The sequence below is a fragment of the Erpetoichthys calabaricus genome, chromosome 5 (genome assembly GCF_900747795.2).
Source record: "Erpetoichthys calabaricus chromosome 5, fErpCal1.3, whole genome shotgun sequence".
NCBI classification, from domain to species: Eukaryota; Metazoa; Chordata; class Cladistia; order Polypteriformes; family Polypteridae; genus Erpetoichthys; species Erpetoichthys calabaricus.
This window is the reverse complement of record NC_041398.2, coordinates 117,822,614-118,110,971: the sequence shown is the minus strand read 5'-3', so window position 1 is coordinate 118,110,971 and position 288,358 is coordinate 117,822,614.

The following is a 288,358-nucleotide window of genomic DNA, read 5'->3' as shown; positions in this document are numbered from 1 at the left end:
AGATTCTTCTAATTTTCTGTGCCTTTGATTTTTTGTTTTACTATGATATTGTGATGGCCCAGGTGCCACCACCTCCTTTAACCCAGGTCTGTTGATGGTCATGTCCGAGGATGAGCTGTGCAATGAGGACATTGTATTTTGTACTTTTAATTTATAAAAGCAGTGCAAAACAAAAATGCAGTTCAGTCCTTAAAATAAATGAATAATTCAATAAATACTTCCATAAAAACAGATGCTCTTATATGAAGGTTAAAATCAGCAATAAATAAGTAAATCCAATGAAAAACCAAGAATAAAACTGTAGACATCAGGTTTCTTTTTCTTAAGCTACACTCTCCCAACCCAGTATGTCTTTCATTTTCTATCTCCCCAGCTCACCCTAGAGTTCTTCTCAACTGGCAGAGACCCCGCCACCTGTGCTTCCATCCTCTGGCTCTCATTCCCACTGCCTCCATTGGCATCTTCCATGATGCACGGGACCGGTCTTTCGCATTGTATATCCTTGAATCTTTTTGACGTTCACAAATTTTTTCTGCTTTTTCTTCTGTTCATAAATCTCTCACCATTGTATTTTATAACCATTGGCACTCCTTAAATTCCTTGAATCAGTCTCATCTCCAAAAGTGCATGGGATAAAAGAGCATGGGAAAGAGAGCATGATTACAAATGCATGCAGAAAAAAGAATGTGTGATGACAGTGCCTGAAGCTAGTGGAATTTAATTTAGGGGATGCGAATTAAATCAACAACAAAAATTGTAAATATGTCCTCTCCTGAATTAGGGACATCTAAATTTTTATGTGTCTGGCTTAGCTACTGTACTTCCTGTAACAGGTACCACCAGCCTATTGGCAGGTACCATATTTAGACTTTTTCAAAGGGACTGCATGCAGTTATCCTTTCATTTTCATGGCTTTGTGTTTCCTCAGCATTTAGCATTTGTTATATGTTTCTTTTTGCCATATTTTCTTTATTTTATTAATATTAGTTTTTATAAAAAATCTTTCCAATATATAAAAGTATCCTTTCTTCAAAAGGTCACAATTCCAGAGAAGCTAATAAATTATAACTGAAACTATATTTATAAGTGTACGGTATATGGAAGGTTGTGGAGATAGTGAAAATTTTTTTTTAAAATATGTCCTTGTCCTAATCTTAAATTGAACTTGTGGACGGACAGTTTTCATCTGTGAGAGAACACTAACTGAAATTCAAAATTATCTCAAAAATGGATTCTAGACATTTCATACCTAGAGAATAATAAAAAATATGTTCTTTGGTCATGAACAATAGGATAGTGACTGATGTCTACTTTGAGAAATTTTGTAAAATTGTTATTATTTCTTAGCGTTGGTAGTTCTTTGTCAGTCAATGATTTTTATTTAATTTAGCAGTTTTGCAAAGCAATCAGTAGAGCCGTCAAACAATATTAAAACAGAAAGACAATAATAAGAAAATAAAATAATTCAAATACATAAATTACATGGAAATAAATAACACACAGGAAAGTACCCACAAATGAGCAGAATATTATTAGTTTGTACTAGGCTAATTATAGGAGTTGATTTATAACATTTAAAACTAGGCATAAAAGCAGTAGGTGAATAAAAGCCAGTTACAAAATAAAATAAATAAAAGTTTTGATGATAATAGTTTTTGAGACTTCTAGAACCTGGGAAGGGATAAGGGCTAAACAAAAACTAGCTTAGAGTTACAGACAATGTGAAGGCTTGTAACAGACGTTTGAACAGTTAGAACTCCATATGCAACATTTTATTTGAATTGTAATCTGCATTAAAACAACTGAAGAAAGAATTTCAGTAAACCATCTGAGAGGACAGAAGGGTGTGACAGTGTAAGAAGTTAGCAGGCATCTATGCAATCATACAACTAAAGTAATTATTTCAGGCTTTTTGTGTAGTGCTGGGTATTGTCATAAATACCATGGTGCAGTATTGAACAGAACATTGTCATGTCCCTGTTAGGCAGATAATTTCATATTCCATAAGAATTATTCAAATAGTGATACAAGCATGAAAGTTGGCAAGGATTTCTTTAGGGTCCTCTCTCTTCAAAAAGGGTGCTTGGCCATTCAAAAATTTTTGTTTAGGCTTTAGATAAAGTGTGAGGCTCCCTAAAGGTATGATAGTTGTAAATGTAGCATCCTGATGATATAATAATAATTCATTACATTTATATATATAATACATATTTCCATCCTAAAATCATTAAATTTAACAAGCTGGTGCAAAATGATGGCCAACGTCTTTTTGTAAAAATATATGTAAAATAGAGTGTACATGCCAAATTTCATGTTTGTATCATCACTTGAATGATTGTTACACATATCTGCTTCACTAAAACAGAAACACTACTTTTTACTATGTTGTTTTTATTATTGATAGTATGAAAAAAATAAAATAACTAAATAAATAAGTATAACACTTCTTACCTAATTGTTGAACAGAAATGTAATTAGCAAAGTGATTCTGGGTCATTGTTAGGAATATCTTCCAATATGTTATATTTAAGGTAGAACCAGAAATCTAGCATATGGAAAGCATGGCTAGAATTCACTAAAGGGATAGAAACTTAAATAAGATATACCAAGGTCAGGACTATAAAAATATTTAACTTTCCAACTACACACTATTGTCATCAATGAGAAGAAGCAAAAACGGAGGAGTACTTAGTAACTAACACCTTGGTGAATTATATAATTTCATAGAAAACACATTAATTTATTGAAAGTTAGCCAACTTTAACTGTGAGATAAAAGCAAAAGTCATAGCCACAAAAGAGAAAATTTGGTCACGTGACCAGAAACAAAGGGCAGCGTGGAAATGAATGGCAGACACATGATGGCTGACATGCATTTCAGACAAAATGGACAATCAAAAAAAAATAACAACAAAATTCCAGGTACTAAATATTTACAGTAGGATCTTATTTTTTAGTCATATAGGTCTGTGGCATTGCAAAAACAATAAAAAAAGTGTTAGATATTTGTTACCAGAAATACTTTTAATTTCAAATAAGTCTTTACTTTTTTCTCTAAAAATAAGAAATGGACATCTCTATCCACCTCTATCATCACCTCTATCAGTCTTTACATATGACATCTCCTCCTGCTTTCTCCAAGCGAAATATTATCAAGAGTACTATGCCACCACATTTTGCTTTAATTTTTAGTGGTAGCTGTGACATCACATGCCAATGTATGGACCAATGACCACTACATCACAGTGACATATTAGCCACTCACCATAGGTGAAAACATAGGAACTGGAAAGTATATAGGTAAAAAACAGTAGAAGTGCCACATATCAAACTAAAGCAAATAACTAAACTATTTGCATCCTTACAATTCTTTAAATGTAAGATAAGACAAGTACTACAAAAAATACAATCCCCTATCAAATTAAAATTATTGTATCTAGCCAGAGAGACAGCAGCAAGTTGAGCACATAGTTAGAAAAAAAGAGAATTAGATATAATAAATTGTTATTTTTTATCAGGGGATGTATTAGAGTGAAAAGGAAAAATTTAAAACAGCTAGTCTGGTAGAAGAGATAAGACTGTTGCCACCCCTTTAGCAGGATGGTAAAATGGGCAGCCTAGGTTCACGTGGCAGGTTTTGCAGATAAACAGATAATAGGCAGTAGAATGATGATAGCCTCTTACACAGAAGGCAGCGTCCACATAAATTGGTGTTAGAGTTGCTGCTGTGTTTTCTCCCTCTTTTCATTTTTCTTTGTTTGTCATTTTCCCCAGAACCTTATGTTCCTTACGTTTTATTTAGTGTTTTTGATATACTCCTGGACATTTTTTCTTCATGTTCCTTTTTGTAGGGATGGGGTTTCTAATGAAATTAATGCCATTGAGTGCTGTAGCTGCAGTTACTTGAGGGCTATTTAATGATAACTATTGCTACAGATTATTTGTTGTGACATTAGTTGTTTTCAACTGTGTTCAGCTTCTCTCATGCTTCAATTTGTTTGATCTTTTTATTTATTTTAAATGTTACCGAATAACATTCCATACAATCAAGTCAAACTTAACAAACAAAAATTCATCCCCCACCCAAGATCTACTGTTTAAAAGCAGCAAGAAAGGAAGAGTATCCTTTTCCCAAAAATGGAAGCTTATTCAAAAATGTTACTGATTTTATCCAGCCATATTGTAAAAAAGTTTTGAATAGATTCTCTAAGTGAGAATTTGATTCTTTTCCAATTTTAAATAGTATAGAACATCACCTACCCACTGACTTAAAAGTGGTGGGGTGGGATTTGTCCAGTTGGGCAAGATAAGTTTATGTGCTAGTAGGGCGATAAAGGCAATTACAGTTTGATTATCCTTCTCCACTTTAAGTCCATCTGGGAGTACACCAAACACAGCTTTTAATGGGTCAGGAGCAATTCTGACACCAAGGCTGTCTGATAGGCAAGCAAAGAATTTTGTCCAGAATGATGTTAATTTATTGCACACCCAAAAAATTTGTCCTAGTGAGGCTAGAGGTAGATGGCAACGTTCACAGGTTGAATCTTGCCCTGGATACATTTTGTACAATGTTAAACAAGATAAATGTGCTCAATAAAAGATTTTAAGTTGAATGATTGAGTGCTTTGCCCATATTGAAATGTATTATATGCATGGCTGTCTTCCACTTCATTTCTGAAATATTAAGTGAAAGATTTCCCCATTTTACCCTTGTATCTATGAAAAGAAGGGATTTAAAATGTTTTTATATATTATAGAGATGCAATCCGAGTCTTCAAAACTGATCAGTATTTCTTCTGGAATAGAAATAGTTGGAAGGTGAGGAAAATTGGGCAGGTTCAGTTTAGCAATGTTTCTAATTTGAAAGTAGTGTAAAAATTGTGCTGATAAAAGTTAAATTGAAGCTTAATTGTTTGTAGGATGCTAAGACATTACCTATGTACAAGTCTCTAAGTGTTTTAATCCTCAACATTTTCCAATCATTCAATACTGTGTATGATTGAGACAGTAGAAAAAGGTGGTTGACATGTAGAGGTGCAACAGATAAGAACTTCTGTGTCTTAAAGTGCTTCCAACATTGGTAAATATTCTGAGTGAATGAAGGGCATTTGGATTATTAGTGTATCAACAATAATTTGTGTTTACTGGGGCAGAAAGCAGGAACTATAAAGAACTACTGCAAGATTTTAATTGTATTGCAGACCAGGCTTGTGTATATTCATCAATTTGTGTTGATGTGCAGGTCTTAATGGCCTGAATATTTTGCCGCCCAATAATAATATGGAAGGTTATGTAGTGCTATGCCCCTTTCTGCTTAGAGTTGCACTTTGGATGAGTGGATGTTTCGAATTCCAAATAAATGAGGTTATGATTGAATCTAATTTCTTAAAAAAAAAAACATTTGTTAATGTATATCAGGATGCTTTGAAATACAAATAGAAGCTTGGGAAGGATGTTGAGATGTTGGGTAGACTATCTATTCATGCCTTTTTTCCATACACACAACAAAACTTTGTTAAAAAAGAGCTTTATATTTGCTATATGTAAATTGATCTGTTAAATGATCCTGCTAGAGAGTTCACTGGAAAAAGCACACTTTTGTTCAAATTGATTTCGAGTTCATGTATCTTTTGAAAACCTGCTAGTGCTTTTAGGACTGCTGGCAAAGAATTTTGTGGGTCAGATATATATAGTAACATATCATTTGCATATAGTTTCAAGTAGTCATAAATAGTGGTGTTAACACAAACTGAGGCTTCTGAACTAGTATAAAGTAGTTTGATCCATGTGCATATGTTTGGGCCAAGGTTTAATGGGTGAATATATTATATTAAACACACATAAAAAAAGATTATAAGCTAAGTGTCTACCTGTAATAAATCCGGTTTGGTTTTATGATATTACAGAAGGAAGCACTTTCTCAATCCTTCTAGCTAGAACTTTGGAGTGTATCTTAACATCATTATTCAGGAGTGAGATTGGTCAATATGATGCACATTATAGTAAGTCCGTATTTTTCCTAGGAAAGATGGTAATTAAGTTTGTTGTGTTTAGGTTCTATAAACATTGCTAATAATAGTGGAGCTAACTCAGTTGAAATTTTTTTAAATAAATTTCCACTGGGTAGCCATCAGGGTCTGCTGCTTTCCTACTTTGAAGTGAGTTTATACTGTCTACTAATTCTGAGAGTGTCAGAGGTTTATCCAGTTCTTCTGCACTAGGAGTGTCTAGTTGTGGTATCTGTAATGAATAAAAAAACTGATCAGACTGTGTCTTGTCTTCTTTAAACTACGTAGAATAGAAGGACTTATAGTATTCTCTAGAGGCGTTGGTTATATTTTTATGGTCAATGATTTTATCTCCATCTGTTTTGGTAATTCCTGTTATTGCACTGAGGACTTCCTGCTTGTGGATTTGTTCGGCTAAAATCTTATTGGCCTTTTGTCCATGTTCTTAATAATGATGTCGCGATTTAAAGATGAGCTGTTCTATTTCTTTAGTTGTCAAGAGGTTAAATTCTGGCTACAGAACCTGTCTTTTTTCCATAAAGTGCCTCATTTAGAGATCTGGGGCCTCATGTATAAATGGTGCATACGCACAAAAATGTTGCATACGCCCGTTTCCACGCTCAAATCACGATGTATAAAACCTAAACTTGGTGTAAAACCACGCACATTTTCACACTAGCTCAAACCCAGGCGTACGCAAGTTCTCCGCTTGGTTTTGCCTACTGGTGGCACCCAACGTCAAAGCAGTGCTTTTCTTCCAGTGTGGTTTCCCTTTCTTTTTTAGACCCACATCCCTGATGCAGCTTTATCATATACACTGAAATTAACCACATATTGTTTATTAGTTTAAGGCATCTGATTGCAATTAACCTGTAACAATATAATGGTCCACGGAATAGCCAAACTATTCCAAATACCATAGCTGCTTTAGCGTTGTTACTCTCACTGCACCTTCCTCTTCTTCTATCAGCTGCTCCCATTAGGGGTTGCCACAGTGGATCATCGTTTTCCATATTACTTTTACTGCACCACTCAGAGTATTTATATCACTGTATCCGATTGTGGAATCACAGCTCCACAGCAGCTAATCAGAAAGAGAATTATTGGTATACAGCATTAAGCACACACTGCCTTAGCCACGCTGCCTATTTGAACTGCTCTCATATGGCAAATGCTTCAGAGCCTTTCCTGTACTGACCCCGCGGTTCAGAAACAGTTTCTTCCCAAGAATTATAAACGCAATCAATCAGTCCATCAAGTGATCCTGGTAGAACTGATTGTACTTATAAGTACAGTTACCTCACTGTAAACATGCGATACAGTTATAATATTGCACACCCTGTGACACTTTATAAAGTGCATATTTACATATGATGACGATATCATTTTTAAGATGAAATGCAGCAAAAAATGTTTATTATATTATACAGATAAAACTTTTAACTTAATTTAAATAATCTATATTGTTAATAAATAAACATGTGAGGACACAGTGTCGCATCGCTAGCAAGGAGCTGGTGCCCCATTCAGGGATTGTTCCTGCCTTGCTCTGTATTCTTGCTGGGGCTGGTGCAACACTGGAAGGATAGATGGACAGAACAATTAAACATGTACTACGAAGATATTTCAGTGTTCCTTAAAAGTTTTGAAGAATCTGAGTTCTAAGCTTACAGATGGCTTAACGTGTATTACTGAGCTGATTGTGTGGTGATTGGGTACTTGGAGGAATTGGGGGTTAGTATGTTTGAAAGAGACAGTACTGCTGCAGTAAATTATTTCATTGAAGGTTGCGCACAGCAATGACAAAATAAACTACATGATTAAAGTTGAAATTTCGAGATTAAAGGTGACATTTCGAGCTTTTTTCCCCACTGTGACCCTATTTTTTTTTTCTTTTCCTCGGACCCTAATAAGCTTTCATATGAAACTCAGACAGTGGGGTACGACTCAATTTTTCACGGCGACATTGATATCTGACAACTTCTTTTTTATTTTGGGCACTGTGTGACTTTGTGAACCTGAGCTTTCAAGTTTCGCCGACACTTCTTTTTGTTGTTTATACCACTGTTTAAACCATCAAATAGTATGTTTTTCCTTGCCTCCAATTGTATTCGCTGAAATTCTTCTATTTTCCCTAGTGCTTTTGCCATTGCCTTTTCACAAAATGCTGAGCTTAAGGGCTATTTATATTGATTTGCATATTCAAAGAGGCGTGATTCTGGGAGAAGTTGGGGAGTGGCAGGAGGCACGTGCGTTACTTTTCACACTGACTGGGATTTATATAGCGGAAGAACATGGAAGTTGGCGAAGGCACAGATTTATGCATCTGGATTTTTTTATGCGTACGCACATTTCCACTTTTGTCCGTACACCATGTTTTAGTGTGAATTCTACGCACGCCATTATGCATGAGGCCCCTGGGGTCTCATGTATAAATGGTGCATATGCACAAAAATGTTGCGTATGACCGTTTTCATGCTCACATTACGATGTATAAAAACTAAAACTTGCCGTAAAGCCACGCACATTTTCACACCAGCTGTTCCCATGTGGTTTCCCTTTCTTTTTTAGACCCACATCCCTGATGCAGCTTTATCAAATACACTGAAATTAACCACATATCATTTATTAGTTTAAGGCATCTGATTGTAATCAACCTGTAACAATATTATGGCCCACAGAATTACCAAACTATTCCAAATACCATAGCTGCTTTAGCGTTGTTAATCTCGGTGCATCACTCAGAGTAATTTAACCCACTGTATCTGAGTGTGGGATCACAGCTCTACAGCACCTGATCGGAAAGAGGATTATCAAGAGACAGCATCTAGTACACACTGCCTCGGCCATGTGCACAATCTATTTGAACTGCTCTCATACGGCAAATGCTTCAGAGCCTTTCCTGTCGGGACCTTGCAGTTCAGAAGTAGTTTCATTGTGTGCTAAACGCACTCAATCACTCCATCAAGTGCTCCTGGTAGAACTGTTTGTACTTATAAGTACAATTGCCTCACTTTAAACTTGAACTACAGTTGTAATATTGCATAACCAGAGCCACTTATGTTTACATATTGTATATTTTTTATTGTTTTTTTATTGCATTACTATTATCATTATTGTTGTTGTTGTTATTTTATTATTCTATAAGGCAATATGTTTATGTAGGCTTCTCATATTGAATCTCAATAAGGTTACAGCATCTGAGATATGTGATATTTCACTATACAATGTTTTGTATGAATTTCAGTGATTCAATGTCTTGCGCATTTACTTTGTAAGTAATCTTCCTCCATGCCATGTCCTTTTCCTTGTCAGCAGATGCTCTTTTGCACCTTTTTTGTGTCATCGCTGACTCCCTCTGTTTTTCCAACCCGTAGTCTATGACAGTTTGGCTGTTTGGTGCTCAACTCATGCAGGCTTCTAAGGTTTACTGTGAGCATGTGTTAATTTGAATCAAACTATAAGAGGTTTGCATGAACCATTTGAAATCTGGTGTTCTGGCACTGGCTGATCCACTGGTGCAAAACCATGCTTTTGCATGCCAGGTTCATTCTGAGATCCAGAATTAATCTCTTTGTGAAACAGACTCCTGGGGCTTCATGCATAACACTGTGCGTAGAATTCACACTAAAACATGGTGTAAGGACAAAAGCAGAAATACGTACGCACAAAAAGATCTAGATGCATTAATCTGTGCGTTCACCAACTTCCACATTCTTCCACTACATAAATCCCAGTCAGCATGAAAAGTAATGCACATCTACGAGCCTGCTGCCACTTCCAAACTCCTCCCAGAATTACACCTCTATGAATATGCAAATCAATATAAATAGCCCTTAAGCTTAGTGTTCTGTGAAAAGGCAATGGCAAAAGCACGGGGAAAAATAGAAGAATTTCAGCGAATACCAAGTGGAGGCAAGGAAAAACTTACTATTTGTTGGTTTTAACAGTGGTATAAACAACAAAAGGAAGTTGATCGAGTGACATAGAGTGTCCACAAAACTCGAAAGCTCAAGTTCACAAAGTCGCACAGTGCCCAAAATAAAAAAGTTGTCAGATATCAAAGTCGCTGTGAAAAGGTGAGTCATAGCCCACCGTCTAAGTGTCATATGAAAGCTTATTAGGGTACAGAGAAAAGAAAAAAAATAGGCACATAGTGCGGAAAAAATCTTGAAATGTCAACTTTAATCTCAAAATTTCCACTTTAATCACGTAGTTTATTTTGTCATTAAAGTAGAACATCATAAACTTCACCTTTAAATTGTTTAATTTACTAGTTTCTCGAATACCATCGTAACTAAAATAGCACGTTAAATGCTTTGTTTTGTATATGTTCTTCTATGTGCTCTATGTGTGTGAGTCACTACGTGCTTCTTAAACGGGCTCTTTTCCTCCGACAGAACACAGAATTCATTACATTCATGATATTACAGCTCCCTGAATAATTAAAATACTGAGATATATACTTGATATCATTTTCATGATGATAGGAGTTAAAACATGTTATTAAACATGGGAATACGGTGGTATAGTGATAGTGACGAGCTGGCGCCCTGTCCAGAGATTGTTCCTGCCTCCCACAAGATGCTTGCTGCAGCGTGCGCGACCTTCGATGAAATTATTTATTGCAGCAGTACTGTCTCTTTCAAACGTATTAACCCCCAATTCCTGTCATTGCTTTTCTTTCTCCAAGTAACTAATCACCACACAATCAGCTCTGTAATAGATGTTAAGCCATCTGTAAGCTTAGAACACCGATTCTTCAAAACTTTTAAGGAGCATTGAAATATCTTCGTAATACATGTTTAATTATTCCATCCATCTATCCATCCAGGACACGCCAGTCCCAGCAAGCATACAGCGCGAGGTAGGAACAATCTCTGAATGGGCACCAGATCGTTGCTAGCGCTGCGCCACCATGTCCTCACATGTTTAATTATGAACAATATAGATTATTTAAATGATGTTAACATTGTATCTGTATAATGTAATAAACATATTTTGCTGCATTTCATCTTAAAAATGATATTGTCATCATATGTAAATACGTGCTTTATAAAGTGGCTCAGGTTGTGCAATATTATAACTCGCAAGTTTACAGTGAGGTAATTGTACTAATAAGTACAAACAGCTCCACAAGGAGCAGTTGATGGACTGATTGAGTACGTTTATAGTTCTTGGGATGAAACTGTTTCTGAACTGCGAAGTTTGTATAGGAAAGGCTCTGAAGCGTTTGTCATAAGAGCAGTTCAGTAGATAGCATGGCTGAGGCAGCGTGTGCTTGATGCTGTATACTGATAATTCGGTGATATAAATACTCCGAGTGGAGCAGTGCGAGTAATATAGAAAAAGGTGATCCGCTGTGGCAACCCCTAACAGGAGCAGCTGAAAGAAGAAGAAGAAGAAGGTGCAGTGAGAGTAACAACGCTAAAGCAGCTATGGTATTTGGAATAGTTTGGCTATTCCGTGGACCATTATATTGTTACAGGTTAATTGCAATCAGATGCCTTAAACTAATAAACAATATGCGGTTAATTTCAGTGTATTTGATATACATCAGGGATGTGAATCTAAAAAATAAAGGGAAACCACACAGGAACAGTAACAGTGCTTTGACGCTGGTTACCACTAGTTTGCAAAACCGAGCAGAGAACTTGCGTACGCGAAGCATTTAGCTGCTGTGAAAATATGCATGGCTTTACGCTAAGTTTAGGTTTTATACATTGCAATTTGAGCGTGGAAATGTGAAGTATGCAACATTTTTGTGCGTATGCATCATTTATGCATGAGGCCCCTGGTGATCTGAGGATTCGACTCCTTATGAACAGCCATCCACTGGAGAGTAGCATGGTCTGTGATCAGGATGAACTCTCAACCCAAGAGGTAGTACCGCAGTTGGTTCACTGCCCATTTAATCGCCAGGGCTTCCTGTTCTACTGCCACATACCTGGTCTCACAGTCAAGCAGTTTCTGGATCAGTTACATAATGGGGTGTTCTGCACCATCGATGCTCTGGCTTGGCACAGCTCCAAGACCTGTGTCCGAAGCATCTGTCTGGAGAATTTAAGGAGAAGAAAAGTCAGGAGTTCTCAGTATAGTTGCCGAAGTAAGGGCTTCTTCACAAAATGCAAGTTCCGTTTTCATGTCCAATACCACATTAAAAGGGGTTCTTTTCTTTGTAATATCAGACAAGGGCACAGCTGTTTCCGAAAGCGAGGTACAAACTGGCGGTAGTAACTCGCTAATCCTAGAAAAGCCTTTGCCTGCTGCTTGGTTATTGGATGGGGCAAGTTCAGAATGGCATCAACCTTTGAACACTGTGGTCTAACCGTCACCCTGCCCACTAGATAGCCTAAGTATTTGGCTTTGTTTAATCCAAAGAAACATTTCTTTGGGTTAATACGTAACCCAGCTCTAACCAGCGTCAGCAAGATGGCATAGACCTGCAGTACATGTTCTTCCCATGTGCTGAAAAAGATGACGGCGTCATCCAAGTAGGCAGCACTATAGGTGTTGTGGGGCTGTACCACTCTATCTACCAGAAGGTCGCCGGTGCCCCAAGCAATCCAAATGGGAGTACCTTATACTGGCAGCGTCCACTAGGGGTGCTAAAGGCCGTTTCCTCTTTAGCAGACTAAGTTAAGGGAATTTGCCAGTATCCCTTGGTCATGTCAAGGGTAGTCAAGTATTGTGCATTCCAAAGCCTCTCAAGGAGTTCATCTACTCTGGGCATTAGGTATAGGTCAAATTTGGAGACCTGATTGAGACGTCGGAAGTCATTACAGATCCTCCATGTCCCATCCAGATTTGAGATGAGGACGATTGGACTGGACCAAGGATTATGGCTTTCTACAATCACATCCAGATCCAGCATCTGCATGATCTCCAATTCCACTTTTACACATTTTGCTTCAGGGAGGTGATAGGGTCGTTCCCTGATGACTACCACACAATATGTGACATATGTCACAATATCGTGCTGAATCAGAGCAGTGCGGCCGGGTAGCTTGCTAACCACTTCCAGGACTGACAGGATGGCTGATTCCAACTCCCGTCTTTGTTGAAGGGCCCAATTGGATCCAAGATTAAGAGAAGTGTTTTGTGAGAAAAGGGAGTGGGGTTGACCAGAGAGAGGGCTGAGTTCCCTGTCCTTTCATGGTTTCAACAGATTGACATGATAAACCTGCTCAGTTGGTCAACAATTTGGTTGTTTAACCAGATAGCCAATGAGGTTTTTTCTCTCCTTAAACTCATATGGGCCTGGCTAATGGGCCAATAATTTCGAGTGAGAAGTGGGTACGAGCACCATGACACAATCCCCAGGGAGGAACTCCTGCGGGGAGCTGCTTTTATTGTAGTTCCGTGAGTGTGCTGATTGAGCCTTTTCCATGTATTCTTTTAGGATGGGTCAAATTTTCTCGAATCTATCGCGCAATTGAGTGATATACAGCACACACCCAAAATTTGCGGGGGTTATGTTCCTAGAGCACCCGCGATTTGTGAAAAACCACAAATTTTGGATGTGGTTAAAAAATCCCTATTTTCATAGTTTAAACCCTAAATATGCCCCCAAAACACTTTAACTTAATTTCAAACTCAGCTTAATACACTACCTAAAAATAAACAGTGTAAAGGTAAACCTGTATACTGTACTGCTATGTCTCCCGCAGTGCTAGAATGTAAAATACCGATGTTACCGCTATATGTACTGTAATTCATGCAAGCGCGTTTTCATTGCCAGAAGCCTTAGACGGTGCAGCTCGTTTCAGTGGCATCTTGGGGCTTTAACCATTAAAGTGCCACATACTTGGCGGTTAATGCATCCCAGGACGCCAAATACTTTTTTGCTGCACTTTAAGTAAACGTCACAATTAACAAAAAAAAAATGAAATTTTAATGGAACATATTTTTTTATGCATAGAGCATCACGATTACTGCAACACTGATCATTTTACACACTGCTAATGAACTGTAAAAACTATTTAAAAAACTACTGGAACAATATGTACAAAGTGCAACTGATGCCATGGATGTAAATCACTGAGCTAACTGCGCTTTAACTGGCAGCAAGCAAGCACACAGAGGTAAGCGCTGATGCTTGCAGGCTAGTCTTAGTGCAGCTTCTGTCACAGAATTGCACACAAACACAGGAGATTGTAGAGACAGGAACTTTATTCAAACAAACATGTCTCTTTCAGAAGTAAAAGGTGCTCAGCATGCAGTTAGTTAATGATTATACAATAGACAAACATCATAGGGAAGCACAACCCCTGTCTGGGGGAGGAGAGAGAAACAAAGCAATCAGCTAAAAAGGACAGGTTCAGGCTTTTAAGTAAGCGTAGCGTCGTGTGAGAAGCCGCAATCGAGAAGACAGTGGTTTATTTATGTTCATGGTGGAGATTCCAGCCTTGACCCGACGCAGTCCATAGGCTCCGAGGAAGACGGACAAGTGGTGAACATGTGCCCCATGAAACAGTAGGCTTAGGAATTTTTCCTTGGGTTTAACCGGATGCTCCGTGATTCGAAGGGAGGGCTCAGTAGTAGTGACGCGTCCCTGTCGTGCTCTGCGAGCGGACCGTTCTGAACACCCCAGTTTGGCGGCTGCCAGATGACGCTCGATCACCTCGATGAGGGCGTTCATGTTCTTCTATGGTTGTTTTCGGACCTGCTAAGTGAGGCATAGCATTGACGAGTCGGGCATAGCATTGACGAGGGCTTCGTAGGCAAGTTTGTTCCACTACTTGCCTCGCATTGTTGACATCTGGCCTTAGCCAGTGGTCCAGTTTGCCCCAGATGTCAAATGCCTGGGCCCTAGCAGGCTGGTTAGGATCAAATTTCCAATGCTGCCACTCTCTCGCCTGCAAGGCTGAGGTGATGCAGTAATGTTTAAATATCTTGCCTCTCAAGGTGTCATAATAGGCGGCTTCCTCCTCAGGGAGATCATAAAAAGCCCGCTGGGCATCCCCCTTCAGGTACGGCGCAAGTATGTGGGCCCATTCCACCTCTGACCAGTGATTGCGAGCTGCTGAGCGCTGTAAAATAAACAAATATGACTCAATATCATCCCCCTCTGATAGAGCTACCAAAAGAGGAGGGGGAGGCAGAGCCTGTGACTCAGCTAGTTGTGTCCAGGTTTCTGCCAGTTGTATTTTCATCGTCTGGAACTCAGTCAGGATTGAGTTTCACCTTACACATCACAATTTATTTGAAAAATTGCAATCTTGCGTCCACACCAGGGAATGATGCTGATCGTAACAATATGTTATCATTATTTAAATCAGTTTGAATCAACATTAGTTTTACTGAATCGGTCCTCAATCTAAGAGTTATCTTTGACAATAGCATGTCTCTTCTTTCACCACCAGTTATGTTCCAACTGTTTGGTGACCTCTTGTATAATCTATATAAGTAAAATTCTTTTCGTGTTTGAAACGTATGACCACTGGTAACGGAAATTACGTATGACCACGGAACATATTATAATATAGGAACTTATTATTTGTGTGAGTTATTTTACTGATATTGAAAAGAAGAAAACAACTTTAAATAAGGAGCTGGGAAGGTGAATGTAAAGAAGAAGGCAGTGGTAAAGCAAGTGAGACTCCGTAATAAGGACGGTTGGGTGCACAGAGAAGGAGTGCCGGCTAACCTAGAAGGACCTTCGGAGCACAAGGCTTTACTTTGCTTTTATGGTGCGGGCGTTGGCCATGGAGAGACGCTAACGCCGAGGAACATATTATAATATAGGAACTTATTATTTGTGTGAGAGTTATTTTACTGATATTGAAAAGAAGACTGTTTAAATAAGGAGCTGGGAAGGTGAATGTAAAGAAGAAGCCAGTGGTAAAGCAAGTGAGACTCCGTAATCAGGATGGTTGGGTGCACGGAGAAGGAGTGCCGGCTAACCTAGAAGGAATTTTGGAGCACACGGCTTTACTTTGCTTTTACGGTGCGGGCGTCGGCCATGGACGGATGCTAACGCCGAGACACCCGGGTGAGACGGACTTCTTCCTTCAACAAAGGAATCGTCACCAGGCCGGTGAGATCGCTTCTTTTACATTTAAATTCAGTATATGAGTTGGTGGAACGTATCTGACTTGATAACTGGATTCATTGCAGATTTCCCAGGCCGTATGAATTTAGACTTTAAAACAAGAACATGCGGTTTGTAAATAGGATAATTTTCCATTCCTTTTCCTTGCTTGCTTTCTTTCTTTGCTGTTTCGCCGTTTTCTGGAGAGTATATTATAGAATGTTTAAGGGGGTGGCATATTAATTATGGTTTGTGTAGTTATTATAGATTTGACCAAGGATTTAAAGGGTGTTTATTGTTTTGTTTGATTTATAATATATTCTTTTTTGATTGTTTGAAGAATTGTTGGGGTGATTATTTCCTTTGTATAAATTTATAAAAGACAACTCCAGATGAGGATATCAAATTGCGGCTAAGATTTGGTTGGGTTCCATACTTAATAGAATTAATTTTCCTAAGAGTAGGAGATTTTTGTGTGTGCTGGGCTCCTCATTCAACTTAAGAGGTACGCGCTACACCTTGATAGTAAAAGAGATGAAGAAAATACTTTTTAACTGTGCCGAGCTGTAAACAATGTGAAGACGAGACCGCCTTCAGAGGCGAGGATTCGTAAGAACAAAGTGGACGCTGGGAGGCGCGGAATGTTGGGCTTTTCATCCTGGTCAACAGCTTCGCAGTTTCGGGCAGCGTCCTCTCTTCTCGCACTGTTTGTCACACTTCAAGTGCCCCGTCGGCTCCTGGGACTGTGGAAATCTTAGCGAATAAGTGTAATCGGCGCTATCGAAGCGGGACTCTCTTGGTAAATTGTGGTGCACGGCTACTTACTGGCCCTTAAGAAGAATTCGGCTCACTAAAACCCTGCAACAGTCAAGGTTGCTTTTGTGATTAATTCTTTTAAAAAAATGGAGGATCTAAAAAGATGTACCGACCTCTTCATGTTAAGTATTAGACTTGGGAATTGTTTGGACCTTCTGCCCGTTAAGCACGGAAAGGCAGCGTCCACATTTCTCATAATAATTTTCGCTTAAATCAAAGGCACATAGTGCAAAGTTGTCAAGCTGGTAGTTTGCTCGGAACCACTGCAGTAGTACTCAATGTATCTTTACTTCTTAAATGTTAATGTTTGACTGTTTAATAATTTATACACTTCTTATATCTTCTTCAAATTCTTTTATCAAAATGTTTTACTACTTAATAATTATTATTTATATAATTTCTATTTATTGTAAATGCTCTTTATTTGTTCAAAAATAACATTGGTAATTAACAAACTTATTTTATAAATACAACATTTTAGTTTTTTTCCCTTGCACTCAGTGAGCGAAGCCACTGGGTAATCAGCTAGTTATAACATAAAAATCTTCCTGTGGGAAACAGGAAGTCAAAGTGACAGGAAGTGAGGTAGTAGGAAGTGAGTGCAGCCATCCTGCTTTGTTAGCCCTTGTGAAAGCATTTCCTGTACTTTATCTCCTTTTGTAGTTATATACCTTTTATTTAAGTAACATTTGGTCAGGATATGTTAAATTAAATGTTATATTCATAATATACATTTACTGAGCTTTTGGCTGTTAAGCTCTTACTTATCAAATGCTGCTCTACTGTTTGTACATGCCAATTATACAAGTACTTTTAGTGCTTTGTTTGTATTTGTGTTTACAGTTTCGCACCATTTATGTGATTAAACATTCCCAACATCACTCATTAAGATGAACTGCAAATGGTTCTGAGAATTATTCCATAAAGGTGCATATCTTGCTGGATAATTGAACAGAAGATTCTGTGAGGTCAGCACAGTGTCATTTAAAGCATACATTACAAAACTATTCAAAACACGTTTTTCCATCATAAAAATGTTGGAATATTGAGGTAGTTTCTAAATATGCTGGATACCGAGATTTTAAATTCATGCATTTATTTTGTGTATTGTTGCTTATTATTTATTTATTGACTACTGCAATGTGGTATTCACTAGCTGTTCAAATCATTCTTTATACAGCTTTCAATTAATTCAGAATGCTGCTGCAAGAATTATTACAAGAACAAGAAAATACAAACATAACTCCAGTTCTTAAGTCCTAACACTGGCTCCAGGTTAAGTTTAGGGCAGATTTCAAAATCCTTCTTTTAACATATAAAACCTTAAATGGCCAAGGCTCTATTTAATTTATCTGAAATTATCATTACTTAGAAACTAGAGTGCACAGGTGGCCATTTGTTGTGTTGTGAGGTGCCTATCACACAACCTGGTGATGCTCAAAAACTTGTCTTCTAATTGGTTTGTGACTTTGGGTCTGTCAGATTTCTTCCTGTCAGTGTTTCTTCCAGTTTCCAATTGCCTTTAGATTGTGTACGACACCTTACTCACTGGCAGTTTGATTTATTTGCAGTTCATCTTAATGAAAGGCCTACATTTCTAAGGGTAATAATGCTCTGTTTCATTTCACTTGTTAATTGCTGTTTTTTTTGCCATTATAACTGGAATTTACAACTTTCTACAGTGTATAATACTGTTCAAGTAGTACTTCAGAGGGTGTAATGACTCAATCTGTTCCGCCTCTGCTTTAAGACAGACAAAGGGTTTTTAAGTAATCAACAGAAGTTGGGACACCGATGCAAATTGTTTGCTTCAACTTGCAAGGCCTAATTTACTTTAATTACTGCAGAACATCTATAGGTTATAACCTATTAGGTGTTCCCTCATTCATTGCATTTCAACTGATTAAATATGAAGAAAAACTAGAAAAAAACTGAGGTGCTCTAAAACTTTTGACCAGTAGTGTATAATAAAATATTGGAAACTGACAGAAGTCAATGAACAAGTGGTTCACCATTATTAATGGCACTGAATAAAAGTAGGCCACATTTTAAGACAGATAAGTCCAAGCCATTGCTTCCATACATAACTCATAGTCACCTATTGCTGCTTTCTTTCACATATGAAGTATTGGATCTGTTGTAGTCAATAGCAAATTTGACATTCAGAGTTCTTTACATTAATAATGTCTTTGCATCTTTTCTGGACAATATTTCAGGATCACATTTTCTGCTATAAAAAACTTGCCTAATCTTTTAAGTACTTTCACTATCTACTCCTGAAATGATTCTGCCTAGAGTGGATAAAGATTCAGTGAGCATCTTCACGATATATCAAAAAATCTCAAGGAACTGAACCCTCAATGATGTTAGTGAACAATGGGAAGGGGATTTCTCAATTAAAAGTTCAGTAAAAGGAAAATACATTAGCTTTTCATTAAATACATTCTAGGTCAAAGTGTGTCAAGCATTCCTTAATTTAACTAAAACAGTTTTTCATTTATGTATATCTTGTCTGAAATTGTTTAAACCAGTTTAGGTTTAGGAAAAAAATGTTTCTGTATCTCTCAGACATAAAATCACACCTTAACTGCAATATTTGAAGAATTACCAGATAGTATGAAGTATGCTACAGTATGTAAAACTGGTGATAATATCACAATATCACAGTAATTGCATGAATGCTTATTTTACACACCTGCAAGAATCCAAATCCACCTTTTATAGATCTTTGGAAAGTGATGTTCTATATTATCTTAAATTGGAAAAAAAAATCAAATTCTTTTTTTTACAAGGATTTGTTTGAAATTTTTTTATAACTTGGCAAGCACTCATTTAATGCAGCTTTAAAATAAGCACGCTGGACCTGTGTTGTGCTAAATATTTTTATTTTGCTGTTTGATATTCTGTAAGGAACCATAGTAGATAGGGCTTTTTATTCACATAACTCTGTCCAGTGGGGCTTTAATGCAGTATCTTATTATCTTCAGAACACACTTTTATACTTTCTATGTTAAATTCATTTGATTGAGTTGTGTCATGTTATTATCTTTTGTTGCTTAAGTTAAAAAAAACAATAACAGTTACATAACCATCATTATATAACATAACTGCTGGCAGTGAATGACATGTTTTAACATGACTAGATATTTGTAACCAAAATGAAAGTAGCAGAAAAATAAATTAAATGGATGCCTACACTTAAAAATAATAAACTACTATCCATAAAATGCGGTACATAGATATGTTAAAAAAAAGCTACACTTAACTAGTACGTTTGACATAAAAAATGAATATAGACAATTGATATGGACATAACTTCAGAACAAAAGAGACACACACAGTGTACGCAAATCAGGAAAACGCCTACGGATTTAAGACTGCCAGGAACTGTTCCCCTAAGTTGTAAGTTTTATATACAGGTATTTTAGTAATGTGAAAGATATGGTAAGTTATATAATCATGTTGTTTTTGCATAAGACCTAATAAGAAAAGGCATATGTCATTGATATTGGAGCTAATATTTAACAAAGGTACCATTTCACTGACATAATAATGTCCCAGACAAAGGCAAATGATTGCTATAATTGCAGATAGCACAAATTACATTTATTTTAGTTATTACTGAAAGCTAAAGATTAGCTTGTTCAAGTATACAACTGTTTATAAACAAAAAAAGGATAGTAATGCCACAATTATCAAAAATGGATCAATTAACCATTATTTTATCCTGTACAGTTTAATGTATAAAAGTAGAATTGTGTAAAATGTATTTGCAATAAAAAACTGAGTTAGTATATTAAATTGTCGATAGTGTAAATATAAAACAGGACTTTGTAAGATAAGCTTATTAATCAGTACTGGCCAAAATAATAATAAAAAAAAAATCTGACAGCTCCATTAAAAACTTTGGTTTGGGCTCATTGCCAGGAGAGCATTGCCCATGTTCAAATGCCAGATGAGAAATAGCCAAAGGCAGGATCACTGGCTATGTGTAATGAATCCAGTTATATTTATACACTTCAGAGAAGTAAAACAGATAGATAAGGGTGCTTTTTTCATTAACTGAACAACAGGAACTCAGCGGTTTTGAGTGAGTATGGTCTCACACATTAACCTCCTCGGCGTAAATCCTGAGCATCTCTCAGGCTTGAAATTCTATGTAAATACAGTTAAACCCAAGTGTCTCTCCAGTATAGCTGTATTATTTGCATGTACTGTATTAATCCTGAACAGCTCAGGACTGTAGCCTGCTGACATCTAGTGGATAAAATAACATCATGCTGCAAGAAAATCATGAATAATCTCTATGCATTTTGTGACTCTATAGTATATTCAACAATATTCATGAGTTGGGTGTAGTCTTCATCTAAAACATACAATACCATGTACATGAAAAAATCCAGTTTTTAAACAAATTGAAATTGAATCAAGTGATAGTGATGGCAACGTGAATTGGTTATCAAATGCTGATACAGTGAAAATGATGCATATGGCACTGTATGACTGGACCGCCATGATATGCCTAGTAAATTCGGTCAAGAAAAGCTTCAGCATGACAAACAGGTAAAATGATTGCGATCAAGTGGCAAAAGAAGATGTTTGCATCCTTAGCACTGTTCACAATATTTTTGTCTTCTGGGTGAGTGAATGCTGGCGTTTATTTCTGCCACTGCTCAGTGGGTTTGTTTGTTTTTTTTGGTTTAAGATCACACAGAAGATCTAAGACTTGAACAGTCTACCTGAATACAGTCTATGGATTGGACTTTTCTAAACTTGGGATTTTATTGGATTTTAATTTGATTTCCTTGCACTGGATTTAAGTCACCAACCTTAAGGGTTGAGGCGTGCTGATGTGAACTTTGCAAATGCTAGAGGCTGCTGACAGTTTTTGGTGTTTTCTGTGGTGGTTTAAGAAAAAAAAAGTGAAGGCAGTTTTACTAATCCTAAATCAAATTTTAATAATGAGTTCAGTGCAATGCAAGTCCTGTTGGATGTTAGACTTTTTCGATGATGGCTTCGAGGAGAAATTGTCTATGAGGGTTACATCTGCAGGAGATGCCAGCTGATCCAGCACCTTGAGCTCAGGGTCGCAGAACTGGAGGAGGAGTTGTCTGGCCTGTGTTGAGTACAGAATTGGTGGACCTGGCCCATGTGCCCTTTAGAGAGATAGTGTGTACCCCCAAGGTGGCGTGGGATGAGATTCCAGATCAGGCAGGTTGAAATAGGTGGGTCACGGTCACAAGATGTGAGGTAAAGGGTGCACGCTGTCCGGGGGCATCAACCCCAGAATTAGAAGTGTCAAACCGTTATCATTTCCTTTCTTCTGGTAGGTTAAGGATATGATCAAAGTGGAGCATATGATATTATTTTTCTTGATTTTCAGAAAGCATTTCATAAGATGCCACATGAGAAGGTGGGCATCAAACTAAAAGAAGTGGGAGTTCAGGGTGATGTTTTTAGATGGGTGCAGAATTGACTCAGACACTGGAAGCAGAGGGTGATGGTGCGAGGAATATACAGTAATCCCTCGATATATTGCGCTTCAACTTTCACGGCTTCGCTCTATCACGGATTTTATATGTAAGCATATTTAAATATATATCGCGGATTTTTCGCTGGTTCGTGGGTTTCAGTGGACAATGGGTCTTTTAATTTCTGGTACATGCTTCCTCAGTTGGTTTGCCCAGTTGATTTCATACAAGGGACGCTATTGGCAGATGGCTGAGAAGCTACCCAACCAGAGCACGTATTAAGTATTAAATAAAACTCCTCAAATATATTGTGAGCACAGGGGCTGTGTGCACCCCTAGAGGATACGGCCACTCCTCAAAAAACGCTGAAAGACTACCTTCACATTGCTTCCTTCCTTGCTGGGCTTACTTGTGGCTACTTTGTCAAGCGATATGCTTCCCGCACGGTGCTTCGCTTACTTAAAAGATCAAACAGCACGTATTGATTTTTGATTGATTTTGATTTTGATAGCTTTTCTCTCTCTCTCTCTTGCTCTGACATTCTCTGCTCCTGACGGAGGGGGTGTGAGCAGGGGGGCTGTTCGCACCCCTAGACAATACGGTCGCTCGTCTAAAAATGCTGAAAGATTACCTTCACATTGCTCCCTTCCTGGCTGGGCTTCCTTGCAGCTGCTTTGTCAAGCGACATGCTTCCCGCACAGTGCTTCACATACTTAAAAGCTTGAACAGCACTTATTGATTTTTGATTGTTTGCTTTTCTCTGTCTCTCTCACTCTCTCTGACATTCTCTGCTCCTGACAGAGGGGGTGTGAGCAGTGGGGCTGTTCGCACACTGGCCTAGAGGATACGGATGCTCCTCTAAAAAATGCTGAAAGACTACCTTCACATTGCTCCCTTCCTTGCAGCTGCTTTGTCCGGCGGTGCTTCACATACTTAAAAGCCAAAACAGCCCTATTGATTTTGATTGTTTGCTTTTTTCTCTCTCTCTCTCTGACATTCTCGGCTCCTGACGTGCACTCCTTTGAAGAGGAAGATATGTTTGCATTCTTTTAATTGTGAGACGAAACTGTCATCTGTCTTGTCATGGAGCACGTTTAAACTTTTGAAAAAGAGACAAATGTTTGTTTGCAGTGTTTGAATAAAGTTCCTGTCTCTCTACAACCTCCTGTGTTTCTGTGCAAATCTGTGACCCAAGCATGACAATATAAAAATAGCCATATAAACATATGGTTTCTACTTCGTAGATTTTCACCTTTCGCGGGAAGTTCTGGAACGCAACCCCTGCGATCGAGGAGGGATTACTGTATATATAAATGATTTAGACAGGAATATAAGTAACAAGCTGGTTAAGTTTGCAGATGATACCAAAATAGGTGGATTAGCAGATAATTTGGAATCCGTTATATCATTACAGAAGGACTTGAATAACATACAGTCTTGGGCAGATTTGTGGCAGATGAAATCCATCCATCCATCCATCCATCCATTGTCTCCCGCTTATCCGAGGTCGGGTCGCGGGGGCAGCAGCTTGAGCAGAGATGCCCAGACTTCCCTCTCCCCGGCCACTTCTTCTAGCTCTTCCGGGAGAATCCCAAGGCGTTCCCAGGCCAGTCGAGAGACATAGTCCCTCCAGCGTGTCCTGGGTCTTCCCCGGGGCCTCCTCCCGGTTGGACGTGCCTGGAACACCTCACCAGGGAGGCGTCCAGGAGGCATCCTGATCAGATGCCCGAGCCACCTCATCTGACTCCTCTCGAAGCGGAGGAGCAGCGGCTCTACTCTGAGCCCCTCCCGGATGACTGAGCTTCTCACCCTATCTTTAAGGGAAAGCCCAGACACCCTGCGGAGGAAACTCATTTCAGCCGCTTGTATTCGCGATCTCGTTCTTTCGGTCACTACCCATAGCTCATGACCATAGGTGAGGGTAGGAACATAGATCGACTGGTAAATTGAGAGCTTCGCCTTGCGGCTCAGCTCCTTTTTCACCACGACAGACCGATGCAACGCCCGCATTACTGCGGATGCCGCACCGATCCGCCTGTCGATCTCATGCTCCATTCTTCCCTCACTCGTGAACAAGACCCCGAGATACTTGAACTCCTCCACTTGGGGCAGGATCTCGCTACCAACCCTGAGAGGGCACTCCACCCTTTTCCGGTTGAGGACCATGGTCTCGGATTTGGAGGTGCTGATTCTCATCCCAGCCGCTTCACACTCGGCTGCGAACCGATCCAGAGAGAGCTGAAGATCACGGCCTGATGAAGCAAACAGGACAACATCATCTGCAAAAAGCAGTGACCCAATCCTGAGCCCACCAAACCGGACCCCCTCAACACCCTGGCTGCGCCTAGAAATTCTGTCCATAAAAGTTATGAACAGAATCGGTGACAAAGGGCAGCCCTGGCGGAGTCCAACTCTCACTGGAAACGGGTTCGACTTACTGCCGGCAATGCGGACCAAGCTCTGGCACTGATCGTACAGGGACTGAACAGCCCTTATCAGGGGGGCCGGTACCCCATACTCTCGGAGTACCCCCCACAGGATTCCCCGAGGGACACGGTCGAATGCCTTTTCTAAGTCCACAAAACACATGTAGACTGGTTGGGCAAACTCCCATGCACCCTCCAGGACCCTGCTAAGGGTATAGAGCTGGTCCACTGTTCCGCGACCAGGACGAAAACCACACTGTTCCTCCTGAATCTGAGGCTCGACTATCCGACGGACCCTCCTCTCCAGGACCCCTGAATAGACTTTTCCAGGGAGGCTGAGGAGTGTGATCCCTCTGTAGTTGGAACACACCCTCCGATCCCCCTTCTTAAAGAGGGGGACCACCACCCCGGTCTGCCAATCCAGAGGCACTGTCCCTGATGTCCATGCGATGTTGCAGAGGCGTGTCAGCCAAGACAGTCCTACAACATCCAGAGCCTTGAGGAACTCCGGGCGTATCTCATCCACCCCCGGGGCCCTGCCACCAAGGAGTTTTTTGACCACCTCGGTGACCTCAGTCCCAGAGATGGGGGAGCCCACCTCTGAGTCCCCAGGCTCTGCTTCCTCATTGGAAGGCATGTTAATGGGATTGAGGAGGTCTTCGAAGTATTCCCCCCACCGACCCACAACGTCCCGAGTCGAGGTCAGCAGCGCACCATCCCCACCATATACAGTGTTGACACTGCACTGCTTCCCCTTCCTGAGACGCCGGATGGTGGACCAGAATCTCCTCGAAGCCGTCCGAAAGTCATTCTCCATGGCCTCCCCAAACTCCTCCCACGCCCGAGTTTTTGCCTCAGCAACCACCAAAGCCGCATTCCGCTTGGCCTGCCGGTACCTATCAGCTGCCTCCGGGGTCCCACAGGACAAAAGGGTCCTGTAGGACTCCTTCTTCAGCTTGACGGCATCCTTCACCGCCGGTGTCCACCAGCGGGTTCGGGGATTGCCGCCACGACAGGCACCGACCACCTTACGGCCACAGCTCCGGTCAGCTGCCTCAACAATAGAGGCACGGAACATGGCCCATTCGGACTCAATGTCCCCCACCTCCCTTGGGATGTGGTCGAAGTTCTGCCGGAGGTGGGAGTTGAAGCTACTTCTGACAGGGGGCTCTGCCAGACGTTCCCAGCAGACCCTCACAACACGTTTGGGCCTACCACGCCTGACCGGCATCCTCCCCCACCATCGAAGCCAACTCACCACCAGGTGGTGATCAGTTGACAGCTCCGCCCCTCTCTTCACCCGTGTCCAAGACATGTGGCCGCAAGTCCGACGACACGACCACAAAGTCGATCATCGAACTGAGGCCTAGGGTGTCCTGGTGCCAAGTGCACATATGAACACCCCTATGCTTGAACATGGTGTTCGTTATGGACAATCCGTGACGAGCACAGAAGTCCAATAACAAAACACCGCTCGGGTTCAGATCAGGGGGGCCATTCCTCCCAATCACGCCCTTCCAGGTCTCACTGTCATTGCCCACGTGAGCATTGAAGTCTCCCAGCAGAACGAGGGAGTCCCCAGAAGGTATGCCCTCTAGCACCCCCTCCAGGGACTCCAAAAAGGGTGGGTACTCCGAACTGCTGTTCGGTGCATACGCACAAACAACAGTTAGGACCCGTCCCCCCACCCGAAGGCGAAGGGAGGCTACCCTCTCGTCCACCGGGGTAAACCCCAATGTACAGGCTCCAAGTTGGGGGACAATAAGTATACCCACACCTGCTCGGCGCCTCTCACTGGGGGCAACTCCAGAGTGGTAGAGAGTCCAGCCCCTCTCAAGGAGATTGGTTCCAGAGTCCAAGCTGTGCGTTGAGGTGAGCCCGACTATATCTAGCCGGAACCTCTCAACTTCGCGCACTAGCTCAGGCTCCTTCCCCTTCAGAGAGGTGACATTGCACGTCCCAAGAGCCAGTTTCTGTAGCCGAGGATCGGACCGCCAAGGTCCCCGCCTTCGGCCACCACCCAACTCACACTGCACCCGACCTCCTTGGCCCCTCCCATAGGTGGTGAGCCCATGGGAAGGGGGACCCACGTTGCCTCTTCAGGCTGTGCCCGGCCGAGCCCCATGGGTGCAGGCCCGGCCACCAGGCGCTCGCCATCGAGCCCCACCTCCAGGCCTGGCTCCAGAGTGGGGCCCCGGTGACCCGCGTCCGGACAAGGGAAAACGCCGTCCAAAATGGTTTTTCTTCATAGGAGGTTTGTTTAACCGCTCTTTGTCTCATCCCTCACCTAGGACCAGTTTGCCTTGGGTGGCCCTACCAGGGGCATAAAGCCCCGGACAACAGAGCTCCTAGGATCATTGGGACACGCAAACCCCTCCACCACGATAAGGTGACGGTTAAAGGAGGGGGGCAGATGAAATGTGTCTGTAAATGTCAGTAAATGTAAAGTATTACACATAGGAAGTAAAAATGTTAGGTATGAATACACATAAGGCCATTGGAAAATCGAGAGTACATCTTATGAGAAGGATTTAGGAGTCATAGTGGACTCTATGCTATCAACTTCCCGACAGTGTTCAGAAGCAATTAAGAAGTCAAACAGAATGTTATGTTATATAGCACGATGTGTGGAGTACAAGTCCAAGGAGGTTATGCTCAAGCTTTATAATGCACTGGTGAGGCCTCATCTTGACTACTGTGTGCGGTTTTGGTCTCCAGGCTACAAAAATGACATAGCAGCACTAAAAAAAGTCCAGAGAAGAGCAACTAGGCTGATTCCAGGACTACAGGGGTTGAATTATAAGGAAAAATTAAAAGAGCTGAGCCTATACAGTTTAAGCAAAAGAAGATTAAGAGAAGGCATGATTGAAGTGTTTAAAATTATGAAGGGAATTAGTACAGTTGTTCGAGACTGTTATTTTAAAATGAGTTCATCAAGAACACAGGGATACAGTTGGAAACTTAAGGGTAAATTTAGCACAAAAATTAGGATGTTTTTCTTTACCCAAAGAACAGTAGACACTTGGAATAAGCTTCAAGTAGTTTGGTAGACAGTAAGACTTTAGGGACTTTCAAAACTCGACTTGATGTTTTTTTGGAAGAAATATGTGGATAGGACTGGTGAGCTTTGTTGGGCTGAATGGGCTGTTCTCATCTAGATTGTTCTAATTTTCTAACACAAGCCCTTGTAGTCCCTCCATAATGCTCTCTCTAACTATACATCTGGCCATCTGCACCCTGCTTGGATTTATTTTTGGACTCAGCTTTAAATAGTATTTTCGGACTTTATATACTACCTTTTGGACTTGGACCTTTAATTAAACAGCGGAATGATCCCATAAACAAAGTTGGAACTGTTGTAGCTAAACATGAAAACCTGGCTGCCTCCTCAGATGTATGTGCAACACGTTGTTATGGGAACAGTCTGATGCCCATGCTACATTCACTAGGGCTCCCATTACAATTCTGCTTGTTTCTGGAAGGACTGCTGAAGATGAGAATCTTCAATTAATCGTATCTATTTAAAGACTATGCATTCAACTGTCTGTCTTGTCTTGGTTTGTTTTGTATTGCCATCAGTTGATTATGGTTCTCCCCTTCTATTACTTTCTTAGCTTCCTTTGCATTAGACCCGAGCATCACTCGGGCTGTAGAAACAGTGCTAAAGGATCTAGTCTTGAGTGTCACTTGGGCAATGGTATAGACAAGTCTTATAATCAGGACATTATGTAAGTCCTGATGTTTACTCGGGTTGTAAAAGTGACAACAGCATTAGTACCAAGCATTACTGTGGCAACAGTATGGTATGTCCTGGTTAAGCTTCAGGCCCAAGCATTACCTGGCCAATGGTGTAGACGCATATTCTCCTAGCCTTATAATGGCGTCTCATAAGAAATGCCACTGATCAGCAGTGATGACAAGGTGAATCTGTCTTGAGGCAGTGAAATTGAAATGGTCAGTGAATCCAAAAGTGATTCTGGGAATCCAAAAATGACACTCATGTCACTCGCACATGTGCAGTTTGCAGTTCATATTATTATTATTATTTATTTGTATCATTAATATACTTTCTACAGTTCTGACTTTATACTTTCAGTGTTTTGCACTTTTTACTGTAGAAAGATGAAATTAAATAAAAATGTAATTTTTCAAGCCAAAAAATGCAACACTTATTTTTAAATGTTTTTTTGAGAAAAAATGTTAACGCTAAGTTTAATCTGTGTCTTTTTACTCTCCTACTTTATTTTGTTTAAATTAATAGATTTTTATTGTGCAGCATTTTGGTTGACATTGGTTGTCTTTTAAATGTGCTATATAAATTAATATAATTTGCCACTGCAGCAACTGTAAATATTGAAATCAAGGAAAATGTGGAAGTCATTAATTCTTCTGCTGTGGTAGCAATAATACAATGGATTTGTCCTTTGTGCAGATCGGGCACTGACATTCTACTCTCTCATGCACAAGCAACAGAAAAAACATTTTAAGAAAAATGTGCATAGAAATACGCTTCTGTTGTTCTCTTGCAACATCAGGTTGTGCGTTGGTGACTGTTTCAAATCATGTCACACAAAGGATGTATACTAAATCATCATCAGTATAGCAATGGACACTTCACATACCTTTATGTATTGTATTTATGTTAATATTTTGGTATTTCCATGTTTACGTTACACATAATAACATGTTTTCTTATTGAAAAAGGTGCAACATTTTTGGCTTATTTTTCCGGGAGTAAAAACAACACTAAGGAGGCTATGAGACAACTGAGTATTTTGGGCAGCCGAGGCAACATATTATGTTTTAACATTTTGGACAGTAGTCTGTATGAAGGTCAATTAAGTCATCAATTTATTACTCAGTATCTATTAAACTGAATAGATTACTATGCCTTTAGCTTAATTTAGGGTTGCTATGTATTTTTATGTTAACCCTTTTCCTATTATTTGTTACTATTTAATCTAAGAAACACCATATTACTTTTATATACAGTACCTTCAGAAAGTATTCACTTTTTTCACATTTTGTTAATTTGCAGCTTTATGCTAAGATCATTTAAATCCAGTCTTTCCCTCATTAAATAACACTCAGTTTCCCCAGAAAGACAAAGTGAAAAGAGAATTTTGAAGATTTTCGCATTTTAAAAAAAAAAGCAGAAATATCACATTGAAAAAAGTATTCCCACCCTTTGCTATAACACTGGAAATCTGCCTCCGCTGCATCCCTTTCTATTAATTGTCATTGAGATGTTTCTGTACTTTGCCTGATCCCATGTGTATAAATCCCAATTCACTGCACATGATTCGGACAGGCACACTTCTATCTGTACAAGAACTTTCCACAGTTGACAATGTGTATCAGAACAAAAACCAAGCCATGAGGTTGAAAGAATTGACTGCAGAGCATATAGACAAGATTGTGATGAAGCACAGAGGTAGGGAAGGCTACAAAAAAACTTCTGCAGTGTTGAAGATTCCCATAATGAAGTGTGTATACAACCATGACACTTCTTAGATCTGGCTGCCCAGTTAAACTGAGTAATTGGGGTGAGAAGGGTCTTGGGGAGAAAGCTGACCAAGAACCTGATGATCACTCTAACAACACTCCGCTAATCTAGGGTTTATGGCAGAGTGGCTTGGTGACACATGAAAGCCCACTTGGAGTTTGCAAAAAGACACCTACAACGACTCAAAACTGAAAAACAAGACCTCCTGATCTGATAAAACCAAGACTGAACCATTTAAACTACTCAAGATGGCACCACTGAATACGGTCACCTTTCTGACAGCTCTGATCAGACTGTGTGTGACTGAGTGACCTTGACCTTAACTTTAAATCACATATTAACCAGATTACTAGGAATGCATTTTTCCACTTAAGGAATATATACAAAATTAGACCTCTCATAACATTACAAGACACTGAAAAATTAGTTCATGTTTTTGTTTTTAGGCGAGTAGATTACTGTAATGCACTCAAAACAGGAGTAGCTAAGAAAGACATCAATCGATTGCAATTAGTGCAGAATGCAGCAGCGAGAATCTTAACTAGAAAAAGAAAATCTGAGCACTTCACACCAGTTTTAGCATTGCTACATTGGTTACCTGCGTCATTCAGAACTGACTTTAATATACTACTAATCTATAATAATAAAAGGCAAAGCCCTCACTGACTGACTGACTGACTCACTCACTGACTGACTGACTGACTGACTCATCACTAATTGTCCAACTTCCCGTGTAGGTGGAAGGCTGAAATTTGGCAGGCTCATTCCTTACAGCTTACTTACAAAAGTTAGGCAGGTTTCATTTCAAAATTATACGCGTAATGGTCATAACTGGAACCTCTTTTTTGTCCATATACTGTAATGGAAGGCAGCAAGATGGCCGTAGGAGACTGAGTTGCGTGTCGCGTCATCACGCCTCCCACGTAATCACGTGAACTGACTGTGAACTCAGTACGTAGAAAAGAAGGAGGAGCCCCAAAGAGCGCTGAAGAAAACACTCATTACACAATTGACAAGGCAGCGAAACAATAAGAAGCGAGTGAGTGACGCATACAAGCATCTTCATAAGACACGAGGTATAAAAAAGCACAGTGTAAACCGTAAGTCTAAATTTACTTTATAGAAACGCTCCCGCTGCCGTTTGCAATACCATATTCGCGAGATACAAGTTTAATGAGAAGACACGAGGTATAAAAAAGCACGGTAGAAACCTAACCTTAAATTAACTTTATAGAAACGCTCCCGCTGCCGTTTGCAATGCCATATTCGCGAGATACAAGTTTAATGAGAAGACACGAGGTATAAACGAGAGTTTGCATCACTTTGTAACAGAGTTAAAATTGCTGTAGCGAGAAACTTTTAACTGCCGGGTCTTAGCTAACATTAAATAAACCCGTGGACATCGCAACATCACACAAGAGAGCGGCTCACGTGAAGTGACTGAACGCAGCAGGAGTGATTACTTCCATGAATCAAACCTGTTCAAAAAACACATTACACAATTGATAAAGTAGGAAAAGAATATGAAACAAAGTACGGTATAAACCGTAACTTCAAATTAAGTTTATAGAAACGCTGCCGTTTGCAATACCATATTCGCCCCTGCGAAGCGCGGTGATTTTGCTATATATATTAAACTATTTCAACCATTGTATGATCTGCTTCTCGCAACTGAAAGAGGGCACCGTGGCAGAAGTTAGCCGACTTGCTCACCAACCACAAGCATTACCTGGTAGGTAACCACCCATACAATCAGATTGTGAATCAGACTACGAATGCCTGCAATGTAATTACCCCGATCTACATGCTGTCAAATGAACGAACCACACGCCGTGGCACAACGTTAGGGGCTTCGCCTCTACGTCCGAGGATCGATTCCAGTAAGGGAGTGCAGTGACTGTGTATTCCTAATGAGCCCACAATTACGGCGAAACACGTGTCGCATACTATGCATCTTCAAAGCACGGTGTAAACAGTAAGTTTAAATTGAGTTTATAGAAACGCTTCCGCTGCCGTTTGCAATACCATATTAGATGACTTTGTAACAGAGTTAAAATTGCTGGAGCGATAAATTTTTAACTGCCGGGTCATGTCGCGTGTTCTTGGGTAGGTACACCAAAAAATGTATACATTTATGCATGTAATGGGCAAACAAAAAATGTACTATACCCGAAAGCACTACAGTAGTACTCAATGTATCTTTACTTCTTAAATGTTAATGTTTTACTGTTTAATAATTTATACGCTTCTTATATGTTATTCAGATTCTTTTATCAAAATACCAGTAACAGCGCACTGCACGATAACGTGGAGTGAATATACTTGACATGACCATTCATAGTATTTATCCTCTTTCTCTGTACGTTTACCATTCGTTTGCTCAGAGGTTGATGACCTTGCTGCTTAATGAGCAGCTCTTCACCCTAGCGTCCCGCTGCTTCTCTTCTTTCGTCGGCATCTTTTCCTGTTGAAACTAATTTTTTTGAAAACTTAGTATGTTTTCTTTAATTTTTCAGTTAAGCTGGCACTTAAGTCTTCAATCTGCCTCAAGAATGATTAGCGGAGGTGGTAGACAATGAAAACGTCAGCCGTACGCATCCGCCACGCACGCACTGGTGCGCGCAGCTGTGAGTTGACTCTACAATAAAATAAAATAAAGATAAAAAGAGCAATAACTTGCAGCACCGCTATTCAATTACACTTGCCTAACGCCTCTCCTAAGGGGAAATACTGTGGGATCTGGGCATCCGTCAAAGCAGCAATCACAAGCCCGATTAGAAAGCGGGAAGCTGTGATTTGTCCTCTCCCTCCCATGTAACAATCGCAGCCCGTGTTGCAACGCACTATGTATGTATATGTATATATGTGTATGTGTGTCTATATGTATGTGTATATATATATATATATATATATATATATATATATATATATATATATATATATTTGTTCATATGTGTGGCAAAGCGAATAGTAGACGTGACGTAGTATATGTGTACCAAATTTCAAGTCAATAGGTGAAATGGTTTGCGAGCTACAGGTGGTTTAAAATCCTATACAGACAAACGAATAGCCACGGTAGCGTATTATAGAAGAACATTTTACTATTTCATAATTTATATTTATATGCAATGTGCTTCTTATATATTACTTCATATTCTCATATGATAATGATGTTAATGTTGTTTATATTGATTTCTATGTTATTGTAAGTGCCCTTTATTTGTGGAAAAATAAATTTGGCAATTAAACTTATTTTATACATACATTTTATTTTTTTCTCTTGCACTCAGTGAGCGAATCCACTGGGTAATCAGCTATATATATATATATATATATATATATATATATATATATATATATATATATATATATATATATATGTATGTATGTGTATATATATATATATAGATAGATAGATATATGTGTATGTATGTAGATAGATATGTATGTATATGTATATATGTGTATATATATGTAGATATACAAATATGTATCTGTATATATGTGTATATATATGTAGATATACAAATAAGTACATGTATATATGTGTATATATATGTAGATATACAAATATGTATATGTATATATGTGTCTGTATGTGTATATATATGTTGATATATGTATATATATATGTGGATGTGTATATGTATATATATATATGTATATATGTTTATGTATATATATGTTTACATAACCTCTTTAACACACTACTTCTCCGCTGCGAAGCGCGGGTATTTTGCTAGTGATTTATAAAGCCTTAAATAATCTTGCTCCATCCTAAATTTTTGAATGCGTGTCCCCCTACACTCCAAAAAATGACATTAGATCTTCTAAAGGTGGTCTGCTTATAATTCCAAGAGCCAAGCTTAAAAGAAGTGGTAAGGCAGCCTTTTGCTGGTATGCCCCAAAAATGTGGAGTACTTTACCAAAGGCAACTCGTCAGGGTAATACTGTGGAACACTTTAAAATAATGCTACAAGCCCATTATTTTAATTTGGCTTTTTTGTAGCTACATTTTAATTGTATTCCCAATAGACTATATGGACCTAGAATTATTCTTCAAAGATCTACAATCTCTACTTCTCTCTGCTATCTCTCCTGGTACCTCTGTGGTGGTACCACCTGATCAAGGCACCATGTAGCCACCTATGCTGATGGAATGAAGGTGGGCACCCCAGCTGTCCACGAGACCAACTTCATCAAATCCTATCTTATGAAGCCTGAAAACAAAGATGACTGAATAATGAACATTTATGTTAGGTAGAATGCCCAATGGAGGCTGGGCAGGTTTTTGTCCTTGGAACCCCTGCAGATTTTGTTTTTTTTCTCCAGCCTTACTGGAGTTTTTATGTTTTTTCTGTCCTCCTGGCCAACTGACCTTATCATCAAAATCATATATGAGTATATATGGGTGCCACTCTTTGGCATCTTATAAAGTACTTTCAGCAACATTGTTTGTATGAAAATGTGTAATATAAATAATTGTTAATTTATTTACTTTTTTCTTTGGGCTTCATTAATTATGATCTCCAGACACTCATAAACATAGGATTGTTGGTCACTCATCAACTCTGTGACTCAATATTCACTGACTCAGCTTGGCTAAATGAGATCTTTTGAAAAAACGGCAACAATAGCAGCAGACTCACCTGAAAGAAACACCGAGGGAAAGGCATCAGAGTGCAAAATAAGCTGTGGGCTCAAGTACATTGTCCACCAATGCCCAGTAATGTTTCAAGAGCCTAGTCAAAAATCACATATACCCTTCTCTGACAAAAGAAATGGATCTATTACAATGTACATATTGCTTCTGTAGATCCACAGAGAATTCCTGACCTTGATTCTTCATACAGTATCAGCCCACCTAGACCACCAGACAGGGAATTGTCCATGAATGTTATTTATAAACCACAGTTCTACATTTAACACAATAAACCTCTTTAAGCTCAGTGACCTGAATCTGAATGCATTATTGTGTAGGTGGGTTTTTAACTTCCTGACAGGCAGAACCTAGAAGATTCATGTGGGTGACTGCACCTAATCATACCTCAATCTCAATACAGGCACTCCACAGGGCTGTGTTCTGAATCCACTGTTGTACTCCTTCCACACATATGACTGAATGGCTGCACATGACTCTAACATCACTGTCAAGTTTGCTGATAACAAAGCTGTGGTAGGTCTGATATTTAACAACAATGATCAGGCTTACCTGGATGAAGAGGAGAGTCTGTCAGCCTGGTGTCCTGACAACCTTCTACTCCTGAATTTAGCAAAAAAAAGGTAGCTGACTGTGAACTTCGAGAGAAAACAGCAGAGGCACTACCGCCCCCTCAGTATTAACAGCATTCAGTTGGAATGGGTGAACAGTTTTAGATACTTAAGTGTACTCGTCATGGAGGACTAGACTTGGTAATGTACAATGAAGTATTTCACATCATAATGTACTGTATGTATAATTTGTATGTGACAAATAAAATTTGATTTAATTTAATTTGTCCTCAATCCCAAGCTTCACTTTTGGCAGGAAGTGGGCACAGATCATCATCTGTACAATTTCATTTCAGTGGGAGGCATAGTGGTAGCCGCATCAAAAAATAGGGTTGTTTTTTAGTGGCAGGGACTGGGAGACTGTTCAGGGTTGAGGAAAAGCTGAAAGGAGCAAAGTGCAAGATATCCTTAATGAAAACTTGCTCCTGAATGCTCTGTACCTCAGATTGGGCCGATAGTTCACCTTCCAACAGAACAATGACCCTAAGCATAAATCAAAGGCAACACAGGAGAATTTCTGTGTCAGAAATAGGCACTCTTTTTCCCTATGAAGTTTTAGAGTACATGGCAAAGAGCCTACAACAAAAACCAAGTTGATGAAAGGAACAACACCATGCTTGTGGATGGGGATGATGTGGTAAAGAAAATGAGTACATTTGACCTCAAACAAAGCTTTTCATTCAAAGCTCAAGCCACAACACTGAATTCAACACAGCATCGATCATTATCCTTAAAGGCTTGAAATCTTAAAACTACGTCAAGCTAAATGTGCCAAACTAAATCAGAACTCCAAGTGTCTTATTAACAGCCAACTAAAGACCTGCTTTCTCGTGTTTAATTTTTTTTTTTTTTTTTTGCACAGTTGTGCAATAGAACTAGAGCGAGCTGACTATGAAGTCACTCTGAATTCCAAATGAAATGTGAGTACCATTATTAACAATGCTGCACATCCTCTCTCTGACAGACTAACACTTATGACATTCAGCCAATGAATTATTCAGCAGACGTGTATCAGGGAACGCTGTAGAGGCTCCTTTATGCCAACAGCAATACGACTGCATAATGCCTCACTATGACTATGATACCCAAATCAGAAGTTTTTCATTTCTTTCTTTTTAAAATGTCTTCCTTTTTAGTCATTCTTCAGACCATAGTGTGTGTTTGTATATCTGCTTATTTATCTATCTTTTTAAAGAGATTCTGTAAAAAGCCACATTTTCCTCAGGGGAGAAATAAATAAAGCTCTGTCTATTAAAAAGCTCGTGCAATCAAGAAACTCCAGAAAAACACTAAACCAGAATGGATTCTTTTGTGTTACATATCTGTCTGTTTTGCATCCCAACTTCTATGTTGAAATATATAAACTATATATAATTACCTTGGGGGTATTTTCCGTACGTCGCTTAAATCATCCGAGATCAGATGCCTCATCTTGGATGAATTAATGCCGGCGAAACTCATCCGGGATAAGTCGGTTTTTCAAATGCAGTGGTGCAGTAGATTAGTCTAGCTGGATCTAATCATCCGATTGATAGGCTGTAACAAAATGACGAAAGAACGGGTGCATTTTTTTTTCACACAAGCGGAGCAAGAAGACCTTTCATTCGAAGGACATGAAGAATTTGAAGATTTAATATGCACAAGGGGTAGCACTGCAAAAGCAGCCCAAACCAGAAAAGACGGCTGGCAAAAAGTGGCCGACAAATTAAATGCGTGTGCATTGTACTTACTGAAAGCAGCGTTTCATTTCCTATGTGTCTGATATTATTTAATATGTCATAATTCCAGATCAAACGTGAGCACAAGGAGAACACGGGAACAGGTTAAAGTGAAGTACAAGAATATACTTCAAACTGGTAAATATTGGTATATAACTATTTAAAGAATTGTTGACATAAAGAATCATATACTGTGGAACCTCGGTTTGCGAGTAACTTGGTTTACAAGTGTTTTGCAAGATGAGCAAAAATTTTTAATAAATTTTGACTTGATAAACGAGCGAGTCTTGCAGTACGAGTAGTATGTATACGCTTTGTCTGCTGAGCGTCATGTGGTCACAACTGAGCTGATGGTTCTTCTCTCTCTCTGGCTGCGGGATTGTGGGCAATTGTCTCCTATTCTCCGTCTGAGTCGGCGTGCCTCACTCATATAGTCAACATCCGTATGAGCGTATACCGCTTACTACAGCAATAGCATTGTGACTGTGTGTGCGTGCGCGTGTGTGTGTATGTGTGTGTGCACGCGCGTGCTCGTGTATGTGTGTGTGTGTGTGTGTGTGCTCGCGCACGCGTGTGTGCTGTGACGTGCGAGTCCCCGTCTTGCACCCTAAAACACGAAGCTGAGTCTCAGTACTTTAGCAACACCAGCTTTATTCAGCTTGAAACAGCAACAGTGCGGTTATTTATACACAGACACAGCAGTCAGACAGGGCCCTGCACATTTATAATGTTCCTTGTTCCTTGTATCACCCATCGACTGCAGGTGCATATAGCATGTCCGCGATCTTTTCGGATTCGCTTTTACGGCGAACTGCTACAGTGCTGGGAGACTACAATTGCTTTGGGACGCTCTTCCGCGTGTTGTCCTGTTGGGTGCAATCCCACAAGAGTTTAGAAACTCACTCACACCAGCCATGATTCTTTTCAAAGGTAAAGTGCAGGTTAATTTGTTTTATGTATTTTTACTTTATATTTTGTATTAATCATTTTTATATGAATAGTTTTGGGTTGTGGAACAAATCATCTGAGTTTCCATTATTTCTTATGGGGAAATTCACTTTGATATACGAGTGCTTTGGACTACGAGCACGTTTCTGGAACGAATTATGCTCGCAAACCGAGGTTCCACTGTATAATGTAAAGAACATTAATTTTAAAGCTAATAAGAAGGCAGACAAGCAAAAAACAGGTGGAGGTCCATGCGGTCGAGACCTAACCCCTGCAGAAGAGTTGGCTATCCAGCAAAATGCCAATCGCCCTGTTTCTGAGGGCATTCCACGTGGAACCTCCTCCCCAGAACCAGTGGCAGGATGCAGTGGTCACTTCATTTCAGGTAAAGGATAGTCATTGCATATATTTGTCCTCAATGTGTGCCATAGGTATGTTCCATATAGCTCTTTTTTTTTGTTGGGTCAGTTGCAGGGAATGTCATATCCCTAGAACCTGTGTCTGACCAACGAGATATTGACGAAAGTCAAATATTTGATGAAGACACTGTGTCTGATTATTCATCAGAAGGAGAGGTAAATTTTCCAAATAATGCTTGATTCAACTCCACTCTGATCAGTCCCATGTGTCTCAATCCCATTTGGAAACCCTGGGTAATGAGAATGTTAGGCTGATTGTGAGATTCTTTATGGAACTGTGGGTGTTTTTGCCTGTGTATTACCTACCTGCAATGGCATGAAACGCCTCTTTTATTGTCTGCACTCGCAGGTGTCCAGGAAACACTATGAAAACCCGAAGGAAATATTTCAGAGCCAAACAGACTTTACAAATTGCCTGGCAAACTGCACTTTTAGATAGATTTCCCGCATCGCCTACAGTATATAAAAAAAGTGCCGCTTGCAAAAAACCTCAAAGCAATGCATACTGTCTGTGTGGTTGTAAGAGCCCAACTTCACAGAGTTTGACTTCAAATATAAGGTCCTAATAAATTTTTGAGGTACAATATTCCCCCTCGGCTAAAGCGGTATCTTTTGAAAAGAATTTCCTCTGGGAGCAATAAAGGATCTTGCCAATCGTGCAAACCCCTCTCTATATGAAATTCTCTTCTTATAATTTGCGCACCGATATCAATTGGTCACTCATTCATGAACGGCGAAGTCATGACTGAATGAATGGATACTGATTAAGTGTGTGAGCTAATCCTTGTTTACATAGAACAAACCTGCTCCGAGCAGGTTTGAGGATTAGGATGTGTTGCTATGACAACACTTCCAGCAGGAGTTTCGAAAAACCGACAGATCCAGGATCAGGCCAAATCGTCAACAATTACATCCGGCTAAACGAGTAATCCACGTATGAAAAATACCCCCCTTATCTTTATACTCCATTTGTTTATCAATTGATTTTATTATTTGGTTTCTTCAAAGCAAGTTTGCTTAATTTACTTATCCCACCTACAGAAATATGTAAGGAAAATAAAGTAGGACCCTTATCAAATTGTCCATTTGATAATTAACTGATCGAATTAATCCATTCCTTTTCCTCACACAATATATTAATTGTATTGTTACTAAAGAAATACAAGACTCTAATTATATAAAAAAATGACAATATTATAAACTCAAAATTAAAAGCTATTGCACAAAATTTTAAACTAAGCAACAACAGTTAAGTAAGTCATCAATTTTCATTTGCTATTATTTTGTGCCTCCTTGTGTAACTATTAATACAGTAATTGCAGTGAACAAAACTTAAACACAAAGTCTGAATTAAATTTGTCAAAAAACTAGGAGGTAAAATGAAAAACTGATTGTAATAGACTGCAAAAAAGGAAAGCAAAGATTAGTGAAAATCTATGAAAACAGTCAAAACTCAAAACAACCTTTATTTCTATGTAAGAATATTTACTTTAATATATTATTGATATTGAGGCATGTTTGTTATTTAAAGTGACTTTAGTGTGGCACGTTTGCTTTATCCATTATACAAACTGAGTTTGTAATGGAAGCATGTAGATTTGATTAAATTTAAAAATTAAGCCAGGGTATAATTAGGTACGGCAAATCATTATCTTCTAATTTTATTAGTTTACTGCTATTGTAAAATTGTAAACTTTACAATTACATTTTCATGTATATTTATAGCATGACATTCATTTCATGCAATTAAATAATTTTCAATGTATCCCTAAATTAATTCTGTGGGGCCAATTCTTAACATTGCACCATTGACCACAGATAAATGTATCCCATTGCAAGGTTCATTCACACACATCCATCCACATGCTGTTACCCCCACATGGGGAATTTAGTGACATCAGCTGAGCTGACAGTGGATTTCTGGATTGTGGAATGTAACAGCTGTTTGAAGAAATCCTTGTAAATGGGACAGAACATGCAAGCTTTATAGAGAAGACAAGCATTCTAGAACTGAATATGGGGGTCTAAATGCTATGAGGCAAAAATTGTCACTATTCCCCCACCTTGCACCCTCCACAATGCTGGAAAAAATACTGCTCAATTTCGAGGAAGCAAACACTATTTCCACAATATATAAAATCTTATTAGAGTCCCTACCTTTCAAAGATCCAAGAGGACATTGGGAAGAAGATCTCTTAATCAATATATCAGAAAAGGAGTGGAAGGTAGCAAAGCAGAGAATTCACTCGAGTTCTATATGCGCAAAGCATAGAATTATTCAGCAAAAATTATATATCGAGCCCATCTGTCTCGCTTAAAACTGTCCAAAATGTTTCCAGGGCAGGATCCAACCTGCGAGTGCTGCAACCAAGCTCCTGCCTCACTGGGTGACATGTTTTGGGCCTGCACCAAACTAACATCATTTTGGACAAAAATTTTTAAGTGCCTCTCAGACAGCCTTGGTATCACAATCCCTCCTAACCCATTAACAGCTGTGTTCGGTGTTCTTCCAGATGGACTTGAATTGGAGAAGGACAAGCAAACTGTGATTGCATTCACTACACTTTTGGCACGCAGACTTATTTTGTTAAATTGGAAGAATCCTAATTCTCCTCTGATAAGTCAGTGGGAAACCGATGTTTTATATTATTTGAAATTGGAAAAAATCAAATTTTCAGTTAGAGGATCTGTACAAAATTTTTTCAAAACATGGCAGGATTTAATCAATATTATTTTAGAATAAGAGAAATAACTATTATCGCATTTAACTCCCTTCTCCATCTCTTATTTACATAGATATTTACTTCTCCCTTTCTTTTGTTTAATGTTGCCTTATTAAAAAGCCTTAAGCAATTTTCCTTTAGCTAAGCTCTCCTTCTCAGGGGTGGGGTTTGATTAGTCTTCAAATTTGTTGGGTTATAAATTGATCTGTTTGTATGGAATGATTACAATGAAAATTAATAAAATAAAAATATTAAAAAAAATATATATATAAAAAAAAAAATTGTCACTATTAATTTTTTTTTATGTACTAGTGAAAAAAAATTAAAAAAGACAAAAAATATATAGTAATATATACATTGTAACACAGCCAATATTCTTACTATTAATATTATTAATATAATTATATAGTTAAACACATTTTTATTTACTTTGGTCATAAAATGCTTTTTTTTTAAAATTCTGCCTGTAGTTTGTTCAGGCTTTGTGTTCTAAGAAGGAGCCATCCTGGGACAGTGTGTCATTTCTTCAAAGGCACTAACAAAAATACACAAACTCTGACAACATTTTTAATTTATTGTAATTCATTAAGAGATACTGAACAACAGAAAGCTAAAATACAATATGCTACCCAGAAAGTAAAAAAAAACACAATATGCAGATGGACAGTGTAACCATGTATATTATTAAATATTATTAGGAATTTAATTTGCAATAGCAGCCCTTCAACATGCAGACCTGTAGATAGATAGATAGATAGATACTTTATTAATCCCAAGGGGAAATACTGTATACAGTATGCAGCTAAACTTATTTGTTTATCAGTGACTAAAATTAGTTTTGCCTGGACTGTCTTTATTTGCTGAAATTACAGTTTTGATCTTGAAGAGTCTTACCTAAAGCACAAGTCAGACATTTTTAATAAATCCCCTGACCAAGATTCTGTTAATCCTGCATGCCTGCCATGATTTCAGAGAAATTTCATATCCTTTTACATTCTTTAACACTCATATAATTATAAATTACTGAAATTTGTAACTAACACTTTAAAGATTCTTAATGATGAACCATCTGTTCCACTGTAATCCAACTTTGCTAAACTACCGCTCAAATATATATTTTTTCTTTGCTTGTTATATTATTACACTAGAGATAAGGCATCTGTTATTTTACTGGTTGCTTGTTGGTAACAGGATCATGACTACAGGGGCAATTTATATCTTTTTGCATTCTCTGTAGATGTAATTATGTAAATACAATTTTTAGCAGAATGGAAAATGCCACAAATTTGCTGCACGCATCTTAGATATCTTGATTATTAACCATCTGCTCAATTGCAAAGAATACCAATGTACATTTAAATGAGAGGCGGTAAGTTAAATTGGAAAAAAAGAAAACATGTATAAAATTGGAAGTTATTAACTTATGTTTATCAAATTAAGGCTTTTATTTCAGTAGTATATCTTTGTTAATATGAGAATTACTGTAATCTGACAGAATGCAAGAAGAATTCTTTCAAAGACTATTTTGGAGGATAGCTTCAACTGAAAACTTTTTAAGGCTAAAGAAAAACATTTTTAATTTAATGGAGCTTTGCTTAACGTACACTAGACCATGGAAGATAAATGTATAGTTATTAAATCTTCTGGTCCGATTTTTTTTTTTGGTGTTCTTTTTTAGGGAAAATACAAGTACACAAGGAACATAAGAAAATCATTAATCTACATTTTTTTCTGTTACATTTAGTGATAAAATAATATGGTTTGTTTATATTGAAGAGGTTCCTACATAATTGTTTGTTTTGTATGTTCTTTAGACATTTCAGTCAGTTTTGGCTTTTGTATGCATTGGCCAACGCTCTAAGCCACAACAGAGCAGGGAGTCATTCTCCTGGGTCTAGGCATGTATTTGACTTGAAGTTTTTGACTGCTTATGTCCATCATTATTATCAAAGAAGAGTTTATTTTGGGGTTAGAATTGTTATGCACAATGGAAAAATATTGGTGGCAAACCAAGCAATACAGAAGGAGCAGGTTGAAAGAGGATTTTTGGTTATTTTTAATCAAAGATACAGAAGCATGTCACTGAAGAATTCATTTTCTTAGGTGAACAGTAAAAACCACGAGCAAAGTGCACACCATCTGAAATGGTATGGTATGTTTATCTGAATTCTTCTTGGAAATGGTTTAGTCTTTTTCTCATTACTCTACTAATAGTTTTTTTTATGTTTATTTGCTTATATATTTATTATCCCAAAAATTATTTGTATATTTATTAGCTCAAAAATTATTTATTTATGTATGTAATTATTTTGGGAATAGTATTTGTGTATTTGGATAAATGAGGAGAAATAGGGCCATTACTGTTGTATTGATTTTTTTTCAGATATATTGAAGTCCTCCCCTCACGTTGTGTATTCTTCGTTATCATTGCAGCTTTTCTGTCATACTACATTTGATTGATTTAAGATTTTCACATTGTATGCCTATTAGTATTCTGATGGTTTATACAAAGGAAATGTAACAGCTTACAGCTAGGGTCATATGCACTTTGATGAACTCATAATTGCAATATTTTGTCTATATTTGATACTCAAGGCAGTGTCTCCTTTTGTGTGCCACCTCTGTCCAATGAAGGAAAGATGGATGGTGGTTACAATAAATTAGTAAAAAAAAAAGGTATGATGGTGCTCTGGTGAGTCCTGATATCTCACCAGTATAGAAATTATGCTTTGAATCCTGGTCTAACTACTGACACTTGTGTGTTTAAATCAGAGCTGTTTTTGGCTTTTTGGAATCCTATATAATACAACTATTTTAGGTTGAAGTGTAAACTTGGACACCACCAAACAAAATGACTAGCAATTACTTTAGATCTTTATATTTTATATAACATACAAATTGGTTAGGTTATTCACTGTTACTGCGGTGGGTTGGCACCCTGTCCAGGATTGGTTCCTGCCTTGTGCCCTGTGTTGGCTGGGATTGGCTCCAGCAGACCCCCGTGACCCTGTGTTCGGATTCAGCGGGTTGGAAAATGAATGGATGGATGGATGGATATTCACTGTTACTTTTATGTACAGTATGATTAAAATGTCTGCTGGCATTATTAGACAATGTTTTTGGCATAGTGTTATGGATACTTAATTTATGTGAAGTCCCAGTCATGTGACTGTATTAACATCTACCTGCAGTCTATCTTCCCAAATTATAAGTGGTGTCTCTGCACAAAGGGAAAAGGTGGGCACTATCCTCATCTCCCTGTAGATGGCACTGTTTGCAAAAAAAAAATTAAACAAGTAGTAAACTCGCCTCAATAACTTAATGTATTGTTATATGTTATATAGCAAATTCATCTTAATCATTATGTTTTTTCCAATTTTCCATTATACCGATATGCCAGAATGAAATCGCTACCTGTTCCTTTTTAACCTCCAAGGAGTGACTTCTTGTACTTAGTGTTACAAAGTACTGCTCCACATTTAAAAGCATCTACACATGAGATGCAAATTTCTGTCAGAAATTTAAAAAACGATTCTTCTTTGAAAACTTTGAATACAATTGAAAACAAAAGGTACACTTTTCTGAGCACTGAAATTCATTTTTCTAAAACCAGAGTGGTTAACTGTAATTATTTTCAGTAAACAACTGCAAGAAGTTAACCACCAACATCCAGCAATACAACCAGAGCCAAAACACAAAGACTAAATCCAAGCTGACATTATACAGAAAGAGTCACAACCAGAATATCAAGAATGACGCTTTCAAAGACCACTTGTTCACTAACTGAATCTGTGTCTAGGATAAAGGAACTCATGCTACTACACTGCAAATTATCAGCTTGTATTAGGAAGACAGGTTCTGGCAACAAGGCAAAATCGATTAGCAGCCATATTTTGACAATATTGCTTTTTAAAATGGAAATGTGTGTGGTTAAAATTTAAATGAAAAAAAAATCTTTTCCAGTACATAAAACTCAAACTCATGCTTAAACCTCTAAAATAAAATTTTCATTTTCCGGTGCAACCAAACTAGCACCAAAATAAAAATTATTTAAAAAGCCATGACACAATTAGATCAGTTCATTAGTCTAGTGCAAAACATACCTACATGACTTGTCAAAATGAAAGTGGAAAGAAGATCTAACGGGGGACTTTTGGTCCATACGGTAGAAAGAAAAATATTTGAAGAGCCTGTGGAAATAGGTAAAAGTAGTGTAACGCTAAAAGAATGTAAAAAAAAACCAAAAAACAAAACAAAAAATATAATTGTTTTTATTGTGTTAATCCTGGGCACATGGTGTCTAAATGTCCCAAACAGCAGAGAAACTAAAATACCCATTTCCAATGACAGTTATTGGGATGGACATTATTAGTCGGACCATGTTCAAATACCTATTGAACTAAATGAATATAATGTCATGGGTCTTATTGATGCAAAAATCCTTATTAGTTCAACTCTAGTAAATAAATAACTCCTTCCTTACACTTCATTAAAATTCAAAACTAAAGTACTATCATTTAATGGAAACCCTATTGGCTCTAGCATCTAAGAATTTCTCTCACCTCATTAAACTAAGAATTAGGTTATTGCATGAAGAGACTATCATGTTCCACAGATTATGGTGAGTTAAACAGAATAACAGTTAAAAACGACTATCTTAGCCCACATTTCTCTTCACTGTTAAATCAAGTGACTGGGTCCACAGTTTATACCAAACTATATCTGTGCAGTCCATCTATCCATCCATCCATCCTCTTCCGCTTATCCGAGGTTGGGTCGCGGGTGCAGCAGCTTGAGCAGAGATGCCCAGACTTCCCTTTCCCCGGCCACTTCTTCTAGCTCTTCCGGGAGAATCCCAAGGCGTTCCCAGGCCAGCCGAGAGACATAGTCCCTCCAGCGTGTCCTGGGTCTTCCCCGGGGCCGCCTCCCGGTTAGACGTGCCCGGAACACCTCGCCAGGGAGGCGTCCAGGAGGCATCCTGATCAGATGCCCAAGCCACCTCATCTGAGTCCTCTCGATGCGGAGGAGCAGCGGCTCTACTCTGAGCCCCTCCCAGATGACTGAGCTTCTCACCCTATCTTTAAGGGAGAGCCCAGACACCCTGTGGAGGAAACTCATTTCAGCTGCTTGCATTCGCGATCTCGTTCTTTCGGTCACTACCCATAGCTCATGACCATAGGTGAGGGTAGGAACATAGATCGACTGGTAAATTGAGAGCTTTGCCTTACGGCTCAGCTCCTTTTTCACCACGACAGACCGATGCAGAGCCCATATTACTGCGGATGCCGCACCGATCCGCCTGTCGATCTCACCCTCCATTCTGTGCAGTCCCTACAAGTAAATTCAAATGCAGATCAGCAATGAATGGAAGACCACATCAATGCTTCAAACGGTCATCATGAATATGAAGGTCATGCCCTATGGATTGACTAATGCTCCTGCAGTATTTCAAGCAATTATAAACTATATTTTTTCAAGATATCTAGGGAATATTTGTACTCATATGCATAGACAAAATCTTAATCTTCTTTAAAACTTTAATGGACCATATTATACATACATACAACCCAGTCCTTTCATTTCTTTCTTCATAAAATTCAGAGGTTTCAACCCTTCCTCACTAATTATGCCATGCAAATCCTTATTCAGGCACTGGCTCTCTCTTAGCTGGACTACTGGAACTCTTTCCTGGATGGACTATCTTCAGCAGCAATCAGACATCTCCAACTCCCCCAGACTTACTCTTACTACTCCTCTCCTTCAGTCTCTCCATTGGCTTCCTGTTGCTACAAGGATCCCGTTCAAAATACATGTCTTGACCTAGAGTTCTTTGAACAGTTCTGTTCCTCAATACTTCCAATCCTTGGTCTCTCTTTACATCCCCTCAAGAAGTCTCAGATCTGCCTCTGCTTGTCTGCTGACTATTCCTCCTCTTGTCAGAAATGCTAAGACTGCACATTGCTTCTCTGTTCTTGTTCCAAAGCTGTGGAATGATGTCCCTTTATCTGTTTGAATGGTACCCAATTTAGGCTTAGTTGGAAAACACTTCTTTTTGTTAAATATTTTGAAACTACTTAGTTTCTGTCCTACAGAATAGCTAGTTTTGAAATGATAAAGAGTTTAGGATACTGATTTTTGTAGCATTCTAGCTTCAGGTATAATTATGTAGTTGTTCTAATTCCCTTGCACTGGTTTGTTTATTAAGTTCTCTGTTGCTTTTGATGCTGTCATCTTTATTCTTGCATATATTTAACTTGCTTTGTAAATCACCTTGGATAAAGGCGTCTGGTAAATAAAAAAAATAATAAATAAAGTTAATTAAATAATTGTGTTAACTTGGTATTACAACATTTACATGTCTGTCATCCTTATGTTAAATTAGAAAAGTGCAAATTTCATAAGGACCATGAGGTAATTCTTAGGCTATAATATTATGCACATTAAGTAATATATAGACCACTCTAAAATTGTTTATGTTATTGACTGGAAGCTCCCATAGTGTATCAGGCAAGTTTAAAGGTTCATAAAATCTGCCAGCTATTACAGACATTTTCCCTTATAAAAAAGACACATGAGAAGTTTTGCTGGATCCATGAGACCGAAGTGGCATTTGATCAGTTTAAATTACTTTTCACAAACGCACCCATGTTATGTCATTCAGGTCCATTCCTGCTGTTCATAATTAAATTGATGCCTCCAGTATTGGGGTTGAAGCCATCCTTTCCCAGAAATTTTTAGACAAACGAATATACATCCCTGCACTTATTAATCTAAAACAATGTATAACCACAGACCTGTAACACAGGTAATCAAGAATTATTAGCTTTCAAATCATCATTCGAAGAATGCAGACACTGGCTGGAAGGAGCTACTTACCAATTCATTATATATTCTGATAACAAAAATTTAATGTATTTAAAAAGTGCTAAATGACTGAATGCATGGGAAGCCCAGTGGGTTCTTTTCTTTAGCTGGTTTATTTTTAATATTACTTATCAAGCCAAAAACAAGAATCGTAAAACTAATGCATTGTCTCAACTGTGTGATCTGGGTAAAGTATCTGGTAATACAGAATCCAGTATTCCAGAAGAAAACTTTTTGGCAGTAATGGTTACTGATTTATCTGATACACTGGAAGTAAATATTAAGATTAAATATTTGTCCAGTCACAAGTTCACAATTATAGGAAACTCCCACTGGGGAAGTTATATATTCCTCAAGATTTAAGACATAAAATTTTATAGTGGGCTCATTCTTCTCTCTTTATTGTTCACCCCTGAATTGCTCAAACCGTGGATCTTATTAAATGGTATTTTTGGTGAGAAAAGATTGCCATTGAGATCCATGATTTTGTTGTAGCTTGTGACATTTGTAATAATTATAATTCACTGCTCTGAAGAAACGTCCAGCAGTTAGGTCAGGTTGGGGAGCATGCACTGGTACAGCGCATTGCCGCACCGACCGCATGACGAAACAGCTTGGGATCCTGGTTGCCAACTCTCTAGGCAGACACACATTTCAGTCCCACCCTCTGGAAATGACCATCCGTCTGTCAGAGTAAGGTGTTATGTGGGCGTCCCCTTGGCCTGGTCCAGCCACTAGGGTCCTCAACAAGGAGGATCCTGCTAGCTGGATCACCTAAATGGATTTGAGCCACATGGCTGTAGTCCTGTAACAGATGCTACCTCACAATGCAGTAATGTGCCTCAAAAGAAACTTCCAACTGCCCATGAATTAAGGACATCTTTTTGAACATATTGTCTGCTTACGTGATTTCCCTTTTGTCTATCATATCTGACTGTGGTGTTCAATTTGTGTATAAATTCTGGTGTTTTTTGCTGTGATAAGATGTGCTACAAAATGAATTTGTCATCTGCCTTCTTCTTGAGTCCAATAGATATGTGGTTAATTCTAGTCAAGTTAGTTAGAAAACCTTATGGCCTATTTCTAATATCACCCGTGATGTTTAGTAACATTCTGCTCTCAAAATGTCCCTTTTTGAGTGTTTGTATGGGTTTAAACCTCCACTCATTTAATTTGTATGTACATTGACCCTGGTGCAGATTGTTACTAATTATTTACATAGACTTTGTTTGGAGTGGCAACTTGTTTGGGAGAACTTGAAGAAGGAGTAAATCTCTGCCTGGCAATTTATGGATCACAGGTATATGCCAGCCCCTGAGTTTTGGACTGGGCAGAAGGTGTAGGTTGCTGAATGAGACATGTACCTGACAGTTCCATTCCGCAAATGGGCCTCGTTATGTTGGTCCTTATCTGAGCTGGAAACATGAAGGGCAAGTTTCCTATAAGTTGGCCATTCCATCTCATTTTTGAATTCATCATGTGTTTCATTTTTTCATCTGAGGCCAAGTTCATAGGAATCCATTTTTCAATACCATTCTCTGGCACTTCCTGTTTAGCTGCATAGATTAGACAACTTTGAGGTTCATCATATTGTGGACTCTAATCGAAGGGAATTTTGGGTGTGGTTATGACCTGAAACTTTGCTTTTGGATCTGTTCTGATTTAGTTCATGCTCCGCCTGGTGAGATTTCAAGCTCGCTTTCCACATAAATTGGGTAGTTGGGTGTGCATTGCAACAGGTACACACGTCGTAAATGTAGCAAGGATGGGTCCTTGCGTGTGTTTGAACTGTTAACATTTGAATGTGATGATTGCATATAATGATGAACTGACCTCTCTGTACTATTGTTGCCTCTGCATGTCCTGGAGTACAAAAGAAACAGCAACATGTGGGGACTGGCCAGATCAGGGAAAAAAAACATGCGGTGTTATGCAAATGAATATAAATAATATGAATAATGTTGCATCCGTGCCACAATGTTTTCCGAAATGTACTATACAGGTCATAAAATGAATAATTCCAAATATCATATATACCTATGTCTTTGTTTTTTTTTCTTCTTTTGATATCATAGACCATAAGGTGCATAGACCATAAGGTGCGTTAGAAGGAACATTCAATAAAACTGAATAAAAAAAAAATCAAGTGTGTCAGCTTTAATCCCTCCAGATCAGAGAATGTCCAGTTCCATTGCCTCTAAACACCACTCACATCTACAGTTACTCCTAGTTTCAAATAAAAACTAACAACGTCAGATCCCTATGGCGGTAGTATGTATCGCGATAGTGGCTGAGAGAATAAAAGTGAAAAAAACAGTAACTTTCACAAGTCCTATAAATGTACACCGTCTGTTATGGACGCAAACCAAATGTATGTGTGTACTATATAATATTAACAATAAGAGCACCTCACTACTGAAAACAGCATATACAGGAGGCAGACGGGATCAAACCGGGGACTCTTAATTACAAGTCAGCAAATCTTACCGCTATGCCACGGAAGCTGTTGCCTTACCCTTGAACCTTTTGTGAAAGTGTTTATTTGATCTTTGGACTTCAGGCTTCACACATTATATAGTTTATGCCAACATTTTGTCATTTACTACTAAAATATGACAAACATTTCTGTTTTAACAATGTGTTTACACAGATTATTACAGAAAGGGAACACACATGAAATGCCTGTGTTCCAAATAACGATTTATTATTTCCACTCTAAAACTCCAGCACTTAATTCACTCCCAGATAATCAATCAAGGCATGAGCTGGGAGAAGTTTGTGCACGGTCTGCGGCGGTGGGTGATGGAATAGCAGGCTGCTTGCTGCTTGTCTTAATCGGCACATTTACAGGACAAAAGACGCTGAGGGAGAGGTGTGAATGGATTTAAGGTGTGCCGGATCTACGAGTTTTTTCGTAGGCTCTGGTAATTCTAGTGTTAAGGAAAGATGTTGTTTTTAGAAGGAAATTATTAGTGGAATTTTGTCAAGTGACTTCTCATGAGATGTGATGAGAAATAAAGTAAGAACTTTAAGCCTGTAGGCTTCAATATTTTCTAAGACCTCAAGTTATTTCCTGCTAACATTTTTTTTGATACTGGTGCCACAAATGACATTAAGGATCACCTCCTCATCCAGTATTTGCAGAGACATGCAGATTCTATTTGATGCTATGATTAATTCCTTCTTCCTTTTATGATATTCCTTTTGTAATATAGTCTTGCCCCTTTCCTAAACTTTTTTCATACCTTGACTTTAGGTTCAGGCACTGGGGATCAATATTTAGTCCATTATTTTGATATAGTCTGGAAAGATTTTTTAAAACAAGTTATGCTTTTAAGTGACAAAATGGAAAACACATGTTCTTTTAGTGTTTGATTATGGTAATTTATATGGATGCCACTGAAACATTACTGAACTCTGTAGATTTAGTTTAACACAGTGCATTCAGTTTTATCACAGGTGATGTTTACAGAGATCACTGCTATATTCCATTTTTAAAGGCAAGCTTATCTTCCATAACCCAGAGAAACATATCTCATTGTTTAATATTTATTTATAAAGCCTTATGGTGGAAATTGCCACTGTGTGTTACTTCTTTGCCATTATTAAGGTCTCCAATCTGATCTTTAACTTCATCTACAAAGGTTATATTCTAAACATATTTTAACAAACCTATAATCTGGAATCAATTTCAAAAATCAATTATGCCCCAAGAACTGGTCACACCTGAACAACTTACATCTATATTGAAAGATCAGATGTTTGATGATTGTAGATGCCATTATTATTTATCATTTTAATTTCATTTCTTGTTATATTATACAGTAATGACAGTAAATGAGTCTATAGTCTGAGTCGATTCTCCCTGCTTAAATTGAGAAAAAAAAAAATACAAAACTAAACACTTGAGCCAAAGCTCATCAGGTTTTGAGTTTCTTTATTGCAGAATATAATGACGAGCAAATGTAGTAATTTAACACTGTGGAAAAATATGCAACATTTACCAGTAGTAGTTGAAAAGGCTGCTGTATTAAAAAAAATAATTTGCTTTCCATTCAAGCAAATAGTTTTAATTTATTAATGCATCAGTTGCAATTGTATACAGGAAACTTCAACACAACCATTCAACATATATTCTCACATGAGTATAATGACCTGTCTACTATCCTTTTCCAGTTGATTTCCGCTGTTCACTGGGCAGTGGAAGATTGTGTACCAACCTGCTACTCAGACAGGGAAATTGCATTTGTTTCCTTTCAAATTGATCCTTTTTGGCTGTTTTAGCTCACTGATACAGTCACTTTCCTTCCCCATTTGAGACAGCATGGTAAAAACAAAATAATATAATGGTAGAGGAGGAGTGGATGCCAGAATAGCTGATGTTCAATGTAAAATCAGTTCAGTGCTTACTTGGCTTACTTCTTGTATATTCAGCCCTTCATCTGTGTCTAAATGATGCACATCTTTGTTATGAAAACTGCCAAGCACTGAATAATAAGCATATGTTTACAATTATTTTTCTGTACAAAAAATATAACATATGCATTGTAATTTAGGGGCTTATTATTGTTTTATTTTTAGCATTAGCTGTGCCAACAGATGTTCTGCTATTGCCTGAGGTTAATTTCATTCGGCCTTTGAGATCACCAAAGTTTTTGCTAAATATATGAAATTGCGTGTATACAATAAAAATACAGCATAGGCACTATGCCATGATTTCTTTTAACACAATGCTTTAATTACTGAAGCAAATACAAAGTTATCTTTTGATTGGCTACTTTCCATAGTTAAAGCTATGAAAAGACAATTTACAGGAGTCAACAGTGAACACAGAAAATTTTCAGACCCTTTCACTTTCCACTGACTTGATTGTTCTGTAAATTGAATTAAATTAAATTAAATTTGTGACTTTTGACCATCAATCAAACCTAGCATCAAAGCAGTGCTTTTGTGCCAGTGTGGTTTCCCTTTCTTTTTTAGATACATATCCCTGATGTGGCTTTATAAATACACTAAAATTAACCGTATACTGTTTATTAGTTTAAGGCATCTGATTGTAATTAACATGTAACAATTTAATGGTCCAAACTATTCTAAATGCCATAGCTGCTTTAGCATTATTACTCCCACTGCACCTTCTTCTTTCAGTTGCTCCCGTTAGGGGTTGCCACAGCAGATCATCTTTTTCCATGTTACTCTCACTGCACCACTTGGAGTATTTATCCCACTGTATCTGAGTGTGGAATCATAGCTCATTGGAAAGAGAATTATCGGTATACTGTATCTAGCACACGCTGCCTCAGCCGTGCTGCCTATTTGAACTGCTCGCATACGGCAAATGCTTCAGAGCCTTTCCTGTACTGACCTCACAGTTCAGAAACAGTTTCATCCCAAGAGCTCTAAACGCACTCAATCAGTCCATCACATGCTCCTTGTAGAACTATTTGTACTTAGTACAATTACCTCACTGTAAACTTGCGATACAGTTATAATATTGCACAACCTGAGCCACTTTATAAAGTGCATATTTACATATGATGACAATATCATTTTTAAGATGAAATGCAACAAAATATGTTTATTACAGACTACAGATAAAATGTTAACATCATTTAAATAATCTACTGTATATTGTTAATAATTAAACATGTGAGGACACGGTGTTAGTTCAGGGATTGTTCCTGCCTCGCGCTGTATTTTGAAGAATTTGTGTTCTCAGCTTACAGATGGCTTAATGTCTATTACAGAGCTGATTGTGTGGCGATTGGTTACTTGGAGAAAGAAAAGGAAGGACAGGAATTGGAGGTTAGTACGTTTGAAAGAGACAGTACTGCTGCAGTAAATTATTTAATCGAAGGTCACACAAGGCGCAGCAAGCATCTTGTGGGAAGTATGAACAATCTCTAGACAGGGCACCAGTTCGTCACTATCACTGCACCACTGTGTTCCCATGTTTAATAACATGCTTTAACTCCTATCATCATGAAAATTATCTCAAGTATACATCTCAGTATTTTAATTATTTAGAGAGCTGTAATATCACAAATGTAATGGATTCTGTATCCTGTCGGAGGAAGAGAAAGCCCGTTTAAGAAGCACGTAGTGATTCACACAAATAAAGCACATACAAAACACATACAAAACAAAGCATTCAACGTACTACTTTAGTTACGATGGTATTTGAGAATCTAGTAAATTAAACGATTTAAAGATGAAGTTTATGATGTTCTACTTTAAGGACAAAAGATTAAAGTGGAAATTTCAAGATTAAAGTTGACATTTCAAGCTTTTTTCCCACTGTGCCCCTATTTTTTTTTTTCTTTTCTCTGTACCCTAATAAGCTTTCATATGACACTCAGACAGTGGGCTACGACTCGCCTTTTCACGGCGACTTTGATATCTAACAACTTCTTTTTTATTTCGGGCACTGCGCGAGTTCGTGAACTTGAGCTTTCGAGTTTCTCCGACACTCTATGTCACTCGATCAACTTCCTTTTGTTGTTTATTCCACTGTTTAAACCAACAAATTGTATGTTTTCCTTGCCTCCACTTGGTATTCGCTGAAATTCTTCTATTTTCCCTCGTGCTTTTGCCATTGCCTTTTAACAGAACACTGAGCTTAAGGGCTATTTATATTGATTTGCATATTCAAAGAGGCATAATTCTGGGAGGAGTTTGGAAGTGGCAGCAGGCATGTGCACGTGTGTTACTTTTCATGCTGACCGGGGTTTATGGAGCTGAAGAATGTGGATATTGGCGAATGCACAGATTTATGCTTCTAGATTTTTTTGTGCATACGCACATTTCCGCTTTTGTCCTTATGTTATGTTTTAGTGTGAATTCTACGCACGCCGTAATGCATGAGGCCCCTGGTGATTACAAATCTCCTCCATTACACAGTCATTGAGGCCACTGTACTCGTGAGAACACTCAATGTCTTGGAAATCTCTTTTGGTTTAATACCCCTGCCCTGATCTATGCCTAACCACAATTTTATCATGGAGGTCTATGGATATTTCCTGGCTTGGTTTCTGTCCTGATATGCAGTGTGAATTGTGGAACCTTATATGCACAGGTGTGTGGCTTTTAAAACTATGTCCAGTATGTTCAGTTTGCCATAGATGGACTCCAAATTCTAGACACATGTAAAAAGATAATTAAAGCAAACATGATGCATCTGACCACAATTTGGTGTGCCACAGCAAAATGCGTGAATACTTACATGAATGAGAAATTTCAGATTTTGATTTGTCATTATTTTGCAGACCTTTCTGAAAACCTGTTTTCATTATGGGTTATTGAATGTTAATTGGTGGACAAAAAATGGCAAATGTATACATTTTAATGGAAATACAGCACAATAAAGTGTGTAAAAATGAGTGTGTCTTTTTAAATACTTTCTGAATCCACTGCATCTTTTGAATACATTTTTTTACCTGCTTTACAGTGAAAATGTAGTACTCAAAAGGAAAATATGAGTATAGGAAGGAGAGCTATCAAATATTCTTGCATTGCCTTAAGGTATATAGAAACTGGTTTCAGCAGATGACAGGAGGTGGTATTCTAGCACATTGTGAATCAGTTTTGCAGAAATATGCTTTGTGGCTGTATTGTAAATGATTTCTATGGCTCGCACATTCATATTGAGTCACACTTCACTTTGAAAGTTGAATTGTCTTGGCATATCTAGTTTTACCATATTAAATAGTTTCATGAAGACAGCTTGTATGCTGTGAGTGGATACAGAACATATTCTAATGGTATGGATGACAGTTCTATTTTCAAAGTTAATGCAAAAGGGGAAAGAGGATTTTGTCTTAATTTCTAAAAAGAAAGTACTGAGAGAGCAAATGTAAAGAAAGAATATCCTATTGTAGCATAAAGCAACATAGGCATTCAGTGTGTATCCACTAAGGAAGCACATGGAACTGCTTGCACAGTGTATATCCCGGAGTCTTGGGACATCTGCAGAAAAATGAGTACGGATAAGGAATCTCAGAGGAAAAGATGGCAGGTGGTTGATTTATTTTAAATTTAAATCTGAAATAATGACATAAGGTGAAGAGGGATGTAAGGAAGGGAAGAGGCAACAGATGAAGCTGCTAAATCGAATGTGAGTGAAACAAGTGCTGAAAAGGAGTGATGAGGCTATTTACACAGGACAGATTTAAAGTGACATTGGGTATTGTAGGTCTGTGTTTTTAAGCCTTTTTTCATTTGTTGAACTAATAAATTCTTTATGCTGCTTTTATTTTTCACATCCAGACACATTTTTTTCTTATTTGCTTGTTCCTGCAATATGCATTATGCCTGTGACTTTCTCTGCAGAGCTGCCTATCTTGAATTTTAATAAAGATAAAATAAATATCTAGTTCACTTGAAGTTAAGGATATTTTTTAGCATAAAACATATTTGATGTAAGATTAGATACTGAAACAGAACTTGGTATCTCTGTTCTTGCTTCTCCACTTTAGAATCCGTATGAAATAATGTGAATACTGAAAATGATAGAAGAGTGAGAAAAATGTTTTTTCTCCAGAGGAAAGCTCTTTAGCTTTTATGCATTCAGTATACATCCGTAATGAACCTTGGGTTAATCTGAATTAGGAGTCAGCTTGAATGTGTAGGCACCATTCGATTGCTCTAATTGCAACATTTATCAAGACAAATACATAGCTGACAGCAAGGTGTTGACATTAGTAGACTACACAAATCCTCATGGGTGTTGCGTTACTGAATGTCATGGAATACCTGTCATATGGGTCACCGTGACTGCAATCCCCTACAAGAAACATAATGGCTTGTTTGTTCAGAGAAAATGGGAAAGGCTCAGAATATTTACATACTAGATACAAGATGACAGTTCACGCATTTACCTTTAATTTTTTCATTCAAATGTAATGTTAAAAAAATCTCAGTATTTGTTGCAATTTACATGTAATACGTTTCTGTTACAGCTTTGTATATTAATACTGTAGATTTTAAAACTATTTAAAAAACATTATTCTTAATCATTTAGCTTATTACAATATGTTTCTAAGGTTATATATTTTATTTATTACTTTGATTATAAGAAAATTTCACTCATTTTCACTTATAGGCATTTTAGTGTTTACTAGAGCCTGGATTATTACTGCAGGTTGTTTTTGCCTGAACAGAAAGGTACAATTTATTAAGTTAAATCTACTCCTCCATTGTCCCTATACAAATAATCAACATTAAAATTCATTTTACACAACTTTTAAAGATGTCCACCCCTTCTTATGACCACAATGTTTGAGCATTATTCAGCTTGACTCCCAGTATGGGGCAGATTATCAGGTAATGAAATCTTTTTTTGAGTTGAACTATGGCAATATTCTACTACTTGCCTGTCATAGAAAACGTTGACGCCTGTCATATTCACAACATGCAGAATTAGAGGACTGTCAAAGGATATTGTTATCATTATAAAGATGAAGATTTTGCCAATAAATCATTTTCCCAAAGGTATAGCATGATGAGTCAAAGTCTGTTTATATTCCTCGGCAGTCATCATTTTATTGTCACAATGTGCTACACTGTTAAAATATGCTCCACAACATGACAAAAGCCACCACCAAATCTGACATAACATTTCAGACAGGCATTAGTATACTTCTCAGCAATTCTTCTTCTGACTTAGTGCATCATAAGACTTTATGCTACTGGTTGTCACTCAGTACTTCTGCTTGTCGCCTTTTTGCAAGAATGTTTCTTAGGTATAAAACACCCCTTAACAATGCCATTTCTTTTAATACTTCTTTGCATGGTCAAAACATGTACTTTGGTACCAGACAATACTACCAGGTGCTGGATATTCTTTTGCCTCTTAAGAAAGTTGCTCTACTGTAAGTATCATCATATGCAAGCAGCATTCTGACTCCTCCATTTTCTGTTTTCAACCTGACCAGTCTCTTCCAATATTTTTATGACCCTTGAACATCCCATCTTGAAAATCCAGTATGTTGTGCTGTTGCTCACTGACTACAGCGTTATTGATAAGTGATGCAGAAAGTATATCAGCTTAGCCATTTCCCTACATTTCACCAGATATCAAAATTGTTTTGAAAAACAAAAGAATTTTTTCTTACTTTTATGGCATCAATGTTTATTTGTATTTATTGTAAAGTTATATTGTGTTTTCACAAACAACCACATTCTGCATACATAACTAGCTTTAACAATATTTTCTTGGATGATGTAAGACTTTTGCACAGTATTGTAATTTTTATTTTTAAAGATATTTGTGTGAATAAAATAACATTGGGTTGAGATTTGAAGGTCCCTTATGTTCTACTCTCTAGCACACTACCTGATAATTTACAGTATCTTATCTAAGGTTTTTTTTCCTGTGGAGAAAAAACCTTGTGCAAAATTTGCCCTAAACAGATTTCCAACTGTCTTACCGTGACATGGATCCATTGTACTGAATTCCAATTCATAATTTTTAACACTTGATTTATGTCACCTCTTAATCTCCATTTGCTTAAACTGAAAAGGTTCAACTCCTTCAGTCTTTCCACACAGCTCATACTTCTTAGTCTTGGAAGCAGCCCAGTCACTCTTTCCTAGGGGTACAAGCACTCCAATATATATGAAGGCAAGATTATTCAAAACTAGGTGATTAAGAGTATTATAAAACAAATTGTAAATGACACTGGTAACCAATGTATTGATGCTAAGATGGTTGATAGATAGATAGATAGATAGATAGATAGATAGATAGATAGATAGATAGATAGATAGATAGATAGATAGATAGATAGATACTTTATTAATCCCAAGGGGAAATTCACATAAGTCTTTCCTGGACTTCCTCTAGCATTGCTATGTCTTTTTTTGTAATATGGACACCAAAACTGAACACAATAGTCTAGGCGAGGGCCCTCTAGTATGCTATATAGTTTAAGCATAACATCACCTGACTTGTACTCTACATATTGGGTGATTATAACATCCTACTAGACTTCTTAAATGCTTCTGCACACTGCCTGGATGTAGAAAGTAAAGAGTCCATTACTACTCCTAGGTCTTTCTCATTACGTACATTTTAAAGTTTCAAAGCTTTCACTGTGTACTTGCAGGCTGGGTATTTATTCTTATTTATTTTCCATTTGACTTAATAAAGCTGATTTAAAAAATCACCATGGTGCATACAGTTAAAAAAAATGTATTTTTAAAATTGCCTTTTATTAAACTTTTAAGCAAACAGAGAAATGTTAAATAGCTCACAAAGTTTCCAGAGTGTGTGTGTTCATATCTGCATACAGCTCATGAACTTGTCCAACAACGCGACATTTTACAACAGTGAATCAAAACCTGACAAGCTGTCATGCTGCACTTTAGAACTTAAAGGGGAGCACCTCAGTTTAAATTAATCTTTTTAACGCTGCTTCCCCCAAATTTATGTAATAAATTTGCTTGATAGGAAAAAAAGGTTCTGTCTGTGTTGGTGTATTCAGGGAGTTCAGGCAGAGAAATCCAGAAAAGATTAAGTTGACAGTTGTGTTTTTTTGGGAATTTGCCTTAATATAGTTGCTTTATAGCGTCCCATATGTACAGCCTTATCTGCACGTGGACAGCTGATTTATGTACAAAGGCTAACTAGCACAGCGCAAGCATACCAAATGGTTAAGCTTTATCTGCGCCAATCACTAGAGCTGGTGCCACCTCAGCTTGCTTTTTATTAGAAGGGTCTCCCTTCAGCTGCTAACCTCTGTGGGAACATGGCAATCCTGTTCATTCAATTTTGAAGAGAGAGGCTGAAATTTAAACAGGAAGGGAGACCAAAGGCAAAAGTTTAGTTGAGAAGCTGTGGAACAAGAACAGGCTCTTTGTGTCAAAGTTGTGAGATTGGGGGTTATGGAAGAGTTGTCCTGTGAAAAATATGCAGGTAAGCAGTGCAGCAGTGGATCATACTGCAATCAATGCAAGGACAACATGAGGGCCTTGTCTACTTCTAATAGTTTGAGTATATGGAGGTGAAATAAGCGCTGATTGCATTTAGACATTTTTTTTTAGTTTACCTCACTTACCACACCACTAAAGGTAGTGATCACCTTTTTTGGAGGTGGGTTGTGAGAAATGAATGGCAAAATTCTTAAAAAGACTAAAAATGACAGAATTCCAGTCTGACTGAGCATACCTTGCAGGGTGAGAATGGAACATGTTGACATTGGCAAAGCACAGTGAAATGATGAGAAAGAATGGGGCTGTTCCCAGGGGTCTAATAGAAGCAAAGTCACTACTTTGCTGGTAGTGATTCTTAGATAGATTCTTAGGTAGATATCTTCCAAAAGACATGATGATAGTACAGATTTTGGCATTAAATGAAACCCTTTGTCGTTATCTGTGTTTTCTGAAATTCAGACGGTCCACACAAAATGACGATTGCTGCTGCAGGTCCAGTTGTGTACAAAATCAAGGATGAGGTTAAAACATTTTTTTTTGCATGGCAAGTAGATGAGATGAAAGGAATTTCATATCATGCACAGATGTCCATTAAAATGAGTTAAATGGATATTTCTGGGTTAATTCAGGTGTTTTATTGGTTTCTTTGATATATTAGAAGGGTGACGTGCAGATGCTCTGGCAAGCTGACAAGATTATAAAGTATTTGTCTATATTAAGCAGTAAAGTAAAGATGTGGATGATGTTTGGTGTTACTTATTATGTATTTTGGATTGTGGGAAAAGTGTCTAGCCATCTGCCAATAAAATTATAGAAGTGTATTCTATCCAGAAGAACTACATGAAGTAAGTGTAACCATTTAGATACTTTTTCACCATTACACAACTGATTTTGGTGTTTTCCTTGTTCCAGAGCCTGGAAGCCACCACTAAAAACACCATGCACGGTCATGTATTTTTCCATAAAATCTAAACAGAAAGCATTTTCCAGTTACCAGCAGTGGTGATTGTTTTTCATTAAGCTTGCCTCTTAGGCAGATTAACTTTGGCAGAATACATTGGGGACTGTTCTGTGTGAGAGAGACTAAGCAGCTTAGCAGTTCATTTAAATAATGCCAGCTACACACAGGACAGGGACTGGGACAAAATAGTAAACATTTTAACTAAGTTTCATAGCAACAGAAGAATCATCCTGGCATAATTGTATAATGCTCTAAAATAATGCATTTCTGAAATTCCATTACATATGGAGAAAGTGCAGTGAAGGTGTTTAATAGCATTGTGTTCATTGTTCTGCCTTTAAGTTAAAAAATTATACTTGCAAAGTTTTTATGAAGAACCTTTATAATTGTTATTGTGCAACATTTTTTCTGTTTGCGTAGATTACCAAGCTGTCACTCATTGTGCATGATGCAGTATGTTCTGCCTGGTGCAAGCAATAAGGGAGGCTGATTTCTCCATCCATTGCATTCAGATTCACTCAGACATGCTGGACTTTATTCTGTAAAATGCAGGTAGGAAAGTTGACATTAGTTATGTTCAATGAAAGCAATGATGTTGCTGCCCTCTACTTTGTACAACACATCCAACCTTCTACCGTTTAAAGCAACTGGGCAAGCATACACGTTCAATTCACATGCCTAACCAGCTAACTACTGTGCCCAGATCATGCTCTGGCAAAAAAAGGAACCTGGAGCTGGCACTTCATACAGGTGTTCTTTTCAAGATCTTCTGAATAGTTCTGTTAAGGCACTAAAATAACTATATGTGTCGCTGATGGTTGAATAAAATACAATGTCAATTTGAGCAAACCTGCTAATTGCTTAGTGATGATGGCATCATATTGCCATTAATTAATGAAGAACAGGGTATCGGATGTGGAGTAAAAAAAAATGGAGCATGGACTCTGTAAGTGCATTATGTTAACTTTAGAAATGACTACTTTATACTGTCTTACAGAACTCGCTCTAAGCTGCTAACTCAATCTCTCATTGCAACTTTTCTGTCAGCTGTTTTTGTGGTGAACAACACTGTGGCTGGCTAAAGGACTGCCCATTATGTTCAATTGTTCTGAACAAGAAGTGTCGGAAATTTATCAACTCAGATGTAACGTATTTTCAATGTAGATGAAGTATCATTCACCTTAATAAAAGAATAAGTGTCTGTGTGTCTGTCCAGTTGGTATGTCCCTGTCATCCCAACAGACAACACATCACAAACATTTTTAGTAATAAAATGCATTACATGTGTCATTTCAGAAGATTGCACACCACAAACATGAAGTTGCTTGTATAAGATACAGAAATCTGCCAGGTGTGGGTTAATCCAACATTAAAACTTCATTAATCTTGTTTCCTAAATACTTTGTAAATATTCATCATTTGGCCAGAAGTGTTTCTATTTGCATACTGAAAAATTATACAGAATGCATAGTGCATATGTTGTTCTGCATGGACTCTGTAAGTGCATTATATTAACTTTATAAATTACTATCTTATACTGTCTAACAGAACTCTCTCGGAGCTGCTAACTCAAACTCTCAGTGTAACTTTTCTGTCAGCTCTCTTGTCAGCTGTTTTGTTGGTGAACAACATTGTGGCTGGTTAAGGACTGTCCATTTCGTTCAATTGTTCTGTACAAGAAATGTTGGAAATTTATCAGCTCAAATGAAACATATTTTCAATGCAGATGAAGTATCATCCACCTTAATAAAAGGATAAGTGTCTGTGTGTCTGTCCAGTTAGTATGTCCGACAAACAACACATCACAAACACTTTTAGTAATAAAATGCATTGCATTTCTCATTTCAGGAAATTGCACACCACAAACATGAAGTCTGCTTTTACATATCTCATGTCAGCTGGCATATAACAGAGACACACATTGCATTGTGCACTGCAACCTTGTATAACGCTGAGGTCTATGTTGACTACTTAGATTTCAATCTGTTTTAGACAGGTAGCATAGCTACTAACAAAAAATTAAACAATTAGCTTGTTTTTGATCTATAGGTACTGAAATCGATCATCTCTTGTTAATTTTCTAGGTAAATTTTGGTTTAAAAAAGCTCAACATAATCTCTAAGGAAACCTTGTAGCTTCAGTAGTAGATGTGAAAGTGACAGGTTGGGTGGTCTTTCACTGAATGCATCCTCACTTTCACTATTGTCACCTGCTTCAAAGAATAAAATAAATCTGGCAAGGTGGGCAAATTATAGATGTAAATGTTCTGTATTTCTAAATCCAATCATTTTTCTACATTACTCATTTTCAGTTTTAAGTCCTCAATATTTTTCTCTGTCAAAGATGTCCTACATAGGTTGATCATTCAAATTATAGTACTGTCTTGTAGATGTAATCTGTTTTACCTCAAATGTGGGTTTTAAAACTCAGGTGATAGCTAATGCATCTCAAAGTCTTCATTTAAAGGTTCAAAGTAAAGAAATCTAAGCTCCCAGGATGCGACTGACGCCTCATCAATTTAAGTTATATTCGTATTGAGTTTACTGAAGTCTATGTGACAGAGGGGCATTCAGGAGTGATCTCCATGTACAGCTTGGTATCAGGATAGCATGAAGTGAGGAGTCTGAAGTCATACTGGGAAGAAGCAGGTACACACTGAGAGTTTATACAGCAGGGGTTAAAATACATGCAGAAAAATTAAAAATGTATTTTTAAAAACTATTTTTATCCTGATTTACATTTACTTTCCCTTGTGTTTAAAATGATAATGAATCTTATTTAATCTTATTTGCTTTGTGCATGGTATTTATTGCTTTACAAACTATTAAAAAGGAAAATGTGAAAAATTCATTGACTTGCCTCTATGCGATTAGTTACAACTAGATTACACCACTTTCTAATTTCATTGCAGTGACATAAAATACATTTCAAACATTACAAAATCATATAATATGATAATGATTGATTTGCTTGTATAAGATACAGAAATCTGACAGGTGTGGGTTAATCCAACATTAAAACTTCATTAATCTTGTTTCCTAAATACTTCGTAAATATTCATCATTTGGCCAGAAGTGTTTCTATTTGCATACTGAAAAATTATACAGAATGCATAGTGCATATGTTGTTCTGCATGGATTCCTTAAATCAATTTAAAATAATTTTTAGCTTTTTCATTCCTTGCATAAGCAAAGTCAACTGCACAACCATTTAATTTATTCAGAATGATTCTTATAAAAATATGAAACTTATTAAAAATTTCAATAAACTAAACATATTACAATATGGAACAAACCAGTATGATACACCTGTTCTGCTTAATTATACATGCTGTTTTAAAAATATATTTTTGAACATTATTAAAGCTTCAGTATGGTTAACTTATGGATGACATGATTGCAAAAACATGAAGTGTACCACACAAAAATAGGAACATTTCAAATAAATATTCAAACAATGAATGATCGAAAATTTGTGTTATTTCATCAATTGCAAATGTCTGTATTTAATGATTTGTATATTTATTGTTTAATGTCTGTCATTGTTTTTACTGTATCGAACTAAGGCATGGCAAGAAATAAATTTTTTTTTCAGCAAGGAAAAATAAAATTAAGTAACAAAGCTGGAGAACGGTGCTTGTAGTTAACACTACTGCCTGAAAGCTTCAGAGATCTCTGTTTGAGTGTCAGGATGATCATTGTGTAGAGATGGTTAATAACAAACACCACACAAGGTTCCTCATAAGTGCATCTGGTACCAGAGTCATCACCTTTATGTCATCTGATGCAAGTGCTGGTGTGGAGGAGCTTGGTTTGAGTTCACCCAGGGATGTCAAATTAAAGTAGTATGTGTGAAGGATCTGTGTTTCACCTTTCAGCCTATGAAAGAGGTCTCTATGTAGTTTATAAATCAACAAAAGTATACATTAACTCTTTAAGGGCTGAATATTTTTTCCAAAAAACACGGTTTTCTGAAAAGCGCACAAAGCAATGCTTTCACACAGAAATCAACACAAAATGTCTGTTGCTGCTTGAGCCGCTCAGGACGGCAAGCAGGAATGCGCCATTTGGCAGGTGTGGCAGTGGTGGCCACAGTTGCAGAACAACGCAATCTGGTTTGTACCTCCTGTCATTCTAAACATCAGCTACATGAACGTGTTCAGCACCACAATCAGCTGATGCTGGTACCTCACATTCATTTTAGTTTTCTTGCATCAAAATCGGAGTCTGACAAGTCAGAGTCCAATTCAGCAATAATATGCAAAACATTGTCCATGGAGTGATTTGCCTTACACATTTCCTTCGACCTCTCGACAGATGTCGATGCCATTTTTACTATTGTTTGCTCTACACTACTCACATGAGCGCTGGGAATCTTGGTCAAACCAATAAAGCTAACTTTCTTTTTAGCAAAGAGACTCGCATTAAAACACAACAGTGGGTTAGTTCACCATTTACAGTTGATGACCACCCCCAACCCCTCCTCTGGACAAAAGTCAACATCTGCCATGAAAAAGTTCAATAACATTTACTTTCTCTGTTGTGGTTCAGTCATAGTTAAAGAACTTTTTTTCAACCAATAACCCAAACACTAATAGAAGATGGATATATGCAAGTATATGTATAGATATTGTGGTGGACGGCTGGGGTCCATGCTTGGCCGGGACGCCCCTTCACTTCACATTCAGGATGAGCAGCCCTGGATGGTGCAATACCTCCCCCTGGACGCTGGATGGCCACATCCCTTCGTTGGAGCGGTGCCTCAGTTTCCCACAGGGCTCCATGGGAATTAGAGTTTGGTGCAGCCCTGTTGGGTCCCGCAGGCGCCACCAGGGGGTGCTGCAGCTGGGACTCCTGAGCACGTCTGGGCAGCATATTCGCCAAACCCGGATGTGCAGCCGGATGTCGGCAATCAAGCACCTGGAGCACTTATGGGTGCCCAATAAAAGGAGCCGGCAACTAACACGCAGCAGCCAGAGTCGGTGGAAGAGGACAAGGTTGCCTGGGAGGAGTGGTGGTGTAGAGAGAGAGACGTTTTTTGGTATTGCTGTATTGGTGCTTTGGGACTGTGTTGTGGCTGGGGGACATGGGAAGACGTGCCCTCCAGCTGAAGAAAATAAAAATGTATTTATTTTATACGTGTGCCTCCGTGTCCAGTCAGTGTCAGGTCGGACGCATATATAGCGCCATGTTACAATATAAATATATAAATAAAGAACAATAACAGAAATCAAAACATCAATTTAAGCAAGCATAGTTAAATATTTTCTCTCCTATAGAAGACAGTGGCATGGATTTGCTCACAGCAAGTCTACACTGGTATAGGCACCACCCCCTCTCCTGAAATTTGTGAGTATGTGTGAGGCTTCCTACTAATTTCACGGAAATGTATAACAGCTAAAAACTTTTTAAAAAGATCATTACTCTTCAGTTACTGTGACACCAATAATAGTTTTTGGAATCAAAGCAGGTGGACTTGTGGTGGCACCCGGATAAGTTGCAACCCACATTTTGCCCCCATCTCTAACCCACATTTTGCCTCCACTATATTTTGCCCCGGTATTTATGTACATATCTATAATTGCAATTAAAAATGTAATAAACCTTACCCAACATTGAAAATAAAAAAAAGTCACTCAGGTAGTGTTTTGATATGATTCACAGATCAACATGTTCCACTGAAAATAGTATGCGTGATTGCCTCCATAAAAGGTGAGTATTGTACTAAAAATTTAATCTGTGTTATGTGATATAGTATTGTATGATTGTACTGGATTTCTCATGGTTTTTTTGCCAGCACTACGGTCATTTCAAGACGTGTGTTTACGGTTTTTGCCGTATTTCACGTATGTTTTTTTGCAACGGCACGTGATATTAATTTTTGTAAAATCGTTTGGATTCGTTTATACGAAATAAAAATTTATATATGTTTACAGAGCGTTTCATTTAAGTGATGCACTATTGCTAACTTTTTTATCATTTTGCTACAAAAATGTTTAAATTAGGAAAGTCAGTTTTGAACGCTGAGAACGATTATTCACTTTATTTTTTCTAGAAATTTCTAACACTCAAAACGTCTGGGTGTGGGTATTAGAAGTTACTGGGATGGGGGAGAAAAATATCATGGAGACAAAATGTAGTGGGGGCGAAACGTGCTGGGGGCGAAATGTGTTGGGGCAAAATGTCCGTAAACCACTTGTGGTTTCGTGTAAGCAATGCTTTATTCCGTTCCTGGTCAGTTTTCTCCTGCACATGTTTAAAAGATCTTTAGCATGCTTACCTTTTTTTGTTCAGGAGCTCTTCTCCTTCACTTTGGTCGCATCTTATATTTGTGGTAAGCATTACTGTGTTTATTTAAGGTTGTGTTCATTTCTACTAGCCAATTTTATGTCAGCTGGGCAGTTGGCAATCAGTCAACTTCTGTTTTTAGCATGATGAATTGTGGTTTTTACATAGGGCTTTCTCTTGCTCATGCACTTGCTAGTCCTTAACAAGGTTTGAGCTAATAGTACCCAATACAGACAAGTCCTTTACTCTTCCAATTCAGCAACTGGTTACCCTTCTGGAGTAAAAATAAATTTGTCCAGCCTTTGTTACAGCCGCATCCTAGTCAACGGGGTCCATGCTATGGAGCTGAAGTTAAGGCAAGGCCAAGATCATGTAAAGAGAGCATAGAACTAGTGCCTTTTTTTAAGAAAGGAATAGATGTTTTGATCATCAATGTTGACAATTTTTGTTTTTTGGCTCTTTGTTCAGTCCAAGTGTTTGGATGGGGTATAGAGGGGACATCTCTGGGGTGCCACGTTGTGGTTGATCATTTTATCAAGTAAGGCCCAGAGACTGCATTCCAAAGAGGCCTGATTAGGAGAAGTGACACTTGAGCTGGACTTAAGAGTGTCTGGCAGTTTGGTCTTTAGCAAAGTCAAATGCATAGTACTTGCTGATAAGATAGTTTAGATGAAGATATTGTTAGTTATTGGTCAGGATATAATAAGAATGATTTGCTCACTCCCTGCAGGTAGAGGGTAAGCAGCTGCCTAATGTAAATGAGGTTAAAACACCTCAGGATTTTATTCATGAGTGCCATTAGTTCATGAGATTTAGAGACACATTTGTGCAGCGGTGGTCTTCACATCAAGCTTTCAATTTAACACTCTGTCTACATCTCTATTCACCTATCGTCATGAGCTCTGGATAATGACTGAAAAAATGAGAAAGGTATTAATAAGAACTTCCTTTGCAGAGCTGCTGAACGCACTGTTTTTGATAAGAGTGAGGAGCTTGGTGATGTAAGAGGACCTCAGAGTAGAACTGTTGCTATTTTGGATCAAAAGTTGAAAGTTGAGGTGATTTGGGAATGCGGTTAGAATGCCCCCTAGGCACTTCCTGTGAGGGTGTACCAAGCACAGTGCACTTTGAAAAGACAAAATAACAGAGCTAGCAGCATTGAGCACATCACAAGTCAGTGATTAACCTAACCTACACACCCTTTGGATGTGGCAAGAGAAAAGGGATATTGGGAATGTCTAGATCCATGCTTAATGGTATACCCAAGTTATCCATTTCTCTTTCACAGGCTAATGGGTGAAAGGTGTGGAGGCAATGGTGACCATATGCTCCTTAATGTTCACCTGGCAGATCCAGATCTCTGGTCCAAGTGGGGTTGAGACTTTAATAGGTTTAGTTACCTGTTTCAAGCCATTGTCTCACAAGCCTGTATTTAACATTCCTAACCCCGCTTAGATCTTCAATGAAACCCCTAAGATAACCCCCAACACCCCATCTGTACTTCTGGGACCCAGAAGAAAGTTTAGCTTATTTCAAGGTTATTTAGTTATGTTTACAATATGAAAAAATTGTGCCTTCTCAGTTGCATCTAATAACAAAAAGAAAGAAAGCAAACAAATAGAGACATGACAGGTTAAGGTAAGGCAGTTTGATGATGCATATTTACACAAAAATGGTTACAGGATACATATCAAACCTCTACTCTTTGAAGCTGAAAGAGATAACAGATTGGATCATACTGCAATCAATGTAAGGACAACATGAGCTCCTTATCTACTTCAAATAGTTTGAAATTATGGAGGAGAAATACGTGCTGATTGCATTTAGGTATTTTTTTTTTGTATTTGTATTCTGTGTTTAAGATTGTTATCTAGGGTTGTTTCCTAAGTATTTATATTCAGACACTATTTCTACCTCTCCCCCCTGAACAACAACGGAACATACAGATTTCTGTCTCTTCAAAATCAAATATCATTTATTTGGTCTTTTTAACATTCAGAGCGAGTTAGTTCTTATTGTACCAGTTTACCACACAGTCCACTTGATTTAGATATGTGTCCTAAGTAAATGGTGTCATTGGCATACTTGATAATGGAACAGTAATCATTGTTCTGTTTCTGGTCGCTTCTGTAGGGATTAAATAATAATGATGATGAAACATAGCCCTCTGGGCTTCCTGTTTGAATTAATTACTTTTGAAAAAGTACCCTGTACCAAATTAACATAATTTTGGACCAAAATCTTTAAATGCCTATCAGACAGCCTCGATGTCACAATCTGTCCTAATCCATTAACAGCTGTGTTTGGTGTACATCCAGATGGGCCTAAAGTGGAGAAGGACAAACAAAATGTGATTACCTTTACTTCGCTATTAGCACATAGACTTATCTTGCTGAACTGGAAGAATCCTATCCCACCACTTTTAAGTCACTGAGTAGGTGATGTTCTATACTATTTGAAATTGGAAAAAATCAAATTCTCACTTAGAGAATCTGTTTAAAACTTTTTTAAAAACTGGCAGGATCTAATCAATAACATTTTAGAATAAGCTTATATATATTGCTTTTAATAATTTCAATAAAAATGAATAACAACAAAAAAGAAAAAGTGTCCTGTATTATGACTGTATGTGAGCGATTTAAATCTGGACTAAAAAGTCCTGAATCCATGATGTGATACTGTAAATGGGTTAACATTTATACTGTTCAGGTTCCCAATCAGTATGTGAGGCTGAATAGTACTGAATGCTGAAGAGAAGTCCAGAGAAACAGTGCTCAGACATATGAACCAGGCTGATCAAGAAAGGTGTATATTTAATATAGGATAAAAAACAGAGCATCTTCAAAACTTCTGCTTGCAGAATAAGCAAATTGGTTGGTATCTTGAAAAAACTTTGTCTCTATCATTAAAATGTTTTCCACCAAATGTTCAAAGCATTTCATTGTAATAGAGGTGAGTGCCACTAGTCTGTAGTCATTCAAACAGCTTGGCCTGGAAAACTTAAAAACTGGGGTAATAATTGATTGTTTCCACAGCTTAGGTACAATACCAAAGGTCAGAGACCCGTTTTAAAGCAAATGAAAAACTGTCTGTAGAGAGCTGTTTTAACACTAGAATCCCTGAAGCAGGTGAAAATATTCATAATGCTAGCCACCTTATTTTCCATCACATCACCTCATCATTGACAGCAACATGTAAAACGAACAATTTGTTTTTCTTCAGTTTTATTCTTGAATACAAGTACACTTGTTTTGTTATACCTTTTTTGAAAGTGTTTATTTGATATTTGGACTTCAGTCTTCACACATTACACACTTCACGTCAACATTTTGTCATTATTACTTTAACATATGAAAAAAGTTTCTGTTTTAGTTATGTGTTCAACATTTCTTGCCTCACATTTCTTGTCATCCTACCTTTACATAGATCATTGTAGACACTAAACACACATGAAATGTATGTGTTTCAATTAACAATATATTATTTTCCTATACAATTCCAGACATCTCACTCCCAGATAAACAGACTTCAGCTGTGAGAATTTTATGTCTGACTTCAGCTGCCTTGGTGGGGGATAAGATAGCAGGCCTGTGGCTGATTGACACATTTGCAAAACAAAAGAGTTATCTGTGCGTAATTAACACAGTGATGAGGAGGTGCGAGTAAAATTAAGGTGGCATGGCATTACGAATATTTTCACAGGCTTCAGGGATTCTAGTGTTAAAGCAGGACTTTAAGAGCCAACGCGATATGCCATCTGGTCCCACTGCCGCTAGCCTTTCTCCACTTCACTTAAACTGAACCCCATCACAGCAGAATTCATGGTGTTTTATAAAGCATCACCTTCTGCATTTTGGGTGTTGAAATGTAAACTACTGCCATAAATATTTGATTAAACTCTTGTGGTAGACAGTATGGGTGAAGTCCAATGGTGAGTAGTTCAGTATGCAGATGCACTCTTTTACAGTTAAATTATTGCACCATCTTTTGTTAATGTAAAGGCAGACCACACCACCTGACTGCTTACTAGAAGGTGGGTTTCTGTCTTGCCACACACAATCATATCCTTCTAATTTAACAACTGCATCCTTGTTGGTATTCTTAAACCAGGTCTGATTAAAACACATCAGACAGCTTTCGCAGTTCTCATGGAGGTATCACACAGATGCTCTCATCTGGCCCAGTTTATTTCATAAGGTCTGTGCATTGCTTATAATGATAGTTGGCAAAAACTATTCCGGCTCGACTGTGTTTTAAAACATCTCTGTCTCAGACGTACTTGAAGTCCACCTCTCTTTTCTTGCTTTCTTGGTTTCAAAGCTTTTAATTTGTCCAATATATTAGTAGTACATGGGGATTAACTGGTAGTTGTCCTCATTGATAGCAGCACATCCCAGCTGTAAACAAACAGTGCAAGCCACACACCTGAGATTTCCTGCACAGGTAGTGTGTAAGTGTCCCTTTCGATTCTCAAGGCAGTAACGGTCAAAAGTAAAAAAAAAAAAAAAAAACATTAGCAAATGTTATAAAGCATTTTATGGAAATAACTATTTACAAACTAGTAAAAGAAAAGAAGAAATTTTACATGATTTAAGAGCAAAAAACAGGCTTAAAACACAGAGAGATGCATTTAGAATTCTGCTGCAGTGCAGTGACCAGAATATGCTTATTTATTAAAGCACAAAAATAAAATACAAAGATGAAATATTAAATGCAATAATCAATTCTTCTTCTTTTGGCTGCTCACGTTAGGGGTTGCCACAGCGGACCATCTTCTTCCATATCTTTCTGTCCTCTGTATCTTGTTCTGTTACACACTTCACCTGCATGTCCTCTCTCACCACATCCATAAACCTTCTCTTAGGCCTTCCTGTTTTACTCTTGCCTGGCAGCTCTGTCCTTAGCATCCTTCTCCCAATATACTCAGTATCTCTCCTCTGCACATGTCCAAACCAGCACAATCTCACCTCTCTGACTTTGTCTCCAAACCACCCAACTTGAGCTGACCCTCTAATGTACTAATTTCTAATCCTATCCATCCTTGTCACACCCAATGCAAATCTTAGCATCTTTAACTCTGCTACTTCCATCTCTGTCTCCTGCTTTCTGGTCAGTGCTACCGTCTCCAACCCATATAACATAGCTGGTCTCACTACTGTCCTTTCACTCTTGCTGATATCCGTATGTCACAAATCACTCCTTACACTCTTCTCCACCCATTCCACCCTGCCTGTACTCTCTTTTTCACCTCTCTTCCACAATCCCCATTACTCTGTACTGTTGATCCCAAGTATTTACACTCATCCACCTTCACCCAACTCTACTCCTTGCATCCTCACCATTCCACTGACCTCCCTCTCATTTACTCACATGTATTCTGTCTTGTTCCTACTGACCTTCATTCCTTTCCTCTCTAGAGCATATCTCCACCTCTCCAGGGTCTCCTCAACCTGCTCCCTACTGTCTCTACAGATCACAATGTCATCAGCAAACATCATAGTCCATGGGGACTCCTGTCTAATCTTGTCTGTCAACCTGTCCATCACCATTGCAAATAAGAAAGGGCTCAGAGATGACCCCTGATGTAATCCCACCTCCACCTTGAATGCATCTGTCACTCCTACTGCAGACCTCACCACGGTCACACTTCCCTCGTACATATCCTGTACAACTCTTACATACTTCTCTGCCACTCCCAACTTCCTCATACAATACTACAGCTCCTCTCGAGGCACCCTGTCACGTGCTTTCTCCAGGTCCACAAAGATGCAATGCAGCTCCTTCTGTCCTTCTCTATACTTCTCCATCAACACCCTCAGAGCAAACATCGTATCTATGGTGCTCTTTCTTGGCTTTTACATCCATTTGGCAATAATGGTGCAGATTCAGACCTTCCTCTCTATCTTCAAGATCATCTGGCTATTTTACGAAGTCTCATTCTCTTTATATAAGAAATATGTGCTCCAAATTGCCTTGATCCTGCTACTTCCTACTTAACTTTTTAGTTTACAATGAACTTTCCCTTCCAAGATGGTGTAAAACTTGAAATTAACAGTACATTTTGATATCTAGCAACCCATAAAACCCATAAAAATATAAAATACACATTTCTTTTTCATATTTAATATTTACTTATTTCTAATTATCCTAAGTTCTACACTTACTATTCTCTAATAGCACTGGTAAAAATTTTAAAAATCTAATAACTATTTCAAGGCATAATATTTGAGTAATAAATCAGTTTCCCCAGTCCCACACAAGAAACTGAGAAACCTCTTAGTTCAAGTTTTAAACTAATTGCAACAAGAAATTACAAAATTACTTAGTTCAGATCATAAGTGGAGAACTAACGAAATCCTCATAGTTAAAATTGAGAGTTTCAGGCTATTCACCTCCTCACAATCAAATCATAGCTTAATTTTTAACTTTTCCAAACTAACAGCACAAATTTTTCACAAGGCAATTTCAGTTTTTATTATCTGAGTCTCTGCAGTCCATTCCTGGCCTGATTCAATTTTTAGGCTGAGCTTTCTCTAGAAGACCAGGGTGATCTGCTTTCTTGACAGCAGAAAACCCCCAGTTGGAAATCATTAGAATGTGTAAACTTCACAATGTCAGGATTGGAATCAAGTCTTCTAGAGCTGTGAAGCAATGGCACTTACCTCTGTACTCTGTACAGCTTAAGGTATATTGTATATTATTTTATTTTAATAGCATTTTATACCTTTATATACCAAAATGTATACTTTTTACTACACAGTATACCATCAGTACACCTTACTGCTGATTTATTTAAATCTATCAACCACTGAATTGTTTTTTTACATCCAACTAATTAATTTTATGTCTATATTATATTTTGAGTATTACTGTCTGCTTGAAAAACAATAATAACTAAGATTCTGATGATTCTTTACAGGTTTCTAAAAAACATTTTAAAAACATATTTTTTAGCATACATTTTTGTTTTGTTAATTTGTTTGACTTAATTAGTGCTTTCATTCAAGATGGTATTTCATCTCAGTTTCAAGATTTGTGGTGCTACATGGAATTAAATTAAAATATTAAAGCCTTTACAAAATATTTTTCACAATTTTTCTTGTCTCAGAGCCAGTCATTCATGCAGCAACATGTGAAATATAAGAAAATAGAATATATAAAGCTCAAAATATGTGTGTGTGTGTTGTGATATATGGCTGGCAGTTTATCCCGGCCAATACCCCCACGCCGCTAAATGGAGTCCTCCCTGCAACATGGAGGTGCCCCGAATTCCAGCAGGGCATCATGGACAATGGAGTTTTACTGCACAGGCCTGCTGGATACCGTGGGGGCCGCCAGGGGACGCTGCAGGGAGGCACAATGATTTCTGTTATAGCCCGGAAGTATTCCCTAGTCACGGGGATGGAAAAGGGGAAGTACTTCCGGGCTGAAGAAAAAGGAGTTTTCCATCTGACCCGGAAGTGTTAGGTTTGCGTTTATAATTGATTGTATTGATTTATTGTGGGAGTGGAGGTGCTTTGTGCACATTATTATTATAATAAATTTAATATTGGAACTTTTACCTGGTGTTTGGGAATGTTGTCTGCGGGTTCAGAGGTCAACAGGGACCCATATTCCCACAGTGGCATAGCCAGCAGGATTCTCTGGCCGTCGGTTTGGCAGAGGACCTGAGAGAAAAAAATTTTCTGTGGACAGAACCCAAAGACAGCATAACAACACGCAGGAATTCGCCAAAACCCAATTCATCAAGACCGTCATGGAGAAAAAGAAAGCCAAGCAGAGCGGCAACACAAGTGGAGGTCTAGCGCTCAACGTTGTCTGCGCTCAAGACGAGCCACAGAGAGGCTACGCATGTCGGGAGAAGCTTCCGGGTGGAGACAATTACAACGAGGTATGTGCCGGGGCTGAAATTGAAAACATTTTTAAAATAACGCATTTTTTCCCATGCTCATACCTCGTAGAAGATCAACCAGCGGTTCTACAGGAGGCAGGAAAAAATCCCGACGACGGTAGTGCACTCAGTCTCGAGCAGACGAGCAAGAAGGACTTCCACATGTCGTGTGCCAGCGAGGAACACGTGACCTACCCCGAAGGATGCTGGAAAGGAGAAGGTCCGTATCCTGCTGTATACGGATTTGCCCAAGAAAAGACAGACTTGGTCTATCCGAAGGGGAAGGGGGAGGCGAGCGAAGCACCACTAACCCCATGTAAAGGTAAGGGGGCCTGGGAAATGACTGATTGGTCCACTGATAAATTGATACAGGCGTATCGCAGTCACCCAAAAGTGGCACCGCGGGCCTCTGCAAAAGACTACAAATCCCAGCTACCTTTGCACAACCCAACAGAGCACGTGCCAGAAGCGGGCGTGCTCATTGGCTCACGGCCGGGAGGTAAGGCTGATGATGGCTTGAGCCTACCTCTCACCGATTTAAATAGTATTATGGACGTGCGGGAGCTGGAGAAATTACTCAAGCCTGTACGCAGTTTCTTTCAGATCACAACTTCAATCAAGAAGGTCATCGAGGCACTGGGAGCAGCGGCCGAAGCGGCTCTTTAAAGGTTGGAGGAGTACCTGCGGCGGTTTGGTCGGGAGCCTCCCGTAATGATTAATTCGGTGGTACAGGTAGGTGTTACCGGTACCGTACATAATAGAGGGACGCAGAGTGAAACAGGCCTGCGATTAATTAGTAGCGGGCGCCAAGTAACCTTGAGCCCTACAAAAGAGTTGGGAATGATGTCCGAGTGTCCGGGAGAAGGATCAGTCGAGCCGGAGCATCTGAATAGTGCTGTTTCCCGGAGCGATGCGATCCTGAAGACACCGACACCAGTCGTATATAAATGAAAAGGGGTTCAAACACTAAAGGGTCTCTCTCTGGCACAAAGAGAGACTCAGACTGTTGACAAGCCCCAGATTAAAAAGGAGATCCCAAAAGAGAAACGGGGGTCTCCTGATAAAATTGAGATTGGAGATAAGAGCTCATATGCGGAGGTGGGCCCTACCTTAGCAGATAAAGGGGTGGAGCATGAGTTTCCGAACTGTTTCCAGTCCCGCAGAGGGAGACTAGCAGGAGGATAGCGGCTGTGTTACGAATACCGCTGGCCAGGCCACATATGGCAAAATTGTCCTCGGAGAACAGGGGATAAAATTACTTATTTATATAAAATTCCTCCTAGGTTCTCCCAGGAGTACATGACAAGACATAGCCAAGGACCGGCCACAGCTAGAAGCTCCTCCAGGAGGAAGATGACCCTTGCGGGGCTGGACGCTACGCCCCATGGTGCTTCATTGAGGGGGGAGAACTGTGATATATGGCTGGCAGTTTATCCCGGCCAATACCCCCACACCGCTAGATGGAGTCCTCCCTGCAACATGGAGGTACCCCGAATTCCAGCAGGACATCATGGACAATGGAGTTTTACTGCACATCCCTGCTGGATACCGTGGGGGCCCGGCAGGGGATGCTGCAAGGAGGCACAATGATTTCTATTATAGCCCGGAAGTATTCCCTATTCATGGGGACGGAAGAAGGGAAGTACTTGAAGAAAAAGGAGAGTTTTCCATCTGACCCGGAAGTGCTATGAAATCACATGGACTTAGGGACAGAAGGACTTCCGGGTCAAGGAATATAAAAGGACTGTGGGAAACCCCAGCAGACTGAGCCAGAGTTGGGAGGGGGTGCGATAGAGCTGCTGGTTGGAGTGGAGGATTGTGTTTATAATTGATTGTATTGATTTATTATTGAGTATTATGGGAGTGGAGGTGCTTTGTGCACATAATTATTATAATAAATTTAATATTGGGACTTTTACCTGGTGTTTGGGTGTGTTGTCTGCGGGTTCAGGGGTCGACAGGGACCCATATTCCCACAGTGTATATACTGTATATATATATATATATATATATATATATATATATATATATATATATATATATATATATATATATATTTATATATACATATACTTGTAATACATTATGATAAAAGATTATTATATATTAACACAATACAAATATATAACAATGTCTTTGGATTGTAGTAAGGTGTAAATAAAATGTTGCATTATTGAAATGGAGTGGTCAACATCCATGTGCTTTTTGTGATTGACCGAATGCACAACAAGCTTTTCTTGTTGCTAGTAGAGTAGTTAGCATTTAGAATGTTGTCATCACCTACATATTAACCATATGTTGACTCTTTTTAGGCTCTGGTCATGATATTTCAAACTTAAATCAGTCCACAGTCACAGGGAGCCAAAGTTTATCCTGGCTGTGTATCAGAAAACAACTCTTGGTAGGGTTCCAGTCAATTGCAGGATCCAGTCAGACCCATTCATGCAGATACTCAATTTGGAATCAGCCACCAAACTAAGTAACATCTTTGGAACTATGGAAGGACAGGAGTATCCAGAAGAAAATCCATGCAGATATACTGAGAATATGTAAATTCCACATGGTCAACAACTGGGAGTGTGGAATTCGAACTTAGAATACTAGATCTGTGAGGCCACAGTGCTACCCACTGCACCACCATGCACTGCTAGGTCATATAATTTGATATAATATGAAAAAAAGAAGAAGCAGGAGGCAGCAGAATGCAATTCAAGAGATGATAGAGAACAATTGATACTTTACTGTACCAAGCCTCTAAAAGATGTCCATTGGTCCTGTGCAGATCAGATTGTTAACTGTAATTTATCCTCTTCAGAAATAGATGCTTACCCTATGGCCTTTAATATCAGAATAGAGGATCATCAGAGATTAGTACCTCCCTCTACTGGTAAAATTATGTCAAAACATCAGTTGAAGATGTCAATTTTTGCAAAGTAAACAGAATCTTTTGCCTCAGAACCATATGCAATTAGATTTAATTTAATTAGAACACTTACCAATTTCTTAATATGTTGCTAGTATTTCACTTTTTGTAGTCCTGAAAAAGTTACATTATTTTAAATACACCCTTGTCTTGTTTTATTTATTAATTCAGTCTATTGCTTAGCGTTCACATTATTCTTAGAAGTAAATTCTCAGTGGGATGCATATTTGTTACAACAGTGTATAATACTCTTGTGCAAAGCTTTATTTTTGGTTGAATTTATGCTTTCTTTTTCCACTTTTTTTTCCTCTAATATACTCATTCATAATAGAAATGCAGTATTATTATAATCCTTTAATATGAAATTACACATTACCACTTTGTTCTTACATTTATAATACTAAAGAACAATCTAAAGTTAAAGACATCTAATTAATAAAATTATTACTTAAATTACAGTAACAAGTCAAATTATTGTTTTTTGTAGGTTAATAACTCCCACAATTGTTTTTTTTATTCATTACGAATTGGATTAAGCTCAAATGTATTTTCATAAAAGTGTCTCAGACAACAGCAATATTCAGGTTCTAATCAATATATTAAAAACATTACAAAATCATCTGATATAGCTATCTGCACCAAATATTTAATCCTATTTTCATACAATACAGTATGTTTATGTTAGTTTGCTTTATATTTTATTAATCAACTTATATTAAAAATTAAACTAGTCATGCAGAATAAATAATGCTACTTTACCAAAATAGTCCGCTGCGTAGATTTCATGGCTACTTCCACTAAGATAAATCAGTTTGGTCTTTTTCTGATTTCTAACCAAACATGATCTGGTAGCTGCTGTTTGTACCTGTATATTAAGTGGTAAATGTTTGACTGTTATATGTGGTTATTTTCATCAGCCACTGTAGTATAATCATTCCTTTGAGTAATTGTGCTAGTACACGTGATTAACTTTGGGTAGAGTGTCCAAGAGCAATGGTGAGGAACAACATAAATAACACGTGCAATATGCACTACTGTCAGTAACTGTGATTCATGTCAGCTTAGGTTTTAGATTGTTTGCTACTAAATAGAAATTCTGAAATAATCTATCAAAGTTTTTACTTTGGTTTTACAATTGCTGATAAACTGTACTCCTGTGGTATTTATTGGACACCTTTAGGAATCTAAACTATTATTGCATGTTGAAAGAGAACTACTTCAATACATCAGCAGAGTATCAAACTAATGCCAGTGACAGGAAAAATGATTTAAAAGTGAACAAAATAAAAAATATAGCACTATATTATGAAAACGATTAAAATACTTGATCTTTGTTGAGAAACTTTTATACATTACTTGAGCATGTTACAACAGGAAGGTATGGAATGAAAGAACAGAAAAACTGCAGAACATGCCACTAAAGTAAAGAATTTAGGCATAATCTGACTTAAACTTTGAATGGCAAATTAACCAGATTGCTAAACCTGCATTTAAGCAACACTGCAACAGTTAGACCTCTTAAAAGATTGCAAGTTGCTGAGAAATGAATTCAAGCTTCTGTTTTTAGTCAACTAGATTACTATAATGCACTCCTAACAGGACTACATAAAAATAATTCAATTGGTTGCAATTAGTTCAGAATGCAGCAGAAATAATCTTAGTCAGCAAAAAAAAAATCTGAGCATATATCTCCAGTTTTAGTATCATTACACTAGTTACTCATGTACTTTAGAACTGACTACTAATGGAGTATAAAGACTTAAATTATTTTGCTCCTTCCTGTATTATAGAGTGCCTGTCCACCTACATTTGAAATCCTAATTGTGGCCTGCTTATTAGCACAGTTTAGAGCGGACAGAGATGCAAGTACCTGCGGGAAGCACAAAGGAGGAGGACTCGCTCTCTATGTTAATACACGGTGGTGTCACTCTGGACATGTTAAAGTCAAAGTCTCCACTTGCTGCAGGGACATCGAACTGTTGGCCGTAAGTTTGCGTCCCTATTACTTGCCCAAAGAGTTTGGACACGTAATTGTTGTTATTGTATACATCCCTCCTCCGGCGGACGTGGAGACAGCGAGTGACATCATCCATTCTGCTGTTGCTAAGTTACAAACGCAGCACCCTGAGGTGCTTGTGCTAATCGCTGGAGACTTTAACCATGTGACGCTGGACAAAACATTATCTGCCTTCTCCCAGTATGTGGACTGTAACACCCGGGGAAATAAGACTATTGATTTACTGTATGCAAACGTTAAAGATGCATACAGCGCCACCCCGCTGCCTGCGCTTGGGAAAGCAGATCATAACCTGGTTCTGCTTCAGCCTCACTACAAACCAAAAGTGAGGATCCTACCTGCAACCACACGACCATTCAGGAAGTGGACCCCAGAGGCTGAGAAGGCTCTGAGAGAATGCTTTGGAACTACAGACTGGGATATCCTGCAGGGATCACATAGTGAGAATATTGAGGAGGTTGTTGACTGCACTACTGACTACATCAAGTGACATCAAGGGCCTTTTGAACCAGAAGAAAAGGGCTTTTAAAGGCAGTGATCAGCATGAGCTCAAGCACGTGCAGAAGGAACTCCAAGTCCAGCTCAGGGCAGCGAAGGAGCAGTACAGAAGAAAGCTGTAGCAGAAGTTGCAGAATAACAGCATGAAGGAAGTGTGGGATGGGATGAAGATCATCACTGGATGCAGCTCGAAGCGGAGTGCCACCATCGAGAGAGACGTGAAGAGAGCAAACCAAATGAACAACTTCTTTAACAGGTTTGACCACCCTAACCCACTCTCACTCTCACCTCGGAGTACTGCACCCTCCACACAATATTCTGCTGATACCAGCATAGGAGAGACATCCTCACCCACAATTACAACAGCGCAGGTGAGCAGAGAGCCGAGGAGACTTCGTGCCAGCAAAGCAGCGGGTCCAGATGGAGTATCGCCACGACTGCTGAAGGTCTGTGCATTGGAGCTGGGGTGTCCTCTACAGCGCATCTTCAACCTGAGCCTGGAACAGGGGAGAGTCCCAAGACTTTGGAAAACATCTTGCATCACCCCAGTCCCAAAGGTATCACGTCCTAGTGAGCTGAATGACTTTCGGCCTGTTGCTCTGACATCACATGTGATGAAGACCATGGAGAGGCTGCTGCTTCACCACCTGAGACCACAGTTTCAACACACACTCAACCCTCTGCAATTTGCATATCAGGAGAAGGAGGGAGTGGAGGATTCCATCATCTATATGCTACACCGATCCCTCTCCCACTTGGACAGAGGCAGTGGTGCTGTAAGAATTATGTTTCTAGCTTCTCTAGCGCCTTCAACACAATCCAACCTCTGCTCCTTAGGGACAAGCTGACAGAGATGGGAGTAGATTCATACCTGGTGGCATGGATCGTGGACTATCTTAAAGACAGACCTCAGTATGTGCGTCTTGGGAACTGCACGTCTGACATTCAAGTTCAAGTTCAAGTTCAAGTAGGCTTTATTGTCACTTCAACCATATACAGTTAGTACACAGTGAAACGAAACAACGTTCCTCCAGGACCAAGGTGCTACATGCAACATAAATTACAACATAAATTAACAGAAAAACTAAACTAGCTAACTAAGAAATGTGCAAACAAAAGCAACAAAGTGACAGTGTGACAAAAACACAAACGTAACATAATAATAAGGTGTTGTTGTGATGAGTTGAGGTAGTGGAGAAACAGTAAACATTCCTTAGTGTAGCAGCAAAAATTAGGAAGTAAAGAAGTTAGTGCAAAAAGTTGTCCAGTAATGGATATTGTGCAAAAAAAGCATTGACAGGTTGGTGTATACGATAGTTTGGTAGTGTAGGTCAGTGTGTTTGCGCTTGTGTTGATTAGTCAGTCCAATCTCAATGTTTTGAGGTAGTTGAGTTAAGCTAAGTGATAATGTTTGTGTGTGTGTGTGTGTGCATGCGTGTGTGTGTGTTTATCAGTCCAGTCCCTTTTTGTTGAGGAGACGGATGGCTTGTGGAAAAAAGCTGTTGCACAGTCTGGATGTGTGTGCCCGAATGCTTCGGTACCTTTTTCCAGATGGCAGGAGGGTAAAGTGTGTGTGAGAGGGATGTGTCCGATCAGCCACAATGCTGGTGGCTTTGCGGATGCAGCGTGTGGTGTAGATGTCTTCAATAGAGGGGAGAGAGACCCCGATGATCTTCTCTGCTGTCCTCACTATCCGCTGTAGGGTCTTACGGTCCGATATGGCACAATTCCCAAACCAGACAGTGATGCAGCCGCTCAGGATGCTCTCGATAGTTCCTCTATAGAAGGTGGTCAGGATCGGTGGTGGGAGCTGGGCCTTTCTCAGTCTTCTCAGAAAGAAGAGACGCTGTTGGGCTTTCTTGTGTAGGGAGCTGGTGTTGAGGGACCAGCTGAGGTCCTTCTCCAGGTGGACACCCAGGAATTTGGTGCTGTCGACGATCTCCACAGAGGAGCCGTTGATGCTCAGCGGAGAATGGTCGCCTCGTGTCCTCCTAAAGTCAACAATCATCTCCTTTGTCTTGTCAACATTCAGAGAGAGGTTGTTGTCTTTACACCAGTCCGTTAGCCCCTGCACTTCCTCTCTGTACGCTGACTCGTCGTTCTTGCTAATGAGACCCACCACGGTCGTGTCATCAGCGAACTTAATGATGTGATTTGAACTGTGTGTTGCTACACAGTCGTGAGTCAGCAGTGTGAACAGCAGGGGACTGAGCACACAGCCTTGTGGGGCACCTGTGCTCAGTGTGGTGGTGCTGGAGGTGCAGTTCCCGATCCGTACTGACTGAGGCCTTCCGGTCAGAAAGTCCAGGATCCAGTTGCAGAGGGAGGTGTTCAGGCCCAACAGGCTCAGCTTCCCGATCAGTTGTTGGGGGATGATCGTGTTGAATGCTGAGCTGAAATCTATGTACAGCATTCGAACGTATGTGTCCTTCTTGTCCAAGTGTGTGAGGGCAAGATGGAGTGCAGTGGAGATGGCGTCGTCCGTTGAGCGGTTAGGACGGTACGCAAATTGCAGTGGGTCCAGTGAGGGGGGCAGCAGGGTCTTGATGTGTCTCATGACGAGCCGCTCGAAGCACTTCATGATGGTGGGTGTAAGTGCAACAGGACGGTAGTCATTGAGACAGGACACAGAAGACTTCTTGGGCACGGGTACGATGGTGGTGGCCTTGAAGCACGACAGTTGGTCAGCAACACAGGAGCGCCACAGGGGACTGTACTTTCTCCGGTCCTGTTCAGCCTATATACATCAGACTTCCAATACAACTCTGAGTCCTGCCATGTGCAAAAGTTCGCTGACGACACTGCTATCGTGGGCTGCATCAGGAATGGGCAGGAGGAGGAGTATAGGGACCTAATCAATGACATTGTTAAATGGTGCAACTCAAACCACCTACACCTGAACACCAGTAAAACCAAGGAGCTGGTGGTGGATTTTAGGAGGCCTAGACCTCTCATGGACACCGTGATCATCAGAGTTGACTGTGTGCAGATGGTGCAGACCTATAAATACCTGGGAGTGCAGCTGGATGATAAATTAGACTGGACTGCCAATACTGATGCTCTGTGTAAGAAAGGTCAGAGCCGGTTATACTTCCTTAGAAGGCTGGCATCCTTCAACATCTGCAATAAGATGCTGAAGATGTTCTATCAGACGGTTGTGGTGAGCGCCCTCTTCTATGCGGTGGTGTGCTGGGGAGGCAGCATTAAGAAGAAAGATGCCCCACGGCTGGACAAACTGGTGAGGAAGGCAGGCTGTATTGTTGGCATGGAGCTGGACAGTTTGACATCTGTGGCAGAGCGACGGGTGCTAAGCAGGCTCCTATCAATTATGGAGAATCCACTGCATCCACTAAACAGTGTCATCTCCAGACAGAAGAGCAGCTTCAGCGACAGACTGCTGTCAATGTCCTTCTCCACTGACAGACTGAGGAGATTGTTCCTCCCCCAAACTATGCGACTCTTCAATTCCACCTGGGGGGGTAAACGTTAACATCATACAAAGTTATTGTCTGTTTTTACCTGCATTATTATCAATCTTTAATTTAATATTGTTTTTTTGTATCAGTATGCTGCTGCTGGAGTATGTGAATTTCCCCTTGGGATTAATAAAGTATCTATCTATCTATCTATCTATCTATCTATCTATCTATCTATCTATCTATCTATCTATCTATCTATCTATCTATCTATCAACCATCTTAGCATCAATACATTGGTTACCAGTGTCATTTACAATTGGTTTTATAATACTCTTAATCACCTAGTTTTGAATAATCTTGCCTTCATATATATTGGAGTGCTTGTACCCCTAAATTCTTTAATCCTTAAACACTGTTTTACTTATCATTCCCAGACCTAAGAATAAAAGAATTTATGAGGTGGCCTTTTGCTGTTATGCACCATAAATCTGGAATGCTTTGCCAGTAGAAAACCCACTTTATTTATTTATTTATTTATTTTTTACTAATTCCTTTTTTGTGCTGGTTCACATAGATTATCATATGTACCACAATACTTCAACAATTTGCAATTGTTACTATCCTCTTCATTTTTTATGTCCCATTTTTTTCTGTAGCATAGTCTTTCGCCACTGCCATCTGATCAAAGTACTCTACAGTCATCTTTGAAGCTGAAAGGTGTGTAGATACTTCAACTTTTAATGAGACCCACTGCAACTAATCCTCTAACAGTGCATCATAATAATAATGACTTAGAGTATGTTATCATATTCATGTCTTTTTAGAAGATTCATCGGGAGTTGAAAAGTCTTTTGGATGGGAGCTAGGAAGGGTTTTGGCTTCGGAATCCAAGGAAGTTTATTCTCTTCAGCATCTCATCTGTCGGTGTTTTAATTTTTCACTCCTCCCTGGCCAAATGCAATACCATCAGTCTATAGTAACGGTCATTTGCCATTATAGCCATTATTGACTTAAAAACTTAAATTTAGTTAAGTATAATTTAAGTCCTTATTAGGGACTCCTCCATTTCTCTTACATTTTTGTATTGTTTGAGTTTTTATTTATATATTTATTACTTATGTATTTATTATTTTTATTTATTTATATGCTTTATTTTATTTTTATTTTGCAATTGTATTTTTTCTTTTACTTCCAGTAAAGCACTTTGAGCTACACTTTTTGTACAGGCGGAGTAGTGGCTCTGAGGCTAGGGATCTGCACTGGCAATCGAAAGGTTGCCGGTTTGAATCCCGTATATGCCAAAAAGGGACTATGCTCTGTTGGGCCCTTGAGCAAGGCCCTTAACCTGCAATTGCTGAGTGCTTTGAGCAGTGAGAAAAAGCATTATATAAATGCAAAGTATTATTATTAAATCTTCTTCTTTCTTACTTTATTTGTATACTTTGTGGACACTGACCCGGACACAGACAGGCGGACACCAATGGTTCACCCAACACTCGTTTATTATACATAATTCTCTATTTACAAGTGTCACACAATTTCAAGAGCCAAACATAAAAAATGTGGTGTGGTGCCCTTTTGCTATTATACATCAAAAATATGGAATACTTTATCAATTGAGATATGCCAGGTGAATACTATGGAATATTTTAAGCAACTCCTAAAATCCCACATTTTTTAATTTTTCATTTTCATAGTTTTAATTTAGTCCTACACATAATAACCTAGACATGAATAGAATTACCATTCTCTTCAGTGAATCTGCAATTATTATTAACCTTTACTTCTCTTTGGTTTCCTTTCCAGTTCTTACATGGTGGCCTGATCAAAGTCCTGTGCAGTTGCTTGTGATGTCTGAGTGAAAGTGGATATCCAACCTTGTCATAAGGCCAACTGCGTTTTTTCCTCTAACACAAAGCCAAAGAAAAACCCAAAAATAATAAAGAACTATGGGGCTTTGCCCCCTGCTCGCTTCGCTTGCTCACCTCCCGGCCCATGCTACGTGCCAGCCACTACATGTCTCTACCGCTCGCATATGTGGATTTCACTTTCACCAAACAACAAAACTTTTAATTCTCACGGATATGCCTCTTCATAGGGAAGAAACACTACTTTTCCCTGATGGCAACACGAATTAGATGATCTACAAGTCTCCGACTTAAAGTTTAAATCCGAACAATATATTCAATCTCTTTTTGCTGTTCCATTATTTCACCGAGTAATAATTTCCATTTGTTTGCGCTAATGCGATTTTTACTATCATTTTTTTGAGACTTTCGAATTTTAGTACTTTCATTCTCTCTAACCTGCTCTGCATGTGTATTGCGCCAATGTTTTTGAATTTTTTACGACATTCTACTTTGTCATCTACTGTTTGTCTTTTATTTCCGGCCCCGGGCGTGGTTAAATCTCTTGGCACACAGTCTTGTCTTGCGGGACTTGAAAGTATCTCTCTGAAAAAGTCACATCTCATCCCAGGCTAAAAAGTCTCGTCTCATCCCAGGATTTTTTTATATAATAGAGAGATTACTTAAAGAACATTTATGTTAGGCAGAATGCCCAATGGGGGCTGGGCGGTCTTTTGGCCTAATTTGTCTAGCCTGTCCTGATCATCGGACTGTCATTTAGAAACTTAAGAAAATAATTTATCCATTATTATCCATCCATCCATCCATTTTCCAACCCGCTGAATCCGAACACAGGGTCACGGGGGTCCGCTGGAGCCAATCCCAGCCAACACAGGGCACAAGGCAGGAAACAATCCCGGGCAGGGTGCCAACCCACCGCAGGACACACACAAACACACCCACGCACCAAGCACACACTAGGGCCAATGTTAGAATCACCAATCCACCTAACCTGCATGTCTTTGGAATGTGGGAGGAAACCGGAGCGCCCGGAGGAAACCCACGCAGACACGGGGAGAACATGCAAACTCCACGCAGGGAGGACCCGGGAATCGAACCCAGGTCCCCAGATCTCCCAACTGCGAGGCAGCAGCGCTACCCACTGCGCCACCGTGCCGCCCATCCATTATTATTCTTGTCTAAATTTAATTTGTTTTTCTTTGCAAGTAACTACTTCTTTGACATGTTGTAAAGTTCACATGAAAATGTACTATATAAAAGTTGTTATTGTTTCTGAATCACAAAAATCAAATTCAGAGAACAGCACATAGTTAAAAAAACCCTAACAGGCCCTATTGTTTGAACTCTTAAGGGCTTGCTTTACCGTCTGAAACTGATACAATGAGTGTGAACTCCTGCCTGTTTTAACTACCTCTTAAATTAATACTAAAAGTCCACATAACTAAAAACGCCCCATCTATGACAAATATGTTCAAAACTGCAAAGAAAAATGGATTTGCATATGCACAGATACAAGACATGCTGCAAAATATTACAGTAATTGAATTGAAAAAATCAAGAAAGCCATCTGATATGACCAAGGATCTAGGTGGGTTTATCTAATGGTCCATTGTGACCATGCCCTGGTATCACACATCCACTATGTAACTATATGCCTTGTGACTTCACCATTTGGTGTCAATCCTGGATTCACCAACAAACAAAACAACACAGATGACTAAGAGCTCGATACACTGCTTGCTCTTTCTCTGTATACACTTCTGGCAATATGGCTGATGAAGACAAAAGTATAAAATTGAAATTTTGTTTTGTTTATAACCAAACTCTAAGGGCATTATTATAACATCCAAAACTTTTTCATAACAATGTTTTGCAGTTCAGGGTCACAAGGCAGAAACCAAACTTTGACAGACATCTATTACAGTAACACTGATTCACACATATAAACTCATTCCCTCCACGTCAATTTTAGAATCACCAATTGACCTCTTATGCTTATCTTTGAGGATGATAGTAAAACAAAATGAAAAAACACAGCCAGGATCACATTTTAGGCTCAGGGTAAAAGGTTTGCTTCAGTGACTTGTATGAGTACTGAAGGCTGTTAAAAGCTTTATGCAAGCTTTTGGATAATCTAAAACTCTCCTGTGGCACACTTTGTTATTTTTGAAAGTCTGTGTTTGTACTCTGCTAAAGCTCTTTTTTGATGAACTGTCTTTTGAACTTTGTTTTTTTGTTTAGGTTGCTATTTTTATTGTAGACATTTTTGGAATAACTATCCCTGCTAATAACCCTTTTGCTACAATTCTGCCTACTCCATTTTTTAAAATTTTTTTTTACCTTTTGGTCTTTCACTTTTTACAAATAAAGTACAGTGAGCATCTCCACCTGTATAGTGTTCAAATCTCCAACCACATCACCTTTTAAAGAAACAACACAGTTAACTGAATGGCAAATTACTTTCTACACCTTTGTATCATATTTGTCATGTTGATGCCACATTCCTCATTTTGTAAAACTTGATGGCGCTGACAATTTGAGCCAGAACTGTGATGTGGATTAAGTAAATTCTAGCTCTCCATGTCTCTTCTTTGCAGTTTAAAACAAGAAAAAAAATGCTTCAAAACTAAATGGCAGAAGTCAGGTACCTAATCACTAGATAGAATCATTGACGGTAGTCAAGGCAAGGCTTGATAAGTATGATACCTTAAACAGGCAATTATTTATAAGACTTTTGTTGCAGGAAAATCAAGCATGGGTCAAAACAGGAAATTCACATTAGATTAGTAAAAAAAAAACAGACTCTAAAAAGGAAGAAAAGCTGGTGTCATAATAGTGCTGGAAACTCCTCTACCCAATAGCATTGTCCTTTTGGAGCAGCACACATTCTGAAAACCTATAAGTAGCTTAAGCTTTAGTAACGGGCCACACAGAAGTGTCAGGACAAACATACTGCAGAGGTAAGACACTTAAAGAAGAATGCAGACACCAAGGATGGAGACTAGCCATATGTTCTTGAAATATAATGTACAAATGTGGGCTATTTTACATAAGCAAACTGTTTATTTCTTATTTTTATGTTGTTTCATTTGGATGCAAATCTTTCTTTGTTTCCTGGGAACCAAGATAACCATGATGCAGTAATGCCACTGAGACAATTTTCGAATAGCAGAAGGCCCAGGATGTTTCATTGATATTCTTTTTCCTTGCTGTTATGAAAACCTTACTTGTCCTAATGCTACCTTGAAACAAAAGCAGCTAACATAAATCTCATTTGAGCTTAATTTGTACTTCAACTCCATTCTAAGCAGTCAATGTGGGTGCCTACCTATGTAACTAGCTCCTAAATAAGTATTAGAACAACACAGAGCTGACAGGTGCAATTGAAATTTACACTGCCTTCCAGAAATAAATAGAAACAGGAGTAATAAATAGATTAATGAGTCAAACAAATAAGAGAAAAATAATGAGCAAAACACACAGGCACAGACTGAAAAGAGGCTGCAAAAATAATAACTAATTGAAAGTCAGTATAATAAGATCTGACATTTTCAAACAAACATGCTGAACATGCTTCCTGAACAGCCTGTAGAAAAATGGACAAAATGGCTACCAAGGCCATATGATAAGAAAGTGATGTTACACTTCTATCATGTAGTCAAGGCAATCAAACCACATTAGCAAGTGTCCTTGACATGATGAAGTGGTTGCTACAGTATATTGGTACCAGGAAACAGTAGGAGATCACCTGCAAACAAAAATCACAAAATAATGATTATGATTATAATAATAATGATAAAAGACACAAAACAACACAATAAAGAAAGACAATCCACTGTACCTCTTGACACTTATGATCACTGAGTTCTTATGTTCTCATGTTTTCGCACATTATTTTATCTATTTTGATATTTTTCCAGCACTGTGGTATATTGTGTTGTTTATATGGCTACTCACTTTTTCCTTGTAGAAGAAGCCTGGCAAAGCAAACCCTTGTGGGCTTAACCAAACCGCCTTTATTTGTTAGTTCCTTTTAGTCTAGTATTAATGCTTGTTAGGTCTTTTAGCAGTAGATGCTATTTCACATTTTCTTCGTATCTCTGTTATTGTGAAATGTTTGTGGGATGTTTATGTTTGTTTTACATTTTTCATCTGAGTATTGGAAAATGAAGAGATCTCTATTGTTTTCTGTATATTGAAAGACATGTCAGACAAGAATCAGGTGAGGCACAAATATCAAGACTATACCTGCTTAGTTGGTGGGGAGCAACACACAAAGGAATTGGAACTACTATAGATCTGCTCTGGAGGCAGTAGACAACCATTAGTTGGTGATGCAAACATCACCAGGTCCTTCTGAATGTGAAGGTACTCTCAGGAACAGGAATCCTGCCATTTGTTGTAAAGGTTGACAAGGAGCCTAAAAAAAGATCCCTATACTATTTTTTCTTGATTTCTTGGGATTTCAATTCTCATCTAAGAAATAATAACAGAGTGTGTTTGCTCATTAAAGCATTTTTCTCAATTTCCACCATTTTTGTATCTATACTAATGCACCAGCAGGTTTCACATTAATCATAGCAACAGAGATATTCCTGTAGGAGCTCAGTTCAGCAGCAATGGGCCCTGCAAGAATGATTTTAAAGTCACAGTGCTTATGAGCAATTTTCAGACAAAATAGGAGAGAAAGGAAAGGAAAGGAAAGTTAAACTGATGCTAAAATGTAACACATCACAAAATGCTGTGAATAGAGACTAGAGTTTTATGGCCAGATGTGAGGTCTATTTACATTACTTTGACTGACCCAGCAGATTTGATTACAGATCCACATTGCACAGAAAACTCATCAAAAGCTTCAAAAGACTTTGTTGTTCAGTTATCGTACCAGAGAATTTTGATCTACATTATTGTCCTCTGTTGCTTAAAGAATCTTAGATTGTAGAGGTCTGTCAATATTTGGCACTAAAGATTTCTCACATGGGAGTTTTAGAATCATGTTTCTTTCCTATTTTGTATATAAACTCAGGTAACTCCAGTAATGTTTACACCTTGCCTGAAGATGGGGTCTGAGCTGCCTCAAAAGTTTGCACATTGTAATCTACTCAGCCAACAAATGGTGTAATTGTGATTCATTTCTCATTGGAAGGTGGCGGAACATCTGGAACAGGTTCAATAACCGTTTTACGGCACTCAACAGCCTACCTACAGCTAAGAAATGACACAAGTATTTTCATCAAAGAATTTTTCTTATCTTTGCACATTAACAATAACATTTATTCTGGATTGAGGACTGCAGTTCACCTCATGATATTGGTATTTTTTTTGTTATTTTAGCAGTAAAGTAAACTAATCTTTAGAATGTGCTCCAGATAGTAATGGCCACACTAAGTAGGTTAATAGAGACTTAGGAAAATTCTTAAAAAATTCTGTGGATTCTTATTGCTCAAAATGGAGTGAAATTTTACATTTAGCAGAATTTGTGACAAACATTCTATTCTATGCCAGCATTTAAACTTTTGTATATTTCAGATCATTTATTTCATTTGAAATTGTTAGATCTTCTGTTCCTAGTGTAACAGACTATTTACTGAATTTAAGAAATTATACTCTGCATAACAGCCACAGGCCAGATAACTAAAAACAACAACAACAACAACATTTATTTATATAGCACATTTTCATACAAAAAGTAGCTCAAAGTGCTTTACATAATGAAGAAAAGAAGAATAAAAGACAAATAAGAAATTAAAATAAGACAACCTTAGTTAACATAAAAAGGAGTAAGGTCCGATGGCCTGATTAGGGTGATTAGAAAACTTGAAAGAATTAAAAGATTTCTGTGCCCACTTAGCTTCATAGCAGGTTTTAGGATTTAGAATTTAGGCTATGTGTAGACCATTAAGAAAGTGAAAATATTTAGTCAATTTCTGATGCAAATATTAAGCAGCTGAAACGCTAACTGCTATAAATATTCAATGCTATGAATACTCGGGGAAAACAAAATGCTGACGGTGTCAATTCAACTCCAAATTGCTGTTCTTTTGCAACTATAGGACAACTTCAGAAGTTTTGTGGAGTCCATGATTTGACAGGTCAGTGTGGTTTTGGCAGCACAAGGGAGACCTACACAATATTAGATAGATAATTTTAATACTGTGGCTGATTAGTGTATATAAAATGCAAAGTTGGCTGACTGATTGACTTTCTCACACACTCATTCACTCACCAACAAAAACACTATTTCCCATTTAGTTAAAAAGCTAAAATTTGGCAGGGTTCTACATTTAGTGTACTAGGTACCTGGTAGGTTAGGACATTTTGATGTGTCAATATTTATGGGTAAAAATAACCCCTAAAAATAGAAAAAGGTCAGTGTCACTATTTGTGTACTCCCACTCCCCAGCAGGGGGTCCTTGATCCCTGGAAATGTGCTCATTGAAATGAAGAACATTCTTGAACCTGTATATATATACCCCTTCAGTAACCATGGTGGAAATAATCAGAGAAGAGAAATATGGTACAAACACATATATATAAAATGCAGCTTTCACTTCCAATATACATTGTAGTATAACCATTTTACACATACATATCCAGGCTGAAGAGAAGCCATTAGAGCAATGCAATCAACGTCCATTTCTTCAGTGGAGAATGCTGATGTTGATGATATGTGCAGTTAAGCTATGTGCATTAGGAGGCAGTCTTCTTGCAGGTGGCTTCTTGCTTCTAGAAAGTCCATCTATATAAATAAAAACTCATTTTACATATTCAGTGAGCTTTTTATGTAACTAGCCTGGTATGGGTAACTACCATCTGAGCGTATGTTATATATGGACTGTGCTCTTCTAATACCCATAATATCTTTTTTCCTATCTGCGCACAGTGCATCTGCTCTAATCACTCATGGCCTCTGCTTAAAAGTGATGGGTTAGGCCTGAGGTAATGGGTCAGCCAGCTTTAATCAACCAAAATTAACATGATTAGGCTCACAAATCACATTTATCAAATAGTTATTTTTCAGTTCTGGTTACACATCATTGTTTCAGCTGTTGGCACTCATTTGCATTAACTGGCAAGAACAATTTCTCCCTGCGATTACTTTTTGACCCTAATCCCCAAAAAGGATGTCATCTAGCCATAAAAATTTGACCCTAGTCAAAGTTAATCAGGTCCTTACACTTGCCCATTTTTCCTGTTTCCAACACATCGCCTTCAAGAACTGACTGTTCACTTGCAGCCTAATATATCCCACCCCTTGACAGGTACCATTCTAACAAGATAATCAATGTTATTCATTTTACCTGTCAGTGGTTTTAATGTTGTGGCTGATCGGTATATATAAACTACTTGCCACAAGTAATTCTCGAAGTATGCTGCATAAGAAAATAACACTTTCAGTCAGTTAATTTACAAACACTCTTGTTATTAATTTAGAAAAATAAATATTTAAAAGAAAAATAACAGCTGTTGTCCTTAGCAAAAGATTTGGCACAAGAAATTTGAATACTGGCACAATCTAATGGAACTGTTCAAAGCATGGGGTAGGGGGTGTTAAAACACATGTACTTGGCTGAGTTCTTTAAAGCATCAATTAAGCATTTAAAAAATGGATCACAGGAGAGCAGCTGGTAAACATCCAAGAGGAGAAAAAGAAATAACAGCTGCTGGTCACTGGTGACAGAAAATGAACAAGACTGACTCCAGGGACAGCTGTGAATAATGCCGAGGGTAGAGACACTGAGTACATACCAAGAGACAAGGCAGCACCTGCAAACCATCTGCAAGAACCTATACATGACTGAAGTTCACTCTAGCCAGCAGAATTCTTTAGACCCTGAGGTGATTACAAGTAGACACGCAGTTGAGACTTTATTTCTGGATTGCAATGCAGATCGGAATGTTTATTATTTTAAGAATTACAGCACCATTTCATTTGCTGCCAAATATATATACACAATGCTTGCCTACAGTGAGTGTAGGATAAATTTTAGTGCAAAATGGGAACATCTGTGAATGCTCCCTGCTGAATGATAGCCAGAATATTTGGGCATATGTCTTCCTTGCTGGTAGAGAGAGGACTAAGGTTGATATATATAAAATGTAATTAAATAAAACAGATAATTAATATATTTGCATATTATTTTCACGCAGTATTTATTCACTATGTGAACTGTGTACACATTATAAAATAAGAATTATTACTTTTAAGAACACAATTTACATGTTAATTTTACACTAACAAATCTGACTGTTAGGCGAGAAAAATATCGTTGTTCTGATTACAGGCAGAATGGTTCTCTCCCAGACTTTTGTACTATGTAAGTCAGGCATGTCAAACACGCGGCCCCGGGCCGCATGTGGCCCGCAACAGAAATCTGTGCGGCCCGCATGACAGATCCTAGTTAGCACTGAACTTGTACAAAATGATTGATTCAATCACAAACGATAGTATTCTGCATCTTCGGTGTTACTTATTGACTTTTCTTACTTCCGCCTTCTGACAAAAGCGCATTTTCCCATGGCATTACGGTACCGGAAACGTCATCTGCTAGTATAGCCACGAGCCTTGACCAAAGTTAATGAGCCGCAGCGTCACAACTGAAGTGCTAGGCTGCAGCAGGGGTGGCCTTAGGCATGTGCAAACTGTGCACCTGCACAGTGCCGCCAAATCCCAGGGGCCGCCATGCCAATATTTATTGAATATAAAACAGAAAGAGAAAATAACGACACAGCTGACGGCAATGTGGCCAAAAAACATTGTTTCTTGTTAATTAGTACGCTGTATTTACAAATGTCGCTAGAATCGGAGCAGTAAGCTATATGTAGTATTATAATGTTTTGCCATAATGAGAATATCATGGGTCGCCACTTGGTTTTCAAGTTACGGACACGCGTATGTAGAAGTGTGTCATTAGCACGAGGCGGCTATGCAGTGTCCACAATGGATGTGGCCATCCGCCGTGCATAAGATACCGTATTGACATTGCCAGGCAAAGGGGCCACCGATTCTTTCTCTGCCCAGGGCTGCCACGAGCCTAGAGCCGCCCCTGCTAAGGCTACACTACTGACTGGGCTGCTGAGACTGGCCACTGGGCAGAACTGACCATCACGAGTAGTAATAGCCCGCATATTTTCACGTTTTTTTGCTCTAGTTTCATGTAATTTTGTGCTAGTATTGTAACAAACAGTTAGTGCAGACTACAGCTGAAGATCTGAAATGGACGCAAGAAGTTGGTGAGTTGTTTATTAACATATTTTTGTGATTTTGAGTTTGTAAAATTATTGTAGGTCAGGTGGCTTTTTGCATATCGGCTTATTTTACAATATAAACTTTGAAGTAAACTTAGTAAAGTAAAATTTGATTTTTGGAGGATTTGTTTTCCAACTTGAATTACTGAGCAATGAATTCAGTGAGCATTTTCGTGATCACACAAACAGGGAATTGCGCTTTTCTCTTACAACGTTGAGAATGTGCCTGAGAATATCCAAATGGAATTGATTGAAGTGCAGTCAGATTCTATTCTGAAGGCAAAATACAATGACGTTGGTGTGCCAGGCTTGTATGCTTACCTGCCACCCTCGTATGTGCAGATCCGTAAGTTGGCATCGAGAGTACTGTCTATTTTCAGAAGCACTTACCTTTGTGAGCAATTGTTTTTGTTAATGAAAGCTACCAAAACCCCACATCGCTCAGGACTTACCGTCGAGCACCTTTCATCCCTCATAAAAGTTGCAGCTGCACAAGATTTCAAGCCTGATATTGACGAACTGGTTACTAACAAGAGATGCCAAGTGTCGGGACAAAAGAAATAAATCTCACACTGTAAGGCTCCTATATAAGCAATGCATATAATATAATGAATATCAATCATCAAGACACTATATAAAAGCGGTCGGGATTGTCCTTCCGTCCTGTGAGTGCAAAGCGTAGCGGTATTCCGCTTATCACAGACTTACTACTTGCGGCTTGCGGTACGAAGCGACGCGATGTGAGCAGAGTTCTGGTGCTCCCATCGTTCCCTTGATTTTGTGCGCGATGCGCTGGAAAAAATAGACAAAATGATGTCTCTGGAAATAATTAATGTTGATGGAGTACAAATGCCTCACCGCGTAATAAATATCAGGGGAGATGGTGCTTGCTTATTGTCATCTATAGCTTATTTAGTGCATGAAACTCCGTCTTTAGCGGTACAGATTCAGGCTGACATTGTACGACATGTTTTAAGTAATTGGTCAAGATGCCGTCAGGAATCTCTTATACAAATGAGCTTCAGTATCTCACTGAAATGTCAAAGTCTCAAACTTATGGTACCATTTCTGAGCTAATGGCAATGGGAGAGTTGTTCCTCTATGAGTTTCAAGTATATTATTATGGAGTCCTACACTCCCAAGTTTGGACAGGCACTCGAGGGGATAAAAAAACTTAGGTTTTCGGGAGATGTTATGAATGGGCACTTTGATGTTCTCATTCCCTACACTTACATGCCTGATGTACACATGGAGCTCACACAAATTGAGGATAAAAATCGGTCACCTTAAAAGGAGGGTGAGCCTAGTAATATAATAAGGACCTAGCTAAGAGGTTAAGACTCTAATTTTACACTGTTGTATGGAGACTGCATGGATATTGCTTTTCTTTAAACTTTTAACTTTAAGTGTTACATTTTTTTTTAAGTTTTCAGTATTGGAAAGAAAGCTACAGTAACTTTGTATAATAGTATTTGTTACAGTACGGCCCGCTGACGCACGTATGGCAGTCGAAGCGGCCCACCAATGATAGTGAGTTTGACATGCCTGATGTAAGTCCTCCAGAAATATTCCAAGGTACTCCAGTGTGAGTGCCAGGTCTGCCCCAGATCTTCTCTAAGGAAAAAGAACTCTTCTTTCCATCTTTTTAAAGTCATCCCTGCCCTTTTTAAACCATTTACGTTTTACAGTTACATTTATTTGCTTGACACATGCTTTTATCCAAAGCAACTTACAACAGTGGTAAACACAATCAAATAACGTTAGGCTAGGGCCTAATCGATAAAGCAATTAAAATTACAATGCAAATTAACCAACAATATAAAAGATCACGGAGCACAGATTTTTTTTTTCTTCTTCAATCAATTAGATAGAAATTCAAAGAACAGAGGGGTCTTCAATTGCTTCTTAAATACATCAAGGGAGTCAGTAGTATGTTGGAGATAGGTAGCCTGTTCCACCAACTGAGAACTACACAGGAAAAGAGTCTGGATTGAGACTTGATACCACACAGAGCTGGCATTTCCAGACACTGTTCACTCGCAGACCTGAGTGGGCAAGAATGAGTATAGGGCTTCACCATTGTCTCCATATATTCAGATGCTGACCTACTGACTACTCTGTAAGCAAGCATCAGGGATTTCAACTTAATGTGTGCTGCTACAGGGAACCAACATAGCGACTTGAAGAAAGGTGAGACATGTGCCCCTCTCAGCTGGTTAAATACAAGGTGGACCACTGCATTCTGGACCATCTGCAGAGGCTTGAAAGCACATGCAGGTACTCCTGCTAGAAGCGAATTGCAGTAGTCCAGATTCAACAAAACTAGAGCCTGGACCAAAACTTGTGCTGATGAGGTCTGAATTTGCAGATGTTATACAGAGTGAACATGCATGAACAAGAAACAGTAGAAATGTTGTCAGAAAAAAATAGCTTCTCATCAGTCACCATCCCAAGGTTACGTACAGAATTGGCAGCTGTTAGCGACAGAGAGCCAAGCTGTGCAGAGATGGGGAGCTGAACAGACTGGCTGGCCAGGATCACCAGAAGCTTGGTTTTTGTCAGGTTGAGCTGTAGATGGTGGTCCTTCATCTAGGTTGACATATCAGCAAGACATCCAGAGACTCTAGCTGATATCGTATTGTCCTCTAGAGGGGAACACAGGTATAGTTATGTATCATTGGCATAACACTGATTAGAGATTGTAGAGCCCAGGGAGGTGGTGTACAGAGAGAAAATGAGAGGACCCAGCACTGATCCTTGGGGTACTCCTGTGCTTGTCTGTTGTGCCTTTGACAACACACTGTAGGATCCGCCTGAGATGTAGGATTCAAACCATCTGAGAGCAGTTTGAGTGATGCCAGCATCAGAGAGGGTGGCAAGAGGAATATCATGATTGACTGTGTCAAAGGTAGAAGAGAGATCTAACAGGATCAGGACCAATGACATATTGGTATCTCTAGCAAGTTGTTGCTGGTCGACCACTGTTAGTAGAGCCATCCTCAGTTGAGTGGTTCCTCTTGAAGCCTGACTGGTTGGTATTGAACAATCCATTCTATACAAGGAAGGAAGAGACCTGGTTATAAACAGCACATTCAAGTGTTTAGGAAAGAAAGGAAAGGAAAGAGGCAGGCCTGCAATTGTTCACTTGTAATGGAGCAAGCGTTTGTTTTTTAAGAAGTGGGGTAATCAGAGCATGTTTGAAGATGGAAGGAAATGTTCCTGAGATGAGTGAGGTGTTAATGATGTGTGTAATTGCAGGAATGAGTGAGGGAGAGATGGCCTAAAGGAGATGTGAGGGGATCGGTTAAAGTGGACAGGTAGTTGGGTGACTGGAAAAGAGGTCAGAAATGTCAACCAAATTAAATGATAAAATGTGATGGCTGCAATGCCTGTTTATTTATTTTCTAAACTCATCTAATAAAATTTATAACTTTGGCCCTGACAGCATTAGACATAATGCAGAAAATACCTCCCAGGAACACTCAAAAACACAGCTACACTGGCACACATGGGCCAATTTAGAGTCAAAAGTTACCTCAGAGCACACATGTTTGGAATGTTAGTGGTTTTGGAGTTTTCTTTGAAAGCCCACACAGAGGAACTGCAGACTCATAAATACTATGGAAGTGTCAGAAAGGCAGAAAAAAACCTTGTCTATTAAATCATTAAATAATATTTTCTATTAAACTTCATTAACCTTGATAATATACAGTATGTGCAACATGGATAGATCTACTAATTTGTTGTTAAGGCCCCAGTAGAGTCGGTCCATAACTCCACCAAGACACTTGTAGTTATTGCACTCCAATTCAAACATCAAAGTTAGCTTGTCTATTATTTCTGTGTTCCTTTTGTTTTCTGTTGTTCAGGACTGCCAGCAAAGTTCAAAGCCTGGGTGTTTCAACATGCAGTCCTTCCCAGAATCTTTTGGCTACTCGTTGTGTGCAAAGTATTATTACCATCTGTGAAGGCCTTGGAAGGGAAAGTGAACAGCCAACTCTGTAGATGACTGGTGCTACCAAGGTGTTTCAGCAACATTGCACTGTAGAGCAACACACAAACAAAGTGCAACTCCCACCAAAATCATCTGAAAGAGGAGTTCATATTGATAAGGACCAAGGAAATGCTGGACTACCACAGGTCAGTATGCCCAAAGGTGGTCAATGCTGGGACTGAGGTAAGGAAAGGCAGTAAATGGTAGTCCAACTAGCAGAAACAAGACTGTGCATTAACAAGCTGATGGGTGTAATTACATACAGAAGAGGTGGCCAGGCTCCTTTAATATTTCCTCTACAAAATTTTCAAATAGAAGGAGTATGCCTGGTGCAGGAAGAAGTACATGCTTCTGTGGAGGAAGTGAGAGAATATTAGAACAATGTAGATGAGAACAGGCCATTTAGCCCAACAAAGCTTGCCAGTCCTACCCCTTTAATTCTTCTGGAAAGACATCAAGCCTAGTTTTAAAAGTCCCTAAAGACCTACTTTCTACCACATTACTAATGTATTCCATGTGTCTATGGTTCTCTGTGTAAAGAATAACCTCCTAATGTTTGTGTGAATTTTACCCTTAACAAGTTTCAAACTGTGTCCTCATTTTTTGATGAACTCATTTTAAAATAACAGTCTTGATCCACTGTACTATTTCCCTCCATAATTTTAAACACTTCAGTCATGTCTCCTCTTAATCTTCTTTTGCTTAAACTGAAAAGGCTCAGCTCTTTAAATCTTTCTTCATATTTTATCCCCTGTAGCCCTGGAATCAACCTAGTTGCTCTTCTCTGGAGTTTTTCTAGCTCTGCTATGTCCTTTTTGTAGCCTGGAGACCAAAACTGCACAAAGTACTACAGATGTGGCCTTACCTGTGCATTACAAAACTTGAGCATAACCTAAAGAGCAAGCAGGACAGTCAGAATGAAGCATCAAAGTTTCTGGACTAGATTTGACAATGCTCTGAAGATAAAGTCACTTGGGCTGACTCCTGGAAAGCTGAGATCCATAGGATCAAGTTCCTTGTCTGAGCCGGCCAACCTGTGCACTTGGGGAAAAGCAGAAACCCCAGCTTACTCCCCCAGCTCGTAGCGCGGAAACCTGAAACATATCTTCAGTGGCTACCCAAAAGCACTGGTAGATGGTCACTACTGCTGGTGCCATGATCAACTTTTGAAGGCAATTCCATAGACTGTAAGCACAGTAATAGATGCAACCAAAGAGTCATGCCCCTCGAAGAGTTCAAACATTTTCATCAGAGCTGGAACGCAGCTAAAATCTAAAACTGTTGTAGCAGTATTCAATATATTCGTTTTGGAGGAGTAACTGCCAAAGTTTCTTATTCTCTATTTGTGTGTTTACGTCAGGGTACCTCTAGGTGTATTTAGAAAGCTTCACTTTTCTATCAGTGCTGTTTGAAAGCAGTAACAAATATCCTCACTGTTGATAAAATATCGTTCCATTTATTGCTTACACTTAATTGAGATGTATGTAACTGATCTGGTTTATTTGGAACTGTGCCAAAATAACACACAAAAGGAAATCCAGAGGGAGGAACACTACTGATGATCAAACTACATACACACCTCTGTATGATAAACAGAATACTCTCCTCCACAGGACATGCATCCATTCCCCTTGCTAAGCACATACCACTCTACTACTTCTCCCTTTTTTATTTTTAAACCCAGTAGACACTCATATATAATTATTTATTGTCATATTAAGAAACAGCCTGCCCTGCTCAATCCAATTATTCAATCATACTTTTAGTAAGGCATGGTTGGGTTTGTAATTTCTCATTAATGCATATTTTGTTCGTTTTTAGAATGACATTGTTATTTAGTTTCTTGTTTTCTGGATGGTCCCTCAAAAGGCTTAGCCACCCTTCCCATATCTGTCAAGGAGCTTCCCTTAGCCGTATAAATGCTGAGGAAAACCTGCAGTGGTGTTGGTGAATTTCTCTTGAGTTTATTCTGTGCTTTGTATGAATGTTTTGAGTTTTTGACTCTTCTTTGGATTTGTGTTTTGGGACATTGTGTGTCTTGGAAAGACTTTGTTGTTTCAGGCAACTTCTTTGACCTTATGTGCCATTCAGAGCTTCTTACTGTCTACAGAACATTTTTTGTATAATAAAATTTTTTATTTATTCTACTTTTGCCCTCTCGTAACTAGCCAGGGTTTGACCGTTTTCCCCTGTAGTGAATATATTAACTCATTATTGGGACATATTCATGCTCAGGAATCCCACATTCATTACAACTAACAACATTAATAGAAGCAGCTCAGGAGCAAGAAACAAAAATGTAATCAATGCCATACTTTGGTTTAAAGCAGGGAGAAAATAAAAGTACTCTTTAACAGAGGGGTTAAATAAACACTATAAGTCAACCAGTTTAAGATCACCCACAATCTTCCATAAATTGTGAGTGGAAGGAAATGTTGATGCCCCAGGAGAGCAGATTTATTCAAGGCTGGGTCAAAGATACATTAGTATCTGTGCCAATAACAAATTCATGATCATGATATATAAGAATTTGACTAGTCAAGTCCTGGAAGAACATGCCATGGATAAGGGTTGAGGTGTACTCAACAATAATAATTAAATGCCATAATCCATAAATAATTCCTACCACAAAGCTTGGGCAGGAGATAATAGTACCTACTATTAGAATTATGTCAAGATCAGAAAACCTTAAACTGAAGGGAGTGCTGAAGAAATATTGCAGCTCCACACTAATGTTGGATGAGGGAACATTATCTATAGTGGGCTGAAAAGGAGGTACAGCAGTGAAAACAGTTGCCCAAAGCTGACAAAAGGAAGGCCAGCATATCATTTCTTTTTTGGCCAACTCTTAAGCCATCTAGTCTAAGTTTGTTAAGGCACTGATCTACCATCTTGGTGAGCTTTGTGGACAATGGCTCCTTATTAATGCCCATGATTCCCATAGTGTGGCGGTAAGTCATGGCGTTAACAGAGACTGTCTTCTGCAGCATCTAGAGCTCAGACCTTAATGCGTTAATATCAGCCTGGCGCTCGGTGTGGTTCTATTGGATGATACCTTGTAAAGAGTCCACCTACTCCACAAAAAGAAAAAAAAACTCAAACTGAGTGGACAGATGGCATCTTCCTCTGGCTCATCTTCAGCTCTGTGTGTCTTTTTACCTAAACTGCTAAGTGACAAATGGGATCTTCTTTGTGAAGTAGCCATAATAAAATGGGTTTAGTTAAGACAAACCTTACATGCCATTATCAAAATGTTTCAATGGCAAGGGGAAGCAGTGGTGTGCAAAAAGTGTTAAGGATGTTGTCAAAAGCAGAGCTTACCAGCCATTAGCAGCGAGTGTCATGTGATAGGCCTCCATATCCTGTACTTTTTCACTGCATTACAAACTTACACAACTAACATTCATCATTTGCTTTTGTGTAAATTTAAAAGCATTAAAAAACAAGCTTAGAAAACCAAAAAAAAGTAAAAAAGCAACAACTTTTCAAGGTTCCTTAATAGTAACCAAAATCAAATTGTAAGGTAAAGAACTATAAATGAATTAAATAAAGTAATGAACTATAAATGTTTACATTTATAAGCTGCTTCAACAACACTGTGGCACTAGCAACACAGATTAATTTTACATCTTTTTACATATGTCTAAGTGTGTTTTTATGTTAAAGTTTGAATTCTGGCTTTAAATGAAGTTTAAATTGACATGTAAAATTTGATAAAACAGTAATCTTTTCAAAGTCAAATATTTTTAAAAATATTTTATATGTGTCTCTTGGCTAATCTTTTATATTAGAAAAAAAGTGTTTGTCAATGTAACATAATCCTAGAAAAATACAAATCCTTAATGCTGTTTCATTTCTTATCCGTGAAATGACAGCAAGATTCATTTTTCCTCATGAGTAAACTTATCTGTTCCATTTGTCTTCTTGGGAAAGAACAGAGCTGCATCTTAACCATGCTGAAATCTGACAAACTAATATTATTTATTTTTTTAACTATTTTAAGAAAAACTAGCAAGTGGTAGAATAAATACTGAGCACTTCCACAAAGCACTAGCCAAAATATTTACTTTGGAAAATGTGAACATTTTACAAAATAATTTAAGTTTAGTACACAATCATGGTGAAATGTTGTAGCAAGCTGGTTTAAATGATTTTATTTGGAAATTCTATTTTACTAAAACCTAAATTATTTACTAAGAGATTAACTGTGAAAAGACTTTCCTATAGAGGACTGCCTATACAGTAAGCTTTTATATACCTTTTCTCCAGTTTTAATCACCCTGCTTGCCAAGAAATATAATAATAATAATAATTCTTTATTTTTATTTCTGTCTTGATGAGAATAAATTAAACAATCATTTTAATTTCTGACTGAACATATGCACGATCAACTGGGTGAAGAATGGTTTCTGTTAAGTGGCTTAGTTTTTGACTCTCCTTTAACAAAGTTCACGGTCAGTTTTTAAGACACAGACTTAATGACGGTGCTGTAATGAAGTAAAGTGCAGAGCCAACTGCCAGTGCATACACATTACCATCCCACATGACAATATTTGGAACAAAGCATACTTTAAATAAAAAGGAGTGGTGTTATCCATTTCTCACAACCTCCAAATGTTGTTGGTGTGATCTGGTCAAATGTGCATTTTTAAGTGACTCGATTTTATTCAAAAATTCAGTAAAAAGTAATTTTTTTTGTGTACTAAGATTTTGTTGGCCATATTTGACTAAAAGCGCCCTGTGGTGGGCTGGCGCCCTGCCCGGGGTTTGTTCCCTGCTTTGCGCCCTGTGTTGGCTGGGATTGGCTCCAGCAGACCCCCGTGACTCTGTAGTTAGGATATAGCGGGTTGGATAATGGATGGATGGATTTGACTAAAAATAAAATCATGGGGCGCCAATAAAATAATTAGTTTAATTCGATTAAAATGCATAGATTCCTTATATGATTCCAAAAAATAACTCTTACAATTTGAAAATTTCTCCAGTTATAACCATTATCTTACATACTGCAATCAATGTTTATATGATGGGTCATTTTCTTTCCATAGTAAAGCTGGTTAGAAATTTCACTGTAACGAATCTATACATTTTAATTGAATCAATTTAATTAATTTACACTAATATTTATCTTTCACATGTTTAATATGCATAATCTGTTGATCTTATTCTCAAGTAGCTTCCAGCAGTGGGCCACTTTCTGTTTCAAAACAGTGCTAACAAATGCTTAATGTTCATTTCCTGGAAGTCATGGCTAGCCTCAAGATTGGTAATACATCTACCTCTGTTTTGAGGCATATGAACTGCAAAGATTCATTAGTATTGGTACATTAAATCTGGGAAACTTAAAACAATGGGAGAAACCAGAAAGTCATTAAAGGACTTCATAGGGAATAATACAAATATTCCAGAGTATTTCCAGTGCAGCTCTCAAAATGACACTGCAGATGAATCATAACACACAACCTCAAGAGGTAGTAGGCATTCAAGAAAACAGAAGCAAGGCAGCTGCCATACAGCATGACATTGTCAGCTGGATAGGAATAATCAAAAGGCCCTAAAGTAGACTCCTAATCAAGTTAGAATCCCTGTATCATAATTTTGTTCAAATGTTAGCTTTGCTTTTCATCATTTTGTACTTTTCTTGAATTAAAATTTATTTTAGATAGATAGATAGATAGATAGATACTTTATTAATCCCGATGGGAATTTTATGGTGATGCCATCATATGCACTATGAAAGGCAAGAAAAAAGGAAACTATGTGGTTGTTACGACATGTGCTTTTTGAACCCTGTAAACTGCTAGCTATTTTACTCATGAGGAGATGGCATTCCAGGAAGGCAGCAGATGTTCATGTGCCTGCTTTGCTTCAGTTCAGTCACTTGTTTTGTAGGGTGGTGGCACTCAGTGTTTGTCTAAATGGCCAACAATCCAGACAGGTATGTTTCTGTTTGGTCTATGCAGCTGCTTTGTGTCTCTTTTGCATTTGAGCAATTGTCCCTTCCTCCTAAGCAGCAGCTCTTTGTCTACATGCAGATTACAGAAAATGAAATAAAAAAAAAACTTTAAAAACAAATATCCCAACCTTTCCCGAGGTTATTGAGTCTTTCTGTGTTCTCTAAATTTCATTTATGAAATGCACTAAGTCTGATCAAAATCTAAGTCGGGTTTTATTTAAAACTGCTCAGTAGTGCCAGAGAGAACTGATAACACCTAATTATGACTATCATCACATAGTTCTTAGTCCTGGAGGAGTCTGTACAAGGTTTGTGAAGGAGTGATGTTTAACATTAACAAAGATGAGGTGTAGACTCTTTAGTACAAATGTCATACTATGGAATTCAGCAAGATTTGCAGAATTATTTACCCAGCACATACTGATGGAACAAAAGAAATGTCTTTAACTAACAGTTAATTAATGATTTAAACATTGACTTCTGGACCATTTATTATCAGGATGCTACAGTGTAGGTTTATGCATATACCCTGTACAGTGGAACCTCGGGTCACGATTCGTTCCAAAACTCTGGTCGTAACCCGATGTGGTCATGACCCGAAGTAATTTCCACCCATAGGATTGTATGTAAATACAATTAATCTGTTCCAGACCATACGAACTGTATGTAAATATATGTTTTTAAAGATTTTTAAGCACAAAAATAGTTAATAATACCATAGAATGCACAGCGTAATAGTAAACTAAATGTAAAAACATTGAATAACACTGAGAAAACCTTGAACAGAGAAAAGTAACATTGCAAGAATTCACGCTATAGCCTTACGAACTGCTCGCTGTAAACACTTTTTTTTAAAGAGTTTTAAGCACAGGGAAAAAATGAACATTTGAAAAATCCGTAATTTAATAAACAACCAAGAAAAGTAACATTGCAACAATTCACGCTACGAACCGAAAAATAAACATTTGAAAAATCCGTAATACAAAAACTATCCATAAACTAACCTTGCATGAGTCGAGTTTTGGCATGAAGGAAGTGAGGAGGAACTGGGTGGAGAGGAGATTACAGTTTTGAGGTAAAGTCTGTGACGATGCGGGTTCGCTGCATGCTCCCATGTCGCTTCCGGGTGCCCTTAAACCTGTCACCATCGGTAATGTTACCGATGAGCACGACAGTGAGGCACTACAATAGAGCAATCGGATGATGCAAAAAGTGCCAAGTACTTTTATTAAAATCAACAAAACAACAATCAAAAACAATGTCCAAATTAAATAAAGTGCAGTGCTTTCAGAATCCTTCAATAAATAACTAATCTCATAAAAACAAAAGTGAAGTGGAGGATAAAATCCAATAGAAAAAAGTCTTCATTTAATACAACGAGGTCAAAACAATGCTCGAAGCAGTCTTTTTAAAAACAAGCCCGATGCATTCTTTAACTGCCTTACGCAGCCAGCCGTCCTTCCTCTGGTCACTCCAGCTCCTTGATCGCTCAGCTGGAGTGACCACTTCCTTCTGCCCCACCGAGTGTCGGCCAAAACACCCCTGCTTGTGCTCACTGCCCAGCTGCCTGCCTGCAAGTGCTCGCTCGCTCGCTCACACCGGTTCTTTACACACTGCTTCCTGCTTACTTCCTCACTCCACAACCTCCATCTTTCTTTTCTTTTTCCTCCCTTTAGCCGCCTCGCGCTGTAGCAATCAACCACCATGCCCCCTCGCTAAGCTGCAAGTGCGGCGATTATTTATTTAAAACTGGCCTCTTGACGTGAGCTGTGGACCCGCTATACCACAAAGTCCCTCTGAGCGATGCACGTCTGACCGAGAACAATGTACTCTACTGGGAGAGACTGAACACGTGCGTAAATCACCGGCAAGTACGAACCAGAAGGGAATTGAAATAGAGCACAGAAAGTTCACAGCGAATGCACAGGGAGAGACTGAACACGTGCAGAAATCATCGGCGCGTACAAACCAGAAGGGAAACTGGCTTGTTCGTCACGCGAGTGTGTGGTCATGAACAGATGCAAAAGTTTGGCGAACTTTTTGGTCATAACCCGATTTGTACGTAGTCCGAGACGTCCGTGACCCGAGGTTCCACTGTATGATAAATAATGAACTCCATCGAAACTTATAAAAAAATGTTTTAAAAATGTATCCAAAAGCAACAGTTTTATTACCTACAGTAAGTCTGTCAAAAATGTAGAGGCTGTTAATTACTTTATTTTTAAACAGGAACATAACTAAAATTCTGCGTTTGAATAGGAGTCCACGCAGAGTATAGACTTAGAGGTACATATGCCGCAAAATATAACACATTTCTTTGCACTGTCCAACTTAGTTGGTGACTGTATGCAGTCAATGAGTGGCAGAATGTCCATGTAGTGCTTCTCTGACAGCGCCTTGGGGTCAACTACTGTATCTGCAATAATGCCAGTACGTAGAGGTTACTCATCATCCAACTGATTGTCACTATCTCAATCACTGTCTTTATCAAAATATTTATCTTGCAGTACATCAAGTTGTTTCAAAACGTCAGCAGCTTTATACCTTTTTCACGACACGTAACTACAAACTGTCTATTCATAGTCCTATTTTCTGCAAGCTTTTGCCACCAAAAAAAAATAATTCTATGGCTATCCTGTAGATGGCAGCACTATAGTAGTTAACTAAAACACAGCAGCAAAGCTCACCTGCAAGTTGGCTATGGTTATAGTCGCTGTATACTGAGATACGACTTCTCTCATATGTCACGTTTTAACAGGCTCAATAAGATATGACTTAACTTGTACCCCACATTCAAAGTGTTAACCTGAATGCCATAAAATGTCCGTGAACTATAAATGCCTATGCATCTAATACTGTTTCATGTCAGCCTGGCACCTGCTTAAGGTAAATATGCTGAGCTCCCCTTGTACCTTGGAATAAATAAATGACTCCTCAAATCATCCAGAGCTTACTCTGATTGTTTACTAAAGGGAAAATCCCTGACACTTGTCAACAATAACTAAAAGTTTAGCAAAAGGTACAATAAAACTCAACAACCACACAACTGTATTAATCTGATCCATGTGTGGATTAGTTAAAACTATAACATTACCTTTGTGTAAATGTGTTTTCTTTGTTATCACTCAGTCTAATTGTTTAGTTAATTGTTTATAATTTGCTCCACCTACCACTAACTTAATATTGATTCTTGAACGAAGCCATTCCACAGTTATGATGTTTTGACTGTCAATATCAGTAAAAAATGGATGTTCACATCATACCAGCCATCTAGATGCACTGCAAAAGTAAACACCAAAAAATTATAATAGGGTAGCTACAATAGACAGGTGCTAATTCTGACTGCATGTGTCAGATCTTAATATCTTTAACTATGACCTACACATTTGTTTTATTTTTAAGATAACTAGCCAACCCACAGTGTAGCATACTTCCTGAAAGACACAGTTGTCCAAATGGGGTGGGTTTGAGGATACGACTGTGAGTGAATGAAAAGATGGAACTCTGGAGACAGCAACATACAATTGTCCGTGACTGAAAACTGGTTTTGGCAGATACAGGCATATCTTTTTGAAAGTTTGTCCCTGTGCCTTATTAATTGTCATTGCAAAGGCCAATCTAACAGGAAATTGCATGTAAAAGTAAAAGGCAAATTTGAATCTGATGGGGTCAGGGAAATCCGGGGAATAAGGACAGTTTGTGAGGTAGCAGCTGCGATTGTTTTACACTGTAGTACATTGCGGTGAATGATGGTAACAGTCAGTCTAGTGCCTTTACAGAGACTTCTTGCTGGCATGAGGTTTCTGAGAAGCATGATGACTGAACCAATTTTAAGTTTGAGTTTATGCGGAGGCATGCGAGTGGGAATAAGACTGCTAAGAAATTCTTTGGGGAATGAAAATTGATGTGCGGGATCGTCTGTGACGATGAAGTCAACGCTGGTGAAAGTTACTTCGTCGGTAAGGATAAGTTTCAGTACCTGTTCATTAAGGTGTAGCGAGTCTTCATTGGTGACACTTAATATAGCTTGCGTACTGAGTTGTTCTGGAGTCACAGTTGAGAAGTCGATGTTGCCACATAGTAGTTGAACGGGATCAGAAATAAAAGGAAAACAATGTGAAGGTAATGTTGCAGGTGTTCCATTTTCCCGTCTTGCAAAATCTTGTTCGTGAGGAAGAGCTGTCATATTTGTCGTCAGTGTAAGTACATGCATGTGACGCCACAAAGGTTGCTTGTTAATGCAACTGGCAACAGTAAATGCTAGAGTTGGCGGGTGGGGCTCTGTCTTGCATGCGTGCATATTCCATGGTCAGGTGACTTGGTGGATTATATATAGAAAAGCAGCCGGAACCGAAAAGAACAATGAAAAGTCAACGTGGCTCAGAGGTGCATGTGGACTGTAGCAGAGACAAAGACTGCTAAGGCAGTGTTTGGTGAGGTGCTGTGTGCCTCGAGAGCGAGGGTGGACTCGGGAGGAGGGTTAGAGTTGGCAGGCTAGGCTCTGTCATGTGTATCCCAAGGTCTTAGAGTTGGTGGGCGTGGCTCTGTCTTACGGGCGTCTTGCTTGCCATGGACTTGCATATGTCTTGCTTGCCATGGTCTGGTCTCTGTCTTATGTGCCATGGTCGGCTGCTTATTGAATTGTTGGGGGGCGTGGCTCTGTGAGTTGGCGGGCGTGGCTCTGTCTTGTGTGTATCTTGCTTGCCATGTCTTGCATACATCTTGCTTGCCATGGACTTAGTGAATTACATACATAGCTGTTAAAAGATCCTATTACTTTTTCTGGCATAACACACTTTTTGCTTTGTTTTGTTTTCCATGATACAGCTTAAGTGCAGCACATTTTTCTCCCACCACAATTATTTTATGCCCACTGGGCATGACATTAGTAAACTTGACATTTTGAAAGTTGTGATGGGTGGTCGGCCGGGACGCCCCTGCTGCATACCTTCCGGGGGAGCAACCATGGGCAGCTCAGTACCTCCCCCGGGACACTTGGTGGCAGCCTCCCTGGCCGACGGTGATTCCCCAACCTCCCGCAGGGCTCCATGGGAGATGGAGTCCACAGCCCAGTTGGGAGCTGGGGTGATTGCCAGGGGGTGCTGCATGGGTTCCACAGCCCAGCTGTACAATTCTTCAGCCCCACCTGGAAGTGCAATTGGAACCAGGTGGTCAAGCACCTGGAACACTTCCAAGTGGGCTATAAAAGGGGACAGCCACCACCACTCAGTGGTTGGAGTCGGGAGGAAGAGAGACAGAGCTCGGGAGGAGAGGAGTGGAGGCGAACCTGAAGAGAGGCATTTTGGTAGAGGCCTGGACTTTGGGGGAGTTTTGGGGTTGTGTGGCACTTGTAAATAGAGAATTATGTATAATAAACGTGTGTTGGGTGAACCATCGGTGTCCGTCTGTCTGTGTCCGTGTCAGTGTCCACAAAGTATACAAATAAAGTAAGAAAGAAGAAGATTTAATAATAATACTTTGCATTTATATAATGCTTTTTCTCACTACTCAAAGCGCTCAGCAATTGCAGGTTAAGGGCCTTGCTCAAGAGCCCAACAGAGCAGAGTCCCTTTTTGGCATATACGGGATTCAAACCGGCAACCTTTCGATTGCCAGTGCAGATCCCTAGCCTCAGAGCCACCACTCCGCCTGTACAAAAAGTGTAGCTCAAAGTGCTTTACTGGAAGTAAAAGAAAAAATACAATTGAAAAATAAAAATAAAATAAAGCATATAAATAAATAAAAATAATAAATACATAAGTAATAAATATGTAAATAAAAACTCAAACAATACAAATATGTAAGAGAAATGGAGGAGTCCCTAATAAGGACTTAAATTATCCATCCATCCATTTTCCAACCCGCTGAATCCGAACACAGGGTCACGGGGGTCTGCTGAAGCCAATCCCAGCCAACACAGGGCACAAGGCAGGAAACAATCCTAGGCAGGGTGCCAACCCACCACAGGACACACACAAACACACCCACACACCAAGCACACACTAGGGCCAATTTAGAATCGCCAATCCACCTAACCTGCATGTCTTTGGAATGTGGGAGGAAACTGGAGCGCCCGGAGGAAACCCACGCAGACACGGGGAGAACATGCAAACTCCACGCAGGGAGGACCCGGGAATTGAACCCAGGTCCCCAGATCTCCCAACTGCGAGGCAGCAGCGCTACCCACTGCGCCACCGTGCCGCCGACTTAAATTATACTTAACTAAATTAAAGTTTTTAAGTCAATAATGGCTATAATGGTAAATGACCGTTACTATAGACTGATGGTATTGCATTTGGCCAGGGAGGAGTGAAAAATTAAAACACGGGCAGATGAGATGCTGAAGAGAATAAACTTCCTTGGATTCCGAAGCCAAAACCCTTCCTAGCTGCCAGCCAAAAGACTTTTCAACTCCCGATGAATATTCTAAAAAGACATGAATATGATAACATACACTAAGTCATTATTATTATGATGCACTGTTAGAGGATTAGTTGCAGTGGGTCTCATTAAAAGTTGAAGTATCTACACACCTTTCAGCTTCAAAGATGACTGTAGAGTACTTTGATCAGTGGCGAAAGACTACGCTACAGAAAAAAATGGGACATAAAAAATGAAGAGGATAGTAACAATTGCAAATTGTTGAAGTATTGTGGTACATATGATAATCTATGTGAACCAGCACGAAAAAGGAATTAGTAAAAATAAATAAATAAATAAAGTGGGTTTTCTACTGGCAAAGCATTCCAGATTTATGGTGCATAACAGCAAAAGGCCACCTCATAAATTCTTTTATTCTTAAGTCTGGGAATGATAAGTAAAACAGTGTTTAAGGATTAAAGAATTTAGGGGTACAAGCACTCCAATATATATGAAGGCAAGATTATTCAAAACTAGGTGATTAAGAGTGTTATAAAACCAATTGTAAATGACACTGGTAACCAATGTATTGATGCTAAGACGGTTGATAGATAGATAGATAGATAGATAGATAGATAGATAGATAGATAGATAGATAGATAGATAGATAGATAGATAGATAGATAGATAGATAGATAGATAGATAGATAGATAGATAGATAGATAGATAGATAGATAGATAGATAGATAGATAGATAGATAGATAGATAGATATTCTTTTTTCTTTTACTGATTAAGATTCTTGCTGCTGCTATGGTAGAAATCAAACATATTAATTAAAGAAAGAAACTAATCCTCTACTTGGGCAAGTCTCATAAAACTCTGAGTCTATTAGCTGTTCATTACATCTTTTATTACTCCTCGGCAAATGCCTTAAAGGGAGCATCCATCACAGCAGTCAGTTACAGCATGGTCAGAATGATCAAAGAAACAGAAGATAGAGGTTCATTTTATAAACTATTGATTTTACATGCAGTGTTAATCAATGCATACATTTACTATGCTTGGTTCGTTGGTTAACATCCAAATGACATATTAAAAATATGTTTTATTTCTTATTCTTCTCCTCTGCTTTGGATTTATCCATCACCCTTGAAATTTCATTGTATATAGCCAATGTATATAACTGTCCAACCTGCTGATCTTAGTCATCTTTTAATAAATTTTGTGTACTACATCTTTTTCTTTGTTGTTCCCTTGACCTTTATCTGGTTTCTGTGATGATGCGGGTTCGCTCCAGGTTCCCATGCAGCTTCAGGGAGCTCTTGAACCCAGCACCGTCGGTAATGTCACCGATGAGCTTGGCAGTGAGGCATAACAATGAAACAAGGGGATGGTGTAAAAGTGACAAGTGCTTTTATTAAAACCAACAAAACGACAAAACAATAAAGTGCAGTGTCTCTCAAATATCCATAAATAAATAATTCATAAAAACAAGTGATGAGTGGAGGTTAAAATCAAATAGAAAAACTCTTTAAAAAACCAATGAAGTTAAAACAATGGCTGGAAGCTGTCCTTTTTTAAAAAACCCGATGCCTTCTCCTTTCAACTGGCAGCTCCCCTGATTCTCCCATATGGGCCTTGCAACAGGGGAGTCACCCGGGGAGTCACCCTATCAGCAGGTGCAGCTGACCTTACTTCTGTCCAGTTGCCTTCCGTCCCCTGGCAAAGCACAGCTACCTTACCGGACTGAGACTTGGGTTCCCCAACGAACAGGGCACTCATGCTTAGGTTCACCCTCCTATGTCTCCTCGACTCCTGTTGCCTTCTGCAGGGAGTCATCCATACTGCCGGTCACTCCAGCTCCTAGAAACCGTTCAGCTGGATCGACCACTTCCAACTGCCCCTCTTCTAGTGTCGGCCACACACTGCTCATGAGGGGTTCTCCATTCCAGCTGCCTGCATTTACCAGCAAACCAACTCTCTTGCTCGCTCCTGCACCCGCTTTCAATGCCTCCATCCTTCGTCTTCCCTTAACCTCCGTCCCATTCTTTCTCTTTTTTTCACTCTCTGCTAGCCGCCTTGCTTTTCTATTTATCACGGGGACGTGGGTCAGCTGTGGAAATCAGCAGCCCCCAGGAACAATTACGGATGCGGACAACTCCTCACCTGTGCACTTAAGCAAGGACTGCCCGCATCACAAACTCCCCCGGGAACCGCTTCCGCCACACAGCACTACGCCCCCTTTCTAAGCCGAGAGTGCGCCGATTATTTATTTTAAAAACTGGCCCTTTTGATATGAGCTGTGGTCCCGCTATACCATGGTTTCCCTATATGCCTGAACAGGTTTCTGACATTTATTAACCCTTTAAGCTATTTCTTTGAATGTTATGTTACCCTAAAATTATTCTCTCACACTGCATTTTGGTCTAGCTGCAGCTGATTCATGTCTTTCCTGGCAAGCCTGTTAGAAGTGTGTTACAGTAATCTAGTCAGCTAAAAACAAAAAGTGAGCATTCATTTTTTAGCATCTTGCGATGTTTTAAGAGGTCTAACTCTTGCACTGTTTCTTAAACTAAACATCTTATTAATACTGTTAATATGTGATTTGAAGTTTAATCCTGAGTCCATAATAACAGATACATGAATGCTTTACTTCTAGCTTGATTTGTAAGGTCAGTGTGATCAAGTTTATTTCTAAGAACCTCTCTTTTATAATTACTTCCGACAACTAATGTTTTATTTATTTTTTTCTTAGACTCAGGAAACTACTACTCATTCATTCTGTAGTACTAATAGATAGATAGATAGATAGATAGATAGATAGATAGATAGATAGATAGATAGATAGATAGATAGATAGATAGATAGATAGATAGATAGATAGATAGATAGATAGATAGATAGATTGATCGGGGGGCTGAGAACCTCAGGTTCATCAGGGTCTATAAATAAATGAAGCTGTATATCATCTGCATCACTTCTTCAGTTCATCTCATGAATGGAAATAATTTCTCCAAGCAGAAACATTTAGTAGTAAACAACAGCAGAACCAGAGAATAGAACACTATGCTAAGAGTGGGTAGGGCTTCCTTTTGTTCTCAGAATAGTCTACATTTTTTGTGCCATTGATTCCACATAATGCTGAAAACATGTTGATATGATTGCATTATGCAATTTTTGCACATTTGACAGCTGTATATTCATGCTGCAAATCTCCCATTCTACCACAATCCTAAAGGTTTTCTATTGGATACAGATCCAATGAGAATGCCACTGAAGAACACTGAAGCCCATTGTCATGTTCATGAAACCAGTTTGAGATGACTTTTGCTTTGTGACATGATGTATTATCATGTTGGAAGTAACCATAGAATGGGTGAATTTTGACCATTAAGGGATGCACATGGTCAATAACAATACTCAAGTAGGCTTTGGCAGTCAAGCAAAAGAAACATTCCCTATACCATTACATCACTATCACCTGCCTGGACTGTTGGCAGGAGGCAGATTGGGTGCATAGATTCATGCTCATAGTATTAAGTTCTGACCCTACCATCTGTGTGCCTCAGCAGAAATTAAAGATTTATTACAACAAGCTATGTTTTTCCAGTCTTCAACTGTCCAATTTTGGTCAGCCCATGTCCATTGCAACCTCAGCTTTTTATCCTTGGCTGACAGGAATGGAACCCAATGTGATCTTCTGCTTTGTAGCCCATCCATCTCATGATTCACTGTATTGTGCATTCTGTGATGCTTTTCTGTTTACCACAGTTGTACAGAATAGTTATCTGAGTTAACATAGCCCTTATGTTAGCTCAAAACAGTCTGGCCATTTTCCTCTAACCTCTTTCATCACCAAGGCATTCCCATCCACAGAACTCACTGGATGTTTTTGTTTATGCACCATTCTTAGTAAACTGTAGAGATTGTTGTGCATGAAAATTTCAAGAGATTAGTAGTTGCAGAAATGCTCAGATTAGCCCTCCTGGCACCAACAATCTTGCTACGGTCGATATCACTAAGATTACATTTTTTCTCCATTCTGGTGTTACATACTCCTCAATTCCTCTTTGTTAGAGGAATCTGTGAGCAAGTGACACACCATCTGTGGTCTAGCGACCCACGTCCTGCTTACAGAGGAATCGAAGCATTATGTACATCTGAATCTGTTCCTTGGAGAGTCGCAGTCAGGGCAGCTGATGGAATGGTCCTTACGGATGACACTGCAGTTATGATCCGCTGGGCTGGCTACTTTGAGCAGTTGTTCAAAGCTGATCGTCTGGCTAGGACGTTGGATATCTCTGAGTTCATGGTTCTTGAGACTGATCCTCCAATTAGCTGTGAACCACCCAATCTCACTGAGATTGCACAAGTGGTGAACCAGCTGAGGGGGGGAAAGGCTGCAGGGATCTGTGGTATCCGGGGTGAACTTCTCCAGACTGGTGGTAAGGCTGTCCTCCTGGAATTGCAAGCATTATTTGTTTCCATTTGGGAGACTGGCATCATCCCAACTGACTGGAAAATGGGACTTGTCGTCCCTATCTGGAGTGTGATCGCCTGGATTGCAGCAACTACAGGGGGATAACACTGCTCTCTGTGCCAGGTAAGGTCCTTGCTAGGGTCGTCCTCAATAGGATCTGTGATCACTTGCTCACCTACCAGTGACCGGAACAGTCTGGTTTTACACCTACGAAGTCTACCATCGACCGCATCCTGGCACTGAGGGTTCTCATAGAGCGCAAACGCAAATATCGGCAGAGTTTCTTTGCAGCCTTTGTCGATTTTCGCAAAGCGTTTGACTCAGTTGATTGAGCTGCCCTGTGGGACATCCTGAGGTTTCGCGAGATCCCTTCGAGGTTGCTGGATATCATGGCTGGCCTGTACACTGGTACTGTGAGTGCTGTGCAGAGTGGAGGCAGGACCTCTGTGTTTTTCCCAGTTGATTTTGGGGTTCGTCAGGGGTGTGTTCTTGCTCCTACTCTGTTCAATGCTTGTTTGGACTGGGTGTTGGGCAAGGTCATGGGGTCCAGCGGCTGTGGGGCAATTGTAGGTGAAGAAAGATTAACAGATCTTGACTTTGCTGACGATGCTGTGATCTTCACGGAGTCAATGGAGGCTCTGATCGGGGTGCTTGAGAGACTGAGTGAGGAGTCTGAGTCTCTGGGCTTGCGAGTGTCCTGGATAAAAACCAAGATCCAGGCCTTTAATGACCTCTTGGGCACAGCCATCAGCAGTGTGTCTGTTTGCGGAGAGAGTGTTGACCTTGTTGAGAGGTTTACTTACCTTGGCAGTGACATTCATGTCTCTGGTGACTCTTCCTGTGAAGTCAGTAGACGAATTGGAAGCGCATGGGGGGGCCATGAGGTCGCTGGAAAGGGGCGTGTGGTGCTCCTGATATCTATGCAAAGGGATGAAGGTCCAAGTCTTTAGAGTCCTGGTGCTTCCTGTCTTACTATAAGGTTGTCAGACATGGACGCTATCCAGTGACCTGAGACGAAGACTGGACTCCTTTGGTACTGTGTCTCTCTGGAAAATCCTTGGGTACCGTTGGTTTGACTTTGTGTTGAATGAGTAGTTACTCATGGACTCCCAAATGAAGCACATTACCTGCATTGTGAGGGAGCATCAGTTACGGCACTACGGCCATGTGGCGCGTTTACCCGAGGGTGATCCAGCTTGTAAGATCCTCATTGTTGGGGACCCAAGTAGCTGGATCAGGCCAAGGGGTCGCCCACATAACACCTGACTGCGGCAGATATAGGGTCATTTCCGGAGGGTAGGACTGGACCGCGTGTCTGCCTGGGGGATCCAGAGCTGTTTCGACGTGTAGCAGTGCATGCTCCCCAACTTGACTTGACTTGACTGGTGTTACGTGTAAAAATTAACTGAAGCTCCTGACCTGTATCTTCATAAATTCATGCATTATGGTGCTGCCACATGATTAGCTGTTTAGGCAATTACCTGAATAAGCATGTATACATGTGCTCATAATAATTTTCTGTGTGTGTATAAATTGCTTGTATTACCACTAACCTTTAACAATTGTTACTACTGCATTATGATTTGGTCTAAAGCCACAGTAAAGTGTTTATTAAAGTAATAGTGCAACTGCTCAAAAATTTTAAAGATACAGATTAGATTATTTCTTGTTTTAAAAAAAAATGCAGCAAAAGCCTCTTATCTGCTTAAGTTTTCAGGATCCATTTCATCAATGCAGCCGGATGATTCAACAACAACAACAACATTTATTTCTAAAGGTTACAACTTAGAATGTAGGGAGACGTGCATTCCAAGGTGTAGGAAAGAGCAAGATTTTTAAAGCTTTATACACCATTAGTAGTATTTTAAAGTCAATTCTAAATGAGGCAGGTAACCAAAATAATGATGCTAAAATTGACGAGATTTGCTCAAGTTTTCTTTTTCTACTTAATATTAGAATCCCTGAAGCCTATGAAAAAAGTCGTAATGCCGGGCCACCTTAAATTCCTTTGCACCTCTTCATCAGCGTCTTTGTTTTGTTTTTAACTTTACACCGGCTGTTACAGGCTGAAATCAAATGTATGTTTTTATTATGCAATAGTAATAATAATAGTAGCTCACAACTCAAAATGATAAATGCGGGGAAGACCCAGGATCAAACCCACAACCTTTTGATTCAGAAGCACCCGTTTTTACCTCTACACCAGCCATGCAATTGATAAATGTGCTTCAGTTTTTACATATTGACAGCAACTTGTAAATTGAAGGATTACTTTCTCTTTGGTTATATTCTTGAATAAAGGCACACTTGTTTTGCTATACCTTTTGTGAAAGTATTTGATATTTGAACTTAAGTCTTCACACATTATACATTTCATGTTAACATTTTATCAATTTTATCAACAAAAAAGTTTCTGTTTTAGTTATATGTTCAACATTTCTTGCCTCGCATTTCCTGTCATCCTACATTTACGCAGATCGTTGTAGTCACAGAACATACATGAAATGTATGTATTCCAAATAACGATATATAATTTACCCTACACAACTCCAGGCACCTCACACCCAGATAAACAGACATGAGCTGAGATAACTTCAGCTGCATCAGTGGGGGATGGGATAGCAGGCTGCTTGCCGGCTGTGCTGATTGACACATTGCAAAAGAAAGACACTGATGAAGAGGTGCAAAGGAATTTAAGGTAGCCCGGCCTTACAACTTTTTTCGTAGGCTTCAGAGATTGTAGTGTTAAGATTGTGGCTGCTACGTTCTGCACTAACTACAACTGATTGATATTTTTCTTAGGTAGACAGACCTGTTAGGAGTGCTGTTAAAGTAATCCAGCCAACTAAAAACAAAATCATGAATTAATTTCTCACCATCTTGTAATGTTATAAGAGGTCTAACTTTTCTGTATTCCTTAAATGGAAAAAGGCCTTCGGGGTAATCTGGTTAATATCCCTTTTAAAGTTTAGATCAGAGTCAAAGATGATACCTATTTTTTATACTTCCACCTTGACTTTTAATGCTAAGAGGTCAAGTTTATTCGTGATACCCTTATTATTTACATATCTATTATCAAATACGATTTCTGTTTTTTCCTTATTTAGCTTGAGAAAATAACTGCACATAGATTCAGAAATCCAAGACAGACATTGGATCAGAGAATCCAGAGAGTCAGGGTTATATTAGGTCCTATAGATACTGTAAATAAAGCTGTGAAAGGGGCACACAGTTAAAGCATCTGTCCTTGTTCAATGCAAAGTAGAAATGACCAAAAATAACAGCTCAATTGAAATTGTTGTGAAAAATTGTTATCTCATAGTGCCAGGCTGTCTCTGCTGTCAGAAAGATAATGGTTTTGGGGGAGAGAGGTCATTGTTTTGGTCAATGATTATAGATGGCTTTCTTTCTCTTCTCATTGTGGCAATGTTCATGCAGGCACTCAAACCAGATCTTGATCATCTAAACTGTGGCTCTTGTTCTGTAATTGGCTTGGATGTAAAGCAGCTGTGCTCCAGTCTTAGGCTGAGGGTAGAAGGTCATCAGGGATGGCAGACAGGGTACCCTCTGGGTCAAAGGAGCATATCTTTATATTGTCTAGTAATTAAATGCAGAAAGAGGCCAAAGGTTTAATTTCTTTCACATACAAATCTACAATAAGAAGATTTGAAACAGCATACAGGCACTGTGTTGTGGGAGGTTGTGACATCGAATCCTGCTACTGATCCTGTGTGACCATGAGTAAATCACGTCACCTGCATGTTTTCAGACTGAAAAAATAAAAGAAATGTACGCAATTGTAACTCTCAAAGATTTTAAGAGGCCTTGGATAAAGGTGTCAGGCAAAGATTAAGTAATAATAATAAATAATTATTTGACCTAATGACTTGGATTCAATCCCCGAGTTGGCTAGTTACCTGCTTTTCTTTTTGGGTTGGCATTGTGATGTAGTGGCTAAGACATCAGACTTCAAATGCTGAGGTTGCGGGTTCAGATCCTGCTAGTGACACTGTGTGCTCATGCGCAAGTCACATCACCTGCATGTGCTCCAATTGGAAAAACAAAAGTAATGTACCCAATTGTATCTCTCAAACGTTGTAATTCGCCTTGGATAAACCTGTGACACAAGGTTGACTTGCATGGATACCCTGCAACATTTATAATTACTGTATCAGCAGGGCATCAAGTTATTATGTGGAGATAGTACAAAGATATTGGTACGTGCATGTTACCTCAGAATAGTTACCATAATTCAATCTGTAGATAAAACCTGCCCCTGAATCTAATAATAATAATAACAATAATACATTTTATTTATATATAGCACTTTTCCCATGCTCAAGGCACTTCACAGAGTCTTAGAAAAAAAAACAGCATGGTATATGTAACATTGGATACAAATGTTTTTCTGAATAGAACAATGAAACAGATAACAAAGCATTAAATAGAATAAAGGACAATAAACCAGAGTAAAATACTAAATTCAATACTAAAGGAAAAACCTAACAAATAACCTAATTTGTGATATAACAGACACACAAATTATCCTGAGTACTTGGACATAGAGGTAAACTGAAAGAAAAGGAGGGATGTTAAATTAAGTTAAAAGCCTACCTAAATAGTTGAGTTTTAAGTTGTTTTTTAAAAGAACGAATGGAGTCAGCTTATCTAATTAATTTTCGGGATTTCATTCCAAAGTCTGGGTGCTATGTAGCTGAAGTTCCTGTCACCCATGGAGTGCAGGTTAGTGTGAGGCACAACAAGATTACCAGAATCAGAGGACCTTAGTAGGCGAACAGGAGCATAGTGATTTAGAAGGTCACTGATGTAGTCCGGTGCAAGGCCATTTAAAGCTTTGTAGGTTATTAATAGAATTTTATATTCAATCCTGTAAGACACAGGGAGCCAGTGAAGGCAAAGCAGAATGGGTGTGATGTTCTCACTGTTGCTGGTTCGAATAGGGACTCTTGCAGCAGAGTTCTGAATCAGCTGTAGCTGTGATATAAGATTAGAAGGGGCACCTGCCAGCAGCGAGTTACAATAATCGATGCGAGATGTGATAAAAGCATGGACAAGTTTCTCAGCATTAGAAAAGGAGAGGAATGAGCAAACACGGGATATGTTACGGAGGTGAAAGTAAGAAACTTTATTAATGTGGTTTATGTGAGCGGAATAAGAAAGGGAGGAATCAAAAATGACACCAAGATTCCTTGCATCAGAAGGTCTGATGAGATCACTGTCAAGAGTGACTGAAAAGGAGCTCATTTTCTTAAGTAGTGCTTTAGTGCCAATTTGCAAAAGTCCAGTTTTGTTGCAATTTAATTTTAAAGAGTTCTGCTCCATCCAGGTTTTAACTTCACTGAGGCAAGTTGTGAGCTGAGAAAACTCTGATGAAGTTGCACTTTTGACATTGAAATAGAGATGAGTGTCATCTGCATAAAAATGATAACCCAGTCCATAGCTACGAATAATATGGCCAAGGGGAAGCATAAAAATACAGAAGAGAAGAGTGCCAAGGACAGAGCCTTGAGGAACTCCTTGTGTGACTGGCGCTGAGCTGGATCTGCTGTTGCCAAGACTAACAAACTCTTGCTTATCAGTCAGATAGGACTTGAACCACTTGGGGGCAGTGCCAGAGACACCCAGCATGTTCTTTATTCTGGACAGTAGAATGTCATGTCTGACAGTGTCAAATGCTGCACTGAGGTCTAACAGAATTAATATGCTGGTTTGTCCAGAGTCTGCTGCCATAAGCAAATCATTGGTTACCCGTAGAAGAGCAGTTTCACAGCTGTGCTCTGCCCTGAAACCAGACTGAAAGGGTTCCATCAAATTATTAGAGGTTAAGTAATTGGTGAGCTGAGAGGCTACAACATGCTCAAGAACTTTTGACAGAAAAGGTAAGTGGGAAATAGGCCGAAAATTGTTAAGATCGTCACCATCAAGACCAGACTTTTTTAACATGGGGATTACAGAAGCGATTTTAAAAGTGGCTGGCACAAACCCAGTGTCAAGGGATGTATTGATTATTGTTGTAACAGTCAGGATTATGGCATGAAGGCAGGATTTAAGAAGTGTGGTGGGGTTGGGGTCCAGTACACAATTAGCTGGCCTCATCTTACAAAGCAAGTCATTAACAAATGCCGATGTGACTGATGAAAATTTAGAAAAGGAGCTGGATGGAGTGGGAAGACAGAGAAGGATATAAATGGATGATGGATTTATGTTAGTTGATTATTTAGATCTTTAATTTTATTGCGGAAAAAGTGGAGGAATTTTTCACAGACTTCAGTGGAGGAGGTAATTGGGCCAGATGCAGGTTGAAGTAATTTATTAACTTCAGAGAACAAAACCCTTGGGTTATAATGGCCACTTTCTATTATTCTGCCATAATGTGGGTTCTTGGCTGCAGTTAGTGTATCCCTGTAAGCCCTTTGATGGTCAGAGAATCTATTGGTGAGAGTGTCAATAGTACTATACCATTTGCCAGAAGGAAGGAGTGAGAAAACTGAATATGTTGGATGGCTTTGCTCTGTAATTATCATGTTTGTCTTTCTAAGTCATCAAGTGTTGCATATGATGTCAGCTGGGTACTACTAATGTTCTGTGCCTCCTTCACCACCATTTGCAATGCTTTGTAATCTTGAGCCAAGCCAAGTGCTCTACCTTGATGTTATGCATATTCAGTTGTAGAAGTTAGGGGAAACAAATGAAGAAATTAGACCTTTTCCAGATTGGCTTACCTTTTAAGGAATTCCATTTTCATGGTACAGCAGTTATTTATTTCTCTCCCTGAAAGAAAACATACTTTATGTGTTCATACACCATTTCAAGGCTAGGCACGCTTTTCCGATCACCTGGCATACGTTTGCTTTGCTGATATGTTCAGCATCTCCAATGTTGTAAGGAAAGCAACAACTGGGAAAATAAATGGTAATGTATTGGGTTTTCACTAATGTAAGTGCAAAGCCACAATGTGTTACATTGAAGAAATCATGTTTAGAAGCTTGTGCATATACTGTATATAAAAGACTCAGATATAAGACTATCATTTGTATTGGCAATCCTCTGGATATACAAAAATGTCTATTTTATGTCTAATCACCCTCCCGTGGTGCAATATTTGGTAAACAACCTATGCTTTCATTCCAGGATCATAGAATCCAGACAGTCAGTGTCATCAGGTTTTATAGATGAATAAAGCTGCGTGACATCTGCATAATTGTGGTAGCTCACCTTGTGTATTGATATAATCTGGCCTGATGGGAGCATGTAGGTTGAAAATAGCAGCTTGGCCACAATGGTTCTTTGTGGTTCCATATATACAATATCATGGATTCCTGAACTACAATCACAACAACTATAACAAACAATTTTCTTTTTTTCTTTTCTCGAATTTATTAAAAGCATATAACATTCCATACAATAAAGATCAAACTTAATAAAACTAAATTCAATTTAACCCCCACCCATAAGAAAGACATGAAGGCCAACAGCCAGAGTAAAACTTTTGAGAGTAGCAAAGAGAGAATATAAGTGCTCATTCTAAAATATTATTGATTAGATCTTTCCAGGCTGTAAAAAAGTTTTGAACAGATCCTCTAAATGAGAATTTGATTTTTTCCAGTTTCAAATAGTATATAACATCAGTTACCCACTGACTTAACAGAGCTGGGTTAGGATTCTTCCTTTTGAGCAAGATAAGTCTACATCCTAATAGTGAAGTAAAGGCAATTACAGTTTGTTTGTCCTTCTCCACTTTAAGCCTGTCTGGGAGTACACCAAACACAGCTGTTAGTGGATTAAGAGAGATTGTGACACCAAGGTTGTCTGATAGGCATTTAAAGATTTTTGTTCAGAATGATGTTAATTTGGTGCACGCCAAAGACATGTGGCCTAGTGAAGCTGGAGCTCAGTTCCAACGTTCGCAGATTGGATGTTGTTCTGGAAACATTTTGGACAATTTTAAATGAGATAGATGTGCTTGATAAAAAATTTTAAGTTGAATAATTGAATGCTTTGTGCATATGGAGATAGAGTGAATTCTTTGCATGGCTACCTGTGGTGTTATGGGTCCACAGCTCTTCCAGCAAAGGCCATTTTGTTTTAAATAAATAATTGCCGCACTCGCGGCTTAGCAAGGGGGCGTGGTGGCTGAAGCAAGCCGCAGGGCGATCTGTGGTGTGGGCGTTTCTCACCTAAGTGCACAGGTGAGAGACTGCCCACATCCGTGATCGTTCCTGTGGCTAATGGGCTGCAGCTGCCATGTCCTCTCCGCATATATAGAGAAGCGCGAGCAGGTTAAGGTCAAGTAAAAGGGAAAGAAACGGAGGTTGCAGGAGACGGCAGGAAGTAGCAGGAGAAGAAAGTCGGTGCGGGAGAGCGAGCGAGTGTAGGCTCGTGGGCAGCTGTACAGGTAGCTTGGGTGTATGGCCGACACCCGAGGAGTAGCAGCAGTGGTCGCTCTCGCAGAGTATTCTGAAGGGCAAGAGTGACCAGAAGGTAGATGACTCTCCGCGGAAGGCAGCGGGAGTTGGAGCTTGGGGTGTGTATTCCCCAGCGTGTGCGCTCTGGTCGCTGTGGAACCCAAGTCGCTGTCTGGAGGAAGCCTAACCGGAGCCAGAGGTCGGTGAGGCGAGCCAAACAGCTGAAGCAGGACAGTGTAGAGAAGGTCAGCTGCATTAAGAGCGTCTCGCCTGTTGCAGAGCCCGCATGGGAGAAGCAGGTGAGACGCTGACGCTAACAGAGAAGAAGCACCGGGGATTGTCATCTGTTTTTAAAGACTGCTTCCTGTTGACGTTTTAACCTCGTGTTAAAGGATTGTTGTTTTTGTGTATTTAAAACCTCCACTTCACAACTGTTTTAAGGATTATTTATTTAAAGATTTATTGAATGCACTACTGCACTTTATTAGAACACCGATTGTTTTGATTGTCTTTTAATAAAAGCACTTTGCACCCTTTAAACCATCCCCCTTGCTCATTGTTATTGCCTCACTGTCTAGCTCATCGGTGACATTACTGACGGTGTTGGGTTCAAGGGCTCCCTAACAGCCGATGGAGCATGGAGCAGAACCCGCATCGTCACCACTACCTTATTCTCCTTTTCTGAAATGTTGAGTAAGAGATCCTTTTCCCACTCTACTCTGGGATCTTTAAAAGGAAGGGACTTTAAAATGGTTTTAATATATTATAGAAACTGCTGTCTGAGTCTTCAAGACTGATCAGTATCTCTTCTGGAATAGAAATAGGTGGGAGTTGAGGAAAAACTGGGCAGATGTTGTTTAGCAAAGTTTCTAATTTGGAGATAGTGGAAAAAATGTGTTTGATAGGAAACTGCATTTAGAGTGTAATTGTTCATAGGATACAAAGACATTATTTATATACACATCTCATAAATGATTTAATCCCATACATTTTCCAAACATTAAAAACTTTGTAAGTTTGAGAGGGGTGGAAAAAGGTGGTTATCATGTACAGGTGCCACAGATAAAGTGTTCTCTAACTTGAAAAACTTCCTACATTGGTTCGGTATTCTGATAGAATGAAGCAATAATTGGGTTGTTAGTATATTGATGATACCTTGTATTTACTGGTGTACAAAGCAAGGAATATAAAGATGTACTGCATTTTTTCATTTCTATTGCATACCAAGCTAGTGTGTTTTCATCAATTTGTGTCAGTGTCCAGGTTTTTATAGCTTGTATGTTTACCACCCAGTAATAAAATTGAAAATTAGGTAGGGCCATGCCGTCTTCTGATTTAGGTTGTTGGCCATTTTCAGTTTCAATGAACTTTCTGGAATCGACGAGGTCTCCTGGCCAAACTCACTTGCATTTTTTGCTCCCACTTTCGCTCTCAGTTGGAGGCGATGCTGCTACATCAGGTCCTGGGAGATCCATTCTTTTGCCTATCTGTTCCAGGGTCAGTCTCTGCCAAGCAGTATCTTGAACTCTGAACTTGAGGTCTGTTTAGACTTAGATAAAGCTTTAGCTGTCTTTCCTATTTCTTTCTGAGCCTTTTGCTGTGAGTCATACTTATATATACTTGCATATGCTGTAATTAAAATTCCCTCGGGTTGAGTAAATACAGGATACCTAGGGATGGTAAAAAAAGGGTAAAATAACACAGATGCTAATGGAGTTCCATCTCAGGACGTCCAATCTCCCGAAACGAGATCGAGACCAGCAAAGAATTTTCTACCTGTTAAATAAGACACTGGTGGAATAGGGGATTATAAGGAAATTTATAAGAATACTGTGGTCTATTGTGTCAAATGCTGCACTCTGGTCTAGCAGAACAAGAACAGATATGTGGCCCGTGTCCACATTAACCCACCAAGTCATTTACTACTTTAAAAAGTGCAGTTTTTTGTACTATTATTTAATCTAAAACCAGACTGAAACTAATCAAGAATAAAACGTTTGTTTAAATAGTCATTTAAGTACTGAAAAACTGCTTTTTCTCGAGAATTTTACTCAAGAGAGGCAGGTTAGAAATTGGTCTAATAGGGGAAAACAATAATCTCAAATTTCTTTTTTTTAAATTTATCATATTAGAAAAACCATGATAGTCTCTCAAGTAAACTGCTTATATTGTATGTTGTTACATAAGACCTCTGAATTTCATAGTGCACTAATTTTAGGTTTTCTCCATTTTTATTCAGCATTCTTGTCTTTTGAGTTATACAATACTGCTTTAGAATTTTTCTATGTTACTTTAGCAATTAAAGATTTATTTATAGTTTTTTTCAGGTGCTGCTACATTAGCTGTGGCACACTGCTTTGCATTCATATTTTCCACATTACTGTTTACATTTTCTGGCTGTGTGTGAATCAAACTGACTTTTCAAAAACTGATTAGTAAAACCTAGAAGCATCTGCAGCATCAAAACAGGGTCTTCTAACAATGCACTGCTCTTTAGTTGTAAGTACAAATATTTCTCCATTTAATAAAACGCAGAAAACATCACATATGCCAATGTCAAGGACCTCTGGCACCATTAAAATTAAATACATTTTGAAATAACTATGTCTTGCATTTGTCTGCCGGGAGTATTGGCTGGGTGACATTCAAACTAAGATCAAAAGAATGCAGTGAATTAATAAACTATCTTACTTTGGGTTCACACTGATTTTGCACATGAAAAATGAAATCCCTTATTAGTAACCTGTCATAATTAGATATTATTCTAGATAACAAGTCTGAGAATTCATTCATAAAAGACATATTGAACTTGGATCCACTTGTGAAAATGCTTACTAAATCGCCATCTTTTTTTCTTTGACAAATAAAATTAACAAAATTAGAAATCAGATAGACTGCTTCTATTACAGCAGTGTCACTAGTGACCTACATTTTCCTCCAACTTAGTCTATTTCTTCTATCACCGATAAAATCTTTTGCATAAAGCGTCTTTCTGTTAAAACTGTAATATTAAGTAAAGTCATTTGAGGATCTCAGAAGAATATGTCTACATCTGAGTTTTAAGATAACATGGGATATCCATGGAGTAATTTTGGCTGATACTGGTTTGTCCATTTTTGTAGTTGTCTATGATTCGTTATTATCAGGTCAATATCGTGCTCTTTAGAAGAAAGCACTGCACATTTCTTAGATTAAGATGACATCACAGCTAACATTTTGCACAAAGCTAGTCTAAAGCAGGGGTTGCCAACTCCGGTCCAGGAGGACCACTGTGGCTGCAGGTTTTCATTCTAACCCTTTTCTTAATGAGTGAACTATTTTTAATGCTAATAAATTTCTTTGGAACTAATTTTAATTGATTTGCCCTTGAAGACTCAGACACCTTAATTGTTTCTTTTTCCTTAATTACCAGCCAAACAATAATGAGATACAAAATGAGCCAAAACAGCCGGTGTTCATTATACAATATCTGAAAATAAAGAAAGATGAAGGTCTCAGGAATGTCAATCTGCTCAGGTCCCCAAAACATTTTAACAGAGCTCTTATAAAAGAGAAAATCAACAATTTCGGAAATATCTGTTAATGCACCACGAGTGCAGCAACAAGCCATGGAATTAAAGAACTGGTTTAATTAACGACATTAAGCACCTGGTTAGAGTGCAATTGGTTGGAGTTTGAGGCCCTGACTTAGTTGGTCTTCTGTTGACTCCCTCACTTTAACATTTAATTTCTGTTTGGGTGCCATTTAAAGAAAGAAATTTAGCAATTCAGAGGAACGATGAAGAAATTCAGGGGAACAAATCTTAAAAAAAGCAATTCAATTACAATGAATTCACATGAAGTTAATCAGCACCACAAATAGGGCACTCATTAAAAAAAGGGTGGTTCCCGGTGGTCCTCCAGGACCTGAGTTGGCGACTCCTGGTCTAGAGCACTGTGCTTTTGAACTGTCTTCAGAGAGTTCCATGGCATCAAACTAAACTAGGGTGCAGGTCTTCCCAAATAAAGAATTGTGGTCTTTCAAAATAGAGGTTCCAGTTGTCCATGAAGCTGAGGTCTTGCCTCTCATCCAGGTGTTCAGGACCTGGAGTCAGGTGTAGGTGTCTTCTGATCTTTGCAAAACAAGCAGTGATGATTGTTGCAGCTGGGGGTCCTGTACTGGAAGGCTTGAACCATCAGTAAGAAATCTGTCTTCAATACTGTACATCTGATTGGCAACAGGCAATTTTGTTTACCTTAGGATGCAGCACTATTTTGAACGGGCATTGCATGCTTGATGCAACAAAAAAATACCCCCACCGATGTCGGCCCAAAGGAATGTTGGATAGATAGGTTAAGAGAAGACATGTGGCATGTCAACATTGCACCCGAGGACGCCTTTGATTGGGTCAAGTGGAGAAAAGCGAACTAACATGCAGACCCTGCACCTGCACAGGACAAACACTAGGACAAAGAAAAGAATGCAGCACTATAATCCTAAAAGTCCTATTCTTGTGCTTCTCAAAGACTGATCGGGGTCGTTCTGTTAATATAAGGTAAACACAGGCACTAGGGAAACAGGACACAAAGATTTTGTGGTCCTGTTGTGGAAAGTTTAGATTACACACAACTGAGAGTATGATAACAACATCACCAAAATATGTTGGCAAGGTGGGAGAGTGTGGAACTCAGGGTGGTTGATTGTGGTGAATTCTACCTGAGAAGACAAAAGTGACATGGACTTGGGTCTGTGCTTGCGGCACTGAATCTTCCAGATTCCACTGTCTTGGAGAGTGATAAAGGTAAAGCTGACTAGGCCCAGGGTCAGAGTAGCATAGCACAGAATTGATGTTGCATAGTTGATTCTGGCTCCAGGGGAAGCTTCCTGTATGGCTAGCAGGTGAGGTATCTATTCTTTAAGACCAAATTGTTTTGCAAGGAGCTGCTGAATCATATCCATAGTACTGAGTTCATCATCAATGCACTGCAGCTCAAAATGCAAGTCATTATGGGCCATCTTCCCCCTGTGTTTGATTGCATTTATATCCCAGGAACAGGTCAGGAAAGAGTTAATAAAAAGCCTCCCTATATTAGAATAAAACATATTCATATATAAGCTTAAAAAAATACATCCTTCTTGAACTTAAATTATACTGAATGTCTGCATGTTACTGGTGAATAATAAAGCTGCTTAAAAGTTTCTTACTATATTCCACTGTACTTTCACATGCAGAAAACCTTGCATTTATAATCAGCCTGTTGTAGTCATGATTAACTGATCTTGGTACTTAAAAAATATATTTTAACAGCCTACAAGCTATTTAAATTTATTCTGGCCTGTGGCTATTGTATGCAGTGCCACAGGCCATGACTTATGAGGCTAAATGTTAATAAATAAATTGAGTCAGGTTAGCTGGGATGGCAGCAAGACAGCAAGGAGAGTGCAGTAGGGAACAGAGGCAGTGCAGGAAGGACTGCAGAGCGGAATGACAGGGAAAGTGAATGGCTTTGAAGATATACTAACCCTTACTGTATTTTTCTTCATATTGCTTTCAAATAAGTTTTTATTTGTTCTTTATATTAATGTTGTTGCTTCCTTAATGTCATCCACTCTTAGCACTGCCTTTGTTTATAAAGACATCTTACGGTTTCAGTACTGTAGATGTGCCCATGATGATTTGTGTGATGTAGTAGGCCAAGTCCAGTCAAGACCATTGGCTTTATTGTCATACCATCAGGTAACATCTTACTTAAGAGCAAATGCTAGTGGATGTTCCTCATCTGACCTTTAAATAAAATAAAGACTACTGCTTTAAAAAAATAAATCCTATATTAATGTTTCAGAATTCCAGTGGTTTGTTGCAGAAAAGAGATGGGAAAAAATTAATTCTGTTTTGCTATAGCTTCACATATACAGATTATTCAGTGCCAAAACACTGGATTCCAATTGGCTCACGCTGATTTAAAAGCACTTATGTGTTGAGTACTGAACACCAAATCAACAATAAACTACAAATCTGAAGAACAGAGGGAAACAACCTACATGCCAGCAAAGCAAGAGGTTCTGGTATCAGTACATCATGATTATTGACTCATTCTCCAATACAGGAATAGTACAGCAGCAGCTGCCAAGGAAAGGAGAATTGCATAAAGGAATAATGCTGATGGAGTGACTGCATAAGGCAGTCAGACATTGAACTCTTTGTAAATGTTGGGTAGAATGTGATTATATTGCAAATGTACCACTAACGATATTGTTGCCTTAGTCGAAAACATCATATGTACTCAAGTAAGCATTTTATTCTGTTTTTGCAATTTAAATGTACACAAAAAATTTAAGACCCATGCATTTAAGGTTTCATCCTGCTTTGCTTTGTTCTAGCCATTAAAGTGGTAATGTGAGTGATGTTGGATTTTATTTTGCCTTCACTGAGCCTTGTCATTGTGGTATGCATATAATTTTTAAGTCCCAGATGCAAGCCCAGGGAAATTAAACACACCTAGCAACAAGTTACAATCAAAATTTAAAATATACTCCATGCCAAGCAAGTATTGATATGAAAATTAGCTACTTCATGTCAGCAATATTTAATGTTGAGGCAATCATCATAGTTGATTTTCATAAAATCAACTTGTGGGTTGTGCGTCCCTACTGCTACCTTTTAACCTGGCTGAAGAAACTGGCCATCATCCTGAACCAGAACAGAAGAGGTATGAAAGGCATCCCTGGGGTGTAGCTCCTCAGAGCTGCCTATATACCCCAGGACAGTAGCATTAATATAAACTATGACATTATTAGGTGGTTGCTGATATACTGTACAATGGCAGAGTAATGTCCATCCACCTACTCTCCTTAATATTACCATAGTGATCAGATGGAGTCATCACACTAACAGTGATCTTTTCAGGACTGGGTGTCACATTCTACTATAGATAATGCAAGGTACAATAGTTCCAAGAAGCCTATAGTAAATACCATTTTTGTTACAGAATTTAGATGAGGACAGCTTCACAGATGCAGGCACAGGACCAACCCATAGAGCTATTCCACACACTAGGAGAAGTATAACTAACATCTTATCATGCAATCCCCACATTAAAGATCTTGTTTATTGTCTTGGCAATGTTCATGCAGACACTCAAACCAGACACTGATCATCTCAACCGTGGCTCTTGTCCTGCAATGGGCCTGGTTGTAAAAACAGCTGGGCTCCAGGCTCAGGTTGAGGGTAGAAGGTCATCAGGAATGGCAGGCGGGGTACCTTCCGGGCCAAAGGAACATATCTTTATATTGTCCAGTAATTAAATGTATAAAGAGGCCAAATGGTTAATTACTTTCAAATACAAATCTACAACGAGAAGATTTGAAACAGCATGCAGGCAGTATGTTGTAGTAATTAAGTCTTTGGATCTAAAACCCAGAGGTTGTTGGTTCAAATTCTGCCACTGATACTGTGTGAGAATGAGCAAATCATGTCACCCTGCCTGTACTCAAACTGGAAAAACAAAACAAACCTACCCATTGTATCTCTGAAATGTTTGTAACTCATCTTGGATTAAGGAGGCAACCTAAGAATAATAATAATAAATTGCCCAGTTCAAACCTGGGTCTCAAGGTTGACTTGCTGGGATACCCTGCAGCATTTATAATTATCTGTGTGCCATATAGCTATTATTTGTAGATAGTTAATACAGAGAAATTCTTACTTGGTTGTTTCCTCAGAATAGTGACAATAATTCAGTCTGTGGATAAAACCTGAATCTATTGGTGAGAGTGTCAATAGTACTGTACCATTTGCCAAATGGAAGGAGTGAGAAAAATGAATATGGCGGATGGCTGAGCTCTGTAATTATCCTGTTTGTCTTTCTAATTCATCAAGTGCTGCATATGTCTTGAACAAAAGGCAGTTGGGAGTTGCTAATATTCTGTGCCTCCTTCACCACTATTTGCAGCGGTTTATAATCTTTAGCCAAACAGGTATGCTAACTTGATGTTATTCAGCCAGTGAGGATAAACTTGCATGTTCACTTGTAGAAGTTAGGGGAAACAAATGAAGAAATTAGAGTTTTTCCAGATTAACTTACCTTCAATTCTAAGGAATTCCTTTTTCATGGTACAGCAGTCACTCTCCTTGAAAGACAACATACTGTATGTGTTCAGACACCATTTCAAGGCTAGGCACACTTTTCTGATCACCTGGCATACTGCTGCTTTACTGATGTGTTCAGCATTTCTAATGTTGTAAGAAAAGCAACCATTGAAAAAAAATGGTAAAACATTGAGTTTGCACCAATGTCAGTTCAAAGAGACAATGTGTTTCATTTAATAAATCATGTTTAGAAGGTTGTAAATATGTATAAATGTTGGAGATTGTAAGACACTAACACTTGTGCGGGCACTCCTCTGGGCATAAAAAAATGTCTATTTCAGATCTAATGATCCCTCTTGGTGCAAATATTCGCCCAAACAGTTTGTGCTTCTATGTTGACTGGTCATTCCAGGAAGGGGCAAGATTATTAATTAATTATTAATTATTAAATTATTATTTCGTCAGCTTCCTTTGCTTTTTTGAACATTTGATCATATGATTGGATTCTCTGCTCCTTAATTACTGCAGCCATAAATCAGTAACAATACACATTCTACCTGTTATTGTGCAGGTTAGGCTTTGATCACTGGTTGCCACGGTAACTGTGATTTCATTAAATCTTTGTTTCTGGAACACAAAGCCTGAACCTATTCCAGAAAGGAGGATTAATGAGTTATCCACATCACTGACTTTGCAGAAGTCATAATTCTGGCTGTTTCTCTTCCAGAAACACATTTGGCAAAATCCCAATTTTTGTGGATCTTGACTTTATGTGGATTTCATGCTAATCCTTATTTCTGGAAACAATCCCAGATTCCTGGCTTTTTCATATGGGAATACAATTCTAGTTTTGCCCTTTAAAAAAAGCTTGTTTCATTAACTGACCCTGCCTATAAAACACTGATTTCTAGATATGGGTAATTAGCCACATGAAAATCTACACATTTGATAGGTGTGTTTATGGAAAGACACTGTCATTGGTCATAGTTGTTAAGACTTAAAAACGTGCCTTTGTAAATGTGTCGGAGTTTCAAGTGTAATTTAATTGTATGTGGCAACAAGGCCTCAAACTAAACCTTGTGTTGTGGTCTGACTACTTTCTGAATCCAATAACAGAATAAATGTAAAAAATATGTGATATTTCTTGCATTACATGTACCTTTGGTGCCTTTTCCTCAGTATTACCGTGTGTCTGTATCTGTCTTACCAAGCACTCCCTCTGTGGAGAGTATTTCCATAATGCCTGCTTCTCAGACTCTGTCATTTCAAGGCACCTTTCCTCGCCTCCTGTTCACTTTTGTACTTCTCATCTTTCAAGGTGACTCTCAGCATGCCCCCTATGCCTTTCCTCCTCCTTGTATGTCTAACACTTCCTCTTGATTGTGTCACCAATGCCAAATTGACCGATCAGATTGTTCTGAAGAACTGGACACACACACACAAACCTTAGTGTTTTATTTTATAATATATATTGTGTCACACATATATGTAAGAGGGTTGCCTTCCAGGCTCATCCGAGGAAAGCAATACCATGTTGGAACACAAGGGGACACAGTCACTAACGGTGTCATCTCGTTTTCTGCCCACAGCATTGAGAAGTTACCTAATGAGGGCAACTGACTACTCTCCTTCCAGTCAAAGGACGAAAAATTCAAGGGGCTCCCAGAAGATGGCATCTCATTTAAATGTAAATCCACCACAAGATGGAGCTCTATTCCAGACTTACCACTCAAAGCAGCATCTGTTTATCTAGATGAGGCACTGCAGCCTTATCATTTCTGTGTTTAAGTCTACACCATGAAGCACTCTTTCTTTTGTTCTGAAGATCATTATTAAAAGGGGTGACCCTTTTGGCACCCCCAACATTTATTCTTTGGACTTGACATACATACAGTGGTGTGAAAAAACTATTTGCCCCCTTCCTGATTTCTTATTCTTTTGAATGTTTGTCACACAAAATGTTTCTGATCATCAAACACATTTAACCATTAGTCAAATATAACACAAGTAAACACAAAATGCAGTTTTTAAATGATGGTGTTTATTATTTAGGGAGAAAAAAAATCCAAACCTACATGGCCCTGTGTGAAAAAGTAATTGCCCCCTTGTTAAAAAATAACCTAACTGTGGTGTATCACACCTGAGTTCAATTTCCGTAGCCACCCCCAGGCCTGATTACTGCCACACCTGTTTCAATCAAGAAATCACTTAAATAGGAGCTGCCTGACACAGAGAAGTAGACCAAAAGCACCTCAAAAGCTAGACATCATGCCAAGATCCAAAGAAATTCAGGAACAAATGAGAACAGAAGTAATTGAGATCTATCAGTCTGGTAACGGTTATAAAGCCATTTATAAAGCTTTGGGACTCCAGCGAACCACCAGTGAGAGCCATTATCCACAAATGGCAAAAACATGGAACAGTGGTGAACCTTCCCAGGAGTGGCCCGGCCGACCAAAATTACCCCAATGAGCGCAGAGACGACTCATCCGAGAGGTCACAAAAGACCCCAGGACAACGTCTAAAGAACTGCAGGCCTCATTTGCCTCAATTAAGGTCAGTGTTCACGATTCCACCATAAGAAAGAGACTGGGCAAAAACGGCCTGCATGGCAGATTTCCAAGACGCAAACCACTGTTAAGCAAAAAGAACATTAGGGCTCATCTCAATTTTGCTAAGAAACATCTCAATGATTGCCAAGACTTTTGGGAAAATACCTTGTGGACTGATGAGTCAAAAGTTGAACTTTTTGGAGGGCAAATGTCCCGTTACATCTGGCGTAAAAGGAACACAGCATTTCAGAAAAAGAACATCATACCAACAGTAAAATATGGTGGTGGTAGTGTGATGGTCTGGGGTTGTTTTGCTGCTTCAGGACCTGGAAGGCCTTGCTGTGATAGATGGAACCATGAATTCTACTGTCTACCAAAAAATCCTGAAGGAGAATGTCCGGCCATCTGTTCGTCAAACTCAAGCTGAAGCGATCTTGGGTGCTGCAACAGGACAATGACCCAAAACACACCAGCAAATCCACCTCTGAATGGCTGAAGAAAAACAAAATGAAGACTTTGGAGTGGCCTAGTCAAAGTCCTGACCTGAAAACCAATTGAGATGCTATGGCATGACCTTAAAAAGGCGGTTCATGCTAGAAAACCCTCAAATAAAGCTGAATTACAACAATTTTGCAAAGATGAGTGGGCTAAAATTCCTCCAGAGCACTGTAAAAGACTCATTGCAAGTTATCGCAAACGCTTGATTGCAGTTATTGCTGCTAAGGGTGGCCCAACCAGTTATTAGGTTCAGGGGGGCAATTACTTTTTCACACAGGGCCATGTAGGTTTTGATTTTTTTTTTCTCCCTAAATAATAAAAACCACCATTTACAAACTGCATTTTGTGTTTACTTGTGTTATATTTGACTAATGGTTAAATGTGTTTGATGATCAGAAACATTTTGTGTGACAAACATGCAAAAGAATAAGAAATCAGAAGGGGGCAAATAGTTTTTCACACCACTGTATACATATATATATATATATATATATATATATATATATATATATATATAGGTTTATTAATAGTTTTCCATTTCTTTTTACTCTTTGTTGTATAAAGTTCAGTAATTTAATGTGGATTATAGGTATGGCATTGGAAAAATATTCCAAAAACATATTATTTACAGGCCTTATTTCCCATCATATGATAAACTCTGGTAGAAGTGAATTATTCATATTCAAGTTGCCGTTTACTTTTGCTTAAATTTTACTATGCCTTAATCTCTTCTCTTAAAACTGTCATAATTAACCTTTCTTGTTGGTAAGTAAAACTTTCAACTTTTGTTTATTCAGCTAATATCTTACCAATATATCTTTTAACATGGTTTTGGTAATTTTTCATGTGTATTTTTTAGCTGAACAAGTACTTTTCTTGCAGCAGTGTGACACAAATAACAAATCACTTGAAATAACATGTTTCTGATTTAAAGACAGCAAACATAATTTATCATTGTATTTTTCCACCACTTAAGCAGTTATTTAATTTTTCTTAATGTTGGATTCACTTAGTTAAAAACTGATTTTTTTCCCCTTCATCATCCATCAAATTTTTAATTAGGCTCATTGTGTTACTGATAAATTACCTAAGCAGTATTGCAGCAACATAGTATGGATTTGTATGACGATATTTTTTCTTTTTTTTTTTTCAAAAACTAACAAGCCTATCTTGTAATCAATTAGTCTTAACATGATAGTACTATTATACACATATTTTGTCTAAGATACCACTATAGTGAGTATAAATTACATATGCAGCGTGTACAGAGTTTAAAGTTGAAGGCCTTTTCATTGCTGCTGGCAGACACATTCACCTGACCTTTGGGTTTTTGAGCCTTTTGCAGCAAAAACAAATCTTTCCCTAGTCTGACTTCATGTGAATTTTACTTAATAAAATAGATCAGATATTCAATTGTTTGTTTAAAAGAAGAGTTCTTATCGTGGCAAACTGTAAAAATATATAGGTTGTTCTAAAAAACATTTCTATGAGGGTCTTCATGTGTAGGGTAAACACTGTCCATTAATCCACCTTAATTATGTGCCATGAGGCCAGGTACTATACGCTTTACTGTGTGAGCAATGTTGTTTCTTTTACTCAGACATAACATTAAATCATTCAGACATTCATGGGGTTCTCTGTCTAGTATCTTTTCTTAGGTTTACCATGGCTTTAAATTAACTTGTGAAAATACTTTGCCTCAGGAGAATCCCATTATATGAATATTTCATTTCCAATATTAATAAAGGCCAACCATTAGCCTTTTCAAATGAATAATATTCTATGTATTAAATATTGATGTCTCTGTTTTTGACCTGTGTGCCTGCAGACCTCTGCAGGGTATGCAAATTCTACAACTAACGGTTTGTAATGTTAGCTGTGAACATTAACTGGTCTGGTACTTAGAAAAACCATAATTCCTTGCACACTATAATCCAAGGCAAGATAGATTTATCGATGTTTTTAAACTGAAAATTTCTACTCTTTAACCCCTTTCATCACTCATAAGAGTGCACTGACCTACATCATAACTCAGTAGATATAGTGTTATTAATGAAAAATAAAACTGCTCAGGAAAGAAGTCTATTGCAAAGCAACCAGTAAATCTGTTAGACATGTTACCTAAATTTTGAAAAATGTTTTGACAATTTGGTCGCCTGTACAAAATACTATAACCTATTGACTTGAGTGTTTGATTTTTTTAAAATACTTTTGCAATCTGATTGTACAATGTCACAATGAAATTCTCACAGTGATCAGTATACAGCATCACAAAATTCTCACAGTGTTAATTTTGCAGATTTTACTTTCAAAAACAAAACATTTAGCATAATTACTTGTAATCGCTTGCATACAAGGGCAGATATCACTGCTATGTGTTTCAGTTTATTTTTGCATACAAAGGTTTTTTTTCAATTATTACATTTTTGTTTTTGACAAAAGAAGTGTTTGAAAACAACTTGACCATAAAAAATTTTTTCAAAAAGCAAAACTGATAATCCTAAAGGCATTCACCTTTATCCTGAACTTGATGATTATTATGATCATAATGGCTGTTTTATCATGACTCACTTAGCACACACACAAAAAAAAAGATAATGCATTTCCTAGAAGCACACTGAGTCACCCTGACAAGCACCATCACTATACTGAAAAAGGAGCTAAATTATAAAGGCTTGAGGTCAAAACCACAGAAATTTCAATCAATTATGTGTCCTATGGGAAGAATTATCAGTACCTTTCTAAAATCAATTCCTACAAACTAAATAGAAATACCACAGCACTTAAAAAAGTAAAAAGTCTTGAATAAAATTGAACAACTGTGAGTACACGAAGAAGTAAAAATAATATGCAAGGGGCACATACACAAATAGGAAAAGAGCTTTAAAATTTAACTGAACTCAGTATCCAAAAATAAGATTCTGCTGATTATAAACAACAACAAAAAAAAATATTAGAGCAATCGACTCTCAAGTATCAGTCCTAAGGCTACACCTGAACAACATGATGTTGGGACCAACTTGGATCCCAAAACAGTAAGCAGACTGAGCACCAGAAAAACAAAAACATGAAAAAATAATCATTTAACAACAGTTTTATCCAGTATATTAATAAAGGCCAACCATTAGCCTTTTCAAATGAATAATATTCTATGTATTAAATATTGATGTCTCTGTTTTTGACCTGTGTGCCTGCAGACCTCTGCAGGGTATGCAAATTCTACAACTGACAGTTTGTAATGTTAGCTGTGAACATTATCTGGTCTGGTACTTAGAAAAACCATAATTCCTTGCACACTATAATCCAAGGCAAGTGTAGAAACATATTGTTTCTACAAGGTTAGTGTAGAAACATATTGTTAATTTTTGCATTATAATTTTCCTATTAAGAGATTTAATTTCTTATCATGCATACTCTTAAGCATCCTGTCATCTTTCTGTTTCCATGTTATGCTATGGGAGCCAGCATCTTGTGGCTTCAGATACAGCACAATGCTGAACAACATGGTGTGGATTACAAGATCAGCACTGTTTTTAATAAAAGAAGGCAGAGTGAATTGCTAGATATTGATAGATATCCAAGCTTTGACCAAACAAAAAAAAAGAAGAGAGTTTCAGGATTTGAGAAAATTAAAGAAGACAAAAAAAATTAAGGGAAATGGTTTCTGGCTTTGGATTGTGCTTTGTTTTCCGTTTATTTCCAAGACTTCAAATTTGGTTTAAATGTGAAGATAAAGAAATACATTCAGTGTAATTGCCCTGCTTAATGACCTTGACAATTTTCCTGCTTTGCCCCACAAAGAAAAGCTTCTGAAAATAGAAATTTCATTTGTCCCATTAAGTATTTCATAAGCTCACATCTGCAAAATGGACAAACATTGGGAGCTGCAGTTGCTCTAAAATTCAGTTTCTATTATCAAAGAATACCATACCCTGAATGGTACCTAAGAAACCCTAACAATTACCATAAATTCCTGATCCAGTGAAAATTAATATTTAAACATCAGCCTAGTAGTTCTGACACAGAAAAACTAACATTGCATTTGTAACGTCATTGTTGGTGGGAAAATCAATTGACTTGGTGATTGTGACTTTGGACTGAAGTGATTCTAATCATTATGCAGCAATAACTTAAGACAATTTTATCAGGGACATTTTCACAGATTTTGATGATGTGGAGAAGAAATCAGTTGAAACAAGCAGACTGTTGAATCTTAAACAGGCAAGTTGATAGAACAAAGTATTGTGAGTTTAAAAATACTGATGGCTAATTCAAGCTGGAACCACACCACCTTGATTTCAGCCTTAAGGAAAGATAACATTGTGTCACACGTGTGTGCATGGGAAACAGCTTGAAGGCTAATTCTCCACCGAGACAGGAGGTGGTACTGTGTGCTAACAACCTCTCTTTTTCTCCTTCTGCAGAAAGGATGACTGACAACATTTCATTTGATGTCACCTACAGGGTTTGTCCACCTGAACCCATCACTTCCTCCTGGAATGTCTAAAATTTGGAGGAGCCACCATCCCAGTTATTCTACCTAAAATGGAAGTGAGGACGACTCTATTTTTGTGTTTTCTTTCAATTTATTTACAAAGAATTATATGAGATGGTAGCAAGGTGCCCCAAAACTCTAGCCTTGTCCTGTTATTTTTTTTCCATTGGCTAGATATGACATGGTGATCCTTGAACAAATTAATTACTTTGGCCCTAATACTGGGCACTCACATAGTAGAAAGAAAAAGAGAAAAAGGCAATGCAAACTATATCCCAGCTAAAGTTAAGGAATTAGAAAATGCCTATGGAGTCTGGAAAGTCAGTCATTAGTTACAAAGTACACAAGAGTAATTGTGTTCTTGGAGGTTCAGGCAATTTGGTGGCTCCTGGGGTAACTAGATGGGTCACACTATTCAGTAATTCTTAAGTGAGTAGTTGCTTCAATCTTCTTACCTTTAGCAGCCTATTGATACCAACCCTTATTGCTTATTCATAAGATTCACATACCACCATTAATAGTCCAGGCAGATGCTGAAAATATTATCATTATGCCTCTTGCTCAACAGGAATGACTATCAAAATACCTCACAAAGTATAAAATTAAAATACAGACAACTGAAGGTCGGCCAACCACCTCCATCCCCCAGTGATTTAGGTAAAAAAATATGTTTAAGATAAAGGTCTATGTTTTAATCATTGACTCTGCAGTCCTCAAAATTAAAGTAGGTCCCTCTTGGTTGAGGAAAAAAATGTTTTATTAAAAGTTTTTTGAAGCTTCAGATATGAAACAATGACCTTTATGTACTGTAACTATACATTCTGTTCTGTTGCTGCCATACCCAAAGTGAATGTAGGCTTCTTGAGGCATGTTTAGCAAGCTAAAAAGTTCATTTTAAATCCTGCCACACAGGTATTATGATCATGCATACGGCTTGGTTTCTCTGTGTAATTGCCATTCAACACATTTCAGTCCAATTTGGAAGACGTATCATAGTGTTCCATAATTCCAGTCTATGGGAATATCCCCTTTTAAATGCCAGTAATGCCTCTAGTCATCACTATTATCCGTCCCTTCCACTTAGTCTATGAATCTTTCTCATTCTTTCTAGAGGAATTTTAGGTTAGTTTGGACTTAGGATATAGAGAACCCATTGGCCATCAGAAATGTTAAAGGTTTTGCTGACAGGAAATGTCAGATTCTATTCAAATATAAGGTAGTGCAGAAGGTGTGGCTCACAACATAGTACATCCAGTTGAAGGTTCTATCTTGAAAATAATCTCCAAGATGCTTTGGAAATTGATTCAATTATACTGATCCACAATAAACACTTTGCTTCACTGTGAATAAGCTCTATGTACTACTACCATCTCTGAAATGTTTTGTCCAATTGTTATTGGTTTCTGGACAAAATACTGTACCCATAGAGTATATTCAATGTACACCATTGTTAATAAACCAATAACAGGATTGTCCACATCAAAGCAGCATTCTTAAACTACTTCTCCTTGCAAGAAAGTTTTTTTTTTTTATTTTGGTCTTTTTATTTTTCTTAATTAAAGGTCTTTGTTTCTCTTGCTTAACAAAAAGTGAAGCTCATTGCTTCTACACTATATTAGCCCATATGAAATTATTAAGAAAAGTAACTTCGCAGAGTCATTTCTGAATTAATCTTTTCCTTTGTCATGATTCGAATCCATCTGAATGGGTTTCACAGGATGGCAGTGATGAAACTGGTGCAACAATCAAGGAGTAGGTCCTCAAGAAGAACGCAAGATCACTCCTCTGGTGCATAACTACAAGTGAACAAAATTAGAAAAAACTGGAACCCCACAAAACACAGAACAAAGATGACTTCCTATGAAACAATCTGTGGCAACTATATGTCTATTACAATTTTGTACTAAATACTGCAAAAAATAATGATGAAATAGACAAATAAATTTGTCTAGTGGTACAAGTATTTTGATTAGCTTATTACCATAAATGAATAACACACCACCAGCTATAGCTCTGACTTAATGTTAAACCATCACAAGGTGCATAACAAAAAAAATATATAAGACCAGACTTAACCTTTAAAATGTTTGTAATGTTTATAAATAGTAGATTCATAAAAAATATATATTTTTAAAAATGATACATGCATAACAGAACACCAGCTGTTTTATATGTGAATATTTTTAGGTGGATTGCACAAAGTTTTGAAGTTAGTTGCCATATACTGACTAATTTCAACCAATGTCAACAGCGGAGATGGGGAAAACTCATTTTGCCATTTTCAAAATATCTCAAACTAGGGTATTTTTTTATTTTCTTATTTAGCTTTAATTTTTAAGTTTTAATTTCAACAAAAATACATAGACTGTAGGCATAAAGGTAGTCTTTTTAAAATGTGTTAAAACAGTACAGTATACAGATAAATTCAAAACATTAATTTTAAAAATGATATGCATTTCTCTTGCCAGCAAGAAAAGTAAACTTCTTCTAAACTGAACAGTCTTATATGTCTCTCTGTACTTGAAATTAAGAGGTCAGCCTGTATGATTAAACTAAATATAATTAAATTCTGACAGATTTTTATGATCATGTGAGCCACACATTAATCTCTAAAGAAAGATGAAAGATAAAGCTATTAACTGAAAAATCTCACTGTTGAACTGTCAAATATGCTAAGAGAAAATGAAATTAACCAACAAAATAGTCTTATATAAGTCTAGTAATTATTTAAAAACAGTATTACATTAATGAACAAAGTTCTGTACCTATGCCATTATAAAGAATTACTTAATGTAAATAAGTATAAACAAAAATGGAAATAAAAAACTGCACAAGCTGCATCCCAACTGAGCATGAATTATTAATAATTCAGACTAGATCAGAATTAAATTCTTGGGTCCAAAGGTCACAGCTTGAGATCCATCAAACAAGGTAATGACATTTACGCTATATGGCCGAAAATCTGACCGTCACACTTGTACGTTGGACATCCCATTCCCAAACCATGGGCATTAGTTTGGAGTTTTGCACATTCTTTGCGGCTATAACAGCCTTCACTCTTCCAAGAAGGCTTTTCACAAGATTTGGGCGTGTGTATATGGAAATTTGTGCTCATTCCGCCAATATAGTATTTTGATGTTGGACAAGAAGACATAATTGGTGTTCCAAATCATAGATAGATAGATAGATAGATAGATAGATAGATAGATAGATAGATAGATAGATAGATAGATAGATAGATAGATAGATAGATAGATAGATAGATAGATAGATAGATAGATAGATAGATAGATACTTTATTAATCTCAAGGGGAAATTCACATACTCCAGGAGCAGCATACTGATAAAGAACAATATTAAATTAAAGAGTAATAACAATGCAGGTATAACAGACATACAATATCTTTGTATAATGTTAACGTTTACCCCCCCCCCCCGGGTGGAACTGAAGAGTCACATAGTGTGGGGGAGGAACGATCTCCTCAGTCTGTCAGTGGAGCAGGACAGTGACAGCAGTCTGTCGCTGAAGCTGCTCCTCTGTCTGGAGATGACACTGTTTAGTGGATGCAGTGGATTCTCCATGATTGACAGGAGCCTGCTCAGTGCCCGTCGCTCTGCCACGGATGTCAAACTGTCCAGCTCTGTGCCTACAATAGAGCCTGCCTTCCTCACCAGTTTGTCCAGGTGTGAGGCGTCCCTCTTCTTTATGCTGCCTCCCCAGCACACCACCGCGTAGAAAAGGACGCTTGCCACAACCGTCTTATAGAACATCTGCAGCATCTTATTTCAGATGTTGAAGGACACCAGCCTTCTAAGGAAGTATAGTTGGCTCTGTCCTTTCTTACACAGAGCATCAGTATTGGCAGTCCAGTTCACTTTATCATCCAGCTGCACTCCCAGGTATTTATAGGCCTGCACCCTCTGCACACAGTCACCTCTGATGATCACGGGGTCCATGAGGGGCCTGGTCCTCCTAAAATCCACCACTAGCTCCTTGGTTTTGCTGGTGTTCAGTTGTAGGTGGTTTGAGTTGCACCATTTAACATAGTCCTTGATTAGGTTCCTATACTCCTCCTCCTGCCCACTCCTGATGCAGCCCACGATAGCAGTGTCGTCAGTGAACTTTTGCACGTGGCAGGACTCCGAGTTGTATTGGAAGTCCGATGTATATAGGCTGAACAGGACCGGAGAAAGTACAGTCCCCTGCGGCGCTCCTGTGTTGCTGACCACAATGTCAGGCGTGCAGTTCCCGAGACGCACATACTGAGGTCATATGTAAAAAAAGTTGTGACAGGGCCATTTTTACCACTGTGTAGTATTCCCTTTTCTTTTAACAGCAGTCTGTAAACATCTGGGAACTGAGGAGACCAGATGCTGGACTTTTGGGAGAGGAATGTTGTTCCATTCTTGCCTGAGATAGGATTCTAGCTGCTAAACAGTCCTGGGTCTTCTTTATCATACTTTTCATTTTGTGATGCTTCAATTGGTGAAAGGTGTCGACTACAGGCAGGCCAGTTCAGCACCCAGACTCTTCTACTATGAAGCCATGCTTTTGTAATAGATGTAATATGCAGTTTAACATTGTCTTGCTGGAATATGCAAGACCTTCCCTGAAAAAAAGTAATACACCTTACATAGAAATTACGTTTTAAAGTAATGAGAACCTTAATGTAATGTTAATCTTTTTGAATTAAAAATATGTGTGTTGCTTAAAGAAAATACAATAGATATGTGTTACTACATTACTACCAGAGCTCATTCCCGACACTCCAAAATAAAAATAATTAATATGGTAAGGAATCAGTGCATCCAATCATGTGACAAGAATGGAATATATATGTATACATTAGGGTCACAGAGAGCCAGAGATTATCACAGCAGCACTAGGTGTAAGGCAAGAAGCAAACGTTGTGGATGGCACATGGGTCCTTTACAGGGCTTATTCTTAGCTTGCAATCCAGTAACAGATTCATATAAATAAAGTATCAGTTTAGTTTTCTTTAAGCAATTTGCAATAGATATGTTGAACAGTATGATCTGGTAGCCAACATTCATATTACAGATATTTAGAGCCTCGTGTAGAGCCGTGGAAAATGGGAATAGATGTTATTTACTTCACAACGCATGAAGGACTAAACATATTTATAAAACAAATGAAAATGATCAAAGTTGTCTGTAACTTCTGGTCAGTTTCATGAAGGTACATATACAGGCTTAGTATTTAATAACAAAAGCTGGCCATTTAAATGTGCAGTTTTTCCTACCAAAGAAGAAATGTCTATGTAGCATATTGAGTTACTCTTTTTTGTAAGTAATGACAAATGTAACTAAGCTACTTTTAACAGTAACATTCCCCAACACTGCCTCACACTATTCAATACATCAACCTTTGTGAGTTAGCTAAAGGCCACTACATTATTCCAATATTTCATCCAGATATTTTAGAAGTAGTATTCTGGGTCTCCACCTCAGCCGCATAATTTAATGGTTTGATTCGGATTCCTGCTGATTGCATTTTTTCTTGAACACATTTTTCTTTAATTTCCAGCACTGAGTGCTTGAGTATGTAATTCACTTTTTAACTGAGGAAATTCTGCTTAATCAACAGTACTAATACTTTTGGAAATTTTGAAGTTAGGTAATTTTGTATCCATCTTTATTAAAGTCTGAAGGGGTTGTGGTTTCTTATTCCCTTAGTTAAACTTTGCATTTGCTTGCTTTGTGTAATATTTTTGTAATATTTTTCAAAGCCCAGAAACAGCAAGTACCTGTGAATGTAAGCTTTTGTTACCTTAAACAATACCCAACATATGATGCTACAAGCTATTTGAAGTTTAACCTCTGTGTTTCAAACTTCAGAAGGTGATTTTAATGCATTTGTATATTCTGAGATATTGATAAATTTAATATTAACTGCACTGCATACTTTGTTTTTTTCTTTTATGTTTCTTTTCCTAGTCCTCTGGGCACCAGTATTTCAAATGACCTTGCTTTCCACAATAAAGAATATGCCCCACTGTGAGACACTGCTGATGCTCTTGGCTAAACACTAGGGCCTCCAATTTGCATAGCTTATTCAGGTTTCAAGATGTGTTTACTGGAGTTTGAAACCTAGAAGCTAGAGGAAGTAGCCTCCACCTGGGTCTTTCATATATAGTTTTTAAAATTCTTCAGTCTAGCTGAATAGTCACTTCAATTAATTTGTCAGCATTGGACTCCAAATTCTGGCACATCTATCCAATGTCATTAATAGTTATTAATGCTTGATTATTGTATCCATTGTCTCCTCCAATTTTCTGAATTCCAATCTAGTGATTTGAGCTAACTGATGTTCTCTCATGTACAGTAAAAATAACCTTTCTGATAGTATGTTTTATGAACTACTGTAACCATGCAAATTTAGAGGTTCTCTTCCAATTTTAGGGGCAAACACGATGGCTGAAGCTCAAAAAATATTAAGAACTGTATAAGATAACTTTGACAGACTATTATATCCTCCTTCAAGGTGTCTGATGCAGGTATTTTAATTTTTGACATATTTGCTGCCATTCTCTTCATAGTGGATGCTACTGGAATCAGTTATGCCAGTTTGTGTCAAAACCTAATGAACAGGAAGGTATAAATTTCACAAATTAAAGTTAGCATTTTTGCATAGTTTCAATGTAAAAAGAAAAGAAATACACAGGCACACTCAGGAGATTTCCTCTTACCTAAAGTTAGTCAAAGCCCAGACATAAATTGCTGTAAAACAATGACAATAGAGCACTCTAATTTGAGCTGCACTGGCCTGTTAATTGTCTGATTTGGGTTTGTTATCGGTGGCTAGTCCATGAACACAATGGTATGAGGCCAATTATGAATGTCCAATTAACTCAAAAATGCATGTCATTGGGGGAAGGGAGTACTTACTGTATCTTTTAAGTAAAATAATTAACTCCTTAAGGTGCAAGTAGTTCTGGCTTCATAGTAACCTGTATCTTTAGCTGAGGTAACCACCAGGTCTCCTTTACACTTAGAGATTGACTAGTATTGTTCTGAAGTTCTTACCATGCTGGTTTACCTCAAGGGAACTTTCAAAGTAAGATGGGAAAATAATGACAGATTGGTAATAAAATTTTAAATTCAAAGCTGAGAGTGTGACATGGAAAAGTTCAGGATGAAGAATTATAACAGCTTAGTAAACCAAGTGAAGACACCTTAATTTAAAAAATTGGGACTAGAATACTAGAACTGCTGCTAGGTGGAAAAACATGGCACATCTGTATTCTGGAAAGGGTACACCTTTTATAAGAGATTATTATTTTCTTTAGGGGGAAATTAAAACACCTGGATTTTAATGGTGGATTAACTTTTAAACAAGTGTTGATGGCAAATAGAATCAGCGCATCATCAGAGGAAGAGTCTCTGGTCCACAGACAAATCAAAACACTAAACTTTGGGCTTGTTTCCGTAAATGTTTTCATGGCTTGGCCTTGCAGAAAATTAAAGAGGTAGCCTTGCATTGCAACCACCTTGTGTCAAACCAGAGTGTAGTGGCTGTTTCATTACTATGTAGCAAGGCTACATAACGGACAGTCGGGTTAGCCTTCTGAATTGTCCGTCACTTCATAATGTTGACTGGGAGGGTGTTTTAAATAGCCCTTCAGGCACCATTGGTGACGTCCTGTTCTGGGAGGATCCCGCCCGAGTACACTCTCCAGCTGCCTGATGCCGGCGTATGGTTGCCATAACAACCGAGAGAGGCAAGGATTTTCGGCGGGAAACTTTCTCTTTTTAAGGGGAATGGCGGAATAAGAAAAGAAGGAGAAAGTAAGGAGGAAGAACAAAGACACAATTTTCAAGGCATCGCAGCGACTGCGCTGTAGAACTATTCAGGATTTTACTTCACCCAGGGACGTCTGCTTTTCATGGGTGGCCACCCCGAAGAATTATTTTAAGGACGAATCCCCGAGAAGAGGCCAGGGTCTGGTGTTCTCCGGGTGCTCTCGTCTGGTGAGTCGGATTCCTGAATTTCGTTTTCGTGATAGTCCGCGGAGAAGCCGTCCCGCTATAGGACGGTTGTGTTTCCTGTTTCCAGGAGGAACTAACTGCAGGATTTCGTGTTTTCTATATCTTTGGACTCAGGGAAACTAATCGTTTGCATTATCAAAGAACAGTTTTTTCTCATTATTTATTTTTTCTTTTTCTTTAGTCTGTGTCAAACTGGGGGTTTAGTATACGGGGCGCCAGGGAGGGCGTCTGGGGAAGGGGTTCACTTAGGAGCACTCAAGCACCGGTTAAGTTTATATAGCAGCACCTGTTAATATATTTTTTCTGTTCCATTTCCTGTTGTGTTTTATTGCTGGAAATTGTTAAGAAGGGGATCGTGGCAAGAGAGGACGAGGACCGAATATGGTTGTGCTCTTATGCTTTCAAACATCGTCCACCCCCTGTACGGGTGGTGAAGTGTAGGAATCGCGTATCCGTATTGTGCGGTTGCTACAACTTTACCTAATTATTTCCTTAAAATGTTGTTTTCAATAAAAATGTTTAGTCATGTCCTCATCCTGTTCAACTTACTCCCGCTTCCATCTTGTTTCCAACTAAAATATTGTAACCAAGATCATTAAATTTGTCAGCAGTCTTGTCTACTTTGTTGGGCCCTTGAGGAAGGCCCTTAACCTGCAATAGCTTCATCCTGGGTATGAAGTTAACCTGCATCCAGCCCTATAAGCAGGTCCTCCAACTTATAGGGAAAACTTGGGGGTTGGTGGCAGAATAGTGTGGTGCTGAGGTGTCACCTGCTGCACTTGGGTCCCATTCCAGGTGATTCGTCGTGTGGCGGAGTGTTTATTCCGTCTTATTTTTGCCTCATATCTCTTGTGCAGCTCAAAATCATGTTTCCCACATTTTCCAATTTCTTTACTAGATATTACATATACAAGTACACATGTTTCCACCCATATCACTAACATGTTATTAGGTTAGCTGATAACACTAAACTGACCTTGTTTAAATAAGTGTAGGTTGCACTAGTTGCTTGTGATGGACCATCATCCCATTCACAGTTGGTCTCTGTTTTGCATCCAAAATCACTGTCCTTTTGCACTATACCATTGCTTTCTTAAGAATGTACTTATAGTATTAGAAGAAATATTTTTACACCAATTCCTGATAAAGCCAACTGAATTACTGCACACAATGAAATGATTCTCTGTTTGGTTTCAACACTGAAACCTACAGGTCTTATACAGAAAGGCATCCTTAAACTACAGTATATATTTGAAAGCATAATAATGACCCTTTCACTGTGCTTAGTAAGGTAGCAGCAGCTGTTATGAGTGCTGAGGTGTTAAAGCAACAGACAGTTAAGTGCGACACCAGCTACAAGAGGTTATCTTAAAATGGACAATAATAAGAGATTGCAAAGGAAAAAACTGCTGTGACATTTATTATGTCTGCCTGGAAACTGAGAACATGGAGGTGCTAAGCAACATGTACTTTTATAGCTTTTACTTTGTAGCTAAGAAGAAATAAAAAAAAAGTAAAAATTGTTTTATAAGATGGAAGTCAGTAGAAGAACATGTGGATATGTAAAAAATTAATGTTTATATAAGTACGAAAGAAATTTAGCACAGCCTAGCTATAAAAAATGTATACAAATGTAAAGGTACCTTATCCACATTATATTGTCTATTTTGAAAATGTTGTTTAAGAATCTGCCACTTGGCTGATTCTAAACCTGGATGGGATGCTTGTCCATGTCTTGGACCACTCCCAAACACATCGGCATGAGCTCAATTGAGAATGTCCAATTAACTTAACATGCATATCTTTGTGATATAGTGGGACTTCACTGAGATGGGAGAACTCAAAAACTCCACACTAGGCATGAGATTTGATCCCATGTCCCTAGCTACTTAAAAAATAGTGCTAAACACTGTTCAGCCATGTCATTCACCCACTCCACCAATGAATGGCTATGTTATATTCTGAGGCTAGGTATACAGTATTTAACAGAAAACAGATTGTGATGCCAAAACACGCTTTCAGTCATATATAGGTGAATTTTTAAAGTACCTGGTTTTATGTGGAATGAAGAATGTACTAAAATAATATACTGTTTTCCTATAAGCACCCATAAAAAGCTATTACACTAGCTACACCTATCAACTTGGCAGAGCTCTGTATATACAGCTATAGCTATTTCAAAAGAGATGGTGTGACGTGTGAGTCCCTGTCTTGCACCACAAAACATGAGGGTAAGCCTCAGTACTTTAGCAAAACCAGCTTTATTCAGCTTGAAACAGGAACAGCACGGTTATTTATTGTAGCGGGATCTACCACTCTCCTATACACAGACACAGCAGTCAGGCGTGGTCGTGACCAAGTTAGTGGCCAAGTAATACTGTTCCCTGCATTTAGAATGTTCCTTGCATCACCCATCAATGACAGGTGCTTATAGCATGACCATGGTTGGCTCGGATTTGCTTTGGCGGTGAGCCGCTGCAGCACTGGTCGGCCTGTGGCTGCCTCTGCAATGGATAAGCTGTCTTCCACAGATGCAGCGATCAGGCCTCGGGACGCTCTTCAGTGGGGATTCCCAAAAGAGTTTATAAACCTCACAATGGAAACTGCTCCTTGACATTATTATTTTATTCCTTCCATTTCTGGTGCCCAGAGTACTACAGTCCTGTTACATGCTACTGTGGACAGGACGATCATCCCTTATCGGGCACACTCTAGAGATGCAGAACTGACCTAAGAACTTAACCCTGGTTCTCTGAGCAGAGAATCAGCAGTGCTAGCCACCATGTGCCACCATGCTACTCATACTAAAACAATTACCAGCAAATATAGAAATAGTTCAGAAATGTATTAAATGACAATTTTACAGTTTTTAGTATAGTGTTAAGCTGCATATGTATGCCAGTCTTTCATAATAGTATTTTTTAAATATTGTTGGTTACACTTACCTAACATAGAATTCTCATTCTCTTCCATGTATATAGTGGATTCAGGAAGTATTTATACACCTTCACTATTTGCACATTTTGTTGTGTTGCACATTTTATCATAAATGGATAAATTTGCTATTTTTGCCCATCAATCTACACTCAATAACCCATAATGACAATGTAAAAGCATGTCTTCAGAAAGGTTGCAAATTTATTAAAAATCAAAAACTGAAATCTCTCATTTATATAAGTATTAACTGTGTTACCAGGCTTCGACAAGGATATTTTCTAAGTTAATGCATCTTATTTATAGTGCCTTTGATCAAGTGGGTGTATCAGAAGTACTATGTAACTAAGTACTTAAAATATTTGTATTTTTTAACCAATAGCTGATATTATTTGTTTACTTAAGCTGCTTACTGCTGAAAATGCTACATACAGTTCTTGGTGGTGTTGGTGTGAAAGAGATCACAGTAGAACTCAAAGCAGTATTTGCTAATGTTATTTAATATTTAAAGTTGATTCATTCAAACCTAAAAACTGCTAAAATCCTCAACTCTCAATTAACATCAAAGCCTAAAATTAGTACTCTCTCATTATACAGTTGATTTGAATAAATGTCTGCCAGCAAAAAAAAAAAAAAAAAAGTTACTAATTCCTTTTAACCCTTAAACCACCACATACTTGGGGGTTAATGCACCCCTGGATGCCAAATACTTTTTTGCTGCACTTTTTAAGTAAATGTCACAATTCACAAAGAAAATGTGAAATTTTAATGGATCGCATATTTTTTTTCATGCAAAGAGCATCACAATTACTGCAACACTGATCATTTTACACACTGCCAATGAACTGTAAAAACTTTTAAAATAATTACTGCAACAATCAATTATTATATGTACAAGGTGCAACTGACACCATTGATTAAATTCAGTAAATCACCAAGCCAACTGAGGTAAGCGCTGATGCTTGCAGGCTAGTCTAGTGCAATGGCTGAATTCCCAGGAACAGTGATGCTGCAGTGCTGCCGGGGCCAGCAGTGATCATGAGCTAGCTTCTCAACGAATAAACGGCTCTGACTGATCAGCTCCGGCATGCTGGCAAATTGCTCTGTGAAGCAACTATAGCCAGTTGCGACATTCAATGAATGTACGTCGCTGAATATACTCAGCCCCTGCGTGCTGGCAAATTGCACTGAGACACCTCTATAGCTGGTTGCAGCATTCAATGAATATACGTTACCAAATATACTTGGCTCCGCCGTGCTGGCAAATTGCACTGGGAAACAACTTTAGCTGGTTGCGGAGTTCAATGAATGTATGTTGCCGAATGTATGTCGCCAAATATACTCGGCTCTGGCATGCTTCCAAATTGTACTGGAAACTGACTTTAACTGGTTGCGGTGTTCAACGAATTTACTTTGCCGAATATACTTGGCTCTGGCATGCTGGCAAATTGCATTGGGAACCGACTATAGCTGGTTCCGGCGGTTTAAGGGTTAATCAATCAAAAGCACCATCATGTTTTCTTCTTATCACATTCTGAAAAACAGCATTTCATTTAGCTATAAAAAATTTGTGCTTCATTCTGTTCAATCGTGGTTTGGCTCCATCAGTTAATTTGCAGTGTTTTTTTTTTCTTTCTATTTTATTATTTCCTCTTTTTTTAAATTCAAAAAGTGCTTAAGGTTTACTTGTTCATTGGTCCTATGAACTTAATAATGATATGCAGATGGACAATAGTGTGCTGATAAAAGAGATAGTGTAATCAGTTTATCTTAAAATTTATTGTCACATGTGACACACCTCTGGTCTGCTGAAATGATCAACGACACTAGCAATATTTTTTTACCCCGTTACTAACTGTACTCATTTTACCAAAGGGACCCCTGTGGTGATATGGGTCCACAGCTCTTCCAGCAAAGGCCAGTTAAATAAATAATCACCGCGTTCGCGGCTTAGCGTAGGGGTGTGGTGGCTGTAGCGTCTCAGGGTGATCTGTGGTGTGGGCGTTTCTCATCTAAGTGCACAGGTGAGAGACTGCCCACATTCGTGATTGTTCCTGGGGCTAATGTGCTGCAGCTGACATGTACTCTCTGCATATATAGAGAAGAGCGAGATGGTTAGGGAGGATGAAGAAAAAGAGAACGAGGTGAAAGAAAGAAAGACAGAGGTTACGGGAAGCAAGCAAGCAAGAGAGAGAGAGAGAGAGAGAGAAAGAGTGCGTGAGCCGGTACGAGAGAGTGAGCGAGCGAGAGCAGGCTCGCGGCAGCTAAGCAGACAGCCTGGGTGTTAGGCCGACACCCAGGGCATAGTAGTTGCTGTCAGTAACGCAGAGTTTGTTGCAGGAAGTACGGGAGTGACTGGGAGACGGGTGACTCTTCGCATGGGGCCGCGGATGACAGCAAGAGTCAGGATTTGGGATGCGGTGTTCTCCATGTGAGAGCCTTGGCCATGGGAGGAATTCCCAAGTCGCTGTCAGGGAGAGCCGACCGGAGCCAAGGATCGGAAAGGCGACTGACAGTAGCAGGAGGAGTAGGCAGAAGGTCAGCTGCATTGAGAGCGTCTCGCCTGTTGCAGGGCATGCACGGGAGAAGCAGGTGAGATGCTAATGATAAAAAAAGAAAAGAAGCACCGGGCTTGTCATTTGTTTTTAAAGACTGCTTCCTGATGAACATTTTTAACCTCGTTTTAAAGGATTGTGTTTTTGTGTATTTTAACCTCCACATGTTTATTCATATGGATTATTTATTTATTTTTTAAGATTTGGAAGTAATGCACTGCTGCACTTTACGTTGAACACTGATTTGATTTGGATTGTTCTTTTAATAAAAGCACTTTGCACATTTTTGAACCATCCCCTTGCTCCATTGTTGTTGCCTCACTGTCTAGCTCATCGGTGACATTACGGTGTTGGGTTCAAGGGCTCCCTAACAGCCGATGGAAGCATGGAGCCAAACCCGCATCGTCACAACCCCCCATTCCCCCACTCTTCAAATCACACCATGTTTTCAAAGGTTGTCTGTGGGTCATCAAGAAACTTTAAAAGGTAAAACTGGGTCCCAAGGTAACAAAGGTTGAGAAACACTTCTCTAAGATAAACACTGTAATCTAGTAACATAATAAAGTTGCTATCCCAAAGTGATTGAGAAAAAAAATAACGCAGAAGTTCCTACCTTTGATAACATGGTGCTTTTATCAATTTACTTATTAAACTGTGATCAAACTGGCTAATTCGAACTGTAGTCCCTACCTGGGTATTTACATAAGGTCACAGATAGGATTAATGGGATGTCTCGATGCATGCTCAATAATCCAGGTAAGGAAATCCTAGAAATTTGATTCTGTTCATCTGGACAAAGTTTTTAAGTGGGAGAAATATTTCGAGACTTATCCAAGTCTCTTCCTCAGTCTCAATTGACCTGGAAGAGACTTGGATAAGTCTCGAAATATTTCTCCCACTTAAAAACTTTGTCCAGATGAACAGAATCAAATTTCTAGGATTAATGGGATGGTTTTGGGGGGTGGGGGAGCAATATATATAGAATACTTTTCTTACAGGATCAGTTGCACAAAATTGACTACACTCACAGCCACAGCATTTGGCAAATATATGCTCAATATGTCTTCTTCGAGCTGCACCAAACTTAGCTCCTTTCATATTGCTTCTACAGGTAAGATGAATTGAGCCAAATACAGAGAAGTCCTTAAAGATAACCTACACAAGTTCCCACATGACATCAGACTGGGACGATGGCTCGCCTTTCAGCTCATCAATGACCAGAAGCATACAGCCAAGACAACACTGGAATGGCTTCAGAACAAGTCTCTGACTGTCCTTAAGTGGTCCAGCAAAAGCTCAGGCTTAAACCCCATAGAACATCTGTGAGGAGACCTGAAGATGATACTTTACAGAAGGGATTTCAGTCTAATGAGGCTTCAGATGATTTGTCAGAAGAATGGGATAAACTGCCCAAATGAAGCAGTTTAAAGCTTGTAAAATCTTACCCAAGAAGACTTGAAGCTGCAATTGCTGCTAAAGGAGCTTTTACAAAGGTTTTGGATATTTATAAAAATGAGAGATTTCAGTTTTTTTATTTTTAATAAATTTGAAAACCTTTCTAAAAACATGTTTTCACTTTGTCATTATTAGTTATTGGGTGTAAATTAATAGGAACAAATGGCAAATAATATCCAATTAAAATGAAATGTATAACATATTCAAGTGTGCAGAAAGTGAAGGAGTGTGAATACTTTCCGAATGCACTGTAATTATACAGATTATTCATTCATAAAACAAGGAATAATTCCATTAAAATTTTTATATTCTACCTTGTTAATTGTTGATCCAGTCATGTTGGATTACATTGCTAGTTATGTACTGTGAAGCTGCAACAATGCCAATCATGGAAGGCAGTAATTTGATTTGTGTTTCAGCTTGTATCAATAGCACCGAGCAAATGTGCATTCAAGATGGAGAGCAGCAAGAACATCTTCACACAGAGTTGTACCTTCCAGGTGGATGACATAGATGGCTTTCAAAAATGTCTAATTAATCAGACTTGACAGATATATTAGCCTCCTCTCAATTATAAAATTACTTTGAGTCTTAAATTGAATAAGAAAAAATGTTTTCCAACTTTATGTACTGAACCATCAGGATTCTTATTTAACTAAATTAATTTCTAAGTAGTACATTTTTAAATAGTACTATTTAAATAGTAATATATAAAATGATTTTGATTTTTCCAGCTTTTACATTAGCTTTTATTTAACAATTGAAAATTTCTGTACAGACTTAAACTCTTTATTACACATAACATTGTATAGAATATTTGCATCACCATTTTCTATTACACAAGATTCCATCTCCTGATAAAAATAACACTTCTATTATATTTCATGTGTTTCATCATTCCTTATGTGAGTGTATGTTATTGAAAGTAAATTTTTCAAATTAGCATGCAACCAAAAAAAAATGGTGGTCATCACAAAAAACCCTTGTAACTTAAGTAGTTTAATATTAAAATCATTGTAGTATCTTATAGACTTGTCTATTAAACTGCAATATAATGGTTGCTTTTCAAATTATTTCCTAATAAGAGTGATGCAATGCAATTATGATAGCTACTGAATTTAATTTTTCTTTGCAACAAACTGAAACTCACATCACACTTTGAAAACAATATCCTAGATACATTCATTAACAAAACTGGTTTAATATTATAGCATGAATAGATGTACAGTAGATTAATTAAAAATTAAAAATGTGGTTTGTGCCAAAGAAATTCAAACATAATTCATGCTAATACAACGATAATCTTTAATATATCATTAAATTGCCAAGTTGTTCTGTAATTTTTTTTGCTGATTCTTATATTTGCCAAATGATAAAAAGCTGAATTTACATCTGCTGTTTTGAAAAGATAAAAAAGTTACTGGTTATAAGCTAAAAATGCTGACTCTTCAAGCCCCACATATTGTCACTAAGATATGATAGAGAAAATTACAATTGAAAAATGAACTGCGTGTTTTTTAGGGCATTTATGTCATTATCTGAAAACCTTTTGCATTGAAAATGTTTTATTCTTACAAAACAATGGCAATGCAAAGCTTCAAGTGGTCTAACCCATTTGTATTTGGCTTTAAAGTTATTCAACCTTTTCTATTACAAGATAAATGTAACATTCAGTAACCATCCATGACTTCAATATAATACCTGGCTGGGATGCCCCTTCACCACCAGGGGGACAAAGGGTGGGAAGCCCAGTATCTCCCCCTGGATGCTAGATGACAGCCTTCCTGGGTTGCAGTGGTGCCTCGGACTCCCCCAGGGCTACATGGGGGTTGGAGTTCTGTGCAGCTCTGTAGGGTTCTGCAGGGGGTGCTGCAACAGGAGCTGCTGGCCCCTTTTGGGCACTAGTTTCGCCTTACCCCAATAAAAGGGAGCCAGCGACCACCACTCAGCGGCCAGAATCGGGAGGAAGAGAACAAGGTTGCTTAGGAGGAGGAAGAATGGTGGTGGTGCCAAGAGGAAGAAAGTGCTTTTGCTTTACTTATGTGCTTAGTGCTTGGGACTGTGTTCTGTCTGTGGGTACGGGGAAGGCATAGCCCACAGACAAAGAAAAATAAAAGTTTGTTTATTTTACACGTGCCACCCATGTCCAATCTGTGTGGGGTCGGGTGCTATATAGCGCCTTTTCTTACTATATATATATATGGTATACGCACACAGTCAATATATATATATATATATATATATATATATATATATATATATATATATATATATATATATATATTGTCACACACATGTGAATAGGAGACAGCTGAAGGGCTTAATAGCAACACATCTGCCCAGTGGGCAGCGGGGTGCACTAACTCTCTTTCTAAGTCTCCGGCAGACCTTTCCTGGGAAATCACACCAGGAACCACTGCCTCAACTCGGGACACATCACTTCCGGCCCCGGCCCCGAGGACGACATTACTTCCTCCAGACTTCCCATAAAGCCTCGCTCCCTTCCTCTGAATTTCAGTTCTGTTTTGGACTCAGTCTTGTAAACTACTCTTGCTTACAATTCTTTAATTTTGCAGCCAGGAACAGATTATATGGGTGGCTGACCCAAACCTTTACCATGTCTGAAGTCTCGTGCTTTCACAATATACATACAGTATATTGATTGTGTGTGTGTATACCGTATATTATTTATATATATATATATATATATATATATATATATATATATATATTACTGTTCAAATAAATTAAGGGAACACATCGGATCTTGATGAACGAAGTATTCAAGTCGAAAATCTTCATTGTGTAATACTGTGTAATTCATTGACAACAAAATGCTGTACCAACGGTCTATGACAACCAAAATCACCAACCCATTGAGGGCTAGATTCAACATCACACCAAAAATCACAGTCAATATTTGAAATCACAAGCTGATCCAACTTGTGTGAATTTCATCACAGCAATTAATAATGTGACTCAGTACTGTGTACGGCCCCTATGTGCCTGTATGCACTCCCAACAATGTCTGGGCATGCTCCTGATGAGACAGCCAATGATGTCCTGGGGAATTTTCTCCCAGACCTGGGTCAGGGCATCAGTGTGCTCTTGGACAGCCTGTGGCACTACTTGGCAGCATCAGATATACTGATATAGTATGTCCCAGAGGTTCTCAGTTACATTCAGGTATGGGTAACATGCAGGCCAGGCATTGGTGTCAAAGCCTTTGTCATCCAGGAACTACCTACACGCTATGGCCACATGAGACCAGTCACTGTCCTGCACCAAGTGGAATCCAGGGCCCACTGCACCACTGTAAGGTCTGACAATGGCTCTGAGGGTTTCATACCGGTACCTAACAGCAGTCAGGGTACCATTGCCTAGCACATGGAGGTCACTAACCCACCACCAAACTGGTCATGCTGGATGATCTTCACCATGGTGTCTCTAGACTCTTTCATGTCTATCACATGTGCTCATTGTGAATTTGCTGTTACCTTTGAAGAGAATGGGGCACCAATGGCAAGCTGCCTATTGTGGTTTTCTCTGGTGAATGCCAGTTGAACAGTGGGCTGTGAGCACAGATACCACTAGAAGACGCTGGGCCTTCATGTTATGCTCATGGAGTCTGTTTCTGATAGTTTGGTCAGAAACATACACACCATTAGCCAACTGAAGGTCACTTTGTAGGGTTTGTAGGGCTGGACAGATTGATATATATGGAAATGAGAAAGAGAAAGAGATCAGAGATACCAGAGGCATTTTTCTGATATAACACACATCAGAAGTCATTATTATTTCATGATGAAAAATGAGAAAGTAAAAATATAAGTGATTTTGTCTCTTACATTTAGACAAATTTGATGCTGGCAAAGTGTAATCGAAGTGTGTGCATTGTCTTTTGATCACAGTTAATGTACAGATTATCAGAACATGCTCATTGGCTCATTTAGCATCCTCATCTAAAATTTGTAAAACTCTATGAAAATGAGTTTAAAAGTGATAATGTGAAAGAAAAGATTTTTTTACAGTGCTACATCTAATGACATCTTAAATATTAATTCTTAAAAATTAAAAAAACATCTGAAAAGTGTTTTTAAAGGAGAGATGGATGGAGAAAGGTGAGACAGAATGGACAGCAATGGGGTAGAGTCAAATGGTGTGAGAATACAAAGATTTGAATGATTTTTTTAAATAATAAACAAAAAAAAGAATTTAACAAAAGAAGACCCAAACCAGCATAAGTTTTGAAAAAAATTAATAAATGACAAGCTAAACTTCAATGGCTAATGCAGTGCCTGCCTGTGGGTCCATACCTCTTCAAAGTAACATATATATCTGAACCAATATATGGAAGTTTCGACACCGATGAAAATATCTGAATGTTGATATATTAATTGATATATGTATTTCAAATGATCTGTTACAACTTGTATATGTTTTTGAGATGTATATATCAATGTGTATGGACTTATATATATATATATATATATATATATATATATATATATATATATATATATATATATATATATATGTATATATATATATATATATATGTATATATATATATGTGTGTCCTCTGTGGCTCCGCCCACGTAGAAGTCAAACAGGACAGCGAGAAGAACCCTGCCTGGCTCCCTACTCCTGATTTCACTCTTCCCCCTCCCCACGGTCCATAGCCTCTGTCTCAGATTAGCGCGAATATATCGCGTCTGTAAGCAAACTATGATTCTTAGTGCGATCAGAGAAGTCACAAAATTAAGCAGGAGTGTTCAAGCAAATTCTAGAAAAAAGCCTGATCTAAATCTGTTAAGTAATTCTCTTGTTCGCTAGATAAGCGGATATAACATACTGCATGAGGCTGGCTGATGAGTGAGGAGGGCCACACACCCTCTCCTCTGCCCACTGCATCTCTCTCGGATTCACGCAAATAAATCTGTACCACAAGTGAACTAAAATCTAAATCTGTGAAGTAGTTTTATATATATACCATACCATACCATTTTTATTTGTTAAGCGCTTAAAAACACAGCATTACAACTGACCGAAGCGCTGTACAGTTAAAACAAGCAAGACTAAAAGCAAAATATTAAAAAAAACAAACATTAAGAGAGAATTAAAACAGAAACACTAAAAAAAAACAGGTCAGGGGACCCAATAAAACAGAGAAATAGCAAAAAGCAAGTGGGAATAAGACAGGTTAAGAATTAAAAGCCAATGTGAAGAAGTGCGTTTTTAGGTGTGATTTGAATGTGGTGACTGAAGTGGCTTGCCTAACCACTAAAGGTAAGGAGTTCCAGAGCTTGGGTGCACAGACAGAAAAAGCCCTTTCACCACGAGCTTTAAAATGTGCCTTGGGAACGGTTAGGAGCAGCTGATCTGCGGATCTAAGAACACGAGGGGGATTGTGACGATGGAGCAAGACACTCAAGTAGGCAGGGGCTAGACCATTTAGTGCCTTATAGGTTAAGAGGAGTATCTTAAAATCAATTCTGAAGCTAACCGGCAGCCAGTGTAGGGTTTTTAAAATCGGTGTAATGTGTTGGCTTCTGCTGCTTCCAGTTAAAAGTCTTGCAGCCGCATTTTGAACCAATTGGAGTCTCGAAAGAGTGGCTTTACTAATACCATATAGGCAGGAATTAGAATAGTCGAGCCGGGACGTAATGAATGCATGGGTTACTGATTCCAGGAGGTGGTAAGGCAGAATTGGTTTGAGTTTGGCAATTCGCCTGAGATGGAAAAAGCAGGATTTTACTGTGCTGTTGACTTGAGCATCCATTTTCAGGACCATATCCATTTTGATTCCAAGATTGGAAACAGACGAAGTTACTGGAATGGGAAGAAAGTCGAGGTCAAGGGGTAGGGTCTGTTTGCGGTCGGGACTAAAAACAATGACCTCGGTTTTTGAATCGTTCAGGTGAAGGAAGTTTACAGCCAGCCAGTCCTTAATGTCAGATAAGCAGTTGAGAAGAGGTTTAGTGGAGTCAGTTGACTTGAGGGAGAAATAAATTTGGCAGTCATCAGCATATAGGTGATACGAGATTGCATGTTTTCTAAAAATTGCACCTAAAGGCAGGATGTAAATTGAAAAAAGTAGTGGCCCCAAAATGGAACCCTGGGGGACACCACATGGGAGTGGGACTGATTCAGATGAAAAATCATCTAGCATGACTCTAAGAGTCCTGTTGCAGAAATATGACCTGAACCAGTCGAGGGCTAAGCCAGATACACCAACCCAGGATTCGAGTCGGGAGATTATGATGTCGTGGTCGATTGTGTCGAAGGCAGCAGATAAATCGAGAAGAACCATAATCACGTAGAGTATATATATATATATATATATATATATATATATATATATATATATATATATATATATATATATATATATATATATATACACACGCACACGTGAATGGTAGACATCTTCAAGTAATCAAACTCCAAACTGGGAATTGGCACCGTTGTTCACATCCTGTCACCTTTCTTGCCCTCAGAACAGAAAATCAACAATATGAGGAGGTATGACATCACTTTCTTTTCTGAAAACAGAACCGTCTCTACCTCCAAGTACAATTTTAAAAAAAGCCACCACCAAAAGAGTTCAGTAATCATTAGACTCACGTTTGAAGAAGACATTTCTCTGCAGTACTCTTTATTTTTTCTTTGTTTTTCTCAATATATATACACACACAAACACACACATATATATATTTATATATATGTTCATATATATATATATATATATATATATTGTGATAAAGGCGCTATATATGCACACAACACAAATTGGACACGGAGGCACACGTATAAAATAAATAAACTTTTATTTTTCTTCAGCTGGAGGGTACGTCTTCCCCGTGTCCCCCAGCCTCAACACAGTCCCAAAGCACCAACACACAAAAGTAACACACTCTTCCTCTGCACCACCACTCCTCCCAGGCAACCTTGTTCTCCTCCGCCCGACTCTGGCCGCTGAGTGGTGGTTGCTGGTTCCGTTTATTGGGCACCCGGAAGTGCTCCAGGTGCTTGATTGCCAACATCCAGCTGTACTTCCAGGTGTGGTGAAACCAGTGCGCAGAAGGGCCCAGCAGCTCCTGCTGCAGCACCCCCTGGTGGCGCCTGCAGAACCCAATAGGGCTGCACAACTCTCCAACCCCCATGAAGCCATGGGGAAGTCAGAGGCACTGCTGCGACCCAGGGAGGCTGCCATCTAGTGTCCAGGGGGAGATACTGTGTTTCCCATGATTGCTTCCCTGGAACAGTATATTTATATATTCACTTTTGTGCATATATAATATAATGGGAACATTTTCAGGGCTCTACTAAGGTAAGAACAGCGGGATCAGAGAGTAGGGTGACACTGTTATTGACTTTTTTTCCATTTCTATGTTTCTAGAAGAGATGCCAGATTCCTGAAAGACCTGTTATGGCACTATCTTCTTGGTCTCAGAAGTTCCACCTCTTCCGATACTTAAGAAGATAAAAGACCAGGTTTGGCATTCATACTTGAACCCATGACTGAAGAAGGCAGGGCTCCCACTTCAAAAGTGGTCTTTCATTCTCTTTAGGCAACCCTAAGCCAAGACCTAGCTGGCCCTGAATACTTTTGTTTTTTTCTTATTGTTCTTTGGCACTTTTAATTTCAGACATTTAACAGGGGACCTCAGAAGTTCCCTACTTTTCATCTTGTTTCTATTGGTTTCTTACAATGCATTTCAAGTATACCGAGCATAATTATAGCAGAGAAAATAGATCATCTCACCTTTTCGCATTGAACATACAGTATACCATACATTCTACCCAAACTAAGCAGTGTCAAGTGTAACTCTGGCTGATTTTCTAGCAGTTAATATGTTGCCCTAGTACTGGATATAATTGTATTTTTCAGATATAATGTATCAAGCTTGTACACTGTACACTGTTCTTGAATGTAAAATAAAACAAAACTTTATCTTGAAATAAACATCTCAGAAACGTTGCACAACCATCTATCAATGAGGATTACAGAAACTGCAGTCACTTGTAAGTAGGCTGGTGGCATTTGGTGTAGGATTAAAAAAAGAGAACAGGGAACAGGGCAAACAGCCCAATATAGCTCTCAATTACTGTTCAATTAATTTGTGCAGGAAAATGACAAGTTGAGATCTGGACACAGGTCAGATGAACAAACGTAGTCCTCTGTAAAATAGATGCAATGAAAATTGCCAGGTGATATTGAATTTATTTGGTTTAATTAAAAAAATGGCATAATCACAAAAGGTTAGTTCATTATCAACACAGAATCTTAAATATCTGTAGAATATGAACTAGTCAAACAGTTCTTCATTTATTTTAATAGGTGCCATTATTGTTCTTTTCTTGAAAAGCGTTTTTACCATTTATTAGTTTTTTTCTGATTTTATTTCTTAATTATTTATATTATCTAAATAAATAAAGTTTCTATATCAGTTGTGTTTTGCTGCAGTATAGTAATCTATCCAAGCTTGCCATGCTCCTCTCTCCCCTTGAACTTTTTTTCGCTGACCACTTTGCATAGATCGTTATACATTTTCTGATCATCACCCTTAAATAATTCTTTTCATGCCTACACACTTGCCCATCTGAACAAAGATCTATACAGTCATTTCACCTTGGGAGACATATCTACCACCTGCCACCTGTCACTCAGGCCTCATCGTAATGACTTTATCTCGCAGGGAGCACAGTAAATAATAGTCATTGTGATTTGTGTTTCAATTGAACTCCATGGATAAACACAAATATATGCTTACAGCTCTGGAGCAGCAGTTTGAAAGAGCTACAGCTTGTTAAATCCCAACCTATATTTGTCAACTTGTTTGTTCTTTAATTTTTGTTTAAATAGTTTTACTATTATAAATCTTGCATAAAATGGTGTTTAATTCTCTCTTAAAATGACTATTTTATTTTCTAAAATGGTTGCAAATGTTTATAATATTGAACCACTTTCTATAATTCTTGTCTTTGAAACCCAGTACTTGCTTTTTTAAATGCAGCAGAATATATGGGAGAGGTTCATATAGTAAGAAATTACCCAAACTCTGCACAGAAGTGATACAGACAAGCAGGTAAACTTGAGGAAATTGCCTGCTGCCAAAATGTAATTCATATTCAGGCTGAGTTTTCACTGTGTCTTTAAAAGAACAATCTTTTGGTCCTGTTTCAAAATGCAATGCTGTGCAGATTCATTTGAACTAGGAATCTTCCTGCAAAATGCCTCATTGAACTATGTTCATGAAAAATGCCTCCTGTTTCTACTTTCCCATTTATCAATCGAATGTGCTGAACAGAATAAAAATTACATTACACACAGTTTTCTACCTCAGACATTAGTGTTAACGCACCTGGTTCAATAATATTTTACCATAATAGCATGTTTTTCACCAAGGATAATGTAATTTTCAGCCTCATAGCTGATAATTTGCCAGGGAAGTAATACATTAAGTCATTATCTCTAATATTCCTGAAATTGCCACTGACAAGTATGATTGTCTATGAGACATATTCATTCAAATGCTTATTCATGCTTTTGTTTTGTCCCAACCAGAGTAGTGTAATTTTCCCAATACTGGTGTTTGCTGCTCATCTCACCTACAGTTGATAGATAGATAGATAGATAGATAGATAGATAGATAGATAGATAGATAGATAGATAGATAGATAGATAGATAGATAGATAGATAGATAGTTTATTAATCCCAAGGGGAAATTCACATCCAAAATGTTGCTGCTATATTTTTGACTGGTATTCAAAAAATTCACCGATGCTATCTTCTCTTGTGTGTGGTGAGCAGAACAGCAGAGGTGCTTTGAATGTTGGGGAACCATCTGGGTGGAACAGTTGTCTGGGCAAAAAAAAAGAAAAACAAAAAATGTGCATGATGGCGCAATGAAAAAGATGGCTTGAAACAGCCCAACAAATAAAGGGTTACCAGGTTAGGGAGACACAGTCAACTCATCAAAGGCTTCTGCAGATTGGGTTCTGGGTCCAAAGTCAGATTCCATTCTCCAGGTCAGTGCAGCTCTGTACAGTATGATGCAGCTGCAGTTGGTAGGCATCACTGGGTGGCTTCTAAGAGCATTGGGTTGAAAAGGAGAGACTGTTAGCATAAGTGCCCCCTCTCGTACCGGAGTGGTACCACTTTCCTCAGAAGGGACTGGAAGGTGATGCCCATGTGCACATCTCTTTTGGCTCCTTGTGTCATACAGGGTGGATTTTCAAGTTTTGTTGTTTGTTTTCAAAGCTTTACACATGTCTGTTCCGTCTCATCTTATTGATCTCCTCTGCTCTTATTCATCTTCAAGGTTTCGAAGGGTACCTGACCAGTTTTTATTGCCTGTTTCATGCACACTTTTGAACCTCAGGGGTGAGAGATTCTTTGATATAGCTCACCCCTCACAATTAGATCAGCCCCATAAATTATCATTTTAAATCTCATTTAAAAGCTTATTTTTATTTGTTTGCTTTTAGGTCATGTGTATGGGCTGTCTTTAACTTGATATGACTTGAATTAATAAACTATATACTGTATACAGTCATGCGCTGATTGACAACTGTGTTGAGGCGATTTATACTTACGGCCAAAACCAACTGCAGTAATAAATACTTCCCTATTATTGCTTCACATAATCTCATATGTTTTTGATTCTGACTCTTGAAGGACCGTTTAAGGTTTGTTTTGATCAGCGCTCTTCCATGTGCGTAATTCTTATACATTTGGCCTACAGCCTCTTTTTCATAGCATTTTGTAAAGGTGACAACTCTTAAACAAACTGATTACACTACATTTTTTGTTAAAGCAAAACTTTATATGTTTGAAAAAGCCAACATTATCATATACCTGCAAGTTGTTACTAAGTGCGATAGAGATTGGCTATGATGAAACAATCAGTGCATTTACATTCTGGAATTTCAGCCCTTTTACACAGACAGACAGACCACAGAAGTCCAAAAACATACACGTTTAATTTCTTTTATGGCTTTACAGCACCACACAATGCACCAGATCAGCTATAATTAGCTCACAGTCCCTTCTTTTCTTTACTCTTCTCTTAATTCTTCTGTCGCCTCTACTCCTCTCCTCGCAAGCTCCGTCCTCTGCCTCCTGACTCCAGCTCCTCAAATGGAGTGAGGTGGCCTCTTTTATAATGCACCCAGATATACGCCAGGTGCTCAGTGATGACCTTCATGCAGCACTTCCTGGTGTGGCGGAAGTGCTGGATGGGCACCCGGAAGCACTCAGGGTGTACCTGGTTCCTGTTCCGGCTGCACTAACTAGTGTGGTGGAAGTGCTGCAGTCCAAGTCTCTGTTTAGGCGGTGGCCCTAATGCAGACCCAGGCGGCTGCCTTCTCGTGTCCCGGGGAGGTATTGTTCCTCTCCCAATACTTCTACCTTCCGGGCGTCCTGGCTGGGCAGGATACCCAGCCATCTGCCACAACATGTACATACATAATCAGGTTAAGACAAATAACCTGGTTAAGGCAGAATTTTGATTTCTTAATGATCAGGGTTTACGTGAGTAAGTAATCTTTTGGAGTTGTCCTTTTGCAAAACGCTCCAAAGTCATAAATGGCCTTTGTGACTCTGAAAATAAGAATGATTCTCAATTCCTGATAATTTTCTAGTGTTTTATAAATATGTTTAATCAAATAGAAGGTTTGTTTATAGGTGTCTGTTACTAGATTGCATGCTGCCAACTCTTTTCTGCTTGGCTGTGCAATTCAGTTCTGAATAGGTTACCTGTTATGTGTGCATCTTGCCTTACATTCAGTGGTTCTGGAATAATAATAACACAGGTATTTTTATTTCAGTAAGATATGTGTTAGGTTACTAGTTACTTTAAAAAGTAATCAGACTTCTTAACGCTTAGTACTTTTAACATGTTACCCTACTGAACGTTTTGCTGAGCTTAGCACTGTACGTTCAGCTCATCAACATACATTTAGCAACTTTTGAAATATTGAAAAAGATTATTTCAGCCAGGAGAATGAATAATACAATCACCCAAACATTTGCCTAAAGAAATTTATTTTGAGGACACTTCTGCCCATGGCTACTAAAAGCATGTGCAAGGGAAATACACGTGCAGGCTAACAGAGTGCAACAAACACGCACAGACTACAAAATTCTTAACAACAGCATGATTATGGGTTTGCATTGCCACATAACTGTTTTACTCACAGAGAAATCTACCTCTGTTAATCAGGTTTCTCAGAGGGACAATAACCCGATTTCTGTAATCAGAATAAGGGTTTACATGGCATTTTAAACTACAAAATCCTTTACAGAAACCTGGTTAAGGGTTTACATGGACACATAATCGAGTTATTCACAGAGAAATATACCTCTGTTAACAAGGTTTCTCAGGAGATAATAACCTGGTTCCTTTACTCAGAATAAGGGTTTACATGACATTTTAGAAATTAGGCTTCTGTGAATAATTGGGTTATTGAAGCATATGTAAACGTGTTAAATGAAACACAATTCTTAGGCATGCTGAGTGACCGTTCGGAAAATGATAAAAAGAGAACAACTGAGAATGGCGTAGGTAACTTTTACTATTTCTTGATGACAGACATTTGTTCAAGTCTATTTAATGATGAGGCAATTATAATATTAGGTTATGATGCCAATATAACATTGTGATTTGTAACAAACTTAAAATCAATGTTGAATGAATCTGCATTGAATCATCTTTATAGCGTTATCAAATACCACCACTAGAGCTCTATCCTGTCATAATATGGAGATCTGCAGTTATGGCAGTGCGGCATAGTGGTTAAGGCTTTGGACTTCAGACCCTGAGGTTGTGGGTTCACTGTGTGACCATGAGCAAGTAATTTCACCTGCCTCTGCACCAGCTGGTAAAACAGAAATAAAGACATTTAACCAATTGTATTGCAAGTATTTTAAATCACCTTGGATAAAGGCATGAGTCAAATAGTAAGTAATAAACCCTAATTCCTTACTGCACCTGTACTTTAAAATATACAGTAGTCTATATGGCAATACTCCCCATGGTCCACAGATTTAATTATTCAACAAGCCATCCAGTTTATTAATGTGTGATTAAACATTGATTTGTGAAACCACACTAAAATAGGGAATACAAAGAAGTAGTGTGTTTATGGCTGTAACTCAGCAAGGAGTTGTGGTACTTCTGGAATCCAGTCATACACAAAATGAGCAAATTCGGGACTCATACGAAAACAGAAATTGATAGTTATTAGAGAGGTAGTGTAGATGATGAAGTTCAACCAGTATTGACTTTAACCTATTATACAAATATATCCAAACAATGCAGTGTATTATGAATAGATTTAAATTAAAATCAAGCATTTTTTAGTTATTAGAAGACATGTGCCAGCCTATTTTTTATTGAACAGTTTATTTTTGCTTCAGTCACTTACAGTCATAAATTTTAATCAGTAATTGCAGTGACTTTGAGATGGTCCAATCAAAATATGTTATAGCTTCAGATATTCTATATATGACGCAAAAGCTGTACTGATGTGGCACAGTTGGCTTCCATTAGTCAAGTGTTTTGATGTACATGTAATTTTTTTACTGGTTTTCTCTGATATTTCCTTCATTGTTTAGTGTTTCATTGGATATCCTGTACTGTATATTGTTTGCTTATTTTTATGTGTCCAGTGAGTGTTCTGTTCCTATGCCACTTTGGCCATTTTATGCAACATCTCTCAGATGCCAATTTATATGAAACACATGCTAATCAGTGCACTTTTGTCAGGCCTTTGACACTGCCAGATGGCAGTTGAGCAGTGTGTTGTTTTAAAAAGAAATGAAAGAAAAAGAAAACATAAATTATGCTTTACTTTAGGCATTAAGAGTGGGGCCACTCATAAATTAGGCGAGTGACAGTGGTTGACATTGCTCCAAGTTTTTTATTTGGCCATAGAATATTTAGAGATTTTTTAAAAAGTAAAAAAGAGAAACTTAGCAAAACACAAGTGAAAAAATGAAACTTTTATTCTTCAATTTTATAAATACATTCAGGAATAACAGAGAAAGCTGCTCATTACTAATATTACAACAATGTGGCTAATTATGAATATGCTGCAAAAGGACATTCATTTATCTGTTTTCATAGCCAGTCAACACTGTGATTTTAATTTTTAAATTTCCCTAGGAGCACGGAACAGTTGAAAAACAAGTTTTAAGACAGTTTTCACCAGACCCTCCACAGTTACTGTAGAAAAACATTTCATTTTGTCATTATGGGTTATTAAGTTTGAGCACTCCATCTTTCGTGCAGTTCTTTCTTCTGTTAATCACAGTTCAAATGTTTTACTGTGTATGCTGTCTTCTTTTAAAGTGTAATCATATTGAAATTGTGTTCTATACACATATGCAAACACAGTGTGATTGACCACAAAATGGCAGCACCCATTAAAAAACAGATAGGTATACAAATCTAAACAGGAAGAAATAAAAACAATATATCCCAAAGTAATTGAAATATCAAAGCTAAAATACTAATGCATTCCTAACAGCATGGTTCATGTCTACAGTCAATGGTATATTGTACATGTAATTTTTCATGCCTGCTGAGGCATGACAGTGAGTCAGATGATGAGATTCCCGCTAGTTATGATGAACAAATGTATGTCTGACTGGTCATAAAATTTTATTAGAGGAAAATAACATCATTTTGATTTTCAATTTAGCAACCTCTGTGCAACATTCAAGCTCACCCCAACCCCCTGTTTATTGCAATAATCACTTCAATCATTTCCATGCATCATTACCTGGAAAACGTAGCTACAGACATGCCTCCTTCCTCTAAACTGCAGACAGGTAAAACATCTTCATACAGAATTGTAATTAATCCTTCTGCTTTATGGTCTCATACACGCCTATTAATTACTAAGCTGGGTAAAGTTTCTTTAAAAATAAAATCAGTACAGTATAAAATCATTTTAAAAAAATATTTAGCCATGGTAGAATTGAAGGAAATCATTAATAAACTCAATGAATATGTGAGTTTAAAGACAAATGTGCGCAACAATAACAACTTGGCTTTACTCATACTACAATATGTTTTAACATGATCAGAGCAAGTTTAAGTGTTAATTGCTGTTTGTACCAGTTGTCATGCATGTGCACCTGGGGGTCATCCTTTTGGCTGTAGCACTTCATAACGAGAGAGGGCACTCTCACTAACACAGACTTCTTTCATTCCCGAAGTTCAGACAGGCAGCCTCAGAATACAATTAGCATCTACCATAAGGTCCGAGACCGCTCTTCTGCTTCTGGTTAAGGCACAATAAAAATGGGCAATCCTGAAGGATGGCAGGTCATTCTGGGAACAAATTGTGAAGGAGACAGAGTTACGTATGACACAGCTTAAAGCATTTTTATTTAACTCGACCAGTTTGCTTCGTTGTATTGACTGTTTGTGAGCGCAGAAGTGCTAGGACACTTTTGTTTCTTTTTTTGTTTCTGGCAATGCCAAGAATTAAATGGTGTAGCCTGGCTGGTGCATACCTATTCCTACTAATTATTTCGCACAGTCTGTCCACCGGTCACAGAGTATATTTATTAAGGACTGGAATCTTGCATAAGTATGTAACCAGCCTATAAAGCAGGAAACCACTGTGGTTGTTTTCTTATTCATGAAGATACCTTAACTACCAAAGGAAGAGTCTGCTTAATCAAGTTAAGGGTGCAATAAAAACCAAGAAAGGAACAATCCTGGTGATTATTCCAAATTTAAAAATTTCAATTAGTAATTTTCTCTGCTTGTGAACATCTGGTAGCTGCCTTTGATATACAATATCATTTAGGAAGGGTCCTGTCAAACAAATGTTTATCCAATAGACTGATATTGGATTAGATAGATTAAACTGATCAGCTGTATAGTTTCAGTTTTTGGGATCGTGGATTCTTTAATTCCATTTATAATTTTCTTTTCATTTAGTTTGCAACATCTTTATAGCTGACAATAGATCATCTATTATAAAGACTGAAAGAACTGAGCTCAAATTAATGATGTAGTATCTTCTTATTCTTTCGGACGTTCCCGTTAGTGATTGCCACAGCGTATCATCTTTTTCCATATCTTTCTGTCCTCTACATTTTTCTCTGTTACACCATCACCTGCATGTCCCTCTCTCACCACATCAATAAACCTTCTCTTAGGCGTTCCTCTTTTCCTTTTTCTTGGCAGGTCTATCCTTAGCATCCTTCTCCCAATATACCCAGCATCTCTCCTCTGCACATGTCCAAACCAACGCAATCTCGCCTCTCTGTCTTTGTCTCCCAACCATCCAACCTTGGCCAACCCTCTAATGTACTCATTTCTAATCCTATCCATCCTCATCACATCCAATGCAAATCTAAGCATCTTTAACTCTGCCACCTCCAGCTCTGTCTCCTGCTTTCTGGTCAGTGCCACCGTCTCCAACCCATATAACATAGCTGGTCTCACTACTGTCCTGTAGACTTTCCCTTTCACTCTTGCTGATAATCATTGTGACAGTAGGGGGCGCTGTCGCACCTCCAAACCCGCAGACAATATGCCAAAACACCAGATAAAAAGTCCCAATAATGAATTTATTGTTACAATAATGTGCACAAAGCACCTCCACCTCCACTATACACAATAATAAATCAATAATCACAAATAAACACTAATCAATCCTCCTCCCCACCCTGCAGCTCTGTCACACTCCCTCCCAACTCCGGCTCAGTCTGCTGGGGTTTCCCATAGTCCTTTTAAATTTCTTGACCCAGAAGTGCTTCTGTCCCTCAGTCCATGTGATTTCATAGCACTTCCGGGTCAGATGGAAAACTCTCCTTTTCTTCAGTCCGGAAATACTTCCTTTCTTCTGTCTCCATGACTAGGGAGCACTTCTGGGCTATAATAGAATCCATTGTGCCTCCCTGCAGCGTCCCCTGGCGGCCCCCATGGTATCCAGCAGAGCTGTGCAGTAAAACTCCATTGTCCATGATGCCCTGCTGGAATTCGGGGCACCTCCATGTTGCAGGGAAGACTCCATCTAGCAGCGTGGGGGTATTGGCTGGGATAAACTGCCGGCCATATATCACACCGTCTAATGATGTAGTATAATGCCATCAAAATGCTATGAAAATAACACAAAATAAAGGTCTATGAAAATATTACTTTGACATGCAGCACAACCACCAAAGAAGAATATTAAAATATACTTCAGCATATATCAAATGCTAAATACTTGAAGTAGGAATGCACATATTCATTCAGTTAACAGTGCACTGCACGGCGATACGTAATAATCAATATTCAGAATATTCACAATTACATGTCCAAGTACATAAAATATAATTCTGATGTGACCCCAATAATTTAACTTAAGCAATGAATGCGATTCTCAATAATTTGGATAATGACTATTCCGATGCCGGAAGATGTAAACGTTCACTCAGCCTTTAAAAATTATGTCACTTTAAATTCAAACAATGGTCACTTGAAAGGACCCTGTTCTTTAAGACCAAGTGCAGAACTAAAAAGCTCAGTCATGAAAATTACAATAAAATGATTATGACGATTAAGTTGAGTTTGCTGATAAACATTTTAACAATACATTTAAAACAATACTTGTTTTAAATTATTGAAACAAGTTTACCATAGAGCAGTAACTGATAAACACAAGCATTATAATAACAAAGTAATCACATATGGATATAAAGACATAAAAAATGAGACACAGAATAGTCTAAATCACTGAACTTATTCACAAATTTCTTAAACTGCTTGTTTACTATTGTTACTGCAGGTTTACTTGTATATTGTAGGCTGTATCCCACTTCTCCCCCTATGCTTTATGTAACTCAACTACTTATAAAACATAAATAAAGCACTTTGAAAACAAGTGCTAAAATAACAGGGGAAAATATATTGTAGTGCTGGTGCTGAGTGCCAGAATGGATCCTTTGGTTTTTAATGACTCTTTTACGTATCTCACTATCCTTAAAAGGACTGCTTGCTTTGCCACACTAGATAGAATTCTGTCTGTGAAATTGCAGTCTTGCTATTTTCATCACACACTGAAGCTGCTCATTTGCATCAAAGAATGCCAGCTCAAACTATGGGTGATACATCCCTGTCGTTACACAGCCCTCCCTTTTAAGCTGCTGTCCCCAGCTGCTAATTCCAACTCACTGAACAGTGCACAGCTTTTCAAAATGGTGGAGTGACCCTCTGTTCTGCTTTGTCTGTGCAGCCAGCTACAAGGACATATCAGCAAGGATCTTGAGCACTTTGCTGTCAGGTGGCACAGCAAATATCAAAACAAATCAAATTGTATTTGTCACATACAAACTATACATTAAGTACAATATGTAATGAAATGCTTAGTTGCTTGGCTCCCAATTTCTGTCCCTTTAAGAAGAATATACTTGTAAAATGACAATAAATATTATACACCACTCAAACACGGAAAAAAATCCTTTAAAGAACTCTCTTAAATCATCTTGACTTGTAAAAACACAATTGTCACTTGCTTGAACAGAATTAAATTATGAAAAAATTTATGAAAAAAAAACTTTTGCTGGATTTTGAATATCTGGAAAATTAATTTAGATATAGAATATTTGTTTCTTTTAATGAATAAAAAGTCAGAATTAGCATAAGCCACCCTAATTTAGGGTATTCATAAGAAATATAATGATTTACTTCATTAGATTTAGTACATAATAAACAAGAATAGTCGCATCAGATATTTGTAATATTATAATGTGTGCTTAAATTGAAATGTTTTAAGTCTAAATATTCTCAAATTTAACAGAAATTTGTAATTTTTCACCCATAAAGGTCCACAGAGGGCTATGTTGCTAGTAAAGGATCACAAATTAAAAATAATATAATTTTTTTAATCACTGATCTTGAAAAAGTCTAAAACGATACCCCACATACTAATTTTTAACCTCCTGAAAGTGGCTTTTAGAGAGCTAGGACCACTGGTAAAAAACAAAAAATCAAAAATATTATGTTAATGATTCTGCAATAGCATACAACAACACCCCACATGCCTATATTAGTGATCCCCTTTTCTTCAAAGTTTTTTGAAAAGGAGTAACTTTGACCCCTTGTACCCCATTAGGAGATAAACTCCTGGGGTCAGTTGACGTGGCATGCACAAAGACATCTATTGGTTTACTCTTTATCATAATGGTTTAATTGCCTGCACAAAATATGGTCCAAAAATGGTCTAATAATACAGGTTTTCTTATCAAGAGTGCCAAAAATAAAAAGCTTGATGTCTTACATAACTAGACATCAGATCAAATAGAACTGGCTTTCTCATACGGGTGAGTCAGAAGATGCTGAATGAAAAAAAAAAGTAAATGATTTCAAAGCATTAACAAGTAATTCTTAAAACACATATAGTACACCGTCAGCACAGCGCTATCAGATCTAAGCACTAGTGTGGCGAATTGCTCACGTACTAAAGTTACTTTAGCTGTAGTTGGAAGTCCCATTTTACTTATGGTACCAAGCAGAGTTGTGTTGTGGTGCAGAACAGTTTATTAGCCTGCGAAAGTGCTGCGAAGAAGCTATCTGTTGCTGTGGTCCTGCCTTTGTTCAGTCTGATAGCAGTCACGGGACATCGTATCTTTGATTGCCGGTACAACAAATAGTTCTGAGCAGGCATCAGCCCAGCCACAGTGCTGCTCTTGTGAAAAGAATGGAGATTAATGCCATCAACTCAAAGAGGGAGAGGCAAGTTCATTGTACCACGTGAACATCACTGAAAGAATAAAACTGAATAATAAAAAAACAAGCACTTACTTTGATAAGTAGCCAAAATTTAGACCGAATGTTACAAACTCAAATCAAATGTATGTTTTTATTATATTGTAGAAATAATAATAATAATAATAATAATAATAATAATAGCAGCTCACTACTCAAAGCGCGGAGCACCCGGTCTTAAACCCAGGACCTTCGGTTTATAAGGCAGCAGTTCTTACCTCTGCACTATTGAAGCATACATGTAAACTCCCTGTTGATTGACATTTCAGCTTGAGTTTTTAACTCATTGACAGCCACATGTAAATCGAATGATTTTTTTTTTCTTTGGTTATATTCTTGAATAAAAGCGCACGTGTTTATTTGATATTTGGACTAAAGTCTTTATACATTACACACTTCACGTCATTATTAGTATAACATGGAAAAAGTTTCTGCTTTAGGTAATGTATGTGTTCAGCATTTCTTGAATTTCTTGCATTTTCTTTCATCCTACACTTACCCAGATCTTTGTAGACACGGAACACACATGAAATGCATGTATTCCAAATAATGATATACAGTGGAACCTCGGTTCACGAACGTCTCGGTACATTTACAACTCGGTTTACGACCAAAACATTCGCCAAACTTTTGCCTCGGTTCACGACCACACACTCGGTATACAAACAAGCCAGTTTCCCTTTCGGTTTGTGCGCGTCGATGATTTCCGCACCTGTTGCATTGTTCTCGGTCAGACGTGCGTGCTTGCACATGCGTGCGTGCGTTTGCTGTGAAGTCTTTGTGCTCTATTTCATTTCCCTTCTGGTTCGTACGCGCCAATTACTGTATTTAAGCACGTGTTCAGCCTCTCCCTGTTCATTGTTCTCAGTCAGACGTGCGTGCTTTACCTGTGAACTCTTTGTGCTCTACAGTATTTCGAGTGCTTTTGCAGTTAACCATGGCTTCTAAGCAAGTGAAGAGTGGTGAGAAGAAAGTGTTGCAATGTCACTTTTCTCTTTTTTTCAAATGTTTATTTTTTTCCATGTGCTTAAAACTCATTTAAAAAGCGTGTTTAATGCAATTGGGTTGTAATGCTATTAGCCTGAACTCCTGCAATGCTACTGTCTTGGTTGGCTCTTAAATAAAGTTCGGATTTGTTCAAATGTTCCTTTTTTTTCCCCCTGTGCTTAAAACTCATTTAAAAAGCGTGTTTAATGCGATCGGGTTGTAATGCTATTAGCCTGAACTCTTGCAATGCTACTGTCTTGGTTGGCTTTTAAATAAAGTTCGGATTTGTTCAAATGTTCCTTTTTTTACCCCCTGTGCTTAAAACTCATTTAAAAAAAAAAAAAAAAAAAAAGCGTTTATACAACAATCGGATTGTAAGGCTACAGCCGAACTGCTGCAATGTCACAGAGAGAGAGAGAGCTCGTGTGCTGCTGAGAGAGGGAGGAGGGAGGAGGGAGGAGGGGGGCTCACACGCTGCAGAGAAAGAGAGAGCCTGCACGTGCAGCTGAGGAGGGAGGAGGGGGGCTCACGCGCTGCAGAGAGAGAGAGCCTGCGTGTGCAGCTGAGGAGGGAGCCTTGGTGTTTGTGTCATTGTTATTCAATGTTTTTACATTAGTTTACTATTACACTGTGCATTCTATGATGTAATTAACTATATTTGTGCTTAAAAAATCTTTAAAAAAATATATATTTACATACAGTTCGTACGGTCTGGAACGGATTAATTGTATTTACATGTAATCCTATGGGGGAAATTGCTTCGGTTCATGACCAAATCGGTTTACGACCAGAGGTTTGGAACGAATTATGGTCGTGAACCGAGGTTCCACTGTACTGTATTATTTACCCTATACAACTCCAGGCACATCACATGCAGATAAATAGCCTTGGCTTGAGCTGAGCTCTGTCAAGGCAGGGGATGAGACAGCAGTCTGCTTGGTGCTTGTGCTGTTCAATGCATTTACTATACAAAAGACGCTGATTGAGAGGCGCAAAGGGATTTAAGGTGGGCCCGGATTACAAATTTTTTCGTAGGCATCAGGATTTCTAGTGTTAATTGCCTTCAAGAGTTAGTTCATCAGATTATGTCTGACCAAAATAAAGAAAGATCTTATAATAGAAGCAGATGGCAGTTTTTTCCTTTAAATGTAATGTTTGCAGTTACAAAATGGTGATTTGTATCTTTCCAGATCAATGTGTCAATAACTGAAATGAATGAATGTCACAGTAAAGAAAGTGTAAAATTTACATTGTTTGAACAACTGGTTTACTTGTACTAACATAATAATCTAGAACCCAAAAGTTACATAAGGATAATACAATATTATTTGTCTAATTTTACTAAAACTATGTCAAGGATCATGAAGAATAATTATACCTAGTGCTATAAACAGAATGTACTACAGCAAGAATGGAAATGAATGAACAAACACAAAGAAAAAGCACAGAGACAGAAACTAAAGTGAATCTTAAACTTCTAAATACTGGGCGATCAAACAGAAAAAATGTCATGTTATATATTTATTGAAACTTCACTTTCCATTACAAGTGAAATCAAAGATTACTGTTGTAGCTTCATGCAGAAGGCAGAACTAAGCTTGAATGCTACATTGACTTTTGAGAGTCTCAGTCACACTCACATAAGATGAAGATCATAGGCCGTGGAAATGGGAGGATACATTTGTATTTAAACATGGATGTGCTGCTGAAGTTATTTTTAAGACATGGGTACTGTTCTGAACCTCGTTCTAGCATTAGCTAAAAGAGTGTGCCAGTGCTGACTAATGGTCTTTCATATTTTAGTAGGAACAGCAGCACAGTATTATACTCCACTTTAACCTAGAAATAGCCTAATCAATTTGCTTTTTCAATACTTTTCAAAATAATCTAGCATTAAATTTACCATTTACATCTAGCATACCGTGATCCATCTTATTAAAGAAACCCACTGTAGTGTTAACAACAATGACCAACAATAGCTGAGTACAGAACAAACAACACATTTTTAACAACACATTTTTAACAATACAGTTTCCATTGTTGAGCCCTAAAGCTTCTCATTGTGTTTTGTCGTCATAACAGTGCAAGACGTTTTGACAAATACAGTATATTAATTTAAACATTTGGAGCTAGATAATAACTTGGAACTAAATCTGAAAATGTGAACAATCATGAACATCCAACAAAGTGTTTTTTGGCCCACATGTTTTGGAACACGTTTTCCTTCTTCGGGGCCAGGTAGACAAACATCCTTTAAAGACAGTAGATAATATAACCACCTTATTGACACTATTATATACAGATTTAAAATACAGTCAGTACTCATCTCGTGTACTCACAGAATTGAAACAGTAATTCTCTACAGATATCATCAAGGTACCTTCACTCCCAAACTGCCTGTTAGATATGTGGCTTGGGTGCTGTTTATTTCCTACTTCATTAAGTTCACCTGATCACATAATAAATACCTTAAAAGCATTAGAGGCCATTTATACCAACTGATGTCTTAGTATCACAATTTGAACCATATTAAAAAAATATTCTTTCCAGATAACATGATCATTTCCCAATAAGCTTCAATGTGAAAAAAATAATTATAAAGCAAAAATTATAAAGGCTGAAAAACATTAACATACTACCATCTTTCTCTCAGTGGAAGCTGTATAGCTCAAGCATATTGTTTGTTTGGTTGTTTTTTTGTTTGGCGACTGCTATTCTCATTTAGGACCTTTAGGCATTTAAGCTCATTGAGGATTTCTAAAGTTAAGTACAGCCAAAGACTACATGTGCTGGACGGAATGAGACCTGTTTGGTGCCCATTTTATGCTGGATACCTTGCCAGATTGAAATTGCCCGTGAGCCATTCGGCAATGATTGCAAAATGAATCTGTGCAATTCTGAAATGCTCAATCTTTCCTGAAAGCAACATTTATATATAGTGTAATTGCACAAGCTCTGTCATTGTCTGCTTGATGGGTTATTTCATATCTGTCTAAAATATCTGAGATAATTGGCTACATTTCATAATGAAACCATTACTGTAATTCATTTTAAGATTAACCAATTAACTAAATGAACTAATGAAGGGTTGCCATACTGATGTAAATCATATATTGTGTCTGGCAATTAAAATGTTTATTTACACTTAAGTGGGCATTTATGTAGATTGAAACTAAGCAATAATTTTAACAATAAAGATATGAACTTTATCAACAACATCGGAGCATGTGTTTTTTAATTTCAGTTTTTTGCATATGTGATACCTGTGATGAAGAGTAGTGTGAAAAATCCCGGCTTAGATTCCAAAACCGTCTGACACAAAAAAACAAGATTAATAATTTTCACTGATATACTGTACTATTACATATATTTCACACACAAAAATATGACTTTTACTTCATTGAGAGTGTTTTAACCTCTCACTTATATATCAGCAATTATGAAGGTATTGTAATAATAATATTGTAATGGTGATTTCAGAACTTTTACAAATCACTGACAGTCTCAATCCACCATCCCCAACCTCTCCGTGCTCCCCTTTAGGTTCTTACCTTGACCCTTTAGGAGACAAAAAATTAAACAAGCTATTTATCCATTCATCAATTATCTGTTTCTTTTTTGTGCAATTCAGGATTACAAGGCCAGTTATGGATTATGGGGATTTAGTATTTAGGATTTCAGAACTAGCATAATTTAGGATTTTGGAGCCATCATAATTTAGGATTAAAATAAAATAAAAATGGTTTAGAATTTTTGAGAAAAAGAATCAATTCATATGTGCCAAGAGCTGTACACTGTCATTGTTTATGGATGGGTCAAGTCCCCTCTATGTCATACAAAAGGCAACAAGCATAGTGAATGTAAGCAGATGGCTACGGCCATGCAGAGGCAGTTAAAAATGACAGCAACTACCCAAAAAAAAATTTGTGTTGCTAGTAAAATTATAAATCAATGTAAAATTTACAAAGTATAAATGTAGGAAAAATATAATGTTTCTAAATCAAGATTACACAAACCCAGGACAAAGCACTTACAGACCACCGCTACACACTCATGCACATCAAATAACAGTATGTGAAATGAACGAAAATTCCCCATTAATCATAAGCAAGTATTATATCATTGATATAAATTTATTTGCAGTAAATCAGTAGATTCAGTCTGAATACCACAAAGTAAAAATTCAATACATGTTAATAATGAAAAATAAAGCTATAATATTTTAATTATCTGCATCTCCTCAGAATGTCTGCTGCAAGACATTACACAAATCATTTTTTAACTAGTTATCAAAGATAGTATGTGTCAAAAATGTAATTACTTATTTTTTTATTTTCACTTTTTGTAGTATTTCTTGACTGTTTTTTTTTCTTCATGCTGAATACCACTTCTTTTTTCTTTTTTAATCTGTTCTATTATGTGGTTCCTCAGGTACACTCACCTCTTCCAGTGCTGGTTTTGTTTGAAGTTGCCTTGATAGCCTCCAGACATCAAAACTACTTATTGCAAGAAGTGCCACCTGAAATTTTAGAGACAGAAATGCAGTATTTAGACATCCTTGAGGCATCTCTTAATAATTATAGGTCTGTACTGTATGTGATTGTTTTTAAGAGATCTGCAACCTTAAGAAGTTATCCGAAAATTTAACCACAAAGTTACTGTCTACATGAAAACGATTACCCACAGCTAGCCATTAAATCTTTTTGAAAAATAAATTATGATACTCATTATTATTGTGTGAATTTTATTAAGTTAGATACGATGCTCTTTCAAGGTGAGACAGGGAATCACTGAAATGATAATATTTTAAAAGTTTCAGTTGTTTTAATATTGGAAAAGTATGATGAAATATTGATTCATTTTTACTGTTTGCCAACTTTTCTGTTTTTAATTTATTTACCAGACTTCTTAAGGGTTTGATCTGTCTAAATGAGTGTTTTTGATTTCATGCATGTAGAACACAGCAGGGAGAAGTCTATGAGTTTCTTTTTGTGGGGATTCTGTATTTAACTTCTAGCTTCATTCACAGCAGTATCTCACCTTATTTGCAGTATAAGTGTTGTTGCATCATAATTTTCCTGTAGCAATAATGAGCATAAGCACTGCTTGCTGTGTGCCCCATGAACATCAGATGATACGTGATGCACTTTCTAGAAGAATTTTAAAGCAGCAATGAATACTCAGTGTTCTGGAGCGTTAGATAAATGCTTAATTATTTCAAGGTCATTTCAGTCAAACAAACTACAAATAAAACATATATGGTTCACATAACTGCTATGTAAAGCAGATTTTACTGCTGTTTCAAATAATAAGAAAATATTAAGAAAACAATCCAGTAATTTACTAATATAATAAGGAAAACACGATGAGGAAAAAAAATGATCAAGTTAAACGTTTTGGGTTAATTAGCCTTGTAAGCTGCTCATCATGTTTGACAATCAATTGGAAAATACAAATCTGTAAATTTATTTCACTCTCTTCTCTTGCTCAGGGATGCAATGTGCTGCCGCCTACCTGGATTGCCATAACAGCTTGTATTAGATTGTGAGAGGAAATCATGCAAACATCCAGTAAGCTTGCTAACATAACAACACATAAAGGTCATCCAAGCTGATAATTCAACTAAGCCTCAACACTGTGAGGCAGCAATACTGTGCTATTATATTGGTGAATTACAGATATGCAATAAATAATGCACTCTTATTTAAATGTATTATGTTTGCCCTGTTTATGTATCATAAAATACCTAGCATAATACAACAGAAAAGTGAATACTGCTATTATTTTTATAATAATATATTTCATGTTTTAAATTTATTGTCTTTTAGGCTGTCCAAATCTATCTATCTATCTATCTATCTATCTATCTATCTATCTATCTATCTATCTATCTATCTATCTATCTATCTATCTATCTATCTATCTATCTATCTATCTATCTATCTATCTATTCATTTTCCATTCATTCACTGGAGCAAGGTAGGAACCAACATCAGTACATCACAGGGCAGAAGACTTTACATCTTCTAGTAAATGGTAGATAAAAAAGAGTACACATAAAGTCCATAATAAATCTGCAAACTCCACACAACCAATGACTATGCTGAAGATTAAGCAAAGGTTTACAGAGCTGCACTAACCACAATACCATAACCAAATTCTTCTCAGTTTGCTGGGCCTCTAGTTTAATTGAGAGGATGTGTATTTAATTGAATTTCTTCTATAAGTCCTAATTTCCTCCCTTGTTCAGATATATGCTGTACATTTAAGGTGGTGTTTCTAAACTGCCCTAGTTTGAGCGTGTATGTTTGGGCTTGTGACTCTACTATAGTTAATAACTTGCCTATCATTTAGATCATTATTTCTATAATCCTAAATAAATTAATGCTTATTACTTGACCAACGCCTTTAACCAAAGTGACTTTCAACACTTGTTAGATACAATTGGGTTTTTGTTTTATCCAGTTGGAGTACAGGCAGTGACTTACTCATGGTCACACAGTGTCAGTAGCAGTATTTAAACCCACAACCTCAGGGTTTGAAGTTCAAAGCCTTAACCACTATGCACATGCTTGTTACTGAGGTATTATGGACTTGAGTCTCATCCTGAGGCTAAATCAGAGCCCTGTCCCAGATGTGACAGATGGGGGGTGCTGTCGACCCCTGAACCGTCAGACAACACGTTGAGACACCAGGTAAAAAGTCCAATAATTAAATTTATTATAACAATACTGTGCACAAAGCACCTCCACTCCACAATACTCAATAAATCAATAATCACAATTACACTAATCAATCTTCCACTCCCAGCAGCTCCGTTCCACTCCCTCCCAACTTGGCTCAGTCTGCTGACGTTTCCTAATCTTCCTTTTAGTCTCTGACCAGGAAGTACTTCTGTCCCTCAGTCCATGTGATTTCATAGCACTTCTGGGTCAGATGAAAAACTCCTTTTCCTCAGCCCGGAAGTACTTTGTTTCTTCCGTCCCCATGACTAGGGAGTACTTCTGGGCTATATGGAAAATATAAATCCTTGTTCCTCCCTGCAGCATCCCCTGGCGGCTCCCACTGCATCCAGCAGGGCGGTGAAGAAAAACTCCAATGTCCATGATGCCCTGCTGGAATTTGGGGCCCCTCCATGTTGCAGGCAGAGCTCCATCTAGCGATGTGGGAGTATTGGCCGGGATAAACTGCCGGCCATATATCACACAGGCTAATTTCTGCCTAATGAAAGTGTAGGTTGCAGCTCCCCACAAACCTTGAATTCAAATTTGTGGATTCTGAAAATTATTAAATGTGGCTACTTGAAATCCTAAATGGGAGCATTACTATTGGAATAACTAGTGTTAACATTTGTAGTAGACCTTAAAAAAAGAAACATAATATTATATAATACCTAACACTGTGAGGGTCAGTTGGAGTGTGCTCTGAGGTGGGGATGATCTTGTGCTGGTCTGGTCTTAGTGTGTACTTACAGTAACAAGACTAACTTAGTGCCATTGCAGTGTGCCTCAGAGCTGCAAAAAAGCAGTGGATCAACACTAAGACTAAGTGAAGTCACAATGTGCTTTTTGGAGTAGGAGATGGGGAACAAAGTTGCATACTAACTTAGACCACATAAACCACCTCTCATGCAAGTTTAATAGACTTAATATGGTAGGATTGTGCCCGGGTCCTCCCTGCATGGAGTTTTGCAAAGCACTTTGGGTAATGAGAAAAGAGCCATATAAATGTAAAAAAATATTATTAAGTGTGGAATTAGCGCTTTTGGCACCGACCTGACACTGACTGACAACGGAGGCCCAGCCCTAACACAGTCCCCAAAAACACACCAAACAAAACAAAACAACACACTCTTCTTATCCTCCAGTCCTCTGAAGCACCATTGTCCTCCTCCTCCCGACTCTGGCACCCAGAGTGGTGAACGGTTTCTTTTATAGCGCACCCGGAAGTGCTGCAGGTGCTCGTTGGCCTACTTCCGCCTGCACTTCTGGGTGAGGCTGCGCTCCCACCCAGATGGGCTCATTAAGCCGTGCAGCTCCCCCTGGTGGTGGCCACAGAGCCCAACAGGAATTAACTCCAGTGTTCTAAAATTGTGGTCCCAATGCAACCCAGGAGGGCTGCCACCAAGTGTTCCAGGGGACGTAAAGTGAATCCCAAGGCTGCTCCCCCAGATCTAGTGTCAAAGGAACGTCCCGGCTGGGCATGTGTCCCGGCCATCCATCCGTCACATAAGTAATATTACAAAATAAATTCTGAATGCATCAGACACTGTTGTAAACATGGAAAAGCACAAATATGCCATTAAAAATATTGAATCCTTATTTTATATTTATATTTGGACTAAAGTATAGTGTGATAATGAATCAAATATATTTAATTCAAAGCAATAGAAAAGCACAAGTGATGTGCGGAAACATTTGTACTGTATTGTGTAATGTAAGAAATGGAAAAATACGGTTCAACGTACATTTCACCATTATTAATCTTCGCTAAAAAATGCTGTAAAAAAAGAGTCTGTAAGAAATGCTTGGCCACTGGTTTGGACATTGTGCACTAAAAGATGCTGTTAGTTTCCTCCATTCTATATTGCTTCAGAGTGCTATTGGGTCTTCTCTGATAAGAGATCTCTCACACTATGTATTAAATAGTGCCTATGCTCTACGATGAAGTGTGTGCTGCCATGAAGAATTCTTTACAAATATTGCCTATCTTCTGACTATATTTTTAACACTTTGGTGATTGGTGGATTAATTTGGTTATAAGGAAAAGCTGAGTGCATAATGAACATGAATAACTCTTTTGTATTATCCACATAATTGAGAAAATGAGTTATAGCATGTATATTAAGACCCCCAATAGCTGTAGGGTGTCGCATACATATATTTACTCTGTATGAACATCACATATAAAAGTAAAATGAGTCAAAGGGATGTCTCCTTCAGAGACTTAAGCCAGTGATCACTCATAAATTAGACAGAGTAGTGGAAATATATTAAGGAGGGGATCTCAGTATTCTCTTTCTTCTACCAGCATCAGGGAATTTGTCCAGATGGGCTACCACTGGATAGTGAGAAGAGAAACAAAAGACAAACAATGTAATTAGTCACAAATATAAGAAAATACCAAAGATGAAGATAATATAAAATATACATATAAATATTATATATTATAAATAAATATTCCATCCATCCATTATCCAACCCACTATATCCTAACTACAGGGTCATGGGGGTCTGCTGGAGCCAATCCCAGCCAACACAGGGTGCAAGGCAGGGAACAAACCCCGGGCAGGGTGCCAGCCCACCGCAGGGCATAAATAAATATTATATTATATATTACAAATATTATCCATCCATCCATCCATTATCCAACCCGCTGAATCTGAACACAGGGTCACGGGGGGTCTGCTGGAGCCAATCCCAGCCAACACAGGGCACAAGGCAGGAACCAATCCCGGGCAGGGTGCCAACCCACCGCAGGACACACACAAACACACCCACACACCAAGCACACACTAGGGCCAATTTAGAATCGCCAATCCACCTAACCTGCATGTCTTTGGACTGTGGGAGGAAACCGGAGCGCCCGGAGGAAACACATAATATAAAATATATATATATATAAATATTTATTATATATAAATATATAATAAAACTGAAGTTGTGAGAGGCTAATCCTGACTACCTCTGAGTCTTGGCTGTACCTTAATATCATGTCCAAGAAGATCACAAATATAGGAGACAAGACACACCCCTGTGAAATCTTGTTACCACTTTAAAAATATTACAATTGATTACAAATATGCAAAAACAACTCTCCTTCTACAAAAGAGACCTAAGTGGCATGTGGCACTACCAACCCATACATTAATAGCACCACGAGGTAAGAGTGGTTGTGCAAGATGTACACCAAGAGTTGAATTTGCATTAATTCTTTTAGATCTAAAGTTTGAGCACTGGCTGGAATATCTGCTCTAGTGTCTCAATGTAGACTATGATGTGTCCCTTTTTAAAAATGGCCACCAACACCCCAATCTGTTTTCTTCATGGAACTGTTGCTACCACTTCTTTTTATTTCTCATTCTTTCTTGCAGCCTTGTCACTATCAATCTTTTTAACTATCTTGTCGCCGTGATTAACAGTCACAGAAATTAGAAACCATCTGATGCTTTTATCACTGAAACCCTAAAAAGGGTGTACCCACCAGGTTTAGGAGTTGTTTCTTCTACTTCTGAGTATTATCACCAAGTGAGATCAATCTTCTGCCAGCATTTCTGAGAACTGCCAGCCTGAAAGCGCGCACTCACTACCAGATGTTGAATAGTTTGACAAAGCAAAATTTGAGGCTGCCCAAAACACATTGACCATTGACAGTAATATGTCATAAACATAACGGAATACATGGCAATAATAATGGATGTGTCAGACTTCCATCCATCCATCCATTTTCCAACCCGCTGAATCCAAACAGGGTCACGGGGGTCTGCTGGAGCCAATCCCAGCCAACACAGGGCACAAGGCAGGGAACCAATCCCGGGCAGGGTGCCAACCCACCGCAGGTGTCAGACTTTAACCATGAAATAGTATTGATATACTTTAACTACATCCTTAATTTTTTTTACTGTTCTTTCATAGTCATTTGCCACTATTTTCTCCACAAAATATTGCATTTCATATACAATGCTTGGTAAAATTTTAAAATAATACTATTTTTTTTACTATTTATTTATTTACTATTTATAGCTATTTTATGTACTGTAGCTTGTCCTTTAAATTACAGGTATGCTTCCTATGGCTTTATTTAATACAACGAATATGCAACCTTAGTCTTAGTGTCATTATTAATATATGCAGAGTAAGTTTAGTGGTATCTCCCTGTTACATTATTAAAAAAAAGTATTAATGATCTACATTCATTAGAAGTAATATATTTTGATTGACAAACACTCTAGAATACTATGGTTCACATTAGCATACTGAATAAATTAATTCCACAATGTTCAAAGTGATTTTAAAAACATAGCACATAATTCTGCCATGGAAACATTAGTAATTTAAAATCAGTATCAGGATCCATTACTCATCCCTCATCATTACTTAAACTGATTCTGTTATCAGCAACATAATCTCATCCACTTCTCACTGAAAGCACAATTCCGAGTTTATATCAAATTTATATATATATGAATGTGGCAAATACTGAGTGATTTGTGTAATTAAGATACAAAAATTATTAATTTCCTCTAAACAGTCAATGTTTATTTTTATAGCACATTTCAATGCACATTTTTCTCTTTTGCTTAAAAATGTTTAACAAGATAGAGAGATAGATAAAGAGATAGATAGTTAGAGAGATAGATAGATAAATAGATAGATAGATAGATAATAATAGTTTGTAAAAAAAAAAAGTAAAATAAATAAATTGAACTGATGAATAAAATTGATTTACAACATAGTAAGACTAACATTACAGTTCACTTCATTACAAAACAACAAAATGAAACAGTTATAAACAGTATAAATATATGAATACAGGGCACAAATCTTTTGGTTTCACTTAGTCCTGGTTAGTTCATTTTTCAAATTGAAGCTCAGATTTGTCATCATGTATAAATTGTGCAATGAAATTCCTACTGTATGTCCAGATTAGCAACCATACAGTACAAACACAGATTGGAAAAACAATGTCAGACATTGAAAGTAACATCAAATAATTTATACAAGATACACTTGTGCTGTTATTAATATGATTGGATGTCGAGTAACATAATGACATCAAAGAAAGTAAAGTCATTATTGAGTCTTCTTGACAAAAATACCAGAATGTGTTGTACCTGCTTCATCTTGTCAGTGCTGGTAACTCTAAAAAATGTAAAGCTGTTAGTCCCCACCATAGAACTCCCACAAATGCATTTGCTGAAATTAAGGGAGAGGTTGCTTTCATGACACTGTTGTTTCAGAAGGCAAGACACTTGTCTGAGAGTCAACTTCTCACTAGTGTTAATTAGACATATAATGATGGTATCATTAAAAAACTTAATGATGGATTTGGAGTTGTGCCAGGCGATACATTCATAGGAGTATTGCAGAGGGCTCAGAACTTTACCCTGTGGAGTGCCAGTGCTGAAGGTCTGTCTAGAGAAAGTGATGCTACCAAACAGCATAGGTTGAGTGTAGCACTATGTTCCAAATCGAGGAGCTGGGTGATCAGCTTTGATGGTAACATTTTCAGTTTCAGTTAACAGTACTCTAAAAAGCAGTTTATTTAGTTTAGATGGAACAAATGCAATGTAGAGGCTCTTTTTTGTCTTAATACCACTTGAAATGCTGGAGAAATTAATGAAGCCTGGCTGGTTTTTCAGCTACAATGTTTTTCAGTTTTTGCAATTAGTATTTCACAATTTTTTGACTTCTGCCAAAACCAAAAATATATATATTTTAGTTGTCCATAAATACATGCAAGCAGCCTTCAATATTAGTACTGATTAGTACTGATGTACTAAAGCAAATTCCTGTGTACATGTTTTTAATCACATGAAATTAAATGTATCATTTAACATATCATTGAAGACTGGAAACACTGTGTTGTGCCCAACTCAAGTTGGCATTACGAAATAATCCTTAACCTACTAATGGACCATATTGATATGGTTAAACATAAATAACATAAACACTTAATACACTGTGAATATACCTGAGCAAAACAGACAAGTAAGGAAAGGGAGAATATCCTTATACAGTTACATATTTGATGTTTCCCTAGGTCATATGTTTATATATTATAACACGTTAAATACTCCTCATATTTTACTCAAGAGACAGGACTTATGTTGACTGGAAAAATAAAAAAAAAATACACATGAAAGATTGGGAAAATTGGTACACAAATCTGTTTGTTTTATATATAAACCTCAATAGAAATATGTGTATGACAGACACTCACACTTCAAAATCTTTCAGCTGAACAATACAATATCCAAAGTGGGTTTAAAATATTGGAACTGCTTTAACCACAGCTGCCAGGGAAATGTATTTATTATTGTGTTAAATTTTGGTAGAACTAATCTATCTCCATTAGCATCATATAGATACTTTTAGAAAAATACAGCTAATTCAATAAATTTGACAAATTTCAAATGCAGATTGCCGCTCTTACTACAGATGAGAACTCAGGTTGAGGTATGTTATTACAAGTTTGGAAGCAAATGCATGAATCAGTCATTTATCAAAGTGCCTACTAAATATGATACAACATGTTTTACTTACAGGCTGCTTTATACACAAAAGAATTAATCAATAACTGCACTTGTTGCCTGTGATGGATCTGAATGGCAGCACATACTTCCATCTGCAAATTTCTAAGGCAGTTCTGATTAAAAAAAACATTCCATGAAAGTAGCAGGGAAGTGTTTGGCACATAGATTTATGGTTTACAGTCCATAGTTAATTATGAAAAGATTTAGAAAATCATATGGTAAGTGGAGATGTATGCTATAAATAATACTACCGTTAAACTTCACTAACACCACTGAAACATATTAAGTCTGTTAGTTGTATCCCACAACTTGGCAAAGCATGCAGTGTTTTATACCCTCACTCATCTGCTGCAGTGTGTCTCCTATTTGCTTTAAAAAAAGTAATGTTCAAAGAGCTAATCAGCTCCTGGGAGTTTTTATAAGCATGTGTCCTTTTAATTGTTAGTATTTATTGTTTCTCCATATATAATAGAATAGAAAGTATCTTAATGGAGTAAACTTTTTTAAATTCAATTTTAACTGGAAAACAAGTTTGGTTGGCTAAGCCACAGATAGTTCCAGTGGACTAGGTGATGAGGACACAGTTGCTCCCTTTGTGGCTGTCCATTTTTTTGTCCTAATGGCAATTTTTTTTGTCCAGAGAATCCACAAGGCCCATATATTAAAGTTTCAGAGATCAGATGCTATATCCCACAGTGAAGTAAGATCTGCCAGTAACCACACTTTTGATACTGTTCATATATTAAGTCATATTAATACAGCCTGTTTGGTCTAATCCATTAAATTCACCCACACATCCACACCCACTCACTCATTCCCAACTAATCTACAAGATTTCAAATAAAATAAAGCGCATATTTTATTTTGAAAGTCCTTCATAAGCATGCAGCACAGCAGTTGGCCACTGTGGTTTAATAATTAATTTCAACAAAACTCCAGAAATTAAAGGCAAATTAATTAATGTAAACAAAATATAAAAATGAACAAAATAACAAGTACACCAATCATAAATACAGGATTCAGCATTTAAATAAAGCTAGCTAAATGCAGCATTTAGCAAATGTTTAAGACACATAAAATAAAAAAGTTAACAGTTTTATAATTTAGCAGTATACAGTATTTTTAGTTAACAGGTGGGAAAAATGAGATCTATTACCTTTATTATAAAGTATGTTATTTATTAGGAATCACTAATGTGTTTATTTGCCAGTTTGTGTTGCTTAATGTCACATTATGTACGGCATGTAAAAAAGGGTAAAAGCCCTAACTTACTTTGTTTTTCAGTATGAATTCCACTGTGGAAATTTGACACTGAAAATGACTGACTTTTGGGGTAATATTGAGTATACAAATACAGTACATGGTAAAAAAAATGTACTTTTTTCTTTAATGTGGCACAGCATCAGCTTCAAATTTGATATTATTATGCCTTTATTTTTAATTATACTCCTTTAGCCTTGGGAAAAAAATACACTGCTATATATCTGGTGGAATACTGGCATATGGATAGTTTTTTACTTTAAAAGAAGTCTTAATCAAGACAATCTATAATGATATTATTATGATGGCTACCACAGCTAGTTCACTGTGTTGAAATGCATTATTGTAATATGATTCAGTTTCAAAGCTGGAGTTATTTGGGTTTATTTGGTTAGCTTTTTACAGTTGAACTAATTAAATGAACATGACTGATTCAAGAATTTAAATATTTTTGATACGCATATATCTACTGTGTTTCTCCAAAAATAAGACCTACTCTGAAAATAAACCCTAGCATGATTTTCAGGCTGCTCTTATGAAATGAATAGCCTTGACACACACAAAACGTTTTGGGGCAGCCACCCATATATTGTCCCTGGCTGCAAAAGGGTTTTGATACAGCACTTATGTGCACTGTTTTGAGTTCTCAGCTGAACTGACTGGTGGAAGAAAGATGGCAGCTTCATAAGCCAAAAGGCGGAAGTGATATCATGTGGCTGGCAGCGGAAGTGACTTCAGTCTGGGAGCCGGAAGCGGAAGTGATGTTGAATCAGGCAGGTTTTCCCATATTTGGCCTGTGGAGAGGTAGGTTTAGTGCATTACCTCCACTTGGTCCACTTAGCTCACTCCTAGTCGCACGTGTATGACACTTTGTAATATAAGCCCAACCCTAAAAATAAGCCCTAGTCAAGATCGTCAGCTGAAAAGTAAGGCGCCTAAGGCCAGGTTCATATTTCACACGATGTGACGTGTGTGCCCGAAACATCCATTAAATTCCGAGGACACCTTGCTACAATATTTATGAAATGGATGTTTAATGATTACATCCATCAATTTGGGGATGCACCGATTCCAGCAGCATCAGCACAAGACAGAAACAAAATCCCTGGACGAGGCATCAGCTCATTGCAAGGTGAACACAAGCACATACATTTTTTTAATGATCAGATCTATCAAGACAGAGTAGAATCTGCTTTCTGATTTTTCATAATTTTCAAGCATTCAGATGGCAGAATTCTGCATAAAAATTTTCTCTGAGGCAGCTTTAGCGATCAATATAGTTGATAGAAAATGATTGTATACTGTATAATTAAAGGTGAAAACTTTATAAACCTTAAAGTTCACCTGCAGCCTCATGTCAAATTTAAAAAAAAAATAAACGTTGAAAATAGACAACAATCTGCAATCCACATAATGTAAGACAATTATGGGGAACAAACTCAGTCATACGTAAAAAATGTGAAGAAATACAAGTTAATTTGTTAATTGAATCTTGCATGTCTGTAGGACTATGTGACTTGACATGGTTCAAATAAATTTACTATTTCTTTAACATGATACTAGCAGCCTAAGTAAATGATATGGTAAAAATGTAATAGTACATTTTGTAATGGTGAAAGAAATAGACCTCTAAGTAAAATTTTTGCAATATTAGGCTACTTCAGTCATTTGTTGTTTGCTTTATTCAAGTTAAATTTGGATTGACAATTTGGAAATAAAACTGCAGTTTTTTGAGCAAAAAATATTAGTGCAAAAAATTGTGCAAAAAATTGCAAAATCTTAAAAAATTGTTCATATTCAGTATCTGGTCTTATTTATGCTTGTTTTTAATGGGATGTACTTATAGGCTTCTACTAATATTAAACAAATATTATATTCAAACTCACGGAGTCTACACTTCTCTCTGAAAAAAACTAAATGTATAAAAATAAAATAGAATGAAAACTAAACTAAAATTATAAATACATCATGAAGATTAACTAAAACTAAACTGAATTACAAAAAAAATTTAGAAGTAACAGAAATAAAAACTGGTATAAAAAGGCAAAGCTGTAATAACTTTGACATCATAGATGTGGCTCCATTTCATCCAGGGAGAATTTATGTGTTGTGACACTAGGGGTCGCTGTTGCCCCATGAAACCCAACAGACGAACGTCCAGACCTCAGGTAAAAAGCACTAAGAAGAATTTTTAATATTTTTCTTTGATAAAGTGCACAAAAGCACCACCTCCACAATACACAATAATCAATAATAATAATACAATAAATCAATCCTCCACTCCTAGCAGCTCCGTCACACTACCACACAACTCTGGCTCAGCTTGCTGGGTTTCCCATAGTCCTTTAAATAGTCCTCGACCCGGAAGTGCTTCTGTCCTTCTGTCCATGTGATTCCATAGCACTTCCGCGTCAGATGAAAACTCTTATTTTTCTTCAGCCCAGAAGTACTTCTGTTCTTCCGTCCCCATGACTTGGGAGTACTTCTGAGCTATATGGGAAACAACAATCCCCTTGTCTATCTGCAGTGTCACCATTTACCAGGACACACACACCTTTCAGTTTTTGCAGCTGTAGTACAATATTTTAGAAAGAGGACTGACTCTTTTTTGATAGTAGCCATACTTTGTTTCATCTGTTAGGTTGTGGGTTTCATTTCCAAAGCATCGGTGGGGGTTGATTTGAATTTAGTTTTGTTAGATTTTGCCTGGGTGGCACGGAGGTGCAGTGGTAGTGCTGCTGCCTCGCAGTTAGGAGACCTGGCTTCACTTCCCGGGTCCTCCCTGCATGGAGTTTGCATGTTCTCCCCGTGTCTGCGTGGGTTTCCTCAAGGTGCTCCGGTTTCCTCCCACAGTCCAAAGACATGCAGGTTAGGTGCATTGGTGATCCTAAATTGTCCCTAGTGTGTGATTGGTGTGCGGGTGTATGTGCCCTGTGGTGGGCTGGTGCCCTGCCTGGGGTTTGTTCCTGCCTTGCGCCCTGTGTTGGCTGGGATTGGCTCTAGCAAACCCCTATGACCCTGTGTTAGGATATAGCAGGTTGGATAATGGATGGATGGATAGATTTTGTCTTGATTGTATGGAATGTTATATGTTTTTAATAAATTCAATACAAGATAAAAAATAAACAAATAATAATACTTTCCAAAACATCAAGAGCAATAGATTAAACACGTTTATCCCCAGAGTTGTAAGCATTTTGAATCCTAGTAGTTGTAGGAATGCTGCTGATTTATGAATTGCTGTTTAACTAAACCAACTTGGATCAAGTCTGCGTGGACGTAAGGGCCAACATCACTCTCTAACAGTGTGCAAACCTGGTAAATATGTACCCCAAAGGACTTAAAACAGTTACTGCCGCAAAAGGTCACTCTACAAAATATTAAAGTGTGGGGATTAAATACATACACAATACAAACAGCAATATTTACTCTTTTTTCTTAAGATTTTTTTTTTCTAATATAAAAGACTTTGGCATTAAATCAAGTTTTCAGATACGGCACTTTGAAATTAAAATTTCACAGAAGACAAAATTTCAGTAGGATATTTATTATTCAGTAAAATTAGAAAATTGGTTATTGGTCTGAAATCTTGTTAAGATGCAGACATTTGTTCTCTGTGACTAGCATTTTATTGTACTTTGTACTGCTAGTTTTATTGTTTTTATTTTAATGTTTGTTAGCTTCTTTGAGTAAGGGAAAGATGCTTAATAAGAAAGTGTTATTGTTGTAACATTTATTTTTACAGTGTTAACATTACTATGTGCAGGAATGTTTATTTACATAAATTTGTATAGAAATAAACCTAAACTACTGAAGGTCAAAATGTTCATTATTTTACTGAAATTAAACCTGGTTTACATCTAAGATTACACTCTTCTTTTTACTAGGTGTAGAGACTGAATGTCAATTTCAACTTTGGGTCTAAGTTTTAAAATGCAGTTTAGTCTGATGAACCTATAGTTCTAACACAGGGCTTATGAGAACACTGTAATGAAATTAGGCCCAGACATTCATATTGAAGCACTGGTGCCCAGTAGTTGTTGGGGTCCTGAAGTTTCAGTTGTTATGCATACCCTTTGCAATCAGTATTGGGGTCTGGTAACCACTGGTTATCTTCTTCAATTGGGTTGCTACACAACATATAGACACACATGTTTGATAAATATAACCATTACATCTCAGATTTTGACTAGAAATGCAGTACTGCATTATCTCACATGTCAATGTCACTGGTATGAATAAAAATTTCACGTTATCGAGGGATGAAAATTAAGGAAATGTTACATTCATGATGCATAACAGACTGATGAAATAAAACAAAGAAAACACTAGTGTCAGAAATACATAAAATGTTGTCCTTTACAATGACCACAAGCAACAAAATATGCTTTAATTTTTTTTGTTTATGTCTGGCCTAGGATAAATAAGTTTAATAAAAAGTTTAGTTTCTGTTATAAATGTTAATAGTATTTTAAATTATTTAGGAATATTACTATGATTTATTATTATGATTAAGTATTATTATTATGTATGATTATTTTATATTAAATATATTTATAAAGAAATATCCGTAGTACTAGGGTGTTGTACCGTGTTAGCCATTATGAATGTAGAGAAAAGCCAAGCAAAATGACACCTTTTATTGGCTAACTAAAAAGATTACAATATGCAAGCTTTCGAGGCAACTCAGGCCCCTTCTTCAGGCAAGATGTAATCATATCCTGATGTAAAGAAATATCCTTAATTTGAATGTTTTTTATTTACAGCTAGCCTACATACTTTAATAACATATTAATTTTAACTATTATTTTGTATTGAATTACACTATATTATTAATATTTAAAAAAAAACGTTTTTTATGCAGTAAACACCCTAAATTTTTAAGCAATGTGGGCCAAAGTCAATTCTGTAGCCCCTCTGGAATTGGGGGCTCTGAAGCGTAAGCTTCATTAGTTTCATAGTACATCTACCCCTGCTGAAGCCGAGTATCAGAATGAATCATTTTGCTCTTTACTTGGCTCTTTTAAGTGGCTCACTATTTTTTTATATTTTTCTCTATTCATTGCCACACTAGAGGGAATTCTGTTAAAGGGAATTGTAGGCACGCTGTTTTTATAGGTTCCCCTGTCACTGGTGATGGAATGCCAGCTCATACTATGGGTGTCTCATCCCTATGTGTTCTAAGTTCTAAGTCATCTCAGTATGTTACAAGAAACTTGTGCCAACCTGGAATCACCCTATGAAAGAGCACATATACTGTTCTAATTATTTTCAAATAAAAATATACATTATAATATAATTAATCCAATCAAAGTGCCAAACTAAGATAACAAAAAGTGGCATGTTATTAGTTTTGTCATGCTACCAAACTCATAACATGATCATTGTTAGAATACTTGGCACTTAAATTTAGCCTGAAAGCAGGCTAAAAATGTTTAGTTTGTTATTGATGGACTGATCCCTATGAAGGATTGGCAGTTTAGGTCAGGCATCCCATCTAACTTAGCCTTAGCTGTTTTAGACAAAGTGGCTGTTTTGCCACTCACAGCGTGGAAATAAGAAAACAACCTACATAATGAAGTTGAAAACACTTTCATTCTGGCAATTTTTGTTTGTCATGTGAGCAAAAAGCATATCCATGTGAAAATATTTTAAATAATGTATCATTTAAATTCTATTTTCTTTTAATAAGACAGCAGAAATAAAGTATATAATAGCAATACAAGCACTAATTAATTTTAAAGCAGTTTAAATCTGTAAAAGAAATTCAAATTTTTACACATGTTTAGACAGTAATGCTAACATAAAAGTAAATGGATGGGTAAATGAGTGGGTGGCAGTTTTCTCTTTTTAGTGGAAGAAACTGCCTTCTGCAGAACTCACAATATTAGCACTAATATCATGAGGGCTCTGTTCTTCATAATATTTTAGAACATCATTTGAGGCTTAGCTACTTTAGGCCCATAAAATATAATATCCCATAACAATTCAATGAGTGATCTTTAGATAGACTATGTTCATTGTATATATGTTTATAGACATGAAAAAAATAAAATGATTGGAAATTTTGAAATCATAAGGACAGCAAATAACAAACTTTTACAAACAGGAGGAGGCCAATAGGCTTATTGATCTTGTTTCGATTATTTAATAACCAGGCTTTTACAGTATGTAACCAGTTTGCTGCCAATTGTCTGGTGTTTGGCATTTAGACTTTGACATCACTTGAGATATTTCTGTGCACTGATATATTTTTTCTTTAATTATCTAATACCAAATTACAGTTAGAATAATTAAATTGAATCAGGCAGAAGGCAAGAAGAAGTTAATCATTTGAAAGCACTGGAGTTAATGATAATGCAAATACTTCTACACTTGTAAGCACACAGAAAAACGCTACAATAAGTGTTATTTTCTCTCAGTACTTAAGTATAAGAGACCAAGAAAAGACAAGGGCCATTAATCAACAGATATCAGAAGACTATTAATAACTCTGAAAAGTACCATTAATGCTGATTGTAATAGCTTAGAGGACTCATTACTATTCATACGATCATAAACCTACACTATCTCAACAATTAGGTAAATAATTAGAAAGAGTGCTGCAATCAGCTGCTGGATTTTTCAATCAGGGTTTATCTATAGGATGGAACAGAATTTATGATATTTAAATGTATCTGGATACCAAGCAACTTACAGCTTATCCACTATTATCAAATGCAGTTGGTAGAGTGCTTTTTTATGTCCGACATTCTTTGCTGAGTTTAGAACATTTGAAATTCATGTTGTTTTGCTTAAAGCAATTGATAAGCAACAATTTACAGTCTTATTTTAACACCTGCATTTGCTGGGATTAAGTGTAATTGTCCTCCCAAGTTTTTAACTATGTGTTTCCTAGTCTCTTGCATTTGTGAAATGATAATCTTTTGTGTGGTATTTACATATCATACTGTGTTTCACTTTGTCTGATGTCAACATCTGTATTTATTATTATAATCAGCCTTATTATAATGCAGTTTAATTGGAAAATCTTTATAAAAAGTGACATTAAAAAATAAATTATTTTGACATCAGTGCTTACAGTTATATGGTAAAACAGTCAAATAAACTGTGAAATCAAAGGGAAAGAAATCTTATTAAATATACCTCATATTGATGCAAAGTATCTGGAAAATGACTGTGAATAAAAGCATTCATAAAAGGCAGCTCCAGTGTTGTCTTACTGTTACTTTGTTTGACAACATCAGGAATGTTGTGCCACAGTTTTAGTAATTCTCTCCATTTAAATTCTAAAAGTGTTTTCCCTTAGCAAAAACTATAAAAATAACAATACAACATTATCCAATTAGCTTTGTATACAATATTAATGTACATGATCATCCAGTAAAATGAGTAACCTTTTTTTTTTTCTAGTTTCAAATAGTTAGCCATGTTCCCGTTGTCTTCACTGCTGAATCCCCCTGCCTATTATAATGCTTCCACCACTTCTCTCTGTCTGGTGCCACTTCCTCCAGGTTTCTTCCCCTTGCTCCTCAGTATCTTGCTTCCTCTATCAACATAACTTTTAACCTCTGTTTTGGTCTTCCTGCTCTTCTCCTTTCTACCGGAATCCCTCTTTCTGCTCTTCTTGTTGCCCTTGAATTGTCCATGCTCCATATCATTCTCGATACAGTACACCTGTTTCATTCAGCTCCATCTGACCAGTCTTTTCCTTCAAATCCTTATTACTAATTGCTCTTGGCCATCTTATTCCCATAATCCATCAAACACGTACAGTCTTCTCTTAATTACTTGGCTAAATATCCAGCTTTCAGCTCAATTCAAGGTTACTGGCACTACTAGTACATTATAGACTCTTAATTTTGCAGACAGTTTGATGTCTCTGCACGTCCAAGGTCCTCTTTCCAACTTAACCAATGCTGCTCCTGCCAATCCTAATCTCTTTGTCACGTTCATCTCACAACTGTCTTTCACCTCAATTGTACTTCTGAAATATGTAAACCTCTCTACTCTTTCCAGCTCTTTATATTCCAATCTGTTTGTTTACCATTCTTCATCCATTTTGTTTTAACTATGCTTATACAGTATTTAATCCAATTGAAATACTCTCAGCAGCTCTATTAATGTCATTATACTCACTGCCCGAGTGTCTTTCAGATATTATAATATAACCTTGAGTGCAGATCTCCTGTATTTATTCATTTATTTATTTTAGGGGCACCACACATAACATGAAATACACCTTGAAATACACTGTCACTTTCACCCATCAAATACAAGAGAGTGGGTTCTAGCAAGTATTATATCTTTGTCCATTTAAGGACACATTTGTATGTGGACACCACGAATCAGATGTACTTGTGGATGATGAATTCAGGGCTTCATGAATTAAAGTAGCTGCTCTGTGCAGTCTTGACCACCATAGACATACATAGTAATAACTGTGCTCACCTTGGAAATCCAGAGGCTCATAGGCAGTTGCAATGTTGTGACTGTGAGTGTTCTTTTTATAAACTTTCAGCACATTTTCAGTTGCAGTGGTCCAATTCTAGCAGTTGTTGAAAAAATGGTTTTCTATTCATTGTCAGTGATTGTAAAATAAACTTACTTCTCTCTGTATTGTTTTACAGAGTTTAGGGGGTGCTAAATTGAAATTTTGATGAAATATTTATTTCCATGGATGTTTCATCAATTAAATGATATAAAATTTTAATAAGAACTGAAATGTACTGTTTACTTTTAAGTGTGCAAGCTACCATAATGACACAGATTCAAAATGGGACCTATTTCCGTGCCAGATTCTCTGTATATTTTGAACAACCCCAATTTATAGGAAAGTTAAACACATTACAGGACCTGAAAAGAGAATAAGATACTGGATTCCCTTCCCATAGCAACTTTTACAATTTCAGATTGATAAGGAAACAGTTTTATCAGAATCCTATCACATGAACATTTGCTTCCCAGTAAAACATCTGTAAGTAAGTAAGTAAGTGCCAAATGTCATTCATTTTTAGATATTTAGAATTTCTTAATATCTCTGAGTAAACTTTGAGTTTATGTAAAAACATGTAACTAAATACAGTGAAATATGTTAACAATATTAATTGCATTAATTCTTGATACAAATTGGAAAGATCTTCCTTGATACACTCTAGAAGGGTGTTACGTTTTGCATTATAGATAGTATGTTTTGAATAGCCATAACTTTTAAATATGAATTTATGGGACACAGTCAAAGGAAACTGGATTAGTTTAAAGTTTAGACTGAGGACTACCTTATGGAAGATTATTATGCCAAAATTAAAATCAATCCAACATGTTAACTACAATGCAATGCATGCAGTATGCACATGATGCATTTAATTTTGGAACATTTTAAACGTATCATAATTAAAAACATATTAGTCGAAAGATTGATTGATCTGCACTGTTGCACGATTTTTTGTCAGTTTACAATGCAATACCAAAATATATTGCATTTTAATTCATGCTCACAACTAAAAGCAAATAAAATGTATCATATTTTGCTTAGCGGCTTCTCTGAGTGACCACATATTAATCATGCTAAACCTAAATGTAATCAAATGATCAATCAGCATCAAAAGATGAGGCAAGAGGCATCAACAGGTAGAAAAGTTTTGCTTTGGGCATGGTGGTTTTGGTCTTTCCGTTTAGGGTCTATATTGTGTCAGCTGTGATCTGGGGTACTTCTGTTGATTGCCAGTTCCTCTTGACATTTTTAATTGTATGCCCATGGGGTAAATACTTCATAGCCATTTTTGTAAAAATGGGTCTCCTAGAAAATTTATAGAAAAGAAAACAGGTTTAGATTTATCCTATTATTTTTTTCCCCTCCTCAGAACCGACCTCAGACACCTCTATTATCCCCTCCTCTATTCCCCATTCCGATTGCCCCCCCCCTGCACTACAACTAGCAGAAGTTTCCCCTGATGATTCCCCAGGCACAGATCACTATGACCCCTCTACCCATCGTGATGACTCACCCTGTACTAGACAAACCCCCGTCTCCAAATGCACTCGAAGTCAAACCTCCACTCACAAACCAGCTCCAACTTTTTTCTCCTCTAATCCTTCACTTACTTGCCCTTTAATAGAAGTTCCCAATCCCCATTATAACCCTGCCCATCCAGCTGGACCCCAAAATCCCACAACAGTTATGATAAATCGGAATTGGGACATCCAAGAACTAAAAGATGTCGTGAATGCACTTCCAGATCCAAAGGAAGTAGGAGGACTAAAATTTGTTGAACAACTTGATCAGTTAGATAGCATGTATAAGCCTAATGCTGCTGAATGGACCCAGGTACTTCGTCGAAAGTTTGGGACCACATGGGCCACTGTTAGCAGGGGTGTCCGCAATGACATTCCATGGGTATGGAACCCAGCTTTAACTCGAGGACAGGGGATAGGTGGAGAAGGCGAATTTAACTCACAATGGGAGGCGTTGAGACAAAATATTGCAGAAAAATATAAAAAAGGAACGGACTGGTCCCTTATTTCTGCTGCAAAACAAAAGAGAGACGAAACAGTTGATGAATGGGCACATAGGATTCAAGACCTTATGGCTAATCACTCGGGCTTGGGAAATGCTGATGACCGCACCCGAGCTGCAGTTCCACCTTTTGTTTCCGGTTTGCGCTTTGATATACAAAACAAGGTCCGCACTTCCTGTATTGAGTGGGAAAGTGCCACGTTTGATGAAGTCAAACGACATGCTGAACAGGCCGAATCGAACTCTCATGCCAAATTATTGGCAACACAGATGAACTATTATACCAGGAATGCTCCTGACCAAGGTCGAGGATATGGCTTTAGAGGAAGGGGACGAGGACGAGGAAGAGGACGAGGTGGCTTTAGAGCTCCTCCTGTTGACCACACTAAGAATCCTTTTATTCCCTCTCCCTTTAATTCCAATGCTAATTCCTTCTCTTGCTACGCTTGTGGTGAAACTGGACATTTTCGTCGGGAGTGCCCTCACAGACAGCAACAGCCCCCACCTCCCCTTATTCCATCTATTTTCTCTGACACCTCTGACTAACAATACTGGCCGTAGGAAAACGCTGGGACCTCCAGCCACTCTTTTCAACTACCTTTGCTCACCTATAATTCAGAGACTGATCCTTTACTGACATTGTTCGTTGATGGCACTGAGACTGTTTTCTTAATCGACACTGGTGCCACTTGATCTACTCGCTTGCTGGCAAAGGTCCCTACCTCGAACGAAACTGTTACTGTGCTTACTGCTTCTGGACAACCTCACCTTCTTCAAGTATCAAAACCTCTTCAAGTCCAGTCACGTCCTGGCGGACATACTTTGTTCAACCCCAAAAGTTGTTGTGTCAAATTACCCCTTACCCCAAACCCTCTTTTGCAGCATGGACTTTAGATATTTCCCCACACACCATTCTCCTCAAAGCCCTACACTCTTTTTCACCTTGTTTTTTCCCAATTTACAGGCCCCTGACATTTTACACTGTACTGCCCAATACTTCCCTATAGAAGTAGACACCACCTGGCTAGAATCTTTCCTTACTTCTGGTACTTGCCCCGAAACCCTTCACATCTACTGTGTTTTTATTTCATCCACAAAGGTAGCTGCTTCTGTTCATTTTACATGCTCACAGCACATATATTATCTTGGCAAAATAGTGCCTCATATTTCCTTAGCTAAATCACACACTGTTAAATGGGAGAAAATAGGACCATGGGTGGAAAAATGCCTTGAAAGAACAGACTGGTTACAAGTTACTCCAGGTATTTTTGATACTCCTGACCATTTAATAACTAAAGTAGTGTTTCAAAGGATAGCCCACTGTGAGCCTCTGGTGATCCACCCGAAATCCTCCTTCCGCCCGCACCGTACCCAATATCCTTTGTCTCCCGAAGCAGAGGCTGGCATCTCCGCCGTACATCCCGATCTCGTCAAACGCGGTACCGCCGATGGACATGGACCGTCATGCCTCAGGGATACAGAGAAGCCCTTTGTGTTTATGGTTAAGCTCTTGCCCAAAAATTTAGAAGGCTTTTGGCCGGACGGGATACAGTATGTAGATAGAAGGCTTTTGGCCGGACGGGATACAGTAGCGCTACGAAAGAAAATTGTACAATAGATACCCAGAAATTGTTGCTGTTTTTGGGGGACAATAGATACCCAGAATGTTTTTGGGGGACAATGGCCATAAAGTTTCTAAAAATTAAGCTGCAGCTAATCAAAACAACTGTAAAATCGCATTACAGCCACTGCAGACAGTGGGTTCTAAATTTTACTGAAAGAGCACAGCCGTTGCAACAACTGGCTGAGAAGGCTCTCTGCTAGGTTTGCCTGATCATTTCTCGTCCATTCACTTTGTTCGTGGACGAAAAGCAGGGATTTATGAATGCAGTACTGACGCAACAACATGGAGATAAACAAAGACCGGTGACTTATTTTTTCTAAAACAAAACTGGATCCAGTGGCCGCAGCACTTCCTCCGTGTCTTCGTGCTGTGGCTGCAACAACAGAAGCTGTATTAGCAAGCACGGATGTAGTTCTCATGAAATTTCTTCTGTCCTTTTCTTTTTTCTTGTGAGTTAATATTCTCTGTGACTGTAGCCTTTTTCTGGGAATGCGGTCTTGCTGTGGTATCGTACCGTGTGGTTTCTCGATAGTTGGATTTGTCCTTGTTGTCGTAATTGGATCGCCACGGAAGTTTTTTTTCCTTGTTGTCGCTGACTCAGTTCGCCAACGAAGTCTCCTTGATCTGGAAACCGGCGCCGTTTAGCTGAGCAGGATTGTGTTAACACCAGCTAACATCATGAGAGGCTGTTTTATGTTTGTTTGTCCTGAAGAGTTGAACTTGCTTTTCTTCAGAGTCCATTCGTTTCTGTTTCCTTTGCTGCATTGTTTCCAAATATAGTGTAAATATAGAATAATACTGGGGTGAAGTGTGTTGAAAATGGTTTGGGTGATTTTGTGTGTTATAGAGTGTATTAAAGGGATCCCTATGAGTATCAGAATGTACTCTGTACTTTGTCAAATGCTACAATTGAAAAATGGAGCGCCCTCAACCAGTTACGCAGTGGTCCAAGGGGACCGCCTGCTGGAAGCAAATCAAATTTCATAAAGCTAAGTGCACAAAACAGCTGAACTCGTAGCACTCACTTAAGCATGTCAGCTGTCCGAAGGGAAGATCGTAACAATTTATACAGATTCCAGGTATGCTTTTGGAGTCTGCCATGATCATGGAACACTATGGAAACTAAGGGAATTTAAGACCAGTCCTGGAGAGCTCTAACTAAAAACTGAAAAAGATAATTATCGATTTGTGTGATTGGTTTAGCGCAAATGAATGTCTCCACTTTTGTTTAAGGCTTGTAAATATACAAAAGTATTTTTCCTTTTAAACCCTGATCAAGTTTGGAGGGAAAATGCTCTTTTAATAATATTACATGAGAAGGGAGACAAGTTTTTTGGCGATAAGCGGAATGTGTCTAATTGTGATATGAATGTGTGTGTCTAATTGTGATATGAATGTGTGTCTAAATTGTGATATGAATGGAAGTTGTGTATTTTAGGTACTATAAAGGAAGAGCATGGTGACGCAGTGGTCAGCACACTTGATACGAATAAAGGTTCAAGCACGTATGTTTTCCTTGTTAATAATAAGCATGAAGGAAAAGACGCGTTTAAGTATGTTGCATAGATAACCTTTTAAGCACAACTTAAGACCAGTACTGGCAAACCCATCCAACATCAGAAATTGATCGAATCCCTTTTAGAAGTTATAACCAAACCATCGGAGCTAGCGATTGTTAAATGTCAAGCTCACACAGGAAAACAGGATCCTGCTAGCAAAGGGAATGAATTAGCTGACCACTTTGCTAAAGAGGCTGCATATAATAACACACCAATTTCTTTATTCCAACAGAGAAATGACCAGGACCCTGATAATCAAATTATTTCTTTACAGAATGCAGCCACGGATATCGAAAGGAGAAAATGGTCCAAAGAAGGGTCCCTCTCTGATGGAGTCTGGACTCATAAACACACTAACAAACCTTTTCTCCCAATGATTTTCTCTCTAGTCTTGCAGGTTTGCGAACCTCGTTGAAGGAAATCCACCAGCAGGTTGATCAAGCCTGGAGGACCAGCCCCCTTTCCAAGGATTTACCAATTCCTTTGGGCACCTGGATCCTGGTTCGAGATACTCGGAGGAAACACTGGCATCAGCCTAGGTGGAGAGGACCATTCCAAATTCTTCTATCCACACCACACGCCGTGAAAGTTGAAGGATTGCCTGCCTGGATTCACGCCTCACATTGCAAGAGATGGCACCCTTGATTGCTGTGCTACTATGTTTTTCTTTTCCCTTGTCTACTGCCCTGGTCACCTTGACTTTCCCGTTGGGAATCACCACATCAGTGCAGTTTGATTTCTGCTCTATTATCAACTGTGGGACTGGTCGACAAGCCCAGTGGACCGGATCTGACAAATACGTGTGTATGAGGGGAAGTGACTGCGACAACTGGCAATGGGTTTTTGCTAACACTGGAACTGAGGACTGGGGTTATCAACCTTTTGAGGCCCAAAAATACGGTTTGAAAAATCGGTTTTCTATCATAAAAGGACATGCCTCTCATTGTATGTGCTGACAACCATTGTAACTCAGGTATTTATGTATTAGGGGCATATGTATCTGGAACAGACCCTTTAGGGAGATTTCTAATTAAGATTGACAATCCTGTTACTAACACCCCTCATTCTCTGGCACAAACACCCATCTCCCCAACTTTTGGTTCAGATTTTTACCCCTATGTTTCAAACTCACGAAATCTTATGGAACGACATGGGTAGGAGAATTACCATTTTCTTTCTGTTCTCAAACTTTTCAGGTTAACTTTTCTCTGAACACCGTTCTGTCTTCCTTTCTTCTCTCCCAAACCACTCCTAGATCAGATATTTTGGTGGATGTGTCGTAGGTCCAAATTATTTGCCACCTTTCCCCCTAATTGGTCTGGTACCTGTGCTCCAATCCAATTAGTTATGCCTTTTAGACTTCTATCCTTACCTCCCTCTCCTTACATGGCCCTGGAGTATACATAGATGCTATTGGAGTCCCTAGGGGTGTCCCAGACAGATTTAAAGCTAGGGATCAAGTCGCAGCCGGTTTTGAATCTATCATACCCCAAATTACTATTAATAAGAATGTAGACTGGATTAATTACCTTTATTATAACCAACAACGTTTCCTTAACTTCACCAAAGACGCTATTGAAGGCATACATGAACAGCTTGATCGTACTTCTCTGATGACTTGGCAAAATCGTCTAGCCCTGGACATGTTACTTGCCGAAAAGGGAGGTGTTTGTGCTATGTTTGGTGATGCTTGTTGTACATATATTCCAAATAATACCGCGCCAGATGGATCAATAACTCGTGCATTGGCAGGCCTTACTGCTCTCTCTAAAGAACTTTCCACTAATTCTGGCATTACAAATCCCTGGGATCAGTGGTTTACATCCTCCTTCGGATCCTGGGGACAATAGATAAGATCTGTTTTCATTTCTTTGGTTGTGACATTTTGTCTCCTCCTCCTGGTTGGTTGTTGTATTATTCCTTTGGTTCGCTATATAATATCTAAGTACTTTACCGCCTCTATGGAAAGGGCATATGTGCTACATGATGAGCGCATGTCTCGTATAGCTTCTTCCATTTTCTCTCCCCCCTTCCCCTTCATCAACCATTTCAAGATAGAATTTTATAGGCCCACATCATTTTTGTTCAAAAAGGGAGGAGTGTGAAAAACATAAAAAGATGTAATTGAACAAAATGTATGTGTGTATAGAAAATAGGACAGAGTGATGAAACTTGTTTGTGTTTGGCGTGCGTGACAAAAAGCATGTATACTTTCTAGAAGTTTCTTTTGATGATGTGTGTGACAAGAAAATATACCTTTAGGGTAATGACTTTACAAAATTGGAAAAGTACAATGAGTCAGGATGCTATTTTTTGCTTACATGGTCAACGATCAGGAGATTAGAAAGGTATAAAAGAACAAGGACATCTGCGCTCGAGGCAGATGAAGTGCGGTGTCCTAGGACTGTGTTTCTCTGACATTTTACCCTTGCCTGGTATGTATTAATAAAAGGTTTTGACTAATTTTAATTTTCTTCTCTGTCTTCAGTCACAAAAAAAGTGTCCACATTTACTAATATTTTTTTCCTAACATATGATCTGGATTGTTTACTCTATGCTTTATTGTTTGCATTTCATCTCCTATAGTAACTGCCAAACACGACTAGACCCAACCGAAGCAATGTTCTTTTTGCTGTCTTAGTGTAGAACCTTAATCCAGACATGTGTCAGATTTGTATGTTCAGAAGTGTCGTAACTGCTGAGCAAACACAGAAAGTCATCATTTGTTAATCTAAGTTATGAAAAACATTTTTTTTTATAATGCAGACTGTGTAAAATAACTTAAACGATTAAATAAGCATTTGACAAACCAAAACCTATATCACATCATCAGGCTGCATCTCTTTACTTTCCCTATTCATGTTAAATTGCCGTGCACACTCCATAAAGGAAAACATTGGGTTGTTGATTAACCTAAAATCTAAGTCTTTGAAAATCAAACCTGGGATCCTGGATTTGTGAACCAACAACAATAACAACATTTATTTATATAGTACGTTTTCATACAAATGATGTAGCTCAAAGTGCTTTACAAGGTGAAGAAAGAAAAATATAAAAATAAGATTAGGCAATACTAAGTACCAAAAGATAAAGTAAGGTCCAATGGCCAGGGAGGGCAGAAAAAACAAAAAAAACTTCAGACGGCTGTAGAAAAAAAAAAAAAAAATCTGCAGGGGTTCCAAGGCCACGAGACCACCTAGCCCCCAATGGGCATTCTACCTAACATAAATGAGCTAAATTGGTCCTCATGGTTTTCAGGCTTCATGTGGAAGAAGTAGATGATTATGGTCATGTAGACATCTGGCCTTCAATCCATTAATGTAGGGACTGCATGATGCTTTGATCAAGTGGTGGTAGCGCAGATCGCCACCACAGAAAACTGGAAAAAGAACAAAAGAGAAAGTAGGGGTTAGTGCGGATTGCAGAGCCATGATAAAAATAGTAATTAAATGCATATACAAAATATCAGGGTTATACTAAAATGAAGCTATAAGAAAGCCATATTAAAATATTGGGTTTTTCGCAGTTTTTTAAAGTGCTCCACTGTATTACCCTGGCGAATTTCTATCGCTAAGCTATTCCAGATTTTAGGTGCATAACAGCAGAAGGTTGCCTCACCACTTCTTTTAATTTTAGAACTTGGAATTATAAGCAGACACTCATTTGAAGATCTAAGGGTACAATCTGGAGTGTAAGGTGAGAAGCATTCCAAAATATAGGATGGAGTGAGATTATTTAAGGCTTTGTAAACCATAAGCAGTATTTTAACTCTTTTAGGGCTAATTTTTTTTTTGTTTCTTTTCTCCCAGGGCTGAATATTTTTCCAAAAACTAACATTTTTAAAAAAGAACACAAAGCAATTGTTTAACACATCAAATCAACAAAAAAAATTACTTTTGACAAATGTTACTGTCTTGCATGTTGCATGAGCCTGCATACTCTATGATTTCACATACATATCACATACATTTTACACAGCAAAGTCTGATCTCGCTCAAAGCAGCTAATTTCAGTCATTGCCACATTGCACTCCTTACAATATGTGTTGCTTTGGTGCCTATTTTTCAATTGTCTGTTGCTGCACTTTCTCACATATATTGTTAGTGTGTACTGTAGAGAGACAAGTCACCCATTTGCCATCATGCCATGCCACTGCCACCAAGTTTTCTGCCTGCATGAAAACCGTATTGTCACCTCTTTTCATCTTCTGAAACTTTATGAACTTTATGTATGGCATTATAGCCTGGCTCACCCCATGGGATTTGCTTCTGTTTATTACAGAAGTGAATAAAACTTTGCAGCAGCACGTACCTAAGCCACCAGGGGACAAAACACGTTTGGACCAATGCTCCCTGAAGTTATATCACCAGTTCTGTCCCATCTCTATTTGTAATGCCACAGCGCGCTTCATCTCGTCTTTCGTTGTGGGTTTCCACTTTGAAAAACGAGAATGCGATGCAAACGCAGCCCGCGATTCAAAAAAAATCTCTGCCTACCTGTTTGTCTCGTCTGACAGTAGCTGAAAAGCAGCATCAGGAGAGAGCAGCCTGAAGTAGTTCAGCAGCTGGTGATCTGTTGTGTCCAACAGCAAGCCATGCCGTCTTGTAAACTCCGGTAGCCAGATCGGCTCTCAACGGATCAATGTCTGTGTATTTATCCCATGCGAACCTTGCCGTAGATGCATCGGCTGCGCGAAGGCACTCAACTGGCAGCAGATCCGCTGGCACGGCATCGGCTGGTGTCTGATCAGCTGATGCCTGCTTCTAACTCTCTTGCTCGATCTCCTGATCACTGCCAATAAAGTCCGATTCTGAAAAATCAAGAGTCTGACTCCGCGATAATGCGCAAAACATCGCCTGCCGAGTGTTTTCTTTTCTGCACTTGCTTCACTGCCTTTTCACATGTTGGTGCCATCTTGCCTTTGTTTACATTTCGCAACTCACGCACACGCAATGTTTATTTGCCGAGTCAACGAGTCTAGCATTCCTCCAAGCACAGAGGGAATGCCTGTGACGTGACAGTGAGATTTGTCGCCATTAACAGCTGATTGTCACCCCCTATCCCTGGATGTCGACTTTTGTCGACATTCGCCTTCAACCCCTCCTGTCGACAATAGTCGACATCCGCCCTAAAAGGGTTAAAGTCACTTCTAAATGGCACAGGTAAGCAGTTTAGTGACATCAAAACTGGAGATATGTGCTCAGATTTTCTTTTCCTAGTTAAGATTCAGTAGTGGTTTGCAGTATTGTCACATAATGCTATATGACCATGGCACTGCCATGCTGAACTCCTACTCTTTCATGTGACCCATTTCTAAAATACTTCAACATTACTATACTGCAGTACGATTATTCATGGGTTTTTAGAAACAGAACCTGTCATTTTATTGGATATCTTTTACAGCAGAGTCTGTTCTAATAAATGTTTGTAATGGTGTTGTCTAAAACTTGATTCCATTTTCTGAGTCTGGACATACAGGGCTGCTAGATGTATGTGATACAGAGTGGAGACATTTTAGTAACCTAAACAACATTAGTTGGGGTTGGACTCTCCAAGACTTTTATATTGTGGCTTGTGGTCAGTGGCTAACATTTTCCATGTCACCTACTGTTAGCTATTGTACCATCAAAAGTTCTGTAACACTTGGACTATTTATGAACACTGCACCCTATCCATCACTTTCCACTGGATTGTCATGTGGACTTAGCAGTGTCAAAGTCTCTGGTAAGCACTCATGTCAGTATGGTGCTGTGTTAGAGGTTGCATCAACTCAGGTGAAATGTAGATAGAGAGACTGAAAATGTTCCAACCATGTCTAAGGCAAGCATCTGTTCCTGAAAAATGTGAAATTTAACTTTGGTATCTCTTAATGCCAATTTGTAACTATTGTATTCAGACAGCCTCTAAAAGGATACACATGCGGCGGTCCAAATGTCACAACATGAGAAACCTTCAGCTGCTTTGTTTGCACTTAAATGTACTTACTGATAAAAGGTTGCTAGCTAAAAAAATTGAAAAACAATTAAATATAAATGCACAAGAGAATTGAAAAATAGACTCTTGGACAATATAAACTTTTGACATCAAAATGTATAGTTTTTTTAGAAAACTGCAAATCATTCCATTGAGAAATTCTGAGATTGCAAACTGACAGTTGAACAACGATATTAAATAAATTATATACAGGTAAACACTTCATTGAGAAATCAGTTAGAATGAAAACAAGAAGCCACAAGAGGTCCTGGGGAAAAATCAATGATGCATGAGTACTGGACTAATATAAACCTTCTGTAATGGAGCTTATTAATTGACAGAGTGCATACAAATTTAAAATACGAGTAATCAGTTAGGTATTTACTAAGAAACACTTAACAGTTTTGCTTGTTTGGTGTCACCCATGAGAATGATTGCTTGATTTATTTGTATGCTTGTGAAAATTCATGCTTAAGAAACTGTAAGGTATAAACAGTTGATATATGAAATTGTTAGAAAGTATTATTTCCATAACAATCATTTAATATATGAATGCATATTCAGCCCTTCGTTCATTATTCTGGCACAAGCGTAATCAGCCTCTCATTGAAATTCACCATTTGGAATACATTCCCGTCCTCTTAGCAGCGCCGTGTACTTAGAAATGTTTTCCCGTTCGCATCTCCAAGTGTGCCGTCATTTTCAGTGTGACTCCCTCACACCCAGCGTGGGATATAAACCAGCCTTTATGCGGCTCAGGGTATATGCAAGGGGGAGCCTGTTTATGTTAACAGCACGTTCCTTAACAATAAAATAAAAAGGCCTTTTGCATCTATTACAATAATTAGCTTAAACTTTCAATGATTTCATTCACAACTGGAAATCTATGTAGAAATGATAATTGCCAAAGCTTATTTTTAGTTGCATTTCAAACCATTTTTGTTGCGATCTGGAGCCTTGGTAGGACTACGGGCTGGGCCACTTGGAGGTTGCCTCTAGGCCACATGTGGCCTGCGGACCGCCATTTCAATAGGCCTGCTGTACATGTTTACTCATTCAGACATGGGTGGCCAATCTTATCCTCTGTTGTTCAATACCATCTTTGAATTGATTATTGGCACTCCTCAGATTTGCAAGGGTCAGCTTCATTGACAAACTCTGATATTGTGTATTGAGTGAATGGTGATACTGTATACATACATTTGTGTGGAAAAAGTAAGCAGGAATTATGGATGAATGTTAAAAATTGATCATTACATTTCAATTGCATTGAGTTTTGTAATTATATTGGGCCAGTTAGTTTATTTCAAGAAGCCAAAATAAATGTACTGTATATGTTTGTGTCCCAAACACATTGTAAGAGCCGACCCCTTACTCAGACCACCCACTACACTACCAAGACTTATTCCTTGGATTACCTAAGGTCTCTTGCTCTAATAACAAGCCATACCCCTTACAAGTTGTCTTATTTTTCACGACACGATGAAATAACCAGAAACAGTAAACAGATATGTAAAATTAAACACTGATATATTGGAAAAATGAAAAGACAGAAAAATATTCAACAATATATATATACAGTAATCCCTCGCTATATCGCGCTTCGCCTTTCGCGGCTTCACTCCATCGCGGATTTTATATGTAAGCATATTTAAATGTATATCGCGGATTTCTGCGGACAATGGGTCTTTTAATTTCTGGTACATGCTTCCTCAGTTGGTTTGCCCAGTTGATTTCATACAAGGGATGCTATTGGCAGATGGCTGAGAAGCTAGATTGCTTACTTTTCTCTCTCTCTTGCGCTGACTATCTGTGATCCTGACGTATGGGGATTGAGCAGGGGGGCTGTTTGCACACCTAGACGATACGGACGCTCGTCTAAAAATGCTGAAAGATTATCTTCACGTTGCTATCTTTTGTGCAGCTGCTTCCTGAAACGGGTGCTTCGCATACTTAAAAGCTTGAAGGGCACGTATTGATTTTTGACTGAAAAACAAACTCTCTCTCTCTCTCTCTCCCCCTGCTCCTGACGGAGGGGGTGTGAGCTGCCGCCTTCAACAGCTTTGTGCCGTGGTGCTTCGCATACTTAAAAGCAAACAGCCCTATTGATTTGTTTGCTTTCCTCTGTCTTTCTGACAGCCTGTGCTCCTGATGCGCACTCCTTTGAAGAGGAAAATATGTTTGCATTCTTTTAATTGTGAGACGGAACTGTCATCTCTGTCTTGTCATGGAGCACAGTTTAAACTTTTGAAAAAGAGACAAATGTTTGTTTGCAGTGTTTGAATAACGTTCCTGTCTCACTACAACCTCCTGTGTTTCTGCACAAATCTGTGACCCAAGCATGACAATATAAAAATAACCATATAAACATATGGTTTCTACTTCGCGGATTTTCTTATTTCGCGGGTGGCTCTGGAACGCAACCCCCGCGATGGAGGAGGGATTACTGTATATGTGCACAAAACACCACTTATCTCAAAAAACCAGTGACTAATTACTATATATAAGAGTACAGATATTTACATTAAGCCCTCCCTTGCCCCTAAACAAGAAACAAAATCACACAACACAAATACAAACATGGATCGGATAAACACAGCAGCTGAAAATGTGGTGAATAATGTGTCCCAAAGTAAAGTCCAGCGGTATTAAAACAGGCTGTGGTGATATTGTGCTTCCTCACCAACCTCACCGTAAAAGTCCTGACAATGGTGGGAATGAATTCAAACCCCAGGGTTCCTCGGCATTGGGTGTCGTGATGTAGAATCGGTAGTTGAAAAAGCAGGCAGTGGAATTAAGCAATAAATAGCAGTGATGAGTTTGTAGATGGATGGTAAATTGTCTTCTTTTCCTCTCTCTCTCTCCTTGCTTCTCGCCTGTTGCCTTCTGTTTTGCCTTCGCTCCTCTTTTTTAAATGTAAAATGTCCCGGATGTATCTGTTGTGTAAACATGTGATTTCCGTCTTGGGGCTGCGGTCTCTCTCCAACATCCTTCCACTCTGCACTTACAGGGACAACATTCACTGACACACACATAACAGACAGTAAACGGGACGATGAAAACAAAACACACTCAGCACAAACATAGAATATACTATTATGTAGCCCTGCTACAACATTTATGATGTAGGGTTCCCATGAATTAGGGTTATGCACACTCTTTAAAGGAAGACATATGAGCAACAGTTTGGACAAAGTTTTTATTTGATGAAGCATTCTGGGAGCTGGCAGAACAATCTCTTGTACACTTTGCAGTCAATCTCAAAATCACTGTTCTTAAACAGAGTACTGTATTTAAAATGCAGGGAGGACACTCTTTGAATAGATTAACAAGTTGTTAAACAATTAAACACATCCTAAAAGATGGTTTACTTATATCAAAGGGTTAACTTATATTGCCCTCAAGCAGGGCATGTTTCCTAAGGCCATTGTGTTTATTTACAGTAGTCTAACTGTATGTGTAGATATTCTGCAATTTTTGGTAAGATTCAAATTTTGGAGTCAGTGTTAAAGTAAGTTACCCGTTAGGCTGACAAGTTAAGTACAGATCCACCTTTAAATGTAGCCAATAGAAACACATAAACTTAAACACATCCAGCAGGAAGTTTAACTCAGTTTTTACAAGCATCATTCTGGGATTGGAGTGAAGTGGGAGATAATTGACCCAATATTTAACTAGAGATGGTACCTGTGCGTACAGGGAGTATTTAGAATTACAGCTAGCTTCAGGCTAACAAAAGAGTCTTTGGCAGTTAGGAGGAAGCTGGGGAGAAATACAGATGAGGGGAGAAGACGTAAACTTGACACTCCATAACATAATTGTAAATGCTTCAAAAATCATTACAGGTTATAAACACTTTAATTAAAATAGATTGTTTTTTGACAAAAATACTAAAAATGATGCAGGTAGTAATGTTATAATTGTATTGTTTTGCCTTTGAATATTTTGTCATTATATATACATATATTTTTATTTTAGGAAAATAAACATTTTTGAGAGATTTTAAGAAAATATCGTAAATAGTAAAGAGAAGGGAACTCTGACCACAAAAATACTTCTAGTGTTTTGGAGAATTTATAATTAAACACCATGCATTCCTGCATTTTGTTTTAGGTTTAGAAGATTTATTACCACACAGGTAACATTTATTTTCTTGCAGTTCATTATAAACAAAAATGGCTAAAGATATAAAATAAATAAAGAACTTTACAGCTTAAATATTAAAAATCTAATATTAAAATACAACTGCTGCAAATAATGTTTTCATTGTTTAAGATGTGCATGGAAAGTGTTGCACTTTTGTTGGTTGACCTCTTAAAGATATATTCAATTTAATCTCATCTAATCATCATAATATTCAAAGCCTTTTATAATGTGAAATCCAGAGGGGAAATATTAATAGGTATGAAACAAAACTTCAAAGTAGCAAGATGTAAAATTTGCATTGGTTATTTTTGCATTAAAAGTGACCAATTTTGTGAGGAAAAAATATGTGAAAGAAATTTTAAGTTGGCTATTTAGTGGAAATATAGTCACATTATGAACATGTTTTCTGTACAAAAAAAACATGATCGCTTGGGTGAAAACCTTAAAGTAAAATTGAAGTAAATATCAAAGCAAACATATTTTATTTTGTCACTTCAAAGTGAATTAGATACCTTATTAACTTTAAAATAAAAGGAAACTTTGATATTGAGTGAACCTGACATTCATTTGCGCATCTTCATTAATACCCACAATTCAGTTCAGCTGTCTGAAGTAACTTCAAAGGATTAGAAACCACAGATTAATTTTTCCTAATGAACCTCCCCTTCAAATGCAAATGTTCATTATTCAGGCTACTAAACAATAAATGGAGAAGGATCATGATTAAAATTATTTTTTCAACAATTTTAACTCCCCTGTTCAACAAAAGCTGAATGTATCAGGATAAAAACACATACTTGATATACAGTATGTACTTCAAATAGAGTAGATGCCCCAGGTGTGAGACGGTAAGAAGTGGTTAACCCAGCAGCTGGGATAAAGGTCCCAGGAATCTCTCTCCATAGAGTGTGGAGGAGCAAAATATTCCAACAAGGGGATATTGAGGTCATTTTCCTTAAGAAAGATCATGCATTGTCACTGAACTATTTCCATTATTTAGCCTTTTAAATGAAGATCAGGATTTATAAAATTAATGCAATTAGGATATCCCAGACAAACCTCTGTTGTATAGTCCGTGTAGCATTTCCAAAGTTCTTCCAATGACTTTGCATCCACCAAGGCTGGACATAGAAACTGATGCAAATGGCTTCCTCCAGCAAGAAGCATTCACATCAAGAGTAAGTTTAGCAAAAGTTCCTGCAGACAGAATGTTACACAGCTAGTAAGACAGAATAAAAGGAAATGTATTGGAGAAAGTTTATTTGGGTAAAATGAAAACCAATGCAAACCTTAGGGTGTCCTCTTAGCTGCAGGGGACTGAGCTGATTTCTAGCAAGGGTTTTGTCTGAGTAGGTTGTCTTCATGTTATCTGCTCTCTTCTCACATTCAAAGGATGTTCATACAGCTATGTAAGCCATGGATAGCTCTGTGTGTGTGTGTGTGTGTGTGTGCGTGTGTGTGTGTGTGTATGTGATCATGTCCTATAATAAATAGACTGGCTGCTCTCCCAAGGCTAGTTGCTTTTTTATGCCCGATGATGCCTGGATTAAAAAAAAAATCTGTGAAGAGTATGACATGACATAATAGTTGGCACAAAGAACTGAATTTTCATCTGGGTCACCTAGGTTGCACAAGACAATACTTATGATCAGATGTGAGTGCCTCTCTATGCAGCTTCTTCCTTCTAAACTGAAATTAATGTTGTATGAGCAAATTACTTTAAAAATAAAATGACAAGAAACAAAAGAAAATATTCAAAAGACAGAAAACCCCCTAAAGTTCAAAGAACAGAAAAAATGAAAAAGTGCTCAAATGATGTCTAGCTGTCTGGTGGATTAGACATGTTGAGATATCATTTTTCAGTGGATCAACATAATGTCACATGACAGTATTGAGACTGTGTGGTATAGCGGGTCCACAGCTCAGATGAAAAAGCCCAGTTTTTAAATAGATAATCGCCACACTCGCGGCTTAAGGAAAGGGGAGTGGTAGTGTGGCCAGAGCGGTTCCTGTACACTATGTGAGGCGGGCATTTCCTCGCTTATGTGCACGGGTGAGGAATCATCCACATCCGTAACTGATGCCGGAGCTGCTAATCACAACACCTGAGCCATGTCCCCATTATAAATAGGAGAAGCGTGAGTGCAGAGGGAGAGAGAAAAAAATAAAGTGAATGGAGGTTTAATGGAGAAGAAGGCGACAGGAAGGAGAAAGCCGGTGCATGCAAGAGCAAGCGGGTGAAGGCAAGCTCGCTAGTGAGATCAGGCAGCTGGATGGGGAGCCCCCATGGGGCTGAAGGAAGCGGTCGCTCCAGCTGAGTGATGAGGGAGCTGGAGTGACCTGGAAGGTTGTTTGCTTGCTGCATAAGGCCACAGTAGGCAGTCAGAGCAAGGAAGGCTTAGGAGAGTGAACCCCAGCGTAGGCTCCCTGGCCGTTGGGGAACCTAAGTCTCGGTCTGACAGAGTCAGGGACCGACAGGCAACTAGACGTTAAGGACAGCTGCAGGTAGGTCGACTCCCCTGGTGCAACACCTGGATGGGAGAAGCAGGAGAGTTGCCAGTTAAAGACTTTTGGATGCACTGCACTATTTATTTGAACACTGTTTGTTTTTGTTTTTAAAAAAAGCACTTTGCACCTTTATGCACCATCCCAATGCTTCGCTCTGTCTTCACTGATCAGCTCATCTGGTGACATTACCGACAGTGTCAGGTTCAAGCGCTCCCAAAATGAAGACTGCAGCCCTGTACTTTACCCAGGTCTTCATTTTGTTTGGTGTTGTTGGTTTTTCCCCAGCCTGTTACTTTGTTAAATATCCTCAATAATGTTGTGAAATTAGCCTCCAGATAAATAGTGACTCTTGGGTGCTGTGGCTGCAGTTATTTTAGATGATCATAAAAGACTCCTCGTTGCCATAGCCCTTTGCTGTGTCATTAGATTGTGCTGCTGCTGTATTTTCGGCTCCTTTCTGTGTACTTGTCTCTCTGAAACAATTAATATCAAATTTTAGTGTTCGCCCCTTTTGAAGACTTGTTATTTCTGCCAGCGTTCCTCACCTGACTGGGGTTCCAATCCTTGTTTTATGTCCTTTTTGTTAATTTTAATATCATTTATATTAATGTGTCTTTTGTTTATTACCTGCATTTTGTATGATGCCTTGGTTAAGTTCCATGTGTTTTGTGGGTGGTCCCCCAAGAATCGGGCCACCTGACAATTACCACCAGGAACAGCTTTCTGCCCTGTAAATCCAGAGAGTTTCCCATAAGTCACGGTGTTTTTAATTGTGAATGCACTCTGGAATGAGTTATTTATTTATTTAGTTATTTTTTGCTGTGCTTTGTGCTTTTTTGTGATGGACTTTTAAACATTTGCTCCATTTCTGACCTTTGTCATTGGACTGTATATATGGAGTTCGCTTTTGGCATTGCCTTTATAGGCATAGTATGTCCTTTGTGCACTGTGTAACTTCACAGTTTTTTTCAGAGCATTTTTGTTAAAAATAGTCTTTTATTTTATAAGGATTCTTCTAGGTCCTTTGGTGTCTAGCTGGAGATCTTTTACTGTGCCCCAGTGGGCATTATTGGAAGTGTTTTTTGAACTTATGGGACTTATGCGCTTTGAAAGTCCTAGTTCAAAACAAGCTTTCTTTTTTTCTAATTTTTGTACAATTGTGATATGGTATGGCTGTCATGTACCATTTTTATTATGCCTTTAATATTTTTGGAGCTTTTAAACTTCTGATATTTGGAGTTCCACATTATTAGTTCTGGAGTAAGTTTTCATTAACGATATCTCTGCACTATGATCTGTTCAGCTTTCTTCCAGTTCCTATTGTTTAAAAATAACCCGACAGCATGATGCTGACACTGCCATGCTTCAACACTGGAATACCATTGTGCAAGCAATGAGTGGTGTCTGGTTTCTATAAGACTTAGAGCTGAAAAGAAACAGTTCAGTCTTGGTTGCTCCAGACCACAGAATCTTGTTTCTCACAGTCTTAAGAGTCCTTTAGCATGTCTTTTAGCATAATCCATGTGGGCTTCCATGTGTGTTTTAATGAAGAAAGGCTTCTGCCTGGCCATTCTACCATAAAGCCTAGATAGGTAGAGTGTTGTAGTGATGGTTGTCTTTCTGGAAGTGTCTCCCATCCCCACATCAGGTTCTTGGTCACCTCTCTTAAAAAGGCCCTTCTCCCCTATTGCTTAGTTTGGCCAGGAGACTAGTTCCAGGGAGATGCATGGTTGTTCCAGACTTCTTCAATTTAAGAATTATGGAGGATAATGTGGTCTTGGCAACCTTCACTGTTTCAGGATTTTTTTGTAGCCTTCCCCAGTTCTATGCCTCAATGCGATGCCTTCTCTAAGCTCTGCAAGTAATTTCTTCAAACTTATGACTTGGTCTTGGCTGTGATACAGATTGTCAGCTTACTTGTGTAAATGAGCTATTTCCGTTTTTCTTCTTCTTCTTTTGGCTGCTTCCATTAGGGGTTGCCACAGTGGTTCATTTTGTTCCATATCTTCCAGTCCTCTGCATCTTGTTCTGTTACACCCATCACCTGCATGTCCCCTTTCACCACATCCATAAACCTTCTCTTAGGCCTTCCTCTTTTTCTCTTCCCTGGCAGCTCTATCCTTAACATCCTTCTCCCAATATACCCAGCAACTCTTCACTGCACATGTCCAAACCAATGCAACCTTGCCTCTCTGACTTTGTCTCTCAACCGTCCAACCTGAGCCGACCCTCTAATATACTTATTTCTAATCCTGTCCATCCTTGTCACACCCAATGCAAATCTTAACATCTTTAACTCTACCACCTCCAGCTCTGTCTCTTGCTTTCTGGTCAGTGCCACCCTCTCCAACCATGATAACATAGCTGGTCTCAATACCATCCTGTACTCTTCCCTTTTACTCTTTTTATTTAAAATTATTTTTTTTAAATGTATGAATCTTTTGTTTTTACTTTGTTCTTTTGGGGTATTGAATGTTGCTTGTTCAGAGAAAAAAATGAATTTAAAAATGTTTCCATAAGACTGCAGCAAATTATAAACAATGGAATGGCTCTGAATATTTTGTGAAAGCACTGTGTTATGTGTTTAAGAGTTATGTTGTTCTTGTAATCTTCTTCTTCTTTCGGCTGCTCCCATTAGGGGTTGCCACAGCAGATCATCTTCTTCCATATCTTTCTGTCCTCTGCATCTTGCTCTGTTACACCCATCACGTGCATGTCCTCTCTCATCACATTCATAACCCTTCGCTTAGGCCTTCTTCTTTTCCTCTTCCTTGGCAGCTCTATCCTTAGCATCCTTCTCTCAATGTACCCAGCATCTCTCCTCTGCACATGTCCAAACCAACGCAATCTCGCCTCTCTGACTTTGTCTCCCAACCGTCCAACTTGAGCTGACCGTCTAATGTACTCATTTCTAATCCTATCCATCCTCGTCACACCCAGTGCAAATCTTAGCATCTTTAACTCTGCTACCTCCAGCTCTGTCTCCTGCTTTCTGGTCAGTGCCACCGTCTCCAACCCATATAACATAGCTGGTCTCACTACCGTCCTGTAGACTTTCCATTTCACTCTTGCTGAAACCTGTCTGTCACAAATCATTCCTGACACTCTTCTCCACCCATTCCACCCTGCCTGCACTCTTTTTCACCTCTCTTCCACAATCCCCATTACTCTGTACTGTTGATCCCAAGTATTTAAACTCATCCACCTTCACCAACTCTACTCCCTGCATCCTCACCATTCCACTGACCTCCCTCTCATTTACACACATGTATTCTGTCTTGTTCCTACTGACCTTCATTCCTCTCCTTTCTAGAGCATATCTCCAGCTCTCCAGGGTCTCCTCAACCTGCTCCCTACTATCGGTACAGATCACAATGTCATCAGCAAACATCATAGTCCACAGGGACTCCTGTCTAATCTTGTCTGTCAACCTGTCCATCACCATTGCAGATAAGAAAGGGCTCAGAACCGATCCCTGATGTAATCCCACCACCAATTTGAATGCATCTGTCACTCCTACCGCAGACCTCACCAATGTCACACTTCCCTCGTACATATCCTGTACAACTCTTACGTACTTCTCTGCCACTCCCAACGTCCTCATACAATACCACAGCTCTGCTCGAGGCACCATGTCATATGCTTTCTCCAGGTCCACAAAGACGCAATGCAAATCCTTCTGGCCTTCTCAAAACTTCTCCATCAACATCCTCAGAGCAAACATTACATCTGTGGTGCTCTTTCTTAGCATGAAATGATACTGCTGCTCACTAATCATCACCTCACTTCTTAACCTAGCTTCCACTACTCTTTCCCATAACTTCATGCTGTGGCTCATCAATTTTATCCCCCTGTAGTTACTACAGTCCTGCACATCCCCCTCATTCTTAAATATTGGCACCAGTACACTTCTTCTCTACTCCTCAGGCATCCTCTCACTTTCCAAGATTCCATTAAACAATCTGGTTAAAAACTCCACTGCCATCTCTCCTAAACACCTCCATGCTTCCATAGGTATGTCATCTGGACCAACGACCTTTCCATTTTTCATCCTCTTCATAGCTGTCCTTACTTCCTCCTTGCTAATCCATTGCACTTCCTGATTCACTATCTCCACATCATCCAACCTTTTCTCTCTCTCGTTCTCTTCATTCATCAGCCTCTCAAAGTACTCTTTCCATCTTCTCAACACACTCTCCTCGCTTGTGAGTACGTTTCCATCTTTATCCTTTATCACCCTAACCTGCTGCACATCTTTCCCAGCCACAGCCATGTCCATTCTTTTGGCAAAATCCACTATCCTCTGACCTTCTTTATTCCTCTCCTTGACACCATACTTACCCATCACCTCCTCGTCTCCACTGTTCCCTTCACCAACATGCCCATTGGAATCCGCTCCAATCACCACTGTCTGTCCCTTGGGTACACTGTTCATCACTTCATCCAACTCACTCCAAAAATCTTCTTTCTCACCCATTGCACACCCAACCTGCGAGGCATATGCACTAACAACATTCATCATCACACCTCCAATTTCCAGCTTCATAATCATTACTCTGCCTTGACACTCTTTTCACCTCCAAAACACTCTTGACATACAGTTCCTTCAGAATAACTCCTACCCCATTTCTCCTCCCATCCACACCATGATAGAACAATTTGAATCCACTTCTGATCCACCTGGCCTTACTCCCCTTCCATTTAGTCTCTTGCACGCACAATATATCAGCCTTCCTTCTCTCCATCATATCTGCTAACTCTCTCCCCTTACCAGTCATACTGCCAACATTCAAAGTTGTGTGGAATAATAAAAATTTTAATCAATATATTAAATAATAGTTGAACAAAGAATCTTGGGCTGAGGACCTTTTAACCTAGTCCAAGGAAGGGGAAGAAAATTTCGTGACTATGCCTTAGTGCAATGAAATTTTTGTACTTAGATAAACAAGTCTAAAATGCCTTTTGATTACTGTCTGTGTGCATTTGGGTGGATGGAAAATATATTATTATGCAACCCAGCTTATGCTACGAAAATGTATATGTATATATTTGCAAGTATAAGAATTCTTTGTGTTAGCCATATGAATGCATTAAGATTGTTAAAAAAGGGAAACCATTAACTGTATAATCATTTAGCAGTATAAGTATATTCCTAGTTTGTATTAATAAGCTATGGATTAATTGTTTATTAATTAGACTTACATATAAAAATTAAGTGTATATGCAAAACTAAAGGACAAACTTGCAACATTTCTGTCAAACTGCTGACCTTTTAGTCTGTACTCAGGAAACTGTTAATCTTAACAAACATCTAGGATTGTAAAATCAACAGCAACAGGCTTTTCCACTTCTCCTTTAGTGGTTGAACAAATGTGTTGTAATTTTTGGGCATATTACTGAATCCCCCAAAGAATTGTGTAACCTTACCTCATGATAAAGCTGTCACTGTAAGATGTAAGACTCTCTATAAAAAGGAAACTCACCCCCCCAAGATTGGGCTATTGCTGGTGACTTTCAGTGACACTAGCTGACAGGGCTGGAGTGGTCTCTCTGCCACCAAGAATAAAGAAATTGCTTTTTACTCTACATCTGCTGTCTGCCTGCTGTTTGTCTCGAACCTTCATCCACAGTTGCTACCCTCAGTTCCACTCTCTTTACTTTCCTCCTCACCTTCTGCCTCCGGACACGTCTCCCCCCTCTTCTTCTCCTTCTTCTTCTTCGGCCAACAGTAGCGCAATTTCCGCCAGCACCCTGTTGGCTAACAGTACTAATGGCGGTTGTTGTTAACCCGGGGCTCGCCTGATCTGGTATGGAAATTTGTATTGTTGTCCGCATATTGATTTGGCAAAATTTTACACCAGGTGCCCTTCCTGATGTAACCCTCCCCATTTATCCAGGCTTGGGACCGGCACGAAGAAACACACTGGTTTGTGCATCCCCTGTGGCTGGGTTATGTTGTTCTTGTAATACAGACCAAAAACAAAAAAGTTGTGTCTTATTGCAGCACTTATTACTTATTATCTCTTATTTCCACTCAGTGGATGCAATACATATCACCATATCTCTGTTGTCAAATAAAACAGCACATTAACGTGAAACTGCAGAACACAGTATGCTTTAAAGGCATTTCTCCTGCTATCAATTTATGCCTATTAAAATCTTGGAATTTTAGGAGTTAATCTCCAGACCTGAATTGTCCATACACACATATGTTTTGTCAAAATGTTTCAATGTAACAATATTCTGTTTATTCATTTATTTTAACAGAAGCTATGTCTAAGGATATCAGGGTTGTGCTAATAGTCACCTGAATAAAGTAGTAATCCTTAATTTTAATTAAGCCTTTGTAGCATGCAAACTAACATCAATTATACAGAAAGTACATTTTCTAACTAGTACTTTTTCATTAAAATTTAAAAGCCAGCCATGTACAATTTGCTAGATTTTTTATTTACAGCGGTACTATGATTTGAGTTCAGGAATAAGTTAATTTGCCGCATATATATTTTTTTATTGCATATTTTAAAAGATGCTGTGATGAATATATTACACTGTGCCTAATTACTACATAATGTCAAAAATGCCTAAAAGAAGAAAAATTTCATATCCAATCCAAAACTGAGTAGAAGAAAAATAATAATTTTTCTGCAGTGCCCCAAAATAGGTTCTGTAATTAAGTAGATGCTACCAAAAACACGTGCAGTATGTTAACTGCATATGGTGAAATTATTTGACAAAAAGTGAATAGCATAAATGAAATGTGATGGTCATGTCTGTCACACATCAGACAACATAGAATCCCTGTGAATGTCTTAGAACAGGATGTCTTCTGATTAAACAGTGGACATGTTCAAAATAACCTTTTTTTAATGCATTTATTAAGTAAATTCTTTGTGACTAAAGCATTGATTTAATTTCAAACATATTTTCTGTCAGCTAAGATGAAAATAAGAGCGGTTATTCCTCACATTTCTTAAAGATAACCTTGACTAATTGTTCATAATTGTAAAAGAGTTGAACAGAAAGGTTCGCAAGTAACAAAAAGAAGAAAAACGGTTCAAATTTGAAAATGTTTTCTAATGTGATAATAAACTTGACGCAATTAATAAAAATATATGATAAAAGAGAATGTTAAGGAGGCATTTATTACTAATATTAACAAAAAGAAGATGTGAAGAGTTATGTACAGAAAAAAGATTTTTGAGGTAAAGATAACCGAAGTTTCAAGGTAAAAATGAGTACCTTACTCATGACACTGGAGAACAGCGATGTTCTGCATGTTGATTAGCACATGCGAGTAAGATTTTCATTGGACTCTAATTCCATTAACTTATAAAGATAATAAACAGAATAAGAAGGATAAACATACACATACAAAATAACTTTTCTACATGTCAATTTATATTGATATTTCTATCAATACAGTCAATATTAAAATTGAAAAAAATAGGACTCAGATGTTGTGCGTGTGTGTTTTTCTGCATACTCCAGTTTTCTTTCAGATATGTGAAGATGTGCAGGTTAGTTTAACTGGCAGTTCTAAACTGGCCACTGTGTAACTCTGAATACGTGTGTGTGAAAGGGCCCTGTGATAAAGGGGCACCCTAGCCAGGGTTTTTCTTAGTGATTTTTAGATAAATTTAGTTTAGATTAAATTAGATTAGATTAGATTAGATTAGATTAGATTAGATTAGATTAGACAAACTTTATTAATCCCATGGGGAAATTCACAATTGATGTTGGTAGGAAAGACTGCAGCCTTCTGAAATCCTGAATTAAATTAAGTGGTTTTAAGAATGCTCATTGTGGCCTAAGAAGAATAATATGTTTTGATTAGGTTAGCTATAAATTTAGTAATGATCATATAATAAGGATATAAAGTGGCAGTGATGTTATTAATAATAATCTCATAGGATAACATCTCAGGAAACTTTCCCGTACATCTACTGTAAACCACTTAAAGCTAATCATACCACCAAAATTGTACTGGTATTTGAATATTTTATACCAGTGGATCTTACACTTGTTAATCTAAGGACCAAAATAAGAAAATCAATACCGTACTGGGATTCAGGAAGAGGATTATTGCCATAATGATAGCAAAACCAAACACGGACAAATAACAATGGTCATATGAAAAAAAAAAAAGTGAAGGTTTTTGTTTCCATATTTCTCACATAAATATTAATAACAGAGAAAAGTAGAAAACATACATATTGTTAATAAAACAATAATTATCATTCAAAAAGGGAAATACATTTATTAAGTCAAAGCTAGCTTGAGGGTACATGGTGCCCCCTACGTACTGTTGGGTGCAAGCACCCAGAATTTTTAAATAAAATTGAACAAATAGTTCCTCTTGGAGTTTGTTCTGTTCCCGAGATAAAATTAAATTAGCGAGTGAGTGGGGGAATGCAGTGGAGATCACCATGCATCTGTGGTGTTGGAGGGAGTGGGCGCTTGGTTTGGTTTTGGCACCCCAAGAGACATTTTGCCCCTAGGCCAGTGCCTGGAGCCAACCCTGTGTAAGGTATAACATTGTCAATTGTCACAAAACTGAGACATACACAGAAAAAGGTTTGGGGCAGCCACCCGTATATTCTGGTATCCTGGCTGCAAAGTCGTTCTCTTAGTCAATGACAGCACCAATGTGCACACAACTGAGTCCAAAACAAGACTGACAAACAGGGGAAAGGGGAAGGCTTTTAAAGGGTAAGATAGGAAGTGAGGTCATAAGGATCGGGCCCATATTCGTTAGCCATTGGTTCGAGCCCGGACGTGACATCACAGGGGCCGGAGCCAGTAAGGTCTCCTTCCATTGGTTCGGTCCCGGAAGTGACATCAAGAGAGGCAGATGGGATCTCCCGGGAATGGTCTACAGGGAAGAGAGAAAAAGAGTCAGTGCACTCTGCCACCTCCCGGCCTGTTTCAGAACTGCCGTCATTCAAGCCCTTTAGCTGCCTCCCATGCGCACGTGTGTGACACAATATAAATACTTATGAGCTTTAGGAAAGCTGAGAGAAACACATTCTTCTTTATATGCGGTGCATTGCAAGGCTATGATGATTTTTGACAGATTAATTAACACTTAATTTAGCGTTTTGCATCAAGACGCTACGTAAGAAATCAAGTAGTCAAAAAATAATAATTATAATAATAATAATGGGGCGGCACGGTGGCGCAGTGGGTAGTGCTGCTGCCTCGCAGTTGGGAGACCTGGGGACCTGGGTTCGCTTCCCAGGTCCTCCCTGTGTGGAGTTTGCATGTTCTCCCTGTGTCTGCATGGGTTTCCTCCGGGCTCTCCGGTTTCCTCCCACAGTCCAAAGACATGCAGGTTAGGTGGATTGGCGATTCTAAATTGGCCCTAGTGTGTGCTTGGTGTGTGGGTGTGTTTGTGTGTGTCCTGCGGTGGGTTGGCACCCTGCCCGGGATTGGTTCCTGTGTTGGCTGGGATTGGCTCCAGCAGATCCCCGTGACCCTGTGTTCGGATTCAGTGGGTTGGAAAATGGATGGATGGATAACATTTTTTTTTTAAAATGTGTTTCAAAAGAGTTCCACTAATAAGAACAGGTTCTTCTAAATGAGTTTACAAATTGTTTAACATATCACAGTTTTCATTTAAAAATTCAATAAACTAAGTGCAAAAATTGAGTTATGTAGCTAAAGTATTCAAGATATATGCACAAGCTGTATTTTATATGGAGGAAAAGATATCTTGAAGAGGAACTCAGAAAACAGTCCACATTTTGACAGCTGCTATGCTGAATGCTAATGACCATTACAAAGCCCTCCTCAACCTTTTAGCTATTTTCTGGTGTTCTTCGACTTCCTACTGGTCCAAAAGACACATGCTTTACTTTATCAGAAGATTGAAATTTATAGAACCACTATAAAATAGTGTTAAGAGGAGGAACTGAGTTACAGATTTAATGGAGATTAAATATATGCCACAATGGCAAACATGCAATGAGGTACTGACTAGTTGTACATGAGCACTGGAACTGCATTTAGCATAAATTACGGCTACGGCACTATATATACTTCCACCATACTGCCTCCTCTCCAAAATAATCAAATCCTTGCACTTCACCAGTTCTTTTCATTTCGACATTTAAAACTAGTCTCTTCACTTCACAAGCTCTTCTGACATTCCCTCATTTCTCCTCTTTCTTGTGTGTGTTTTTGCTTGTCAGTCATCTCAACCCGGCTGTTTCACAAGTTGGTGTCATAGAGAAAATTTATTTATATTAATATTATATTTTAATTCTATAACAGTGAGTCATTAACAGCATTGTTTGCAGTCCATCCTTTAGACTACAAACTACACAATAAACAGCATGCTAAATAAAGGGTGGTATACCACAGCTTATCATAAAACATGATTTATACATTTAGAATTGTTCGTATGATTATTAGTCAAGTAAATTGCTATTTTCTTGTACAAATACCAGCCTTGACCCTTGATTTTTCTATTTTGTGATTTATGTTCATTAAAACCTCTCCAGCCTTCCTGATCCTCCTGTAGTATGTACTAACAGGTCAATTTAGATTTTTTTTAAATATTTAATATTTATTTTTATAGTATGTATTTTAATATTTAATTGTGTTAATTGATAAATTATGAATGGTCTAAGATAAAGCAAGATAGTCACTAATTAAATTAAAACAATGTAGATGGGAATAGGCTATTCAGCCAAACAAAACTCGCTAGCCCTAGCCACTTAATTCTTCTAAAAAAACATCAAGTCTGGTTTAGAAAGTTCCTAAAGTCTTACTCTCTGCCACACTAATTGGTATCTTATTCCTTGTGTCTATGGTTGTCTGTATAACAAAAAATTCTTAATGTTTGTGCTAAATTTACCTTTCACAAGTTTGCAACTTTGTTCCCATGTTCATATTGAAATCATTTTAAAATAATAGCCTCAATCCACTGCACTAATTTCCTTCCAAAAACACTTCAATCATATCTCCTTTTAATCTACTTTTGCATAATCTGAAAAGGCTCAGCTCTTTTAATCTTTCTTCATAATTCATCCCCTGTAGCCCTGGAATCAGCCTAGTCACTCTTCTCTGGACTTTTTCTAGCACTGCTATGTCATTTTTGTAGCCTGAAGAACAAAACTGTACATAGTACTTTAGATGAGGCCTCACCACTGTGTTATAAAGCTTGAGAATAATCTCCTTGGATTTGTACTCTACACATTGTGCTATATAACATTCTGTTAGCCTTCTTAATGGCTTCTGAACACTGTCTGGAAGTTGATAGTGATAGAGTCCACTACAACTCCTAAATCCTTCTCATAAGGTGTACTTTTGATTTTCAGACATACCATTGTGTATTCAAACCTTAATATTTTTACTTCCCATATATAATACTTTATATTTACTTACATTAAATGGCATCTGCCATAAATCTGCCCAAACCTGTATGTTGTCCATGTCCCTCTGTAATGATTCAATGGATTCTAGATCATCTGCCATTTCACCTATCTTGCTACCGTTTGAAAACTTAACCAGCTTGTTACTTATATTCCTATCTAAATTATTTATATATATTAAACATAGCAGAATCCCCAAGCAACGACCCCAGTGGAACACCACTGTTAACATCAGTAAGTTCTGATGAGGTTCCTCACACCATAACCCTTTGCTTCCTGTGTCTGACCCAATTTTGCACCCATCTAGAAACATCACCCTGAAGTCCCACTTCTTTTAGTTTGATGCCCAACTTCTCATATGGCTCCTTATCAAAAGCTTTCTGAAAGTCCAAAATATATAATATCTTATGCTCCACTTTGATCATGCACTTTTATTGCTTCCTCATAGAATTTCAGTATTTTGGTAAAACATGACCTCCCTCTTCTGAACCCATGCTAACTGTTCAGTAAAACTCCTGTTCCTGCCATGTGTCACTCTCTTTTCTTTAGTAATTCTTTCCAGTAATTTACCTGTGATGCATGTTAAACTTACTGGCCTATAGTTGCTTGGATCTGCGTGGTCATCCTTTTTATATAATGGGATAATAATTGCCATTTTCCAGTTCTTTGGAATTTCCCCAAACTTCCTAAAAATATGCATCATGGGTTTATATACGTACTTGCTGACCTCCTGCAGATTTGTTTGATTTCCGCCTATAATCCCGACTGTTACAACAATAATAAACTCATCCCTTGACACTGGCTCTGTGCCGCTTACTTTTAAAATTGCTTCTGTAACCCCAATGTTAAAAAAGTCTGGTCTTTATGCTGACAATCTTAACAATTTCCGGCCTATTTCCCACTTACCTTTCCTGTCAAAAGTTCTTGAGCATGTTGTAGCTTCCCAACTCACCAATTACCTAACCTCTAATAATTTGATGGAACCCTTTCAGTCTGGCTTCAGGGTGCGGCACAGCTGCTCTGCTACAGGTAACCAATGATTTGCTTATGGCAGCAGACTCTGGACAAACCAGCATATTAATTCTGTTAGACCTCAGTGCAGCATTTGACACTGTCAGACATGACATCCTACTGTCCAGAATGGAGAACATGCTGGGTATCTCTGGCACTGCCCTCCAGTGGTTCAAGTCCTATCTGACTGATATTCAAGAGTTTGTTAGTCTTGGCAAGAGCAGATCCAGCTCAGCGCCAGTCACACAAGGAGTCCCTCAAGGCTCTGTCCTCGGTCCTCTGCTTTTCTGTATTTACATGCTTCCCCTTGGCCATATTATCCGTAGCTATGGACTGGGTTATCATTTTTATGCAGATGATACTCAACTCTATTTCAATGTTAAAAGTGGAACTTCATCAGAGCTTTCTCAGCTCACAACCTGCCTTAGTGAAATTAAAACCTGGATGGAGCAGAACTCTTTAAAATTAAATTGCAATAAAACTGAACTCCTGCAAATTGGGACTAAAATGCAACTTAATAAAATGAGCTCCTTCCCAGTCTATCTTGGCAGTGATCTCATCAGACCTGCCTCTACTGTAAAAAATCTTGGTGTCATTTTTGATTCCTCCCTCTCTTATTCCACCCACATAAATCACATTAAGAAACTTTCTTACTTTCACCTCCGTAACATATCCCGTGTTCGCTCCTTCCTCTCCTTTTCTAACGCTGAGAAACTTGTCCATGCTTTTATCACATCCCGCATCAATTATTGTAATTCCCTACTGGCAGGTGCCCCTTCTAATCTTATATCACAGCTCTAGCTTATTCAAAACTCAGCTGCAAGAGTCCTTACTCGAACCAGCAGCAGCGAGCACATCACACCCATCCTGCTCCGTCTTCACTGGCTCCCTGTGTCTTACAGAATTGAATATAAAATCCTACTAATAACTTACAAAGCCTTAAATAACCTTGCACCAAACTACATCAGTGACCTTCTCCATCACTATGTGCCTGCCCGCCCATTAAGGTCCTCTGATTCTGGCAATCTTGTTGTGCCCCTCACTAATCTACACTCCATGGGTGACAGGGCCTTCAGCTGTATAGCGCCCAGACTCTGGAATGACCTACCAAAATTAATCAGGTCAGCTGACTCCATGAATTCTTTTAAAAAACAACTCAAAACTCATCTGTTCAGGAAGGCTTTTAGCTCTACTTGACTTTATTACCCTTCTCTCAGTTTACTTCTCTGTCAAGATGCTAATGTAACCTGTGTGTGTGTGTGCGAGACCATCAATTATGTTGTCTGTTTCTTTTTTTTCAGAATTCACTGTCTTAATCTTCTTTATTTATGAATCTGGTTTGTACAATGCTATATACTGTATACGCTGCTGTTCTTTATTATATCCTGTAAGTGCCTTGAGCATGGGAAAGGCGCTATATAAATAAAATGTATTATTATTATTATTATTATTATTTAATCTAAGCAGCACTTCTCTCTCTACAATTTCTAAATCACTCTGTACCTCCTTATTAGTCCCTTTTACCACTGAGTGGTTATCTACTTCCTCACTTGTGAAGACCTCAGAAGAATGCGAGTTTAGAGCATCCGTTATTTCACTGTCTGTATTTTTGTAATTCCCCTTTACTATTCCTGATGCACTTCACCTCCTCCTTGACTGTTCTTCTTCTACTAAAATAATGAAAGAATTTCTTTGGGTTACCTTTTGCCTTATCTGATATATTCCTCTCTAACTGTCTGTTAGCCTCCCTGATATTCTTCTTAATGGTTGCCATCATGTTCTCATACGCCCCACAATTCATATTGGAGTTATTAGTCTTGCATGCCTGTTTTTTCCTTCGCAGCTTCTTTTTTTATATCTTTATTAACCCACTGCAAAGTTTTTTTAAATTTTGTACTAATTCGAAATTTGTGAATCTACCTCTCCTGCATTACATGTAAAAAAATGTTTTAAACTGTTCCACTGCTCTTTGTCTGTCTCCACACTTAAAAACTTATCTCAGTCCATCCTCCTTAGACTTTGCCACATCTGCTCAAAATTTGCCCTAAGAAAGTTGAATTAAAAGTTTTAGTCTTTGCATTCGCACTCTTCCAAGCACTAAGAACTATATCTACTCTATATATATAAAATCCTAAGCCTAAAAGTGCAATAATTTTGTGCAACGATTTTATGTCACATTTTTTGTCACACTTTAAATCAGGCTTATTTTAAAACCGACATATACAGTATATGTTTGGTATCATTCTTTTCAGAATTTATAGAACTTTAATGTGATGTTGTTTGAGTTTCAGATTCTTATTCTGTTTTTAAATTATAAACTAAAAAATATCAAGAACTCATGTCCTGCAAGACAAGACTTTGTGCCAAGAGATTTAACCAAGCCCAGGGCCAGAAATAAAAGACAAAAAGTAGGACAGCTGTGCTTTTAAATGTTTGAAGCGTTCAGCCCCCCTCTTCACAGCGGCAGAGACACAAAGTGGCTGGCGCGTAGCGCAGGCCTGGGGGATTGGAGAGTGAAGCGAGCAGGGGGTGTACCCCCTATAAATAATTTTTCTTTTGTACATTTACTGATTTTACTAATATTCTGGCCACAACTGGGGGTTGGGCACTGAAAGCAAATCACTTTATCCTAGTGGTTCAATCACTTCTACACCCTCAATTCCATCCTGATTATTACAAAATACTAAATCTAGACAGGCTTCATCCCGTATTGGTGCTTTAACATACTGTATTAAAAAACAGCCACTGATTACTTCTAAAAACTTGTGTGCTCCTCAGCCTGGAACCAAACTCTTTAAATTTGGATCACAGAGCTGACAGACTACTCTTATGTATGTCATAGGTTGTTCTAACATAGATAATGACAACTGGATCCACCCCTGCTCTGGCCATGAGCCTACTTACCCTTCCAGGGAAGTCTCCCACCTGTGCACACGGAAGGCCACACACCATGCGAGACTCTCTGTCTCTGGAGCAAACCTGTGCTTCTCTTTTTCTGGGAACTGTTTTTGTGGTGGCCCGTTGGGGCTCCTCATGCCTATTTACCACCTTGAAATCTTCAGAGACACCGTCCAGCTCCACAAGAACCTGAAAATGCTTTGACACTTCCAGTTTTGGGGTTGATGCCCCTGGACAGTGTGCACCCTAAACCTTGCGCCTTGTGACCGTGATCCACCTATCTCTTACATGTCTGGTATGGAATCTTCTTTATGCAGCCTTTTTTGAAAATGATGTCATGTACATTTCTTTTATTATTTTTTAATATTACAATATTCAATTTGTATTAATTTTTTATTACCATGTGAACCTTACATTTATTTTGTGTTTTATTTACTTTTTTACTTATTTACATTTTTAAATGTCGTGGACCATTGTATAGATATATTCCTCTTTGTTTAGTGTCTCATAAAACATATATATAGAGAACTTGTATATATTTTTTGTTTTTATTATTTCATTCCACATACCCTTCTGTCTTTTAATGGCCATTTAAATAAAAAATATACATCATGAACTTGTTCAAAGACAAAAGAAAATAATGTTGCTGGCTGTGAATACAAAGTAGCATTATTACTGTTCTGCTAAATGAGCTGGAACCAACAGCAAACCTGTAGCAGTGCATTGTATGCAACATTCATCACAAAATAGAAAATACCTATTTGAATTTAAATTTTGCTCATAGATTCATCTTTCCATGCTTACAGTATGCACATTAAAAAGCAAATTGGAATTGGGAATTAAAAGCAATCACTTTGTAACCAATATATTATTTAATGTAGCTATGTTTAAAAAAAGAAATGAGAAAGTGTCCACCTTTTTTGTAAATGACTCATGAAGTATACTTTACAAATGAATACAGTTAAGCCATATGCAAACTGGTTATAATTTCATCTTTAAGCTTTAATACTAAAATTCGTAGCTGATAAAAGTTTACACTTTTGAAAGAAATTACTGATTGTTATTGCATTTTTTCTTATGCTGCCTAATGATTTTTCTTTTGTGCTGTAAAACTGCCTCATGAAATTGGAATTGACTTTGACCCATTAGCAATACATACACTTGTTAGTTTTCAAATAAAAAGCAAATTTCTGACTGATCAATATAATATTTTGTTCAGTGTTAGATGATTTTTACTCTTAGATGGTATAACAGTGTTATAGATAATCCCACAGCCCATAATATTTATTTTGTATATGTGTATATTGTAAAGAGACAAGAACAATGGCAAGAGAAGGTTTGGGGATCCACCTCGTATACTTGAGAAAATAATGAAATTGAGGGAGCAATACAAAAAACTAGAGTAGCCCTCCTAGACTGAGTTCAACACTAGACTGAAAGTAATAGAGAGTGTATGACAGCTTTATAGGGGAAAGGCTGGAAGAAGCATGTCGGTTTGGCTGCAACTGGAAATGACGTCAGGCATGGTGTTGGAAGTGGAGCCTGCAGAGAAACCGGAAGTAGGGTTAGGTTGGTTTTTCTTCTGAGGATCTGTAGAGGAAGAAGAAAAGGAGTTAGTGTGCATTGCCAACTCTTGGTCTGGCATAAAAATATTTAGTCAAGCCAATTGACTGCCTCCGACGTGCATGTGTGTGACTGTATATATAATAATAATTCATTACATTTATATAGCGCTTTTCTCAGTACTCAAAGTGCTATCCACACAGGGAGGAACCAGGAAGCGAACCCACAATCTTCCACAGTCTCCTTACTACAGCACTACCACTGCGCCACCTGTGAGGACGTATATTTATATATATATATATATATATATATATATATATATATATATATATATATATATATATATATATATATATATATATATATATATATATGTCCGAGGTTCGATTCCCGAGAGGGAGTGCAGCGGAGTGTGTATGCCTGATGAGCCCAGAATGAGGGTGAAACACGTGTCGCGTACTCTTTGTGTTTATTTGACAGTAAACTATTTCAACCATTCTATGATCTGCTCTTCACAAACTGAGGGCACCGTGGTGGATGTTAGCAGATTGCTGGCCAACCACAAGCGTTACCTGGTAGGTAACCACCCATACAATCAGATTGTGACACAGACTTCCGATGCCGTGAATATATATATATATATATATATATATATATATATATATATATATATATATATATATACATACATATATACATACATACATATATATATACAGTATATATATATATATACATACATATATACATACATACATATATATATATACACATGCATATATACATATGCATAAGGTGGGTGCCCAAAAATTCCAGAAATCAATCAATACAACAACAGTAGGTTGTAGTCTTCAGTTATGCCACTAGGTGTCACATTCCTACAGTTTTGTTAATCAGTCCACAGAGTGGCATTGTGCTATGTTGATCAAAATGCGTGTTTCTCACATTTATTCTACAGTCATGTGAGCGACTTCAGTGATTTTTTTTTTTTTGTCTAAGCCAAAAAAAGCATGTCAGTCATTTCGAAAATCAGCACAATGGAGACAAAAGATGAGTACCTAAAATGTTAACTAGATTGTAAGAAATGCTGGGAAATGTGTATTGCATCTCTAGGAGAGTATTTTAACATTTTAACAGTTACTAAAAGGAAAATGCTGTAAGTTTTATCATTTTTTTTTTCTTTTTATATATTTTTTATATATTGTGACACCACCAGGGGGCGTACAGCCACCCTAACCCGGACACACACAGGCAGGACACAGATTCCACAGAACACCCGGTTTATTTACAACAAAACACACTGTGTACAAATCACCAACACAACAGTTCCTTCTTGCCGCCAGTCCTTCTCCCTCCACTCCAGGTGCCTAATGAGCTTCTTCTGGCCACACTTCCAAATAAGGCCCTGGAAAGGTCCATGTGCCCCCTGGCAGTGGCACGGGTTCCGACAGGGTTGAGCTCTCATGCTCATAACCCATGGACCCACAGGAAACCAAAGGGGCTGCCCTTTATTTGCCCGAGAGAGAAACTCTCCTGATAATATTCTCTCCCCCGGTCCTTCCACATATATATATTCATAGCATTTGTAGTCTGAATCACGATCTGATTGTATGGTTGGTTACCTACCAGAAAACGCATGTGGTTGATCTGCAAGTTGGCAAACATCCGTCCTCTCAGTTGCGAGAAGCAGACCATAGAATGTTTCGCCCAAATTTGGGCTCATCCCCAAATCGAACCTCGGACGTCAGCATCAGAGGCGAACCCCCTTTACGTTGCGCCACAGCATGTGGTTTGTTTATTTGACATCCTGGAGATCGGAGTAATTACATTCATAGCATTCGTAGTCTGAATCACGATCTGATTGTATGGGTGGTTACCTACCAGGTAACGTATGTGGCGAGGGGATGCAGAGGAGTGTGTACGCCTGATGAGCTCAAATAAGGGCGAAACACGTGTCACGTACTCTGCATTATTTGACAGTAAACTATGTACTATATATATATATATATATAACATACACAAAGCAAATTCAGAAAGGAAAGTATTTAGAACACTTCAATTTCTGCAAACTCTGTTGTGTTGTAGATGAAATTTTGAATGAATAAGTTAAGTTATTTTTTCCATCAATCTGCGTTCAATAATCCATAATGACAAAGTTAAAACATGTTTTCATAAAGGTCAAAAATCCAGTCAAAAACTAAAATCTCTCATTTATATAATTATTCCAACCCTTGATCCCTTATTTCAGTACTTTGTACAAGACTCTTTGTCTGCACTTACAATCCTGAGCATTCTTGGATAGTCTCTACAAGCTTTACACCCCTGAATTTGTGGTATAGTTTGGGCTGTTCTTGTCAAAACATGTATTGTGGAGTGCCAAAAATCATGTTCCTTTAGTATTGAGAGCAAGGCAAGAACTAACTGCGGGACAAGAAGCAGTCCATTGCAAAGTACATATATGCAACCAACAGCTTTTACAAGGAGCTAATTCAGAAACACCAATTCACCCAATATGCGCATGTTTGAGACATGGGAGAAAAATGGAGTTACCAAAAAAAGAAGGAATATGCAAACATATACTGTATACCCAGGCCAGAAATCCAGGGCCTGGCTATTAGTGTTTTGAGTTAGCATTATAATCTGCTTCATTGCTTTAAGACAGCATGTTTAGGTAGTGAATTATTTTAAAGCAGAGATATATTTTTATATTGTTGCTGTTCCTTTACATGATAATTCTAAAACCTAACAAGTGTTATGAATTACCAGCCAAAGACTCCAATGTAAGCTTGAGACATTTTTAAGGTCCTTACAAAGTAAACCACTAAACAAGGGTTTACATTTTGTCATGGTATATCATGGTAGGAGAGACATAATGATGTACTTTAGCAAGGATCATATGTTGAATAATTAAAATGTATACCTTTCAGTAATTGCAGTGTGGACTGTAAAAAGTTAACAGTTTATGAAATGTATACTTTTAAAACACTTTTTCAGTGTTTACTACCTGAAAACATTCAGTTTAATCTGTCAGCTTTAATTAAGCAAAATGTCTTAAATATGAATTTTTTAAATAAGTGATTATTTTGTATACGAATGAGATTAGGCAGTTTATTTGCATTACTTGGTGGCTGAGTTAATTTCATGGCATAACATTTTCAAACATGCTTAATCCATTTCAGGATTTAGAGCTCCTGCAGACATAGGCAGAGTGTACTGTACAAACTCCACATAGACAGTGACCGGGCACCAGATTCATACCCCAACTCTCAGCTCTTCTCTTACATTGTTGACATCTCCTGTGATTTAAAGAATTAAAATAAAGCTGATTCTTATTGATAATTTGATGTTTTGCATAAGAAACATATTTAGAGATGTTGCTTTCAATATTCTGCAACTGTATTTATTTATTTTTTTTTATATTTGTAACTAAGGAGAAGCCTAACAGTTTAATTTTTTTGATTTAATGATTCATTATTTAAATATGGATTTGCAAGAGTAATTATGCTATACTGCTTTTGTATAATTTTCTAGGCTCTTATGCACAGATTTTTAAAGCTGTTATGCTATATTTATCCATGTAGTTAAAGGTTAAGCAAAATAACAATAATCTCTTTAGGATGATATCAACAATAAACAAAGCATTTCTTTGAGACACAATAAATCCTTCTGCTTTTGAACACCAAATTTTGGCATACCATACATTTATGGATACTACGAAACATTATTCAGCACCCACAGTAATTTAAAATTATTCTGAGAAGTAATGTAAGGCCGCTTATCAAACTTAATTTTATTTGGTGACATGAAGACTCTGCACTGTCACAAGGTGCTATACAGTGCAAAGATTTACCTGCTGGCACCCTGAACATTCTGTCAATCTGCAGTTTGATTTTTCACAAGTATCCCAGTGAGTAGGTAAGTTTTTGCAAATGCAGCAATAAAAGTCAACAAAAATAGAAAGACTGTGTGATTATTAATGAAAAAACACACACAATGCAAATTTAAAAATAAGAAAATGAAAACTTAAATTTAAAATTTAAATTGAATAACACAGTATGTAATAATACACAATACACACTACAATGGACTGGCTGGTGTGTGCTGTTGCTTATGGTGGAATATATCAGACAAAATAAAATAAATAAAAAAAATATGCAAATCAATAAAAGTATTATTAAATGTGACAATAAATGAAGAATAAATAAAGGAAAAGAGCACGAAATGTGACCTTAAATAAATAAATGTGTCACGGAATATATTTTATGATGCTTATTTATTTATTTACTAGCAGGTCCCCAAGGCTTCACCCGCATATTAGTGAAACAGGACAGTAAGGAGGGCCCGGCCCAGCTCTCTACTCCTGATGTCACTTTTCCCTGTCCCCTTGGCACGCAGCCTCTCTCTCGGATTAGTGCGAATATATTGCTACTTCAAGCGAACTATGACTCTTAGCGCAATGAGAGAAGTTGCAAAATCAACCAGAATGTTCAAGAAAATTACAGAAAAAAAAATCTAAATCCGTTAAGTACTGTAATTCTCTCGTTCGCTAACTAAACAGAGTTAAGGTTACACCCTGAGGCAGACACGTGATTGAGGAGGGCCCCGATCCCTCGATGAGTCTCTCTCAGATTCATCCTAATAAACTGGTACCGCAAGCGGACTATGATACTTAGCGCAATGAGAGTCGCAAAATCAACGGAATGTTCAGGCAAATTATAGAAAAAAAGATCTAAATCTGTTAAGTACTTCTCTCGTTAGCTAACTGAGTGGAGTTAAGGTTATGGCTTCGAAGGCAGACGCGTGAGTGAGGATGGCCCCGCCCCCAGATAAGTCTCTCTCAGATTCGTGCTAATAAATCGGTACCGTAAGCAAACTATGATACTTAGCACAATGAGAAAGTCGCAAAATCAAACAGAATTTTCAAGCAAATTATAGAAATAAACCCGATCTAAATCTGTTAAGTAGTTCTCTCGTGAAAGCGGACAGACATACAAATGGGTCTAAAAAATTATAAGTAATTTCACGCTTGGACCATGAAATTTTTAAAACCATTTCTTAGCACCTATGGGCTAAGGGTAAGTTACATTCCAAATTTCAAGTCCCAATTCCTCATGGTTTGGGAGATTTTGTGATGAGTGTCAGTGGTATTTGGCTTTTATATATAGGGATGGATGGATTGATTGATTTATTGAGATTGATTTATTGATTTATTTTATTTTGTCTGTAATATTCCTCCAAAAGTAACATGAAATAAAGTTTGCATTTAAAACTGTCACTTTCTCTTGTCACAGCTGACAGGAGGATGGGCTCTAGCAAGTGCTGTGTTTTAATTGGTGAATTATTGGTACACCAGACTTAATCCTTAAACCTAAGGCCATAAATAAATACAGTTGAAGGCACACAAACCATCTGACACCGAGAAAGCATTACTTGCCAATTAAGCAACCTGACAGGGACAAGGTACAACTAAGATGGAAAGAGACAAGTGGATGCAACTCAGGAAGCTATTAAAAAAGTATTGATGTGCTCCCTGCTTGGTGATTGTCAATATATGGTAAGGGGCTACTGTCTGCTATTTAGAGTTTCCTTGTTTTAGCAAAGAATGGGTCCCAGTTTTGGCAACTGTATGTTCTTATTTTGGAAACAAAGACAGTGAGAAAGGTATAAAACTATGGCAACTGAACTGAACATTAGAGCTCCACCAGGGATGGATGGAAGACATTGTTCCTGCCCATACCTAGGTACCATGCCTCCTACACTGTTGAAGTGGCCAGAGCCGACTGTAGGAACCTCTGCTTTTGCTAGTAGCTCTTCAAAAATTGTACTATTTTAAGTGTGTAGCTGATATTAAAAAAAAAAAAAGCTAAGTGTATCCATTTAGTGTAATTTCTTCTTTCTTTATCCTAGAATCACTTCCGTAGGAGAGGAGATATATATATATATATATATATATATATATATATATATATATATATATATATATATATATATATATATATATCGGTGGGTTGGCGCCCTCTGGTTACTGCCTTGCGCCCTGTGTTGGCTGGGATTGGCTCCAGCAGACCCCCGTGGCCCTGTGTTCAGATTCAGCTGGTTGGAAAATGGATGGATGGATATATATATATACTAGCTGTGTGAGCCCATGCTGTATAAAGCCTGGGGTCCTAGAAACTATTGAAATCATCAGAAAAAAAAACTGAAATGTAGAGATGTCAGGGAATTGAAAGGAACTACTGTGGGCATCTCTCTCCTAGGAGGATTAGTTTTGCCGACATGCTTGCATCGCTTGTGTATTGGTGGCAGGAGGACAAGTAAAGGGATACCGGTTTTCCTATGTTAGTAGCTATGAGACTTTGTCTTTTATTCTGAGGTTTCATTTTGCAGTCGTCCTGGCCCCACTTGTGTTATTAGCAGCTAAGCGAGTTGTCTGTTTCCTCGATGGTGGACTCCTTACCCCGACTCGACCTCTCACTTCCACGCATAGACATTAATATATAAGATATATAAACTTTGGGTTTTGTAAAAGCTGAGATCTCTAACAAACATATTCCCAGGGTGTGTGTGCCATTTTTCACACAGTAATTCTGGGCAACTTTTTCTTGCACTCATAGTGGACATAGTGGATATGCACAGCCATGACTTTCATCATGTGCATGAGCCAAAGGATTCTCCAGTCAAGCAAAGCACGTACATCCACTCGGCAGTAAATTTACCAATCAAAAAATAATGCTTAGTAGAGCCCGCCCTATCAGCTTGACAGTTTTAAATTCAAGTTGTAGTTCAAGTTCAAGGAATTTATAAACGAAATAATAAATTAATAAACAACAAAAACATATTCTGTGATAGATTTACGTATTTAGGTTAACATTTTATGCTCTTCTTCTTTATTTATTGTCACATTTCACAGTACTTTTATTTATTAGTGTATTAATTTATTTGTTTAATTTTGTCCAGAATATTCTTCCATAGTCACTGGGTTAAGCTCCAGCTGCCTATGTCTCTGAATTGGCTTAAGGAAGTTATGTTATATCATGCATGTCCATAGTTAGCATGGTTCTTCTCACATGTATATATTGTCAAACCCCCGAATGCAATAAACGAACATCAATTTATACTCCATCTGTGTTTGTGACTTGGTTATTTCCCCTGATATTCTTCTGTATAGACCAAAAAGGAGTTTTTTTTTTTTTTAAATTAGTTGTGGCAGAAGTTGTATGCTGTCTGCTACTATTCTGAGTAACCCTTCCACAGAAAAAAACATTTGAAAACATTTATCTATTTATTTACTGAACCTACCCAATCAAAGTTTAGGGTTTCAAGAAGATAAAGTCTATACCAGCAACTTCAGGCTCAGGGCATGCTCATTCTTTATTGACACATCCACATAAACTGGGCCAGTTAGATTCCTTAATCAACCTCAACAGCATATCTTGGGAATGTGGAAGTAAATTTGAGTTCCTGGAGCAAATATATGCAGGCATTGGGAAGACACATGAACTGCTCATGTTCAAATGTTTTTCTTATGCCTGCATAACTTTGAATCCCAGCAAATGTAATTTCCTTGAGCTGTAAGACAGCAGTGCTAACCACTGCACTACTGTGAAGTAATTTCTATATAAGAGTTTTAAAAAGTATTGCATTGTGCTTATAAGGCAGCCTGTATATACTGTACATGTACATTAAGTAAAGAGATAATGTACATTTGAAATTCCTAGCTAACCATATTTTCTTTAACTGGTGGAGAAAGTTGCTTTAGAAAATGTGAAACTATATGATTATTTTGGATGGTATGTGGTTTAAAACTACCAAACACACATCAGACAGCTACAAACTAGATTTACAATGTAGAACTGAAGTTAATTTCCAGAAGAATAATCAAGTGGAAATCAATATTTTAATGTGCTGCTTTCAGGAATCTGTCAGCGGGAAAGGTAGAATTCATCATTTGCATACCCACTTTTCTTTAGTTGCTGTGGCATTAGTAATAAAAATGTATTACCTTAAAGTGACTGATATGCTGAGTTTGTAACCTTCTGCATGCTGAATAAGCGGAACATCAAAGTGTGGTCCTTGGAGGCTTCAAAGCTAAATTGATTTTATAGAAGGAAAAAGACACACTTTGCAGACTTTTGTATAGCAGCTAATCAAAATGACAGCTATGGGTATGTTGGCCTTGAATGCATTTCAGAATTACTTTTAGAATTATAAATGGTTGTGTTTACGTAATGATGAATCAATATACCATTTATACGTTTTATTGTCTCAAAATAAGGCTTAGCTCTCAGATTAATCTAAGCCGAAGTCTTCACCATTTGTTTCTTCCTACCAGCATATGTAAGTTCCCTGTAGAGTTTTCAGAGGGTAATTAAATAACCGTTTTAATGAACAAATGTTGCACAGGGGGATTGTCACATAGATCTTGCAGGATAAAGATAATGAAAAAACACTGCTTTGAAATTTTGGTGAAATGTTATGCACCACGACACAAAGACACAAAGTTTCTGCTTGATGTATGTAACAGGTAGGATTACATACAAGCACAGAAATGTTACTCACATTTACATTCTCAATTCAAAATGCTGCATCCTTAATTTGAAAAAGTATGTGTTCAAGTTCATATTGTTTGTTTTGTCTAGTGCCTTTATTGTTATCCAGATTCTCTTGTTGGGAAATTTGCTCAAGGCTCAATGTGGCCTGGATCATGGACTCTAAAGTTGACTTTTGATAGTATTTTTCAAGAGATGGCATTAGAGATGGTGCACAGCAACACAAGGGCACCAGAGGGAACCCATTCTGTCTTCTTGTCTCTTACAACAGATATTAAGTACAACTCAGATTAATGCCATCCACAAATGTATGTTTCCTTCTTCTTCCGCATATGATTTCCATGGCCGTGTCTATATTCTAAGGCTATTGACTTCTAGGAAATCTGCTGTCTCTTGCAATTCAACAGAGAGCCCCCCAGCGCTTGGTAAAAAGGCTGACACAATCTATCCAAAAATAGCATCTGTAGATGAGGGCACATTTGGAGTATGTGCTCAGGGGTCTCCTCACACCTTGCCGAATCTCTGAGACCCATCCTCTTGAAGTGTTTACTGAGGCAGCAGTGCTCAGTTCTGCGATGGAAGGTGGTGGTCTGACTCCTCCTGCTTCACTTATTGAGGCAGTCCTGCTCAGAGTTATATCCAGTGTTGAAGTGATGCTAATGTGTTTTTTCTTCTGTTTTAGAAGAGCCTGTGCTTCATCTTATAAGGTGGAGACCGAATACTGCAGAAGCCATGTTCCTCTTTTGCCCTTTTGGTCTGTTTCTTCATTGCCAGCAATAGCAACGTGTGCTGGTATCCAGTGAAGTACAACCTTGTTGTTCTCAAAAGGGTGCTGAGGCCATTGTGGAGTTGCATGGTGGATAGGTCAGTAGAGCCGCTAATGGATTGAAGGGCTGAAAGTGAGTCAATAAGGAGAACAATGTTCTTTATGTTTTCATCTTTTGTCTATCTGGTGGTGTCCTAGCTGGCTCATCCAAAGAACTCTTGATGGTGACTGAAGACAGGATTGCTGTCTTCACAAAAGAGTGGTACTGACTGGAGACCATCGTAACTTTCCTAAGACTGAATCATAAATTCAGAACCACTGTGAAACAATTTCATTTCTTATTTAAGTACTTTAGTGTAATAATACATTTACAAAATGCTGTTCTATACATTTCAGATCCATACTTTTTCTTGTAATATATTTTCTGCACTTGGAGTACACTGATTATACTGTATGTGCAGTGGCCAAAAACTGTGAAAAGTGCCAAAAATCAAAAGAAATAGTGTAGGAATAATGGTGAAGTTTGGTACCCACTTAAGATGGGTTAAAATCTAAATAATCAACATAGACCTCAGCAATAATGTTTGCAGTGCATAATCTATTGGAATATATTTTGTATTGTATGTAGTAATTGCATTTTTAATTCCAACAAATCTCATACCAAAAGGCATATAACAGAGACAAAGCAACAGGACAGACACATAGCTCAAAGGGAAGACACATGCCCTTTTAATAAGGTGGATAAGCTGATTTCTCTGTGTCTTGTAGTCAGTCTCTCTCGGATGTATTCAGCATTAACGTTTGCAGTGCAGTATTTGAAATCTGTTATCTGTTTCTGCCATCTGGGATTCATGAAAGCTGTGCTAATCTTTGTGATGTGTCATCTATTGGATAACAGAGAAATAGCAACAGAACTGACACAGAAGCACAGACACGTGTCCTTTTAATAAGGTGGATAAGCTGATTTCTGCCTGGCAGTTATTCTCTGTTGGATGTTTTCAGCGTTAACATTTGCAATGGAGTGTGTCTGTCCAGTTGCTATGTTTCAGTCATCTTGCGTGGGATTCGTAATAGCAGTGCTAATGTTTGTGATGTACCATCTGTTGGATAATAGAGACATAGCAACTGGACAGACACACAGATACACAGACACTTGTCTTTTTTATTAATGTGGATTGATAGTCTTTCCATTAATGTGAACTGTTCTTTCATTTTACATGTGAATGTACTATTTCTATCTATAGTAACATCTTTTATACTAATTTTGTGCATTCTGTGTCTTAATGCCACCACCCTCATATTTTGCGAGTGCTGCTTCTCAATGTTCCATTTCTTAATGTCTATTACATTTATGCCTTTTGCACTCTGGTCTGGCACCACTGAATACTCCCACTCCAAGGACTACTTTGCACAAAGAACTCCTTAATTCTTCAAATTATGGAATTTTTAGGCACCATTTGCTTTAAATTTATGCAATTTACACTTTATTTATTACACTTCACATGATTTTAAAAATACCTAATGCTGATTCTACACTTTTGCTTATGCATTTCTTGTAGGGAATTGAGTCTGTCAAGGTGACATAGGTTAATAAATTTATTTCACGTGTAAATTTTGGTGTTTGGTATCTGATAATTTATAAGAATCATAACAATTTAAATGGTCTTGGTGTCTGTAGTTCACCATCCACTATACTTATCCATTTTTTAATTACACATCATTTTTATTTTGGGATTTCTGCAATCTGAATGTACACAACACAAAATGGAAATTTTTGACACATTACACACAAAATGAGAAAAATTAATAAATGAATAAATACTACGTGATGTAACAATTAAAAATGAATGTTATACCCAGAAGTAAATTTTCTGAAAACAGATGAAAAATGTTTTCAGCAAAACTAAGGATAAGAAAGAAAGGAAGGTAGTTAGACTTTAGCAGTGCATTTGGCATAAGGTGAAAGGAACACTGCAGGACAGAAATCAAAAGATGTAAGCAGATGGACATACTGTATATAAGCTGACAGGCATCTGTTTAAAGAAAAGAAAAGGAAAAAAAAATCTCCACAACAATGTCTGCATTTAAATGGGAATGGTGTGACTATGTTCAAATAAAGTTTCCCTAATGGTAGCACTGGAGGAAATAGAGATGCATCATTACACTTCATGTCAAATATTCATGCTAAACTGACCTAGAGCTAAAGTCAGAAAGCATATAAATCAACATCACAGCTAGGATCTGTTTAAACTTCCCTGTGGTGATAATAATGATGTTTATATAAATGCCTACTTCAGAGTGCTGCACAGTTCTTTTCTTTAAAGTATTAGAATGTTTTTAAGAAATAAAAACGATGCAACAGCTAAAACCAAATTGTCAGATTGTAAATTGAAAGGCAAGCATTTAAAATACTGTTATTATCTATGCAGGTACTAACACATAAATATATTCGCAATCACCAAAATAGTTGCATATTTATTTATTTACAAATTATGTAGTGGAACAAATAGTGTAAAATATAATATTTCATCTACAGCAATTTTAAAATAAGAAGCTAGTATGGGTGCAATCATCAGATATTAAACCATAACGGGTCTGCTTCAATCTCCAATCTGACCCACTCTGTCACCTCTAAAAAAGTCACTTAACTTGCTTGCCTATTATTGCTTAAAAAACAAACAAATGCAATATAACCTGGTTTTTGTAAGTAGCCTTGAGCAGTTGTGTTGGACAAATATCAAAAAATAATAACTTGAAATATAGGTTGTGTCACAGAATGATGCCTGAATTTACTTTTTAAAGTTAACGTTTTAACTTCTGTTTGATTTTTCCAGGAGGACAGAAGCTATGAAATGACGCAGAGTTAACCAGCATCCTAGCACATAACAACAAGAAGCTTCTTTTAGGTATACAACACATATACTGTATAGGATTCTTAAGAGGACAGAATTTTTATGAAATTCCTTCAATATTATACTGTCCTGCAAATCAGTTTGAAGATAAGAATTGGTGGTTGGTGATTCCATGTAACCTCCATAACAGGCAGTGGAAAGTATAAAATTTTACTCTGTACACACTATTTTATTATCCCTTCTTTTAAAAAGTAGGATTACGGTATGCCTGCAATAAAGGTAACTCAACTGGTAGTACTGAAATCTGCATTTATGGAACAACATGGGTTACATATTTTCTGTTTTCTTTTGAGCAACCAACAAGACCCAACAGCTGGCTCATTTAATAAGATATAGAAATAATTCATTAAATAAGCACAGGTAGAGTGGGAGCCATCTGAATGAATAATTATGGTCAACCCTTTATATAAAGTGTTCTCTTATTACAGTATACATAAACTGTAATTAACTTCCTAACTATAATGTTATTTTGCATTCTTATTACTAGCATTATTATTCTTATTTGAAATTATTACAAGTTCACTTGAGCAATGGTAAAAGTAACTATACAATTAGGTAATGTATATACTTATTCATAGCCTTGCTTGAGTTACAAAGTAAGTACAACATAGTTAGGAAGGCTATTAATGTACCACTGAATAATTGCATTGTAAATACATTATAAAAAGATGCACAATGTAAAGTGTTGTTCAAATATTGGAGAACAATTCAAGTATAATTAGCATTTTTCTCATTTGAACACTTTACAAAAGCCAGCTGGATGAACCAGGCAACATCCATCCATCCATTATCCAACCCACTGAATCCAAACACAGGGTCACAGGGGTTTGCTGGAGCCAATCCCAGGGCACAAGGCAGGAACCAATCCCGGGCAGGGTGCCAACCCCCCGCAGAACACACACAAACACACTAGGACCAATTTAGAATCACCAATCCACCTAACCTGCATGTCTTTGGACTGTGGGAGGAAACTGGAGCAAACCCACGCAGACTCGGGGAGAACATGCAACCTCCACGAAGGGAGGACCCGGGAAGTGAACCCAGGTCCCCCAACTGCGAGGCAGCAGCGCTACCAACTGCGCCACCGTGCCACACCTGGCAACACGGTGTTAGTCATTCTGTCCATTTGTGCAATATAATCATGAGCACTATGGGAGCTTGTTTGATGACATGGATTTATTCTTTGATCAGATTTTCACACTAAGATCTGCTTTCACCAGCAGATAAATATTGCATAACATAGAATCATAATCAAAAATGGACCTGCAACATTTTAAAGCTGTAAACACGTATTTGCAATGGTGATGGATAGGTTGACAGATAAGATTAGACAGGAGTCACGGTGGACTACGATGTTTGCTGATGACATTGTGATCTGTGGCGATAGTAAGGAGCAGGTTGAGGAGACCCTGGAGAGGTGAAGATATGCTCTAGAGAGGAGAAGAATGAAGGTCAGTAGGAACAAGACAGAATACATGTGTGTGAATGAGAGGAATGTCAGTGGAACAGTGAGGATGCAGGGAGTAGAGTTGGCAAAGGTGGATGAGTTTAAATACTTCGGATCAACAGTACAGAGTAACGGAGATTGTGGAAGAGAGTTGAAAAAGAGAGTGCAGGCAGGATGGAATGGGCGGAGAAGAGTGTCAGGAGTAATCTGTGACAGACAGAGATCAGCAAGAGTGAAAGGGAAGATCTACATGACAGTAGTGAGACCAGCTACCAGAAAGCAGGAGACAGAGCTGGAGGTAGCAGAGTTAAAGATGCTAAGATTTGAATTGGGTGTGATGAGAATGGACAGGAGTAGAAATTAGTATATTAGAGGGTTGGTTAAGGTTGGATGGTTGGGAGACAAAGTCAGAGAGGCGAGATTGCATTGGTTTGGACATGTGCAGAGGAGAGATGCTGGGTATATTGGGAAAAGGATGTTAAAGATTGAGCTGCCAGGGAAGATTAAAAGAGGAAGGCCTAAGTGAAGGTTTATGGATGTGGTGAGAGAGGACATGCAGGTGATGGGTGTGACAGAGCAAGATGCAGAAGACAGGAAGATTAACAAGTTTCAAAGCCTATCCCTGTGTCCTCATGTTCTTGTTGAAGAAGTATTATCCGTGATCCACTGTAATAATTCCCTTCATAATTTTAAACTCTTCAGTTATGTCACCTCTTAATTGCCATTTGCTTAAACTGAAAATGTTCACCTCCTTCAATCTTTCCTCTTAGCACATCCCTGTCTGTCTTGGAATCAACCTAACCACCATTCTCTGGACTTTCTGCATTATCTTATTTTGAAATATGAAATCCAAACTGTGCACAGTACTCCAGGTGAGGCCTCACTAGTGCATCATGTATTTTGGGCATAACTTCCTTTTACTCCACGCATTGTGAGTTATGATCTAATTTCCCATTAGCTTTGTTGATTGCTTCTGTACATTGTATTCAAGTAGATACTGGCAAATCCACTATGACTCATTGAACATTCTCATATATGATGTATTTTCAAATTTCATATTTCCATTTCATATTAAAATCTAGCATTTCTACTTCTGACGTGTAATACCTTATATTTATTTACACTAAATTTCATCTTCCACAAATCTATTGAAGCATTTATGCTGTCCATGTATTATCTGCCCTTCCACCAAGTCTGGTATCATCTGAAAACTTCACTAGCTTGTTGTTTATATACTTATCTGGATCATGTACTGTATGCATATTAAAAAGTGTAGCATCCCAGCACTAATCCTTGAGAGGCCCCAATTTTAATATCACCTACTCCTAAAAAATGTTCCCTTGACCATAACTTTGCTTCCTGTGTTTGAGTCAATTTTGTTCCCACCTACAGACTGTGCTCTGAATTCCCACTTCTTTAAACCCTTTTTCTAACCCTTAATGTGGTAACTTATCAAAAGCTTTCTGAAAATGAAGATAAATAATATCATATACACCTATCTTATTGTATGCTTTTGTTGTTTCTAAATTTGATCTAATCTTCACTGTTTTCAAGTGTATTCATGTTAGCTTCTAGACTTTTTGTCTTGGTTTGTCAGATTTGCTGATTTTGTTGTTGCACTCTGTCATATTACATGACTGAAAGTTGCAGACCATGCCGTAGTTGTGCTCACATCTTTTCTGATTGCTAATAGCATGCTGCCTGACATATGAGACATCAGACAGACAAGCTTCGTTTCTGTTTATGAGGTCGACATCCGTCATGTTGCCTGACAGAGCTGGTGCTGTATGAAGTGTTAATAGCTGTGGTGCACTCAGCTGCAGTCACATCCCTGTTTTTCTTCTTTCCATTCTCTTTTCGTACATGAAACATGAGACATCAGACAGATGAGCTTCTCTTCTATTTGTGAGTCATGTTTCTTATTCTTCTTTTGCTACATTCTATGCATTTTACTTATAGCTGAATGCTTATTGCTTTACAACTCTCATATGCAAAGAGCCTGAACCTCCAACAAAAGGGAAAATCAAACCCATTTGATTTTATCCTAGCCATTAAAAGGCTAGTTGGTCTCAGTTTTTGGGTATGTCACATTAGACAATTGATATCATGGCAACACACTCCAGACTTCCTCTGACTGGCTAAAATACTGTAAATAAATTAAGGCATGACTGAAAATCGCTGGCAAACTTGTCTAATGTGGGATATCCTTTAACTGATTACATACAACTTCTAGTCTTGAGCTCTGCTATTTGTTAAGCTACCCAAGTTAATATCTGGGTATCGTGTGTGTGTGTTTTTATCAGCAGCTGTCCAAAATTTGATTCTAGACTTTCGGGTTTGCTTAACTTTCACTGTGTTAAAGGGCATTGACATTTCAAGAGGAACAATTGTTCATCAATGGGTATATCTGCCCTTACTTGTATTGGTGATGCAGGTCTGCACAAATTGTGGCAGGTATCTGATATACCATATATAGTCGCGTTTAAGTTCTCCTGCGGATAAGTCAGAGAGCACAAAAACATTGTCCTAGACGCTGGCTTTCTTCAGGAACAATTTTGGACCATTTGCTTAATATTTTGAATCAAGTAGTGAGAATCAGAAGTCATCTAATATTCAGGTGAGGCTGAAAGTAGCCCAAATGAAAATATACACATGCTTTCTCCATAATGACACACAATGTTTTGACAAATTTAATACAATTTTTGGAAATAAAGCACCTGACTTCTTCAAGTTGGACTAGAGTGTAGGAAAGCTCCTACATGATATAGCAAGCAGATTTTTTGAACTACAGTTATTGAGAGAATACAACATTCAGAAGATAGATGTGAACAACCCTGAAATTCACTGCCCAAGTTAAGAGTTTTTATTGGGTAAATGGCAAGAAGGCAGTTGCTAAGCAAGGAAACAAAAGAGATCCCCCCTTACAAGACAAAGCAAATGCACAAAGCAGTCCAGCAATCTGTGCCTGGACCTTTCATAAAATCTTGGGGAAGTTCCCAATAAGAGATCAAATCTTGAAAAATCTGTCAGTAGTCAATAGAGAAAGCCAACATGTGGTGAATCCAGAGCAGATTTTGACTTTTTCAGAGAGATTTCCAAATATGATAAAGGCAGATGCCAAAGAACAGCTCTACTTGGAAATCATGCATTATGTCTCTACTAACCTTGAAAGACTAATGCCAATCTATGAACGTTTGTCAGTTGATGAGTTCTGGGGGAAGCTGTCCAAAATAAAAATCTGTGAGCACAGGGCAGTTGAGATTCAAAAGAGCTCTGCCAGTTGCTGAAGCTACTTCTGGTGCCGCCAAATTCTAACTGTGATATAGAAAGGGCTTTTAGCATGGTGCATCACATTAAGAGAATTCAGAAGTCAGCTGTCTCTCAAAACACTTGTAAATCTGATGTCTTGCAAAATTAGCACATTTATTGACACAGACTGCTATGTTCAAACCTGCCAAGCAAGTCACATCATAGTACATGAAAAGTTTGCAAAAGAAACAGAAAAGCTATTTGCATTAGAACTTAGCTATTAGCATTGAGACTGCCAACAAAATATTCAACAATGAATATACATATGTGTGTTTGTGTGCACGTGTGTATGTAAATCGTTTCAATATTCAATCACATAAATTGTTTTCTTTCATAATGAAATCTTCTGTATTTGTACACCCTAGGAGGTCGCCTGGGGTTGGACTGAGTGTTTGCAGAGTGGGATTTCTGTAAATACTGTGTACCTGTCCATGTTATACTCCTGCTCACCTCTTTTATCTAGCCATTCTTTCTGTTACTCCTATTATATCACAGTTATTTGCAGCTATATATAAATCCCAGTCATTTATGTTATTCTTAATACTCCCATGTATTAAGGCAAACCATTTTTTATTTTAGCTTTTTAAAGAGTACAAGAAGTTTTAAAGTTATCTTGTATATTTGTTTTATACTACTGCCTGTCAATTTATGTCAAAATCTAAACCCGGTCTGTCCTAAACTACTTACTAAGTGACTGAAAGGTCCACAAGTCTTAAATTAGAGACTCCTGCCACTCAGCTTTCACTTTTTACCACACAACATGTCAAACTAATTATGTTGCTTGATGCCAGCGTCAGTCAGATTGAATAAGAAAGTAATCATTTGGACTTTTAAAGTGGTATATAATCTACTGTATAGAAGGTTGCAGAATTCACTCTGCAGAAGAGGCAGAACAAATCAAGTAAAAGAATTCCAACTTTGAAGATTCGGCTGGTGATCAAAGAATCTAAACAGATAAGCAGAAAGGATACCCCACAGGTATATTTTAATTATTAACTGCAAGAAATAATAAAAATATATATTTAAAATTGCAATTAATATGCAATGGAAATTAAGCAACATTCAGACTGATTCAAGTCTATCCCATGATGCTTTTGTAAATTAATGTGTGTGTGTTTAATTGCTCTAAATAAAATCTTTACTCTAGTTATGTTGCAAGAGGAGAGTAGATGTTTCAATCTACTTATAATTATCAAAGGTTGTATCCTTTTAGTAACTGGAATAAAAGATTTTGCTGTTGGTTTAACGTGAAAAAAATTGCAGCATGCAAGTAAAGAAATAGGTGAGGGTTATTGTGGTGTTGCGGGTCCACGTCTCCCATCAGGAAGACCACTTTTAAATAAATCACCGCACTCGTGGTTTAGCGAGGGGGAGTGGTGGTTGTGTGGCTGAAGCGGTTCCCGGGGTGATTCGTGATGTGGGCATTTCTCACCTAAGCGCACAGGTGAGAAACCGTCCGCATCCGTGATTGTTTCTGGGGCTGCTGATTTGCCACAGCTGCCATGTCCTCTTCATAAATAGAAGCTCGAGGTGGCTAAGGGAAAGAAAAAAAGAAGAGTAAAAGAAAAAGAGCCAGAGGTTGCAGGAGAGCAGGAAGCAGGAGGAAAAAGCCGGTGTGTGCAAAAGATAGAGAGAGAGTGAGCGCTGGCTTGCAAGCAGGCGCAGCTGGACAGTGAGCCCTAGCAGGGGTGTTTGGCGAACACCTAGGGCAGTTGGTAGTGGTCACTCCCGATGAGCATTTTATAAAGGAACGGTAGTGACCGGCAGAAGGACGGCTAGCCGCGTAAGGCCGAGAAGGCAGCGGGAGACGGGAGGCTTGGAAGTAGAATCCCCAATGTGAGCGTCCTGGCCGTTGGGTGAAAAGCCAAGTCTCGGTCTGGGGGAGTGCAACCAAAGCCAGTGATCAGAAGGCCACCAGATCAGTTATGTGGAAAGAAGGTCAGCTGCAGGTAAGCTGCTCCAGTTGCAAAGCCCGATGGGAGAAGCAGGAGAGCCGCCAGGTAAACAGAAGACACCGGGCTTTATTTTAAAGGACTGCTTCCAGCATTGTTTTAACCTCGTCATTGTTTTAAAAGGATTGATTTTTTTCTGTCGTGTTTTTAACCTCCATTCTGCACCTATTTTATGGATTATTTATTTAATGATTTGAAGCACTGCACTTTATTTAATTTGGACACTTTGTTTGTTGATTTTAATAAAAGCACTTTTGCACCATCCCCTTGCTCCATTGTTATGCCTCACTGCCGAGCTCATCGGCAACATTACCAACAGTGAAGGGTTCAAGGGCTTCTAGAAGCTTAAAGGGAGCATGGAGCAAACCCGCATCGTCAGTTACTTATTGGCAGAACTTGTTACTTCTCCATGTAGCAGTGGTAATCAATAAAGTGAACTGCAGAGTTTTGAAGTCAGGAATGTTGATATAAATTCAGTAAGATAGCTTCAGTATAAATTATCCTTGTGAAAGGGGTTAAAACTAATGGACAATATGTCTTTTTCAAGTACTGCTGAATACAAACTGACCCCATATTGACTTGTACATTTCAGAAATGAGCATAACAAACGTAAATTGTAGCAGAGACAAAAAAAAGGCCTTAAAGTTCATTTCATATACTAATCCAATTTCAGCTGGCTTTTCAAAATAACAAGCAACTGTTCATGACAGTCAGTCACAGGGTACCTACATGCACTCTTAACATAACGAATCACATTTCTCTTACGACCACTTACTTCAAGTTCAAGGTCACAGACATCAATGCTCATAACAGTGACATTTTTAGAATACGTGACCAAATCAGCATACTATATGTAATTTGACTGAAACTTTATTTTACTAAAATATTAATTTAATTTATTAAACTGTCAGATGAGTCAGCTGAGGACTACACTATTGTCAAAATTCAGTATGATAATCCCAGGTAGAAAACTGGTGCTAAGGTTTTTGCAAGTGGTGTTTTCTGCATGACATTATGTTACAGTGCCTGTTATTTTCAATTCATTTTCCATAATATATGATGCTTGCAATAAAAAGTAAATACTGCATGTAACTCTTAGATTGTTCAGTAGGATAAACCAAATTCGTAAAAAACAGATTTTGTGTGTGAATGGAAGATGTTTTAAAGAACCTTGAGTATGTGCAAAGACACGAGAATAGTCATTTTATCTTTCAGCATGTAAATAGAACAAATTCATACTTTAAGTTGAAACACAGCAATGTCCAAAATTACAATAACTTCATGTAAGAAATTATTTGCTATTATTACAGCGCTCTTTTGTGAATGTCTTTGCTTTCTAGCCAAACTACAAAGTGTGTTCGCCCTTCACTTATATAGTAGCACCTCATTCACTCATATTTTGTCGCCTGGTAATGCCTACACCAAGAAATGGAGTCCTGTATGAGGAGCTAATGAAAAAACAAAACAGTAAGGAATAAAAATTAAAAACCCATCAAAACAAAATGTCAAAATCTAAATAGAAATGTGTTCCTGACCATGAATCAATTGTATCAATGATGAAAGGAAACAGCAAACTGGAATTAAAGTTCAGTAACAATTAATAACACACAGAAACTGAAAGCACTCAACCATGACATTGATATAATGTGTGATTTATTATATAGCTATGCTCTTTATTGGCCATTTTGTCCAATATTGGTTTATTTAGCTTTACTGGTACATAAGAATAACATGCAGACCAACCATTCCATTTTAACATGTTATTCAGATATTTGTATCCATCTATCATTTTTTTGTTCAGAAACCCTTTTGCAATTACAGTGTCATGAAGGGCTTGAGCTGAATGCAGAAACCATCTGGTAATAGGACTCTTTTTCAAAACAGAATACTAATCATGTATATTTAGGTGTGCAAAATTTAAAAAAAACAATGCTTCCAAGTGAACAATAAACATCTTAAGGATTTTTTTTCGTTCTCTGGTTTTCCTCCCATATCTCCAGGATGTTTCTGTCATGTTAAATGTCAACTCTAAACTGGGTCTCTTGACTGTGGATGTGTGTGTGTGCCTGTTATTGTAATTGTCCATCCATTTAATGTTGGTTTCTGCCTTGACTTATCATGATTGTTGCATTTTAAGAAAAATCCTAATGGATGTAATAAATTTTCTTGGTGTTTCTATGGGTACAATTTGTGTTTTTTTAATGCAGAGAATCTCGGGGTAATCCTGCTGTATTTTTTAAATTTATGGTCTTATTTTAAAGAGAGAGTTTTCATTATCATTGTATTTATTTTCCATTTTGTTTTTCATTGATATAACTATTTAGTTACCTGGCTGCTAGCATGCAACAAGGTGTTACTAGGGTCATCTCACTGAAAGTCCACCAGATTGTGTTATCGGCGTGATGCTTTATAAACGGATCCCATGGACACTTACTTTATCCAACTTTGTGAATAACTAAGAAACTCTTGTGTGAGTCTCAGTATTTTTCTTTGGTTTTTAACTTCTTTTGTTTTTGACTACAAACTTGCCTATTTCTTGTTCTTACGAAAGTATGTATTACAGTGTGTGTTTATCCTTTTGAACAACGTCTTAATGCAACTCTATTTATGCAATAAGGGATTGATTGCTACCAAAGTGTAATATTTAGTCCGCATAACATTCTTTGAGATGCACACTTGTAATCAAAGTGGTGTTGTTATCTCCTTCAATGGAGATGTCCAGGAAGTTGATGCCTCTGTTCATTTCACTTTCCATGGTAAATTGAATTGCAGGGAATATTGAGTTGATGTGGCTGTGGAATTCATTTCGCAGGTCACTTTTTAATATGGCAAATGTATCGTTGTTGTAGTCTATCCAGAGTTTAGGTCTATTCTGGTTTTGCAGGATTGTGGATATCTATCTATCTATCTATCTATCTATCTATCTATCTATCTATCTATCTATCTATCTATCTATCTATCTATCTATCTATCTATCTATCTATCTATCTATCTATCTATCTATCTATCTATCTATCTATAGAATTTTTGTGCAAAAGTTCAATCAATACTTCAAAATGAGAATGAGATAATCTTGTCTGCACCTTTTCCTAGTAGCATGGAATACATTAGATGTACAAACAATATAAAACAACTCAGCACCATAAGCAGAATGTAGTGCATAAAATATGACATTTAGGTGTATGTGCATTAAAGAGTGTTAGTCAGCCAGTCAGAGAGTGTTTATCATGAAATGCATCACTTATTAGGCTTGATACTGGAAAAATATTTCCTGAAAAGCGAAAGTTTCAAACAAGTTGGATGGAATACAATTTAAATCAGCTTGTATGTGTATTTTCATTTTTTAAAAGCTGTTTTGTATTTCATATTCAACAAGTAAACCAAAAAAAAAACATTATTAACTGGAACCCTTGGGGAAAGGCTTAGAGATTTCAGCTTTAAATTTTATGAAAGTGGGTATTAGTAAGTATTAACATATATTGTTTATGCCAAAACTCAGGGCACTAGCATAATCAACTGAAGTTTATTATAATGAAGTTATATGAAACTGACTTTCACAATGTGCTAGTTTTTAGCCAAGTTCTTCTGCCTTAGACAGATTTTGCTCCATTGCTCTGTACAATTTAGGGGAAATGTTTATTTTTGTATTGTTGCTAGGCAATTGCTCTTTTTATATTCAAATGCTTTCCATGTGTATCCATACAGTACATGTCCAAAAACAGCTGCTGGAAAATATAAATTAACTGCAAAAAAATAATAGTAATATGGAGTGGGTTGGCTAGATGTTAATCATTTTTACTCAACACAAGAGTTTGACTGCTTTCATGAAAAAAAAAAACATGTTAAGATACAGTATCAGACTTTATATTCATCACTTAGATAGCCACAAGGACCAAGTATAGCATCATTCATAATATACAAATTCTTCTGGAACTTTTCTGTCATTTTTTGGTGGGTGGTTTCCCAGTTGTAATCCGTTGGATCACAGATGAAAACTTTCTCCTGTCATGAAAAATCCATATTTATTGTTTCTAATAGTTAGCTCAATTTCTTAGAATTTCTCACATAATATTTAGCAATGATAAAAACAGCAATTATCAATATGATATTAAAAAATGTTAAGAAAGTATTCTAGTATGCCTTTCATAGCAAGTTTCAACCTTGTGCCTGTTTCTGCCTGGGAACCTGTGGCCCTTCATGATTCTGTTCAATAAAACTTGAAAGGAAATGTGTACAGAACTGAATAAAATGGATATTAATTTAAAAGACAATTACACATTCCCGGATCAAATTTTATTGAAGCTAATGTACTGTAGTAATATTTTAAATTTATTTATATTTTAGGAAATAAACTGTAGAATGATAATATTTTAGTATTAATTAAAAAAACATTAACAGTTTCTATATTGTAATGTTAAAAAAGTGATGCAATTAATGTGAGGATGAATATGCAAATTTTGTTTTGCTAAAATTGTGAATGCTTTAAAAAGTTTCAATGCAAATGGGGTCTATATCTGTTTCCTGAGACTGCTATCAAAGCAGCTTGTACATACAAATAAATCATAAATATTCATCATCTCCACACTTACAAGTTTAGAAAACAATGTTCTGAGCTCACGTCACCCTATGAAATAGCACAATGTTAATTAAGGCACTACACATTCTTCATTATTTATCAAGTTAAAAAATATATAAAGTGGGTGCTAAATTGCTGAGACTTTAGCATACTAAATATTAAAAGGCAAATCATATTAAAGCAAGTTTTTTTCAATCTAAGTGATAGATTTATATTAACAATGAGATTTATATATTTTAGTTTGCCTTTATTATACCCCAGTCTTAAAAAGTTTGCACAAATTCCATTAATGTTTCATTCCTAAAAAGAAATATTAATTTTTCAAGCACTTTAATAATTCAGGAGTCTTAATGAGCTACAGAAGCAGAGGAGCTGGGGTCTGATTTAATCATGCACTAGAAATTATACATTATAAGTACAAAGTATATAGTCCTTGTAGCATATTCAGAAAAAAATCTTTACTTCAAAGTTTACACTTTCAGTAATTATAGAACATTTAATAATTGATAGAACTACTAAAGCTCCAAAATGTTGCAAAAACTTTCAAAGAGCCTGCTTTTAATATGCCTTTGCCTTTGTTGCACCATGCAAAATGGACTTTTCATCTTTCACTTTGACAGGATAGTTGAACCAGGTTATGTGGTTCTTTTTTAAGTTGACAGTAGGTTGCAAGGATGTAAATGAAGTGACTTTCTTTGTACATTACACTGCAAATATTAAGTCATTAATAGTAGCTTTAACAGCTTTAGGCTTACTTATTTTGAAAGTTTAAGATATAGTATGGTATAAGAGAAGAGACAAGTAATTTTTTTCAAGTTAAGTGGCTTCTAAAAATGCACAGTTATGCAAAAAGCTAATATCCTTTTAATAAAAAAAGTCTCCACCAGCTTGTATATAGTATAATTTAAAATGAAAAAAAGAATGATGAATTTTGTTCTTTTTTAATTTGATAAATTTAATTATACATTTAAGGTTTTGTTTGTTTGGGCTAGGATTTTCTGGGGTTCTCCACTTGCCACTAGGCTTCAGACCTTTTTTGTAGGATTGAAGCATTTCCTTAGTATTTTATGCCTGAAAATCATAATAATAGGTGTGTGCTCTAATATTGACATTATGAAAAATGTAATTATACGTATGAATCTTTATAATCTTTACAACAACATTTATTTTTATAGCACGTCATTTTTCATACAAAGGATTTAACTCAAAGCCCTCTACAAAATATCAAAAAGTAGTTACATGCAAAGAAAAGCAAACTAAATTTATAATAAGACTAATAATAAATTAATAGTATACAAAAGATACATTAATAATGCACATTTAAATAAGAAAGATATATAAGTATAAGACACACAACCACCATTCAACCCACACCCAACTGTATCCACTATGTCCCATATTGGTTATTGGAACCCTGTGCGTATTTAGCAGTTTGTACTTTGAACATTTTGCTTTATTGCACCCAACAGATAACAAAATAGAATAGAATTGTTTGACAGGAAGGCCACTGAATTAACATACAGTAAATCCATTGGAAAGACCATATAAAACCATACAAATGTACTCTGCAAAAGACCCTTACCTGAAAGTATTGTTTAGTGCAACCACATCCAACAGAAATACAGCAAATGTCAAGATACAGCATACAAAACATACAGGATTTTTTTCTGTAGTTGTGTATTCTGTGTTGAGAACCGAACCTGTGTTGAGCATACAAAACATCTGTCAAGAAAACTTGTTACAGAGAAAGACTGACACATATTCGCAAGTGGACACTATTGTATGCCTTTAGTCTGGTCAATTGTTTTCTACCTGATCTGCACCAATCAATTGATCATTGCATGTCTAAATTGAAAAAACAGTTTTTATAATTAAATATTTTGTGGTCTTATTGCTGTAACATAGGCTGCGAAAACATAACACTGCTTTGAAACACTAAGCAACAAGGATTAAGGTGCCTTGTAAACCCATTGTTTTAGTAATGTCTTTTTTATAAACTTTTATTTACTAGTTGTATATACTTTTATTTACTAATTCAATTTAATATGATGCACATTAGCATTCAGATGTTTGAAAGCACACAAAAATTGTCATATTTGTGATAGAAAGTGATACTTTTTTAATCAACGGACCATTAAATTCTTTTAAAAATGCAGCCAAGACTTTAGTAATATTGAGTAATTTATTATACACTGTCACACACGTGTGATTAGGAGGCAGTCAAAGAGCCTAAAGGTGAGTGAACTATCGCAAGATAAAGGGTCATCACGTGGTACTTACCTGAATCTCTTCTCTCAACAGAAAAACTCCACATCCGGTGATCTGCAATTATGTCACTTCCAGCGCTCTCAGATTACTCCACTTCCATCTCACCTTGATGACGTTGGTTCCGGTTCCTGTCTTCAACGTTACACCCTGCCAACAATTTCCTGTTCCCATAATTCCTTTCATATAAAAACGCCATTTTGTTGTCAGTAAAGTGTTCATTGTACTGAAAAGACTTCGATCCGTTTATTTTCAACTTTGTCTTTATGACCATATATGGGGACGGTCCCCAAAACTTTATTGTGTATTTTGAAGACTTATTTTCACGGGAGTAATCTCCACAACACATACAATGTCAAATTTCCATTTTCAAGATCCACTATTCCAGTAGCCTAATGACAAACTCTCTTAGCTTATTCTTAATTGATCATATTTAAATGTAATTTGGTTATTACAGAAACCACTGTAGTTGTGATAGCTCAGCTGAATCCTGTTACTCTGTTCAGTAAAGTAGAATTCCTTTCCTTAGGTTGTAAGGCACTGGTATACTGAATGCTCAACAGTAGGATCAAAAATGACCAAAAATGAAATTTTGCTAAAATTTATCTTGTGTTTTGTATGTGTGTTGTGTTAGGCCCTCCAACCTGCAGAGAAAACTTGGGGGTTGGTGGCAGGATTGGCACTCCAGACACCATAAAAAACCTCACACTGTTCCATTCCATCTGAACTAGTGTGGTGCTGAGGTGTTACACGTTGCATGGCTGCACTCGAGTACTAATCTGGGATCCTGAGTTGGTCTCTCTCTCTCTCTCTCCTCCCTACTTACGCATTTCAGGGTCACAGGCAGCCATTGTCTTTCTTGGCTGCATTGGTGCAAAGCAGGAACAAACTCTTGAAAAGATTTTTTTTTAATTAAAACAACAGCAATAAGCACTATGACTATAAACTTATGAATATAAAGTCATGTATGTTATCGTTCCTTTATATTCTTTTTAAAGGCACAGTCACTGAAGAATATTGTATTTATAATTTAAATGTAACAAATAAAATTTGATTTGATATTAAGAGGTGTCACACACGTGTGAATAGGGGGCAGCCAACAGGACCGACAGAGCACAAAAGAACAAAAGAAGGGAATTTTAAATGAAGTATTAATGCCTTTCTCCCTTCTTCAACAGAAAAACAGAGGACTAAACACCAACCCTTTTGGAGGTCCACCAGGGTAACGTCCATTCTGGCTCTCACAGACAACTCTACTTCTGGGATTCTTTCAACTGGTGTTACTTCTGTCCCAACATGATGACTTCACTTCCGGTACATTTCCGATGACCTCATTTCCGGCTACTGATTATGTCATCATCTCCATCACCCATCTTCAACGTCATATCTTCTGTCTACTTCACTTCCTGCCATAAAAGTCCTGTCAAACCTTGGTTCGTTGTCAAATGTCTGATTCTTAATACTTTGACTATGGTATCAGTCTGGATATATTACTCGGACCAACCAACATTATACAGGGAATTTCCCCAACCCTTTATCTGTGTGTCTCCTCTGCTTATTTCATTACAGAGTCAAGTCAAGTTGGGGAGCATGCACTGGTACAGTGCGTTTCCGCACCCACTACATGACGAAACAGCTCAGGATCCCGGTTGGCAATCCCCCAGGCAGACACACGGTCCAGTCCCACCGTCCAGAAATGACCCTCTATCTGCCACAGCCAGGTGTTACATGGGCGACCCCTTGGCCTGATCCAGCAACTCGGGTCCCCAACAATGAGGATCTCACAAGCTGGATCTCCCTCAGGGAAACGCGCCACATGGTCATAGCGCCGTAACTGACGCTCCCTCACAATGCAGGTAATGTGCCTCATTCGGGACTCCATGAGCAACCGCTCATTCGACACAAAGTCAAACAAGCGGTACCCAAGGATTTTCTGGAGAGACACAGTACCAAAGGAGTCCAGTCCGTCTCGGGTCACTGGATAGCATCCATATCTCGCAACCATATAGCAAGACAGGAAACACCAGGACTCCTTTTGCATAGATATTGGGAGTGCCTCATGACAACACATGCTCTCCCAATCCATCTACTGACTTCATAGGAAGAGTCACCAGAGACATGAATGTCACTGCCAAGGTAAGTAAACCTCTCAACAAGGTCGACACTCTCTCCGCAGACAGACACATTGCTAATGGCTGTGCCCAACAGGTCATTAAAGGCCTGGATCTTGGTTTTTATCCAAGACACTTGCAAGCCCAGACACTCAGACTCCTCGCTCAGTCTCTCGAGCACCCCGATCAGAGCCTCCATTGACTCCGTGAAGATCACAGCATTGTCAGCAAAGTCAAAATCCGTGAATCTTTCTTCACCAACAGATGCCCCACAGCCCCTGGACCCCACGACCTTGCCCAACACCCAGTCCATATAAGCATTGAACAGAGTAGTAGCAAAAACACACCCCTGACGAACCCCAGAATCAACTGGGAAAAACACAGAGGTTCTGTTTGCTACAGACGACAAAAGTTTTATTACACATTTGGTTCAAGAATTGTATTAATTTCCAAAGTCAACATATTTGAATCACTGAGAAACAGAGAAGGCACATCACGTCAAATAATAAGAATATAACATTTTTTCTACAGTAGTCAGAAATAGTTAAAGAAAGGTGAAAAAAATGGTGGACTACTCTCAAAAATATATTAATTATATAGTTAGCTTTTCAGCTAAAAGTGGCAGAGACTTTATATGTTCTGAAGGATTTGTTTGATGGAGTAAAATAGCAGCATATTTTCTGACTGATAAAATATACGTCTTTTAAAATATTTTTAGCAACCAGGTGAGCCTTCATTTTCTGGACTTGTTTTGTTGCATTAGAGAGTCATGCTAACTCAAAGCTTATTACAAAAGCACTGGGCACAAAACATAAACTAGCGCTTTACAGTGCAGCACAATCACACACATACCTACACTGATTTGTCACAGCCTACTTCAGAGTCATTAGTTACAACTGGATGATCCCATCTACCAAGAGAAATCCCACATGGACAATATGTAGAATGCACACATGGAACAGTTTCTCGACCTGTTAGGATGCAATACTGTAACTATAGTGTTGCAGTTCTATCTATGCATAGGCATGTCTTAAAAATGTTGTAGTTGTGATACACATGTGTATATACAGTAATATGCTCATATGTGTAGGTTCCAAGTATTCATAATGCTTGCTACATTATAACTTTGTAGATAAAGACATTTAAATATTTTTGAGAAGTGTACACTTACTGTTGTTTCTATTAATAAGCACAATAGGGCTACTTAACCCCTGGGCAGTGGAATGTAACTAAAACTCAGCATGGAATAAAGATTTGACAGGCTAAAGGAATATACTTAAAAACTTCAGCAAAATAGTTAAGACATCCAGTTCTACTTTGAGAATGCCAAATGTACTACTAGTGACAGATGAGAAGAATACTGAAAATTATTGTAATAGTGCTCAAAAGCAGTCTGATTATGCTAAAAGAATAACATTTCTTTCTCTCCTTTTAATAGCAGCTACTGTCACCTATGAACAGAGTATTAGCTAGTGCTGGCATGAGTATTAAAATGACAGTGATGGTTTTCTTTATAATTGGATTTCTTACATAGCCTACTGTCAAGTTGTTGTTCGTGGGAAGACTGAAGAAAAATAAACTAAGATGTGCCTGTGCTATGAAACTGTCATTTTAAATGTTTGTATGACATGCCAGATTTATTTTGTTATATTGTTTAAGAAATGTTAATCACTAAGATTAAAGAATTTCTAATTTGACTTAATATTATTGCTGGAAACAAATGGACTTACTGTGGTATTCTTTATTCAATTACTTACGTTTACAATTTTAATATATAAAATTTTGTGTAAGAAATCTATAAATAATGCTGAAAAATTAAAATGAATAAACATTACTAAACAGAAGTCTTAATTAGTAAAACAAAATAAAGAACAATACTATTATAAATAAGCAGAACAATTTATATTAGTATTATGGCATAGGTTGATGCATGATACAAAGCTTCATTTATATACTTTTAATTTACACTATGCTTGTAGAACTTCCTTTTCCATTTTGGTTTGTATGAAATGTACCTACACTATGTCATTAAGAAATTACATAAGTACTTTAAAATTTGTTTTTTATTGTACTAGGTGACAGGATAACCAGTGAGTACATTATTTAAGTATTAGATTATTTATGTAGTACAAATACATTTTCATTGAGCTTAACTTTTATTTTTTAACTCAAGACTGTAAATTGTCTGGAATTAATGTAAGTGAGTACTGTAACTGCAAAGGCCTTGTTTGGGCTTGGCTCCTATATTGTGTCCAACATTCCTGAACCTGGCCCCTACTCTCCTAGACTGGATTAAATGGGTTCAGTAAATCATTGTTTACAAGTTTAGTTTGATGTGTTTTTTAAAGAATCTTCTCAGAACTAAAGAAATAACTCAAAAAGCTTTAGGGACATATGCACTATATTTGGTCTTTCACGTTTTTAATGACATTTTTTATAAATGTCATATTTTTTAGCTATCCACAAATACAAGAAAAACTTCATTATTGTCATACAGTACCATAACAGCACAAATAAAAAAAAAAAAACATCATTATTTTCATACAGTACCATAACAGCACAAACAAAAAAACATCTTCATTATTTTCATGCAGTAACCTTAACAGCATTCCAAACCAGTTTGTGATGGTGCTTACTGTGAAATGTACTTGATGAAATTAGCACTCACTGGCTGATAACTGCTTAGAAAAGTTTTTAGAGCTTCCAGACTTGATTCATATCATGACCTGGGGTTTCCATGTTACTTTTTTCCGCAGAGTGAATTATAGGCCTTTGCCCTTATTTATTGAATATGAATTTATGTATTATGTATGTACCATACTGTTATTAAAGAATCCATTTACCAAGTAAATTGCTTATTTTGTCCTTAATAATATATTTTGGTTAAAGGAATGGAAAGAGCATTGTTGAATACATTTTTCTTGCAGAACTGATAATATTAAAAATGACCTCATATGTATAATAATAAATAACATAACATTCAAGCACCACTTACTTAAGAGGATGCCATCAATTTATTCTTTAAACAGACAAAAACACAAATGTCTAATAACCGCAGAATTCAAGTGACCACTTTCAAATCACACAAATTGATTTTCCTAATGCAAATAGTCATAGTACACCTATTGGCAAAATGTGATTGAAAGAAAAAAGAATGAAGTCTTTGATAGCTAAATATTAGGTGTCAAAGGCAAAAATACTTCAAGGTAATTAACATTTTTAATGAAACTAAATGCTTGTCTTAATAATTTTGTAGCATACAGTATGAGACATTGTGCATTATCTATGGTTTTGACTAAAAAATGTTTTATTTCCTTTCATTTTTAAGCATTTTCAGTAATAGAATGGCTTTTATTCTGTTAACAAAAGAGATAATATGTGTCAATCACGTTAATGAAACAGTTGTTGTGCCACAGCCTCAGGTACGCCCATTATGATGCAGTCTGCCTTGACTTTCAATGTCAGCTCTACTAGCTGTCTGAAACTTGTCTCAATACTATTGTTCGTTTCATGCTTGTAGTGTTTTCAGCTATGGTTTTTCATGATGATTGTGCTTAGCGTGACTGAATTTTGACATTATAGCCTTCCTTTAATATATCCTTGACTGTTCAATGTTTGTTTATTTTTGCCATTTGGCTATTGACTTTCTCCGTGTCTTTGTCCTATGAACTATTTTCACGCTCGTTCTCACATAATGCACAAAGCTCCTATTGCAAATGCTCATGTCTGTTTGTCTGTCTGTTCATCCATCTGTCTTTCCGCATGAAACAATTCACCCCATGGACCAATTTTGTTGAAATATGGCACATTTATTCTTTAAAGAAATTTGTTGAGACAGTTCAATTTTCATTGCGATATCTTGAACAGATTGTGCTGAATGATGTTTCAGACTTTCCCATTGAAAAGCCTTGGTGAATTTGCAAACTTGTCCATCTTAAAACAAACATTCTGTGTGACTTCAACATGAAATTAATTTACCGTTTAAATACTTCCTTGAGAGTGGTTCCTTGAACTTGTATATTTTGTATATTTTCCTGTTTTACTCATCCAACAGACACTTGGGTGCCCAATGCAACTCAGTCAAGGCCAGGCAGAGCGTGCGCACATACAAACAGCACACACAGCAAGTCCTTTCTCCTATTACTTTAGGTTAATTAATAGAATACAAAAAAGTCACTTATCTGGAAATAAATGAAAGGGGAAAGTAAATATGCAAGCATATATAAGACTGAATTGATTGAACAATATTAGTTACAGATTTTTTATCGCAAAGAACTGACATTATCAACCTGCAGCTAAATAGTGTTAGAACTTATTAATAACCTGGGAAAGACGTAGCTGCAATAAGTGCTAAACATTTAAAAATGGACAGTGGCATCTGGAAGTGGGAGGCTTCAGTGGCTTAAGGCCCTGATCTTTCAGTCCCATATATACACAAACAATTGTGGCAAGCCCATGATCTTCTTGCCCATCATGTACCATTTGTATTCCTGTTATACAATAAATCTGTCCCTTTCCAAAATCTTATTTATTTATTAGCAAATGACTGTGTTTTAGCAAATATTTATAGCTAGATAGGGAACTTATTTCAGTTTCTTTTCTCCATTTCTAGTATGGATCATTTTGTATTAATTGATTTTTTTAATTGCTAATTATTTGATACTCTGTCTACATTTCCGAATGTATTGTGGTGTGATTACTTCTGACTATAGACTGTATTGTTGTCAGCTCAGCTCATTGCCAGAAGGATCCAGTCTGTCTTCATGCAAATGAATTTTTCTGGCCTGATATTCACTTCAGTACACTCACACATATAATGTGCTCGCCCGTACTAAGCTCTCTCTACATGAATACATACGTTGAGGCATGATGCAAAATGCAACATATTAATAATGCACATCAAGCAGTAGTAACGCAGAATGTACTGCATGTAATATCTGATTGATACAGAGATATCCGACATGCTTACCTATTCAGTAAAACTTTAGCATACACATGGATTTTATGGCAAAGTTTTGTAGGATGTGGTATTTTAATTTTAAATGTAATTTTAATGTGATACAATTTAAAATAATTACATTTACACAACACAACCCTTATCTATAGCTGGGCTTACTGGGACATGTAGTCTGACTTCCTTTCTCAGGCATAGCAGTGAGAGACATGGAGTTCATCCCGCAGTTCTAACTCTGGTCTTAACACCTGGTGATAGGGCTTTAAACTGATTTGGTTACCCATTGTAAACCTGAAACCTGTTGTCATCTTATAATTCTCATCTGTAACCCTGCTCTACCCCGTAATGAAACCTCTCAAAAGATCCATCCCCCCAACCTATCACCAAAACTTTAAGACCATGAAAACCTGAGAGTCTAGGCTAGACTCATATTAAAAGCTTTTATTTATTTAAACACAAATAAAACAATATTAGAAAATTTATATGATAATATATACTGTGTGAAGTACCACAAGCTAATTTCTTTCTACTACACACTGTATAGCCTCTATATCATAGTTAATGTAATTACAAATAAGTAATTCTAAGAATCGTGTAACACTGTTATGGAGACTCTGCCTGTCTTTTTGTCTACAGAGGAGTGATTTATATTGATTCAACAATCCACCAATCTTTTATAAGCTAAGTCTGAACAAATTAGTTACCTCTTTTTCTTTTGTTTTTAACAACATTCATCTCTTACACGATGTGTTTCCTAAAACAATGTTGTTGTAGTTCAGTAGTCATCTTCCAGACTTTCTTTTTTGCTATTCCAATTTAATGATTAAAAGTATATAAAATATAATAATGTATAGAAGATGAACCTTTCACTGGATCTGTAATTCTTAACCTTTTTTGTCTCGTAACCCAATTTTGGCATTGCACATCTTCGCAACTTGTAACTGCTGTGGAGCAGCAGCTGATCATCTACTTATTACCACTTGGAGAATCACCACTGGTTGTTGACCAGGGCATGGGGGTGTTAGGTACCCCTTAGATAATCTCCACTGAATATTGTTCAGGGTTTTTTTTTTTATCCATGAAAGCAAAGACCCATTGTAAGGCTCTCTGCAAACCTTTCTCATTCAGTACAATTGTAATTCACGACATCATGCGACCCAAAATGGGTTTTGACCTATAGGTTAAGAAACACTGCAACTGATGATTACTTTTTTAACTACTTTTGTTTGTGTCTTGTCTTTTCAATAAATATGTGTACTATGCAATTACTTTAGAAAGCATACCTGTTTATTACACTTAAACATATCGACTAAAATTTTGAGACAGAATAGAGTTGAAGGGGCGTGCTACTTCTGAGGTAGAGAGGTTACTTATTAAACTGTAGCCACCAAAAAAGAACATTATCTCTTTTTACATATATCATGTTGCCAAAACAAAATGTTAGAAATTTCCTCTTCATCTAGCACAGAATTTGTTTGCTTAATCTTTTTTGAAATTCTAAAAGCTTATTGGCGTTTTTCTATTTTGTTATGCTTTGAGTATCACAGAATCAGCCTTTAAGCAAAGACTTGGCTAGCGGGCTAAGGTCAAGGCAAGTCATGTCAATTTATTTTAGTATAACGCTCTACGCTGAGTGCAGGCTCATAGCACAAATTTACAGGTAAAATACAATTATAAACTTTACAAAATGTGCATAAAAATGCAGATTAGTCTACACAAAGTAACTTTAAACAGATCATCTATTTGACACACTTAAGACTACTTTACATATTCTGCAAAGCATTTTTGGTAGAATGGTCTGTTTATGATACAAAATCTTGATTAAAATGGACATTTAAATTGATTACTTTTCTTCTCAGTAGGCATCATATTCTATCACTCTGTCAATGGTGGTTATCATTATACTCTAGCAAACCAGACACTTTTATATTACAAAATTGTTTTAACCTTTGTAGCCACATTGGATATCCAAGAGTGCCTTGTTTTATTTTTAACATTTTGTTCAATTACATCTGAGTGCAAAATTTCTCCATAGCAGTGTGGGCTTGAAGAGAATGTCTAATGGTTGTACTATTATACTGGGACACTAGTAATTAGAAAGCAGGTAATTACTGTGCATCTGTGGCTTGCCCTTGGGTATTCTCAAAAGTCTATAGTGTGGGATGAAATATTTCTAGGAGTTTTGGCAAGAGACCAGAGAATGTATCTTTCAGTAAATTTTAGATGAAATCTTAGGTTTATTGAAAGAAAAATATATTAACTGTACTGATGTTCATTATGGCCAACAGTAATTCTGCATTAGTTTTCAAACAAAATAAATTAATATCTATTTAAGTGAAAATGTAAGCACAATGATGCAGAGTAATAAAAATTTGTGGCTGAATATTAAATACACAATATTTTATATATATATATTTTGCCTCATGCAAAATTCTGCTGTTATTAAAATGTGTTCATTTAACACCATGGTGAGAGACATATGCATGGTTGTACATTGTGGGATGAGCTCAACTTTGCATTTGTATCAAATTTATAAATAGTTAAACTGTTAGAGAAGACAGAATGTAATGAATGTCAACTGTTTGTTGTCTAAACGATGGTTCTCAAAATCTGTGGCTGCTGTTTCTTTCCATGTATTTAAAATGATCAAACACATGTAAAAAATAGTAAAAAAATAAGATAGGAAATAATAACAGCAGAGATCAAAGTAAGTTTTGTTTTGATGCCCGAACTGATGAATTTTTCAAATGTGTTTAAGTTTTTGCTTTGGTAAAAGTGAAACATGAACATTTTTTGCTTTAGCTGACACTCAGTCTTCATTTGATTACAAACCAAATTCTATTTAAATATTACAGGGGCAGGCTGAAAACTATTTCAGCATTAAATTCTACCCTGTTTCATTTTTGCTGACTTTTTTGTGAAGTAAAGGAGCCTGAAGGGTAACACTGACAATAGGTGGAATTAACCTTGGAGTGGACTTGCTATTTCTACATTCTTTGCCTATGTGGTTTAAAATGCATAATTCATTTGCACTATAAAACACAAACTGAGAGTTTAAAATATTTTGCTCATTATGATCTGTTGGATGATACCTCACAACAACTGACTTATTTGAACAATTAACAATTGGCATCATTGTTAATGTTTTCTTCATCTTTCCAAGAGTTCGGGCAATAAAGTCACTGTTGTTGCTGTTGTGCAATCAGTGAAGCTGAAATTAAACACTCTCTTTACATTTAAGATTTTTGCAGTTATGCAACAAAAGATTTTGCTGTATGCTTTTCTTTAACAGAACACTTGCTTAGTATGCCATTTTAGCTTTTGCCTTCTGTTCACACCTGATTTCTAGTTTTTGCTTAATTTGTTCATAGTATTATATTCATTTGCTTGCAGAATCCAGTTGCCATAGACAGGATCCTAATTTCAACTTCCAATGGGCTGATTTGTCCTGGCAACAACGTCAGGAGCTGAAATCAGCTATCCTGTCGATCCCAGAAGTAGTAAGCGAACAACCAGGTCTCACTGCTCTGATTGAACATGATATCATTAATGACCCAGGTGTGATTGTCCGAGAATGCCCATACCAGCTTCCTGAAGCAAAAAAGATGGAAGTGGAATTGGAAATTAGGCGGATGCTGGATTTGGGGGTTATTGAAGAAAGCTACAGCCCCTTGTCCAGTCCAATCGTCTTAGTTCCTAAACCTGATGGATAGTGGAGGTTTTGTAACGAATTCCGACAACTCGATCAGGTATCCAAGTTTGATGCTTATCCGATGCCTCGAGTGGACGATCTCCTCGAACGGCTAGGTAATGCTCAATATCTAACTACTCTTGATATGACTAAAGAGTACTGGTAAATTCCCTTAACGTCTTCCGCTAAAGAAAAAAACGCCTTTAGTACACCTAGTAGACACTGGCAATACATGGTCCTTCTATTTGGTTTGCACGGGGCACTGGCAACGTTTCAGCGTCTGGTGGATACACTGTTAAGGCAATTCCTACAGTGCCTCCTACTTGGATGACGTCGTCATCTATTCCAGCACCTGGAAGGACCATGTAAGGCAGGTTATGGCTGTTCTCTTCACACTAGCACAGGCTGGGCTTTGGATTGAAAGAAGCCAAATATTTAGGCTATCTGGTGGTAGGTGATACGGTGAAGCCACAGTGTTCTAAAATTGATGCCATCATTAAGTGGCCCTGTCCGATTAATAAGAGGCAGGTACAGGCTTTCCTGGGGCTAGCGGGCTACTACCGTCTTTGATCCTTGCTTCTCAGAGAGGGCCATGCCTCTTACAAATTTAACAAAGAAAAGGGCTCCCCTTAAATTGGTGTGGGATGACAGGACTGAAGCCACATTTTGTGACTTACGTCAGCACCTGTGTTTAAATCACCTAACTTTTCTTATCCTTTCAACCTCCAGACCGATGCATTGAACACAGGACTGGTTGCCGTGCTGAGCCAATGCATTGATGGTGCTGAACACCCCATGATGTACCTGAGCCGGAAACTGCTGGATAGGGAGACCAGGTATGCAGCGCTGGAAAGGGAGGCCTTGGCAATCAAGTGGGCTGTGACACAACTATGGTACTACCTTTTGGGACGTGAGTTTACCCTCGTGAAGGACTATGCCGCTTTACAGTGGATGGCTCTGAACTAGGTGGTTTCTGGAATTACAACCTTGCAGGTTTAGAGTCACTTATCATCGAGGCACTCTCCAATCCAACTCCGACGCCCTCTCCCGGATCTACAACCTCTCAGTTCAGGCTGCCTGACCCGATGGGTCTGGGCTGGGGGGGGTCATGTCACACACGTGCGTTTAGAAGGCAGTCAACAAGCCTTGAGGTGAGCAATTTAATATCAGATGGGTGGATGAATTGGAGTACTGATATCTCTCTCTATATATCTGCAGAACAAAAGAAGAAAAATAACAACACCAACTCACCAACAACACTTCCGATAACCGAAAATGGCTCCATACAAACCATTCCTTCTGTGATGATGTCACTTTCGGCGCATTCGGATGACGTCACTTCTGGTCCTGCACTGATGTCGTCACTTCCGGCCATTCAAGATGACATCACTTCAAGTCCCTCACTGATGACGTCACTTCCGGCCATTTAAGATGATGTCACTTGAAGGCCCCTTGCTGATGACGTCATTTCCGGCCATTCATGATGACATCACTTCCGGGGCTCGTTAACATCATTTCCGGATTTACATCACTTCCTGCCAACTCATATCCTGTAGCCATTTTGCATTTAAACAATCATTCCACTACTGTAAACTGTCAACTGTTTGGTTTATTTCATCATGTTTTGACCAGAAAATTTGCAGATATTATATGGGGCAATTCCCCAACTCTTATTTGAAGTTTTGAATCTGTTATTTCATCACAATAAATAAAATCTTAATCTTTGTTTGTCAATCACATAAGCAGCTTTACGAAATTTTGCACGTATGTTGCCATTGTTTTAACTTAAAATATTGGATATAAGTTGTTTCAAAAATTTCACTGTGGGTTCTTCCTTCCTATATTTTCATCTCATTTATGATCTTGTGGCAATGCCAACATGGGAAAAATTCTCATCATATGATGTTTTGTACTGGCCAAAGTTAGAAATCAGCTAAGGCCACAGTTATAGCATTTTACTACTCATCTAATCTGGATAATAATTTCATTGTCTTGCTAGTGTTATGTAATGTAGTGTTATGTACGTAATGGTCTGAATTATTGTATTTTATATTTCATTGTTGTTTATGAATTTTCCATATTTTTATGTTTTTTTTCCTACTGTTTTGGCAATTATATGTTATCTTCTTAAATGTACTCCATTCTATGTATTTTGTGGGTGCAGCCCACCATGACATCACTGCTGCTGGGTCCTTCCTCTGCCTTTTATCTGGAGGCTAGGACGAGAGAGCCAGCCACTGGATCATTACATTTGTTTGGAGTTTTTTTGTAAGTATAGATATTTTCTTTGGGTTCTTCTGGTTTTGCTGACTTCTTGCTTCTGTCTTTATGATTTTGATAAATTGGTAGTGTATTGGGACTTGTTTGCTGTACGATTACCTTTTAGACAATTCCTTTTGCATATGTTTGCTCTTTTGAGAATTCCCTTGTATTTTTCTATTTTTATTTGAATAAATCATAGATTATAAAGATTCCTTGTTTGCCATTCTATGAACAAGCCAGGGGATTACAATCATCATCCGTGTTTTTACCATATTAGGACATTTCTTGTTATTTTGCCAGCTCTCCATGTTAGGAGACTGCTAGGCCAAAAGTCTACATAAACTGTTGTGTCAGGCAAGCTGGTTGTGGTCCTGCCTTTATGATCCTTTTAGGACACCTCCCACCTTTTTTGTCATATTTGTGACTCCACATCAAAACAGCTAGATTACAGATTTTGTTTAAGTGCACAACTTTTTGTTACATTTTGCACTATGCTTAGTAATGTTGAATTTCCAAAAGACAGTTTTTCACCTATGTATTTTAATCTGCACTCTTTTGTGAAAAATATATTTGCCTAAAACAGGTGTATAGTGTGGCCAAACCCTTAATGAGCAATGTTTCTTTCTTTTTAACCTCTAAATAACTCTTAATACTTTAAAACTCCTTTTTTAAAGAGTTCTGCAGTTGAGAAATAACATGGGAAACTAAGGTTCAGAGAACCTAGGCAGATTCAGTTGCAAGCACTCAAAACAAGATATCCAAAATAGAGCCCCTTTTTTAAATCTGGTGGGTTTGGAACTGAAATCAATAAAGGAGGATGAGGGGAACCCCTTGGAGATCATTATTGTATAGAATATGAAATCGATGAGTAAGGGGTGCCTCTTGGGGATTGCTGCCCTCATGATCATATTCGAATTTGATGTGGGGGATCCCCTTTGGAGATTGGTCCTATCGCCATCATATATAAAATTACTTTTTGCTACCCCCTTGAGTCACTGCCGACTTAGCCTATGCCTAGAGCCAGCCCTGCTAAGGTTAGCATTTAATATTCCAAAAGTACTGTATTTGAGAAAAAAAAATTCATCTGTTTTGCTCACTATTACTTATTATAATGGTAGTGTAGTGCATGTTAATAAAGCGTTCAGATAGGAATTACATTGCACTATGTAGAGGTTAGAATAACCCTGAAATGAATGGATGACACTAAATTTTTATCAAAGCAAAACCTTGTCTGTAAACTGTGTCTGCCCAGCCCCCCCACTGCAAATGCTTTCCAGAATCCATGGATTCAATTATTCAAAACGCCATCCAGTTTATTAATGTTGGATTAAATATCAATTTGTAAAACCACAGTAAACCAGTAAATACAAAGAAGTAGTGTTCATGGTTCTAACCCAGCAAAGAGTTACTGCAATTATTGAATCCAATTAAACACCAAAAGAATAAATTCTTGACTCATGAGAGGAGAGAAATCGATAGAGAGACAGTGTAGATAACAGATAGGACACTTGCATTTCAGCCAGCAATGACAAAAGGGTCAATTTTTTTTTTTTAAGTCAAGTCATTGTCATACAATCCATAAACAGTATTGCAGCATACAGTGGCACGAACTAACATTATCCAGGACTGCATTGCAACATATAGATAAACACAGGATAAGTGCAAGATAAGTGAATAACTATACTTTAATATAGATACATAGACTGATAGATAAATAAATAAAGGGTAATTGAGTAGATAGTAAATCTTGGATATAAATAGTAATAAATAGACAATAACAACAACTAATAATAAAAACAACAGTAGTAACAAATATACTGCAAATAAATACGCTTTTAGGAGCAGGGGGGAGGCACAGTCAAGGGGTAGAAGCTGGTGTACAGCCTGGCAGAACTGGGTTGGATGTTACAGTAACTTATACCAAATGGAAGTGGGACAAAGAGATAGCGGTAGGGTGGGAGTTGTCCTCCACAATACTATAGTCTTTGCAAATGCAGCACCTAATAAAGATTTCTAATGAAAGACAGAGAGGTCATAATGATCTTTTCTGCTGTGTGCACTATTCATTTTAGGACCTTACGGTCAGAGACATTACAGTCCTAAACCAGTCAGTGTTGCAGCTAATCAGAATACTCTCAATGGTACTCGGGTAAAATATGGTGGGAATGGGGGGAAACAAACATGATAAAAGCCATAAACTGAAATTTTCTTTAAACAAGGACTTTTTTTTTTACTTTGCAATACCAACTTTTTCTCTATTTTTATATGAACTGTTTTGGTTTGAAATTTTACTAAAGCTTTTAAAAACTAAGATATTTTGTCTGTGGAATCATTTCAACGAGTCACACTTTTGCTAAAATCCAATGAAGTAAACTAAAGCTGCAGAACTTTGGCAATTTTGGGTAAACGCAGCTACAATAAAATCAACTAAATTAAATACCACAAAGTTAATCTAAAAATGTGAATCTTTCTTTTAAATGTGGTACCTATGTATAGAGTCAAAACAGTTTCCAAGGTACTAAGCAGATTCATTATTTCTTCAGTTTTCCTCTTTTTAAAGGAGTCTTGTAAATAGAGAGGAGGAAGACTTCAGTGCTCTGTTTATTGACCCATAGCAGAGGTAAAGAGTTTTTTGTCCCTGGTCAGGCAAGTTACAATGACAGCAAATAAAGATATTTTGCTCAATTCAAATAGAGCACATGCTTTCTGGGACTTTTACTGATTTACACCACCATTCCTTGACATGCTGACACACTCTCATCTGTGGTGCTACTGTCTTAATCTGTTCTCAGGGGGCACCCCGACCATCATTCATGAACTCTCTTTCATTGATTGATGTAGAAAGTTACATCTCTTTAAACACCATCATGCAGGTGTTTGTCACAGTGGGAATGAGTGATTGTTTGTTTTGTCCATTATGCCCCATAGGGACTGCACATTTGCCAGGATAATTAAATAGAATGTATAAGAAGGTGGTGGGTAGAATGCAGTCTCTTCAACATCAGTTAAGCATCACAGAATCTCTCTGTTTACTTGCTTTGTGTGCCTTAGTATGTTAAGCAAATATGTAAAATATTCTGAGTAAGAAAGCATCCCGAGCAAGAGAATTTCTCAGCTGCATTGTTTGTTTGTAAGGAACATCTTAAAAAGAACAGAAAGAAGTAGGCGACAAACAATTAAATTAAAAATTTTGACTCTACAGCACAATGTATCAAATCAGGTTCTTTAGATTCTAAAATGCACACTTTGCTGCTGCTAGTTGCAATAACTGTATTTCCCATTACTGTACTACTATGTTATGAAAATGAGTGAATAATTATATTTCTGTTTTTTTTCACTCTTTTAATTAGAATATGTCACGCATATGTGTAATTAGGGGGCGGCCAAAGGGTCCAAATGGGAATGAAAGTACAAGAGATAGGGGGCTGGAAACAAGCACTAACGCCAGCAATGGAAGAATAACCATTATTTTCTACTTTCATCCCAATCAAACGACATCACTTCCGTCTCCCCTCCCATGACATCACTTCCAGTTCCAACACATGAGTCACTCTCACCCCCCCAGCCAAAGAAATGACATTAGTTCCTGTTCCAACCAATAGATGATGTCACTTCCGTTTCCTCTGATTTCCACTTCCTCAAATTTCTCAACTCCCTTCCTGCCATTTCAAGATAAAAACTCCACCCAGACTGTATTTTGGTTGTCTATTGTAGTCACTGCAAAGAGACCATCAGCAGTCGTTTTTGACTACTCATTGTTCCAGACATCATACGGGGAGGCTTCCCCAAATCTTTATGCTTGTTTTGTCTGCTTATTTCTTGACAAATACCATATAGAAATTATCAGTAAAAATAAGACAAGGAATTAATGGAGGACATGCTTCAGGAGCCTTCTTTGGAGTAGCAACACCTACTCTTTAACCCACTTCAAGTCATAATATGACACAGAAAAGTGCTATAGTAATTAGTTTTGAGATGGTATGACTTTTCATTTCTCTTATTTTTGATAAATCATGTATTATTTCGGCGGCGCAGTGCATAGTGCTGCTGCCTCGCAGTTAGGAGACCTGGGTTCGCTTCCCAGGTCCTCCCTGTGTAGAGTTTGCATGTTCTCCCCGTGTCTGTGTGGGTTTCCTCCCACAGTCCAAAGACATGCAGGTTAGGTGCATTGGCGATTCTAAATTGGCTCTAGTGTGTGCTTTGTGTGTGCGTGCCCTGCGGTGGGCTGGCTAGCTGGGATTGGCTCCAACAGACCCCCGTGACCCTGTAGTTAGGATATAGTGGGTTGGATGGATGGATGTATTATTTCTCTGGCACAGTCAAAGTAATGGTTGCACTGCATATCTTTAAAATTGATTTCTCTCATCTTGCTGAAAAATGTGGTCTTCAAAAAAATGAAAATTGCAATGGTTGGTCAATGTAATTCATTTTGTCATTTATTAACTCCTTCTGATGATGGAATAGAATTTTATCCTGACACTTTGCCATCAGGGAGAATAAGTCAACCTGAAAACACTACACACTAGCACTAAACATTAAGGTTTGCAAGTAAAGTAAATTAATTTTCAGGACAACAGATTAAACTTAATAGACACAGATAATACACATTAAACTAAAACAAAGAAAAAGAGGAGATATAAGAACATTCAGTAAAGGAAAGCCCTGTGGCATACAACATCATTCAAAAGTAATGTGTGCATTTCATTGTAGAAAGCTTTGGCTTTACACTTGCAAGCAAACTGTTTGGTGGGTGTTTCAGAGTATATTAATGCTGTATTAAGCATGATTTATACAACAAAATATTTTTTTCCTATTTGCTGTATATTTTAGTAAATTTGAGTATTTTAGATAGATAGATCGTACTTTATTTATCTCAAGGGAAAGTAGCTTTTTACAGAAGATGAAAAATTATGGAAATATTATTACAACAGCAACAAGCTCACACAGAAAAATTTTAAAAAGAACAAACATTCGACTTGGTTAATGATAAAACAGTATAGTACAGTATACAGAATACAGTATATACATTAGATATACAGTATATATATAATATATGTAATATACAGTATAATAACAATCCCTAGGTCAGAACCTGAGAGGAAGAGGAATAAGCTCCTAAGATGGCTATGGACTGCCCTTGGGGAAGAGAATATCTGGGGAAGATGGCTAAAAATCAGCCCTGTGAGCGGTGTGTTTAGAGGGGTGGGGGCAGGCGCAGCACTTAGAGAGCAATGTGTGTGACAGGTGTATGGTCACACTTACAGGTAATCTAAATTAGTCACCATTAAAATATCCGACTATGGAACCCAGTTTTATTAAGAGACTGGGAACTCTTGAAATTTACTGATAATAGCACATAGGTTTCTTTAAATTGGGCGGTGAGTAAACACACAATGAAAGACACAACAGTAATTTCAGAAAAAAAGCAACAGTAAGTTCTATTACACAAGACAACATATAAAGTACATTAAAAAAAATAAACGCACATAACAAAATCTAAACATATCAGGAACGAATTTCCTTTTTTTAAAAGGAAAACACACAGTCCACAGTCTAAAAGTCCGTTAAAAACAAGAATTGGAGGATACAACCTTTAGTTGTGCAGAGTCCAGTTTGCGCACTGTGTTACCCCAACACTTAATTGTTCAACTGTCCAGGGATGCACTCAGTTCACCGGACACTCGTTTCCCAACAGAAGTTGTGTCAAATCGTTGAATCCCTGACAGAGTCTCTTCGTTGTTCCTTTTTTTTTTCCACTCTGGGCTCCTTGTGTTGCTGTGACCATCATTTCTCGTGTGCCAGCTTTGCTTGGTCCTTTCATGCGGCTTCCCTCTCTTGCTGGACCCACAACTGGTGTCTCCTTGTGCAGCTGTCTCTTCCTCCCTGGAAATAAGTGTTGCCGTCCTTGTGCCTCACGTCATGCCAGCCAGGTACCCTCGTCTGCCTACAAGCCCCTGTGCTCTGTCCGAGTGTCATGGCAGCGTTTTCAGTGGACCAGCCCTCTTCTGCCTTCTCCTGCCCAGGAGTTTAAATCTCCTTTAGTCCCTGCCGTTGTCAGTCCCAGACAATCAGTTTAATCAATGGCACATTTACATTTCCTGGGTTTAACAATTAATGAAAACACAAGTTAACAAAATGTATTGTTACCAACCATTAATGCGTACAGATCTGCTGATTAGAAACCAATATTGTCAAACATGTTAATTTCAGGTAAATACAGACATCCTCCAAGGAAGGAGCAGTTCTGTTATCACAACTTGGTATTGTTTGTAATCTCAACCAGCCAAAGTGACTCCTTTGCAATGCAGCAAATACCTACATCCTGCAGACAGCCTTTTAACTTCTCACCCCCAGTCCCAACAATGGGTGCCTAATGGGACCACCCAGTGCACAAAAAAATGTCCCCCTCTGACACTGTGATCATGCCTACTGGCTGCTAAACTGTTTTGACTAGCTGCTGGCATGCCTTGGCTAATAACCCTGAACATGGGTCGGCTCATTGGAACCTATTGTGGCCTCTGACCCCGGGGGACAGGAGTGGAGCAGGGCCAGGCGGTGTGTGTGAAAGGACAAAAAGACAAAGCAGTTGGAAGTGCATGTCACCACTGAAGACCTGAGCAGTGTGGTGGAAGCAGTGCTAAAAATGCCAATGGTCCTTTTTAATGCCACTCACACATAAACATAAACAGACAGAGGAGCAGTTTCAGCGACAGACTGCTGTCACTGTCCTGCTCCACTGACAGACTGAGAAGATCATTCCTCCCCCAAACTATGCGACTCTTCAATTCCACCAGAGGGGGTAAACGTTGAACATTATTCAAGTTATTGTCTGTTTTTTACCTGCATTTTTTTTATTACTCTTTAATTTAATATTTTTTGCTGCTGGAGTATGTGAATTTCCCCCTGGGATTAATAAAGTATCTATCTATCTATCTATCTATCTATCTATCTATCTATCTATCTATCTATCTATCTATCTATCTATCTATCTATCTATCTATCTATCTATCTATCTATCTATCTATCTATCTATCTATCTATCTAAACAATCATCTTCTGCAACACCTGGATCATTATTTATAAAAACAGATAAGACACTTTGACAACAACCTACCTTGACCAGAAGGAGACTAAAATAAATACAAATTGCTTATTAAATCAATTAATTAAATAGAGGTTTGAACTAAGGAAAAACACAACACAAGTACATGAACAGAATGAAAAAGAAATGTACAGTCTCTCTGGACATTGATAATTTATCTACCAAATGTGGTGGTTCACCCTCTCACCCACAAATACAACAAAGTCTCACTTTCTGTTTCTCTCTGTCCTGAATTTGCTTTTTTCCACCAGTCAGCCATTGCCTCAACTCACCTCCAAACTATAAAATCAAAGCCCATTCTGGTGCTTTATCATTTTAGACTAGTCACTGAATTCCTTTGGGTTTTGTTTCTGTTGCATTTGGTTTCAACTCCCTCTAGCAGTTTTGGAATCCCTGAACCACTGTGCTGTATAGTTATAAAGTAGAAATATTTAGAAGTATGTTTTGAGAATATTTATACTCTAAGTATATAATTTTCTACCTGCTTTCACTTTTACTTGTTTTCAAACACAGATGGCTACTTAATATCAGATACCTTAAAACTTCTACTGGAGTAGTTTGCTCAATAACAAATTTTACTTAAGTCACTTTCCAGAAGTCTATTAGGCATGTTTAGGCATTCTATACAACACTGATGAACATTTAGTTGACTTAAATAGGTCATATCTTAAAGAGGAAACCAAATCTCCATACTATTGGTCCCAGTCTATACGCTGCCCTGTTTTTGGTTAGAAGTTCTTTCATAGTATTCCTAGACCTCCACGGACTCTCTCTCTCTCTCTCTCTGTCTGTCTTTTACACTCAGTCTCTACTCTTCTTCTGCTGGGTTATCTGATATGATTGTTATACATCCTATATTGCAAGTTTAATTAGTATATTGTTCTGAACATGAGTTAATGATGTTTCTGGGATATGGACAAGACAAAAGTGTTATGAATTGGGTCATTTTGCTTATTTTATTTGCTTAAAAACTTTTTCTTCTGCCTTATTGTGACATTTTTGGAGCTTTGAACATTAGTAACTGTTAATGGACATTGGTTTTTATGGTCATTATTTTTTTTAATTTACCACATCACCATTTTTTTTTGTAAGCTACGACATTCAGTGGTTGTGTTGTGAAGACATGGCACACTGATTAGGTGATCAACCTCCAGAAAGCATGATGTATCACATCTCTGGTGCTACACTTCATAAACCTGCACTATAATCAGAGCAGCACGTGAGATTACAGATCTTTAACAACTTCAGCAAGTGTGCTTCCAGTTATAAGTATCTTTTGGTCATCAAATTATAGAAATCCTCCCATCTGCTGTGTTGATGGTTTAGCATTTAGGTTTTGGTAATGGTTCATCTTTTGGTTATTGAGTCTTGGCAATTCTTGTTTTGACAATATTCACAGTTTATTGTTTTGGTATTGGCAGTTTCATGACTTTGCTACAATTTTCTGAGGATACATACATCTCATTTTCAGGTTAAACACCAGTGGCTTGCACATTCCACATAAAAATTGGTAGAAATTGTTTAAATCATTAATAGAATTGTAAGAGTAATGTTTTCTTCTTCAACCTTTTTTAAGTTTACAAAGAAATGCTAAATTTTAAATTGGACCAGTAATTTTAGGTTAACTTCTTTCTGTTGTATGTTTTAAAGTTTATTGCCATGAGTGATAAATAAAAGTAATGTAGACACACACACAAGAGCGGCGTTTGAGGGTGGCAAGTGGGGCGACTGCCCCAGGCCCCATGCCTAAGGTGTCCCCGCTTTTGAGGTCCGCTTGTCCTATTCGAGCGGATTTGTCAAGTTATATTCTCCAGTTATATTTTGATAAAGTCTGCGTGTTATCTTGCAAAAATTTAGCTGAACAGTGTAATGACAAAATCCGGTGTATGTTAACATTTTTATTAAATTTGCACGCAAGTTCATACAGTCCACACATACCGGTAACAGCGTTTTGATGTAACTGGTTCCATGTGGGGTTGGTCAGCCCTAGGCCCCGCACAACCTTAAGGCTGCCTCTGGTCACACAGCTTGAATTTGCTGTGTCACTGACAGTGGCTCTGAATTAATGCAAGATTAGTTTGTTTTCTTTTTGAATTTATAGAGAGAAATGTATTACAGCTAAAAATGTATCCTTCACTGAAATATTACTTTAATTGAAGGTAATGCCATAAACAGAAATTCATATGTAATATTGTACATTTGCTGTTTTTACCTTAATATTGAAGTTACAAACAAAAGAAGCTCTGAACCAAATGCATAAGAAATGCTCTTATTCCTAGCTGAATTCTTAGATCCTATTACCTCGTATGATAGAAGAAATGGTTTGTTCTTTTTCTTTCTGGTTCTGCAGAGAATTTTGACACAAATGAAGGACACTGGGTATGGTTTGTCTTTTTTTCTCCAGATGATTTTCTCTTTCTCTAGTGTCTTAGATCAGTGGTCCCCAAACTTTTTGACAGCGAGGACCACTTTACTAGAAGCAAATTTTTCCAGGGACAAGTGGTTGTGTTTTGGAGGGGTGTTTTGGTTGAGGATTCGGGGCGGGTTCGTAAGGCAGTTTTATACACAATTTACATTACATTTCTATTATTATTAAGTTATAATATCGTAATAGAAATTATACAACTTACCATAATGCAGAATCAGTGGGAGCCCTGAGCTTGTGTTCCTGCAACCAAACGATCCCATTTGGGGACGATGGAAGACAGTGACACACGAAGTGTGTTGCTTATGTTCAGTCTACTCCGTAATCTTGTTTTGGTTGCTGTCACTGCAGAAAACACTGCCTTACAAAGATAGGATGTTGGAAATGGAGGCAGACTTTTCAGTGGTTTTGTGGCAACCTCAGGATATTCCGCCTTGACTTTAATCCAAAACGTATGGAGATTTGAAGTTGTCTCAAACATACTTTTAAGGCCACCATCATTTTCAACCTCAAGCAGTTGATCCTCTTCAAGCACAGACAAAGTTGATTCACCTGGCTTATTCACAAATGGGTCACGGATCCATTTCTTCCCATTTTGGGGGTCTTTTGTGGTTGGGAATAATGCTCAAACTCTATTGAAAGCTGAGATAGGTGATCGTACACCAGCTGGGAGAAAGAAGGCCCTGGCTTGGTATCTTTAACAACCTCTGCTAACGTTTGAAACATATCAAAAATCCCAATGTTCACTTATCGACCCCATAAATCAAGTTTGGCCACTTTATCTGCTATCTTGAACAACAGGTATCTTCTGCCTCTGCCCCACGTGCTGCTGCTCCACCACTGCCTCCTCAGGATCCTCCAGCTCTCCTCCAGCCTGGCTGGATACTGAATCTGCAGAGTGGGTAAAGGTGGGGTGCCCTAGTGCCTATATGCCTGTTCATATTGTGAGGTTTATGAACTCTTTTGAACATCACGCTGAAGTGCGTCTCGAAGCGCGATTGCTTCACAGTAGAGCTGTGAGCCTGCTGTTGCCCTGGCAACAGATAAACAGTCTTCCACAGACGTGGTGATTGCACTTCGAGATGCTCTTCGGCATGTTGTCCCGTTGACGGAGGTCCCAAGAGAGTTTATAAACCTCACATTTTCTTGAATGAGTTAAAACATTAATAGGAATGTTACTTGAACAAGCACATGCACCACATAAAAACTGTCTTCAAATGCAACAGTTCACATACGTTTGCATCCCGAGATTCTTCTTCTTTTTTTGCATATAACAAAGACATATGCATTGCATTTGTCATTCCAACAGATTGCCCATCACAAACATTAACACTGTTATCGTTTTTTTCTTGTCTGCCATTTCTATAGGTAAGGTGACAATAAGTTACATTCCAATGGATGTTTTCCAAATGTTGACAAGCAATAAGCAAAAGGTATCACTGAAAACCACAGAAAACAAAAACAGCAAAAAAAACAGTACGAGGAAAGTTCGAAGAAAGACTTTTTTTTACAGTGTTTCTGTTTGGGGATCGTTGTGCAAACGTGCACATCTGAGCTGCGACCACAGATCTAACTGCTCTGTGGATGATTCATTCAGGCATTTCAAGGTCACTTTGTTGTAATGAAAGTATCTGCTGAATGTACTTCGTAGTAATAAGATTTCTATAGACTTGTGTCATATGGGGAAACTGTCGGGACCATAAAAATACTTTGTTGTAATATTCTCTCACCTCGGTCTCTCTCCTCTTTGTGTGCTGCTGCAAAGCCCCGCCCGCCAAGTCTGAGTGAGTCTCCTTTGCCGGCAGTTCTCTCGTGGCCTGGCTGTCAGACGGCTGCAGCCTGGTAGTGGGCCGCGGACCGGGGGTTGGGGACCCCTGTCTTAGATCACAAGTTGTGGTTGTTGGCTGTACTGCTGTTACAATCTTTGAAGTTTTACATGCATTTGTCCTCTCTTTTTATTACCATAAAAATACATCACTTAAGGTTTTATGCAACTGTTTTCTTCAGCAAGATAGATATGTTGCTTTTACTACAGACTTTTCTGCTTCTTCAAATTCACTTTTTTGTGAGGCTGGACTCAATTTGGCACCCACTCAATTTGGAACTTGAATACAGGAAATATTTGATTGTTATGACAAGATAAATGGGGGTTATTTTCCTTCAATTTCAGTATACTTTACATACTCTTTAATTTTTCCATCCCATTGTTTATTTGTTAAAATAAGAATTTATTTTGTATCATTGCATCATTGGGATTATTCTAAGTTGGGGACCTGTATGAGTGGCCCAACTTTTTTACACAATGTAAAGACTTATTAGAATCTTTGCATTTGGAAGAAAAATAAAACTCTAAAGCCCTAATTTGTTCAGCTTATTTTCTAAAATATTATTTACTAATCCTTGTTAATGAAAGAGAATCATCTTATAGTTGTTGGTGATACATTGAGTACTGTAATGTAACAAAATGTTGTGCACTATACAAAACAGCTATCAAATAAGTAAACCTTCAAATGCCAAAACTGTGCCTTTCTAATATTCATTCATGACAAACAACGTGTAGGACAAGTCCGGCATTTAATTTAATCAATGCTTACACTGCAAAAAATGGAATCTAAACAAGTGAAAAGTATTTATATTATGACATTAAATCTTGTTTTTCTTATTGTAAGAAGTATTGACTTATCAAAAAAATGTATTTATGATATTTTAGCTTATTGTAAAAAATCTTGTTAAGTAAATTTTGCTTTGCCCAATTGGCAGGCATTTTTGTTAAAAAAAAGCAAAACAATTCCAATTTAAAGCTTTATTCTTGTCTAGTTTTTGTATATGCATTTTTTGCAGTGCATACCTTTAATGAGTCATACAATGAGTTTTATTACAAATAACATATACAAAAAACACATTACAAAGAATATGACTCTTCAAGGCATCCGTTAGTATTAAATACAAGTATACTTGTTTTCTGTGCAAAAAAATCAAAAAAACAAATTAATCTTACAGAAACTAGTGAAATCATATTAAAACAAAAAATATGAAGCAAAATTTAGAAACATCAAACTGTGCAGCAATAAAGAAAAATGTGACAAGCCCCGAATTTGAGGCACATGGATTTTGATTTCCTTGCTACTCTGCAGTCACACACCAATATAGGATAGTAATCAATTTATTGGATGGATTAGTCTCCTAAATAGACAATCTCACCTTGTTCATGGATCATGAGTTGCTATCTGCCTATCTATCTATCTTTACCCGTCGTACTAATGCATTTTTTCCATAACTTTTATGTTGTTGCTGTCAATACACATTGTCTTAATGATTGATAATGTAGTGTGTATCAGTAGTGGTACATAGTTTTACTTAACTGATTATAGTTTTTTTACCTGACCAATTTATATAAACTACAAATTTGTCTCTGCTTTAGTTAAACTTGCTTTAATTGCATATATATATATATATATATATATATATATATATATATATATATATATATATATATATATATATATATATATATATAACTGATAAAGTAAATTATATAATTTATAATTCTGTGATAGTGATATCTATTGGTCAAACATAAAACCTTTACAGCAGCCCTACTTTCACTTCTTTGGCCCATTACAATCCTTTGAAGTATTTCATAGACATGGTTCTACTGTTGTATGGTTTGTATATCATTGCAGGTTCTTTTTTCCACAAGGAATACTGAAATGTCTGACAAATCATGTCATAAATGTGCTGGGTAAGCTTTCTGAATCTCACAACCTTCATTACACAGAAACCCAATCCCGAATCAGCACATTATTGCCTACATGCTGCTTTTTATATGCTACTTTACATCTTTCTCTTGTGACATACTTACTTTTCAATCACTTGATTAAAATAAAATCACATTTTTAACCTGCAATCAATCTCACTCAATTAATTTCATTTAAGGGAGTCATTATATTTAAGGAAGAAATTGATGGCAAATGATTTTAAAAGAGTTGAGGCACAGGAGGATTTTCCTTAGAGAACGGTGATTGATTTTTAACGTGATACAGGAGCCAGAGCTGCAGCAGGAAGGATGACACAAGTTGATTTAACTCTATTAGCTGGATGTATAAGGGGAAAGCTGTCATACTAATGGGGATCTTTAATTTAACTGAAATGGTTCAATTGGGCAAAAGGTAGTAGAAATCACCTAGTGGTGCTAGCACATTTAAGTTAAAGTTCCCTTTAGAGGCAAAGCTTGTTTAGATTTATTTTTTTGTAATTATCCACGGAACTAATTATGAAGCGATGCAGCTAATTATGAAGCAATGAAAGACAATGTTTGCTATCCAAACACCAATGTATAGATGCATACCATAAATCATAGGTACGTAGATCAATAAAAATTAAAAATGGTAAAGCTGACAATATTAAGCAAGGATGCTTTAATAAAGAAATTAAAAGAAGGCATAAAGCATTAGCTTAAAACATCATATGCAGAAAGAAAAATTATTTTAATTGAAAGGATGAATAGAACAATTAATGTAAAAAACATGTCTATTTTCTTCTTAGGGCACTTAAGATGGAAGATGTTTCCTTATTATACATTAAAACCTAGGTCCGTATGATACTAAATTTGAAGTCCTGGGCACAATTAAAAGGGTCTAATTAACAGGAACCAATGGGTGGTAAACACCTCAGCTGAACTAAAGTATATTTGTTCCATTTACAAAGATATTTAACACATCAGGGGAAACAAGTAGGTTTCTAAATGATAATGACACAAGGAATATTATTCCAGTGTTTTAAAATTCAGAAAATAAAACAGCAAACTACTTTATGTATGTCCCAGTTAGTTTGAAATCACAGTTGGATACTGGGGAGAATAATTAGAGAATAAATTAAAAGATATCAACTGAACAATGATATTCTTCAGGATAACCAGAATGACTTTAGGAAAGGTCAGCACTGTCAGATATTATTAATGGATGTGTTACATCACTAGTAAGGAACAGTGGGTGTGAAAAAAGAGTATTATTTAGTTTGATTTCCATAAAGTATTTCACATACTGCCATGAGACAAAATATGATTTAAAAAAAAAACTAATTTGTGGCAATATTAAAAAAAACCCTCAAAATTTCAATCAAAGCAAGAAAGCAGAGAGTTTCTTCTGTGGTTATACTCTTCTATATGGGACTGTCCTCAGTTTGCTTTTTCTTAAGTACTAGAAAGGATAAAGATGTGAATTTGGGTTGATTGAATTTGCTAAAATGGTGGGTCTGATGAAGTGATGATGTGTGCAAAGATTTTATCTATAACGAAGTCCAAGCCAAGGCCAATTCTTACCTTGGGTATTTCTCTTTGCCACTATGCTTTGGCTTCTTGCAAACCATCCTAGAAAAAGTGGGTTTTGAAAATAAATATATTGATTCCAAAATTATATTTATCTGGCTTGGAAAGTTTACAGCTATATTATCTATTTTTCAGGACATAATTATTCCTGACCTATCAGACAAAGCATGAAATGCTCAGACTAAAGAGCTTACTCTGAACCTTTCAGTATAAACTTAAAATCTAACTTTATCTGTATCCCAAAAAATTAAAGTTTATGCAGTCCTATTATAATGAAATGAAGAAAACAATTTGAGAAAAAAATATGAACAGGCTCAAAACCAAAACAATATATGCAATATTTTAATAAAGCTGCATATGCTTTATGCTTCTTTTTTTTTTTTGCACATCCACACATCCAAATTTTGCACAGATTTATACAACTGAAGACCACAAGCTATAAAACTTATTTGCAAAACATAGTGGTTACACCCACCCGTGTTTGTCTAGTATGCAAATCCACACCATTTAACCTATCACCACCAAAGTTTGCACAGATGCCCTTTGTGTACTGAGGGACACCATAGGCTAAATATGCCTAAATTTAGTTGGAGCCCCTATCCTGAACATTACCAGTAGGTGCTCTCAACCTGGGCATCATGGGGTAGGCCATACTAGTTTAAAATATATGATATAACCTACCTAATGTTTTTCTTTATATTCAAGGGAGGCTGTAGCCTGCCCCAAGCACACGTTTAGTGCAGCCCTTGGCAGGACACCAGGACATGGCAGGGTCTACTAATGCACGCAACCACCCACACTCAAATGTGACTAACTAAGAATCAGCCTAATTAGCTTATCTTTGTGAAGTCAGAATAAAAATGAAAATGCCCAGAGGAAAACTCACATAGATGCTTTAAGAACAGAATGACCCCACACAGACAGCAACTATGTGTGGGACTCCAACTGAGGACCCTGGATTGTTGAGGTAGCAGCACTAACTACTAAACCACTATGCCATCATTTAAATGAATTATTAAAGTATACACATCTTTATATTAATTTTATTTATTCATATATATTTTATAATTGTATATTTTCATGAATTAATTAAAAACTGTATATGTTATACATGCATAAGTTTGTGATATACTGGATATTGCTGCACCCCAATCCATAATCACCCGTACAAAAATGTATTTGTTTATGAAATAATGCAAGAGATTTTTGCTTAAAAAT